Here is a 230,398-nt window from a genome sequence, read left to right on the forward strand (position 1 = left end):
GTAGTAAACACATAAGTTGGAGCATTGGCTATTCCAATCTTTGCTATTTTAACACAATTTCCTATCTATACCTATCTTGATGACCCTTGATACTAAATTCGGATGGATGCACCATGTTAAAAATATATGAAGAACTGAAACTAAGATATAAACAAAATCTTATGGTTATTAGGTAGATATTTAGCCCAATATATAATAAGCTTTTGCTTTAACAACATGTCTTGAAATCAGTGTGATGGTGTTCAACTTTGGGATTGTACCAGCAGATGTATGTAACTGAGACTCCATCAACACAACAATGTTGAGATTCTCCAGCTCCTAGATAATAATGGTTTAATTTGAAGATTAAAGAAAGTATAGCCATTTGACTTATTTCAGTGAAATTATAAGCAAAACTTACTCTAACTCTAAAATTAAAAACAGTGACGTAGATTTTAATACCAGAGTTTCTATCGTATTTATTTATTCTAATACTTTGTAATTTTAAACCATAGAAACTTTAGTAACATTAATTTAAGTTATTTTGTACTATAAGTTAATTTAATTTTAAAATGGAAGATATATACTTTTATTTTTTAATATACCGTGTATCCTGTCCTAAACTTCAGATTATGTAAATAAAATGAAACTGAAAATATTAGTCTGCAAGTAAACAAAAAAGAGACAATAAACCTTATTATACAATCGAAATATTTAACAATAATTAATACAACGTGTAAGAACATATTTTTTTAATATTAAATAAATATAATTTTTAAACGACTCGATCGAAAACTCATTAGTGTAAAACTAAAAACAAAAAGAAAACTAGTTGAAGAAAATTTCACCAGCGATAAGCTTTCTTTAAAGAAATTTAAATAAATTGTCATGTTTGAAACATGAAACTATCCTAATATCAGAGCAGAAGACAACGTATTTTGAAACATTGCGCCACATTTATTATACATAGTTACCGGTTCGCGATTCTCCGGATTTACTGTTATTTTACAGAATCATTTCCCTTCTGTCGATTTTCCAGAAAACAGAAGCTGTATAATTTTGTAAGACTGAATATTTTTGACGTTATATAATATGTAATACTATATTACAAGCTTTTTTACGGTTTTACTTAGTTTCAAGGAATAATGTTTATAGTAGTAGAGCTAATTTATGGGTTCCCTCTATATATCTCATCAAAGTTTCTTAATTGATTAATGCTACAAATGTTTTATAAATTGATATTTGAGTAGTAATTCTTTTATATCAAATATATGATATTTACTGATCATTTGTAGATCACGTGGCACGTATATTATAAGGAATTATTCCCTAACTAATATTTTTCCTTTAACATTGTTCTTGTAATCGAAATCTAAGATTTCAAACCGAAACTCAGTTATCATCTAAAGGACTCCAGGTACGTTTAAAATGCGGCATCATTTTTACATGTAGCTTAACTATAAACTATACTAATTCAAAATTTGTAAAATGTTTTAAGTTTTTCATAGTTAATCATATTTACATTGAATTTCCTTGCAATCCTATAGTTGCATACCATAGGTCCACACTCACCTCAAGTTTTTATACAATAATAATTTGTTGTAGAGTGAATCGACTTCCAATTGTCATCCAAACAACCACTTTTATTTTGATCCACAAATTTGCTTGCTTTCTAACATGCAATTTCCACTTAAGCTTTGAATCCACAGCTATGTCCAAGTATTCTGCTATATATTTGTTCATATACGTAATCACCAACTATCTTTAATCTTTTTTGTAATCTCTATTTTCTATGTGAAATCCATATATGTAAACTTAGTAGACTTAGCAGTATAATATGTTATTCTCCATTTCTTAGCCCAATCAGTAATATTATATACAACTATTTGTCGTCAGCAAATGTATCCATTATTACTTCTTCATATTTATGGATATCACTTGTATGAAGTAAATATAATATTGGTCCAATTGGTTGACACCAAACCTAAATATTAGTCACCGCATCTCATCCCGAAATTATGATTAGAATGCACGTTTTGAGAATCTCTTTTCGATACCCTCATAAAATATCCGCAAACTTCCAACAACATAGACATATATTATAATCGCAGTGTGGAGTTGAATATAATAAACTGAAACTGAAAGCTGGCTAAAAATATTCCTTTCCAAAAGTAACACTTTAGACAGATCGATTAACAGCGCTTATTACCCTTATAGTTAAATTAAACTCTATATGAAAAATGTGTCAAATTTTAAACATATCTGTGCACTAACTGGCTCATTCAACAAACCCTATCAACACTGAATTTGACGATTTAGATGCAGAACAACATTAAGATAAAAATTCCCGCAACATATATGTTGTGCTTTTAAATACATTTCAAAAAATCAAAAGGACAAGCAAAAATATTAAATATATACAAAAATATGATGCAATTAGAAGACCTAAAGATACGATGGCAACTTAAAGCAAATTAATTTAAAGCAAGCTATTTAAATTACTTCTTGACACGCATCCAACGAACCCGGTAGAAATGATCACTTACCAATGTTCTAAATTAAACAGGAAATTGATGCTGTGGTAAACTACTACCATTTACAACCACTACCTCCAACACCGACTTTGGGAAATGTAGAAAACATTACAATAAAATATACTTTCGATCCTACAAATTGGCAGTTATTTAAAGGGTAAAAATTGAACCAGATATTTGAGCTAATATCCAATCTTTTTCTAGCAAAAGACTAATTATGTTAAGTCTGCAGGACGATATCTAACTAACGGCCGTACAAGACTGCTTGCAAAGGCTAAGTATATATATATATATATATATATATATATATATATATATATATATATATATATATATACCGGAGAAGCATCTAGAATATCAGGTTTGCATGATAACGAAGCAACTCCAAGAATAGAGAAGAATAGTCTCAAAACAGCCAAAGTACGATAAATAAAACTAATGGAAAAAGCCCAAAAATATTTCTCTAAGAAATGGGGAATAAAACTAAACGATACGTTCTCTCATGTGGATTTCATTTATAAAATATAGGTTATTAGATTGATAGATAGAATAATATAATAATAATATATTATAACAATAATAATAATATTGGTTCTGAAGTAATAATTTCATAATCACCAATAATCACCAATCATTCATAAACACAATAAAATACTACTAAAATAGACATGAAAGTCGAGGCCAAGTTCAAGTGGAAAAAAACATTTTAAGAAAAAATATGCAGAACCTGCAAGGGCTAAAAAAATTGGGTGTTTGCTTCAGTGAAGAGATGTTGATTGAATTATCACTTCACAAGTTCTTATTGCATAAAAACATTTTGAAAGTAGTGTGGATATACGATATGCAATAAAGTAAACTCATTTGCTTCTAAACATATTTTTTTTATAAATACATTCGTAACAGTTAGAAGGTTTACCGCAATCATAAGAAATAATCATAGGGAAATTTAAATACAGAATTCTTAAGTAAAATTATGCAAGGCAATATTGAGATTTTTTGTAAAGATTCAATCCAAATATTTAGGATTATTTTAAAAATTATTTCATATAACATTTTGTGATAGAAATATTATCCAGTTTGATCTAATTGGAAGATATTAAGTATTTTCTAAATTTATAAATAATTTAGCACATAATCAAGACAGATTGATTACTCTCTGTAGAAGGGAGTAAAAAAATTAAATCGATCGAAAACCATTCGCTACTCCCTGATGCATAGAAAAAATTGTGAAGAGTTATTCAAAAACTTCAAAGGAAATTTTCAACGAAATTCGAAACAATAGACAGGTTTGTTGGTGACACTGAATTACTAGAAGCAGCAACAAATGGCGAATAAAGTTATATGTGAATTTATCGAATTGTCTCTTCACAACAAATTGTTATTATATAAACATATTTTGAAGTCAATGTTTAACAATGCAGTTGCACAAAGACATTCAATATTAATATTACAAAAATTTAACGAAACAAAGTTTGTTGGCGTCTCATGGTATATGAATGAAGACATAATAGTACGAACAGTTTGAAATTTACACGTAAATATTGAATACATGATATAATTACTTGGCAATTCTTCTTTTCTCCAAAATAACCTGGACATTTTCTTCATGGTAGTACCCAACCCAGAACTTTAGGAAAATGTGCAATGTCATAATTAAGTCAAAAATTTTCTTCTCTTCTTTAAAATACGAATATCTTTTAACCAATGAAACGTCGAATAATAATACCTTCGTGAAATACCATATGTGCACCAACGCCATAAAATATTCGTAATATAAGCTGAAAAAACTCGTAAATTACTGTCCAACTTGATGCGCTCATACTGGTTCCTTACTGTAATAAACTGAATGGATGAATGATCCATCTGTACCGTATCAAGTGCCGAATTTCTTCTGTGCGTATTTCGCTCTTGGATCGAAAAACTCTCTCGGTATAGGGATGTCTGGAGCTAACCATGAAAATCTGTACTAGTTTACGTCGCAAGGCAATAAACGCGCCGCTATCGATAACCTCATTAGTGATGTGCGATTCTCTGAGGCTATCCAGCAAAGTGCAATGGTGCTTGTCAGATATGGATGCCCACTTTCCACGCACGAAGGCTAGATAAGAACTGATTTTATATGGTATTTTGTCGACGGTCTTTTTAGAAATCCGACTCTTCCTACGGGCGGTATCTTCCATTTTCGATAAATCAATCGGAGAACAGGAATTGATATTTTTTTGATAGGAACGTCACTAAATTACTGGTTGTTTTAAAATAATAGGTTGCGTCGGTAACAGGGCATTTGTAAATAAAATCGCTATATAGTAAAATTTAATGTGAAAATTGAGTAGATGCAAAAAGGATTATAGGTAAAAAAAGGTTAAAAAGGAGCCGGCTTGATGACGCAGTGGTAAATGGGACAGGACGGTCCTCCTACTGTTGCGATAGCTGCGGATTAGAATCCTGCTGCGGCATGGTCATAAATTTATCTTTATGATTGCTTAATATTTGTGATTGTCCTAAGCGAGAGTGTAAAATCCGTAAGGAAAATGATCCCAGTCATGCCAATAACCAGGCTGGGTTGGACCGATTGTTTTCTGGGCTGATTTCTAAAATTGGTCGCTCGCCAGTCGGTAGGCATAATGCCGAAGAACATGGTTCGGAGCCCACGTTAAGGTATAGGTCCAGTCCAGATAAATCCCTAGTTGATAAAAGGAGACTTTAAAATATATTTTAAAAAAGGCGCAGGAAATAAAATAGTTGCAAAATTCATAACAAAATCTGCAACACTATGTTTATTACAGTACTTACTAAGATGACAGCAAAAACATTTAATGAACAAATTAGTTTTCATATCAGTGAGATATTCATATTTTTTTCTTCATAGTTAAAATTTAATGTCGCACCTAAAATAGTCTAGATAACTGTAATAAATAATCACAAAAATATTGATTTATAATAATAATATACTATACAGAGATTATTGGAAATACATTTATTTTGAAATTAAATGTGGGATTACTAAGATTTTACCAGAAATGAAAGCGCAAAATGTTAAAATTCGTCATGTTAAATCAAACACCAATCAGAAGAGCTACGAAATTTTGACGTCACTTACCGTTTCCTAACCAGCATTTCCGCATTCCAACATTTGGACTTTTTAACGCGCTTCGATTTTATTTCAATTATTGATCTTACATTTCACAGTTAAAAAGTTGGTTTTGTGCAACCAAAGAAAAGAAGCAGTAAGTGAAAGAATCGAACTGGGAGTTATCGAGACAAGTATCTAAATTTCTACACAATTTATTCGTCGATAATGACTGTATTGTGGCAGTAACTAAAATAATAATTTTAAAATAATATTAGAGCTTTTATAGAATACTATATAGAGAATTATGGAATTTTACAGAAATTTTATAGGGTCTGTTTGTGAATCGGTGATGCTAATAATACAAAGAAAATGGCTCCAAGTTCAGTTATACTGCAAATATCGGAAATAAAGCTTAAAGTCAAGTTCTTAACATTTTTAGTCCCTCGAGCCTGATCAAGGATTAGACACCAACGTTATTATATAGGTAAAGATATTGAGGCTTGTAACATTCTTCATAATACATAGTAACAGTACAATGCCACAGGACTACAATACGCCAGGCTCTACTAGACTACAGGACTCTAGGCTAAAATACTCTTGGACAATGCTATATTTTGACATCTATAAACTTCAGGTCAGTTAAGTAAGGTGCCTAAGGCAAATTCTATATATTTCTCTTCAAGGTAATATCAGAAATAAAGTCGCACACTCAGTATGTAACAATGTAAATAACAAATCACCGTTGAAGAACAGATCCAGAGACACACATGCCTATATTTGTCACAGATTTCTGTAGCAAAATTGACCTTCTAGAAAGATAAAATGGCCTGTTATGGAATGTTATCCGAAGCCAAAACTTTTGTTGTGTTTGGCAGATTTGGTAAATTTTCGAAACCCTACGGCATCAACTGCAGCGTGTAGGTTATGAAGTAGACCCTCCGAGCTCACTACGAATTGATATTGATGATGACTTACTATGTTAACTTCCTTACTAACACAGCAGTTAAATCAAGCTCACAAAGGAAACCTTTGCGAAGTTGTATCAAATACATTACACTTTTTGATAGACACTTACCATTAGATAATTATTTATTATTATAAAGTTACACATTTTAAAGCAGTCGCCACAATAAATCATTTTGGCATTATAAGGTAGCATTCTACAGATATGTCTTCAGTCTTGCGGCAGTCCGAAATGAGAAATGCTCTAGCATGTTGGCAGTCTTCTTGTCAAATATTGCAGACATTGTAATTATATAATAGCTTCATTTACACCATCCATTAGTAAAGTCACTTCAATTATTTTGCATTAACCTTATATTACCAACTGATTCTTAATTTGCTTACAGATTACTATAAATATCTATTACAATAGAAACAATATTTATAGTCGATTCAAAACAGCAGTGAACTCACATCATCAATATAAGGCTGTCGAAGAAAGACAATAGTTTCCTTCTCATTTTATTCTATTTAAAAAGAGATAGAATGCTGTTAAACATGTAACCGAATGAGACTGCAAAAGTCGTTCGTTGTCAAACGTCTGCTGAATTCTTCAAAATATTATAATTACGGGTTATAAACCGGCAACCGTTTTAACGCTTTGTTTTAATACATTTCAATTCGTCGCTGTTTTTATACAAAATAGTTTTCAGCGTGTTGCAGCTGATATTAGTACACCTAGTAAATTAGCAGCACTGAATATTAATACGGACCCGGTCACTAAAATACCTCAAAAAATAAGAAGCAGTATAACCTTAAATTTACCAAAATAAACCGTTTTTATGCGAAACGGACGACGAATCAAGATCAGCTTGATGTTAGCTGTATCCGAGATCAAATGTATGAAATGTACTTTTTTCAGTGGATAAAACATAAATCAAACAAAAGAGCATAATTTGATACAATTATTTTAAAGACAATTGTTTCGAAAGTATCTATAAAAGCAGCAATAAAGAGATGCAGCTATTTGAGGCATGTAGAACATCCTTTCATAGACTTTTAGGTAATATAGGATTTAAATGGCGTAAAGATAAACCACGAAGAGGTTTAACGGAACTTCTAGACACTGCTTTTAAAAGAATACAATTTTTAAAAACATATAACAAAATCAAGGAAGGATTATTATATCAATTTGTATATTTAGATGAGACGTGAATTTTTCAGAATGGCACATTGAGACGCTCATGGCAAGATGACAATAAATACAGTGTAAAGACAATTAAAGGTTGATGGAAATAGGTAAAAGTTGGAACAACTATCTATTAGGTTTTGTGAGACATAACATGTATTAATAATTCATTGCAGGCATATAGTTCTTCATGCTGAAAATAGGAATGGTTTTATTCCTGGTGCAGAATTAGTGTTTTCCTCGAAGTCCGAGGTTGACTACCATGGAGAAATGAACCATAACTTGTTTTTGCAGTGGTTTGAAAATCAGGTTTTAAAGAACTTGGAAGAACCATCAGTTATTGTTATGGACAATGCACCATATCATAATACACTGGTGGAGAAGATCCCAACAACTGCATCAACAAAGGCTGCAAAGAATTATTACAATAGACATTTAGGTCGAGAAGGATATTCAAACCAGAACTGTCTGGATTTCTGGAAATAAGCATTGTCGACAATAGCACCTTCGGTTTGGATGAGCTCGATCAGATACATTGAAAGAGAAATTGATAAATGGTGGAATCGTGAGCACGTTTTGGATAGATTGCAAATAAAAAGCTTAGTTATTCACTTGAGTAGTGATTCTGAAAATGACAGTGATTGAATAAAACTTTATTAATGTTTGTTTATGATTCAATGCTGACAATTACCAAGATGGTGATGAAAGAGGAAACGACTAAAGGTCAATATATAATTAATATACTTTAACATTAGGAAATGGTATTATAGATTAAAATGTTAGAGGAGAGAAATAATACTAAGTGTTTTGCAGATATGGCAATTGCATTAAAGAGAATGCAGTGATTAAATTTAGTACTATCAAGAAAGATATATACAGGTAGTAAGAGGAGAAACTAAGGAGAAACACAATAATATCAAAATTACTTTACAAGTATGCTCTCTAATGAGAGCAAAAATAGCACTTAGGTATACTTAGATATATTATTGTTCATTAGGTGGATTAAGCTTTCGAGAGATAGCACTACATAATAATGCTCCTGCCTATACTAATGTGGAAAAAACTTGTACACAATGTAAATATAATTAAAAAAAAACTCTAACTTGTAAATTATTGCGACTGTATAATTATTTGTAGTTTTAAGTTCTTCGATAATATATTCATTATATGTACTATAATGTTAAAATAAATTATATTAGATAACATTTTTGTTTCATTATTTTATTTAGATTAGAATTTTGTTAAATGTCAAAGTTAAAAGGTACTAAATCTCAGATTTGATGCGTTAACATTGCGACGCTTTCAACGTCATCAATTCAGATCACGTCGATTCACTGCTGTTTTGAATAAACTATATATAACTAAGTATCTTATACTAAAATATATAAAAATCCGTTTAAAAATAGCTTTTACAAATTTTGTACTTTTCACTAATCGTGTTTCTTAAGTTTACTATATACACGTAACTACAATACAAAATTCTTTTGAGGAACAACATTTTCTTTTGAAACTATAAACGCCCGTTATATCAGCAAATTAAAGCTGTTTGACAGTGATAAATCATTGTTCCATAACTAGTTTTTTCTTTTGATAACTCGTAAACTAAACAAATAATATCTTGAAAGAATAATCAAAAAGCAAAGACTGACAAATTTCGGACAAAAAATGCCATTTCCATCAGATTGGTGAATGCGATTGGTGTTCAGCCTACTACGATGAATTATCAATCTCGTCCTAAATATGATAGTAAATACATTTTCCATAAAACTATTAATCATATTTCGTTAAATATTAGATGCCTACATGTATATTTGAAGAGATCTGTTTTCTAAATACATCGTACGGCTGTATCATTTCTCATTTTTCGGTTTTGATGATTAAATAATAGCGATACCAAACTCATATCATTGACATAGAACGATGTGGAGGAACAAAAATGTTCGAAGACTTTGAATTTCAAGACTTATTCGATGAAAATTCATATCAAACTCCGAATGAACTTTAACAAAGTTTAGCATTTGATGAACCAATTCCTATTCAAATATTCTTATTAGAACTATTTCCAGATGTTTAATTACAGTGGGAAATATCCAAAGGAAGGAAAATAGGTGCAACACGACTTTACTGAAAATGTCCTTTCACCGTTGTCAAACCATTTCAACATTGGGATTTCATTGTTGACCGGATCAAAAAAGATATCTTTTCTGTAGTTAGCCATGAAAAGTGGATTTAATTTGACAATCTCAAAAAAAGTCATGGTTTACTCCAAGAGGGCCATCGACACCAAAGCGTGGGCACCGTGGGCCAAACTTCGTGGGCATAAATCTTGCTGTGTATATAATGGAATCAGCAACCTACAGAAACTGATACCGTAATTGTCTATCGACGAAGTTCTGGTGCACGTAATCAGAAAACCTTCTGTTTGTTACTTGTTAAGATCAATGCAGCATCGCGCCACCAGCGCACAGCTTCGAAATGTTGAAGAACTGTGAAAACAGATCGATGGTTTAATCATTGACAAATTTACACATGGTATTGCCATATCTCCGGCGCCAGATGAGAAATATTTTGATTAATTTATATAAATACATGCAAGTTCCTAATAAATATAGTATTCTTGTAATACAATACTGCCATCATCATGCCTTGATAGGTATGTCGATCACACCTTTGTCAAATGCATTATTATTATATTTATTATTTTGAAATATTATTTAACTATATAGACATATTATTCATTAACTGAATCTATACCTCACCTGTCACATTGTCACTGTTAGGTTGACAGCAAATTTTGAGTCACAGTTTATATAAAATGTGACTCAAATATATCACATCAATAATTCAAACACGGCTTCTGTCCGGCCAGGAACTTTAAAACACTTTCTAAACTTTTTTCGGTTTAAAAGTACCTTTTAATCGAGTTTATTAACAGTAATAACATGGAAAACAATATTATTAAAATTATTACAATTATATGAAATACGTGATACGCTTCTGAAATAATAAACACTCAGCACACCTCCCAGTTATCTTTGTTGCTGAGAATAATTTGACGATACGCTTCCAGTGTTAATGTTTCTGCGAAAGGAAACAATTTCAAAACTTTTCGAACATCGCGTTGATGCAGCTTGTACACCTCACACTGAGTAATGGCCACCATGGTTACATGATGAACCTGAGGTAGTATCACGGAGATATCGCCGTAGTACGAACCATCCTCCAGGTGACATATCTAGAAAAAAGGGATATGATTTAGAGGTGATTGCTTAACAAATGTAAATAGGTACTTGCTTCGGAGTTTTCTGAATCGAAAAGGGCTGTCGTACCAGTTTTGATGTAGTACAAGTTATTTGAGGGAATTCCTCGTCTGAAAATAATATCCCCTGAGCAGTAGAAGGTAGACTTCATACTGGATATTATGAGTATCAGTACTTTGTTTGGCAGCAAGCGGATCAATTCAATGTTCGACATACAAAGTTCCAACTTGTATTTTGGCAATTCCTAAAAAATGTTGTTTATCTGTTAGTAAAATATATAATAGATTTGTTTCCGGTGTTTTGATCTAGTTGGCATTGTTCATGTCCCTGCTCATCATATTGATCTACCCTTTCCTTTCACCTCCTCAATTGACTCCCGTAACTAATGAACTAATGAAGTTATGACGATGAATGCCAATAATTGAAATATTTTTTGAAAAAAATATCGATATCTTTTCCGATATTTTTTTGACCGATATTTTTCGAGATTCTTTTTAAGCATCGATAGTTGTAAATAAGAGCATTGAACTGTGAGCTGGAAATTAAGTTATCAATATTAAAATCCTAGAGATTTTGAAGAAAAGTATCGAACTTTTGTGTGGATATTTACATTGATTGAAAGTACATTGAAAAATTCCATGTATTGTATGGATAAAGACAAAAAAAAACTTATCCGAATATCTAGCTAGAAGGACCAAAAAGAACCTTTTTATGAGGACCAAGCTTATTGGTATAATAATTATAATATAGCATAATAATATTGAAGTAATTTTTCCGATGCAATATATCTTATTTGTTTTGTGAAACGACAATTTTAAAATATATGTTGTAAATTATGTATTTTCTAAAGAATGCTAAAAATTTTTTCTGTGAATTTATAACAGAACGTAAAATATTGTTTCTTTATTGTTATTACGGGCTAACAATTTTATGGTTCCCTTTATTAGTGGGCATTATTATCTTAAACTATAATGGATTTTTAAAGCTCAAGATGAAATATTGTTAAAATTGTTCTTTGGAATCCATTACTTATCATCAATAAAACTTAGGGTTAGTGTTATCGATGACTGAAGCTCCATAATTAAGACGAAGCGATCCAAATTTAATAAATTCACAATACCAGTCTCTATTTATCTAGAATCAACACCAAAATCAAATAATGAGACTGAAATAACAGTCAGAGCAACAGTATCAAGCATATTCATCAATAGCGTTCACAACAATGTGATATTAAAAGTGTTCTGGCCTCTGAGTTTAAGAACTGCATAAAAGAAGAGGGATCCAACAAGTATTACAGACACTAATAGGCAACAATATAAAAGTATAATATATACACATACAATATATACACATACAATACAACAATATAAAAGTAGTCTATAAATATTATGATGTAAATATTTCCAGTAATATTGACTTAAAAGGGAGATGATATTGGTTTACCTCGGCACAGTTCAAGACAATCAAGTTATTACACACTTTTAAAAGCGCTTCACAGTGCTGCTTTACCATGTCACAAAGGTGAGTTTTGCTTCAATTATTTAAAAGTAGCGATTGTGATATTAATGGCAAATAACGGTCGACAAGACCAAGAAAGATAGTGAATTGCAAAGCTTCAACGAAACACTAGTAAAAATTATTTAAAATATTACTACCTTCAGGCAGTTTCAAAATTGATTAACCAAGAAATGGGATGCGATGATAATGATTCAATTTTATGTGGTATATATTTGGTATAAAAATTTCAAGTACAAAAATCCATGGGTGAATCCAGGAATGGCATCCACATCGAAATTGAAGCGATATATTCATGGTCATGCAATCCTGCTATACATATTGTGGAATCAGCAAGATATAATGCACTATAAGCTACTAAAGCAGCCTTTAAGTATTACTGCAGATGTCTATTAACGTCAGTTGAACAAGTTCAACAACGTAACATTGTAAAAAAGATCGGCAAAAGTGCATACGATTTTGAAACGCTGAAGATGTGCTAAATGATTCGCTGCCAATATATTTATTTGGACGCTTAGTCGTGATTTGGCCATAGAAATGGGAGAATTGTAGAAAAATATAGAATATATTTTAATTTGTAGCGACCTTGAGGCATGTCGAATTTTACTTAGTGGAATAACGGTCTACAAAATACCCAGAAATATAATCTCAGATGTTGAACACGAGCGGGGTACCAGCAGCGCCAACTGGAACCCGATAACGAATAGCTGTTAACTCCGAGACGTTTATCTGGGATGTTATTGAAGGGTATTTCCACTCATTCAGTACTCGAACATCGTTTGCTTTAGACGTGCCACCATAGACTGCCCAAGCCTCGTCTCCAGGTAACACCGCTGCCATCCGTTTTATCTATTTTGTATTTTCCACATTTTTATATTACTTCAATAAATAACGGTCACATAATATAAACACCATTGTTTCGTTTCGTTTTACCTCCCTTTACCGAGCCATCTCGCCGTGGGTGCTAACTTCAGGTATGTACAACGCCTCGAGGAGATCTGTGGGCTGCTGAGAATTGCGGGAAAATTAGAAACATGCCTCAAGGTCGCTACAATACTCCCCTGCCTATATAATAATATAATATAATATATATTGCAGTAATTTTTTTCATAAAAACGTTCCTTAAATGAAAAAACGATTAAATACATCGTTCATCCAAGCATCTTATATTGTTGAAAAAAGTATATTTTGATTGGGAAGTGGTTTCCAATAATGTCAGTAACCTGATTGCCTTTGGGATTATTAACTTGTCACTCGTTAAAAAAATTTGCCTCATGTAGAAGGCTGTTAGTATGGACAGTCCCCAGTGTTGTCAAAAAAGTAAAACAGTTGGTTAAATGGAAACTCTAAAATATTACAAAAAAAATATATTGCTACAGTCTGTAAATTTCTCTAATCAGAAAAGATAGGGAAAAAATCGCATTCTCCCACAATCCTGGTTTAAAATATCAGGAGATTATAACGGCCGTCACACTTTTTATTCTTGATCTAAACCGATCGCCAATTTAAAGGCGTCCCATCTCCACTATTGTATAATCCACACCCCCAAAAAACGAAAATGTGTCGCGCATTTTTACGCAGTCGAGATCGAGCGATTAAATGCGTGCTCGGGGCCACCCCTAGGCCCCACATTACCTTTCGCAGATTCTCCGTGAGCATACTGAGCAGCTCGTCCTCGTCGTAGAAGCTCTTCTGAAATCTGAAATCGAAGTAGCTGTAAATTTGATCGCGCAGATGAGGCGGCAGCCCTTTGTAGTTCATGTAGACGGATATCTGTTGGTATCTGTCCTCGCCGATATTAGACGTCACTAAGTATCTTTGCCATATAACATAAATTTTAGCTAAAACAATTTAAAATTTAGAAATTTGCACATTTTATTAATAAATAAAATAAACAGGAATAAAGAAAAAAGTAATTTCGGTTCCGACAGTGTAAAATAAAATTTAATTTGATATATTGGCCTATAAATTAGTTTTAAAGGTTTTTTTTTAATTTGAAGCTTTATTGTGAAAGAATGTTCCAATGGCAGTCAGCGCTTTTTTCCATCTTTTAGTCTATTTGCCGATTGTATCTTGAAAGAATAATGTATTTTTTGAAGCTATTGTAGTCGATAGCGATTCCCATTTATGACTTCATTAGGTTCTAGCAGTTCATGGAATACCGCACTAAGCTGATCCTAATACAATACAGAACACGAGCTGCCAAAATTTATAGCTATAAATTTTCGGCATTGTCGTTAAATTTTATGCATGATCCCCAGGTTTTTTTCGCACTGAATTTTCTTTCGCTCCATTTTTCATGGCCAATATCAAAGCGGTGCAAGAAACCTTTCCGATAACGTCAACAATTCTACATATTTTTCTTGTGATTTACATGGATCTTCATAGCGTAATGCCTTCAATCATCACTTTCAAAATTTAGCTGGCCAGAACGGTCTTTGTCTTCGGTGTTAAAATCTCCATTTCTAAAACGCCGAACCAGTACTCACAGCATTCCATAACCATAAGCTTCTTTTTTCTTTCAATTGAAGTAAATCTTCCCGCAAATGCGATTTATCGGTACAAATTTGGACATTTTCTACACACTGAAAATATATTGGCACATACTATAAAATAAAGCCAAGCCAACTAAGGCATCACCAAATAGTAGGTTAAAAACAACATAAAGCACCAACGCCATCTGTTGTATATCTTCAAAATAATTTATGATATAACAATTTATCGTTACAACTTTTTAACTCAATGTATTTAGTCCAGTGTTTTTTTCAATTTTTCATGTCATAATATTTTTTCTAGTTCGTCTAAAATGGCGTTTGTTTAAGAATAACCTCTTCGTTTGACAAAAATCTAAAAAATGTGCTTGCTGGGGCACCAGTTTGTATCTCCATTTATTTTTTCTTCGTTAAATGCGGTGCTTTGCTTCAAAGTAACATATGTCTAATAGCTCTGAATAATATTCGCCGTTGATCGTTTTACCAAAGAACCCTACTGTCCCGGTTGTTCCTTGAGATTTTGTTAACAGTTACGAAATAGCGCATAAAACTCGTGTGAGTGTGAGCAATCGCGCCAGCCACCATTCGGGTAGCTTTTCCATATCCAAATGTTCACATAAAATGTGATGTACCGGTTCAATTAATATATCTACCATCACCTGCTTTCATTGTCCAATCGTCCAATATCATCATGTGGGTTTTATCAACGATTTTTGCGTAACTGTTCCTTTTGGAACACCTGAACGCTCAGCTCTTGCAACTATTTCTTAACCATTTAAATCGATGATGCACACTCGTCATAGTATTTATGTAGCCCCTCATTAGTTTGAATGTTAATGTTTTGTGCAAAAAATAATGCTTAATCAGCACAAGGATTTTTTTTTTATTAAATTTATCCAGTTTTATTAAAATTCGACAGGTTGACGCAGTTTACTCAAAATACAGGCACAGTAATCTATCTATAGATAGAAGATAAAGTCAATGGCGGTGCAATAAGTATACTTCGCGGGAAAATATGTAAGCCACTGACTTATCAAATTCATAATTGGGAAGAACTTTATAATTCAAATATTAAAACCGTGATTTGGTTTTTACTTATTTCCTTTATATTACTGAATAAAATCGTAGCACAAACGTAATAAAAGCTTCCAGCTCAGCTGAGATGCCAAACATCCATTTCTAAGTATTTGCACTAAATTAAAGAAAAAAAGGACTTAGAGTAATAAAGGACGGAGAATAATAAATGCTTTTACTGTGAGAATTCTAAACTTAAAAGTCGTTGGTGTATCCCACTTAAAAATAACATCGACAACAAAACTAGACATCAATTTAAGGAAGTTTCTCTTGTCTACCCGTCAGACCATTCAAGGCATACTTATAATATTGAAATATGAGTGTCGACTCCATATTTTTATGTAACTCCAGAACGGTGTTGAACTTGCATGCGAATTACTTTCGCAGGCAGCATATTCACATTCTTACTGGATAAACGATATAAAATAACGGTCTATTGAAAAATCCCCGACCTGACACATAGATAGCGCTAATAGAATTAAATCCATATGTTTTTTAGTTAGCTCTAACGCTTAAAAGATGCGTGTATAAATTTAACAGGTGTAGGATCATGAGTTTCTGAATTAGAGCATTTTGAGTGAAGCAACTTTTGTTATTGTGAAAAAATGGATAAAAAGGAATTTCGCGTATTGATAAAACATTTCTTTTTGAAGAGAAAAAATACAGTTGAAACAAAAATTTGGCTTGATGCCGAGTTTCCGGACACCGCTCCAGAAAAATCAATCATCAAGAATTATTATGCTAAGCTTAGACGTGGTGAAATGACCACCGAAGACGGTGAACGCAGTGGACGCCCAAAGGAGGCTGTTACCGATGAAAACATCTAAAAAAATCCACAAAATGATGTTTAATGACCGTAAATTGAAATTGAATGAAATAGCAGACACTCTAAAAATATCAATTGAACGTGGACATCATATCATTCACGAATATTTGGGTATGAGAAAGCTCTGTGCTAAGTGGATGCGACATGGAACGGAAAAACAACAACGAGCTGTTGATTCAGAGCGGTGTTTGAAGATGATCAAGCTTAATAAACCCAAGTTTTTGGGTCGATATGTGACAACGGATGAAACAAAGCTCCATCATTTCACTCCGAAGTCCAATCGTCAGTCATCCGAGTGGACTGCACACGATAAACCTGCTCCAAAGGGTGGGAAAATGCATTTTCATTAACTACCCTGAAAAGGAATGACCATCAAAACCGACTATTGCGTAGCATTATTGGATCGTCTGAAGGAAGAAATCGCCGCTTGTTTCCTGATCCACCTTATTCTCCAGATCTGGTCCCCAGTAACTATTTCCTGTTCACACATCTCAAAAGAATTCTCTCTGGGCAGAAATTTTCCTCGAATGAAGAGGTGATCGCCGAATCTGAGGCCTATTTTGAAGCAAAGGAAGTATAAACTGAAGTTCACAGAAGTGTAATAACAGTAACATAAATTAAAGATGCATTACATTTTCACACATATACGTTTGCTAACATGGAAATTTCAGATGATATTTTTAGTAACACGTAATTGCTCAATTTTTGTGTTAAAAGCAAACCTCGTTACGCAAAATAATGCGCGAAAAATATTATGGAAAAACTTCGCAAACACCTGTCAAGCCCTTTTAGATGCCAAACATTCTGATCGTAAGCATTTAATTCAATTTCTCCCAGTCTCTCCAAAACATTTTTAATAGATTGATGGCCGTTTGCGATCTGTTTTAATGTATATAGATAAATTAGCTTTTAATAACATAAAATTATAGAATTACTGTGCTCCCAATTCATTACTTGATATTAACTGTTTTCAATAATGCTCAAAAATAGCGTTCAGCTAAACTAACATTTCAAGGTCATATAGGCACGTTACCTACTTCTACTGATTTAGTATTTCCAAAAAAATTAAACAACGGTTATCTACAAATGATTGATAACCAATAGCACTTGATGTCGTTTAATATCTCAGTTAAATTATTTGATACACTGTTGGTGATTTAGCCTAACCAATAAATGGTGTTGTATCAAGTTATTCAAGTGAAGAGAAAAAAAATACATTCTTATATACTGACAAATATTTAATGATTTCGGAATAAAATGTATAAAACAGTAACCTCATTATCTTTTGACATCGTTTACTCACTAACTGAAATTACTTTTTTACCAGCTTAATATTCATACGTACCAATTAGCCACATCTCCAAGACGATGCCCAAAAACCCGATAATTATGTACTCAAAAAATTTGTAGTAGTTGTTCAATACTGGAGCTCGACTTATCTTGAAGAGCATCATTGCCGTTCGGTACATGCTTCCCAGGGCCAAAATGTGATCGTGTGTTTTGGTAACATACAATACAAGGTAAGGCATCTGGTCGATGAAAAATTTAATAGTGCAGCATAACAAGTATACGCAGTAGATGCGCAGGATTATGGAGAATACGGTTTCAAAGGTGGATGATAGTCCGAATTGCTAGAAATAATATTCAGCTATTACTTTCTGAAATTTAACATTATCGGTAGTTCAGATCACTAGAAAGAAATGTGGCAAAAATGTGTGTAGATAAGATATGTTAGAAACTAAATAGAAGTTATCAAAAATGTACATAAAGTTCAGATGTGGATAAATGTATTATTAGGTGCTTGCATATATTCTAATTATTTATGTACGATATATATTAAAGAAAATAGTTGCAGCATTTACCCATCTGTCTGAAAACATTGTGGTACAGTGTCAAAAGAAAAGAGAAGAAGTCACAGATTCTGTACACATAGTAGAAGTCAAAGGACGCTGTATCTGATGAATATGCAGTATCTGGCAGAAATTTTAATTCGAGTTGAAATAATGTATTTTTCACAACTCTTGGAGCATGCGGTGGAGCGTTGTCATATGAGAGAATGACTTTGCGCTTGCTACACTATGTTGCTGATACTCTTGGAACAGTACGTCATGCAGTTATCTTAAATAATATTGGTATATACTTGCAATAACAGTCATATTCAATTTTAGTAGCTGATAATACAGCACACCTTGATGATCCCACTATGTGCCACAAGACTGTACAGCCACTGTATATTCCGCAGTGTAGATATACGCTTGGGATTGTCCTCCGATTTTCATCACCAATCACAATAGTGAAATGACCACCGAAGACGGTGAACGCAGTGGATGCCCAAAAGAGGTTGTTACCGACGAATACATTTACAAAATTCACAAAATGATTTTTAATGACCGTATAATGAATATCACAATACACGACCAAACTCTTCTTGAGCACTAATTTCAATGAGCAGCTCTTTCAATTTATTGTCTTCAAACTTTTTTGATCCTCCAAGTCCGTTCTTTAATATTTATATCAAAATAACCATTATTAACTTATATAAAGTATTTTAGGTAATTAACGAATAATTAACAAATAAATAATTGTATTGAATGTCAAAAATGCATTCTTGAGTGTTTCGTGTTTCATTTCTGCATACTCTAACTCTATTCACAAAATGTCTTAGATTCTTTAACAGTTGTATACATTGAAATGATGGAACCATGTTTCATCCATTGTCACATATCGACGCTTCTCATACCCAAATATTTGTGAATAATATGATGTACACGTTCAGTTGATATCTTTAGACTGTCTGCTATTTCATTCAGTTTCAATTTACGGTCATTCAAAATCATTTTGTGAATTTTTTAAATGTTTTCGTCGGTAACAAACTCTTTTGGGCGTCCACTGCGTTCACCGTCTTCCGTGCTCATTTCACCACATCTGAACTTACATCAAGCATATCAATCTTTGATGGTTGATTTTCCTGGAGCAGTGTCCGGAAACTCGGCATCAAGCCAAGTTATTGCTTCAACTGTAATTCATCAACACGCGAAATTCATTTTTATCCAATTGTTTCACGATAACAAATTGCTTCACTCAAAATGCTATAATTCACAAACTAATGATCCGACAGCTATCAAATTTATACACGCATCTCTTGAAGGTTAGGATTAGCTAAAAAACATATGGATTTAATTCTAGTAGCGCTATCTATGTGTCAGGCCGGGGGCTTTTCAATTGACCTGTTATATAATAGGATGTTCCTGATGGCATGGCAATCCTGGTCTCTCAATGAGGAATTATATACATACGAACATGTTTACATTAAATTTACATTATTCTTCGGCAAGTTTATTAAAATAACAAAATTCTTACTTATTTCATAAAAAATTAATAAAGAAAATTAACAGTGGACATGAAAAACTTATGAAAATGCGCATATCAATCTAAATAGATGTGAGATATAAATTATTATAGTAAAATATTATCCTAAATTATGTTAAGTCATAGCAGGAAGCTTGATTGTTAGAAGATGTGTAATTCTAAAAATATTGGAACAGATTAACAAGTGGTAGATGTTTAATAGTTCTGCATTGTTAATAGCAGATTTATACAAGCTAACAATATTGTATTGGTTTATTTATATTGTTTGTATACACTTAAAATATGCATGCCTCTTATACAATTTAATTATATAATTATAACATTTGAGTCTTGACGATTATTAACTCTCTTTAACAGATAAATAAAGAAAACATATTGAAAAAATATATACAAATTTAACATTTTTTTACAAAATGTATCGCAGCGAATGTAATATGCTAAGCGAGGTAAAATCATGACATTTACTCTAGTCGGTAATGTTGTAAAATAAATCTATTGATCGAAGGTACACAAACCAAACATTTAACATTTTTCAATGTACTCATCTCCGTGGCCTACACACTTTTTCCACGGATTTCGAAGCTTGAATATTCCTTCTTCAAAAAAAATTTGAGGGCGAATTGTTAGCCAATTGCGGTCATACTCCTCTACTGCTAAAATCATCTTCATTGCTTTCAAATCTATTGTCTTCAAGTGATTATTTCAAGGGCGCAAACAGAAAATAATCACAAGGTGACAAGTCAGGACTATACTAGGGTGCTCAAGGATTTCCTAGCACATTTCTTCCAATTTATTCTTTGTCAAAAGCGCGGTGTGTGGCCTGGCGTTGTCATGAAGGATGATAACGTCTCGAATGGGCATACCCCGTCGTTTGCGCGATTTTTGTCAATCGTTAATCGGCGATCACCTTCAATAAACTCTCAAACAACACGGATGCTGTCATTTGTGATTTGTTTTGTGATCAACTGTCATTTTCGGCTCGTCCTCGCCTTTATTGCTTAAAAACCTTATGACGATGCGTTATAGAAAAGACAAAAGTACCGAGCATAGCTGCTATCCACACCGGTTTCACCCTTCTCGTAAACCAAAGATCACTCGAGCATCGAATCCTCTAGATCAGAATTACATGCTAAGCTAAACAGTAAAATTACCATTTATATTTGATTCCTCCATCGTATCTATTTGTTCATACCTTGCAACTAGAAATAATTCATATCTTACACGCGTATTTTGTTATTGTTTGCTGCGGTTAAGTAATAAATAGTTACAATATAATAGTCTTAATGTTAAAGAACCGATTTTCCCGTAACCAATAACGCGTGGACGCCGGTACCGAAACGACTACCAGGATTTAGATATATTTGAGCATGCTCGGAGGAGGGATCTAAAAAGGGTATCTGAACAGTCATGTTGGAAGTTGAAGTATGGATAAACAATAAGCCAACAATATAGTGATACGTTTTAATGTATGCTCGTCAAGACCCTTTCCTACTACAGCGAGATTAAAATATAACCTATCCCAATGGACACCCTGTATTTATTTCGAGCGGATACCCTTGTATTTGAAATATAAAATTGTTAATTTGTGGTGGCGCGTTAAAAGAAGTAACGTGTATACATTTATTAAATGGTCGAAAGAGAGGACGTAAATTAACTCCTAGAGGACTTACCACTCGGAACATTCCAACCGCTCGTTCTATCGAGGCGTAATGGAGCATTCTGAAGGCGCTCAGCCATTTAAATAAATTGTCGTAGAAGTGCGGCAATAGTCTCACATTTGACATTTCCAGATAAGAAGGGAATACAGACAGCGTGTCAGGTATGCAGTACGTCTTTAGATATTTCCTAAAATATGAGTTTTAGATAAAAACGTATAATATATATACCTATATCGGGTGTTTTTTGATCCTTCAACATCATTGCCTATGATTTCAGAAATGATGAATTATTATCTGTTCGATATGTATTAGTACAAATGTCTCAATGTTTTTCACCTTGACTACCATTTAGTCTAGTCGGTGAATTAATGAAAACATATAAAAAATTGTTAATAAAAAAATATCAAAGCACATAGCGGCAATAGTCTCTAATTTGACATTTCCAGATAAGAAGGGAATACAGACAGCGTGTCAGGTATGCAGTACGTTTTTAGATATTTCCTAAAATATGAGTTTTAGATAAAAACGTATAATATATGTACCTATATCGGGTGTTTTTTGATCCTTCAACATCATTGCCTATGATTTCAGAAATGATGAATTATTATCTGTTCGATATGTATTACTATAAATGTTTCAATGTTTTTCACTTTGACTACCATTTAGTCTAGTCGGTGAATTAATGAAAACATATAAAAAATTGTTAATAAAAAAGATCAAAGCACATATAGCAGCACATGAAATATCCTCTATTCAATATGTATTAATTATTTTTTCTTTGTTTTTCGTATTACTAAGTAATTAATAAATGCTGCAATGTTGAGTGAAATAATGTAACAAGCAGAACTTTAAAATATAGGGAATGAATAACCCTCAAATAGAAACAGCTAGACCCCATTAAAAATTTCTAATTTTTTTTGTACTAATAACATCTTATGGTACTTTAGATTTGCTTATACAATATTAATTTACAGTAATTTTAGTACTTTAGTATTTTAGTAATGTATAGTAACAATCTCCATTGGGTGTCCACTGCGTTCCCCATCTTCGGTGCTCATTTCACCACGTCTATACTTAACATACCAATCCTTGATGGTTGATTTTTCTGGAGCAATGTCCAGATGACTTTGCTTCAACTGTATTTTTTCCCTTCAAAAAGCGATATTTTATCAATACGCGAAATTCCTTTTTATCCATTTTTTTCACAATAACAAAAGTTGCTTCACTTAAAATGCTATAATTTACAAACTATTGATCCGACAGCTGTCAAATTTATACACGCATCTTTTGAGGGTTAGTGCTAAAAAACATATGGATTTAATTCTAGTAGTGCCATCTATGTGCAAGGCCGGGGACTTTTCAATTGACCTATTACAAGTTCACTTCAATCTTCTGATTTCTGTGATTTAGCAACCTTATATTATCTTTTAAGGCGAAATATTGGATCACTTCGTACATCCATTTGTTTTCGAAGTCGTCGTACAGCATCGCTGGTTGCGCAGAGATAAGCAATTAATCATGCAACTTTATTTTGGCTGCGTTAGATTAGTAGTTGGTTTGATATTTTAGTGTAACCCCATATTTGAACGCTATTCCAAACGTGCGTCCAAATATTCCAATGTCCAAACCAATTTCTTCAATTTGAGGTCAAATTGAGAGAATCTTCTGACTCACCAGTAGAGTTGCATGACTTTGATTCTAATCTGCTCTGCTATTTGTCTAACAAGATGTTTCGAATTTAACCTGCCATCGAGATGGATGCTAAGGTATTTCGCTGATTCTGCTTGAGAAATCAGAGAATATATAAAAAAAAATGTTTCCTCTCTAGCCCATTAGTATATTTTGTTGACAATTAATTGTAATTTTTCTACAACCTAAGGTATATCTTTTACCTAGAGACATATCTTTTACCATGATTACTGTGTTGTGAGCAAATGTTCCAAATACTTTTCCTTTTGTTCACATGAAGAATACCACTTCATGTGAGGCTCTAATTTTTATATAATGAAATGATGTAATTCCTGCAGCTGACGGTAGTTCAACGGTAGCAATTTGCTCATTTTGCAAATTAATCCCAAATGTCATAACCGGTCAAAAGCTTGTGAGATGTCAAAGAATATTGCAAGGCTGTATTTCTTTCATTCAACTGCCTTTTCAATAACCGATGTTACTCTGTGAGCTTAGTCGAGTGTTGAGTGGTGATTTCATAATACAAAAATAGGCCTCTAAGGTCCAGTTTTTTTTGACCGATTTGTCAGGTTTTTTAAGCACAATTATTCGAGCAACCTTAAAACATTCCAGAACATGCTTCAGTCTCAAACAGACATTGAATTGTATATCAACATGCGTTTCATGTCAGATTATTTTTCATGGCAGCCCTTTCAATAATCCAGGTTAAATATTATCAAATCCAAAAGACCGAGGTTGTCAATTTCTGTGGCAACTTCAATTGGGGAAATCATATTTACAGCAACATCAGGCTTATAAATAGGATTTCTATCCGTTATGACCCTTTTATCATTCGGTTGGAATACGTTAGCTGAATGCTGTGCGATCTCGATCATTTTTAATACGCGGTACTCTGTTAATTGATCCTTTAAATCTCCGAATTTGCATAGCAATTAATCTTCGTCTGCTCCAGGGATTAATTCTTTTACGTATTTAATATTAAATTAAATATTGTTTTGTCTACATCATTTCTCTCTGCCATACTCTTCTAGCTATTTTTCTTTCTTTTGCCAGACCCCTAAATTCCAGAGTGCGACTTACCTCAATCCATTGCTCTCTTGATATTGGGATAACTTCTTTTTAGTTACTAGTTTGCCGCTCAGGATCGTCTATACTTTTGAGTCTAACGTTTAACTGTTCCTGCATTATAAGTTTAAATGTGTCCCAATTATTAAATTTATTAAGCTTCTTTGTTTTTTTCAGTATAGTCGCATATGATGTACTGGAGTGTGATTAGATGATGATAGTTCGCACAATTTCTTGATGTTTATTTTATTTGTGGGGATGGCTTGGTTTGTTAAAAAACATTTGAAATTTGAACTAATACGGCCTAATTTCTCTGATGCCAGACAATGATTCCAATCTATTTCGTTTTTTTGACTACTACACACCCTTTCATCAAGCAGATAGAAAGATAGCAAACATCTCCTTACATATTAATGGAGTTGAATGTATATGGAGTTATATATATATATATATATATATATATATATTGGATCCATTGTAATTTATAAAATAATAAACTTAATAACAGTCATGCCAAGTATCATATGAAAAATAAAATGGCCAAAATAACAACGCTGTGCCATATTATGTATTCGTGGTTATTGAACCGCATTTTTCCAGATTTACTGTTATTTTCGAAACTCATTTCTATCTCAGCGATCTCCCGAGAATATGTACAATACAATGTATTTTAGAGACAATAAAAACTGACTGCATATCTAGTTCCAAATAAATAATTTTACAATAGACATGATTTAAAAGAGACCATATGATTTTACGACTAAATTTTCTCAATCAATACATTAAGTCAGAAAAAGTATTTAAGTCATTTGAAAAGCCCGATTTAACGGATTGTCAAAGTTCTGACTGGTCAAAGGATTGACAACTGTCTTCTATAGTGCAGAATTTCTCATACAATTAAATACAAATACAATTGAAAGCCGGCTCGGTAGTCATCATGCTTCGAAATCTAAACCAACCAAAAATATGCAATGGAACGCGCTTGGTGATAGAAAAATAATGAGTAATGTGATTCACACGAGGAAACTCAAAGAAAGATCTAAACTTGAATTAGTTCTCATTCCAAGGATTCCGATAATCCCAACGGATATACTCTTTGCATTTAAAGGAATTCAGTTCCCGATTCGTCTTGCTTGCTTCGGCATGACCATTAACATATCATAAGGCGAATCCTTGACTGTTTGTTATCTCAACTTAGAAAATTCATGTTTTTTATCATGGTCATCTGTACGTGGCATGTTCACGTAAACCATTCGCTCTATTCGGTCTTGCGTCTGATAAAAAATGTCGTATATCACAAGGTGCCTCAATGAAGAGAATTTTGTACTTTTATATATTTTTCATATTCATTGTATTACTTCCATAAAATCATAAATTTAGTTAGACTAATAAGTAACAAGACATTCAATGACTGTTAGGCGGTACGAAGTTTGCCGGGTCAGCTATATAATATTACTTTTCACTTACTGAAGCGATTTTTATGTCTGTTCACATTTCATAATCAAATTTGAATTACTAATATCAAATAGTAATTATAAAAAGCGCTATTGGCTACGGAATAGTCTGTTAAATTGCAAGAGGTATGTAAATCTCCATAACAGACGCAAATTATAAAAAGAATCTATCTTCATAGTACATCATATCAGTTAAAATTTAACACGATAGTATATGAGAATCTATGTCAGCCAGTTTCTTTGAGTGGAAATGTTCAGTATTTTTCTACGTATTAGTAGAAGTTATTTTAATGTTATATAAAATCAAAATAAAATGAACTTAAACGGCATAAATACTTGGCAATTAATCGTTTCTCCAAGACGGCCTGAACATTTTCCTTATGATAATAACCAATCCAGAATCTCAGAAGAATGTTTAGGGTCATGATTACATCGAAAACCATTTTTTCTTCTTTAAAATAACCATGTTTTCCAATCAATGAAAAATCAAGTAATAGTACCTTCGTCAAATACCATATGTCCAACAAGGCCATCACATATTCGTAATATAAACTGAAAAAAAATGCTCTAAGATACTCTCGCTGTCCAAATTTAATTAACTTTTTTACCATACTAAGCTGAATGGATGAACGACCCATCTATACCGTATTAAATGCCGAATTTCTTCCGTACGTATTTCACTCTTGGATCGAAAGACTCTCTCTGTATAAGGGTGTTTGGCATTCACCATGAATAACTGGACCAGTTTCCTTCTAAAGGTTATAAACGCGCCGCTATCAATGACCTCATTGATAATATGGGATTCCCTGAGACTGTCTATTAAAGTACAGTTGTGCTTGTCAGACCTGGCCGCCCATTTACCACGTACATAGGCTATATAGGAGCTGATTTTATACGGTATTTTATCCAGCTGTCTCCTGGAAAAGCGTTTCGTATTTGCGTCTATTTTTTCCGTTTCCATCTAATTAACCAAAAGACAAAAATTGATGTTTGATCAGCGTAATGTCAGTCAGTAAATTGCTGGTTGTTTGATGTTTTATACAGGGAATATTACAATATAACAAAATTGTCCTGAACCATGCGTATATAGAATGTAAGTATTATATTTGGTACTATATGTAGACACAATCTCGTACAATATCAATAGAGTACTAAGTGTCGAAAAGTCTCGATCACAAAATATAGAAATACAGACTGGGAAGTTAAATACACACAGTCATAACCATATTATCACTGTACGTCTCAGTCACTAGAGAGCCCATTATATTAATGCAACAATAGACAGATTTATTTTATTACGACTACGTTTAACCCTCCGGTCAATGACCGGGCACCCGGGTATTCATTTCAATCCGCAGGTAAAATATATTAACTTCTCCTTAAAAATTTTTTAAAGTCATTTAACACCCATTTTTCGTCAAATTTTTTAACAGCCAATTAATTAATAAAAGTTATTAACTATCAAATCCCGTTCAATATCCCGGTACCCGGGTACCCACTAAGATTAATGTATATGAACAACAGGTTTATACACACTTCAGAGACTGCTTATTATGACTAATGACTTGCACATCTGATATAGGTAATTGAAAGAATGGTGAAAGTTTGGTCAGTGGCAAAAAGCGTTTCTTTCCAGGATATGAATGTTCAAAGAGAATAAACTCCTTTCTAAAGGACTGTATTTTAACGCAGAAGTGTTTTTAACAAAACAATCGTAAGCGTCCTTCATAGTTAAGAGGTACTCGCTTGTTAAAGGAAAGCGACACGACATAAATGTTGGAATTTTAATCTAATTATAAAACAGTTTTATTTAAACAAATCATGTATATCTGCAAGGTAGCTAGTTTAATTAATTTGTTAATTTTATCTTGTTTTATAAGACATCAAGGAAGATACACAATACAGGATAAGACACCTTATGAACAGGAGAGGAATTTTAGCGTTGTTTATGAAGGAAAGACTATTTTTCAGAATCAAATTTATTTATCTATTTAACTTACTGTTAATTATTAATTATCATTGTTACTTAACTTCGTGAAAACTAAATCCTGTGGGAATATCTTCAGTGTACCTTTAACACGTTCCTTTATTTTTTAGTTTTTGAGTAGACAGTAGTGCAGTGGAGTATAGATTTTCTCTCCAGAATTTTCTAGCTTTTCGCTACTCTCGAGAGGTTATCATCCTTCTCTGTTATAATTCTAGTAACTTCTTTAATCCAAGAATATGTCACGCACTTATCAGTCAAATTCTTCACATAATAATTGTAACATTTTATCCTACAAATCATTATGTATTATACAACAAAAAGGTTTCAAAATTTGTATTAAAAAAATATGAGTAAAGTTAGTATCATGTTATTGGCATGTAGGAATAATCTACAAATAAACGAAAGCAGATAATTTAGATTACACATGATATAATAAAACAATCTTGACGGAGTTGCTTGATCTTGATTTGGATACTCAGCAAAATATATTTCTTTATATATATTAACCACTTAAAAAATTGATGTTACTTTAATAAGGATATGCTTAAGAAAGAATACAATTTGACGCTTTCAAATGTTTATTGACTTTGCGATACAAATTTTCATGTAGAGTAGTCACATTTACCTTCATATTTTTAACATTATTCCATTTGAACATATTTTGGGTTTATACTCTGGCCAAGAGATGCCGAGAAAAAATCGATATATCGATAATTGAAAAAATATCATATTTTTGACAGATATATCGATATTTTTTTAAGCCGATATTTTTCAAAAAATTAAATATATTCCTTTTATAATGAACCTTTTCAAACTGGCACTAATTATTAAATGTTTAGTGTATTTTGGTACTTGATTTTAAATGTTTAATATAATTTAGTACTTAATTGCTTACTGTACACCTCGTTACACTTTTTAGAACAAATACGCATTATAACGAGCTAATTTTGAGAAAAATATCGATATTTCGATATATCGGTATTTAAAAATTACCGAGATCAGTATGTCGATATTTTTTAAATATCGATATATCGAAATGTCGATATTTTTCTCTGTGGTCGACACTCCTACACCTTTCTAAGGGATACCCTGCATACCTTTCTAAACGAAGCGATGTCTCATTATTTTGCTTACTGTACACCTAGTTACACTTTTTAGAACAAATACGCATTATAACGAGCTAATTTTGACAAAAATATCGATATTTCTATATATCCGGATTTAAAAATTATCTATATGGGTATATCGATATATCGAAATATCGATATTTTACTCTGTGCTCGACATTCCTACACCTTTCTAAGGGATACCCTGTGTACCTTTCTAAACAAAACGATGTCTCATTATTTTGCTTACTGTAAACATAGTTACACTTTTTAGAACAAATACGCATTATAACGAGCTAATTTTGAGAAAAATATCGATATTTCTATATATCGGTATTTAAAAATTATCGATATAGGTATGTCGATATTTTTTAAATATCGATATATCGAAATGTCGATATTTTTTAAATATCGATATATCGAAATATCGATATTTTTCTCGGTGGTCGACACTCCTACACCTTTCTAAGAGATAGCCTGTGTACCTTTCTAAACAAACCGATGTCTCATTATTTTGCTTACTAAACACATAGTTACACTTTTTAATACACAAAAATGGTATCGAAAAGTTGGAGGATTGCTATAATCAGTGTATCACCCTTGAAATTAATTATGTTGAATAAAAAAAAAATTTGCCAAAAAAATGTGTTCTACCGTGGTAGGCCGGAGACTTTTCAATTGACTTGTTATGTGTAGTAATTTTTGTTGGCAATATGATCTATCACATCTACATATTCTTAATTTTATATGAATATTTGGCTTTGCCGTTAATGTTGATGCATGACCAGCATGTCAACTTGAATCGACCTCAGTGAAAGACCATTTGGTTTTAGCTGATCAATCTGGAATAAAAAAAGATAAAACGAGAGAGGTGTTTTCGATACCCGATATAAAGTAACATTCTTATGAAAATTTGTTCGACATAATATTATTATCTCTCAATACTCACCATCTTCTTAGGGTAACTTAAATAATAGGATAAATAAATCACCATCTAACCATTAATGTTACATAATATTTGGTTATCATAAAAAATATTTATATCCACGTATGTCCCACATATTTTGCGTATCGTCTTCTGGCTTTATTTTTATTGACGCGGAAGTTATGACTGAACACAATTCTTTGGTGTAGATTTTGAGTAGAATATAAATTTTAGAGATGTTTCGCGATGTCCAACATGTAGATGTCACTACTTTGAACTTATTGCTTGTTTTAATCGCGGTGCTAAAAGCCCCGAAGGCCTTTAATTGCTTAATTTCGTTTCTATGGTGCGTTTGTTTCTATTTCGAATGCAGAAGTAAAGAATGATGCTTTAAGCGTTTTTGTTTTAATGTTTTCCTGATTATGATTTAAAAAATATCGACATACCCATATCGATAATTTTTAAATACCGATATATCGAAATATCGATATTTTTCTCAAAATTAACTCGTTATAATGCGTATTTGTTCTAAAAAGTGTAAATATGTTTACAGTAAGCAAAATAATGAGACACCGTTTTGTTTAGAAAGGTACACAGGGTATCCCTTAGAAAGGTGTAGGAATGTCGAGCACAGAGAAAAATATCGATATTTCGATATATCGATATTTAAAAAATATCGACATACCCATATAGATAATTTTTAAATACGGATATATAGAAATATCGATATATTTCTCAAAATTAGCTCGTTATAATGCGTATTTGTTCTAAAAAGTGTAACTAGGTGTACAGTAAGCAAAATAATGAGACATCGCTTCGTTTAGAAAGGTATACAGGGTATCCCTTAGAAAGGTGTAGGAGTGTTGACCATCATCATTCTAAAAAGTGTAACTAGGTGTACAGTAAGCAAAATAATGAGACATCGCTTCGTTTAGAAAGGTATACAGGGTATCCCTTAGAAAGGTGTAGGAGTGTTGACCACATATATCGGTTGACAGTCCTACACCTTTCTAAGGGATACCCTGTGTAGCTTTCTAAACGAAACGATGTCTCATTATTTTGCTTACTGTACACCTACTTACATTTTTTAGAACAAATATGCACGCACTATAACGAGCCCATTTTTGATTAGAATTTAATCAGGAAAATATTAACGAAAACATTAAAACAAAAACGCTTAAAGCATCATTCTTTACTTCTGCGTTCGAAATAGAAACAAACGCACCATAGAAACGAAATTAAGCAATTAAAAGCCTTCGGGGCTTTTAGCACCGCGATTAAAACAAGCAATAAGTTCAAAGTAGTGACATCTACATGTTGGACTTCGCGAAACATCTCTAAAATTTATATTCTACTCAAAATCTACACCAAAGAATTGTGTTCAGTCATAACTTCCCGCGTCAATAAAAATAAAGCCAGAAGACGATACGCAAAATATGTGGGACAAACGTGGATATAAATATTTTTTATGATAACCAAATATTATGTAACATTAATGGTTAGATGGCGATTTATTTATCCTATTATTTAAGTTATCCTAAAGAAGATGGTGAGTATTGAGAGATAATAATATTATGTTGAACAAATTTTCATAAGAATGTTACTTTATATCGGGTATCGAAAACACCTCTCCCCTTTTACCTTTTTTTTTATTCCAGATTGATCAGCTAAAACCAAATGATCTTTCACTGAGGTCGATTCAAGTTGACATGCTGGTCATGCATCAACATTAACGGCAAAGCCAAATATTCATATAAAATTAAGAATATGTAGATGTGATTGTAGATGTAGATTGCCAACAAAAATTACTACACATAACAGGTCAAATGAAAAGTCTCCAGCCTACCATGGTAGAACACATTTTTTTGGCAAAATTATTTGTTTTATTCAACATAATTCCTTTCAAGGGTGATACACTGATTATAGCAACCCTCCAACTTTTCGATACCATTTTTGCAGTACGTTTTGTCCTTTGCTTCAAAATGGGTTTCACTTTCGGCAATCACCTCTTCATTCGACGAAAATTTCTTCCCAGCGAGCATTCTTTTGGGATCTGAAAACAGTAAATAATCGCTGGGGCCAGGCCTGGAGAATACGGCGGATGAGAAAGTAATTACAAACTCAATTCATGGATTTTTGACACGGTGCAATGTCTTGGTAAAGCAACACTTTCTTTTTCTTCAAATGCCGCCTTTTTTCGGCGGTTTCGTCGTTTAAATGGTCCAATAACACTTGTAATAGTCGCTGTTGATGGTCCTTCCTTTCTCAAGGTAGCCAATGAAAATTATTCCATGCGCATCTCAAAATACAAACGCCATAACCTTGCCAGCCGACTGTTCCGTTTCCCCGCGCTTTGGAGTGGGTTCATCGTGTGCAATCCACTCAAATGCCTGTCGATTGGACTTCGGAATGAAATGATGGAGCCATGTTTCATACATTGTCACATATCGATGCAAAAACTCGGGTTTATTACACTTGATAATCTGCAAACACTGCTCCGAATCATCAACTCGTCGTTGTTTTTGGTCAAAAGTAAGCTCGCGCGGTACCCAGTTTACACAGAGCTTTCTCATACCGAAATATTCGTGAATAATATGATGTACACGTTCAGTTGATATCATTAAAGTGTCTGCTATTTCATTCAGTTTGAATTTGTGGTCATTCAAAATTATTTTGCGGATATTTTAAATGTATTCATCGGTAACAACCTCTTTTGAGGGTCCATTGCGTTCACCGTCTTCGGTGCTCATTTCACCACGTCTAAACTTAGCATATCAATCCTTGATAGTTGATTTTCCTCTGGCAGTGCCGCGAAAACTCGGCATCAAGCCAAGTTTTTGCTTCAACTGTATTTTTTTCCTTCAAAAAACAATATTTTATCAACCGCAAAATTCTTTTTTGTTCATTTTTTCATAATAACAAAAGTTGCTTCACTTAAAATGCTATAATTCACAAACTAATGATCCCAGCTGTCAAATTTATACACGTATCTTTTGAGGGTTAGGGCTAACTAAGAAACATATGGATTTAATTCTGGTAGCGCCATCTATGTATCAGGCCGGAAACTTTTCAATTGACCTATTATAAAATTGGATTGGATACATTTGTAAGCTTACTGACTTTTCAGGCTTCACTTTTCAATAGGTGTCATTTCGTCGAAATGTCAATAAATATTTTCTTCAGAGCTTTGAAAATGCCTGAATGTGTACCAAGTAAATCGTTAGAAGAACCATTAGCTTAAAAGACATTGGAAGGGGTTGTTTGGTCATATGTGAAATGCTGTTTCAGTGGCAAAATTGGAAAAGTTTTTTTTTGCTTCGTATTGTTACTGGTTATGAGAAGTGGATCCATTACGATAATGCAAAGCGAAAAAATCATGACGACCTGCTGGTCATGCATCAACATTAACAACAAAGCCAAATATTCATAGCTCCAAGCCAATGTTCTGCATTTGATGGAATCAGCTTAATGCGGTATACTATGGGCTGCTAAAACCTATTAAAACATAAAATTGATGCGTTTAAGCTGAACACTCTGCGAAAAAACACAACAATGTTATTCCTCATGACAACGCTCGACCACATGTTACAAAACCAGTTAGAACATACTTGGAAACGTTAAAATGGAAAGTGCTACCCCTTCCGTCGTATTCTCCAGATCTTACTCCTTCTGATTACTACTTATTACAACATATGAATCGTTATTTGTCTGAGTAGCGCTTCACTTCTTATGAAGTCGCCAAAAAATTAATCGGTTCGGGGTACCCTCGTTCTTTCGAGATGGAATACGTAAATTGCCTGAAAGATGGGAAAAAGTGGTCAATAATTTAAAAGCAATACATTATTTTGTACCCATTTTTGCACAATAAAAAATAAAATTCAGATATATTCATATATTGAACTGATTCGTCGCTTAAGTGGCGTCGACTATAGAATTGTAGAAACGACTACCGAAGAGCAGCGTTTTCCACGACTCTTCTTAGGATTTTCGCCATATAAAGGTTGAAAGTGCGGATTGGAGGAGATTGTTTAATCTCTCTAATTTTATGAATGGCCTAGCGGGGACACAGCTTTGGCCTTCGTTTCAAAGAACCTATCTGTGCCCTGCCAAAGGCTTTGGTAGGATTTAAGGCCGCGCATAGCTTCCGATGCTTTCTGAAGAATTGGGTGATCAAGCTAGCATAGCGAGTACATTGGGATGAACTAACATTATTTCGAAGTACTTCACACAAGCACGTTGAATTATACACGTTATTGGTTCTAGAGAAATATCGCGTTGTATCACTTCATTTAAAATATAGTACGGAGCATCGACAACGGCATGCAACACTTTAATTTGGAACCGTTCTATGATGGATATATTAGACTTGCTGGCGTTTCCCCATAGTTGCATTTCATATGACCAAATAGGCTTGAGTATATAGTTATACAGTAATATCTTCTTATCTAATGATAACTTGGATTTGCGGCCGATAAGTCAATATATTTGGTAGAGTTTAATTTGTTTCCGTTTGGCGAGTACGTGCTTCTTCCGAGTTAGGCGTCGATCTAGGTGCATTACCAAGATATTTATCTCGCTCTGCTTGCGGGAGTTGACAATTATTGATATAGACTAGTGGGCATGTTCTTCTACGGAGCGTAAAAGTTATATGAGTGGATTTTATTGCGTTGGCTATTGTTTCCTCTTTAAAAGCTTTTTTAATTGAAGGATAGTGATACTACCTCAGCTCGATTGACGGCAAGCTTGCTGATGATTTTCACCAGTGAACTTAAGAAGAAGAGATGATAGAGTTGTTGATATTTGTATGTTGGTAGCCTCTGTGATAACTTCATCGCTATCTGCGCAGAAGTACCTGGGAGTGAATGAAAGGCATTCTATCTAGACCTCTCCTTAGGCCTCCTAATTTTGCAAGAAGCTCGCATATTTCTCAGATTTTAGAGAGCGATTGCCTAACCTTCAAAGAAAGATATATACCTCAGGGCATTTTATACACCTTGACAGAGTATCACGAACCAACTCGTGCCACCAACCGCTGGTTGCTGAGCTTATCTAAAGTCATCATGACAATCACTGTCATAATTTCAACAGTGATAGCATCTATGTATCTTATTACTTATTAACTTACGTAAATTTAGATAATGTTTTTACTTTATAAAGGTATTTATTGAGAAAAATATCAATCAAAATAGTTAATGGCACCTGGTATATTTGTAACCAACTTAATTTTGAAACCTCACTGACTGACTGGATTTACTTTTTGATATCTGTAATTTCATTAAAATGCGAACAAAATTTTTTTTCAGTGTTTCGAAAATGTCTGAATTTGTAACTTTTTTAATACAATTTGAAGAAAAAGGCGGCTGACGCTCGAATGAATGATATGTGAGGCTTAATGGCTATTAAATATATGATTTGTGTCGATACAAGAGCCAGTGCAGAGAAGAGGAAGAAGAGTTAGTAGAGGGCGCTGTAACTTGTATCGAGTCTGTATAAAATATCAGGGGTCTAAAGAAAGTTTCTCTTTTGTTCCAAGGCCATAAGTAGTGTATGAGCCCAGAACTATCGGTATGAATGTAAAAAAACTAGAAACACTTGATCTTGAGTTATCAGCAGGATAGAAGGAAACATTGTTATCAAGAGTTTAGAAAATCAATCGCATGTATAATTTACAAGGATCAGTGAAGTACTAGTAAACTAGTAACGTGGGGCCCCACGGAAATTATTAGTAGGATAAAGAAGCATTGTAATCAATGTAGTAATTAGTAAAGGAGAAGAGTATAGAAAATCAACCACGTGTAATTTGGGGAAACAGGGGGTCCAACAGAATTACAAGACCAGTGAAGCACTAGTAAACTAGAAACATGGGTCCGACAGAGCTACGGGTAGGATAAAAAGCTATTGAAACCAATGAAAAGTTTAGTTAGAAAGCATTAGAATTCGATATAAATATCAACTCAACACAACTGGATCTAAAGTGGAAGATAATCAAACTGACGTTCGATCATATTATAAACAGAACAATAGATCTAGATCTCTATATCAGGAAATCGGAGGATTTAATTACTGAAACAAGATAATGTACATTAAATTAAGCATTGTATGGACTGAGAAATTCACCTAAAGTTTGGAACACGAAATGAGGTAATGAACAAGCTCAGTTTTTACAAGATCAGAGTATTACTATTTCTTGTGCTTAAAAGATAATGTTCATCTCGTTATGATCGTCGATGACTCATTATTAAAGGACACGAAGAACAAATAGTGGATTTAATGGAAAGTCTTTATGAAGTATAAAAGAAGTAGAATGTTTTATTTAAATGGGAATAGAAAATACGGAAAATGTTTAAAGTTTTATCATTTAATGACTGCTGGAGGAAATATGAAACATAGCAACACCGATTGGAATTAATATTAATATCAGCATAACTGGAGAAATAATTTACAGTTATAATTTAAAGGGTACTATATAGAAGATTAAAAGTCAGTTTTATATAAGTTTTGTTAGGTACAAGACCACAGCTCAACAGATCAATTTGCTACGTCAATGGAAGTCAACTTAAATATGGATAACAGCGAAAAAATAATTAAAGTTGTACTACAAGCTATAGATAGATTAGAAATTATTTAGATAGAGCAATAAAAGGCGCATGGAAAACTGCAAAAAGGGTGGTAACTAATTGTTATGATACCTCGGGAATACCAGAAGACCACGGACTAATGTCTAATGAAGGCGGAAGTTGAAGGAGCAAGTGATTCATAACAATGACAACCAAGCTCCATTGGTTTCGACGTTTAAAAGTGGCAATTTTGACGACAAGACAAAGAGAGTTCTGGGCAGCTAAAAAAAAATTGGAGATGATAATTGGAAGGCATCACTCGATTAAACCATTAATGAGGATCGCTATCGACTACCATTGATGGATTTAAGACGACACTGCGCGAAAAGCGGCCGGAATACTGCACAAAATGCTATTCTTCAACATGGCAATATCGCGTTACAAATCCGGTAAAAATATACTCGGAAACATTGGAAAATAGTACCCTATCCGCCGTATTCTTCGGAACTTTCTCCTTTTGATTACTACATGTTCCGACATTTGAGTCGTGAACAGTCTGGACAGCGTCTCATCTTCTAATGAAGATACTAAAAAATGGACAAAAGACACATTGTTCTTTCGAGATGCAAACCCTAACTTGCTTAAAAAATAGGAAAAGTAGCTATAGATGGATAGAATTTACAATAAATAAAATATATTGTACCGATTTTTGTACTAACTAATTTATAAGTATTAATATATATCACTCAACAAAATACATGCAAGCACCTTATACTAAGAAAAATATAATATTTTATACACATATGACGATATTAACATCAAAGTTATATTTTATGTGGATTCACTTTTTTTGTAAAAAAAAACAGTGAAACAGATAATTAAATTTTCAACGAAGAGAAAAAACCTCATCTCCATAAAATATTCATAATAAAGGTAACTTTTCCTACGATGTAAATATCGTTTAAATTTCCATCATCAAAACCTACAAAAGCATCAAATAAAACACTTTTTGTTATTATGAAAACTCTTTAATTATGATCCGACGTTACACGAAGGATATATAATATTGGCCAGAAGTTATATAAACATTATTTCAGATAAAAAAATAAACACATTTTATTCCTTCACAAATGACTACTAGACGGTTTCTTTTTGCTCTTTTTCAGTTTTTGACCTTCTTTCGTCTTAAGAGCGATTTTCTTCGATATTTTCTTGGTCTTCGGGCGGTTATTTTCTCGCGTGGACACAGATTTCTTGTCTGATGTTTCAGTCGTCGGTTTTTTGCTCTTTATTCTTTTCGCTATCTCTCTAAACTTTGTCCTAAATAAATAATTATTTTATTATAAACAGTTAGTTAATTCGAATGGTTTTTAAAGTGATAGAATTTCTCAATAAAGCAACTACCAGGTGATGTTTACGATGGTAATATGATAGGACTAAATCTACCAGTGATAACATCAAAAAGTTTGAAACATTTCTCACAGTATATAAAAATTACCATAAGAAAACTTCTGAAAGACATATATTGTGATATATTGAAAGTGTTGACGACATATATCTGTAAAAAAGAAGTTCTTTATTTAAGAGTTCAGTTAAAAGTTGTTGTTGAATCTGAGAATTAATCGTCATAAACATCTAAAAGAAAATTGATTTCTTTGATAAAAAAAAATCTGTAAACAGACCCAAAAAGGGCATGACATGGGCGTTGTTTGACAAAAGATTAACAGTATCCGAGGACAAAACAATTGCGAAGAATCCTATGGGATAAAAAACAACGTATTGGTTGAAATGTAGATCGTAACAAATGACTATAACAAACAGTAAGAGTAACTACAGTCCCTTAGTTTTTATCAGCAAATGTGAAAAATTATACATTATTATGTAAAGACTCCAAAACAAGGTACTGCGAGGTATTTTTGATGCTCCATGGTGCATTCGTAATGACCTGGACCGAATCTTCGATGAACATACACTCCATCACCACATCATTGTTAAGTTTCTCCACCTCCTAGATAATGATGACTTAGAAGATTAAAGTTAGTAAAACCATTTGATCCAGTCTAGTGAAGTTATTAGTAAAACTCAGGGAACATTAAAAACAGTGACAAAGATTTTCAAGTCCAAAATGTCTATCGTAGAATAAGTACCCTGTAATTTTAAAACCGCATGAAATTAATAAAATTAAATAGCTTATTAGTGTTAATTTATTAGATTGCTATAATAAATAAAAATAAAAAATTGGGAAGGACAATTGTCGAAAATGTAGATAAACTCATGGAAACCGATATTATATGAGCGCTGTTTCTATTGCCCAGGAGTTAACCATTGCACATTGAGGCCAAAAAATTGGATGTTCGAATAACACCAGATAAACAATATAACAAGATAAACAACAAACAAATCATAGACTCTGGAATCTAAAATTTTGTACAGAAAGTGGATCCATTTTCAAAATGGATGAAAACTGCAAAGAAAAATTCATGAGTTATGACAACGTCAAAGACCCGAGGTTGAAGTTCGTTGAGCCCATTCAAATAATGACCATGAAGGGCTTCTCTTAGTTCGAACCTGCACTGTAAACAATTAGACCTCCTGAAAGAAACAATTATCCAGAAGCAAGCAACTTTCACCACTAGGACATCAATTATGTTGCACCAAGACAACGTTACGCCAGTTATATCTGCAGCGACCCGTCAGAACCTCTAAAACTTTAGATAGGAGATACCACATGTTGCTATACATGGCTAATTATATTGCTCATGAAAAATTCGACTGAAGAGGAAGGCTTCTGAAAAGCGACTGCCCCAGCTTCTTAACAATAGGCACATGCTTTTAAATGGCAACAAGGTGCTAAACAAAACTGTGCCTCAATTGTATACAAAAATAATTAATTATTTTTACTTCATCTATTACAATAATTTTAACATATACCACAAGTCAAATGTCATTATTTGGGAAACCAAAAATATATATTTAGCTTCGAAATGTAATTTAAACGAATCTCGTTTCAATTAAGAGTTCTATCACTTAAAAATATCCTTATATATAGCAAATATTAAATAACTTACTTTTTACTGCCCTTAATTCGATAATACAAAGGCACGGTGGTGATCTCGTCTCTTTCTGGCGCCTGCTTTGCCAGTTTCTTCACTTTAGACTTAGGTTGCTTCTTCAGCTTTAGCATATAATCGGGTACCTCATATCCAGATGACCGGACCACGTGAGCAATGCTAATTAAAACAACAAAATGATTTATTACAGTAATGTAAGAACTTAAATGTTTAAAAACTACAGCTATGAAAGATTTAGACAAACACATGATAGTGAATATTGGGTTATTCCATGACTGTCAGTGTATATGTTGCAATTAATACATTTTAGATTTAACGTCCGTAGCTTTCTATTTGTAAATGATCTAATATTCTTCTTGTTTGTCTTACGCACTCCTGGTAACACAAATAAAAAAGGCTTGCTTCTTTAAGTGCTATTCGAAATATGCAGATAAAATATATGAATAATGATTTTTGCATTTTGGAAGTAATGGTTTGTAATACAGCTAGTAAAAAGTGAATTGGTGAGCCGAAAAGTTTGAAGGTGAGTAGAAACTGAATCAAATTATATTGATTTCCAAAATAGAAGAAAGCTAAATTGAAAAAAACTAGTACAATATATATATATATATATATATATATATATATATATATATATATATATATATATATATATATATATATATATATATATATATATATATATATATATATATATATATATCGCTATAGATTTTAAAGAAATTACTCCGGAAGGAAAACGAGTAAACCAATTCTGACACTGACGTTCATTTAAGCACTCTATAATATGAATACCTATTAGTGGAGATACGCGGCTTTTAAGCACTCTAATAGAAAAAATTCGAAATTACATTTTGGATAACTTTATATCAATATTTTTAAAACAAAAATGAACCGATGTTATTACCCTGGGATCAATTAGTCCAAATTCCATCGAAAATGTCCATATTCGCTCTGCCAAAACAAAATTATGAATTCCACAGATGAAAACGGGAAACCCGAGCGATTTACTACCACGAAATACCTGCGGTAAGGTAAGTGCAGAATGTAAGGTTAAATTTTTTAATTAAAATATCCAAACATTAATTATGTTTATAGTGGGAATGTTATCTGCCAACTTTGTTACAAAACATTTTCAACATCAAATAGAAATCAACATATGCCATAATTTCACCCCGAATGTTGTTCAAATAAAAAAATGCAAAGGTTATGACAGAAATAATATATAATAGAAAACCCAAGAAAGCCATATTAGAGTAACAGAAGAAATTAGATAGGATTTGCAGAATGCAAGAATATTGGAGAATGATAATTTGAAAGGATCAAATTTACTAACAAGAGTTAATCTGAATCGAGTAAACTAAATATATAACATTAACCTTCAACGATACCCCAATAGCTACTACTCTGAAGGTGGGAGAGTGAAACACACAAGGACAAAATAATATATTTTTATACATGAGCATAGGTAAATAAGTTATTGCTTTGTAAAAATAATGGTATTGACTGGATACTTTATTCAGGTGAAAAGTAAGATGAAGATATGATTTCTCGAGTTTATGTGAATAATAATAGATAATATCAAGCCTGTATGTAGATATGGTGCATGGCCTTTCTGTAAAAATATTTCAATATGATTTCTATCTAGTTAAATATGGTGATTTCCACAAGACTTTTGAACGGTAGTATTTAATTTAAATTATTTATATTGCCCAAAAAAATTGTCCCCGGCCTACCATAGTAAAAAATGTGTTTATTTTTTTGGCAAAACTAGTTTTTTTTCATTCAACATAATTCCCTTCAAGGGTGATACACTGATTATAGCGACCCTCCAACTTATCGATATCATTTTTGTAATACGATTTGTCCTTTACTTCAAAATAGGCCTGTTTCGGCGATCACCTCTTCATTTGACGACAAATGCTTCACAGCAAATATTCTTTTGAGATCTGATAAGAAGAAATAGTCGCTGGGGCCAGATCTGGAGAATACGGTGGATGAGAAAGCAATTGCAAGCCCAATTCATGGATTTTTGCCATCGTTTTCACGGACTTGCGACACGGTGCGTAGTCTTGGTGAAGCAGCACTTCTTCAAATGCGGCCGTTTTTCGGCGATTTCGTCCTTCAAACGGTCCATTAACGCTATGTAATAGTCGCCGTTGATGGTCCTTTCTTTTCCAAGGTAGTCAATGAAAATTATTCAATGCGCATCCCAAAATACAGACGCCATAATCTTGGCAGCCGACTGTTGCGTTTTCCCACGCTTTGGAGCGGGTTCATCGTGTGCAATCTACTCGGATGACTGTCGATTGGACTTTGGAGTTAAATGATCGAGCCATGTTTCATCCATTGTCACACATCGACGCAAAAACTCGGGTTTATTTTGCTTGATCATCTTCATGATCACTACTCAGAATCATCAACTCGTCGTTGTTTTTGATCAAAAGTGAGCTCACGCGGCACCCACTTTGCACAGAGCTTTCTCATACCCAAATATTCGTGAACGATATAATGTACACGTTCAGTTGATATCTTTAGAATGTCTGCTATTTCATTCAATTTCAATTTACGTCATTCAAAATCATTTTGTGGATTTTTGAAATGTTTTCGTCGGTAACAACATCTTTTGGGAGTCCACTGCGTTCACCGTCTTCGGTGCTCATTTCACCATGTCTAAACTTAGCATACCAATCTCTTGATGGTTGATTTTCCTGGGGCAGTGTCCGGAAACTCGGCATCAAACCAAGCTTCAACTGTTTTTTTTTCCTTCAATAAGCAATATTTTATCAAAATGCGAAATTCCTTTTTATACATTTGTTTTCACAATAACAAAAGTTGCTTCACTCAAAATGCTATAATTCACAAACTAATGATCCGACAGTTGTCACATTTATACACATATCTTTTGAGAGTTAGTGCTAACTAAAAAACATATGGATTTAATTCTAGTAGCACCATTTATGTGTCAGGCCGGGGACTTTTAAATTGACCTGTTATTGCGTTTCGTTTTAGCAGCGACTTATAAAGAGAACTCACTTTTAGCCTCACACCTACTTCAAAAACTAGCTTCACTGAATAAGTATTACTGGAGATACGCAGCTTTTAAGCCATCTATTAGAAAAAATTAGAAATTACATTTAAATATCTTTATCCGAACCTCTTCTAAAACAAAAATGAACCGATGTTATTACACTGAGATCGATTAGTCGAAATAATCTCGTCGAAAATTTACATATTAACTTTGCTAAAACAAAATTATGAATTCCGCAGATGAAAACGGGAAACCCGGACGATTTAAGACCACGGAAAGATATCTGCGACCGGTCTTATCCCGAAATCCATCGATTAATAAGGACCTTTTTTCGGGGAGCCTTCTTGATATTTCCAAAACTGAGCGGAATATTTTATTGGAGCCGGAGCAGCGCTGATGAGGACTATAGAAGGAATGCATTTCGTCGAAAGTTCATTTTAAATTCAAACGCCATATTTCGACAAGAGGGGTTGGTTAAATTAACCTCTCGAGAGTCTTGCCTGCCGCGTATAAGTTGCAATCTAATTATCCGACGAAAGGTTCGAGTTTAATTAAGAGTTCCGTGGAGAATGTTTGTAATTGTGGATAAAACTACTGCCGGATTTAACTAGTAAATTTATACGCATATTTGGGATGCAAATCGAGCTTGACAAATCAACTCTGCTGTATGTTGGTGATTGTGTAAAAGCGAGTTTTATTTGTTTATATTTTCTTAATATTTTGTTCTTAAAAAAAGATAAAGATATTCAAGAAAATCATAAATCGTTCCGAATATTTATGACATTTACAGGTTCAACTAGTAATTCGATACTCTAGAACTTTTTTTAAATTTTGGGGCAAAAGGTTTCAATGATAATATGAAGTTAACTAGATGGGATTGCCACTTCTTTCTATTTGTAGCTACCTTGGGGCATGTCGAATTTTACATCGTGGAATAACGATCTACAAAATACTCAGAAATATAATCCCAGATGTTGAACACGGGCGGGGCGCCAGCAGCGCCAACTGGAACACGATAACGAATAGCTGGCAACCCCGAGACGTTTATCTGCGAGATTATTGAAGGGTACTTTGATTCATTTCCAACCATCGTTTGGTTTAGACGTGCCACCATCGACTGCCCAAAACTCGTCAACAGGTAAACCCAGCTCCGATCCTCTTTTTTTTATACAAAATTTTCAATATTTTTAATTATATTCTTTTTCCCTTTTACTTTTGTTCCTTGAACATTAAATTGTTTCAAACATTTATTCCTCATTAAATTTTGTTTTAGTGCTGGAACAATGAACCTTAAATTTCATTTCATTATTTGTATTTCATTTTTTTAAACAAGTTTTTGTCCAAATTTTATTTCTATTGCAATCTTTTGAACTCTTAGAGATTTTGTCATCACTATTCAATCATCAGCGTCTCGACTAAACATTTCTTTCGACGCTAGGTTTAAATCATAATGTCTTCCTTCGCTCGCCGTCTCAGTCCTACTGGCAGACATTTTGATTTGAAAGGCTTTGGGCAGCTTCGTTCGGATACCCTCGTTATTTGTTTTTTTTTTAATTACCGTAACGTATGTGACTACGGATTAGTCACAGAGCAGCTCCAGAAGCTAGGTACGGATTGCAGTCACCGTAGACTCGTCATGTCTTCGCCGAGTTACCAAAATTGCCAACGTATCGTCGTCGAAGAAAATAAGCTACCACGTCATCAAACCATCAAACCTCTCCACAGCGTCGATTACGGGAGCCCTGATCGAAAAGTAGCTTGTTTTCAACGTCATTCATAGACTACGTTCAAGCAACGATGAAGCAGCGGTATCTATAGGACCGAAAGATATCAACAGCTAGCTAGCGCACAACCACCGTACCGTACATTTCGTATCATATACAAATGTTTTAAAACTCTTTCTACGAAGCATATTTCGCATATCAGTATTTTGTATTTGATATTTTTGTCATATATTTTTTGTATTTTTGTTTGTTTAAAATTGTATGTAAAATTCTGACAAGGGAGTATTTTAGCGACCTTGAGGCATGTCGAATTTTACATCATTGAATAACGGTCTACAAAATACCCTATAAAATATAATAATTTAGACGTGCCACCATCGGCTGGCCAAAACTCGTCAACAGGTAATCCCAGCGTCGATCCTTTTTTTATCACTTGTATTTTCACATTTTTATATTATTTCAATAAATAACGGTCATATAATGTAAACACCACTGTTTCACTTCGATCTACCTCCATTCACCGAGCCGTCTAACGTACTCCAAATATTTATGGAATTCGCCGCCGTTGCGGGTACTCAGTACGGAGACAATTATCATGAGTAGCAATATTGCTGATACTTTTCACGAGCCGTTATACGTTAGAACTTCAAACTTCATTTGTAAGGACACAAGGTTTAGAGTCACTATCTATCTCTTGTCGATTTTACTATTTTTTGTATTATCCAACCTTCAAAGTTTCAAGTTTCATCAAATGATGAGTTTGTTCACAGAGTATTCCAGTTTTCTCTCTTTAATTTCATTCTGTTCTGTTTATTGAATTTACTATCTTTTATTTTATCTTTATCTATCAGGCATATACATTAGTTTTAAAGTACGTTTGATTAATTTGAAGCTTTATAGTGAAAAATCGGTATGATGTATTTAATTCAAAGTACTGTCGATCGACAGACGCTACTGTTTACCTTCTTTACGACAATTTAGGGGTTCTAGCAGACTTTCCATCTCCATCAAATGCTTATTTTACAAGATGTTAAATCAGCCCGTACTCTTCTGCGGATCTAATGTCTACTTCAAGTTTGTTACACCCAACCAGAATCGAACGCATCAAATGCACTCGATAGCGATCCCCTTTGATAGTTTCATTAATTTTATCAGCTCATAATATACATATATACAGAGCATTAGCTTGGAACTATGGATATTCGGCAATGAAAAAATATTGTGTTCACACTTCCACGAAATGATACATGATTATAATTAGTTACAAATGTACCCGACGGGATTTAGTGCACAGTAAGACCAGTATATTGACTGTTGTAAATCATTTAAAATGTATATGCCTTATATTTTAATATCTATTTAATTCTATTTTATTATTTATTTTTATCTTTTCTATAATTATTTAATCACTTTGAATTAGAAATAATATCTATCTCTTCTTGTTACTGTATAAGATTGTTATTTACCATCATGGTTATTCCGTCAGAGTTATTGACTACTATTTCTAAGATTAAGATTAACGATTATGGTTATTCCATCATTAGTATATACCATCATTTGTACTCTCTGCTATTGATATCATCAATATCATCATTTATCAGTATTTCATTTTAGTATAATTATTTGTCAGTACTATGGTAAGTCAGCATAATTAATTATATGTGCCATTTATTAGCTTCAAGTAATATTAACTGTCAATATCACTACCATTTATCCACGGTATTTTGTTTTTTAATATTGTTAATGCTGCTTTTTGTAAATTGACCACAGTCAATTCTGCTTCCATATCCAAGAGTTCGATTATTTTCTTCCACATCTATCTTAAATACATTCTAATCTGTCCGTTTGTTTGTTAGGGTTAGTAATAATAAATAAGAAGAGATAAATGATAAAAGTGAACATTTAATGAAGTGATTTTCTACATTTTATTTATATAGTTATCTTGAGAAATACTTGTTGGACACTAGCCGAATAGAGTATTCCTATAATTACTTAGAGAATAGCTCAAAAATGTTTCGTGCTCTCATGAATAAGGAGATAAAAAATAATGGAGAAAGTTTATGGAACTTATTGCTAGTGATGATCGGAAGGTACCCTATAGTATTTCCTGAGCGCCTAGTTTTGGATGACCTCAAGAACCTTGAGGTATTAGAGGCAACGTTGTATAGAAAACAGCCATAGTCCATTTTTGGAAGGATGATCGATAGGTATATTTTCATTATAGTTTCCTGGTTAACACCTGTGTGATGATGGGATAGCAATCACATGCCCGTTCTTTAGTTGGGTAATATGGTGCTTCCAGATGAAGCCATAATCAAATATGACTCTCAGGCATTTAAATCGATCAACCGAAGATTGGAGGAGAATTGTTAATTGTTAACACTGATATAATGGACACGAGAGCAACTGTGTAATGGATTATTGAGGACTTTGGAAAGGGGATGCGGAACTCAACGGAAGAAGACAATACAGACAATCTATTCACAGCAATAGAAGTCTTCCTCTTAAGTTGATGGACTTAACTGCACAGTAGACCAGTATATCGCCCGTAAAGAGTCTCGTATCAACATATACAGTAATTGAGTTCATAGTTATTAAAAAATAGTGTTGGACTCAAGACGCCTTGAGGGACTGATTAAAGGATAGGTAGAGGAGAGTTTTCCGAACAGACTTAGAAGGATCTGTTCTGAAAAATATTACCTTCATATCCAATATAATAAATAATGAAGCATACTGAACATGATCAACTGTCTATTGCATTAAATATTAAATTGATCAAAAGCATTTTCTAAATCCGGCGCTGTGAGATGTTATTTAGTTGTAAATGCCTCTCGTGGTGGAGGAGGAAGTGGAGGAACAGAGTCGCAGGACGTCTGTCGAAATGTTGTCAAGACATTAATATTTTAAAAGCCAAACGCAGATGGAATACTACTATAACATGTAACACCGGAAGTATCAAAAACAACATATATACGTAGCTTCCAAAGATAACAACAATCGTAGAAGATTCTTTTATGGGCTATTCTTTTTTATCCCTGAAAACCATGATGGCGTTGGCATCAATAAATTCACAGCTTGTTGGAATAAGTGAATCGAAATAAGAGAAATTATATCGAAACATGAGGCCATTTTCTTCGACTATAAATATTCTTTTCATTTGAGTTTCGCGAAATAAACACCCTAATAGAATTCCAAACAAATATTTAGTATATCGACGCGGCGTGAAAACGAACAGAGACGATTTGCATGACTCAGCTCTGGAAAATAAATGAACATCGAACAGGGAAACATTGCGAGATCGCAGAAACTGGAACAGTATACAGGAAATTAAATATTTGTCGACATTGGATCGAACGGAGGCGAAACGTGAACGAGAGCGTGCGTTTTAACATTGTCGAGGCCAATAAAAAATTGATCCGGCGATTAACTAGCGATTTGATTGGTCAGTAAAACGACGATTGAAGTTGAATAATAAAACGTGTTTTCAAACATAAACAACAAAGAATTCTGATTTGTTATTAATAAGTCTGGTGGTGCTCTAGCCCAAATATTAGGTCTATGACTAATGTGGCCAGTTATTTTTCGGATCAGAACGGGAAGCCAAAGAAATTTTACAGAAAGAGCTGTTATTAATATAGTAGAATAGAGAAATATAAATTATTTTAAGATTATTGTACATCTAAAAACTACAGTTAATTATAGAACAACAATAGTTTATAGGTTAAAGTTATAACCCCTTATCACCATTGCTTTCAAAAAATTTGCATAAGTCTGGCTGGATGCCGTCCGGCTATCAGATATACGCAAAATTATTCAAAATATTAGTTATTAGTTATTCAAACTATTAAATAATTACTATTTTAGCGCTTTGATTATTTTGATAAATTTTAATAATCAATGATAATCGCTCCATAATATATCATCAGTTTGTTTGAAAATGCTGAAGACAATCGATATTCAGGGTCACAAATTGATTGCAGCTATTAATAAGTTATTTAAAAAAAGAACGATATAATAAAGGCCCCCTTTTGCCCGTAAATTCCTTTAGAGAGGTAATTATTGATGATATTACATACTATATAAGTTGCAGCAATATTAATGAAAATGTTTTTAGCAGCCACATGCTAATATATTACTATATACTACACTAATATTCAATTAGTGTAGGTACTGTAAATAACACTGCTTATAAATTGAAGAACAATACGTTACATACAACCATAAAAAACATGACCATCTCGATATAAGACCAGTGAGTACAGAAACTATTTTATCGATATAAACATAATTAATAAATTTATTCCAGAGAAAAATATTAGTCTGAAAAGTATACATAAAAGAGTTAGGGACATGTAGCTAATACACTCTTACAGGGCATAGGATTTAAATGGTGTAAAGATAACCCTCGAAGAGGTCTAATGGAACTTCCAGACATTGCCTTAAAAACAACTCAATTTTTAAAAGCATACAATAAGACCAAGGAAGATACATTATTTGAATATGTGTATCTTAATGAAACTTGGATATTTCAAAATGGTTCATTGGGGCACTCTTAGCAAGACAGTGACAAAAAAGTCTAAAGAAAACGAAAATTTGATAGAAGGTAAAAGTTACAATAGAATTTGATTAGATTTTGTTGATCATAATATTTATTAATAATTAATTGCAGATATATTGTAATTCATGTAGAGAATCAGAATGGTTTTATTCCTGGTGCAGAAATAGTGTTTTCCTCCAAATCAAAGGGCGACAACCATGGAGAAATAAACCATAACATGTTTTTGTTATGGTTTGAAAATCAATTGCTAAAAAACCTGGAGGAACCACAAGTTATTATTTTGGACAGTGCACCATATCATAGCACACTGGTGGAAAAAATCCCAACAATAGCATCAACAAAAGTTGTAATGAAGGAATGGTTTTCAGAACATGAATTGAGTTTTGAAGAGACTATGCTAAAATCTGAACTACTGTTACTAGGTATAAATGAAATGTTTCGCTTTTTGCAATTTACTTTTTTAAGAAATAAGCCCGAAAAAAGATATACAATAGATCAGATGATTGAACAGTATGGTCACACAGTATTATGACTTCCTCCGTATCACTGTATATTCAATCCAATCGAGTTGATATGGGCGGTAGCAAAGAATTATTATAATATAAATGCTGGTCGAGAAGAATATTCCATCAAGGACTGTTTGGATATGTGGAAGGAAGCATTATCAACCATAACACCTTCGATCGTGAACGTGTTTTTAGACGGATTGGAAATTAACAGTTTAGTGATTGACTTGGACAGTGATTCGGAAAGTGAAAGTAACTAAAGGAAACTCTCAGGATATGTGATAATGCTGGAAATTCCAGAGACAGAGCGTAAACAACTAAAGCTATGCACATAATTAATAGATCATAACAGGAGAAAATGGTATTGTAATTGTTCAGAATTAAATATGAGCATTAGGTTAGAATGTATGAGGAGAGAATGAATACTAACTGTTTTGTAGATATGGTAAATGCATTAGGCAGAATTCAGCAACTAATTTTATCAAGAATGGTATGCACAGGTAGTAGCAGAAGAAATAAAAAATACAATGATATTAAGATAACTTAACAAGTAAACACACTATCGAAGGAAACAAGAACTAAATGTAAAAAGGTAAATATGCTCGCGAATGAAAGTAAAATACATTACTTTGATATATAATTGTTAATTAGGTGGATTAGGCCTCCAGGGAAGTACCACTACTTAAAAATATGTGCCTAGAACTCTACCTCATGGGTGGTGTGAAAAAGAGTTCAATGTAAATATAATAAAATAACTCTAACCTACAAAATATTATACCTTCCATTATATATGCATTAGATGTACCATAATGTTAAAACAAATTATATTTGAAAACAGTATTTTTGTTCAATGATTTTATTTAGGTTAGAATTTTTTTGTATGTCAAAAGTGAACTAAAACTCAGAGTTCATGCGGCAACATTGCAACGTTTTGACGTTACAAATTTCGATGATATATATAAATAAACTTTGAATAGACTATATTTACTGATGATATATACTGATAGCAATATTTTCTATTCGTTGGTTTAAACATAATTTCACTAAAACCACTGTTACCAAAGTTTAAAATTAAATGTCAGATTACCAATAAATCTTGGCACGTCTCGCTTGAACATTTAAACTACTATCTTACTCTTAGGAAGATTAGGAGATGGTGTTTTTTCAAATGCAAGTCAGGTTATAATAATCATCAAATTTCGTTTATGCTAAAACGAGGGAAAAAAGTGAATTGTAAGTTTTGCCGAAAAAAACAAAATCTGTTATTAAACGAGCGCAGAAAAGGAAAGCATTGCAAAAAAGAAACAAAAGCGATAAGACCTAGGCGCTGGCTACAAAGTTGACAAGACGAATGGACTCCCTGGGGAGACGAAAAACCCGACCCTTTACAAACCACAAACGGTTTGGGTTACTTACCTTCTTAAATTGACCGCGTCCTCGTTCGTAAAAAAGGTAACCGCTCTGCCCTGGCGGCCCGCCCTTCCCGCTCTACCTATCCGATGGACGTAGGAAATGACAGACGGTGGGAAATCGTAGTTTATCACCAGGTTGACGCCTTTAAAGTCGACGCCGCGGGCCATCAGTTCCGTGCAAATCAATACCCAAATCTTGCCCTCGCGGAAACTTCTCACCGTGTTATCCCTCTGGAAAAGCATAAAGGAAATATTAGATTAAGACGGCTTTTGGGGGACCATACATGCCGTAACCGTATGTTTTACGACCACTATAAAATAGTTATACCTCGCTGTATAGGTTAAGCGGGTATTGAAGATCTACTGGCATATAAATTAATTTAAAAAGATTTACAATAGATGGCGTTACTGTGTATTAAATCGCATCGGGTACATTTGTAACCAACTTCATGAAGCCTTAGTGAGAGGACTGAAAAATCCATCGTTCTTTCGATATGTCCAACCCAGATAAACTCTGATTGGTGTATTTTATATATTTTAAAGAGATGTTTTAAGTCGGTTTCGCACCCAAACAATTATACTATTTTAGATTTGTTTTGTTGGCAATTTAATTTTGCGTATCTGTTACAAAATGATATCATTATTTTTGTATAGTTTGGGCTCGGCACCGACTTCAAAGTGATTAGTTGGTAGTAGTTAAAATAATATTGTATATAGATAAATAGGTTTAGGTAGCCATATTGTGTGTATGCGGTGGAATATAAAACACGTGTAGCAGATAGGTTATATAAGGTCTCTGTTTATTTTTATTTAGTTATTATATTTTATTTTTCTCTTTTTAGTGTTAGAAATTTACTCAATAAATTACGCAATTATTTTATTATATTACAATAGGTAGGCCAAGTAAAGGTGCAGCCGGTATGAAGAAAAATAGGAATAAAGAAACAATAATTGAAATTAAGGAGCGCTTCAGGCACCCGGGGTCTACTACCTAGCCTAGGTGATTTTACAAATGTTCTAACTAAACTAGAACAACAAAAACTTATTGTCTCCGCCGGGACTCGAACCAGCGCCCTCCGTTTGGGAACTAAGCGCTTTAACCATTACGCCATAGATGGAATTGTCTACAATACATTGTGGCGACCGCCACGACCCTTTAGGCCACCACGAATTCACCAACAACAACTACAAAGGTAGGTGACGCCGGTGGATTGGTACCATGAAGTTCCAGGCTATAAAAGACCATCTGACGACGTCTCGTTCTCTTTTCTTTTCTCTATCCCCTTGTACTAGTACCACTTCCACAGCGCTACCGTACTTTCTCTACCTAACCTAATATCCTGTCAATTCTCCCGTCGACCACATATATAATTTAATATTAAAATAAACAGTATTTCTTCAACCAATGTTTTCAGTTCTCATGCAAATTCCTTCCAAAAATAGTGAGTGTTCTGACAAATAATCGCAGCGGCAGCAACACATTTCGACCGACTCACCGACCCAACGAACATTCCGTCGGTCTACAAAGTCTTATACGCTATAATTTATGCTTATAAAGCAAATTGACTGGTTTTGCACTGAACGTCTTCCGATTTTCCGTCACATCAGCTCTGCAATAATATTATATTATATAAATATCTGATTATTTTAGATAAAAAATATGTGAAAACATTGTAAATGCCGTTGGAATTTGAGGATTTCCCTCGATTTCACATATCTACATATGTGAAACTACTATGATATGAATAATATCTACAGATATTACTTGAATGATAAACATTTAACTGTTTTGTCAGTTAAGTCTGAAGTCTCAAGAAGGATAAGATGCCGTCTAAAAAGTTATAACATATATGTAATATATTTATTAAAATATACAATATGACGAAATTTTATTTCAATGTATGTGAAAAGCTTTGTAAAACGTACAAAGCTTATTTCAGCTGCCCTGTTCGGAATCTAGACAAAGCTATGAGCTCTGCATATTACTTGCAAAAATTTATGTTCCTAATATGTTTATATTTATCTTTATTTGTTTTAGGTTGGTATCAAGAGCAGAGACGGAAAATTTGCGAATTTCTCAGCACCAAAAATTTGGCGACAAGACCGCCCTGGTAACTTATTTTTTCGTATTTAGTCGTGCTAAAAGGCGTAAAGGTAAAAATGCGGATATTCCGACCTTGCTTCAACTTCTGCTCCAGTGTCACATAGTCCATAATTTTGAGAAAAAAAAACGTACTTGATAATTTAAGCATGTTGATAACATGTTAAAAGGCTTGACTCTAAAAAAATACATATATTAAATGCCAAATGTACTACGATATTTTTTTCAAAAAATATTGATATTTTTGGCCGATATTTTTTTCCTGATATATCCATATTTAATAAATGTTAAAAGTATCGCTACTTAAATATTTAATGAATATGGATATTTTTTTGACCCGCTATATCAATATCTTTATTTTTTTATTAAAAATATAGATTGAAATCGATATATCGATATGTTTTTTAAAATATTGAAATCGATAATTTTCGATGTCGATAATTTTTCTCGGCGGCCTACAGCCCTAGTAACGGGTATTTTCGGTAACGTTTCATATATATTTTTAACATAATCTTGATCTTATTTTTTCCACTCATCTTGGATGCCATTTTTAGTTCCTCAACGTTATTAAGTTATTTACCATTTGAGTATACAGCACGTGTTAGCTTACCCGAACAATTTTCAATAATATTCAAATAAGGGACGCGCGCTGGCCGCTTGACCCGACAATTTGTTTTCCAAATTTCCTAATTGTTCAAATCTAATAAAACTTATACTATTAATTTCCCCAGAAATTAATTTTACTTTTGTCTTTCCTTTAAAACCTATAGCAGTCCAACACATAACACTTCCTTCACCCAACTGTCTGCGGCTTAAAATTACCTGACCTTTTCTTAAATCATGGTAATAATACTTATATCCATTAGGGCCATCCAAACTGAATTTTTTTTCACCCGAAAATATTATCCAGGAGCGCGTCCATATGTTATTCTCTTACAAATGGCTTCTGTAAAACTGTATTTCTTCTTAAACGCATAACCTCATCTAAGATACGTGGAACACCTTTTATATTTAAGTTTGCCTCTGCTACAAAAGCGATTTCGTTCGCTTTATGAAATTCCCCAAATTGGGAATAAAAATTTGCAAGTGACCAAAAATTCCCCTCAAAACTTTTTTAAGAAATGAAACCGTTAAAATAACATTTTTTCATAACATTAATTCTCACTATTTTCCATATTTTTCTTATCAGCTTTTTCTTGATGTATTAAACTTTACACTGCCGCCAAATTTTTTAATACCTTCCCTTGTTGCTATTAAAGACACTACATTATATGTACTTAATCGATTGCGGTTCTATTTTTTTAATTTTAAGAACATTAAATTTTCGCTCAACCGATACGTTCGAAAAAGACAGTATCTGCAGTAAATACTTCACAATTTTGATATTAGTGAACAAGTATTCTTCCGCGATGTTTCTAAAGCGCAGCACTGCCCTAGTAGCATTCACCATAAATGTTATCTTCATGAAGTTCAGGCCCATGTAGACAAACATCCAGCATAACATGAGCATAATATGAAGTCTCCACGTTGTATTACTGAAGCTTTCTTCACAAATCATCATCAAATGTGACATAGACGGGAATTAATAATTTTACTACAAATCGGCAAAACTGCCTCGAAATAAGAGCTTCAGCAATAACGAAATTTATCTCAATGATAAAGCAACGAGATGACAACAAAGTAATCAATAATCAAAAAAAAATAACAAGAAATCAGAATGAAATCAAATCCAACTCGTTCCTGTTTTTCTATTACTTAAATCGTATCAAATAAAAAGACCATTAAACACTCCAACATATGCCGCGCATAAAAACGATAAAACAACAGAAGCGCCGAAATTGTCCATCCTTATCCATCATATCCATGTCCATCGTATTTTAAACGAAGTCGAACAAATTCAGTGGAAATAGGAGGGGACGGAAAAAGCCACGTAAAAATAATAGCAAAAGCAAGTAAAAATAAAGTTGGTAACTCTGCTTAATAGTGGTAATCGTTGAATATAAAAGTCATTAGGCATATACATTAGACTCAAAGGACCCTTTTTTTAATTTGATACTTTACTGTCGAATATCAGTAAAATGTATTTTATTCAAAGTAGTGTCCTCCAATAGCCGCTACATTTTCTCAAATTTCAGGCAATTTACGTATTCCATCTCGAAAGAACGACGTGTATTTTGAGGCTTATTTTCCTAAAAAATTAAGCGCTGAAAGATCCAGAGAATACGGCTAGCACTTCCCATGTGATCAATTTTTGCAACATGTGATCATGTTGAAGAATAACAATGTTGTATCTTTACTCGTATTCCGGCCGTTTTTGGAGAGTGATCAGCTCAAAACGTATCATCTGTAGTCGATAGAGATCCACATGCCTTCATATCGTCGCATTCATATATTATGATTGTCCAAAATATTCTTTCACTTTATGGTGGTGGCTTTTTGGTATTAAAATCAGTCCTTTTAAAACGTTGAAATGTTTCTGTTCGATCATCTTCAGCCGCCTTTCTCTTCAAGCAGAAGTGAAAAAGTAAAATTTCCCGCAAATTCGATACATTTGGTATAAACATTTCGACACACTGAAAATGTCTGTTTACATTTCGACAAAATGACACATACTGAAAAGTGAAACCTATCAACATGAAGTTCTATCCGTTGTAAATCCTTTAAAATTAATTTATAGGATACAAATTTATTTTTATTAAGAACTGTAATAAATATGTGTAGTGTGCTAAAATTCGATAACTATCGATAAAAATGTAATAGAATAATATTTTATCACAGTCAATATCTTTTTTTTAAATGATGATGCAAATGAGAGCAGGAGCGTGAAGTCTCAACGCTGTATTACTGAAGCTTTCGTCACAAATCATCTTTAAATATAACACAGAAGGGAACCATCAAATAAGAGCTTCAGCAATAACGAAATTTATCGCAGCGATAAAGCAACGAGATGACAGTAAAGTAATCAATGAATAGGAAAAACAACAAGATAGCAAAATGAATTCAAATCCAACTCGTTCCTGTTTTTCTGTCACTTAAATCGCCTCAAATAAAAAGACCATTAACCACTCTAACATATGTTGCGCATAAAAACGATAAAACGGAAGCGCCGAAACTGTCCATCCCGTTTTAAACGAAGTCGAAAAATGCGGTGGAAATAGGAGGGGACTGAAGAAACCTAGTAAAAATAAAAAAGCAAAAGCAAGTAAAAATAAAGTTGGTAACTCTGCCTAATATTGGTCTATTTAATCGTTGAATATAAAGGTCATTAGGCATATATATTACATTTCAAAGGACTCTTTTTTAATTTGATACTTTACTATCAAATATCAGTACAATGTATTTTATTCAAAGCATTGTCCTCCGATAGCCGCTACTTTTTCTCATCTTTCGCGCAATTTACAAATTTCATCTCGAAAGAACAACGTGTATTTTGAAACTATCTAGAAATCGATCCTTTTTTTATATTATCCTAAAAAATTTAACGCTGAAAAATCTAGAGAATACGGCGAGAAAGGTAGCACTTCCCATTTTAAGTAAGTTTTCACCGATTTTGCAAAATGTGATCGAGTGTTGTCATACTGAAGAATAACACTGTTGTATTTTTGCTCGTATTCCGGCCGTTTTTTTTTTTTTTTGGAGAGCGATCGGCACAAAACGTAATAATTGTAGGTGATAGAGATCCACATGATCGTGTAACGCCTTTATTCATATTTTTGCTGTAGTATTCATATTTTCCGACTGTCCAAAATATTCTTTTACATTCTGGTGATGGCTTTCTGGTATCAAAATCAGTCCTTTTAAAACGTTGAAATGTTTCTGTTCGATCATCTTCAGCCGCCTTTCTCTTCAAGCCAAAGTGAAATAATAAAATTTCCCTCAAATTCGATACACTCGGCATAAACATTTCGACACATTGAAAATGTTTGTTTACACTTCGAGAAAACGACATACTAAAAAGTGAAACCTATCAACATGAAGTTTTATCCGTTGGAAATCACAGATTAAAGAAATTTAGAAGTGAAAGTTATATAGAAAAATCGGGTCCCACGTTTAAGCTTTTCGGAATCCCCGTTACGCGGCCAGATTTAAATGAAAAATGCAACAGCTATATGTGTGTTTCTCTCTCGTTTGGCTTCGGTATTAATAATTCTAACCTAAGCAGTTAACGGCCATTTTTAGGTGATATAATTTGTGTTGTTTATTTACGTCAAGTTTTTCTAACATAACAAAATATATTTAAATATATTTATTTTTTATTTTCCCAGTAAAATTAAAACTTTTGTTTAATTTCCCGCTAAAATGTTTTACTATACATTTTTAAATTTCCCGCCATAACTAACTGTCATACGGTGCATGCGTAAGCGCCCTCACACGGATATTCCGAGCGTAACTTAGAACCAATTTTAACATAGAAGATGCGCTTCTAAGTTTCTTTATTCTATGGTTGTAAATCTTTTAAAATTAATTCATAGGATACAATTTTTTTATTATGAAATATAATAAATATGTGTAGTGTGCTAAAGTTCGGTAACTATCGATAAAAATGTAATCGAATAATACTAAAATCGAAATTTCATACTTTCATATCACAGTCAAATTTAGTGCTCCAATTTGTAATAAACTAAATTGGCTTTCAAAAAATTTTTAAAAAAATAATCATGCAAATGGGGGCAGGAGCATGAAGTCTCAACGCTGTATTACTGAAGCTTTCGTCACAAATCATCTTTAAATATGACACTAAAAGGAACCATCATTAATGATATCACCACAAATCGGAAAATCCGCCTCGAAATAAGAGCTTTGACAATAACGAAATTGATCACAACGATAAAGCAACGAGATGACAACAAGAAATCAAAATGAATTCAAATCCAACTCGTTCCTGTTTTTCTGTGACTTAAATGTCCTCAAATAAAAAGACCATTAACCACTCTAACATATGCTGCGCATAAAAATGATAAAACAACAGAAGCGCCGAAACTGTCCATACTTGTATTTTAAATGAAGTCGAAAAAATCCGATGGAAATAGGAGGGGTCGGAAAATGCGGCGTAAAAATAAAAGCCGTAGGTACTCGGAAAAACCTCCGCCAGGTGTTCTATAAAAATCCAGGCCCACTACGAAATTGAGAAAAACACTTCGACATAAAGGAAAAAAAAGTGTCGAACATATATGATCGGTGGAAAAAGAAAATGATTGATATGTTTAATAAGCAAAGAAAATGTTGGTCCATCAATAAAATCAGATACGTAGAGTGGGGAGTTTTGGAGAAAGCGAAACAAAAGCACGAGTGGGCAGAAACGCTAAAAATACATTTACTTCTGATAAATTATTATCGGACAAACACAGAAAAACATACAGTACAAGAAACATACATGAAATATTTATTTTCATTTGATAAACTGTTGTCATAAAACAAAAATGTTTGATTGCAACAAACCACAGTCAAAAAATATCCCATAACTGTCAACAGTGAATCTAAATAACAAGCTAAAGACAGTTGTATTATGTGCTTTTAGACTAGGGAAGTGAATAAGATGTAGTGTTCTGCCCATAGGCATTGCGATAATCTACATCTGGTTATGTTTATTATTTTCTAAATCTATAGTTATGTATCCATTTATTTTTTAACGAAGTGATCCGAAATATCAACTTAAAACATCGCAATTATCAGTACATAATAAATTGCTATTATATAAGCAAATACTGAAACCTATATGGACATACGTGCATTGGCTGTTTTATTGAACGGACTATAGTTCCTAGTAGTTACTAAAAAAATATGCTGCGAAAGCATGTATATTATACTATATGAATACTATATGATTATGCATAATCGAATATATCGATCATGTTACTTAATTATTCTTCTAACTCTTAATTTTACTAATATCGATAATTGTAATCGCATTGTCTGAATTATTTGTCAAAGAGAGACAATATCGTTTAATTTACTTATCAGCTAAATAAGAGCCTGTAAACAATGAAAATATCCTAGATAACCAAATTAAATAGAAATTTTCTTAATTTTATTGATTATTTTTCATACTATATATTGTTCACTTCCCTGTAGTGTATGTCTTTTCAACAAGTCATATATATATATAAAATATAAATAATAAAAGCTCCTTAAGAGTGGTTTATATTGATTCTTCGCATTTTTACTAATTAATAAATATATATATATATATATATATATATATATATATATATATATATATATATATATATATAGGAAGTTGACAATGCCTATATAACTTGCATCAATAACTTGCAAAAATCAACTGAATAGCACCTAAACAACCTAACCTAAATTGTTCAATTCGATAGTTTTAACATTTATATACATAAAATTTTATATCCATTTTTTTGTCGCTTTCGACGATTTTGTCGTCATTTAGCGACTATATAATTGTAGTATACATTTAGTATTATTGAGTTACTCAGCGTAAACAGATGCTATAATCATGGAGTGATCAAAATTGCATTTACTACAATCCTTACTTTTGTTGTTTATTCGAATAAATCTACTGTCGAAACTGATAAAATTATTATTGAAACTTAGGTAATATCATTCCATCAAATCCCAATTGTCGCTTATTGAACAAAGACCTGCTCAACATTTCAGGTAGCTTAGAAATTTCAGACTAAATTTTATTATTACTAGTTGCTAAAAAATATTAATATCACCCCATACATTTTATAATATTTCATTCACCATATATTATGATTATAAGTCTATATTTTCGTGATAATTTTTTACTGTCAAATCCATTTTAAAATTCATTCACGTCAATTTTAATACACCTGGTACATCTGAAGAAAATCTTATAGTAAAAGGGGAGGCATCAATGCAAATTTAATTTATCCATGACATAAACGTATATTTAATCCAATGCTGGAAGCTCATAGCCAGTAGCAATAAATCGGGTCTCAACTATTTAACAATATTAATATATAGAACTTAGTTTATAACTAGCTAGTAACTAAGTCCAAGTTAACATTGAATATCTCAAGATTAGGAATTAAGTAAATTTCCTTTAAAAAACAATTTTCGTACAAAAACACATTAAAACATAAAATCGAAGAAAAATTCGTTAAATTTTAACTTAATTTTCCACCGCTGACTTTCCCTTAAGTATAAAGTACACAAAACTACTATCCGATTTCGTCAAAACACACTTAATTTTGACGCGATCCTTCGTAAAAGTTTGGACGTTACATCAATTTGGCATCAGCGAGCGGTTTAAGAAAATACCCAGCCATTATTGCTAAAAAAACGTCATGTAAATATAAACAGACAAAAACGTTATTTTGGCCAAAAAAAACTGAAATATAAGTACAACAAAATAAATGGAAAATAAACAAGTGTATTATTATTTCGAACCGGAAGTCAAGGAATGGTCAATCAAGTAGGTCATGACTTTTAATGCGATCAAGGATTGACAGGAAGGACACAGGCCATAAAAATAATATAGGGTTGGACGAATAAATAAAATAGAATTTAATTATATATATTTCAAACCTTAATCAATGATATATGAACTGTTTTGATCGACGAACTTATCTGATAAAACTATAATATACGATAATAAACAACAGTACATCATTAAAAGAGTTTCAAAAACCGAAACTAATGATAGTCAGCAAAGTCTAAACTGAATCCGGTCTATTATATATCATAATAACACTCAAAATAAACTATATTAAAATGTCCAAACTATAAAGAGAACATTCAGCAATTGGAGTAGTTGCCAAAATTAAAAAAAAAATATTAAGTTACTCAAATTGTACTTTAAGAAGAAATTAATGAAAATAAATAGCATAAATGTTCGGTCAAATCAAAGCCCATGTTACATTGTAGCAAAAATCACACAATCAACTCATTTTTTTTTCTAATATATACTTTTCACTGGGTGACTTGAAAACCAAAATATATTATATTATACCACCATTCAATGTAAAATTATCTGTAATTCCTATAATTGCCCTTAACCTTATTTTGACCAAACATGATTATTTGATCGAACAAAAACAAAAAAACTAATAATGAAAAAAATCAAACTATCTTACGAATGTTAAAATATATGTATTTTGGATCAAATACCCGAAACCCACGTTAAATTCCTTCAAAATTTATAATTTTTACATTGTGTAACATAAGCCAAAAGGTAAAAATTAGTCTTCTGTTCAACTTTTCAACAAAAAAATCTTCAATAACCCCTGTAAATTTGATCAATTTATGATTGCAGTATTTTATTGGAAACAAAATGAATAATATCGCTTTATATAATTGAAAAATAATTATTTTAATCTGATAAATGTAACATTTTACCATTAAGGGTAAAGGAAATATTAGAAGACATATACTGTTATGCATCGTTTTGCGAAAAATCATACTTTAGTCGTATTAACAAACATAACTAAACAATCACGGGAGTTGGTCGTGATTACAGGTCGAATAAAAATGCCTAAGAAGAATATAGTAAAATATAAAGTAAATTACTATTTAAAGGCCGTTTTATATTTATTTTTAAAGAATTTTAAGATATGGTTATAAAAAGCATAATCCTTAACTGCATTAATTAAAACCCCATGAGTCAAGAACACCTTTGAAGAGTTATAAATCGTTTGGGGCGAACCCTACCGCGACCATTAAGCAAGATTAATAAATGCCACTAACCCTTGGATCAGATTTATAAATCTTGTCTAAAAATTCGAGAGAAACAATCCGGATAAATCGAAAAGGCTTTTTGATAGATATGTAGAACGAAAATGTTCTGACTATATACAAAAAAATAAGGATAGCTCGTTTATCATACGTAAATCTATTTCAGACTGGAGAGATTTCCACGTTTCAGACGTGATTAAAAATACTTGCCTGCGTCTGAGTCCTGTCAGAGTGGATCGCGTCTACATTAATTCCGTCATAAATAAGCTCGTTGAAGAGCTGTTGAGCTCGTTCCTTGCTCTGGACGAATATCAGAGCTGGGGTACTCAGTCCCTGTCTGACCATGTTCCGAAATTCCAGGAGTTTACCATGTTCGTTACCAACGTAGAGAAGCTCTTGAACCACAGTATCAACTGCAGCATTTCTGAAAAAAAAAACAGTGCAAATATCAAAAGAAGATCTGATTTAATTATAAATGAATAATAACGAAATACCAGGTCAATCTAACAGTTCATATTAAATGAAAATAACAGGTAAATTGAAAATTCCCCTGCCTACCATAGTAAAACACATTTTTTTGCCAAAATTATTTTTTGTTATTCAACATAATTCCCTTCAAGGATGATACACTGATTATAGCGACCAACTAAATAGGACTCAGTTTCGGCGATCACCTCTTCATTCGACGAAAATTTCTTCCCAGGGAGCATTATTTTGAGATCTGAGAACAGGAAATAGTAACTGGGGGCCAGATCTGGAGAATACGGTGGATGAGGAAGCAATTCGAAGCCCAATTCATGGATTTTTGCCATCGTTTTCACTGACTTGTGACACGGTGCATTGTCTTGGTAAAGCAGCACTTTCTTTTTCTTCGTCTGCGGCCTTTTTTCGGTGATTCCGTCCTTCAAACGGTCTAATAACGTTATGTAATAGTCACTGTTGATGGTCCTTCCTTTTTCAAGGTAGTCAATGAAAATTATTCCATGCGCATTCCAAAATACAGACGCCATAACCTTGTCAGCCAACTGTTAAGTTTTCCAAGGCTTTGGAGCGGGTTCATCGTGTGCAGTCTACTCAGATGACTGTCGATTGGACTTCGGAGTGCAATAATGGAGCCATGTTTCATCCATTGTCACACGACGCATAAACTCAGGTTTATTACGCATGATCATCTTCAAACACTGCTCCGAATAATCAACTCGTCGTTGTTTTTGGTCAAAAGTGAGATCGCGCGGCACCCACGTTGCACAGAGCTTTCTCATACCCAAATATTGGTGAATGATATGATGTACACGTTCAGTTGATACCTTTAGTGTCTGCTATTTCATTAAATTTCAATTTACGGTCATTCAAAATCATTCATTGGATTTTTTAAATGTTTTCATCGGTAACAACCTCTTTTGGACGTCCACTGCGTTGCCATCTTCGGTGCTCATTGCACCACGTCTAAACTTAGTATACCAATCCTTGATGGTTGATTTTCCTGGGGCAGTGTCCGGAAACTCGGCATCAAGTCAAGTTTTTGCTTCAACTGTATGTAAAAGCAATATTTTATCAACACACGAAATTCCTTTTTATCCATTTTTTTCACAATAACAAAGTTGCTTCATTCAAAATGCTATAATTCACAAACTAATAATACGACAGCTGTCAAATTTATACACGCATCTTTTGAGGGTTAGGACTAACTAGAAAAACATATGGGTTTAATTCTAGTAGCGCCATCTACGTGTCAGGCCGGGGACAATTTTCAATTGACCTGTTATAACATACAGCTTTCAATTCAATTAATACACTATTTTTATTATTCATAAATCAACCAGTACGGCAAATCTTACTTTTTCAAAATTAACTTATTTAGCCTATAAACTTTAAAAAGATACTAGGGAAGAACCACTGCATTAACTCCATAAATCGCAGGAAAAGGACTGATAAGATATGACTATAGCTTCTGAATTAGTTGGCATGCTCGCCAGATCGACAAAGTTTAACTCGAAAACTTAAATTGAATAAGCTATCTGTGCGACGATACAATAGTTTATGTAACAGATCTGGAGCTTAGTTGCCACGAGCAAAAACCAATTTATTTTATTACTAGAACATGCTAACTTCGCTTTTATTGAATTTAAGATGAAATGAACTAAAGCAAAATAAATCTACATTATTTCTAGATTTCGTGAAAAATGACAGCACTGCCATTTTAAAGAGATTCCTTGGCTAATTTTATTTATATATAGTTGAGGCATTGAATAGTCCCAAAAAATCTACATTAATTATTTATTGCAATAACTGGATTGCCACCACCAGATGTCAAGTTATTTTATCAAAAGAACATGCAATTTGCCTTTATGAAATTTTATAATGATTAAATATCCCAATTTACATTATTTCCATATCATATCTATATAAATATTCATTTCAAAATAATAACTTTAAGGAATATAGTCATAGTTTGTTAAATGGTGAGAAACAATAGAACTCAAGCGGCCTATGTTGGTAAAAATAAAAACAATTCCGTATGAATATAAAAATATACCGAAAATATTGTAGGATTTAAAATAAAATAGTTTGATAATAAACCATGATTAATATACTCTATATACAGTTCGGACATTCATTAAAAGGTATATATATAGTATCAAATTTTAGAATAAGACATTAGAGATGATATGGCGGCACCTTATATTGTAAACCTTATTGTGTGTGTCCCTATTTAGACAAACAAAGCCTATGAGTCTAAAAGTTTCCAAATATTGAATTATTTGAAAAAATCAGGTTCATTATGCCACATTTGCAAGATTTTAATCAAATTTATATTGCATAAATAGGGGTTAATATTCTGAATAAAATAATTACAATATAAAGAAAATGGAAAAATCTCCACTGCAATAGTGAACAAATTGCTCTATTTCATGTTTAAATTACATATGCCTATTAAAAATTCCCAAAACAAATTATTGGATTTAATATAAACTAAATAGTAAAATAAATTTTAAAAAAAGGCATAAACTTACTTGTGACCAACTGTGACTCTAACTAATCCTGCCATATTATGGACACACCATTTTGCCACAACTGGTGTATGAGTAGCACTGAACATAGCAATTTTCCTGTCACTATTATCACATGCTTTTAAAATTTGTTGGAGCTGATCACGAAAACTGCGACTACCATCTTCAAAAAGTTTATCAGCTTCATCTATAACCAGCCACTGAATACTATAATGAAAACAATATTTTAATGATAAGCAAAAAACCTGTTGGCCCAAAATTATCACTTACCTTGACAAATCAATTGCTGGGGGTTCTTGATTTAACAGAAAACACAGCCTATTTGGTGTAGTAATCAAAATATCTACAATATATAAAATAATTTATAAACCAATATTGATAAAATATAACCTCTACTTACCATATTTTTTATTACTTTTCGAACCATACTGTGTTAGGGCTTTCTTGATTTTACTGATAATATGAATTTTAAAGCCCCTTCCTTCAGACAATTTTACACATTCCCGTTGTGTTTGACTGGCCAATTCCCTAGTTGGACATAAAATCAAAGCTCTGAAACCCTGCTTTTGAGGCCCGTTCAAATGCTGAATAATAGGCACCAAAAAGGCAGCTGTTTTTCCTGAACCAGTTGGTGCACAGGCTAATAACTGTTTGCCTTCAAGCATTACAGGTACACCCTGCTTCTGAATGGGTGTAGGTTCACTATAACCGCATTTTATAAGGTTTTCCTGAATATCTTTATCAATATTTAAATCTGAAAATACTCTTGCTGGGTTTGGAATATGTCTACCAACAACAGAGATATTGTTCACGTTCCTGTAGTGATTTATCTAAAATACAACAGCAAATCCTTTAAAAAATTATTTGGACATGAAAAGCAAATTTTACCTCCTCTTGCTCCAACATTCTTTTTTTCTTTTCAATTTCATTAGGATCTGATAGCTTACGCTTTTGTCCCTTCATAGATTGAGTTGGCATACCTTTTAATAAAGTGATTTCAGTATTATTATAACTGCGTATTCTACTTTCTTTAGGGATATTATTAGATTCGTTAATTGCATTATCATTCTCTGAAGTAGGAATCTAGAAGAAATTCTCTATAATACTATACGAAAACATTAAAAATACACTGTGAATACCTCAATTTCTCTTGAGTTAACCTGCTTTTCTCTCCGAATTCTGGTCCCTTGGGTGAGTTTCTTAAATATATCATAAGCGTCCATACTCAACAATTGGAATAATAATGGTTTTTAATATAATCACGTGCCTGAAAATGTGAGGTTAATTATAAACTATTATTCGTAACATGCAAAAACTTGTACCACTGCTTTTCTACATAACAAAAATGCTTTTCATCTATTAAGATAGGTAAAATAACGGCTAACAGAAGTTGTTGAACAGATATAATTATTATATATTACTTACTGTTTATTGTTTACTTCATGTAATGACTTCTATTATCTACTGTACGAAACACCTACTATTAGAGACAGTATCTCTACTACGGCTTGTATAATTGGTTGCCGACCATGAAATATTGATTTTCAATATTTTTTTGATAATGGGGATAATAAAAACAAAAATGAATTATTACCAGACACTTTATTACAAAACCAACATAAACAAAAGTTCACGATATCACAATGTTCATGAATAAATTATGCTTAAAGCTAAGAATGTTTTGACTAACTTAAATTATATCGGTATATTAAAAGTGTGTACAGAAACTACCTAGACAATAATATAAAATTGCATATTCACTGACGTTAATTCAGTGGTTTTAAATATTATTAATTAATAACTTAAACTTAATTACATAAAGGTTACATTATTTTTTTATTATATAAAGTTAAAATTTAACATTTAGATTAAATATTTTTATGTACAAATAGAGTTCTGTTGTACGAAAGATTGTTTTACGAGAGTGTTATTTAGACGTTTTCTCTACTTAGTGGTATTTCATATATTAGGCAGTGGTTTTATTTTGGTATAGCCCCATGTAAATACCAGCAAAAGCTTTATTTGAAAAAGAAATTATTAATACTGTATAAAGAACTAAACTATGTTAGATAGTACTTATAAAATAAACACTGAATTAGATTAGATATAGTTTGCCACATTAGTTGATGAGGCAAAAGTTTTTATCTCAAATTTTTACACCATCTACGTTTATAGCGTCAATGTCGCTGATGCTTTTGACACGTCTGTGTTGCTTCTTTTTTCTCAGGCTTCCTTCGGGAAACGCCTTCGCTTCTCGAGAAAAATCATTCTCAGACCGTATGCTTTGTACACTTCTGGTAATATCGTACTCATCTATGGAGCTGAAAAAAATTTAATTAATTAATTGTACGTCTTCATTTGATATTAATAGATATACAAACCACTAGATAATGTGCAACTACCAAAACATTAAAAAGTTCATAGGGTTGTTTATTTTTAATAAATTAAGAAAATAAATGTTATAATAAATAGTATATACTAAAATAAACAACAATAGAGATGTATTTGAGCAAACCGGCAACATAGCGTATTATTCAATGTTTTGGACAGATACCTTATGGTGTTTATTGGGTTTTCAAATTATAAACAAAAAGTGTGTGTGGTCTCTTTTCGCCAGAGAGCGCACCCTTCAGAGTAAATATCTTTTTTATTTGTTGTTAGTATGTTTTTTTAAACTATGTTAAAATTAAACTTAGTTTTAAATACTGTTGCTAATAACTGTTTTATATTATTGGACGAAAAATGCGTAAGAACATAGGGTAGTTTAATTGATGTATAGTTAATTAATTAATATCCGTTTTAAGACTTAGATCGTACCACCTGTTTGATTTCTGACAGTACTCAAGCCATACATGTTAAAATATGTCATTTGATGCAATTATTTTAATTTTTTATGTAACACTGGATAAAGAGTCTACGAGTAAAGTGATAACTTGAAAATGGTCTACACTTTTTGGAAAAGCGTAATCTGAAGTGACGTAGGATGAGAGCTGAGTGTATTCAACATCAATCAATTTATAACTTGCTTTTGAATGTCTAATACTGACCTTTTCGCTATATTTTTTCAATAAATTTGAGGGAAAATAAAAATTCTAACCTGCAAATGTACATGTCATAATCTTCGGACCTTCTTTGATATACATTCTTGGGATATTGGTGAGCAAAAGGCTGAGCATATATCGGCGATTCTCCTCCTGATTTCGTCGACTTGTTGGTGAAATATGGTGGTGGGGGACTGACTCTGCTGATGACCGAGGAATTCTCTGAGCTGGACGTCGGTGATGCTTTCTCTCTATCGGTCAGTTGCTTTGGCTTCGATAAGCCCAACGCTCTGCTTAGAGAACCCTAACCAAAGGACAGATATAAGTAAATATCAATATATTTCATAAGAATTATGGTATACTAGGTTGTTCAATAAATTCACAGAAAAAAAGAAAATTATTTTATTTCAACATTTTCCTTCAATTTTAATGTATTCCTTCCAGTAATCCTCCATTTTATAACCTTATGACAATTTTACGTTTTTTTTTTGCTAAAAGTTATTTGTGCAAAAAAATCGATTTGAAAGAAAAATTGACAAAACTTTTAATTCTGCGCGTGGCGTAGTTGTTTTGGTCGCACTGGGCGATAAGTATGTGTTTTGTGTTATAATCAGACATTTTTATCGATGGTATTACAGTCCCATATATTCCTAAAAACCCCATACAAGTTGTATATCTTCATTCCTTCCTAAAAAGTTCAAATGCTAGAATGCGGAAATAATGGTTAGAAAACGGTAAGTGACGTCAATGTTTCGTAGCGTTTCTAATAGTCTGTTTGACTTAAAGTAGTGAATTTTGAAATCCTGTGTTTTTATTTGTGGTAAAATCTTAGTAATCCCACTTTTAATTTTAAAATAAATGTATTTTTAATAATCCCTCTATAGTATATTATTAATATAAATCAATATTTTTGTGATTCTTTATTACTGGTATCTAGTATATTACCTCACGCCCAAAAAGAGGAGCAGTCAAAACTGGATGTTGAATTATTTTAACGGCAGTTTTCTGAGCTGTGTGATGTGCGTTCTCTTGAAGGAGAATCTTCTGGAAATATTTGAGTTCAGTTATTTTTGTTGAGGAAATTACGCGGGAAATCCCTTTAATCCTTCTAAAAATCGCATTTGTAATCGATTATGCTGCATTTATCTGAATCTATCATCAAACCTTGACTTCAACACCGTGTACCAGCTATGCTGTGAATCGCCAAGCATCATCATGTAAGATAATGTTTGTGTCTGTTACTGTGCACTGTGCACTTGGTTTTAGCTCATTTGCTGATTTCGTCATTTGCACAGCAAGAATTTATGATCACGCCAGGAACGTTTCACTTTAGTATCGACGTAGATGAGAGTCATTTACCCTGGCCTTTTATGTATGGAGCTGTCGCAGTAGATCCACTTTTCTCTAGTTACAATACTCCACAGAAAGAGCTTCTTTTTTTGCCCAGCAAGTAATAAAACTGTGATATTGAAACTGCCGGCAAGGGCATTTTCAATCGGTTCACGTATTAGTAATTTTTCTTATTTTTGAGTCTTTGAATTCCATCACAACGTAAATATTTAGAAACTTTTTATGTATCAACTGCTAAGCTGTCTAGAAATTATTCGAGAATTTGAGCTATAGTCAAGTCATATTAGGAGTTTCTACTCCTCGGAATGGGCGATAATAAGCTATAAGTCCGTATAGGCCTCTATTTTGACGTTCTAAAAATTGTCTCAAAAGTCTCATAAAATTTCGTATCCACCTCTTAAGATATGGAAGATTAAAGGTAACAAAAATCGGTTTCCTGCAAATACCTCGCATCCTATGGGTTTGCCAGGTGTACCGGAAAGTCACTACCACTTTTTTGAAACAAATTATTCACTAGAAGTATTGACCATTTGGTTCTATACATCTTGCCTATCTATCAGGCAATTTATGAATGCTACCCAAAAAAAAACAGTTTATACTCTGAACAATACTATTCCATTTTCTAACTTCTTCGAAATTGGCGAAGTGCTACTCTGCAAGTACGTGTCCCATTGATGCGAAAAGTTGATAGTCGGAAGGGGCTAGGCCTGGAGAGTACGGCTTGTGCGATATTATACCCCACTCAAGTGCTTCCAACGCTTCCTTGGCCGGTTTTGCCTTATGAGACGGTGCGATATCATGCTGTAAAATCACTTTACCGTGCATTCGGACCCATTCTAGACGTTTTTCGATCAATACATGGTGCATATTAATAATTTGTTATCGGTAGCGATCACTATTAACCGTTTCACCAGGTATCAACAGTTCTTAATACACCACGCAACTTTAATTCCACCAAACACAGAGCATTGCCTTGCGACCAAAATGATTTGACGTGGAGTCGATCGGCCGGCTTCATCTGTTGATAACCATGATTTTTTGCGCTTGGGGTCTTCAAAATAAATCCATTTTTCACCATCCGTCACTATTCGATGCAGAAATGACTATCATACCTATGAAGCAGCACTTCATAGACGATATTTTCGATTTTCCACTTGCGTGTCATTCGATTCGGCACAGGATTTTTTCAAACCAACCAATAAAAACAATGAAAGTTGAAAATATAACTTTAAACGTTCTGATATTGAACGTTACTATTGTTATTTAACATAATATCGAATCATAATCGATTTTTTTTTATTATTATTTAATACATTGATATTAGTCGCTTCCGTTTAACCTACAATTTGTCTTTATGATAATTTAAATCTAGGTATATAACTAGGAGGACCCATCGGCCCTATCTCAGTCTCTGGTGAAATAATGTTTATACATGTCACTGCTTAATTTTTTATTCTATGCACCTCACTACACAATACTACACAAGGTCAGATGGTTTGATTCCTTTGAGTCTGTGTCCTATTCTGATGGTATCCAAAAGCTGCAATATTTCAATATTCTCAAAGACTCCATTTTTCATCATGCCCCTTGCAATTCTTTTGATTTCTTGACTGACTGTGGGTATCTGAAGGTCTCGAAGTAGGTAATCAGTCCTATAGTATTTGGGTGCGCCCGCAATACCTCTCAGGATTGGTTCTGAAAAATTTGTATTTTATTTATGTTACTCTTTGCAGAACATCCCCATAACTGAACTCCGTATGTCCATAAGTCTCAGTATTTGCTTATATAATAGCGATATACTGATTCATTCTTCTAATTAGCTAGTACATTTTTCTATATTTCAATTCCAGTTCTTTTCTTTTCTTCTTAATATGTTCCTTCTAGCGAAGTTTTGCATCAAGATTCATTCTGAGTTATTTAGCCTTATTGCTATATAGAATGATAGTATATTATTTAATGTTATTGGTGCTTGTACTGTCGGTTTATAGGTGAACTGCACATGTACAGATTTACTTTCATTAATTCTTATTTTCCAAACTTGTGTCCAATTGTTTATATTGTCACTTGGCTGTTGTAATTTTCATGAGGCTTCTTCACTATTGTCTACGACAGCTATAATCGCAGTATCATCAGCAAATGTAGCCATCGTAATATTCTCCAATTGTGGTATATCACAAGTGTAGAGTAGATAAAGCATTGGTCCCAGTACACTTCCTTGTGGTACACCTGCTTTAGCTTCTTTTATTGTAGAGTAAGCTTTTTGTTGTTTTACTCTAAACATTCTGGTTGTAGTGTACGATTTTAATAGTTTGGAGTGTTGTTTTGGTAGCATTTTCTGTAGTTTATGAACAAGGCTTTCATGCCAAACCTTATCGAAGGCTTGTGCTACATCTAAAAATATAGCTGAGCATACTTTTTAATTTCGTAGGGTTTTTCAATAACATCTGCTATTCTGTGTACCTGATCAATTGTTGAGTGCTTTTAATAAACCCAAACTGGTGTGTTGGTATTAGATTTTTTCTCTCTATGACAGGTTTTATTCTTTTCAACAGGAGTTTTTCAAAAACCATAGATATATGGCTATAGGTTTTTATTTCGTTTGGCCATCTTCCAAATGCCTGGGAAATGTTTTAATATAAATGCTGTATTGATCAAGTTAGTGAATTTTTATAATTTTGTAATTTGGTAGTTTTTGCAATAATTCTCCTGTTATTAAATCGTAGCCTGGTGATTTCCTTAATTTAGTTAATGTTAGTTTTAATAACTTTGGTTAGCTCTTTCTGCGTGACTAATTCAATCATCGAATTTTCAGCTTCTATGACTAATCAGTTTCTTTATCATCTGTTACATTTCTCGGGTAGTCATTTATGGTTTTGTTTTTAATTTCCAGTATTTTCCTTTTCAGTCCCTGGGTATAATCGAATTTGACACTAAGGTTATTGTTTGATTGACTGTTTAACATTTATAACTCGCATGTTCACTAATAAATATCACTGATCAAAATACATGCAAGCATCTGTTCAAGTACAAAAATGGCGTCGAACATTTAATTTTTCTGTTGACTAATAGAGAATCATTACTGTCATATGAATGTATTGAACAACTTAGCATTACATAATGAAATAAAGTAACCCACGTTTTAAGTCTTTAAAAATGTATCATCCTATATTTAGTTAAATAATTTTTATTCGACAAAACGTGTCAAGCAATGTCTTTTCAACGTTGTAAAAGTAACGATAACGATATGATAATAATTTAGATAAAAACTGCAAACAGTTGCAAAAAAACAAAGATTACTTTTTACTGATCTGATGTTAACAGAAATCATACTTACTTTGATGCTGGTCCTCTTTGAGTCGGCGGCCAGCCCTCCCGAGTCCTTGGCGAGCGACGGCGAAGGGGCTGTGAGACCCCCGCAGGACTTGGAAAACGACCTTCCCAAAGACCCTCCCGGTACCCTTTGTTTGGTTCTTACTCTGACATAGTGAACTAATGTTGATCTAACATAACAGTGCAAAATCAAAAGAAACATCGAAAAAAGCAGTGCGGGACCCACAAGCATTCTATGTATATGGTTTCTTTCGCTTAATATCTCAAAGCATTTCGGTGTCAAACATTGCCTTTAGTGGAAACATCATTGTTACTATGTATAGACATGGTTCTCATGTGAGATTATCAACGATTTTCGATGTTTTGGAGGTGTATATTCTATAGGAGATATGACACTGAAGATTAAGATGTTACTGATGAGGTAATTCAATCTCGTATAAGCACTATAGAAGGTCTCCATAAGGATGAATGTATGTATGTAAGTTGCAAGAAATAATCCATGTTATGTTGAGTGGATTTTCAAAACAATCAATATTCAGAACATACACCAAAATTATACAAATATAGGGTGAGACATCTGTTGGATTTTTTCTTTGATAGTGCTATTGGTTGATATTTAATTTTTTAGTCATTAAACTAGAAGTGGAGTTTCAAAATTAGAAGTACCCTTTCACTACACTCTTAATTTAAACTTAGGCTTTATGACTTAAGCTTAACTTAGGATAACTTAACTTTTGCAATAAGCAGCGAAATATTAATTACATTTGCAATACTAAAGTACATAATATTACGAAAAGGTTACTTTTTATGATATCATTTTAATTAATCTTGCTGGGAGGCAGGAAGTTGACAAGTAGAGTGACAGCAGCTTTAGCAACATTTAATTAATTTAATAACTTTAGCCAATATATATAAAAAGTTTTATTTTGACGTTTTTTATGACACAATTTTGAAAATTAGGTTTTTCCTGTTTCATTTAAATTTAGAATATCCGCATACCTTCTTTATTAGTATAGCATGTTTCTGTATTGTTATTATTATAAATAAACATTATTTCTATGACATAACTATATGATATTAGTAAAATTATTTTAACAAAAAACCGGCCTACTGAATTAAGCGAAAGTCGGTAGTTTGTTGGACACTAACTAAAATAATATTACTAAATATACTCTTGTCAGATGTATCTAATCACTTCAGAAAGTAAAATTGTTCTTCCTACTGGGCTCATTAGATGAACTAGTGGATGTTAATATTTTCCACGATAAGATAATTATTAAATTTAATAAAATGTAATTATAAAAATAAACTCAGTGTTGGTATAATTTTTACAGCTTTCAAGAAAATCTGAAGTCACATTGCAACTAATGAAATATATAATGTGAATAGAATATGCTTGAATATGAAGTATTTAATTGATAACAACAATAAATGAATGTAGTGCAGTGATAAAAGTGTTGTGACAAAATTTTTGTTTTACTTGTTTCATTTAAATTTAGAATTACGATGTTCCTTATTTATAGTATAGTATTTTTCTGTGTTAATAACTGACCTGAAAAGTCTCAGGCCAAACATATAGATGATGCTAGTTTTATTACATTCACCACTTTTTCAGTTAGTAGTAAGTAATCTTCAAAAGTTTGATGTTAAAGTTTAATGACATTCTACTGATATGTTTGTGAATTAGTGTGCTAAGAATGTCACTACTTTTGTTATTCTCGAAACAATGGATCAAACATAATTTCGTGTTATAATTTTACAGTACTTCTTGATATGAAAAAATACCGACCAAGCGAAGCAATGACTTGAAACGTGTTATAGGAACTCCACTTCATCAGAAACACTAAAACAACTTCGGTTTGCCGACTTCAACCGTTGCGGTAAAGACACTGCTGGTGCAGAACGCAGTGGACACCAGATGGTAACACCAGAAAACATCAAAACAATCCACAAAATCATTTTGAATGATCAAAAAGTGAAGTTGCTTGAGTTAGCTAACATCGTAAAGAAGAGATCAAAAACGTGTTGGTTTTATATTGCATGAGAATTGTTCAAAGTGGGTGCCACGTTTGATCACTGTTGACCACGTGTTGAGAACGTGTTGATGGTTCTGAGCAGTGTTTGGCTATGTTTAAACGTAACAAATCAGAACATGTATCCATCACTTCACCGCAATCAAAACTATCGTCATCTGAGTGGACAACAACTGGTGACAGGTCTGTTTTGAGACAAAAGATAAATCGTTTTACAAAAATATGTTTATTGTATCAAATGTAATTTGATTGTTTTATTGTGTTAAATGTAAAAAATGTAGTATTAAAATATTAGAGCGACGCTGGAATGATTGTGTGACTCTTGATGTAAATTATAATAAATTAATAAAGCCTATTTTGAACAAAAAACACGTTTCCTTTGTTAATCCTAAGATATTTTAGCCCATGTGTTATTATTATTGTTATATATAAACGTTATTGCTATGATATATTAAATAGTATATTAAATAATATAATTAAATGTAATTATAAGAAATAAATTCATAGTTGGTATAATATATAATATATCATAGTTCAGTATGGTTTGCAGCTTTCAAGAAAGCCAGAAGTCAAATATTTTAATATGAATACTAATTAAATACTAATTGATAATAAATATAAAGCATTGTAGTGGTACTTTTTTCGTTTAAATTTGGAATTACATATTAAATATATGATATTAGAAACATTATTTTAACAAAAAATGTTATTGTTAAGAGTAGTGATAATATAATGTAGTGAAAGTAACTCAACCGTCAAGTTCAACTTGATATCTAAACCTCACCTAAATCATCTAACAGCAGCTACAAAAAATCACTTAACGTATCTTAGCATCACGCTATGTGTGATAACACGTTTACTCTTCTAAAACTGCCATTGGTCATAGCATAATATATTCACCACCTCGATATAGAAGTTTTCAGACCTAAATCTCAATAACTCTGATATTTAGGAACATTTTTTCATGTATTTGCTAAAATTGCTTAAGAATAAAACAATTCATTTCTTATCGCGGAGATCTGACACTAAGATCTATGAAAATAAACCAACAGATGGTCCTCCTATATACTCAAAAATCTATACAATAACACAAACATGTCCGTAATCCACAACAAAACTTATCTTGCACTCCAAACGATGAAAACTGAAATAATATCAACTAGTCTAACACCTCGTCATGCAGAAGAATCGAAAGTTGAAGCCACTGATGCCCCAGTATCTGCATCAGTGTCTTCAAATACCTTAAATTTAAAAATACAAAACATATCATCAGTCAGTATATCAAGCATAACAAAAACAATCCGAAGGAGACTTTTTAATTCAGGAAAAAGACCGAACAAACATTCAAGAACGAGTGTGTGTATGTCGTATTACTGATCCCAACAGAAACTCGTTTTTTTTTCAGGACAAATTTCCAATGGGATCGATAATGTGATTAAGGATACGAGAAACATCGAAAAGTTAAATTTAACCGACAGTGTGTGGCAAGTGGCGCCGTCTAGGCGTAATGTTTCTCGATTTCCTCGTGGTTTCGATCGAAAATAGTAAAAGTCAGACCTAAAACTGTGCTCTAACAATGACATCGAAGGCAGTGCTAAGCGACAAAGCAAAAATAATAACATAGAATGTTTGTGTAGTGTGTTCCCATCGATATTCGGTTGGTGTCATTCAAAAAGGTATTGACAGCCGTCGTGAGGAAATGCAAGGAAATGAAATAAATGTTGCATTTCACAACCTTTATTTATTAACTATAGTCATTCAATGAATTATAATATTTCTGCATATTTTGATTCATTACTTTATTTCATAGACTTCGAAAATAAAAATGGATATAATATATTGCACATTTATATACCAATAAAGTATCCATGTCCTATTTCCAACATTTATTTAAATTATAGCGTAGCGTTCGTTGTTATATAACATTTCAATTAACTACATTAACTAGAGTTTGTATCACGATAAATGTAGAACGAATTGACATACATACAGTTTGCAGCGATGTGTGTGATTGGAGAAGAGTTCGCGATGATTGTTCTAGATAATCTTAAATTAAACACCACACAGTATAATATATGAACAATATAGAAAAATCCTATTTACCAATTGAAAAAAAGATGAAATTTAAAAATCTTATTTTAGATCCTTTATGCTGAGAATTAGGCAACAATATATAAGTCACATGGTTTCATGAAGAATCGTTAATTATGTTAATAGAAAATGATCTTTTGGTCCTTTAATTAAATTGATAATTGAGTTAAAACCTCTTAATAAAATAATATCCTTAACAGGTTAACACTTTTGTGACCTTACTCTAGCTGAAAGAAGTTCTGTTTATGATATGGATGTATGGCAAATGATGCCGTTGTTTTTAATTAAATTAGTTTCCGACATTTTTAGATATTTAAACAGGCATGAGTAACTAAACTTTCAGTCCATATTAGAAAACTATTGTAGAGTATATAGATTTATTTGTTAGCTTGTGTAGCCATAAATATACGATACACGATATTTTATTTTAATGACGTACAGTAGAGTCACACTTCTTTCTCCACCACTCTCTCTGCTACTGGATATTTAAGTTTTTGGTACGAAAGTCAAATAAAAACTATGAAAATAACTACAAGAAAAAAACTTAAAAACCCTTAAAATCTTGAAGCCACCAACTAAAATAACATAATAAAAATACTCTGGGAGAGCTTTGTTAGATATATCTACTGCCTTTAAAGATTTTACTCTCTAAAAGTTTATTTTTGCTACTAGATTCATTAGATTCTAAGTGAGCATAATTATAGTCCATAAGACACTGAAATTGATTAAAAAATCGTAGTTGTTATAATTTTTACAGTTTTCAAGGAAATCTTAAATAAAATGGCAAATATAGGATGTGAATCTAATTAGGATATGCTTGAAATTAAATATTTAATTGGAAAATCATTGTAGCGCAATAAATAGGTACTGACTCTGTTGCAATTGAATGAAATAGAAATATTGTACATCAAAAATTAAAGAATAGTTCGCACAAATAAGAAATTAAAGAAAACTAGTAAATGTAACCTAGAAGAAATGCCACTGAAAAAAATGTGACACTTATAGCTAATATTATAATATTAATAAAACTAGATGGATAATACACTTGCATCGTATGGGCTGAAGAAAGCATATATATCAATGAAATTGTGATTCTATGAAACCTCTGGGAAAAAAACACAAGCAAATAAACAAATCGCAATTAAGAATTATTTTAATTTAAATTAGATAATTAAGATATATAGTTATCATAAAGAAATACATAAAATAATTCTTGCCGGCCAATAGTGATTCTAATATCCATTTGGAATGTTATATATTTTTGATGCATTTATTGAATGGAAAAACCTTCTTGAAAAATGTATGATACCTTTTCAAGATCATCTGTACAACTATCGACAAACGTTGTGGGTTGGTTTTATTCGAATCCAGTCAGATTGCATCGTATATATTCAGTCACAGTTCGCTATATAACAATCGTAGGTAAACCTGGCTGATTAATGATGATCAATCATAAGAAACTTGACAATTAACATGATTCTTTCAAAATCTGTACTTTGCGAGATACGCCTTAAAATAAATATTCATATCAAATCGACAAATGAAGACAAGAGGTCTAAAGACATGATCTTGAGATGGTCATTCAAGTCGGGCAAAGAAGTCTTAACGATAACAGTGTCTTATTAAAGTATTTTGTATAATATGAAACATTTTATATGCCATCATTTTTCACCGATTCTTGACAAATTAACGACGAGACTCTACTGTATCAATAGTTCAATATCAAAGAACACTTAAAGCTTTTTTTCTAACGGCATATATTATACTGGTGTGGTAGTGTGAGTACTGTAATATCCAATACCGAAATAATATCAAATGGATTCAAATAAATGCTGAAAATCGATACAAAAATTTACGGGGAAGAAACAAATATAGTATGTCCAGGCAAAGAGTTCGGTTAATGATACGCGTCGTAATAATGATTGATTGTTCATCTATTGTGTTTTGAGATGACTCTGGCTGCCTCGGCCTGGAGCTCATCCATTTGGCAGAAGATCACATACCTGGCTGGTAACACCAAAGCTTCCAGCTCGGCGGTGAGATGACGTCGAATGATGTTCTTGCTGGCGGGGATGCCCAGAGCCGTAGCCATTGTGTCGCCATTGAAAGACGGTTCCAAAACGACCAGACCACCATGCACGCCACTGTCTGTAACGAAAATTGATTGTTAGTGTATGTATGAAAAAAAAAGTGTCAAAATACTAAAAATATCAGTAATACCTTATAGTGGAACATAAGTGACATTAACACTTCACTTAATAAGTGCATAAAAGCACCTATTTGGTTTTACCCATTAAGTGCCGGCATATATTTTGATCAGCGATATCTGTTGCTGAAAATAAAAAGCATCTATGCAAACAACCTACCCAATTTGTTAAATTCGGTAGCTTTGATATTCCTATACATGTATACAGATACTAATTATGGAAATGTAATTGTATGATTTAAGAAATATAGAGCCCAAGCTCATCAAACATTTGTTGAACATGTAATAAGGCTTCTTCATCTTGTTTCAATAGTTAGTTTTGGTTTCAATGTTTTAAGTTAGTTTTTCATATTGGATGCGTTGGATAACTAGTTGGTTTGACTTTTTAGTGCAAACCCCATATATACAAATTGGCTTTATGATCTCCAAATCTCGTTAATTTCCTGCCAAGTTGAGATTATCTTCCGACTAATCAGTACAGTTGCTTGACTTCGAGTCTAATCTGCTCAGATTTTTGTTTAACATGTTGTTTCCTACCATCGAGATGAACGCCGAGTTATTTAGCTAATCCTGCTTGAAGAATCGGGCATCCGTCAAGTTAAATAATTAGGTTTTTGATCGTTTCGCCGCAATGCAAAATTAACATGGACAGATTTGGAGCTATTAACACGTTCGCTGCCAATAACGAGCTAGCGCGTAATGTGTAACTTTCATTGAACCCCAATTTTTAAGCCTTATATTTTCCAGTCTAGTCTTTTCTAGTCCTTTGTAGACCTTGTTGACTGCTACTTGTACTGTTTATACAGCCTTATGCTGTATATATCTTTTGTCATGATAACTGTGTGGTCGTCCATTGTTCTAAGTACTGTTTCTTTTTTAATTAGGACATCAGCAGTATATAGCAGATACAGGTGTGATCCCAAGACACTACCCCGGGGACCCTCAGCTGAAATAGGTTTAACTGTTGAAAATTCCAGCTGTAGAAAATTATTCTCTGTTTTTTTTTTTAATAAATGCCCTTTTAAAAGGAAAAAATCATGAGAGTATTCAGCAAGTTAGCATTTTATATATGATCTCAGAAATAATGTCTTAAAATTTCATGCATTTTCAATTATTAGATTTAAAGTTATAGCAATTTTAGCATAAAAATGTATGCAATATATATGTGGATATTCTCAGTGAAATTATACTACGCTAGTGCTGTCTGTCTGTCATATAGAAATCGAGCAATGGTAAAGCTGGAGAATAAGATGCGTTATTCTTTTATTAGAGGATAATTTTAACTCGTAGAGTCAAAAAAGCGTAAATATTCATTTGTTTTTCTTTGGTATAAGTGGTAAAACCCAACACTTTTTCCATTGTTGAAATAACCAAGCATATTGAATAAATAAAATAATAAGAAGTTTTATTACAAAAAATGCTTTCACCAAGTTATGAAATGCTTGATGATCAAATACGATTTGCAAAAAATGGTCTCCAAAATTTTAACTCGAAATTTTTTAAATAGAGGACAATGAACACTAGCAATAATGACTTACCTTTCAAATTATCAGCGTATTCTCCCAAATCAATACTACGAGCCCATCGTATAAATCTTTGATTAGTCCACACTAGAGGATCAGCATCCATGTTCTCGCATTGATGTCTTCTAAGCGCTAAAGCCTACAAGAATCGTCAAATATGCATTACAATACCGTTTAAATCGTCAGAATTTTAAACCTCACCTGTCTATCGTACTTCATAATCCGAAGAAGATGAATGCCGTGAACTATGGATGCTTGATGAAATTTCCTAGTAACCCCCAAATACTTCTCCAGCTCCTTCTTGCTCAGATGCTCCAACATTCTGGCGTCGACCATATTTGACGCAAAACTTTCTGAATACTTTAAAGAAATTTATTATTTTTATAGATTTAGAAGCGTACAAAAAGTTTAGTTTCTATTTTGATAGGTCAGAAATGAATAAACTTAATAAAAAATGGAATTTCAGGAATATTTAAGGGGAAGTCACAGAATTATTGAATGTTGATTCTTCATTGAAAGGAGATAAAAATCGGACAAAGGATTTCAAAGTGTAGAAATTATGAAAAAAGTAATTCAATGGTGTAGAGCTCAATAAGATTTATGTTCCAATAAAAGATTATTTTGTATTTGTTTTGCTAAATAATTAAATTATTTTTAATTAAAATCTGTGACTTATCACTCATTTCTATGTATATCAACTATATATAGAACTATATACAGAAGAATTTTCATTTTGTAAAAAGTACTATCAAAATAAATTCTTAAACTACTGTTATAAGTGGAAAAATGAGTTTCTGCAATTAAATATGGCAGTACAAGTTTTAAAGAATGAGGTTCTATTATCTGTAAAGGATCATCCATTAATCGAATAAAGATCAAATGCAAAATGTAAAAAGATCAAATTAAGCGTAGAAAACATGTTTTTTTCACGAAGATAATGCCCTTATCACACATGCAATATATTCGCAAGATTTAGATCGTTCTATCTTTTGGTAGGTCAAGCACTTCAAAAAATTAATAAAAAAGAATGGTTTGGTAATAGTATTTATAGAATGACAGAAGTTATTAAACAATATGACTGAATAAACTATACTTAAACGACTAAGTTAATAATACAAAACAATAAAATAATACATTTTCAGAATTTTTAAAGAATTTAACAGTTTATTAAGAGAAATATTGTACCATTTGGAAAAATTTAAAAAAATTATACCGATGAAAAGACCAAAATTCGCTGATTAATAAAGAAAATGGAAGAACAAAAAGAGGAAGAGAGAAGGCAAAATTATTTGCTGGTTACTTGATCCCCTTTCCTAAAAATCAATATCATCGCTACCATTATTGTCTAAACTCTTCGAAAAGCTATTCGTAAGCTGTCTTGGATGAAGAATACGTACGATGGTTTCGAATACAAGTTAGCAAACCAATTATCTAGACAAATGATCTAGATTATCAATTCCTTTATCAATGCAACCTGTGCAAATGTAACAAAAGGCAGCGTCCTTGGACCAATGTTATATGCCGGTGCTATCCCCAAATATGAAGGAGTGACAACAGCTACATTCATTGAGTTTGAAGATACCGTCTTAAGACAAATAAATTGCAGCTATCAACGACATTACCGATTGGAAGAAATGATGATTTAAAATACTTGGGAATACCACTGGATACCCACTTAAGTGAACTTAGAAGAACTTCGTATCTGGCCTAAAAATATGAGGTACCTGTATGGCTTGAACAATAATTCATAATATAACAAATTGTTGTTATATGCTTATTTACTTTTAAAATCAGTGTAAAAAATCCAATGTCAATATTGTACAAACCTATCAGAATAAAATCTTTTGGAATATTAGCATATCAGCACAAAAAAACACCTAGCGCAAAAGTAACCTCGAGTACAGTATTAGAAGTATATTATAGTATATGTGAGCATCCATCCTGTCATCAGAACAAATACTGATGATAACAATCTAAATTGATCGTTGTAAATAGTATTGTATTCTCCAGAAAACAAAAGGTTTTTACAGAATTATGGAATTCCCAATACTAAAAGAGAAAACACTCAAGTCCCGTCTTCAATCAAGAACCCAAGGATGGAGCTGGACATATAAAAACTCTGACACAGATATTCGACGGCCTCCGGGCTCCCTCAAGTAGCTGTCTCGTCAACTATAATTTGTTAATCACTCGAATAAATCATAAATAATCCCGTTAGTTTCTATCACTTCACCGCACGACCATCCTTATTTCTCATAAATATTATCATCTATTAAACAGTCTTGAATAACATTATTAAGACAGAATTTATTTGATTTGGTAGTTGAAGAAAATTATTAGTTGTAATATGGGTGTCACGTGAGCTAGAATAAACTGACTTAATGAAATAGTCCTTGATTTTCTTACCTGTGACAATCCCAAATCTGGTAGCCATTCGCTAGAAACCCACGTGTGTCCCAGCTGAGCGATGCAGGGATACCGAACCAAAGCTGGATGACGATGTTCCTCGATGGCCAACCTCAATTTCTTCCTGTGCATGGGATGCGTGATGCCCAGACCGCATTCCAACTCGAGATCGCTGAGCTCTAGCAGGACCTGCCCGTTCAAACGACCAATCTATAAGGATTTGTTAATATTGCTAAGGGGTCCTAACAAAGCCAATTGATCAAAACTAGACCGCCGTAATTTTTACGAAACCCACACGCTTCAAGATTTAATTTCTACTGAACATTCTGTCTTTTTTACCTTTCCGCTCTTGATGTTTTCGGCGCACCTGGCCCCGTACTGGGGCATACCCAGGGCCACCTCTAGCCAAGCGAGCACGGTAGGTGCCCTCCATCTTTCCATCGGTATGGAACTTGCCTCTCGGAGAAGACGAAGTTTTTCGGCGTAGCCTTCTTCCGTCAAAGGAGACCAACTACGATATGATTCGTAACCATGTTCACCTTGAATGAAGAAGAAATTGTTTTTTTTATTATTATTATAGAAAGCTGTGATATAATGTGGAGATATTATTATATTAAAAAGTTCCCAGTTCTTTTTCTTTAGCATAAGTTATCAGTGATTGGACTTGATTCATTGCGTACATACAGGGATTTTTTTAAATTCATTTTTAATTACAACTAATCTAGAATAATATTAACGAGATGTATTTTCCGATTAAGGTGTTTTACTGAGTTTGACCTAATGGCGTTTCCTCAGTTTTGTTCACTCTTGTTTACACCACACAACACGCACTGTGCTCTGTGTGTCATTTAACACACTATACTAGACTAGCTCAAAAGGTTTTGTCCTTTTAAGTCTTCCCACTATTCCACTATTTGGTCCAGCAACTGGATTGCTTCGACGTTCTCGTGGTTATTAAGCCGTTCTTCATGCTTCTTTGCAACATTTCTTATCTCGTCTGCCACCATCCCCACTTCCAGATCTCTGTGTAGGTTGCTGTCTCTTACATACCAAGGGGCATTGACAATACCTCTTAGTATCTTGTTCTGGAATATTTGTGACTTCTATATTGCTTACATAGGCACACCCCCAAAGTTGTATGCCGTATGTCCACACAAGCTTTAGTACCTGTTTCTATGTCATTTTATTTATCAACGTTACTTAACTATTATCAACTGTTATTTCGAATTGATAGTTCAGAGTGTCTACCTAATATTCTATATTTGACATTCAGCTCTTCTCTTTTCTTAATGTGTTCTTTTCATCGTAACTTAGAATCTAGGTTCATGCCTATGTACATAGCTGTGTTTGCAAATGGAATAATATGATTGTTATACAGGGAATGAACAAGGTAATATGAGCTTAGAATAGATTCATGGACTGTACAACGGAATGTTGTCCCATTCATGTACAAAACATCCTCTAATTGCTTGAATGATATTGGAGATGGAAATTTACTCCTCACTCTCTGCTCTAACATTTCCAATAACGGTAAAATTATGTTGAGGTCTGGCAACTCTGCTGGTTAGGAAAACTGTTTGATAATATTCTGATGCTTCTCAAACTAAGACTGAACTATTTTAGTTGTGTGTATGGACCTATTATCTTTTTGAAATACGGCAGATTTGATAGCAATATGCTAGTCCTAGTAAGAACTTCATCATTTAAGACACACCGACACACAGACGTTGATTTATTAATTCCAGTAGTACGGCTACTGATATGAATGAGAGGAGCAGCTGAATACCACAATATTGCCACCCAAATCATATTGGGACCTATATTCCCCATGCTTGACTGTAGGAAGCAGATACTCCGAATTTTAGACTTCTTTAGGGGTTTTCCAAACATACACCTGGTCGTTTCTAGGAAATAATGTAAACGATGACTTATCGGACGTTATAAAAGGATTTGCAATCGCAGTTCTTCCATGAATGTTAGCTTTGCAAAGTCTCTGTAGTACTGTTAGTGTCCAAACAAGTGTTGTCCCAGTGTTGAGTTCTACTGCTCACTTTTGCTGCGGTGGCTTTATGTCTAGCAACAATCCTTAAAAATATTTGTGGGTGTTGGTCAGTTATTGGCTTGCGCATAATATTCCTCTTCGCCGAAGATGTTTTACTAAGTTTTATACACCATGTCATTATCGTGGATACTGCCGCTCGCATTTCATTTCACTGATCACTAGTATGGAAATCATCGCAGGAGAGCGCTATAATACATTTGAAGTATAATCTACAAGATTAGAAATGTAAACTGAACAATTTATACGCGTCGCAGTATTGGCAACATGTAACAAAATGTACTATATTGCATGGTGTTCATAGTATTTTGTCTATCCCCTGTACATACGTATATGTAGTAATACTTATCCAATGAAGCCACACACTAATGAATACAATATCATGTTTGAGATATATGCATACTATGAATGAAGATATAAAGTTAGCCTCAATCGTTTATTAGTGCAAATTTATTGCATTTGTCTTATTCTGATTTTATTTTCAAAAGTTATTTACGACTATGAATTCTTAAATGAACTATCGACCATCAATAGCTAATACTATTAAATATTGATAAGAATTCATAAATGCATCCCATTACGAAAACTCTAGAACACATTTATCCTTGTGACTTGGTAAAGTATGTTGAAAGGCATTGACTGGGAGGTTTAGATGTATACACTATTTTAAAACTGTACATTTGATACATTCTAAAACTGTCTTAATTGTTTAAATATAACTTCAAAAGAGGTTTATGAAAGGTAGTTTAATAATGATGAACAACGAATAGAAAAACATTTTTCTCTCTTTGAAAATAATACGATCAGGCGTCAGTTTTCTGGGGTTTGAATTATTCCTATTTTCTGTAAATATTCTGATTTAATGCCTTTAAATTATATTACTTATATAGTATTTTGGTTGCGACCAAAACATTCTTTCTTCTTTTTTTTACTGGTCGTAATTAAATATCAGAGCGGCTTCCCATGTGACAGATAAAATATTATCGAACCAATATATTGAATTTTTAAATTCCTACATCTCAGCCAGGAAGTTTAGAAACAAACAGCAGTCAAAATTCAACAATGAAAAAAATTAAAGCAAGTGTACCAAAAGCAAGGCAGTGGTTTGGGTCCTGTTCTTTACCTATTTTATACATGTGACTTACCACAAATTGAACATATTGCTGCACTATGCAAGTAATAAAATATATAAATCGATCCATGCATGGATAATAAAAGTCAACGAGGTTAAATCAGTGCATGTTGAATTCATCTACAACCAAACTATTGATATACCAATAAATATGACTAATAATCCCATACAGTAACAACCTATCGTTGAAAAGAAAACATCAAAAAGAAAAGAAAATAATTCAACTAAAAAACCAAAAATGTATTGGTAATAACTTACTGCTCTACAAGCAAATTGTAAAACCTATATGAACCTATGGAAATCAGTTATGGTGATGTTCTGCGAGAAGAAATATCAACATAATACAAGTGTTTCACAATAAAGTTTTAAGAAGTATTACAGATGCACTCAAATACTATACAAAATTTAAGGAAATTAAGAGATTTGCAACAAGACACAAGGAAAAACTCTCATATTATGGACTAAGTAGGACCCAATTGGTCTTCCTAGATAAGATAGATATATACCTAGTTTAAAGTTACTGTAGAGATCATATAATAAATAAAAAAGTTAAAGAAAAAGATTAAAGTGTAAAATATAAAGGAGAAAACAGGGATAGAGAAATTGAAAAAGGGAATGAGCAAAATAAAGAAAAATAAAGAAAAGGTAAGAGAGAAGAATAGATCCAAAGTCGTATAAAACAAATTAAAATAACAGCACATGATTGAAAAACAAAAAGTGGTTACAGGCTAAAGTAACATCAAGAGAAAACAGAAGACACTGTAGATAGAAAGACCAACAGGAAAACTACCAAGAGAAAACTAACAGTAAAGACTAACAGAAAAAAAGATAAATCAGAACAAACCCTTTGAATAAGAGATATAAGAAAACAACAATGCGTCACTTCTCAACTCTTCAAAGACTGTACCAATCCGTATGACCTAGAAACGTCTCTAGAAGCGGTAATACATCTTAATGGATTATTTCACAGAATAATTTATTCAAAGCATAGAAATCTATTACAACTTTATTATTAAGAGATTCGCAACAAGACCTTTTGACATCATTGACCTCGGATGCAGGCTCAAGAGCATCATCATCTTATGTAGTTGTGCAGTGAAGAGCACTAAATGATAAAAACACTGAAAAATTGTACTAACTTTTATTAAATTAAAGACTAAATAAGGACCAATCGGTTTCCCAGATAACTACCTAGTTTTAGAAACAATTTGTAACTTATTCGACAACGACTAGTAATAACAGGTTAATTGAAAAGTCCCCGGACTGCCATAGTAAAACATGGATAGAGCTATGTTTCATACATTGTCCCATATCCAAGCAAAAACTGGGGTTTATTACACTTGATCATCTGCAAACACTGCTCCGAATCATCACTTTGCATAGAGCTTTCTCATACTCAAATATTCGTGAATGATATGATGTACACGTTCAGTTGATATCTTTAGTGTCTGATATTTCATTGAATTTCAATTTACGATCATTCAGAATCATTTTGTGGATTTTTAAAATGTTTTCGTCGGTAACAACCTCTTTTGGGCGTCCATTGTGTTCACCGTTCGGTGCTCATTTCACCACGTCTAAACTTAGCATACTAATCCTTTTGATTAATTTTCCTGAAGCAGTGTCCGGAAGCTTGGCATCAAGCCTAGTTTTTGCTGCAACTGTACTTTTTCCCTTCAAAAAGCAATATGTTATCAACAGGCGAAATTACTTTTTATCAATTTTTTTCAAAATAAAAAACGTTGCTTCACTCAAAATACTTTAATTCACAAACTAATGATCCGACAGCTGTCAAATTTATACACAAATCTTATGGGGTTAACTAAAAAAATCTATGGGTTTAATTCTAGTAGCGCCATCTATGTGTTAGGCCGGGGACTTTTCAATTGACCTGTTAATGTATCAATAAATTAAACAAATATAAATTTGTTAAAATGATAAGAAAGTATATTTAACTGTTTCTATTTATTCGTATATGGTGATTAAAATAATATCTTTTAATTAATATAATACCTTTCTCCTTTTTTCAATAAAAATATACTTTATCATACTTCTGTACTTAATAAACATGTATGAGTATTATTAAGAGAACTAAAGAAAAGATAAAAACAAATCACGAACACCATATTTAATTCAATACTCGCAGATACCACCCTTCAACGAGTCCCCGCCGCCCCAACCATCCCGCAACCCATTAAACATTCAACTTACTAGTTTCCTGCAGTGAATTAGTCTTGTTCCTGTGCCGGGATCGGGCGAAAACCCTGGAAATGCTGCCCCAAGTCCCGCCACGTCCCGAGATCCTGTTCGGTTGTTTGTTTCTTTTCCCCACCATAATTGGTTCCTGCTCCAAGGGCGAGCTGAGCTGCTCCACCGATCTGAAATATTTACGCGCGACGACCGTATTATATGCCAACGAGAAGGAGAAAATAATATGGATAAACGCTACGGACGAAACGGGTTTGTTAAGGCCGAGATTTGTTGCGGGGCCCCTTTCAGTCTCTGGAATTTTTTAATATTTGATTTCTCGTGGAAAATATATCTTTTTATGTAATTTAGAGGCTGAAAAGGACCGACGATTTAACAAACAACATGCTAATATTTAATTATAGATTTCCAACTACGTTTGGGACAATAGTTATAAGTAATTGGACTAAAATTTTTATCTGTTCGTATGAAAACAAAGACAGTATTGAAAATATAGAAATGGATCTTTATATAAAACTAGGACTATTACGTTTGGTAATCAAACTCAAGCAAATGAGAACTATTACTTTATTAACCATGATAATAACCTTAGTGTTTATGAAAAGAATAATTTTCCCTTGAAGCTTGCATTCACAATTTCTTGTAAGGACAGAAATTCATTTTTGCTTGAAAGTTTCTGACTTCTCACAAAGATCCAATATCAACTAAAAGGAATCTCCAATTTCATCTCAACAAACTTCATTTTTAGTTGAAAACATGGCTTATCAAGGCGAATGACAAAACAATCTACTCACCTGTCATTAAGCCTGCATAGAATCTTAGTAATCATGAACTTCCGCAAGCTGATAATATTAAATTTCTAGGAATGAATCTCGATCGATACGTAAATTGGAAGAAACATGTACCAATAAAACGCAAAAGTCAATTCTTCGGGAGCATATGGACGTATGGTATCGAACTGTGGGGTACTGCTAACAAATCCAACATAGTCGTCCTTCATAAATTTCAAAATAAAGTGTTACGTGCCATCGTTGATGCCCGAAATTATGCCAGTGACAACCTAATTCAGTGCGATATTCCCCTGGAAACCACAAGGAATGTGATCCGAAGGGAGTCAATTTTTTTGTAAGTTGTGTCAGTAAGTTTGTACAGGAGATCACCTACTGAAGCGATCTTTTACATAGGACAGAATAATAATAAAAAATATGAAAAATTTTAATTTCTGAAGAAATTATCTAGACAAATTCTAACGCTGGCTAAAGTGAAGAGTCCATTTCACGGAATATCTTTAGATTCATTTTACCCACTGGGGTCTGACCCACTACAAAAAAATACTTAAAATTCTAAAAAAACAATTTTTCCCAATGGACACCATGTAAAAGGATTTTGGAATTTATTTTAAAGGTTTGTTTGTCATGTTATAGTTTGTCAAATTTCAGTAATAATAATCGCTTCTTGTCTTTCAACAACGAGTTCAAATGGATCAATAACGATTTATGATACTTTCTTTCTTTTTTTTCTTACTTTCCAAGTTCCTGATTTCTTATCTTCTCTAATTAGCCAAGACGATGGCGATCAGGAATAATTTTGAAACAGACGTTAAAAATGCATCGCCAACAATGTAATGCGGCAAATTTTATTTTTGTTGTTGAAGCCTTTCTTCGCACGGAAAAACTAATAAAAAATTAAGTCCAATAAAGTTTTTAAATTTACGTTTTATATAACATTTTATGAAAATATATTGCCTTTATTTTTTGTTCCACAATGGATGGGTAATACACATTTGCAGTCTTAGTAGCAAAAATCTAAAAAGACGGTTTTAAAAAATTATTTTGATGACTCATAACATCGAGAAAGCCAGTACATATAGACGCTCACCACTCATCCGTCCATCAAGCTACCCGTCTGGCCGCACACATCCATCACACTCTTGAACAACGTAAAAAGCTTGGAGTAGTCCTTCTGGACCTAACCAAACCCTTCGACAAGGTCTGACACGACGGTTTGATCGCAAAGTGCGTGCGGTTAGGCCTCCCAAAAGACCTAACCGCTCTCATCAAGGCCTATCTCTCGGACAGATCTTTCCAGGTCAAGATCAGAGAATCACTTTCCAGTCGTAAACAAATCGATGCTGGCGTACCTCAAGGTTGCCCGCTGACCCCAGCCTTATTTAACCTCGTTATTTATTAGAATTCATGAACGTTTATAGAAGCAGCTCGATGATGCGGTCAATTCCATGGCTGGATAATGTTACGTACCTAGGTCTCCACTGTAACCGGCGGTTCGGTTAGCATCCCCAAATACAGAAAACAATCCAGAAAGGTTCGGGGTTAGCAAACCTGCTATATTCTCTGATCTGCCCTTCTAGCAGACTTACCATCTCCATCAAATGCTTATTTTACAAGATGTTTATTCGGTCCGTACTCCTCTACGGATCTAATGTCTATTTCAAGTTTGTTACACCCAATCAGGTCAAACGGCTACAAGTTTTCCAAAATAAGCTCCTCAGGAAGAGAATAGAGAGAATATTTAACGCTCCATGGATTGCCAGAAATAATCAAATTCATAGGGAAACTGACACTCCAGAAATCAAGCACTTCATATCTCAATCATTCCACAAACGACAACTCAGCTCAAGTTCTTCTGAAAGCTCGCCTGTTCGCGAGCTGGTCGACATGCTGGGAGCTTAACACCACGTCACTGCTAAGCTCCCCACCTTTTCCAGGCTCAAACGACCTCATCCGTCGTTACGGTCACAACTTTTGCCTCCATACAACAGTATCTAGTTGTGTATTAACTCAGGTTCGCGAATCAATAGAATCGCCGGGTCCTCGTGCCCAATAACGGCTGCCCGATCAGCGGGTGCCATATCCCCAAATTTAATGCAGTAGCAGTAGCGATCCACAGGGGTCAACTGTGAGGCGGTTTCAGTTTAGTGTATTGGTAAGCCCAGAGGCAGTCCCACATAACCCGGTCCAACTTGTCACTGCAGGGCAAGTCTCCGCGACCAGGTATGCGTCATGCATTCCACCGCCTGGTTTTAGGCCAGAACAAAAAAAAGTACATATAGAGTTTCTAAAGGCATTTAATCAGGCGTGTCTATTTGAAAGTTGTTTAGTAACTTAAAAGTGTATTCCATCGAAAACAGTGGGAGAGCCTGATAGCAATACTAAAGAGATTGAAGAAATATTTTTGCTGAACCTCCAATGAAAATGGAGTAAGACCAATCTGCAGCCGAAGCAGTACAAAACGACTACAATCACTGAAATGGATCATACCTTTATCAAGATCAAAGAAGCCCTATTGCTGTGCGTACAGTGCGCTGAGCTATCACGCCAAAAAGCGTTACAAGGATTGTTAAGTTTCATCCAAAAATGCAAAGATTGTAAAGCTTTACAAATACTATATCACATTTAAAAATAATTTTATTAAAACAAAAAAAATTATTTTTCTGTATTATTTTTGAAATCATAAAAAATTAATGACCATCATAATCAAGTGATTTGAGAAAATTCAATGATTTTTTAGAACGATTTAGTCCAATTACTTATGAATTATTCTTCAATCAGGACTCGAACTAACCTGGATAAACTACTATGATCTACTGTTCTTGGGAAATTGTTAGCATTAAGCGGTGATAATGTTGGACTGCAGTCTTTGGCTGATACTGCTGTAAAAGAGTTACTCTTGTTAGTTCTACAATCACATGTTAATCGCTGATACCATGCCGAGAAACGTTCGACATTTCCACAACATTACCGAGTTAATACAGACTCAAACCTTCCACTTACACTGATACATGTGGGCTGGTGGTGGAGGAACAGCCGACATCATGGACACGGAATCGACGTCCCGGACGCTGCCTTCCACGGTTATGGTCGGAGCGCCATCTGTGGTCGAGTCCGACAGGTTCCCGGCTACGGAGGTAGCGCCGCCGCTTTCTCTGTCGGAACTGACACGAACGCCCGAGTCAGCGCTACAACTACCTCGATCTCCCGGTAAAAGACCCAAATGGCCGGAGAGCAGTCCTCCGGAATTCGGGGTGAGTGCACCACCGTTGATGCTGTGACGTGGTAGTGATGCCAGGGATTCTTGGTCGGAGAGACAACCTCCTGCTGCCAGTTGTCTTCGAGCCTGTGTCATAAAGAATCAATAAATTAGTAATGTAAATAAATAAACGGTGTTGTTTTTAAGAAATCATACATCCCCGTCTGTTACCTCGAATAGAAAAACAGTAGAAGCGTACATTTAACTAAAATAGTAATTACTATTTTCAGGCGCTAGTTTTTTTTACTATCGATTAGTTTGACTGCTTTGTGACTACCGACTGTTTCGACTATTTTCAGTCGATAGTTCCCAACGCTACATAGATCTGTAAGCTCAATTGAAAATTAGTATTATATTATATTATAGTGTTATATAGAGTATTATATTATATACTACATTGTAAATTTTTTTAAAATGTTAATGTGACTTTTATTAGATCTTAGAGGCCACTCAGTAAACAACTTTCAGACAAAATTCAACTTTATTCATGAAAATACTATCTTTCAAGAGCGATACATTCATTTTAATGCTTCTCGATGTTTCATATCATTTCCGCGCAACCATTTGCCTTTGTTTTTTAAATAAATTTCAATTTCGACAGTCGCTTCTTGATTTGCGGCAAATCTCTTTCTCTAAAGAAATAGGAGGTCTGCTACGGGTTGTCCCGACTGTACAAAGGGTGTCAGAGAAATAAGAGTTCTTTAATGAATATCTACTTTCAATTTGCAGATAGACGGCAATTGTCTTGATGTTTTCGCATAGACTGGATCCATCTACCATTTTTTAATATATTTGACGCACTGTATCGTCGTTGACCTATTTTTTTAATTTCTTTTATTATCTCTAATAAGCCATGCTTTACTTTATCCATCTTGACTTTGGCTTTCCCTCTATCTTGTAGATGTCTATTTTATTGTCATATTAGACCAATGAAAAAATATTAATCTATGTAACTCATAGTGTTAATGTTAAGCACCTCAAAATAATGACAATACACGACAACCTACTTACCAATTAACTACATGTGAGTGATAACATTAACGTAAGTAAACTAAAACGTTCACTGCCAACCAATCTGACTTATAGACTGATATAAACTTGTGTATCATATTTAAAACTCCTTTCGTCACTTCTCAATATATGTGCTAACAAGCTTATTTTTATTGTTTAATATTTATTCTGTAATTATTCTTTAGTTAAAAGTTTTCCTCCTAGTACTTTTGCATTCATCATTATTACCCTTATTATAAACAAAATATGTTCTTTGACAAACATAGAAAGCTTTTTTTGTTTAACAAAATTTGTTTTTATATATTAACTCTTGATGTTATAGTTTCAATTTTTAAGTAATGACTAATACGCGATACTTGATAAGTGTTTTATTTTTCCGTTATTAACTACTTTTCACTACTTTAATATTCAACAACTGACCAGGTTCACAGAATAACAGATGTTATTGAGAAATCCTACGAAAGTAAAAAACTATGCTCAGCCATATTCTTAGATGTAGCACAAGCCTTCGATAAGGTTTGGCTTGAAGGCCTTGTTCATAAACTACAGAAAATATAACCAAAACAACACACCGAACTATTAAAATCGTACATTAAGGCCAAAATGTTTAGAGTTAAACAAGAAGAAGCTTACTCTACAATAAAACAAGCTAAAGTAGGTGTACCACAAGGAAATGTACTGGGGCCAATTCTTTATCTACTCTACACTTGCGATATACCACAAATGGAGAATATTATAATGGTTACATTTGCTGATGATACTGCGATTATAGCTGTCGGAGACAATAGTGAAGAAGCCACTTGGAAAATAAAAATTAACGTGAGTAAATCTGTGCATGTGCAATTCACCTGCAATCAAACCGTACAAGCAAAAATAGCATTAAATAATACTATCATTCCATATAGCAACAACGCGAAATATCTCAGAATGAATCTTGATGCAAAACTTCGCTGGAAGGGACATATAAATAAGAAAAGAAAAGAATCAGATTTGAAATATAGGAAAATATATTGGCTAATTTGAAGAAAATCACAATTATCAGTACCTAATAAATTGCTATTATATAAGCAAATATTGAAACCTATATGGATATACGGAGTTCAATTATGGGGGTGTTCTGTAAAGAGTAACATAAACAAAATACACATTATTCAGAACAAAGTCCTGAGAAGTATTGTTGGCGCACCCAAATACTACAGGTCTGACTACCTACATCGAGACCTTCAGATACCCACAGTCCAGTATTGCCACTTTTGGATACCACCAGAGCAGGACACAGACTCACAAGAATCAAACCTTCTGATCTTATGTAGTGTTGTGTAATGCATGTAATAAAAAATACAGCAGTAACATGTATAAACATTATTTCATCAGAGATTGAGATAGGGCAGATGAGTCCTCCTAGTTATGTACCTAGATTTAAGTTATCATAGAGACAAATTGTAGGTTAGTCGGAAATGGCTAGTAATAATGTAATAGTTAAATAATAAAAAAACAAAAAATTAATTATTTTAGTTTATTGTCTAATATGTATCTCCTTTTGACTTTTATAACGATGTTTATGCACATATTAACAACTGTCCTTCTCCAGATCTTACGTTATTTGTATTTATTTCTCTTTTAATATATTCACATCAACTTCATTACCTAATAATTTGTAATGACTCTTAAATGAAGGGTTATATAAAATTTGTTTCAAGATGCGTTGAAGTAGGCCACTCCAAATTCGGATTTTATTATATTTGGTGTCATTGACTTTTATCTCATCATTTCCCCTTATTTTAATGTTAACCTCTTTAGGCGGTCTTGTTTCTTGTCTGCTCTTGGCTCGCTGTTATTTCCTCCGTTGCTTACCCCTATTTACTCTCTTTCGTTTCTTTGTAGCTTTTATAATTTCCATGTATGATCCGAATTTAGTAATAAAATAATCCCTATAGTTTCTTTATTTCGATCTCCATGATTTATTATTCTTCAATATCAATATTGGTCCTCTTTATGTTGCTTTTTCCTCTGTAAATGTAATATTGTAATCTCTCTGTGATATAATACCTTTGTCATTCTTATCTTTTATTTGTCTTTGCTCTATTTTTTAATAATATAGATAGATTGATCATCTTGCTTTAATGTATTTTATTAACAGCACATTTTTTAGCCACTACTATGTTAATTTCCAGAACTAGGCTTCCGTTATACCACCAAATCAAACGTAAAGCGTTTATTAATTTATGAAGAAAAAGATTAATTAATATTTCCAGCATATAAACATATACAAAACCGTGAAGATACTTTAATTGAAAATTCAGTGACGTTTAACTTCTTATTAAGGATTGCCTTCGATTCAAATTTAATAATTCTGATTGTCCACTTAACGGATATTGTTTCATTCCCATCCTGAACTTCTCTATAAGATTTATGAACCCTGATTACCATGAATGCTCTGACTACCCGGATTTTGGAAATAATTTTCCATTATAATTTATCAATACTTACTGAGTAACATCGTCAAAATAATACGACATTCAATTTTTATTAATAAACATTTGAATTTACTGAAAGCTCTTTTGTTGAATTGAATTTATACAGTGATTGATAACACGGTTACTTATTATTTTTGTTGATTTAAAACTTCCAGTTAAGTTAATTCAAAGATTTCCTCATGTAATTATTGGTCAATTTTTGAGAGAACTTTATAAAAAACTTATAAAAACGCGGATTATTTTTCACATTCTTCTGTTTTAAACTATATATGAAAACCTACCTCTGCAAGTTGTTCCTGGGCTTGTTGGAGTTGTAACTCTTTGGCGTTCAGTTGGGCCGCTAAGGAGAGACTTCGCTCGGCCTCATCTCGAGCATGTCTCAACAAACTCCAGCGTTCCCTTTCGCGTTCCTCTCGCTCGGTGGACAATTGCTGAAGCGACGTTTCATCCCTCACCCGCTGAAACAATCAGTAAGGGTAGATTGGAACAATATAAATAAAATAATCCTCTAATAAAATAGAATGTATTTTTATAATTTGGAATACCATCTAGATATATTAAACTATACAGAACAAATATAATAGATTGTTCAATAAGTTGTCAAGTGGGTACTCTAATCTAAAAATTTGAGAGATGAGAGAGAGAGATTTTCAAAATTTAATTAGATACTGAAAACGAAACCTTAAATTCGTTTTGCTTTTTTTAAGACATGATACCCTTCTAACGAACTGAGTTACTTAAAATTTGTGGTTTTCTCTATAAAATATTCGATCATAAGACGTAAAGCTATTGAAAATTTTAAAAAATGGTAACAAGTTCTCGTGTTTTCAAACAGCTGTAATTGGTGAAAAAACTTTGTACTTTCTACGATAGGAGCATTTGTTCAGATTAAAAATTCTTTTTTTTAGATTTAAATGATTAGAAAAGAAATTTTTTTTCATCAGCCTGTTACTTTTTTTTATTGTTTTCGTTTTTTCGCTTTAATGCATTATTTAAATATTTATAATAACTAGTAAAAAATGGATAAGTAACAGTATTATTTGTTTTTTGGAGTTCGAAAGTCGAGATTTCTTATTGAACAGTGTGGGAAACAAATTTTTCAGAAAACTGCGTACATTGTTAACTAATTTGGCACACGTACAAAATGAGATAACAATGGGATAAAACACATTCAAATGTGGTTTCAAAGGAGCTAAAGGACTGTATATTGTTTAATTATTATAACTGAGGCTTATTAATCAACACACAAAATAGCAGATTAAGGAGAAATATAGAGGCGAATTTTATCCACCTTGGAGGTAATCCAAAGGAATTTAGTCACTAAACTTAGTAAAATAATAAATTCTGATTATTACTGTAACTATTTCAATCAGCAGGATAAGAAAATTAAGAACAGACAACGTATATTACAGAACAAAATATAATTTTTTATAGATATAATATTCCTTCTTAAATAAGACAAGAAACCAAATCAGTGAATTAAAACACGAATTGGTGAAAATCCATCGTAATGGACAGATTAAACTTTCTCTGACTTTTAGCTGTTCAAGAATTCTCACCAACCGAAGAATTTTCATTTGAAATGTATGTGTAACTCAATCTCAAAATATACAATATGTTATTCCATTAAAATGACAGAACTAATTAAACACTCTAATAATTAATATACAATATCGATAAAAATTATATATGTTTACGTTATGTTCCCTTTTTTCGCGATTGAAAATATTACTTATAGCAAAAATTAGTACGAAAATTATGGTGCTAACTTACCTGTCCGTAAGTCCGTATGAAATCTCTTAATTCGTTCTCTTTGTCCTCCAGGGTTGAGAAAAGTTGCTTCATTTGGTTCAGCAGGTCGTATTTTTCTGCTTTCAGGCGACGCTTGTCCGCCTTCAGCGCTGAAAACAACAGAACGGTCCGTAAATATTGATGAGGATCCAGAGCGCGATCCCGCGTCGAAGACAAATAAAAGCATTTGCATTTTTTACCAAAACGAAAGGAGATATAAAAGCAACGGACATAGCATCTAAATACCTTTGATAGATTCTCTTTGAATTAATTATTCAGTTGACCCCGTTTCTTTTTTCTGTTAAGAATAGAAAAAACATTGAATGTACAATATATATTTTGTATATATTTGTATGCTAATCCATCTATACATTAACATAAAACAAAAATAAATACAGAGGATGGACAAAATACAATTATGTTGAGGTCTGGCGTTTGCGCTGACCAAGGAATATGTTTGGTGGTATTTTGATGGTTTTCAAACCATAACTAAACCGTTCAGGCTATGTGTATGGGCATTATTATACTGTCGAGATATTCATTCGCAGTAATCCGATGAGTGATGTAAATGATAAGACCAGGTGAATACCACGATTTTCCTAATTTCCGTCCAAACGTTAACCCCATGCTTGAATGCAGGAAGCAAGCAGTTCGGAACGTAGGCTTTTAGTATTTTCCATACAAAGATTCTGCCGTTAAAACAATATAACGATGATTCATCAGACCATAACGCATGTTTCGATTCAACAAGTTCGCAATCACAGATCTTCCATGTATGTTAATTACTGCTTTTATCGAAAGAGTATTACTCAAGTGAATATTGAGTTTTACCATACCTTTGCCACAGCAATGTGACGTTGTCTGGCCCCATTGCTTTTTAATGTTTGTTGATCTCCATCAGTTTGGTTCCACAACCCTTCCATGTATGTTAATTACTGCTTTTATCGAAAGAGTATTACTCAAGTAAGTGTTGAATTTTACCATACTTTTACTGCGGCGGTTTAACGTTGTCTGGCCACAATGCTCTTTAATGTGTGTTAATCTCTATCAGTTTGGGTTTTGCTTACTATTTCTCTTTGCCGATGATATTTTGCCGTGTTACGTATGCTGTGGGTACTGTCGCTCGTGAGAAATAAAACAATTTAGGTGTCTTCATCGCAGACGCTTTTTAGAGTATTAAGAGATTACATATTTTACTGATAGCTTATTTTAGCCCTCGCAGAAACGTATGATACATTGAAATATAACCTACAAGGTTTGACATGTTAACTGAGCAATACATACGCGTCGAATTATTTATATGGAAGCGTTGGAGCCAACATATATCAAGATGTAATATATTGCAATTCATATTATTTTATGGTGGTATACTGTTCATATCCCTTAAGTATAAGGTTAGATATAAAGTCATTTCGATTTTCCCCACAATATATATATATATATATATATATATATATATATATATATAGTATGTTACACTAGTATGTTGTTCTCAGAATCAAAATAAACCAAAAGTTAAATTTGATGCGCCAGCATTGTGACGTACTGTTCATCAATTGCAGTAAATAAAATATCCAAAACGGCTTGTAAATTACAAAATATATGAGTACACTATTTGTTATGTGGTACTTTTTATAGTTTTACACAAATGTGTAAAACTCCATCATTGTAGACACTTACTCGTTAAAGCCTCCTTCGCTAGCTGCAATTCCATTTCAAGATCATGAGTGACAGGATCCACGGAACCATCTTCCGGTGGCGGTTTGCGATCGCTCAACACCCCCGTTGCTCCAGAAACTACCAGTCGTCGCAACCTCGTGACCTCCGCTTGCAACCTACACAGAAAACTCGAGATAAGCTACTTGAGAAACGCCGATAAGATCTCCCGTTTCGCAAGTATACAGCACCCGATAAGTATCGAGTAATATATACAGGGAAGACGATATGTACCTTTCATTTTCCTGGCGTAATCTTCGGATTACCGACGAGGGCTTAGGGAAATTGGATGGAGATGGCAACAGGGCTAATAAATCGTCGGGATTTCCACCATCGGAGCTCCGAGCTGATCGGGGAGAAGAGGAATCTAAAAAAAGGGAAGCTTTACTTCGAGATCTAAGACAACATTAAACGAATGTCTGTTTTTTAAAATCCCTTAAGTAATTAAGGGAATAGATAAAACAGGTTTTCATTTTAATTTAGTTAATTATATATAAAGTATAAAGGCTGCTATATTAATTTTAAGTTGTTTTTGCTTTCAGCATATAAATTTCATATCCATAAAGTGACGTATGTTTAGACCTTCGGGCGACTTCATAAAATTATGGAGTTGGGTTAAAGTAATTTTGCTGTTTCCTAACAGATGACTTTACAATGGCATATCTGGTAACACTCATTCAATGAAGCTATGCTAAACTGAAAGTAGTAAAGCTGTAGTTTAAATATACGAAAATGTATTGGTTAATTGGAACAAAATCACAATTATCAGCATATAATAAATTGCTATTATACCAGTAAGTATTGAAACCTATATGGACATACGGAATTCAATTATGGGGATGTTACGCGAAAAGTAATATAAATACAACACAAGTTTTCCAGAAGTCGTGAAAAGTATTGTAGGTCCACCCGGATATGACAGGACTGATTACTTACACCGACTTTCAGATACCGACTGTTACTCAGGATATCAAGAGAATTGTAAGGAGACATGAGGAGAGACTCTGTTTTCATGTTAATATCGAAGTAGTACAACTTATGGATAACACTAGAACAAGACACAGACTCAAAAGAATCAAACAAGTTAATCCTGTGTATTGTGCAGCTATGTGCATTTAATAGAAAAACAGCATTGTTAATACATTAATATTATTAGAAACTAAGATAGTACAGATGTATATATATATATATATATATATATATATATATATATATATATATATATATATATATATATCTTTGAGTTATTGTAAAGATCAATTGTAGTCGGCAACGTCTACTAACGATGAAATAAATATTTTTTAAATGATTTATCAAGATCTGGTTAAATGTTTTCTTTGACTCTTTACTGCCAATAACTAATAAGATTGAAGCAGGCAATTAGAAAAAAACGGACAAAATTGATCACTCAATACTTCTTTCTCTGCATTGGGCTTCCGATTGCGACACATTATACTACTATATTCCAGTATCTTCAAAGCTTCTTTAAGAAAGTAATGCGAGACAAAAACCCAAAAGCGGTTTGTGATTATCATATAGTTCAAATTTTGTCTAGAAATCTGAAAAGCTCTACTGTAGCAGAATTATTATTTGGACACAAAATTGGTAAACAGCCATTGATCAAAACGGCATATAGCACATGGACTGAAAAGCACCCGGGCGTAACACATAGATGGCGGTATTTCTATTGCATCTTATTCAATTAGTAATAAACTTCAAAAGAAAGCTGTTAAAATTTCATGGTATTCTACTTATAAGTTTGTGAATTCTTGGCTCCATTTGTGTAAAGACGTCGTAGACACCGACGATGCAAAACGCAATGGACATCCAAATGAGATTATAACACCAGAAAACATAAAACAAAATCCACAAAATCGTTTTGAATGATCGAGAAGTTGCTTGAGTTAGCTATCATCATAAAGATATTAAAAGAAGATGTTGGTTTTATATTGCATGCACATTTGACTATGAAAAAGCCCAAAGTATTAAGCTGTGCCGCGTTTGCTCACTGTTGACCAATAACAAGAACGTATTAATGATTCTTGGCAGTGTTTGGTCATGATTAAACGTAACAAATCGGTGGATCCATCACTTCACTTCGAAATCAAAACAATCGTCATTTGAGTGGACAGCAACTGGTGACAGGCTTATTTTGAGGCAAAAGAGTGCGGAGCTGGCATGATTGTGTGGCTCTTAATGGAGCTAATTGAAGAATAAATCTAATTTTGCACAAAAAAAAACGCATATTCTTTGTTTCGTCTGGGACTTTTCATCCCATGTGTTACATCATTCATTAGTGTTTTAAATATATTCTAATAAATTCACTTTGTACAACATTGAAAAAACAAAACCGCTTTTTCCCCAACACATTATATAAAATAATACTGATTATATAAGTATGGGTGTTTACTTTTCAACCAATACACTAGTATTGGCGGCGCGAGACTGATTTTGATCTGTGCGCCTTTTGGAGCTATTTACGGTGTGTTCTACCCAACAGGTCAATTTCGCCACACGTATCTGTGAGAACTTCACTAGTCTTTCATTCCACAGACATGTAAAACTATTGTAATGCATATCTGAACATGTTCCTCAATGGAACTCTGACTTTCGCATCTTAAACGAATCAATATAATATTATCTTTTTAATACCTTTCTTTCTAATCTTTCTAATATCATCTTGGAGAGATATATGGACAGAATTTGCCTTAAATAAATATGTCACACTGTAACGGAGTTCAAGTATCCCAGTTATACAGAACATCTTAAGATAAGCATTTGAAAGAGGAGGGAGGGGGATTTAGACTTGATTGTAGTAGATGTCACATTTTTTTCTCGCATTACTGATCCCAACTGCTTGAACCCCTACACTTACTCCAACTGGAGCCAGTTAAGATTTATAACAGCAGGCAATCCGACCGTTGTTAGGTTTTTGGTTTTTTCTTCATTAATTCTCAGACCATATAATCAATGCGAACTGTATCATAGGGAATTCTAAAGAATGCCTCAATCCGTGTCATTTATGATATAGCACGACTATATCATAAATGAACATCAAATCGGTCAAGGATCTTGTAGCATCATATTGAATTCCATGTCTGTTTTTAAAAAGTTTGGCTTAATTGTATCTACTATTTTGTCGCTTTGACTGTTTTCGTCCTTTCGCGACTATAAACTAGAATTAAAATCAAAATTAAATTCATAAATAAATAAAATTAATAACACAAACAGGTAGGCTAAAAGTATAAGTAGTGTAGTGTTAATTTTAACATGAACACAAATACAGGACTAGAAGCACAACTATAACGAAGTAGAGCTTCTATCCACACAGCACACATCAGCGTCCATACCGAAGTAGTCATGGTTATTTGGTCAGTAACACTAAATTTAGCATAGGCTAGATTCTATGGAGAAAATCGATTTTTCGTAGAAATCCGAGGAGTCTGTCTGTATTTTCTCTTGTTAAGGCATTTCTGAAATTTTACAGCGCATATTTAAATCTAATCTGGGTGAGCCGTCGACAGTCGTTTAGTATGTGGTAGACTAAAGTAGGGACACGATGCCAAAACTCACAGTGAGCAGGCGGGCTCGAAGTCATCAATGACCATCGTGTGAGAAACGAGAGTGGCTCAATCTCAGTGGATTCAAAGCTACGGTATGGTAACGAAGGGAAGGAAAGCGAAGAGAGGAGAAATAATCAGCTTTAATCTCAAAGTGCGTGTTATGGTTGGCCTCCTGGTCCCAACGACATTGCACCTCGTTATTTATGAAAAAAGGAACGAATGGGTTAAGGTGAGTATGGACACAAAGATCAGTGCTGATGAGGGGAGAGGAGGCTGCCGATTTAGCCGCACTATCCGTGCGCTCCTTTCCTGATATACCAACGTGAGAAGGGATCCACAGTAAACTTGTCCTGATCCCATTCAGATAGAGGGTACCGATAATTGACAGTGAATCAGTGACTAGGGTATAGTTCAACATCTGTTCCAGGAAACACTCGAGAGCATTTCGAGAGTCGGGTCAGGATTAGCCATTCTTTGAAGGATTGTTTTGTGATGTAGGATAAAGCTTTGAATATCGCGAAGAGTTCAGCGGTCAATGCTGAACCCTGTTCAGGGAGCACAAATGCACTGCCAAGCCAGCTGCGAGATTTGGATCCATCGGTACATATTTGCTTACTGTCAGGGTAAGAGTGGAGAAGTTCAGAGAATTTGGACCGAATAAGGAAAGGGCAATGTTTTCTTTTATAAAATTAATATAGAAATATGTTTATGAAGGGGGTAGTGAAGGTCCAAGAGGGAAAATTGTGGTGGTGGACAAGGGGGAGATGCAACAAATCAATTCCAGCCCTGGAAAGAAAATTAGCAATTATATGAGAGGTACGAGTGGAATAGTTGGGGATAAGACGGTCCAGGACGGGTAGATGACTCCAAGTGGAGGTCAGATTTAAGGAAAATGGTAGAGCAAGCGATCTCACAGCGAACTTCAATGAAACTACGATAAGAAAGTGGTGGGGTGAATGTAAGACTGCACAAGTTAATTGCAGGGGAAGATCGAAAGGCACCCAGCGATATTCTAAGTGCAGTATTTTGAATGCCATGTAGGGATTTGAGGTAAGTTGGAGCAACAGCGCCGAAGAGTAGGGAGCCATAGTCTAGCTTAAAACGGATTATGGAAGAATGTATTTTAAGTATAACTTTCTGGTCTGCACCTGTGTGCTGGTTAAATAGCCAACGCAGCATTTTCATGTCTCTGGAACAGCGAGTTTTAAGTTCGTTCATGTGATGTTTCCAGGGCAGCCGACAGTCGAAAATGAATATTAGGAATCTTATACGATCAACAGTTTTGATTGGAGTAACATTAAGAGAGAAGGAATGGACGCTAGTACAGTTACGCCTCCAACAGAAGTGGATTACAGAAGACTTTGGAGGAGAGATAATGAATCCGGTGGAGGAGGACCAGGAAGAAAGACTTTTAATGCTCCTTCAAGGAGCCTTTCTTCAAAGTTTGAAGCCTTGACGGAGCGGGCTCCAAATTGATTTTATAAAATAAATCATCACTATCTCATTATTAATTCACATTCCTAGTAGAACTAGCGTAAAATTAAGAAGAAAGTAACTATAAAGTTAAAAACAATAACGAAATAAACGATTTAGAAATATATTAGATACTATTAAATCGGAATTTAGAAAAATGTGTATCTGGTAGTACCATTTTAACAGGATTTTAATATTCATAATAACTTTCATAATACCATAGGCATAATTTTAGGACACCATAGTTAACGTACTAATTGTTACAATTCTTTGCTTATTGGTTAAATTTACTTCTCATTAGATTCTGCTTCTTCTTGACCCAGAGATAAATATTTCCTTGCAAATTATTTTCATGAATAAAAAAGATTAAAATGTTCATAAAAATACTAAATTTAATACGTTATTTCAACATAATACATAATAATACCTAGTATAATTAAATTTACCTCGAAAGAAGCGATGATAAATTTACTTGTTTGCCCAATAAACATAATTCTGATAAGACCATAACTTTATTAATAAAATGGATTATTAATAATTCAGATGATTGAACCATATTTTATTCCGATATTATTTTCGCCATGTTCTTTGAGCGCAGAAAGGGTATTGGAAGTAAACATTGTCGAATATTTTATTGGATATTGCCGAAATATGTTTCATTGAAATTTTTATTTGACCTACATTTTTATATCCACGATATTGCGGTATCCACGGATATGGAACTCTGTTATGGCTTGGTTTAGCATGTTAGTAGAACCAATGTGAAACATATGTACCGGGTAAATAACACTTGATACTTGAACAGGCACATATATTTTCTATTTCCGTTATTTTATAACCTAGGTGTCTGTCTAAGGATATATTATTCAATGTATTGCGGTTCTTTGAAAGTTAAAATATAAAAGCTGCGTTAAACCTCTTTTTGAAAATATCGTCAATTTGTCTTCTACATTGTCAATATAACAATATTTTAAAAAATTTAAAAACTCAAAGTTTGAAAGTCAGTATGAAAATCGCCATCAGATCTTCATGAATGCTTTTGGTTTAAAAACGACTACTTCTGGAGTTGTAATATTTGGATTACTATTAAAAAATCTACTAAGAGTACACTATAAGAAAAAAACGAAAGGGGACTTTCTTTCAATTAGTTTTTCCAAGAAGCATTCTCCTGGTGATACCACGCCATTGAGTTATACTCGTAAAGCTTTTGAAGATTTACACTTAAAACTTCTTTTCTAAGAATTTTACATTTAAGAAATGTAAATTAACTTTATTACATTACCTAAGGGATTGGATGAAAGGCATTTAATTTGGACGATGTTTGAAGAATAATATTTAAATAGGTGTTCAGTAACCATTAAGTCTTTAACTGTTTTTAAAGTAGTATTCTATCCTATGCATTTGAAAAATTCGTTTTATTTTTCATTTCTTCAAAGATGCCTTTTGTATACCATTTTTCAAAAAAAAAATTGGCCCGAGCCCTCTCTATACATTCTTCATCGTATTAAAATAAAAGTCAAATAGAAATTCTTCGCCATATTACTGTTCGAAAATATGATACATTTTTTATAATACTTTTTTAAACATTTTAAAAATTTGTAAACATAAGAAAAGTCCAAAATTTGATATATTTTTAGTTTGATACAATAGAAAAGGGTATATAGAAGGTCAACACGAAATTTGAAGTAAATTGTTTCAGTAGAACTTGAGATACTATGTTAACCGTCTCGAAAAAAATACTTCCATACGGTACAAGAATGAATGGAGAAGGCTCACAATAAATTACATGTAAACCGGTATACTAAATCTTAAAATATCTTGTCAAAAGTATATTCATAGGAATAACGTAAGTTGTCATCTAGAAAATGCTAATTTAATTTAATTTTTTGTGAGAACATATTATTGACACCATAAATGAATATAATATACAATATACTTTTTTAAAACTTTTATACTTTTTATAAGGTTATATCATTTGAATTTGGAAAATTATTTCTGTTTTTTTTAGTTTAGTTTTTAACTTGAACAGTGACTCAGATAGTGACAGTGAGTAACTGAAATTGTCGGGTTGCGGGATTATGTTTTCATGCTGATAATTACCCAAACAGGGTAATGAGAGTGGAAACAATTAAAGATAAGTATATAATTAATATAGGATAGATAGATAATCGTATTGTAGAGTGTAAAAGACTTGTTAGCATAGTTATGTGTGTAATTGTTCAGAGTATATATGGGCATTATGAATTTATAAAGAGAGATATAATGCTAACCGTTTTATATATTTGGCAAATACATTGAGGAATATGCAGTGATTATATTTAATTTTACAAAGAAAAATGTACACAGATAGCAACAGAAGTGATATCAAGATGACTTGGCAAGGAAGTAGACGAACGAAAGAAACAAGAACTAAACGTAAAGAGGTAAATATTCTTTCAAATCAAAGTAAAATGCATTATTTGGATACACAGTTATTAACTAAGTGTATTAGGCATCCAGGAGATACCACTTCATAAAAAAACCGCGGATGGAAATTTACTTCATAGGTGATGTGGAAAAGAGTTCAATATAAATATAATAATATAACTCTAACTTATAAAGTATTGTGTATGTATAATTAACTGTAGATTATTTAATAATATATACACTTTAGGTGTACTATAATTTTAAAATAAATTATATATTCAAACGTTATTTTGTTCAACTATTATTATTTATAACAGTATTTGTTATGTCACAGTTAAAATAAACCAAACAAATTATTGTGTCTGTACACTGTAGTTTTTTAATATATAGAATACTTATATATTCATTACATGTACTATAATGTTAAAATAAATTATGTTTTATAAAATTATTTTTGTTTCATTACTTTATTTAAAGTTGTATTTTCTTATGTCTTAATAAAAATAACGCAACACTTCAATTTGATGCGGCAATATTGCATTATAAATGTTGATGTCGTGCATGGGCTATTTTATTGGAAGGACTAGATGTTTATCACGGCTATTAAATTGTTCAATAGAGGTTAGGAAGTGTACCTAACTGAAAGAAATTATGTCTGAAAATTACTTTGGAACAAAATTACCAACAACAATAGCTCAGATTATTGTTACTGCAATTTTGAAAATATATTCGGATACAAAAATTCGCTGAAGAAAAACAATTTGACACAAAAAAAAACAAAATATTACAAGATTAAAAAATCATCGCTAAAACCAACGAATCAAAATTCTTTTTCTCCAAATGTAACTCTTTCTGATTTCTGCATTTAATTACACCTCAAAAAAATCGTTCATAGGAAACGATTTTTACCAAATGTAGTCTATAAGCTTGAACAACACTTTCTTTGATTTAGGAATTAATTATTAACAATTTGTGAAGGTTGTAGTACGAATTATTCCATGATAATTTGTCGATACTTACTGAATAAAAATATCAAAACAAGACAGTTTTTACTGTCTAAAAAATTATTAGTACTATTAAAATTATTAAACTTATTTACAGAGATCTGTTAATACTAGTTGTAACATGTGTTATGTGCGTTGAAACAATAAAGGAAAGAATTTTCGTTCTGTTGACAATATTATAGGATAAGCATCTGAAGCGATCCTTTACGCAGCTCTATAAATACCACAAGGTTTAGCAACAATGTCATAGTTAAAGAAATCAATGCTAAAAAAGCTCCTGGTTTTAACCTAATTAGCGGAAGAACCTTAAAAGAGTTCTCAGAAAAATGCATGAAATTAATAAAATATTTAATGCATTACTAAGACTTAATTACTTTCCTAGCACTTGGAAAGTGGCTCAAATCATTATGGTTCTCAAACCTGGAAAAAATCAGAAGACGTCTTCTCTTATCGTCCTATAAGCTTACCTGTGATCTCTAAACTTAAAAAAAAGAGACTCAAAATAATCGCCGAAGAGAAAAATTTTATTCCGGACCAACTTCCGTAATAAACACGGAACAACAGAACAAATAGATAGATTAGTCAACAAAATTAATAATAACCTAAATGATAAAAAATATTGCTCCGCTGCATTTCTCGATATATCTCAAGCCTTCGACAAGATGTGGCACACTGGACTGTATGTTAAATTGAAATAGCTATTGCCCCATACGCACTTTCAACTACTGAAATCATACCTCACAATGTTTTTGGCCTATTGTTATATATATTGTATACATCTAACCTATTAACCTCAAGAAACACTACTGTTGCAACATATGCTGACGATACACCGATTTTATCATCACAGGAGGATTCAATATCTGCTACAAGAAACCCCTAACTTCATCTTAACAATGTCGAATTGTGGTTGAAAACGTAGCATATCAAAGCAAATGAGACATCCACCCATGTGATATTGACCCTTTGAAGAAGAACTTGTCCCTCAGTAAAATTGAATACTCATGAACTTCCACAAGCAGACAACGTTAAATATGAGTGCATTTTGATCGACGTTTGACATTGAAACAATATACAGTGACAAAACGCAAACAGCTTGGTCTTAAACTAAACCAAATGTATCGGCTGATACTATCGGATAATAAGGTTTTGCTGTATAAGTCAATACTTAGGCCCTTTGGACTTATGCTATTGAACTCTAAGGTACAACTGGCAAATCTAACATAAGTATCCTCCACAGGTTCCAGAATCAAGTGTTGCAACTCATCGTCGATGCCCCATATTATGTCTCCAATAATCTGATTCAGCACGATATCCACTTAGAACCCATAACTAGTGTGACTCGAAGTGTTAGTGCAAAGTACTTTGAAAGACTATTGATGTATCCCAAGGCACTCGCCAAACAGTTAAACGTGCGCGATGACAGTGTAGAGAAGTATTGATTGCTGAGGGATCGTCCGCTCCCAACGGGCTGCAGTATGTAAAGTATACGAAGAAGTTCAGGTGTTTGGGAAGCTGCAATTTTGCTGGAACTTTAGGCCAAGCTGCAGGAGTTTTTGCTTCTCTAATACTGCGTACAGACCGCGCCAACGAAAGGTAACGAATGGGTTTGTTGAGATACTTTTAGTACTGTTTGAACGGTTTGACGACGGCCAACAAGGATTTGTTTGCATTCGCTTGCAATCCGTAATGTGTCGGTATCATCGAAAGAAATGATTGGAATGGACAAATGCGGTGTGGACGGAAGGTACTAGATAATCAACAGCCAACGAACGGATGCTAATGCGTTTGTAGACAGTGAAGGCAGTGTACTTGTTTTATTGATGTGTTTGGGTAGTTAAACATGGCAAATGAAAAAAGAGTGGTCAAACGATAAGTTGTTTTTATTGATATACTTATATAGAGAAAAGCCTTGGCTCTAGAACTACAATCACTGAGAATATAAATATAAACTTAAAACAAAAAAAGAATGATGATTGGACATAAATCGCAAAATTCTTATAAAAAATATAAAAAAGAAGACGAACGGACGTGATGACAAAGATGTGAAGATAGCAACAGATCAGGTTCGAGTACTGAGAAGATTTTATAAATCAAAATTCGCTTTTGCAAAAATGATGTTTCTTCGTGACAAGTTTACTCCTCGTATAACCCACGATAGTATGGTAAGAATATATACTATTTGTGTTATTTCTAAAGTTAGCTACAAATTCGTATTCATTTATAATACAAATATATTTTCAAACATTAGTAATTAATATAGTACTGTACTAAGGCATTACTTAAATAAAATCCGTTCAATCAGTTCGTACTTCTTCATTGTCTTCATTGGCCCTTCTTTGTGATACGTTCCTAAATGGCAAATATGACGTTAAAGGTTCCATTAAGTCTTCTATGCGTCAAGTGCCTTGTGTGATAATTCCATTATTATCTCGATCAAAACTACCACGAGGTGAATAAATGTCTCTGGATACAATATAATCACCGCCGCTGTTGAAAAATACGGATTCACACCCAACAAACGTAAGATACATTACTCATGAGCATGAGCACTGTCCTGCATGAAATAAATCATAGAAAGGAATAAATTACCCGAAAATATATTGTCTTCCTTTTCTAATGGCAATACATTCTTTTCGAGTCGATCGGTAAAATCGATCAAGTCAAAACAACAAAAAATCTAGAATATTTCGATTATGTGTTACATTAATAATTCTACAGTGATAATAATTAAATTGTTGTGTTATTCTTGGTGGTTTAACATGCATTAGTTTTAAAGTATGGAAGAAAAAGGATAAGTGCAGAATGTAAGGTTACGTTTTTAAAGGTTATAAAATCCAAACGCCATCAATTTTATTTATAATGGGAATGTTAGCTGCTAAATTTATAACACATCATTTTCAACGACATCGAATAGGTATCAACATATGCAAATTTAATAATAATAAGTATTTACCTCCTTATATAATTTTCTGCTACTTAATATATATTTTCGACATTAAATCTAATAATCACAACAAAAAAAAAATGTATGTAAATAGAGCTGTATGTACGCACGCGCCAAACCCGCATTATTCTATGTTTTAAAATTAAATAGGGTTCAATATGCGCATACGCTAAATTCGGAGATATTTGTGGATTAATGTATCCTATCAAACGTTTGCTCCTAAAACAAATGCAATATGTATGTTTCATCTCATTGGTTGTTCTTCGTTGGTCAGGTCTGTACGCAGCATAAGATTGCACGTGTGGAAGAAAGGAGATCAATCGAGACTAAAATCCTCCTCCTTCGATGCTCATCTCGTCGATCCTTCCGTAGGATTCCAAGACTTAGACACTGTTACTGACACTGATCGCTTTAGAAATAAACTTATTCGTTAAGATTCGAAAATTAGTGCATAGTTGAGGAATAAATTCAGAGGTTCAAATTACAGTTCGTTGAACATGTCTGTCATGTGAAAGGTGATAGTATTCTCCACAGATTTTGTTAGCAAAATTGAACTTTTAGGTGAAAAGATGCAGCAAATAAAGTACATAAAGCATTCTCAATAATAAGATATTAACATTACCTAACTGTAACAATATTTAGTTAGGAATACTCAACTTTTTGCGACACCAACAATAACATTTCTCACCCAATGAGAATTAAACATTATCTTCCCAACTATTTTATTGAAAAATCTTTCTTACCCATATCTGGTTGGCTACTGCACCCAGGCTTCGGTGAATCCGACCTTTGATTTTCTGGAGAAGACCTGTTGTCCTTCACAGGACTGGCACTTTCCTGTATTGTCATGTTTTCTTTACAATCGAACTTTTGTTCGGTTTCCGTCAATTCTATTTTCACCGTGTTGGACTTGGTCTTCTGCAAATCCCTCTGGAACAATTAAATCCGATTACGCTCATCTCTACGATACTCACTGACGCCTACTACCTTTGTCGCATCCTCATTGGATTCCAACGAGTTAGAGTTGTTCAAAGACCTGTTTCTTTTCGCTTCAATGGAACTCGGTCTTGCGCTTTTAAACTCCTCCTTTCGGGCATCGCCGTTCTTCGGTTTCGGATTCTCCGGTTCCTTGGTGTCCTTGGTGGCGAAATCGAGAATCGTGGGGGCCGCCTTGGCCAGGTCGGGCTTGGTGCAGGAGGGGAACAGAGCGTCGACGGTCAAGTCGGTGGGTTTCGCGTCGGAAGCTTGGCTAGCGGGTAACGGAGCAGGAGCTGGAATTGAATTGGGATATTCGGGATGTTCTTCTACCATTCTGCGAAGCTTTGCCTAGAATTTTAGAAGCAGATGAGTTTTGCTGAGTTAGTAACTGGAGAGCGAGACTGACCTGAGCGTCTACTAATAGGCGTCGTACTAACAACGCCATGGTGGCGTCGCTTGACGCCTGTTCTGATCCAAGAATGCATTACCGGACGCCATTATAAACATTCTGTAGAACCTGAAAAAAAAAAAGAAAAATCAGTTAGCGTAAAGAAATATGTAACAAAGTGTTAATGAGTATAAAATTCGTCACATCTGTCGAGTTTAATAATGGTATTAAACTATGTCTATGATTAGTTTTTGAGTTTAGGTTTATGGGTTTAGAGATGACCCTCCATGAAATATATGTATTACACATGGGTGGGAACTCAAAGGAGGGGGATATCCGCAAATTGAGCGATCGAAATATATATATGCTTCTAGTCGTTATTCACAGAGAAATAGAGGTTTAACTTAATAAGAAATTTTGAGGAAATATTTTGCGACATCCAACATCTAGATGTCGCTATTTTTAACTTATTACTTGCTTTAGTCGCTATGTTAAGAGACCAGATGGGATCTGATTGGTTCACTTCGTTTCTATGGTGCCTTTTTATTTTATTTCGAGCGCCATTTTCAGTATGCCTGACATAAGTAATAGTGTGTTTAAATTTTATAAAGTTTAGAGATTAAGTTATTAGTTCGTTAGTATATATAAGTCGGTAATACAATAAGTAAAGTGAATTCTCGATCTAGGAAGTGTTGTTTACCCGATGCACAGATAGTAAGGAAATTCAGAATCGTTTTGGCGGTCTTTTAGAAATGGTTGAAAATGTTAAAAATCCCAAACTGACTGTATTAAGTATCAAATACCTTTATCGTATAGTTAATAATCATATAAAATATTAAATATTTATTTTTTGATTTTAGAAATTCATCCGAATGAAGCTATGCAAATGGCGATATACTTTTATTTTTGGATCAATTATTTGATAGTTCAACAACTACTGAAATAATAACTAATAAATGCAAACCTTTTAGAAGAGGATTAACCGAAGTTCAATAACTAGGAATTTTTGTGCAAAGCAATTTAGGACTTAAATAGTGCTTATTGTCCAAGTACGAACACATTTGCTAAAGTGTTATATTTGAAATTTAATAACTACCTTGACCCCCTCATTGCATTAACGGAAGAAAATGTATAATTACCCGAATAAATATATTGGCATAAAACTACTTAACCAAGATAGTTTGAAAATTTTTGATCTATTAGAGCTCCTGGATTCAGGAACATACATCCTTCGGCCAGTATGATTGAGAAATCATTTAAAGTGCTCATCATCAGTACATTCAATACTAACCGAGAATGTATTACCGGGAGTTGAAAAATTAGAACTTGACTCTATACCTTCAACTCCAGATGCTCCTATACGAACAAACGAGGTAAGGCAATATCTCATGCGCTACAAAACTGTTTTATTATACTGTTATTAGATCTTTGAGCTACCAGTTTTATTTTATCTCGCGATATTGCCAAGTCGATATGTATTTAACATGTTTTTTGTCAAATATCTTATTAGATCCTATTAAATTGATGGCACTAAAAAAATATAAAAAAGGGAAAAGACAGAAGAAATAATTTTGATTTGCTCCAAAGTTCATTGTTTATGCTTTTTAGATAAATTTATATTTTATACATAATTTATATTGTATATATATATAGATATATTTACAAATTATATTTACTCCATTCATTGATTTTTATTTAATAAATTCATTTAAGAAATTAAATTGTTTTTTATTTAAATTGTATTGGTCAATTACACGTGAGGTCAGAGCTCTCACAAGCCAGATTTTATCAAGGAACCAATCAAATGTTCTCGCAGAAAAATGTTTCTCTTACAGGGCCTGTAATGGAGATTTAAATTGACCAATCAAATTACTTGAATGGTCGATATAACCCCATCTGGATGTTGGGCAAAGCAAATCTGTTCTCCAGAGACCCCTACTGAGTTTTTTCTCTATTACTCTATGTCTTTATTACACACAAGAGTACAAACAGCGCGAGTCTATATTTTATTAGTCACATTTTATATACCTTAATATATATAAAATATATATTTACATATAAATTATATATAATATAGCTATCTAAATATGTGTATTTTTGGATGAAAACCCAAAAACAAGAATCCATATTAAATTATGTTAGAGTTTGTAAATTTTGGGATATGCGATATAAAATAAGAATCTCTTACCGACATGAGAAATATATTATTATTCATTCTCGACCTGACCATGAAGGATTGAGTTTTTCAGATAAAAATTGATTTTAATTTGCTATATAATCTCCCTTGGCTTCAGCATACTTAGCCTAGCGTTTATTCATCTCCTCCAATTAGCATTCATTTCCGGAAAAGCATCATACATATCATCATCTACACCTGCAGCGTCCTAAATATTTTCATTGGATGCATAATACTTCTCAGCAATAATTGTATACAAACTCGCAAGCAGAAACAATCTAAGGATGCCAAATTAGGTGAATATATTCCCACAAATCTCGATGATGAATAAATTATACCGCAAATTTCGCAATTTTCTCATCGCCAAAGTATCCTAGCTATGACGTAAATTAAGATCAGATAGAAATTTAGGCAGTGGCAATTGGGGCCAAATAAATAGAGACAAATGGGATAGGTTTGAATTTTGTTTGTTAAACAATGCAATCAAAGATGAGAGATCGGACAATGCATTCTGTTAATATGTCAAGTTTGAGGTGTCTAATGTTTGTGGACTAAACTTATAAGGCACAAAATGAAATAAAAAAAAGTGCGCCCAGAACTGTCTCTCAGGTATTGCGAAAAAAAGTTTATCGTATATTTTTTATAGAAGGATTGAACTTTGATTTGTTATTGTAGATAACTTAATTGTTTATGTTGTACTTAATTTATTATTTTACATATTTATATGTATATTACTTACAAGAACTATAACTTTGCTTTCTTATTGTAAGATTTATATATCGATATTTTATTTTCTCTTTTTTCGTTTCTAAATTATGTTAATATTAAATATGTTTGTAGAAGGTATTAAATTTTTTTTGTTATATAAGGATAAGAAAATTGTACCTAAAAGATTTAGCTTTAGTTTCAAAGGAAATTTTATGTTAATTTGTGAATTCAAGATTATTTATTCTATTTATATTATACGTCGCAAATTTAAATTCAAATTCACGACTCGACTTCGAATCTTCAGGAATTGGACCCTTGTAAATATATTTGATGGACTTCGATTAGACTTGACAGATTTCATCAAATCAAACGACTTACTTTTTAGTGAATTTCGAAAATTGATATAACATAATACAAATTATATTACCATCCTTAATTAATTATTAAAGAATCCTGGACTGTTATACAGTATGATTAAAAAAAAAACAGTAAACATTTTGAATTGTCATTTTCAAATTTCAAATTAACAATCAACAAAACAAGACAAAAAAACACTCTCCAAAAAGGTATATTAACGTTAATTTTCCGTTGCTATCTTAAAAATAATCTAAAAATAATTGACTGGGAGTTCGTTCACAACAACTTTAAAATCTTCAAACATCAATGGATGTTTTAATCAGGAACCTTGTCATGAACCTTGAAAATGTAAATTATCTGTTCGTAATAAGTTGCTCTACAAGCAGATACTAAACCTATATGGACCTACATATTTCAGTTGTGGGGATGTTCTGCGAGAAATAATATCAGCATGGTACAAGATTTCAGAATAAAATCCTGAGAAGTCATAATCAATTGAGAATTATCATAGAGAAAGAACTGTCATAAATAATAATCGATGGTTTATCCTAGATAAGTCACTGTAGATGTAAATTAGTCGGCAGCGACTGGCAATAATACATTAATACGATTTTCCTGGCACTATAAAACCGCGATTTTGAAACAGTTTTAAATAATTATTATACTATATAATTATTTGGATGGAAATGACATTAAACATTTTGAAAGTAACAACTAATCAAGTATGGAAAAAATCATAACGTGAGACATTTGATATGCCAGCGTCAATATCAACTTCATCAATAATCATCAATAATCAGTTCTTTCACCGTTTTTCGCATTTTTGTCGTGAATTAATCAAAACAAAAACAAACTCGCTGCCAGAAGGAATGTTAACGTTAATTTCCCATTGATGTCCTGGAAATAAGCTAAAAACAATTGACTGGGAGTTCGTTCGCGACAACTCTAGAACCTCCAAACACCCATCGATGAATAAAACAGGAACCTCGCCGATTCGAAGCCGAAAACAAAGCGCGAGACCCCGCCTAATGAAATGTCGCCGCCTCGTCAAAAGTCCCTTTCATTCGACTCTAATTTTAGCATCAGCGTCTTTCACGATCATTCGGTTAACCAGGGCCGAACAATGAGCGTCGGGCCTCTTCAATAGACGCTCCATCGTGGCCTACTTTAAATAAAGCCGCCTCGTCCTAAGGTAAATAGTAAAATTGTCCATTGTTTCTGGCCGGCTCCTATAGTTACGAGTTTCTCTCGCAACTTCGTATCTCGCTTTGTGAGGACGGTGCGGCGGGCTGTTCTTTTGCCGCGTTCGATTCTGGTTGGGAACGGTAGTGACGTCGGCGGTTGCCGGCTGATAAGAGTTGCCGCTTACATACGTAACTGTTATTAGGTCAATTGTTGATACAGACGAACCTTTCTGATAAACCAGAGACTCTTTTTAGTTGTGATATTGTAATGAATTTATGCATAAATACAATGTTGATGCTGGTTGCTGCTTATCAGTAAGACAGATAAAGTTACAATTATTATAATCTGTTATTAAATTTTTTGTAATTTGGCATGGTTAAAGCTTATACGGCGAACTTTTGGGCCTAATATTTTTGAGTAATATACTCTACAAACAAATATATTCCAATAAAACGAAAACAGCTCAAAATCAAGTAACCAGGGATAGCCGCCAGATCGGTGACACAAATATACAAACAACTCCGCGGGTACAATAACGTACTAGGATCGATTCTTGCTGAGACTAAAGGTTTTTTTTTAAGTTTATAAAATAAAATAAAAGATAGTGTTCCTTAAATTAAGTGAATATTTGAAGTCGCTAAATAACGAGATTATATATAAATAAATAAATAAAAATATATTTAAACACATATTTTAGGCTTTTTTTCTGCGCGCTTGCAGTTTAAAATCTTATACGGTAGATTATTCGTCGTTTCTGTTGTACACTGTAAACCAAACACGGGCGCATAATTTCTAAAATCAAAATAAGGCAACGTTGTCCCATCCAGCATGCGAATTGCATTCGTTCGAATTGATATGGGCAAAGAATTATTACAACAAATATACATTTCGAGATGGATATACAAGTAAGAATTGTGTGGATATGTGGAAAGAAGCAATGTCTACAATAATACCTTTGTTTTGATTGAACTTCATCAGACACACAAAAGCAGTTGATAAATGGTGGAATAGTGAACAAGTGTTAGATAGATTGAAAATTAGCAGGTTAGTTATTGACTTGAATAACTTATGGGGAAGTGACAGTGACTGAATGAAACTTTCTAGATGTGAGATTATGATCTAATGCTGACAGTTACCGAGAAACGATGACGAGAGTGGAAACAACTAAAGATACGTATATAATTAATATTAGGACAATATGAAAACTGCATGCATAGATACGTGTGTAATTGGTCCGAATATTCATGGGAATTTTTTAGTTAGAATGTATGAAGAAAGAAGGAATACTAACAGTTTTACGGATATGGCAGATGTATTATGGAGAAAGCAGTGATTAAATCTAGTTATCAGGAAAAATGTACTAATGAAAGTAAAATACATTACTTGAATAGTAAAATACATTTGTTAATTAGGTGGATAGAGCCTAGAACTCTAGGCTCTATCCTATATCTTATAGGAGTTGTGGAAAATAGTTTTAAGAAAATATAATAAAATATAACTTTAACCTACAAACCATTTAACTGTATAATTAAATGTAGTTCAAGTCCTTCGATATATGCAATATAATAGATAATATATGTATTAGATCAACTATAATGTTAAAATAAAATATAGTCTATTCAAAGTTTATTTGTATATGACGTTATCAAGATGTTTAATGTATTGCATGCCATAATTTGTAAATTATTTTGAGAATCAGACAAAATTTTCCTTCTCTTTTTATTCTAGATAAAAAGAGACATAATGCTGTCTGATAAGTTCGAACGTGAAACCGAACGAGCCTGTCAAAGTCGTTGGTTGTCAAACGTACGCAAAATTATTCAAAATATTATAATTACGGGTTGTAAATTGGTAAACGTTGTTTTAAGGCTTTGTTTTAATAAATTTCAAATCGCCGTGGTTTTTATTGAAAATATTGTTAGCATGTTACAGCTGCACTGAATATTGGTATGGGAACGGTCTCTAAAATATCTCAAAAAATAAGAAAACAATAAAACCTTAAATTCAGCAAAAAGAAACCGTCTTTATGCGAAACGGATGATGAATCAAGATCAGCTTGATGTTAGCTGTATCAGAGTTCAAATATACGAAATGTATAAAAACAGTAAGTAGTTTTTTCAATCGAAACATAATTTAATACAATTATTTCAGAGAAAATTGTTAGTCTTGAAAGTATCCATAAAAAGCTGAAAGATAGCTATTTGATGGATATTGAATATCCCTTCATACATATTAAATTAGGACAATATACGGGTAATATATTTCAGTGATGTAAAGATAACCAACGAAGCGGTTTAATGGAACTTCCAGACATTCCTTCTAAGAAAATACAATTTTAAAAACATACGACAAAATCAAAGAAGAATTATTATATCAATTTGTATAGTTAGATGAGACGTGGATATTTCAGTACGGTACATTGGGTCACTTATGGTAAGATGATAATAAATATAGCGTAAACAGGCAACAGAAGTTGATGGGAAAAGGTAAACGTAGGAATAACTATCGATTAGGTTTTGTTAGTTATAACATTTATTAATAATTCATTGCAGACATAACTATGTTATATGTCATCAAGAACTACTTCATGCTGGAAATAGGAATATAAATAAAATAATTTTATTCCTGGTGCAGAATTACTGTTTTCCTCTAGGTTCAAGACAATTTACCATATCTCAGTATACTGGTCAAGAAGATCCCAATAAGAGCATCAACAAACACTGCAATTAAGGAATCCCTTAAAGTACATAAAATAAGTTTTGAAGAAACCATGTTAAAGAATGAACTATTGCAAATTGTTACTAGGAAAATATAAATGAAATGTTTCATTGACTATTTTGCAATTTACTTATTTTAGAAATAAGCCCGAAAAAAGATGTATAGTAGATCACATAGTATTACGACTTCCCACCTATCACTGTATATTCAGTCCAATGGAATATGAGGGGTAGCAAATACTTATTGTAATAGAAATGCTGGTCGAGAAGGATATTCCCCAAGAACTGTTTGGATATGGGGGAAGAATCATTGTCGACCATAACACCTTCGATTTGGAAGAACTCGATAAGACATACAGAGGAAGTAATTGATAAATGTGAAAATATTTTAGACAGATTGGAAATTAACAGTTTAGTGATTGAATTGTATAGTGACTCAGAAAGTGAAAGTGATTAAAGAAAAGTTTCAGGATATGTGATAATGTTGGAAATTCCTGAGACAGAGTGATGAGAGTGGAAACAACTAAATATATGCACATAATTAATAGAATATAACTATAGAAAATAGTATTGTAGAGCGTGAAAGATTTATGTGCACAGATATTATTGAAATTGTTTAGAATTAAACATGAGCATTAGGTTAGAATGTATGAGGAAAAATGAGTATTAACTGTTTTGAAGATATGATAAATGCATTAGGCAGAATTCAGTGATTAATTTTATCAAAAATAGTGTACACAGGTAGTAGCAGAACAAATAAAAAATACAGTGATATCAAGATGACTTCCTGGCAAGTAAACACACCATCGAAGGAAACAAGAACTAAACGTAAAACGTAAAAAGTAAAAAGGTAAAGGTAAAAAATACATTACTTTGATATATAATTGTTAATTAGGTAGATACCACTATATAAAAAAAACTTGCCTAGAACTCTACCTCATGGGTGGTGTGGCAAATAGTTCAATGTAAACCTAATAAAACAACAATAACCTACAAACTATAATACCTGTGTTCTTAATTGTAGTTTTAAGTCATTCGATAATATATGCATAAGATGATTAGTTAAAATAAACAAAATATGTTTGATAACATTTTTGATCAATTACTTTATTTAGATTACAATTTCGTTGTATGTCAAAGCCAAACTGAACTAAAACTCAGAGTTGATGCGGCAATATTGTGACGTTTTAACGTCACAAATTTCGTTGAAGCATATGCACAACATGATTGCTGAGCTAGAACTTGACTTCCTCTAAACTATGTTGAACGTTTTTTTAAATTTTATAAATGTATGATTACTAGCCGTTGCCGTATATCTTAAGTTATTTTCTCTACAGTAACTTAACTCTAGGTACTTATCTACGAAGATCCATTGGTCCTTACTTAGTCTCTAATAAAATATGATGACTTGTTAAAAATAATAACATCCTTTAACATGTGTATATGTGTAACGTAACTGATACGATTGATAATAGAGCACAGATCCAAAAAGCATTTAATATCTGGACAAATTTGCAAGAGAATCCAACAGATAATTCAGTTAAGTAAAAAGTCAAAGTAACAATTTGCCGGACAATGTTTTTTCATAACAAAAACACTTATAACAAAGACAATAGCAATGTTATATTACCTTTTTATATCTTACATTAGATGTGCTTGGTACAATTTTAATTTACAAATTAATGTTCTGTTGTACTTGTATTATGTTGTGTGTTCCCCAAAATATTATATTATAAAGATAAAGTCAAGTTTATTTTTTGAAACATAATTAATAAATAATTAATAACGGATTGTTAAATATATAATATAATATAATATGCATGTTGAACTTTTTTTCTATTGCCCGTTCAACTCTTTTCATTTGTACATTCCATGAATTATTCTAGTGTATATTTCCGTTTTGTTGTATTCCAATTTCAAATAATTAATTAATTGAACAACATAAACGTGAATACGTATTTTTCTCCATAATTAATTTTGCAGCGATGTTATATCGACATCACAGTGTGTATCATTTCATTACGCAGTCTGTAAATGTTTTTATTATTTATGCGAGGCCCCCAAGCCGTATGTGTATGTCTGTTGTGGATGTATTGATCCATAATATTCGAAACGTGAAAAGAAGATAAAAAAATTAATAGATATTAACAGCTATTGGGTTTATTTAATTATTGTATATGTATATATTGGGCGCTTACGTTTATTCTGATAATGATAATGTTTTATATACTACATTGATGAAAATATTGTCCATAATTTTCTGCAACTGATTACAATTTTTCTGTCAACATGTTGACGAAAAAACGATGTTGCAGTGATCCAATAACAGATAAATGTTCGTACTTCTTCAGTATTTCGAAACCGATCCATGTTACATCGGTCAGAACAAGTGGTAATGAGATGCCCTCTCAATGTTTAGTGAGTACGTTGGGTACGGCATGGTTTCCGATATGAACTGCAATTGTATATCCTTCCGAATATTTTAAATTTTTACGTCTGCTATTCTCTATTGCTGGTCTTTTGCAAAAATACGTCATTCAATTTGTTCCTTAGTTTTAACAGCTCATCCTATACCATACATATTTTAACACATTCATGATTCCACGATACCCTCAGTTAGGTTTCATAGACTATCAAAGAATTAGCGTCGACATCAATGTGTAAGTTTCATTGCCCAACTCCTCTTCGACCTTTACTGGTCCTCTAGGCCATTCTTTGTAACTAACAATAAAATCATCACCTTCAAATAATTTAATCCAAAAGCGACAATTGGGACATCACGAAGCATCTCCACTATACAGTTCTATAAGTTACATTTCATGATTAACTAATTTCATGATTAACGTCTGTAAACTAAATAACTCATTAATAGTAGACGGAAAATTATTTACGCAGTAAACGGAATTTTTTTTGTATTTTCACCAACAAATATCGCTGATGATAGTCGAAAATTTTATATTACAATAATAACAAATTAGTACTCATTAGCCAACACTCATATGAAATTTGCTGACAACAAAACTATTATGACGTCCATATATTTTACAATTTGTATTTTCAAATTTATATATAATTGCATTCTAAATATTCTCATTATAAGAAATAATGTTAAGTTGTTAGTCAGCTTCATGAAAACCTAAAATATGTGAAAAGATCATAAAAGTTTAAGTTCCCCTTTGGCAATCCTCGATCAGGAATAAGTTCATTTAATTGCGCTTGATTCAGTGCAATTTAAGATATTTTGTCACAAAAGTAAAACTAAATAATTTCTTTTATTTCATTGCAATTTATGGATTTTAAAGATAAAGATATTCTTTTTTCCAATTAGTAACCATTTTAGAAATTTAGCGACATCTTATTAACACATAATATAATGTCACAAACGAAAACATTAATTACAAATCTATAAATATTTGACCTGATTACTATCTGATGTGTGCAACTTCCAAAGAGATATTCTTGAAGAAATGTACTGGCTGCGTACAAATACAAATACTTATTTCATGGTGAATCATTTTCATGGAGATTTTTAGCAATAAATTTATATTTGGTGAAAACATATTTTTAAACCTGAAATATTTTCAATCTTTTTTATTTTCAAAACAAAAAAGAATGTGTATGTTGAATCAACGTTGTTTTATCGTAGAAAATATCACTGAAACCTAGAAGAGATATGATGATGATGATTGCTGAGATATAGTCTACAATTTTTTGTCGAAATTTTACATAAAAATACGTACTAAGGATATTGTCACCATTAGTTATACCAGATCAAACAATAAACCAAAGCCTGAAAGAAAAAAATGCCGTTTGAAGCTGTTCAAGCAAAATCAGAAGGGGTTTCACGTCAATAAGTGACAATAAATGAAACATTATATCCATAACTATACACCTGACTCAAAATATACAATCGATCAAATAGAAGACTAAGAATAAAAACATGTGATTGAAAATAAATTGATTTACAACCGAAAAGCCAAATAAGCGTTGAATATAGGGCTTATTGTTGAACGTTTATTTCAAAATTACTCTCGAAGGAGAGTATGTTGATGAATATTAAGAATAGTATGTTAAATAAGTTGTTAATTTGAAAGAAATAATATTGTCCGCTTACTTATTTAATTGTGGGTTTAATAATAATTAATTATTACATACAAGACCTATATCAATACACAAAATTACAGCGTAATTTGTCTTCAAATAAGCCAGTAATATACCCAAAATTACCGGAGATTCTGTAACTAATTCATTCGCACGGATCTCTCCGGAGACCCCCCAATTCTAACTTAATGACCCTCTGGTGAGCACGCGGTCCTACGCAATGCGCAGGTAGACCAGAGACCCTCTTATATGACTCACACTGTAAATATTGTATTTCGAATATGTCTGTGCGGACAAATCGAATTTATAGGGCCCTTATCTCGTAGGGGAAGGTCCTGATATGGCTGGAGGCCGACTGCAGGTGGCTGAGCTCCCAGCCTGATATTAGACCGCCTCGGTATTGTGCCACTGTAGGTTAGTCAAATGGAGCGTACCTGTTTTTGAAGGAATCCGACAGGGGTGGAAATCCCGAAACTAATATCCCACTTTTATTATGTTTGAGAATATATATATTGTATATTTTCGATTTATGAAAGAAACTTACTGGTACAGTCTGGCCTGTGTGTTGGTTTTTTCTTTTATTGCATATTTCAAAGATTACTAACTCATATTTTATTCTGTTTCAGGATTAAGACGGATTTAATTCCATTACGATAAATATAGTTAGTAGGGCGTAAAAATAGTGGTGCAGTTGCAGCAATAAATTTAATAACGAAAATTATGCCAGTGAAAGTCAGATAGCATCTCTCAAAATGTTCATGTGATTCTTGCAATTTTTTTCAAATCAATACATATCATTCCTATTTGCCTTATTTAATAAAAATTAAAAAATATATTTTTATTCTGGAGAAACTTTCATTCTTTTCTACAGGGTAGTGTCTTGGGATCACTCCTGTATCTACACTAGACTGCTGAAATTCCAAAAACTAAAGAGATAGTATACAAAATATTTGCCGACGACACAGTTATCATGGCAAAAGACGTATCTCTGTCTGAGGCTTAGAAACTTTAGAAAAAATCAACAATCAGTCAACAAGATCTACAAATGGACCAGAGCCTGGAAAATACAGCTTAATAGCTCCAAATCTGTTCATGCTAATTTTGCTTTGCGGCGTAAAAACCTAAATAACCTAATAAAAAAATAATAAAAAATAACCGAAAAATTAATAAACCTAATTATAGGGCTTCACGTATGCCCACTTCCTTAAGCAGCATCAGCTAAATACCTTAAAATACCTCTCGATGGTAGGTTAAATTGGAAACATTCATCACCCAAAAAGTAGAGCATATTAGAATCAGAGTTTTTTTTCATAAAAAATACTGCTGAAATATAGAATCAGTGTGATAATTATGGCCGAGAGAAAGTCTACAGTTTTTAACGAAATTCTAGGTAAAAGTTAGAGGTAACTACTAAGAAATTAACTTCAAGCACTAAGGATATTTTTACCTTTATTTATACTAGACCAAAAATAAAAATAATGAGTCTAAGATTCCGAGAGCTGTTTGAAATTTCGTTTTCGAAGTATCGTTTTCATTTGGTATTGTATTCAAGGAAATATGTAATTATGAATTAGAAATGTTTTGGATATCATCAACAACGATTATTCATCCTTTAGCTATTATATCCACATATTCTAAGGTTCAAAAATAGATTTGTCTTATTCTTAAAAATTAAACTGCTGATGGATCAGGTGCATATACCAAGGAATGTAAAGATATTCACTTAAGATTTTGCTTGTATATTTCCACACAATTTCGAGACCAAATCAATTAATGTTATTTTTACTGCTTTTTAATGCTTCGCTCAAAAATATGGATTACGAACTATACCAATATTTCATTATTGCTAATTTGGTTCACTTTAATCTTTCAATTCTAAGCCTTTATACACATTCGGCGTTCCCTTAAGTTTTTTGGCAATCTTGAAAGCTCACTTCACTTAGTGTTGTCATTTTAAGCATAATTTTAAGGAACATTTGTTGTTATGTTATCATTTTAATAAATTTTACAATAAAATTATTTATTTAAATATGAAAACGAAACAAACGTGTTGAGTTTCAAGATGCGAATGTTCAAATTGAATTATTTTTTTCAAAGGAACCTGTTCTAGCCTAGAAATGGTTTTTTAAAACTTATGGTAATCTCTTATGAGCTCCTACATAAGCACAGGTGGGTTTCTTATTTGTATTCAAGACCGTATGAATGTGGAAGGACTTTGCATAACTAAAGTGTAATTACTAATTGTAAGTGAAATAGTATTATTCGTTATGATCAATGTACATAATAGAGCTGAACACAATATACGTTCAAGAATGAAATCAGCAGAAATTATTTATTACATTAGAATCTGCAAAAGCAATTAGAAGTACAAGTACAATATTTTATTAAAGCCAGTAAATTGAGATGCTTGACAAATAAAAATTATAATATACATTTCTTCCTAGGTTCTTTTTAAATAGACACGTCCACGCCACCAAATTCAGCCAGGTAGAAATCAGGTAGTGCAATACCAAAAAGACCAAGCATACTAAGCTTATATGGAGTAATATTGTACGCAAAAATTATTTATTATTATGCCATTATTATGTATTTAAATGCTTGTTTAACGATGCCTCAAATCTGTTTTAATGAGGCTATATCCCGAATTTTTAAATAATTGCCGAAATAATGTACACCACTTAATTTAATTATAATTCTCATCATATCTTATGTCAGCAAATGCCAGTATTTTCTATAATTAATTGTCAAGAGCATCCTCGGTCAACAGGACGTTGCGATAAGAAAAATAATTTTTAAATGTAGTTTGTTTTGCTGGTTCACATATATAGTCTATTCAAAATAACAGTGAACTCGAGTCATTTCAATTTAAGACGTCAATACGTCCCATTGTTGCCGAATTTTACTTTGACTTTTAGTTTATTTTAGCTTTTATATATTATAACATTCTAATGCAAATAAGATAATGAAACAAAAATGTTGTAAAGTATAATTTATTTTAACATTTTAGTTCAATGTTCACTGCTATATTGAATGGACTATATTTTTATATTAAATGTAGAAATTACTAAATTTTGATTCTATATACCTCTATATACCTTGAACTGTTTTGAAATTATTTCATTCAAATATTGACCAGTATTTAAATGACTTTTTATTATATATTTTTTAAATTTCTGACTTTAAATATTTACACATGGCGAGCCTTCTGGTGACCTTCGATGCATCTTTTATTTCATGTTTACGTCCTTGTAAAATATAGCAGTTAGTTAATAACAGTGTTATCAAAAAAAGTAGCTTTAAACGTCACATTATATTGAATATAATTTTGTATATTATTTGGTTATGGAAAAAAGAACAAAATTATTAGGAAGTCAATGCATCTTTTATACCATGTTTACTTCGTTGTAAAATATAACGGTTAGTCAGTAACAGTGTTACCAAAAAAGTAGCATTAAAATAAAGTTTTCCTTATTTTATGTTTCGATATAAGCATGAAATATGAAGTTATGAGATACTTCATATTTCATAATAGACTTGATGACTTTAATAAAGAATCAGAAAAATATTAATTTATAAATATAGATCGACAGATTATTAAACAACATTTATTTTAAAATTATAAGTGGGATTACTGAGATTTTACCAGAAATAAAAAACAAAATTTTAAAATTCACCATTTTAAGACAATTACTTATCAGAAGTGCTACAGAATATTGACGTCACTTATCTTTTCCGCAACCCAACATTCGTACTTTATTGAGCACTTCGATTTTGTTTGGATAATTTATCTTATATTTCCCAATTAATACAATTTAACAACAACACATTGTACTGACATTGTACTGAACAAACAAAAACGAAGAAATTAAACGGGGATTTACGAAGCAAATAACCTAAATGTATTCACAATCTATTCTAAGAATACTAAAACATTTATAGAATTGAAATTAGTGAGCATTCCAGACACACTAACCACGAAATGTGGTAGAATATTGAATAAGATTAAATAGAAATACTATATAATATACAATATACTATAATACTGTAGTGTAAAAATACTATACAATATAACACTTGGCAAGAAAATTAATAAATGTAGGTAATACCCCTAAAGAGTAGCAAATAATAGCACTCCAATAATCGCCTCTTGGGAACTGAGAGAAGAGTATTATTAAAATCAGGTTCTCTATGCCAAGATAAATAAAATTGCTTCAATGACAAACCTACTGAAAAATTTTATAATGATAATTTGAAGATACAGATGCAAATATATTTAACAGGGCTTCTTACATAGTTAAACAAAATTATTAGAGATTTAAATACATAGTAAACGAAACAAACGAGGCCCAACCTTAAATGTTATCAACAGTGTTATTCACTCCAATTTTAAAAAAATTATATACATTTAGTAATGAATCAAATTACTTGTGTAATATTTGGGTAAATGAAATGCACAAATTGTAATATTGATGATCATTTTAATAATAGCCTGATAATCTTATAACCATATGCAACTACTATACTTCAACAAGTACTTTACAAAATTTGTGTTTAGACAAGCTTTAACATATCAAGTCTTCCTATGAATTCTTCAACTAGATATCTGATTAGATTCTTTTACTTTACTTGGCTTCAGTGACAACATTTGGTTCATACATTGTCTGGCTGTAGACATTATTCAAAATGTTTGACATTTCTGCTGTACTAACACACACACCAGGCTACAAAAACTTGATAAAGTCACATTGTTTATTCAAATATGTACTGTGTGTGTGTATGGTACTATTGGTTTTTATTGGTTTTTTGGTATCTAGCTATGATGGGATTAGATTTAGGCTTGTTGAAGGCATGAATTTAATTAATCTTTTCCTTTATATTTTGAGAATATGTGATCAGTAGTGAACAACACTGAACGTTCAGTCAGTTCAGCTAGGAACCCATTTTCTTCTATCTAGTTGGCATTCGAATCTTATAGAGACATACTGAGTTCATGCTCAATTGTACGATTAAACCAGTCACATCATATTGAATATAATTTTGTATATTATTTGGTTATGGAAAAAGGAACAAAATTATTAGGGACCCATATATACAATAAACAAAATAAATGAGGCATAACCTTATATTAATTTACCTTTAATTAAAGAATTATATTGTAGACATAATGAGAGGTTCGTAAAATAGTAAATACTTACTATAGAATAATATTGCAGTGAATAAATTAGCATATTCAGACTATACTGGTTAATTCCAGCATTGCAATATTTTTCAGCCTCAGACGAAAATACATAACTTTTTGTTTATGCAGTCACATTAGGGATCCTGCTACCATCGAAATACAATAGAATGTACAATTATAACATAAAATTATTTAAATAATGTATAAATTAAACCATACAATTGTGCCCGTACAAACCTCCAGTGCGTTCAGTTCATTTAAAATTTCATTATTTCAAACGTCAATTTTTCTTTCAAATCGATTTTTTGCACGTGTAACTTCCAGCTAAAGTAAATACGTAGAATTGTCACTAAGTAATTTTTCGAAAACAGTCATCTAACCTATTCAACATAAACCGAATATGCTGACTAAGAATAATTTTTGGTATTTTAGCAGTGAATGTATTATATACATAATGTTATGTTTCTTTTGGCGAGAAAGTGCTATAACAGCACTTATATTCATGTATATGGGAAGAATTAACATATTCCTGCTTTTCTTTTATGTTCCTTGTGTTTTATTCAAAGAACAAGTAATATTGCATTCCTCCATATATATTTTTCCATGCATCCAAAATTCGATAGGCCCTCCCGCATTTTCAGCCATTCCCCTAGTTGTTATTAACGTAGCTCGCTTGAACATGTCCCCACATCACCCCGCGCTCGTTGCATCTCCACCCTGCGAACGCCAGTGTTGAATGTGCACCGAAGTCATTCACCCTCACGAACCGTCGGTAAATATATATATCGCAGGAATCGGCATCGAATGCACCCCCACTATCCCTCGTGGCTGAACGTGTGCGAGTCGGATGTAATCGATGAATGTGGATGGTGATGGACGTGGACAGGACAAAGGGAAGTAGGTGGTAAAATGAACGTCGATAATTTATAATGCTGGAGAAAATGCATATTTTTTATTGCGAATATCCGAGGTTTCAGAGATTTGTTGATAAGAAACAAAGATCTTTTACAACGTGGTAAAAGTCCAGCTACCAGTTTGATTGCCTATAACTTTGCTCAGTGCAAAGATAAGTAACTTTGGTTTTCACAAAATGGTCTTTATATTTTTTTTCGTTATGATTGAAAAATTGTATTGGCTAAATGGTGACCACGATCCGCTATGCAACTTTCGGCTCTTTTTAAGGCACTTTTTGTGATATCCTGCAACATCTGAGGCTGAATTTCTTCAATTTCATAACGAATATTGTCTTTAAGATACTGAATCGTTTGGGGCTTTTTCACATAAATTTTTGATTTAAAAACCCCCATAAAAAAATCCGGAGATCTGGCTGACCATGCTAAATCGCCACTTCGTGAAATTAGTCTTCGTGGAAAAACGTCATTCAATAATTGAATTGTTGAACGAGCTGTGTATGCTGTGGCCCCATCTTGCTGAAACCACTTTGGTCGTTTTCAAACAAATAGGGACCAATGATGTTTTCAGCATGAATACCACACCATACAGTTGTTTTTAGTGGATGCAATGATGTTTCATGAATTAATTGAGAATTTTGTGTTCCTCAAAAACCGACTGTTCTGTTTATTGACATGGCCACTGAGAAGAAAATGGACTTTATCGCTCACTATCAATTTAGATGAAAAATCATCAATTTCACCAGACGGACTTAGGATTGCTTCCTGCTCGTTCTTGTGGCGTATATTTATCCATTATAAAATTTGGATGCCTACACAACACAAAAAGGTTAAAGCGAAACTGAGCTAAATGTCACATAACCAAGATGGCGCGCAATCAAAATGGTAGCGGGACTTTTACCGTACCTGTTAGTAGTACTGATGAAACTAAATCAAGGCTTATTCTAAAATGTGTTGGGTTATTTTATAAGATATAGGTTAATTGCCTTTTCTCTATTCTGTCATAGTGATCTGTCTCAAAACATTAAACCACTGTGCTGTCTAACTTCTTTATTGTTTGTTTGTTTTATTATTGTATCTATGGACACAGTTCCCATCCTTCTAGATCAATCTGTTGCTGATACTGTGGATGTCACATCTCTTCTGATATTTTATGATATGGTAACTTATTTCATGCTTCACTATTCTCATGGACCACATCAAAAAGTAAAGACAAGAACTCGAATTAAAATGTTTAAAAAAATTATTGGATATTTGGTAGTAGATCTAAGTTATCCGTACTTAATTTCTGCTATTCAAGCAGATAGTAAAACCCATATGATATAAAAATATCAGAATAAGGTGTTGAGAAGTCTTGTGGATGCATCCAGATATTACAGGAACAGTTACTTACACCGAGACCTTCAGATTACCACTATTATAGAGGAAATAAGAGATTCTCAACAAAACATGATGAAAGATTCCAGTCCCATGTAAACATCTAGGTGATAAAACTCTTAAACCGGAACGTACACCCAGGAGAAATAAATCGTGTGAGCTTGAGTAGTTGTGTAGTGAAGTGTTATTAATGACAGAAACATCGAAAAGTACTACTAACCTTTATTTTATTTTATTAGAGACTAATGAGTTTTCGTAAATAAGTACCTAGTTTTAAGCTGTAGAGAAAAGTTGTAAATTAGTCGGCAACTACTAGCAATAATATATTAATAAATAAAAATATTATTCTCATTAGCAAGCGCATTTTATCCAAATATAAAATGTCACCTTCAAAATAGGCAATTCTTAATTAAGACACATATATGTTATCCACAAATAATTCAACTGCATCTAAACTGTGGCATTTAGGAACAAAACTTTGATCCTGTTTTCTTCGAGTGTGTGAATCGTACATGATATTTCAAGTTATACAAACCTATTTACTTGGGATTTCGTATGAATGTACTTGATATAATTTAGGAACTCCGATTGAATCTTGCTCTCATATAAAGATAAACCAAAATAATTTTGGTTAATCAGAAATATCAAAAGAAAACATTGGATCATTATCTTATATTATCTTAATGAAGATATTATCTTCATTAAGAACTTATATACGTTTGGAAAACCTCTGATTGAGTCTTGCTCTCATATCAAGGTAAACCAAAATAATTTTGGTTAATCAGAAATATCAAAAGAAAACATTGGATAATTATCTTATATTATCTTAATGAAGATATTATCTTCATTAAGAACTTATATACGTTTGGAAAACCTCTGATTGAGTCTTGTTCTCATATCAAGGTAAACCAAAATAATTTTGGTTAATCAGAAATATCAAAAGAAAACATTGGATCATTATCTTATATTATGTTAATGAAGATATTATCATCATTAAGAACTTATATACGTTTGGAAAACCTCTGATTGAGTCTTGCTCTCATATCAAGGTAAACCAAAATAATTTTGGTTAATCAGAAATATCAAAAGAAAACATTGGATCATTATCTTATATTATCTTAATGAAGATATTATCTTCATTAAGAACTTATATACGTTTGGAAAAGCTCTGATTGATTTGAACAATCAAAAAAACTGTTGATTAAAAACATCAAAAGAAAACATTGGGTTATGAAGAACTTATATACATTTAAGAAACGGGAGATTGAGAGTGGAAATGTATACAGCTTGTCAATGATTTTCTGGCGTCAACATTACTGCTTACAATATTTAAATGCCTAGAAGATGGGGAAAACAGTTTATTCACATAAAAGTTATTCCCACTAGAGTCACTAACGTGAGAAAAATAGATGAATGTTAAAATTTGATATATAGCAAGACATCTGGATTAGAACAAATTGAAGCAGGAATTGAAGTATTTCAGATCAGTAATACAGTAAAAGAAATTGGTATCAATAGATGAAGTAAAAAAGCCGAATCAGTAAAGCTGCAGAAGCTTCTGCCTCTCTAAGGTGGTGTAATTAAAAGAGAAAAAGTATTAAAATGAAGACTAACATCTGGTGTTTCGAACGTGTATTTTGCCAATCCTACTATGTAACTCCGAGACTTATTAGAGAGAATACTATTACAGCCTGACATCTGTAAGCTGTGAAGAAAATGAAGTCATCCATTTGAAATATGACAATCAGTGCACAGTTAAATAACAAACTCAGCGACGAAGATTGTTCGGACAAGTCTGTCGAATGAAAGGAGAATAAATCCTTCACAGTCTCCTAAAAACACGGATCACTAAAAACGATCTGAAATATACAATAGAAAACGAACGTTAACCTGAACATCTGCCTATAAGCAACTGTAGCGAGAAATAGTAAGGAATATTCGTTCTGCAACACCAACAGCAGAATGAATGATGAATATATTCATGAATGATAATAATAGCAGCTTTATTAAACTCAATAAATTTTTTAAAGTTTTTATTACAGTTTATTAAAATTCTAAAACGATTCATTGTTTCATCATGTTGCAAGAATGTCTCATGTAGAAATGTAGGCTGGTGAAAAAAAAATAGTTTCGCTAAAACTCTAGAACTATTGGACCGATTAGGATAATTTTTGGTTTAAAAGTATTTGCGAAAGTTTAGGATTCAAGTTTTCCTATCTAAAGGATCACTGTCACTCAATAGTCATCAATATCATCAATAGTTCCATTATCATAAAGGATCGCTATTGTTCTTGGTTGTCACATATTTATGGATGTCCTCGTAAAATTATTTTGTGACTAGAAATATTAAGCACTGATTAAAACTACTGGCCACTATTATCAAACTACCTTTAGAATATATATTATGTTAAACATTGAATATAATTTCTCGCCACTGTTTAATATTTTACCACGATTTATATTTCGTAAAACTATAGGCCTTATTTCATAAATAAATAGATTCGATAACATACAATTGAAAAATAATGGTATATTTGTCAAATATGATATAATTGTATGCTATTGGTATTCTAAAATCGTATTGGTAGAATAGAAATAATGTATAATAGAAAAGAAAAATTGCCAAAAGTGATCCAATACGATCATTAGTTGCTGAAATGGAAAATGATATATATGAATATAGTTTATTTATATTTTTATTTATATATGGATCTATTTTGATAAAATTTTATTTGTGTTTCTGAATCACTGGTTGAAAAATATTTTGAATGTTAATTTTAACAAATCCTGAATTCGTAATAACTCAATAACTCGCTAGTTATATATCATTGCGAATTTGCAATTGTCATATCTTTCTGGTATATATTTGACTGTCGAAATAACTTATTCCATCCAAATTAGAAGCCAATATTTGAACAGAACAACGTCTACTGAGCTAGTTTGCATATAATATTTTACTAATCAAAAGTTCGTAAGCACCTTTCACATTAATAATACGTCATTTATTCTCTCGTTAACTCGACGTGATTCCGAATGTTTAAATCTGAAATAAATCCGAAGCATACTCATCAACAGCACGAACAGCGGATAGAACAAGGACTAGAAAAAATGGTCCTTTTTTCATCTGCCGAAATTGCTCGTCGAATATGCTGTCCAAAGCGAAACACGCTCGTAAAGAAAATGTTATTTGAAATTTCCCCCTTTTTATGCCCATCATTTAATTTAAATTCTAAATGAACGTCTCCCCTATTTGTATAGTCTAATTTTTATTTTCTTTCTTTTTTTTTCCTTATTATTTACGAGGGTCGGTCGTAAGGTTATTTTTTCCGCATCTGCCTCAAGAAAAGAACGCTTTCTCTGCAGATTTATTGTTCCTTTTGTCGGAATATTGATGGTGTTTTTCGTTTGCTTTACCGATTTGTGAATGTCATTTTCGAATACCAAATATCCATTATTAAAAAAAATCACGTGTTCAAAGAAATTGAAATAATAATTATGCCCCTTTTATTATAATTCAGTTTTATGTTATGTAGCAAAATATATCTCCAGTAATTTTTCGAACAAATAAGATGCTAAGCCGGCTCGGTTGGCGCAGCGAAAAAGGTAATACGATAAAGAATGGGGGTAAATTTATGATTGTGATTGTTAGCAAAGTACAAATTCCAACAAAAAAAAATCATGCCCAAAAATGAGTCACCCCAGTAACCAGGCCGGATAAGATCGGACGTCTTTTGGGATAATATTAAAGATGATCACTTTCCAGTCGGTATGCTTAGTACCGAGAACCGTGGTTCGGAGTCCACGTTAAACTGTAGTTCCGGTCGAGATAAACTCTAGTTGATAAAAAGGAGACCCTAAAATATAACAAAATAATCTTGACCAACATCTTCGTGGAATATTTTCAAAAAACAAGGCACTTTCCAGAACCCCATAAAACCTTATATTTGATTTAGACATATAGACGTTTTTGTCACTTGGACCAATAGAAAGAACAATATCAACCACTTGCAAACATGCAATACATCCAAAGACCGAGAATAATTTTTCAGTTAATTTAGTTAGACGAAAGGACAATAGTCGACTAGGATATCAAGATCAAAGGAAACCGAACAGATATCTTCAGGCCCTAAGGGTTTTCAAAAAAGTTTCGTTAACAGCAGTGGTGGATTTACCAACAGGCTGAGTAGAAAGCAGCCCATGTTAGTAAATTTTGTCTAAAAATAAATAAGTTGATATTTCATTGACAAAAAAATATAATTAATATATATATGTGAACCAGGGTATCAAATTACAGACAATTGTATTTAAACCATATAGGAAATTCTCTTAGAGTGTCCCAACTAAAACGGAAAATAGACGCTTGACTTGATACTGTAATTTTATACTGCCAGCTTAAGACCTGAAAAAAACCGGCCTCCGAGTATATGAAATAGAGAGTATATGATATAGAGAGTAATATATACAATATTAGAAACTTTAGATAATTGAATTGTTAGACTGAAAAATTTCGTTCCTATACCATACTCGTAACACTCAATTAACCTAAAATTTCTATTTTAAGCTATATTTCTAATTCCATAATTTTTAAACGCCAAAGTATTAATACAACGACTACGAAGAGGTACTAAAAAACACAACATCAAAGTTATATTTTAACCATACTTATATATAGCAATCTTTTCAAGTATTCCTTAACCAAATACCCAAAAGATATACTCTAAAGACACTAAGTACACAAGGTGCCCTTCATGTGTGGGAATGTTTACATAAGACCAACTAAGAGGATGATAAAGACAGGGATAAAAGAATAACAGTGACATGTGAAAGATGGATACACTGTCCAGGCAACTGAAAATTGAATGGATACTGCCTACAACATTCAATTCAATGATGTTCGACGTGTTAGTCAGCCTAAATTCTAATATTTAATTAATTATTGATTTTTGATAAATACCGAAATAATATAACTAAAGACAAAGGTCGTTAAACTAATCCTAACAGGTCAATTGAAAAGTCACCGGCCTGACACATATATGGCGCTACTAGAATTAAATCCATTTTTCCATTTTTAGTTAACCCTAACCATCAAATGATGCGTGTATCAATTTGACTGCTGTCGGATCATTAGTTTGTGAATTATAGCCTTTTGAGTGAAGCAACTTTTATTACTGTGAAAAAAATAGATAAAAAGGAATTTCGCGTGTTGATAAAATATTGCTTTTTGAAGGGAAAAAATACGGTTGAAGTAAAAACTTGGCTTGATGCCGAGTTTCCGGGCACTGCCCCAGGAAAATCAACGATGAACGCAGTAGACGCCTAAAAGAGGTTGTTACAGACGAAAACATTAAAAAATCCACAAAATGATGACCACAAAATGACAAAATGGTAAATTGAAATTAAATAAAATAGCAGATACTCTAAAGATATCATATCATTCACGAATATTTGGATATGAGAAAGCTCTGTGGAAAGTGGGTACCGCGTGGGCTCACTTTTGGCCAAAAACAACGACGGGTTGATGATTCGGAATAGCATTTGAAGATAATCAAGCATAATAAACCCGACTATTTGCATCGATATATGACAACGGATGGAACATCCGAGTGGACTGCACATGATGAACCCATTCCAAAGCATGGGAAAACACAACAGTCGGCTGGCAAGTTTATAGCGTCTGTATTTCGGAACGCGCATGGAGTAATTCTCACTGAGTACCTTGAAGAAGGAATGACCATCAACAGCGACTATTGCATAGCGTTATTGGACTGTTTGAAGTACGAAATCGCCGAAAAACGGCCACATTTAATGAAAAAGAAAGTGCTGCTCACCAAGACAATGCACCGTGTCACAAGTCAGTGAAAACCATGGTAAAAATCCACGAATTGGGCTTCGAATTGCTTCCTCATCCACCGTATTCTCCATATCTGCCCCCAGCGACTATTTCTTGTTCTCATATTTCAAAAGAATGACCGCTGTGAAAAAATGTCTTCGAATGAAGAGGTGATCGCCGAAGCTGAGGCCTATTTTGAAGCAAAGGACAAATCTTACTACAAAAATGGTATCGAAAAGTTGGAGGCTCGCTATAATCAGTGTATCATCCTTGAAGCGAATTATGGTGAATAAAAAAAACTAATTTTGCCAAAAAAATGTGTTTTACTATGGTAAGCCGGGAACTTTTCAACTGACCTGTTACATAGCATACTCCATCTTGATTTTTCAAGGGATCATGAAAAAGAAAAGTTCTAATCGGTTGTAAATTCAGCGTTTACAGACATTTTCTTTAAAAAGAGAAACCTGAATAGGAGAGTTTTGGTATCGTTTAAATAAATGAAAACCCATCAATTTAAAATAAATCTTCGAGAAAACAATTGTACAAGCAGAAGCACTTACGTAAATTGGAATTATGAGCCTATGTAGTCGTGGAGCATCAAACATGTTGTTTAACCATTTTGTAGTTAGATAACTAAAAATATAATAATAAATAACTGGGTTAAGAGTAAGAACGGCCGGATTATAAGACAAATATTTTAGTCTGCATAACATCACTAATTTATCACCCCACTTGATAACTTTCACCCATTTAATGTAAATAGCGTCATGATAGAGAAATGAAACTGAGCAGATCAAACTCAAAATTAATTATAAAGCTTATTTGGTCTTATGGGGTTGCACTAAATCGTCAAAACGACTAGTTCCACAACCGCCAATACAAAGTTAGTCTATTAATCAGCAATACTAAGATCTAGTTTATCAACAAAGAACTGCACGATGACCTTAAAAACAGGTGGGTATACGCACTTATATAAGATTTTGCTTTGTAACGTGAAGGAAAATTGCTCAGTAACAGTAAAGTGCAATCAATACAACTGAAGACTAAGGTAAACCAAACTTCACAAACTTTTATAGTGTCTTAACTTAAGTAGTCTAATTTTAATTTAGCAAATGCATACCGATGTATGGATTAGGCCTTCGGGGGATAACACTAAATAAAAAAGCACGCCTAGCTATACTAGTTTGGAAAAAAGTTAAGAATAAAATTTAGTGTAACATATATATATATATATATATATATATATATATATATATATATATATATATATATATATATATATATATATATATATATATATATATATATTAATACATTACACACATTATTCATACATCTAACCCATACATTATTGTGGCTATATAATTAATTGTAGATTTAAGTTCTTCGATAATATATGCATTAGATGTACTATAATTATAAATAAATTATAATACATAACATTTTTGTTTTATTATTTTATAATTAGAATTTTGTTATTAGTCAGGGCCAAAATGTACTAAAACTCAGAGTTACTGCGGCAATATTGCGACTTTGTTTTGACAGGTCACGTGTGTCACTACTGTTTTGAATAGACTATATATCATATTTGTCGCCAGAAATCTGCACATAAAAGTTGGATTTTCTCCTTCAAAAATGTTAGGTTTTCGTACAGAATGTTTAGTTCTATACGAAAGCTCTATAGAAACCTAAAGTTTTTAGAAATCTTCAAACAAAAATTCAGTATTCTACTTCCAAAACCCTAGGTTTCTATTATCGCTATTTTCCTTTCAACCTCAAAGTTCGATACTCTATTTTAAAATTACCGATATTGTTTCAAAAAGGTGTCGAAAAATCTCCATATATATTCCAAGTGATCTTATAACAAACTCGACTAAATATTGAAAGGAGTCTAAAGAATTTGAAATGTTCGATTATATACTTATACCTAAATATAAGTATATAAAAAAGAAATGGTTTCAGGAATTACAAATCAAATATGTAATATAGGTGGTGGCGCAGTGGTAAAGGCGATGGGGCGGTCTTCCTAATGTTGCGATAGCCGCGGCTTCGAATCCTGCTGGGGATGGTCGAGAATTTGTGTTTGTAATTGTTTAAAATTTGTGAATGTTCTAGGCAAGAGTGTAAAATCCGACAAGGAAAATGATCTCAGTTACGCCAGTAACCAGGCTGGGTAAGACTGGATGTCTCCTGGGATGATTTGTAAAGTTGGTCACTCGCCAGTCGGTAGGCTTAATGCTGAGGACCGTGGTTCAGACCCCGCGTTAGTCCAGATAAACCCATAGTTTGTAAAAGGAGACTTAAAATAAAAAGGTACATTTTATTGTTGAAATATTATATTGAAATGTTAATACGTCAATAAATTGTATTGTATTGCGTATTATATTGAAATACAAATAGAAAACAGGCTTTAGCAAAAAATATATTTATTTTATTTCAAAATTTTATATAATTTATTTCTAAAATTGTATTTAGTACGTTAGTATTTCCGTCATACAACATGTAAAAATAGAAATATAATAATTTATGGTGAATGAAAGAACACAAAATTCAATACATCCAATTTGATTTTATTATTACTATTACATTTATAAGGCTGAAGAAAATAACACAGGTTATCACCCAACAATTGTCAGACATCTATCTTTTATACTTACAAAGTTGAAAATGATGAGTATGCATGACATATATACACTGCAAAAACTAATAATATGCAATAGACAGAAAAGAAAAATAAAAACAATATATTTGGTTTTAAATTGTCTTCTGTTTAGTGTATGTTCTCAGTATCTTGAAAGTCAGCTGGTTTTGTGCGAATCGTAAACGGAGCCCTGTCATTGAAATATTACCACCTGTAAAATATTAAGGGCTGCGATTCTGACTGAAAAGAACGACACTATTGAACATAGACGGTCCTAAAACTGGTTTCATTATTTATATAATATACATGCAGCCAACAAAAGCACACCTAGAAACTTATCCTTCCACCCCATGAGAGAAAATATTTTCTAGATTAACTTTTATGCTCGAAACCAGTCTCTAAAAGGACTCGAATCTTGCACTCTCATTATAAAGTTAATTACATTTAAATTACAAACGGAACTTATATACTATTCCACAAGCTTGTTAGTTACTACAAATGAAATTTTACTGTTCATTTGATTCGAAAGTTTATTGGAAACTATCTTCCATCAAAATTAGTTGCAGTTGATTAGTTTTTGTTGTATCATCAGATTTATCATCATCAATTTCCAGCCGGCGCTTGTGTCGGCTTACTTGTGTATTTACTAGTATTTACTTCTCAACCAATACGCTGATGTTAGTGTAGCAGGGCTTCGAACTCGCCACAGTTGGCGGTCGGCGACAGCTGTTCTGGCATCAGACAATATTGCTATCTTGAACCATGTTTTTTTTTCTGAGGTGTTCGCTATATCGAAATAGTCCAGGTAGGATAGAAAAAAAATTTCTGTAGATATAAAAAATTCAATTATTGTTGATAAGTTTAAGTATCTTGATATTCCATGTATTCCAATAATACTCTGTGCTATTAAGATAAGTAGCTGTTTGTTTGGGAAACCCATTATAAAAATGATCCTTAACTTTAAACACTCGGTATAAATAATGAAATATTTTTCATTAAATTCAGGACTCACTTTTAAATCAAAATTATTGGTTATTTTGAATAAAATAAGCATTATTTTCATCCACATGAGGGAAACTACTTTCTAGATTAACTTTTATTGCGTTAGTTGCAGTTGATTAGTTTTTGCTGTATCATCAGAATTATCATCATCAATCTCGAGTAGGCGCTTGTGTCGGCGGAGTGTATTTACTTCTCAACCAATACTCTGCTGTTTGTTAGTGCAGCAGGGCTTCGAACGACCGGCGGTCGGCGGCAGCTGTTCTGGCATGAGACAATATTGCTATCCTTATCCAGGTTTTTTTCTGAGGTGTTCGCTATATCGAAAAGGTTGATTTCGCAACAGAAGTGGCCAGCATTATCTAAAAAATATGTGTAGATAGAAAAATTTAAATTATTGTTGATAAGTATCTTGATATTCTAAGTATTCCAATACTCTGTGCTATTAAGATCAGTCGCATTTTTTTGGGAAATAATTAAATATGTTTTCATTAAATTCAGGACTCACTTTTAAATCTAAATTATTAGTTAGTTTTGAATAAAATAAGTAATATTTTAGAAAAAATATTTGTTATTTTATTTATATTTTAAAGTCTCCTTTTACCAACTAGGGTTTTATCTGAACAGGACCTACAGTTTAACGTGGACTCCGAACCACGGTCCTCGGCATTAAGCCTACCGATTGGCGAGTAACCAAATTAAAAATCATCCCAGAAAACATCCGGTCTTACCCAGCCTGGTTACTGGCGTCACTGGGATCATCTCCCTTGTCGGATTTTGTACTCTTGCCTAGGACAATCACAAATATTAAACAATCACAAACATAAATTTATGACTATGCCCCAGCAGGATTCGAACCCATGACCATCGCAACAGTAGTCCTGTCGCCTGGATACTACTGCGCCACCAAGTCGGTGACAATTGTTTTACAGGCTTGTATTATGCTACATGGAAATTTGATTATACAAATTTTTGCCCTATAAATTAATTTCAAAGGATTTGTAACGGATGGTGTTACTATGTATCAAGTCGCATCGGGTACATTTGTAACTTATTATTGCGTTTTCATTATATGTCATTTTGTTGAAGTGTATACAAAATATTTGTTTACTATTTAATTTGAAAATGTCTGAATCTGTACCGAGTAAATTGCATTTTTGGGAACTTTTCACTTTGAAGAAAACGGCTGAAGATCATCGAATGTTGTGTGAAGCTTATATTATTTAGACGTTCATAAAGCGGTAACATTGACACTGAAGATATAGAGCGTCATGGAGAATTTGAAGGCATTACTCAATGATGATATCTATAAAAAAAAACAATAAAAATATGCAGAAGTGCACAAGAAACCATTTACAATAGCTTCACGAACATGGGAATGATCTAAAAGTTTTGAGTCGTATGAACTGAAGTTAAGAAAAACGTTTGGTCATGAGTGAAATTCTGCTTCAACGGCAAAACCTAAAACGTTTTTTATCCTACTACGGTGATATAAAATAGATCCATTACAATAATTTTATTAATCAAAAGCGAACAGTATCATGGGGGCAACCTGGTCAATCATCATTATTAAAAGCAAAGCCGAATATCCATGGCGTTATATTTGTAATGCTCTGTATTTGATTGGGTCAGCTTTAACACGTTCGCTGCCAATAAAGCGCTAGCGCGTAATTTGAAGCTTTCATTGAACGCCAATTACGCTCCAGCGCGTTATATATGCGGTGGTCTTATAAGCGTCACGTTAGGCCTTATATTTAGTTCGTCATTGGCATTGTGTCCGTACAGTTGTATCGGCATTATCTAAAGACTATAGGTAAGTCATTTACGGGAAAAATAGCGATATATCAGGGCCCTCTCGTCCTAAAAGTGGAAAAATTATTATAAAACGTGCCCTAACTTTACAATACATATTCAAGCAACCGTATTCCAATTTATGACTTTCGTTTATCTGTCATAAAAAGGTTACTAAAGGCTCCGCCCAAACATACTTTCAGAACGGTTATCAGCGAACATGTTTTGTTTGAAAGGAGAAGAAAGCAGGATATAGGTAATAAGTAAGCAATGTAAATATTGTTATTTACAAAAAAAAGGAAAGACACTATTTATGTATGCACTGCATGTCCTGGATATCCTGGTTACTGTTTAGACTGTGCAAGGATTAGTCATGACCTCTCAATTTTATTTATTTTGTGAGTTTTAGTGAACATTTGTATTAGCTTATGGTCGTTCATTTATTTCTATTAACTTCTCAATTTACTTGAATATATATTTTATTTGTATGTAGTTATATTTATTTTGTTATTTTTGTCTCGTTTTTAAGTTAAAATGTAGCCGGCTTTTAGGGTAAGTATTTGATACTAGATCGGCAGCAAACGTGTTAAGTGGTATAATATGAACTACTAAAACTTAATGAAATCAACAATGGGGAACGCTGATGACAAAAATTGATGCGTTTGAACCGAGCACTGTATGGAAAACCACCGGAATACGAGAGAATATACAATAATGTTATTTTTCAGCGTGACCACGCTCAACAACACGTTACAAAACATACTTAGAAACATTAAAATGGGAAGTACTATACCACGCACTATATCCTCCAGATGTTGCTTCGTCTGATTGCTATTGTTCCGACATATGAGTGGTGACCTCTCTGAGCAGCGCTGAGTTACTATCATACCAAAAAAGAATCGATTCATATATGACCTCAAAGGGTACATCGTTATTTCAAGATGCAATCGGCAAATTGCCTGAAAGATGGGAAAAAGTACAAATTTTTCACAATAAAGCTTCAAATAAAAAAATCCTATAAAACTAATTTATAGGCCTACAGGTTATTTTTCTTTTATATACAACCAGTACTGTATATAGATTTATGATGGATGGTTAAAGATAAGATAACTGATAACAGTCAGTTTCAATGGGAAACGCTACAATACGCGGTACAATAAACGAAGTTCTAGAAAGGAATGATATATTCTAAATTATATGTAATAAATTATAATAATACAGTGCCCTAAATAGGTATTATTTGTATTAGGTGCTGCAGAAAATAGTTGACGAATAACAACAATAACACGCACTATTCCTTAATTTCATTAATTTATATTTTAATATACGAAACCAACAAATCGTTACCACCTAATTCGCATTCACTGCACAAAAAAACATCCAGAAAAAAAAACCGTAAACCGTAATCTGAGGTTAGATAACCACAACTATTTTACTTACAGTCTTGTTACTTATGCAAGTCCTGACTAAAATATAGATATTTATAGCAACAATAACGGAACGGATTTTTGCAACTGTCACGCAGGCCGCAAAAGCTGTCATTTCTGCTTCCGTTTCAGTCTAGCACGGATCCTGAGAGTTCGATCGCGATTTCGACGATTACCAGACTTCTCATTCTTCAGTCAACGTGTAGAATTTAGACCAGAAATACCGCAAATCTTGTTCATTTTTTATGGACGTGTGTCACCGAATTTGTGTTTTTATACGCTTTAAATTCGACAGCACTAACAATGTTATTGGATTGGGGAATAGCTATTGTAGTTTTTGTGTTGATAAGAACGTGAGTAGTTTATTTATTGACTAATAATTGTACAAGGTTATGTCTGAAATCGCCTTTATGGCAAAAAATACGTGGTAATTTAGATATATTTAATAATATTTGTTTAATAATATATCTATTAACAGTAATTCGACGTATCAAATCTTATTTTTCTCTCAGTTCCAAAGAATATAATTATATAAATCACGTACTAAACAATGTGGTTTTAAAAGCAATATTCATCGCCAATAAGTATATTGTGATTTAATAATAAATTACAAACCTTATTATTAGATTACTGTGAGATATGAAAAAGTAATCCATGTTAGGTTCTGGTATTATTTTCTAGCTTTTTACAAAAAAAATGGCAAAAGAAAGCGATTTAAATTAAGTTTATTTTTAAAGTTTTACTTTACCAGTAACTTCATTTCGCAGCCTTGTTCTTTTAGCCCAAACTTATATTTATAATAAAAGTAGTTTTGCCATTTTTGTGGTTTTCACAGCATTCAAAACGATAGATAAATATGCTTTTAGAAAGGGCATGATTTTGAGAACCTACCCCACACTGTCTTCACGTATTTATTCAACCTAAAATATGTGGTAGTTAATCAAAAAATTAAGGCTTTGATGGAAGCCAAAGAGCTAGAATTGCGATGTATGACATGTGTGACGTGACGCTTTAATAAATACTTGACAGTTTGTACGACGATTTATAAGAAAATTGTTATAGTTGATATGTTTAGAGGTTTGTTAGAACATTTTAATTATTTTGCGTTGTAAGTATGCATTCAAATTTGTATCTACGATAGACCATATCATCGGTAAAAACATTAAATAAATTGTTTATTGTATCAATGGAGAAAAAAGAGTTATGGCTAAATATTACAAGGCGAGATCCACCAGCTGTATATTCAAAATCAGTGTAATTTCATTCTGTGAAGAACATTTTGGTGTGAGTATTTTATATATTAGCTACCTTTAAGGTGTTTGACGTATCTATAGTAAAACATTAGTTATTGCATTGCAGTATTACAATTTACATACAAATTTAAAAGTTATGAAACTCTAGGGAAGGAAATAAAGACAGATCTAACAGTGAAAGTACAGGTTAAAGTGTATCATGCCTTGACACGATGTAAACTGTCTTTCTTCTTCCCTATTTAATATGGTACAAATTAATATAACATTCTTAATATTCCCTTTTTTGTGATTCAGAGATATATGATCCGCTATTCAAGTATAAATTATTAATACAATGTTATAATCATATAACATTAATGCGTAGATGCCTTCGATGTATTATCATAAAAAAACTATACTATTTAAAATGAGAAATGAGGCAAGGTAATAAAAAGCTAATAATATTTAATATCACAGACTATTTAATGATTTATTATTTATTCAGAATAATGTAGCTCATAATATTCAAAGAGTTAGTGGAAGAGGGCAGAATATTTTTAGCTGTATAAAGAGTAGTATAAAAAACCCGAAATAGTCATATAAAAATATAAGTTATAAATGCATTTTGAAACTATATGATTTGCAGATAATAGAAATGGTGTATCGCATCAAAATGATCTAAGTAAATATTGTGATTAGTTCTTAGTTGAGATCAGTTGATTATGAAATGTTAAAAAGACAGAGGACTATTAAAAAAAAAGAGAGAAAAACTTTGAAATCTCCGGTATGAAAAACATATAAAACTAACTTAAAGTACTATTTGTTCAAGTATATCGTATTTAGTCAAGAGTTATTGTTGTTTATGTTATTACAATAAAGTTGATGTTAGACTTGTATATATTTTCTCAGTACATTTACAGTAAAAAATAATCTAATAAATCTGCAAATATTATAAATTTATATTAATTTTAAATGAAGATACAAGAATTAAGACAGATCTGTTTAAATAGAGTTATATTATATTTTAAATATCAAAACAGGAAGATTGAATAGTCTCCGGTCTGACACGTAGATGGCGCTATTAGAATAAAGTCCATATTTTTTTGTTAGCCCTAACCCTCAAAAGATGCGTGTATAAATTTGACAGCTATCAGGTCATTAGTTTGTGAATTATAGCTTTTTGGGTGAAGCAACTTTTGTTATTGTGAAACAAATGAATAAAAAGGAATTTCGCGTGTTATTAAAATATTTCTTTTTGAAGGGAAAAAATACAGTTGAAGGAAAAACTTGGCTTGATCCCGAGTTTCCAGACACCGCCCCAGGAAAATCAACTATCAAAGATTGGTATGCTAAGTTTAGACGTGGTGAAATGAGCACCGAAGACGGTGAACGCAATGGACGCCCAAAAGAGGTTGTTAACGACGAAAACATTTAAAAAATCGACAAAATAATTTTGAATGACCGTAAATTGAAATTGAATGAAATAGAAGACACTCCATATATATCAACTGAATGTGTATATCAATTTATTCATGAATATTTGGGTATGAGAAAGCTCTGTGTAAAGAGGGTGCCACGCGAACAACGACGAGTTGATGATTCGGAGCAGTGCTTGAAGATGAAGAAGCATAATAAACACGAGATTTGGCATCGATATGTGATAATGGATGAAGCATGGCTCCATCATTTCACTCCGAAGTCCAATCGACAGTCATCCGAGTAAACTGCGCACGATGAACCAAAGCGTGGGGAAACGCAACAGTCGGCTGGCAAGGTTATGGCGTTTGTATTTTGGGATACACATGGAATAATTTTTATTGACTACCTTGAGAAAGGAAGGACAATCAATAACGACTATTACATAGCGTTATTGGACTTATTGAAGGACGAAATCGCCGAAAACGGTCGCATTTGACGTAAAGGAAAATGCTGCTTCAACAAGACAATGCACCGTGTCACAAATCAGTGAAAACGATGGCAAAAATCCATTAATTGGGCTTCGAATTGCTTCTTCATCTACCATATACTCCAGATCTGGCCTCCAGCGATTATTTCCTATTCTCAGATATCAAAAGAATGCTGGCTGGGGGAAAATTTGCGTCGAATGAAGAGGTGATCGCCGAATCTGAGGCCTATTTTGAAGTAAAGGACAAATCGTACTACAAAAAAAGGTATCGAAAAGTTAGAGGGTCGCTATAATCAGTGTATCACCCTTGAAGGGAATTATGTTGAATAAAAAAAACTAATTTTGTCAAAAAAATGTGTTTTACTAGGGTAGGCCGGGGACTTTTCAATTGAACTGTTATGTGTATTCAAACAATATGAATATGAGATAGATATTTTAAAAATTTAATCGTGGACCACCTACAACTAGTTTAGAAATATGTTCAAATATATCATCTAATCATCTATCTAAAATGTTTATAAATCAAATAAGTACAACAAATTGTTCTTTTTAGCTTTGCTATTAAGTTAGTGTTAAAAAAGGATAACATTTTACTATAATAATCTATACCGTGGCCTTTTACCTTTTTTAAATTGATACAGGCATCTCCACGTTGTCTACTGTTAATTTTCGGTATTAAATGTTTTAAAAAATAATTTGTAGCCATAAAAAACTTATTGTCCCATATTACAGATATTTATAGTATATCATATTAAGGTTTAAAAATGTGGATTACCTTTTCACTCATCTTATTAAAAATATTGTTCAATTAATTTTGATTGCCAACAAATCAAAATATGCCTGTTATTCAAAAAACTATTGTCTAATTTCAGATCGTCATGCACCTACGAATGTACTATGAAATCGTTCGAAGTAACTTGCATAAGAATAAAGCCAAGCGAACTGGCTGGTAAGGTATCAGTGATTATGAACAAAACCGACATCACACGCCTGGAAATCAGAAACAGCAGCGTTCCTATTGTAACCACATCAATGCTATCGGAGTTCAATAACTTACAATACCTAGACATTACCGATTCTCTGATGGAGAATATCGAGCCGGACGCTTTTAAAACCAACGTGCATTTAAAAGAAGTGAATCTCGGTGATAATATGCTAAAAGCCTTCAATGGAGACTTGGTTTTATCACAAAACAACAAACTAACAACCTTGGATCTTTCGAACAATCAATTATCCGACTTTAAATGGACCAACATTAGTCACTTTACAAAGTTCAAGGTACTGAACCTGACCAATAATCTACTTAAATCACTACCAGAAGGTATCCTGGAGAAATTAGTAGAAACAGAAGAGTTTTACGTGATAATAGACGGCAACCCCTGGGACTGCAACGACACTACTTGGTCGGATAAACTCGACTCTAAAATGGTGGAAGCATTTTGTCTTAACAATACCTTTAACTACGTTCCCAAACTAAAACGAGACTCCTTTATTCAGTCTGTTGTTAAGAGTGAAATCTATTCAGACAAAACTAATTTATTGAACCGGATCAATCGCCTAGATCCCAAGTACATCAGCTGTAAAAAGTGTGGTTACATGTTCAGTGTATCCCTCTTCGTTTGTGGCTTATGGTTTGGTATCATCATTGGTAACATAGGCACTCTCAAGAAACTCTGCGCTCGGCAGAAGCATTTCAGAAGTGTTTCCGTGCAGTGTGGTAATTTAGAATGAATGCGTGTGTGAGGGTAGCTCTGAGAACAGGAGTAAACCCCGCAAGGACAAAGTAATAATCACCATCGTTTTTTATAGACCACTCTGTTGTCGAAAACTATGTCAAGTCTGGAGTGTATCTGGATGTTATACGCCCCACACCTACCCCTTCAGAACAAGAATGAGCATTTCACTAATTCAGAGCAGCAAGAAATATATAATTTCCGTGATATGTAGAATTTTTAATAAAGTTTATAATAAAACTAGGTAATATTTTTTTACTCCTATTAAGTCTCCTTTTTGCGAACTAGGGTTTGTCTGGACTGGACTTTAACGTGGGCTCTGAACTACGGTCCTCGACATTAAGCCTCCCGACTGATGAGTAAACAACTCGGAGATCATCCCAGAGGACATTCGGTCTTACCGAACCTAGTTACTGGCGTGACTGGGATTATTGTCCTTGTCGAATTTTGCATTCTTGCCTGAGTAGGACCAACCCCAGCAGGATTCGGACACCGACTATAGCAACAGCAAGAGGACCGTTCTGTCGCTTGTACCACTGCGCCAATCAAGCCAGCTCTTTTTAGAATTTAAATCAAGATATATTTAAACAATATACGAATGAATATACGATATGAAAAAAGATAACACATTTAAACTTGATACAATATATATTAATCAGACATCAATTAAACCATGCTGCATCGATCTGAATAAGTCATAATCAGGGGACGATTTCTCTGGTGAGTCTGGAACCTCCCATTCGAACTGCAACAGTGTGCACTTCAAGCATCTAAAGTAATAGTTGCACCCAGTTTTAGCAGGTCGTTGTACATCATATGCACAACAAGATTTTGTGATCATGAATATTCCGCTTCTGCGTCAATGTGGACCCAATCAGGGCTCTCCTGAACAAACACATGGCTTTATACGTTTAGAAATGTCGTAGTAGCCCAACTTTCCATCACAAATTAGAACACATCCCAGAAAACTCTTTTAATGTTACCTAGAAAACGATTTGAAATGAAATTTTTAGTCAATACGTGTGGTAGCCCCTCCTCTCCTTTTGGATCTTTCGCTTCGCATTTTAATACCGGAAAACAGTTTATTCAACAACTGCCAAGATCTTTAAAAGCTATTTTAGAGATAGAACTGTCATTATTTGTCTATTGATATCAAAATCACTTTTAAATCGTGGTTTCAAGTTTTCACACCCATAATATGACGGAGCAGCATCACTATAAGTTTCTAAAAGTATTTTATGGACTTCGGCAGCAGATTACATCAATAAAAAAATAATTGTAAGGAATATTGAAAAAGCACTTTTGAACATTTACCATTAGTATGTGTATAAGCTATGCAATAACTCAGGATTACTAAATGGAAAACTATATATTTACAAATATACTGGAAAATATTAATGAAATAAACTCAACTGTCAGAGAAATCACAAAAGCTGTCATTCCTACTTTCCCCTTTTAACCTAAGATAAATCAATTATTTCTAGAGAAATGTTGTTGCAAGAGATAAATTTTTTATGGAAACATTTTGCATTCCTGTTAAATCACAGAACATTTCTAACAATGTTATTAAAATGGAAAATAGCAATGATCATTTTGATATTAATAAAATCGTAAGTATTTGAAGATATCAATTAATTAATATTTCAGAAATTGCAAATTTTTATTTATTTATTTACATATAAACAATAACGATCATATAACAAAAACAATATAATTTTCTTTACTTTCTGAGTATATTTTGCTAATTCAGTTAAAGTAACCAGTGCCTAAAGATTATATCTATTACTTTCTTGGCATTTTATTTTTAGTTAACTTTGTAAACGTATTTTTCATATCTCATTTAAGTTCATATATTAAATATTGTAGCTTATTCTGATATTTTAATACAATAATATAAACCTAATATAAACGTAAATTAATCTAAAACTGCCTTTATTCTGCGTCTATTCCGGAAAAAAATATTTTCAGTATGTAACCGTAAAAAGTTGTGATATTTTCATTTCAACTATTTTCATTTCAAATTTTTTGGGAGTCAGTTATTTGCATCAAAAGAATCGTAGATTAATGAAAACCGCGATAATTTTTATAATATCATTAATAATTACCTTGTACTGATTTTACTTTTACAATGAGAAGTGTATTTTTTTATTAAATTTAAATGTACACCACATCAGTAAAAGATAAGAAGAAAGTGCTACCTGCCACTGAAGTAATAGCCCATTTGGCCAAGCTACAAGACATGGAACGTGTTAAAGGGAGGAAATATTGGCATCATAAGCAAAATCGGCATCTTCCACTAAAACACGTATCTTGCTAATCCTTCCGTACTGCTTCGAGAGTTGGGACACTATTACAGACATTGTTAATCTGACATCTGTAAACTTTAAATCTGTCAAATGTGACTTTGGCACCAATTCTACATTTTCTCTTCGAGATTGTATTAGAAATGTAGTATTGAAAAGTAGTAACATTTGAGAAATAAGTTCACAGACGCAGATAACAACAACTTGGACGTGTATGTTGTATAAAAAGTGAACGAGTCCCCCACAGACTTCCACTACTTTGAGTGAAAGACGTAGAGAACAGCTTCGAAAAAGATATGGATCAAGATCATAGAATGTGATCTGAAATATAGGACTCGATCAACATTATTCGAGACCAAATTTTTAAATATTCTTAGAAGAGCAAAACTAATGTGGGAATTGATCGGAAAAGATGATAATCTGAAGGATCGATCTCTCGAAAACACGATACGCGTGGTAGGGTGTCTCATTCTAGCGTTTCTCAAGACAAGTTTAACCTCTTAAGCCGTTTGACAGGTATTATGATGTAACAAAATTACTTGTCACTGTCATGCCTTTGTTGAAATATGTGGCGTTATTCTCTTAATTCCCGGTTTACGAGCAGAAGTTGAGTTTAATAATGGACTCCATTGACCTTTTCGTCCAGTTTTGGAATTGAAGTGCTTGATATATCAAATCCTCGTTTGACATTTTAAGGCTGTTTTTCTGCCATCAAAACGACGGGTTTCAATTTATACATCATTTTTTACATGTTACATAATTGTAAATATACTCATTCTTTATCATTTTTAAGTATTTAACTGTCAGGGAGTAATTAAAAATATATGTTACTAAAACCTGTTTTGATAATGTTTTCAACATAAGATCAGAAATGTATTTGATATATAACATTTATTAAAATAATAAATAAGTATACATGATCTTTCTTTACTTTCATATTAAAAAATTATATTGTATTATTATTAATATTAATATGGGATGATAAACGAAGTAATACATGTTCGTATATTAAAACAGATAATACATGAATAAAACAGTTTTGACTTTAGAATGTATATTAAATTCAATTTAAACAGATATATTAAAGGAATGTATCTTCAGTCATTAAACTAACTGTTGATTTTTTAAAATTTGTCTATACGGTAAATAGTTAAAATTATTGGTAAAAAGCTCAAAGAATAAAAATTATTATAGTCGCATATCTTATTACATTAATTGTTAAACACCTTAATATTTATCAATGCTTTAAATGTTTAAAATTTGCTATTAATAATTCATAATTTGTTCTAATTGTCCTATCTATTCCATCTATAAAATGTAAATATAAATCTTATATAGTTAGTTTCATTTTAACTGCTGCATATTTTCAGTACTTCATTTATGTATTCATAAAATATATATTGCAAAAGTAATAAATACGCTAGGCTGATTGTTTATCTAAATTTTTAAATAAAATTACATCGTTCTTTAATAACCTTTGGAATTGCCTCTACTACAATGATATACCACGCCTCCAGAACTTAATTTTCATCAGACATTAAATTAAATCAAAAGCAGATTTCGAAATTCTAAATATCTTACAAACAAAACGTTTGTCGTTGTTGGTTCGCGTTGTGTTGTTAATCTATGTTGGGGTGACATTTTTACATATTTTGGGACATTCTTTCGCATCTGTATTATATACCTTCCGATAAAGCGGACATATTAATGTATTCTCTCTACAAAAAAATGATCATACTATTCTTAGTCGTTTTAGATCTAAACTTTCCATAACTATTTAATGCTTCCAACAATATGTATAAAAATATCCGAAAATAACTGCTTGCAATTAAAGAACTTTGTTTAAAGGTGTTTTAACACATTCACTTTCCATTTTAATACAGTTTCTAATATAAAATTTAGGGATATCTCTTTTAATTCGAAATTTTCAGCTGCCAGTACAACGTTGCTAGAATTTGATTTTAAAATTATGCGTCCATAATTGATTGTACAAGAGAAACGACGGAATAATCTATTGTATAAGAGTTGGAACTAGCAGCGTATCATAGAATAAAGAAATTTAGAAGTGAAAGTTATATGGAAAAATCGGGTCCCACGTTTAAGCTTTTCGGAATCCCCGTTACGCGGCCAAATGTAAATGAAAAATGCAACAGCAATATGTGTGTTTCTCTCTCGTTCGGCTTCGGTATTGTATTGTGTTGTGTTGTTTATTTACGTCAGGTTTTTCGGTATGTATTTTTATATATATTTGACAATTACTTTAAATTATTCCGTGTATTTTAATTTATTAGAGTAATAAAAAGAAAACCTTAAGAGGATCTCTTATGATCTCCTATGTAGGTCCAGGAAAGTTTGTAATCATTTTAAAAGACTATAGACCAAAATGTGGAAAGCGATGGCTGAAACAAAATGTAATTCCTACTAGTAATTTAAATAGTAAGTATTTTGCTAAATAGTAATAATTTATTACATTGAAATAATTAAGCAATATTTATTGAGATTCTTTACATTTACCACAAGACAAGGAAAATATGCCCCCAATGGCAATATTACAATCAAATAAGTTTTTTGAAGCTGATAGATATATAGGAGATTCTTTTACCCCAACAAGGCCCAGAAGTAAGTATATAATAAGAAACTTATGTTTATTATTAGAGAATGGAGGTTCTAACTTGAAATTTATATGTTCATTTACAGCCTGTTCCATCAGCTTCATTTCAGGTTGGACGAAAAACTAATGGCTTTATCCTTATTGAAATACAGTGGCAGAGGATATAAACTGTCATCGAAGATATTCTGCTTGCCTTCTAGAAGAACATTAATGCAGATACTGAATATGGTTCCTTTTTGTTGCTGGAGTAGTAACCTCTAATTTTGGTCGTTAGTTCAGAGACTTGACTGTTTAGACCAAACGGCAGTTGTCATATTTGATAAAATGTACCTCAATTTAAGTAGGTTGTTAATTTAGTTGATTCTAAAAAATAATACAACAAAACCATTAATAGTTATATTATCTTATTTTAATATCTGTTTTAAATATTAGAAAGAAGGTAATATCAGTGGATTAAGTGTTTTGGGTAGTGGAGATATCTCTGTGATTATATCAATGCCTATGTAATATATCAATAAAATATATTTAAATATTTTTTTTTATTTTCCCATTAAAATTAAAAGAATTTTTTTAATTTCCCGCTAAAATTTTTTACTACACATTTTTAAATTTCTCGTTCAAATTTTTAAAATTCCCGCAAGACATTTTTAAATTTCCCGCCGTAACTAACTCATACGGCGCATGCGTAAGCGCCCTCACACGGGGATTCCGAGCGTAACTTAGAACCAATTTTAACATAGGAGATACGCTTCTAAGTTTCTTTATTCTATGCAGCGCATCGACCAAAGCCTAAAATACTTCTTTATATATTTTGTGTCACCGATCTGACGGCTATTCCTTGTTGCTTGATTTGAGCGTATTTCGTTTTATTCAAATTTATTTATTTGTAGCGCACACAGGATAAAAAATTCAGGCCGAAATATTCTTCCTCGATATAAGGTTAAACTTTGCCAAATTTCACTTCTCCAGGCTATTCGCTAAACCGATTAAAATATAAATAATAAAAAAATATAATATTTTTATGCAGCAACCTTAGTTTTCTAGTTATATTTAGTATAATTTCAAAAAAAACAATTAATTTTAAACTATGAGATGAATGAAATGTAATTACTTTAGTAGATTTGAAGTAAAATTTCAACAATTTTATTCTTAATAATACCAGTATAACCTTCGTAGCTAAATGCTTAAATCAGGATATATATATATATATATATATATCGATTGACAAAGTTTTAATTTCTTTATATTGTTTGTAAAATTGCAGGATTAATCCCGATTGCCAGTTTGGCCGAACAAATTTCTCGCTTGCCTGCTCTCGAATCGACTTCGAACAAATGTCCACCAATTTCACCATCGACAACGTCGACAAGTCCCGAGTTGTTAAACTAGTTCTCCGCGGGTCCATTCTTCCCATAGTTTCGCCACGAATCACGAACGGCTTCTCCAACATCGAAACTTTACACATTATCCGTTCTCAGGTCGAGCGATTAACGAGCGGCGCTTTCTGGAACTTACGCCGATTGCTCGAATTGAACTTAACCCGAAATCGATTAAAGACGTTGAATAGACACGCGTTCAATAGAGAGAACCAATTGAGAGTCTTAGATTTGTCCTGGAATTTCATATACGAGCTCGGACGAGATGATTTGAGGTACTTTCCGAAGCTTGTGATGCTGAGTTTGTCGAACAGACGACGTAAAAGAAGTTCGGGCGATCGGCCAGGGTACCTCCGGAAGGGACCGATGGAAAGAACTAGAGGCAATTGTTTGAAATGTATGTTATTGGATCATCCGGAATGGTTCCTGGGTGGAATGTGGATTGGAATCATACTGGGAAACGCGAGGAAGATTGTTAGGCTAATGTTTTTCCCAAAAATAAAAACCGTAGATCAGTACGTTCAATGTGGTAAGTCCAATATTTATATATTTAATTGATTGTTTATTTCTGCTGTTCTATAAACCATGTAATATATATAGCCTCCACTATGGCTGATATGATATATGATAAGCTTTCTACTGCTATTTCTAATAGTTAGGAAAAGTTTACCCTTCATAAGAACACAACGAAAACTTCCTTTTCACATGTCAATTTATTCCTTACTTATTCAAGCTATCGAAATCAACGTGAAATTTCAACATTAGAATAAATTTAATATTATACACAGTCATTAAATTCCTTCTAAATAAAGGAATTACCAAACAAGAGAAATTACCAAAAAGAAACAGATTACCCAGCCAATAGAACAATGTTAATTAACTCACTTCTTGAACAGTACTCGATATCAGTTATTCAATTCACTGATAATATAACTACTTTATTACCGCGTATAAGAGCGCAATTATTTTTTGCGTGAATATCTGTGGGTATCATGAGTGTCGTGTGTTTATAAACACCTTCCAATCAGTTTATTCTATTTAATCCAGTATCTGTCGTGCCCGAGTGATCAATAGATGAGGACCCTGCTTTTTATGGTCCGTTGCTGTTGTGTATGTCCACATCTGATACATCATTGATGTTTATCCGGCAGATGCTAGTTTCTCTTACGCACTCTTCGCCAAACTCATAAGGGACGTTATACCCTCTAGCTAATCTATTTTAGCGTTGAGGAGTGGCTGAGACATATCCCTATGCCATTAAAATACTTTGATATTGCGTTTTTAGTATTAATTTAAAAGTATTAATAATAAGTTGCTGTTTAGTATTAAAATGTAATTGACAACTTTTTGTTACACAGAAATAGTTTGATACATAACCCAAGAGATAGTTAAAATTATCTTAATATCTTCGTAATCTTTAAATCTTAGTAAATGTACACAATGGACAAGTAATGGTCCAGATAACGGATGGTATTGATCCCTAGTAATAAAGGAATAATCGTAATGGTTAACAACAATCTTAGTAAATATCTTCTACTTCTACTAAAAATCTTAGTACACAATGGACAAGTAATCGTCCAGATAATGGATGGTATTAATCAATAGTAATAACGGAATAATCATAATGGTTAACAACAATCTTAGTAAATATACACAATGGACAAGTAATGGTCCAGATAATGGATGGTATTGATCCTTAGTAATAAAGGAATAATCATAATGGTTAACAACAATCTTAGTAAATGTACACAATGGAAAATTAATGGTCCAGATAATGGATAGTATTAATCAATAGTAATAACGGAATAATCAAAATGGTTTACAACAATTTTAGTCCATAGCAGTCAATAATAATGACGAAGAAATATAACAGACAATGAAAAATTACGATAACTGACAGCAGTGATAAATTATTATAGGGTAAAGTATCTAGGTTAGGATATAGCGAAGGTAACGCGCAAGATCCTCTCATCAAGGTTCAGCAAGCTTTTCTGGAATAAAAGCAAAATATCAAATAAATAAATAAATAACACTTTTGCTGTTTTATACTCCCTTTTACAACTCCGACTATGACAAAAGTGCAATGAATAGAAAGAAAAAAGCCAAAGGCCATACACTAGATACGCTGCTGCAAATTATTAATATATCATAACTACCTGCACATTGGTTACTTTGGCCTCATTGGTTAATTTCTGTTAGTTATAATTTAAGTTTTGTAGTTGCAATCAAAAAATTAGTATCTTTAATTTATAGTAAATTAAAAATTATGGAAAAAATACAAATAAATAATAAAATAGAGGAAAATAAAATGGATACATGGATAAATAAATAAATAGAGAATAACAATAATAAAATAAAAAGTAATATATAGAAAATAACAAATTGAGATTAATAAATAGAGAAAACTGGAATAATCTGTGAACTAATTCACCATGTTATGAAACTCTGATGAGAGTGGATGAAAACTTTGATGGTTGGGCAGCCCAAAAGAGAGTCAAATCATCTAAATAAGAAAAAGGCGAGTCACTACCAGTCGCAGAGTCGCTTCTTCATGGACATATCCCTCTTGGGCATATTAAGATATTACATCTGGCAAATACAGCTCACGAAAAAACATCAACAATGTTGAGATTCATTGGTAATATTGGTAATTATTTCTGTAGCTAGATATTCGCAAAGGTAAAAACCTTAATATAGAAAAAAGAAGCGGCAATGCTGTCTATTTCACTTTACATTATCGTTCAAATCTTTTGAAAAAATTTAATCGACCCGAAATATAAAAGGTCCAAAATATCGAATTACCAGATGGTATGGTAAGTACAATAGATATTGGGAAGGATGTATGGTTTATATTATATTAATATTCATAAGTATTTACAATCTTACTACAAAGAAAACATAAAACCATATATGTTCTATGAATCTATGTATGAATTCCCATAATAAGCATAAATTGGGCACATTATTTTCAAGGTCGCGATTAAGACGGCAAAGCCAAAACGTTAAATATCCGTCCAATAAAACTAGTAGGTCCGAAAATGGTATTTCAAAGAACACGACTGAAAGAGTCGATAGTCGTTTTCAATCGATCCCAAGTTTCATCCAACCCAAGTTTAAAAAAATATACCAAAAAAATATAAAGAAATAAAACTCGCTTTTATACTTACAAGTTCCAGTTTATAACTTTGTGCTGGAAGCGAACTTACTAAAGCGATCTCGTACAGGTCACTATATAATTTGCCAAATAAGATATCAGATTGTTGAATGCAAGGAGAATCAAAATAAACGTTTTAACGACATTTCATTAGTACTAAACGCTCTTCCCTTCATTTTTATTTCAGAAGATCCTGTGCACAACACCCAGTTGATGAGCGGCCGTCACATGGAGCTATTCCCATCTAAACACCGTATATTTATCGAGAAAAACATGAAACCCGTAAAAATTGACGAATAAAAAGCTTTCCGCAGGCCTGAGTTCGTTTATTTCGTACAGTCATCATTTCCCCATCATCGTCAACTGATAACGGTTCTCTCGGAAAGTGTTTTATCTAATTGCAGCGGTCGATGGTCCTCTTGATGCGGCGACGGCGAGGATCTGACGACTTTCAGATGGGTTGAAGATCGCTTTGGCTGCTCGCCATCTCCCTCCACGCCGGAAGACGCTTTATTTGTTTCGGATATTTTCTGGGTGACCTTGGGCAGCAATTCGTTCGTGGCAAGGTCATCGAAATAAACCGATTCTGGCGTGGTTGTGGCGGATGAAGAGTGTTTTTTAATCTAAAAACATAATTTCAGCGTTTATATAATAATATATACTATATACATATAATCATTTTAATCTGCAGGTATGTTGTATATAGGTGATTCGATCCCGACATCCATATAGTATTCTTTGTCATGTTTTGTATCATTTTCGGAACATTTGTTACCACGTCACCTTACCCTCCATCTTATGTATTGCATGAAAAATACCTGTTTTTGAGTTGGAGTGTTTATGGGTATTTATTAAGACCAACTGTATATGTGTTTAGAAGACAAAAAATGATAAATATCTTTTAAAAACTGTTTTATTCAAGGAAAGAAGAAGCGACTTGTTGAAGGGCGATATAAAGCTATACTGAGGATTTATTTCTATTAGAAAATAGACTATACCTATCTCACTCGTTCACCCATACAGGTGGTCCTAAAACAAATTGCTCAGAAATCCTATCACATGGCCGCGATAGTAATAGATTTATTATAATCTATTCAAAGTTTTTTTAGTAATGCATCATCGATATTTGTGACGTCGAAGTATTGCAGTGTTGTCGAATTAACTGTGACTTTTAATTCATTTTGGCTTTGACACAAGAAAATTATAATCTAAATAAAATAATTGAACAAAAATGTTATCAAATATAATTTATTTTAGCATTATAGTACATCTAATACATATAATATCGAAGGACTTAAAAGTACAATTAAGAACACAGGTATAATAGACCTTCAAGGTTAGATTTGTTTTGTATAAATTTAACTCCTTTCCACACCATCCATGAGGTAGAGTTTCTATGCTCGTTTTTTTATGTAGTGTTATCCCCCTGGAGGCCTAATCCACCTAATTAACAATTGTATATCTGAGAAAATAATTTTACTTTCATTCGAGAGCATATTTACTTTTTACGTTTAGTTCTTGTTTTCTTCGATGGTGTGTTTACTTGGTAAGTCATCTTAGTATCACTGCATTTTTATTTCTTTTCTTATATTATTTTATGCCTTTAATTAAATTCTTCTTAAGGTAATGTCTGGAAGTTCCATTAAACCTTTCTGAGGGTTATCTTTACACCATTTAAGCCCTATACCCTGTAAGAGTGCATGAAAGTATGTCTTACGTCCCTCAAAAAGCTACATGTCTCTAATTATTTTAAGTATAGTTTCCAGAGAGACAATTTTCTCTAAAATAATTTTATTAAATTATGCTTATATCGATAAAGTAGTTTGTGTACTTACTGATTTTATACATTTCTTATATTTGATCTCGAATAGAGCCAATATTAAGATGGTCAAGATTCGTCACCCACTTTGTATGTAGACGGGTCTTCTTGGGTGAATCTAACATATTATTCTTCATCTCGTAAGCAATGTTATTCATAGTACCCAGAGTAATATTTAACACGGCAGCAACCCGTTAAAAAACATTTTCAATAAAATAGTAGGATCTTATATTATTTAATATCATCAATAATTACCTCTCTAACGGAATTTACCGGCAAAAAGGGGCCTTCGTTATCTCATTCCTTTTCGAAATAACCTATTAAAGTCGCAATCAATTTGTGACCCTGAATATTTATTGTTTTCGGCATTTTCAAACAAAGTAATATATATAACAGAGCAACTTAAAATTCATGAAAATAAAGGGTTAAAATAATGTTTGTCGGTTTATGACCTGTAAAAATTATAACTAATATTTTGAGTAATTTAGCGTACATCGGACAACCGGACAGTGACCAGCTGTCAGACGTATGCAAAATTCTTGAAAACAATAGTGATAAGAGGTTTTAACTCCTACCTATAAATTATTGCGACTGTATAATTAACTGTAGTTTTTAGGTATAGTATAATGTTAAAATAAATTATATTTGGTAACATTTTTGTTCAATTATTTTATTTAGATTAGAATTTTTTTGTATGTCAAAGCCAAACTGAATTAAAACTCAGAGTTGATGCGGCAACATTGTAATGTTTTAACGTCGCAAATATTTACGACGCATTACTAAAAAAACTTTGAATATACTATATATATTGTCTGCCCCCTAAAGAAACGGTCACGGGATGTACGTGGTCGTTGTCCCATCTGGAGAGCTTATGATGGTTGTAAAATTGTTTATAAATATCGATTGTACTCCCATCCGTCAGTTTGCCTTTCAAGATATTCGAAATGGCGCTATTTCTACCCAAATTTCAATGGTATCCCTTTACGGAATAGTTTTCCATACATTGGTGACTCCAGATGCCAATAGTCTATGACTAAGTAACTGAGCTATTATAATCCGCCTTTGGTTGCCACCGCAAGCTTCTGTCCAAGTTTTAATAGGCTATGTTAATTCACAGTAACTTCAGTCCGCCTTTGGTAGCTTTACACCTTGAATTGTGGTGTATTTGTCGGAAATCCACAGACTAGAGGTATTTTTTGATAGCTTGAATGTTTCTGACTTGGAATAGTTTATGGCTAGGGATCTTTAAGCACTTTCAATCCACATTTGTTACAGTTTCAGCTGTCAATTAATTGAATGGATTTTAAAGAAAAGACCCTTATGATCTCGAAATCCTACCGACTACATTAGTTATAAATTGTGAGGGGGTTGAGAATACAAGAAATTCTTGATTTACGATTCAACAAAGGGGAATTTCGATATGATCATTCATTTTCTTTCTTTCGATTTGGAGTTTTGTAAGACATTTTAGGTTATATCTGTTTTTTCCTATATTTGTGTATAAGTTTAAAAAAAACTGTTATGACGTTATTTTTGTAGCATTCAAGATAAATATTTGTTTAAATGCAAAAACATAATAAGAATATTGTTTTCCACCGCAAACAATATTAATTATTATTGCCAGCTTGGTTGGCGCAGTGGTAAAGGCGGCAGGACGGTCCTTGTCCTGGTACTGTTGCAATAGTCGCGGGTTCGAATCCGGCTGGGGCATGGTCGTAAATTTATGTTTGTCATTGTTTAATATTTCTGATTGTCCTTAGGCAAGAGTGCACAATCTGACAAGGATTCCCAGTCACGCCAGTAACCAGGCTGGACAAGACCGGATGACTTCTGGGATGATTTCTAAGTTGGTCACTCGCCAGTCGGTCGGCTTGCCGATGACCGTGGTTCGGAGCCCATGTTAAAGTGAAGTCCAGTCGAGATAAACCCTCGTTGGTAAAAGGAGACTTTAAAATATATTTAAAAAAATTTAATTATTTTCCAAAGGATTTTAATCTAGCGCAGAAACAGGTTCCCGCCTGTTCCGCCCTCAGATGATTTAGACATTCTATGGATAGGAAAGGTTCATCGAATGAGAACATCGTATGAAGTATTCAAATTTGAGAAGTGGAAGAAGTTGTTTCCTGATTAAATATCGTCTAGTTCACTTCGTTATGAATAATTAGTTGTAAGAAGATTTACTGAGCAAATATGTTAAGTATTATGAGTGTTTGATTGCATCGTATTTTAAGTGAACTTCAATTATAATTAACTAAGGGGTTTAAAAGGAGATAGTGACGGCAGTTTAACACTTACTGACATTACTAAATGCAAACAAAAAGACTCTAATGGCAGTTCCATTTAAGAACCACCAAAAAGAGAACACAACACAAAATTGTTAACTTTTAGGGTTTTTTTGCAGTATGTACAACAAATTAAGAAACAAGCTTGGTGGCGAAATATTAGAGTTTAGCAACACTTCCTAGATTTTTCACGGCAGAAATAAGCTGTAAAATAACAGATCATGTAATTTTGATAAGGTGAAAAGTGATAGTCCGTAGAATAACGTGTTTGTAAGGCCCACTCGTAAATTGTACAAAAGTTGTTAGCTTATTTTATAGGAAGTTTTAAGCACAATTTCGTTACTTTGTACTTACTATTTCTGCCAAGACTTGCGTAATGTAATATATTCAGTTTAATAATTAAAATGTGCCTAAATAAAATAATAAAGAAATAATAAAAAGTACCTGAGTAATGTAATATGTAAGTATTAAAGTAAGTACATGGAGAAGTGAGTTTTGCTCTGTAAGCCCAGCTTTATCCTTTTGTCTTAGTATTATTTGTTAACAATCCCAAATTCACGATATTTTAAAAAACCGGGATCGAACCACCCTATAACACCTTTAGAAAGAAATGAGCCATTTCAACCTTCAGTATAGAATTTTCACTATCATTTTTGTTTCAAAATTACAAAAACGCATGAGTGAGAACTATTTTTAATGGTACAAAAAGTTTTAAGTGTTACAATATTTTTCAAAATATATCTAGTTAATTGATAATGAATTAAAATTAATAATGAAAAAACCGCAGATATTTTCGAACGATAACTTTCAATGTGAATTAGCTCAACGCATCAATGAACTTATATTTAATGAATTTTTAGAAACTAAATGCTCTATTTAGTGTGATATTCAGTATACAATCTATATTTGGCTCTGAATGACCTCTTAATACAAGGTATTTTCGATATCTAAGAAAGCAGCTAAGGTGCTCAACATGCATGTATCAAAATACAAATAAAAAAACTTCAATGAAACGTGTATGCTTCCTTATTGTACATTGATGCTCGTACTTTGAAAAGAAATGCTTTGAAATCCCGAAATATCTGACAGCCCTTGCAAATAATAAAGCATAATAAATTTAAAACATAAATTAAAAAAAAATAAAAGCAACAATTAAAAACACAAAATAAAAACTCACTAATACTGGTTGTACCAAGTACAGAAATCTGCTTAACATCTGAATATGCTGATTCTGATCGCCTATCGTTTCTTCGTTATTCTTTAATTGTATTGACAGTTCATTATTTAGTTTTTCTAATTCTAAAAAATAAATCCATATTTCATAAGATATTATAGGAAAAGCTAGAAAATCTAGTCAATAGAACAATTAAAATAGCAATTTCTTAAAATGATATAAATATAATTTATTCAGTATTTCTACCTAAAATAATAGTTTTCCATTTAGTTTTACAGAGTTATTCAGTGTATACAGACCTTAGTTATGGAACACTCAAATTTTCTTTTACTACAAATTACTTTGATTTTCGTTTAATTTAAATATATCTGATCCGATGCCCATCAAATAATTTTATAAATGTACGTTGATGCTACTCTGTTAACAGGTCAATTGACAAGTCCCCGGCCTAACACCTAGATGGCGCTACTAGGATTAAATCCATATGTTTTTTAGTTCGCCTCAATCCTTAAAAATGAGTGTATAAATTTGATAGCTGTCGGATCATTAGTTTGTGAATTATAACATTTTGAATGAAGCAACTTTTGTTATTGTGAAAAAATTGATAAAAAAGAATTTTGCGTCTTGATAGAATATTGCTTTTTGAAAGGAAAAAATACAGTGGAAGCAAAAACTTGGCTTGAAGCCGAGTTTTTGGACACTGCTCCAGGAAAATTAACTATCAAGGGTTGGTATTCTAAGTTTAGACGTGGTGAAATGAGCACCGAAGATGGTGAACGCAGTGGACGTCCAAAAGAGGTTGTTAATCACAAAAACTTTTAAAAAATCCACAAAATGATTTTGACTAACCGTAAGTTGAATCTAAATAAAATAGCAGACAATCTAAAGATATCAACTGATTGTGTATACCATGTCATTCACGAATATTTGGGTATGAGAAAGTTCTATGCAAAGAGGGTGCCGCGCGAACTCACTTGACTCACTTGACCAAAAACAACGACAACAAACAACCAGTTGATGATTCGAAGCAGTGTTTGAAGATTGTCAAGCGTAATAAACCTGAGTTTTTGCGTCGATATGTGACAATGGATGAAACATGGCTCCATCATTTTACTCCAACCGACAGTCATCCGAGTGGACACGATAAACCCGCTCCAAAGCTTGTGAAAACGCAACAGTCAGCTGGCAAGGTTATAGCGTCTGTATTTTGGGATGCGCGTGGAATAATTTTCATTGACTACCTTAAAAAAGGAAGGACCATCAACAGCGACTATTACATAACGTTATTGGACCATTTGAAGGACGAAATCGCCGGAAAACGGCCACAACTAAAGAAAAAGTAAGTACTGCTTCACCAAGACCATACACCGTGTCAGAAGTCAGTGAAAACGATGGCAAAAATCCATGAATTGGGCTTCGAATTGCCTCCTCATCCACCGTATTCTCCAGATCTGGACCCAGCGACCATTTTCTGTTCTCAGATCTCAAAAGAATGCTCGTTGGGAAGAAATTTTCGTCGAATGAAAAGGTGATCGCCTAAACTGAGGCCTATTTTGAAGTAAAGAACAAATCGTACTACAAAAATGGTGTCGAAAAGTTGGAGGGTCGCTATAATCAGTCTATCACCCTTGAACGGAATTATGTTGAATAAAGAAAACTAATTTGACCTGTTATATCCAAATTGTTGGTTTTGGATTTAGTGATTTAAATGTGGTGTCAGTTTTGATGTTAACGACAGAAAACTACCTGGAGAATCAAATGATTTCGAGGGCAGTGAATTGTAAGATTAATTGGACATAAACCTAGCTCCAGATTTGGATCCAATTTTTTATATTCTCAGTTGCTTGTTGTAATTTACGTGTGGCTATTGTTTCCGATAGCAAGAATCGCAGTGTTATCCGGAAATATAATCATCGTGATATTTTCCATTTGTAGTTTATCACATAATAGAGTAGGTAGAGAATTGGCCCCCAATAGACTTCCTTGTGGTACACCTGGTTTTAGTTCCTTTGTGGGTTATTATATGTTGTTTCGGTAATATTTTATAACTTATGGTCAAGGATGTCATGCAATGCCTTATCGAAGGCTTGTGCTACATCTAAGAATATAACGGAACATACATTTTTACCTTCATAGGCTTTTTCAATTACATCTGTTAATTTATGAACATCAACTACTGAAGGTTTGTTAATAAACTCGTGTTTTTTTCTCTCTATAATCGGATAATATTTAACTGTAATTGTAAAAAAGCTACGACAGTAGCTCGCACAGTTTGATTTTTATGCAATTAGATAGGTACGTAACGGCATAATAGCTTTATTTAGGTTGGAAAAGAATTGAAAGTCTTTCACAAGTAGTTTTTTGTAGACTATTTCTGATTTCTTTACTCCCTAAAAATTATTTTAACTAAAATAAGAAAAATCTCTCTTTTTAGCAATACTCCATACCTTTTGGTTTCTTTATCTGGTAAAGCTTTGATAAAAGTGCACAATTTTTACCCTTTAAGGATTTCCCAAAAGTAAATCATATTCATAATAATTATATTTTTACAGATTAATTAAGTTGCGTTTCTCGACAGCTTTTAAAACTCGTTAATGAACGAGGAATCACATTATAAATTTAATATCAAGACAATCATCACCCCCTGATCGTGTCTCGTTGTATTCCTGAAACGAAAACAGGCACGTGCATAAATTTGACTTGTAAATAGCCCCTTCATATGTAATTAACTTTCATTGCGCGGTGAAATTATGGCTGAAACTATCGAACATCCTCATGAATAACAAATGTTCTCGCGACACTGACGCGTTCGTTTCGCGCTGAAATCGTGGCCCCGGCTTTCGGAAACGGTTGCCTTTGCCAAGAGGTGGATTTCTATCACGCGACAGATAATGATAGAACAACCGCTGCCAAGGCAGTATGGTGTGCAAGGAAGGTCTGTTGCGTGACTTAGTTAGGGCCCGACAAATGTTTAAATTCCAGCCGTGGCATCATGAACGAATAGATTCTTTAATATAACGTAAAATCGATTTAAATTCCGCAGAATACGGACGAAACCCGTTAATTGGATTTTTTGTGATTGGAACATATGTTTACGAATATAACATTGAAGGGATATTGAAATAATGAAGAATTGAAAGTGAAACAACTATTTGTTCATAGTGGAAATGTAGTTGAATAATTTTTTAATATGACATCATCATCACTATCATAAATTAATATGTCAACCATAAAGCCAATTTGAACCTATAGACTGCAAATATGGAGTTGTACTAAAACATCACACCAACTAGTAATCCAACGCTACCAAAATAAAGTTCTACGATTAATTAAACCAAACCAAACCAAACCAATGCTTATTGCTACGTAACTAACGAAAGACTGCACGGTGACCTCGAAATTAAATGTATAAGGTGACGAAATACGGTGACTAAATCACAGTAACTTGGTAGTAATACAGCTACTAGACAACACGCATGAAATCAGAAGATTAAAACTAGCCAAACCACACGAACTTGTATAGTTTATAAATGTTATTCTTACCTGTGAACTGAATTGAAATACATAATATGTGTATATTCACAGATCATTTCCCTTAACATCGAAGAGAATAAAAAAAAACCGAAAAGAGTCATAAGGCTACAAGTTAAATATTGTTATCAGCATTTGTCCAACCCATATTAGAATCTAGAAGAAGAAGAATTAGAAATAAGTACAAATATTTTTTCAATGAAGTGAATTGAGAGGTTAGAAAACTGAAAATTATAACGCATGTTTCTCCACAGATATTTTTCAAACAGATAATTATGTGTCTTCAAATTCATGCTGATAAGAACCAGGCACTATAACATCAAAAAGACCAAGAACTAAGTGTATATGGTGTAATATGGCAAGCAAGAATTATTATATATATTTTTATGATTCTGCTATTATGTTTTATTATCTCAATGTTATTTAGCGGCGGAAGATATTTTAAATCGTTTGTGTGCAAAGCTATCTTGTCATTTATTGGCAATAGAATGTATAAAACCAAATTTAAAGAAAATTCTCATTCAGATCTTATGTCAACAAATTGTGATCTTTAAAATGATTAATTGTGTACAACTTACTGAGCAGAGGTAATATAATAATAAATAGGTGTTGCTTGTTCTGGTGGATGCGAAATATTGCAGAGAGCTAAAATAAATATGCATGGCTACATATAACATGGATAGTTTCCAATAAAGTCCCCATAAAACATATATGAAACGAAAAGGTTGCAAAATAAAAATTGTAACATATAATTACCATATTAAGAAAATTCAAATATCGTTTTAAGTACATTTCAGATAATGAATTGTTTTTGTCATTTTTAACTTTATACTTTATAATATTTAAAGTAATAACAGTTATGTGTCAGTTATATCAGTCATATAATCAGTTATCAGATTAGATATTGTTTTTAATATACTTAACTAATAATTAAATAAAATAATCCATTTTCAATGTAAATATTGTATTAATGTATATCGGGTATATATTTTTAATACTATTTTTTAATTGTCCACTATAGTCTATAAACCTGCTTAGCGTGCCTTCAGATGGATTACATGAAAAAAAAAATCGGCTACAACTTTATACCTAAGGAGATGGATCCTAAGTCTGTCTATTGTGTGCCCTAATGTTTGAGGTTGTATTTATTATTTTACTTATACAATTTTACTTTACAAATAAATATGATATTTGGTGACTGTACGTTACACGACAAAAATCTTTAAATTTCATAAATTAAATCATAACGTAAATATGAATGAAAGCAATGCATAATTGACATTGAGTGAGGCAAAATAGAAAATACCGAAACCTACCCAATATTTGTCTTTCTTTTTCGTTAATTTGTTTCACGTATTCCTTTTCAACTTGCATCAAACTTGGTTGCTGACCAACTAGCTGAGCGTAGGCTTCTCTAATCACTTGTAAATCTTCCACTTGCAACTTGTAATCATCGCGCTCTTGTTTCAACTTTTCCTTTTCGATAAACCTCTGTTTTTTCACCTACAAATAGGATTTCGATAAAAAAAGAAAAAATCCAAGGGAAATAAAAATGCAGGAAGCTATTGAAGACGTTGACGAGTCTAGCCCTTGCCTGCTTCAGTTCCTGTTTCAGCGCCTTGTTACTGGCCGACGCGCTTTCATTTTCGAGCCGCAGCTGGGCAATTTTCTCCTGCAACAGCCGCCGCTCTTTTTTCGCAGCTGTAATTTCCTCGTCGGCGTCTCGCCGTAACAGCTTCCTAATGACATCGGCCTCTTTTCTGATTATTTTGAACAGTCTACGGTCGAGATGAAGCAGTCAATTTCTAATTAAGGGCGGCTTTATTGGCGAAGCGATAGAAGGTTAGCTCAAGAGATAATTAAAAGGCAAAAGCGTTGAAAAGGTTTTGTTTCTGATTTTTCATTTAAAGTTCCCGTTTCAAATATGTTTTTAATAATGTGGTTTCCAAGAGAAGCGCTCGAACTTTAATAGATTATAGCGGGTATATTAGTGAAGCGACAGCAACTTGTAATTTAAAGTTTCCTTTATCATGACAAAATACCTCAATTACCTTAGAATATGAAATGTGTAAGTTGAACACAAAAATCTCTAATGAATGGCTTCACATTTAAATGGTGATACGAGAACAATATTAGTGGTAATTTTAACTTGACCAATATGAATTAGAACTATTCATATCAATGAAATAAGTTTAGGCGCTTTTGTGCACTCTTATTACTTTTTATTTAAAAAAATATTTATTGGGAAATATTATTACAACATATATCAATATATTAAACGATATATCACATTTCTTTCCACATTATTTCCCATCTTTCTGGCAATATGTCCATGCCGTATTGAAAGAACGACGTTACAATCAAAACGATCCATTTCCTGATCGTCTATCAGCCAAGCTATACTGTGTCGATCTAAAGAATTGGTAATCCCAATCTATTATGCCTGTTGAATATACTGAGTGAGGCAGAATTTACCATTCGAACCTCAACAGCACATCCTTCCCAACCTATGACTAAGTGTTATCATGAGAGGGAATGATGTTGCGTGCAACGGGTCACTTAACCGACTCAACTGATTGATTCAACTGACGTCGGTAAAGCTTTTCAGTAACAATTTCACTCAATTTTAGCAACTCGTAATAAAATACAGCTCGCTAACCCCCTATAAACACAGCAACACTATAGCTTTGAATACTCCACTTTAATTTGTATGCTAATAGCATTTCAAAACTAACCTATGATTTTTTGCACTTGGGATTGCCGTAGTACATCTAGTTTTTATCATTAATCTCAATAGACTCCATAAAACTCCTCATTCGTGCTTGGCAGACAAAGAAGAGGTGTTAAAATGGTTTAATGAGGTATTGTCAGTCGATTTGTGTGGTAACTAGTTTCTCTCCTTCTGGATCTTCTGCAAACCTTGTAAACGTCCAGAAACAGTTGATTCATTAACTAAACTGTTTGACTTTACTGTTGTTGTCCAATAAATCGTGCAATTAATTGTCTTAGGATTTTTTGGCCCCCTAGGCCGATCTTTGTCATGTAAGTAATTAAAAACAAAACCTAAATTGGAATATGACGTAGAAGCATCACTATAATTAATTAATAATAATGTGACGTGTTTGTTGAGCTTTAGTAGAATATTCGTTTAAATCAAGCAATGAAACAAGTGAATGTTAAAAATGATAAACATTCAATTATTAGCATCTGTATATAGTGAAGAACTCAATAATTCTAAATGGAAAACTGTGTGGTATGTAGTGAAATGTTAAAACCATCGAATCTAACAGCAAAGCTAGTTTGTTTAACAGTTTTTTACGTTACGATATTTCACATTTTTAGCAATATTAACACAATATATAAAGAAAATTTTAAACACCTATCTTCTTGAAAACGGTAGCGTCGGTAGCTTGTAAGATAAAAACGAATATGCTTACCTCCTTATCTCAGACTCTGTGACTTTTGAGAACATAATGAAACTATTAAAGTTATTATTTTGATACTTGGTCTAACAAACATTTCTTTAGATTGTGTAATGTATATAATATACTCGATACTGAAAAGTGTAAAAACAGGTGTAGCAAAACGACAATCTTAAAGTTGACATCGTTCTATAAACATCAATGTCGTCGTCAGTCCTCAGTCCTGGAAAATGATTTGACTTCACCTGCCAATAATTTAAGCGCAAAATTACGATGCCCTTCAAAACAACAAGTATAAAAAACACAAAGTTCATTTTGCACAATTTATAATACAAAACCACGAAGCAAGCCATCATCATTACCAAAACAACGGAAAGATCCGTCTAATTAGAAGCAATTTCAAAAAAAAAAGGAAAATAAATCGAACGTAAAAAAACGTGGACGAAAAAGGAATAAGCAAAGAGCAACCTCATCTGATTACCGTTGAACAACTACCTAATTTCTTCACGATTGTTAAGTCCCCAGGTCGACGACGGGGCCCCGTCGTGGCTTCCGGCGATGCGAAAAGCCGCCCTGACGCAGAGCGCCACCCGATCGTCAGGCGGCATCTTTGTAGTCGAATCCTCCTCCCTTTTCAGTCGGCTCTTTTGCCGTTTTGTCATTTCCAGTAGGACGCAAGCTTCGGAGTTTATTTCTTTTAACATCTTGCAGATATAATTTCCTTAAATATATTTAAGGTTTGAAGACAGACACTTAAATTATATTACTTAAAAAACGATTTTAATTTACAGAAAGAAGTGGTGACTCATTACTGTTCTAATTTAAACGAAACTCTAAGGTCTAAACACCTCAATCACCTGGTCTCTCAGTCCCACAAAAACGCACCGATTTCTTTTAACAACCAGAGCCCTATTAGTTCCACTACTCAACATATATGTATACTCTTTGTCATTACAACTGTATAATTCAACTACATATTCCTATTAAAACATACCTTTCTTTAAAAAAATACTTAGAGTAGCTCTCTACAGAAAATATTACAATATGCCGCAACATCGACATCGAATAGAATTACAGCTTTATATTCTTTTGGAAATTCTACCAGAAATATTATTGGTATTCACTGAATAAATATCATAAAATACATAAATATTATATTTACAGAACAATCCAGATTCACGCTATATCCAACACAGCAAAAATTGAATATAATTGAAAATCAAGGCACAAAAAAATCAGAATAAATAAATAATTCATTACAGAAGAAGGCATTTTACATAAAATCGCTACTATTAACAAATTATGGGCCCTTTTTCTCAAATTTCTTAGCTATTTTTAATAAAAGAAATGAGTGAAAAAAACTAAAGTGAATTTTAGAATTCTATATTATACGCATTTAATAACAAATAAAAGAGATCGGAATAACCCGCCATCAAAAATTCATAAAAGATAAGCTAGAAGAAATAAGTAGAAGTATAAGTAGAAGCTACTACACTAACCGGAAGTTGCAGAAATCAAAATAAAGCTATCAGATCAATTCACGAAACTCTTCGATGCTATAAAAAGGTAAGTGAAAAGTATGGTAAATTTTACAGCTCTACATTATTTTCAACTGATAATAATAAAATGTCCATGTGTCATTAATTATAATCCATAACTTAAAAAGTCTTTATAAGAATTATTTAACAAACAATAGAATACAAAAAAAAAATAATTGGAAAACAGCTTGCTCAAAAGTAGTTTGAGGGAATGAAGTGTTTATATACTTGCATTTGTAGTATCATTTAAAGCATCCCAACTTCACCATTATAAAAGCATCAAACCTTGAAACAAAAAATTAGCTATTTGTCGTGGATTTCGGAATGTCAATAAATTATTAGTTAGTTATTTCAAAAGAAAAATAGTAACAGATGTATGCTAAATGATTTTGTGAGCCTTTGGTATGTTTCTATAATACGTCACGCCAATTGCAAGACGTTGACCTAATGACTTGACACCGTCGGTTCTTTGGCATACGGAGATATGTCAAGGATTATCATTACTACATCTATTCGTAAATAATTAATGTAACTAAGAAAATATCAATCGAATTAGTTGGGAAATAATGTCAGCAACAATTAACAATATCCTGGAAAGTTATTCGTTCATTTGTCCATACTTAAGATTAACTGGTTTTTATACACAACCTAAACCATGATTTAATGAGCAACGATGAATATGAAGCAACGAATCAATTATTGCTGAATGAGCTGAACCCAGATACAAGAGACAAGTTATGTTGTTTTTATATTTTAAAGCATCCTACCTAATGTTCTAGAACCTACTGCTTAATGTGATCCCCGAACTACAGTTCTCAGAATGAAGACTAAAGACTGGCGATCTTGGCTTCTGTAATTTGGCCGATTTGACTTATTACTTCGGCGATAGATGCCGCCTTCCTCTCCTGTATTACTGATCCCAAGTGCTTGAACTCCAGCACTTACTTTAACTGAATCTTGTCGAGATTTACAATAGAAAGCGATGCTTCAGTTGCCAATACTTTGACCTTTCCTTCCTTAATTATCAATCCGTATAGCTCTGCAGCACGAACTATATTATAAAGAATGCTAGTTTCGAAGATCGGTCCAAACTTGATTCAGTCTAAGTCCCACCTACCCATTTTGGCATGTTTCCTCGCTAACTTTTTCTCGCCTTTGTATGATCTTCATAAATACCTTCCCGATAATTGATAGGGCACTTATATCTCTATAATTCTTATACTGTTTACTGTCGCCTTTTTAGACATATACAATAATCGCTTTCTTTCAATACATGAATCTGTTGAAACAACATATCACCCCCGACCTTGCTCATTTCTGTCGTAACTTCATCGACTCCAGCGCTTATACCACATTTTAATGATTTTAGAGGTAAACTAAAAAATAACTAAATATAGGATAGTCTTTTAATATGGACTAGAAACAATTCTCAATAACAAATAATGGAAAGACGCTTCTGTTACATTCATTCGCCCTAACATCGCACTGACTCTACCTTCGTTATTTCAGTGCGAGATAGATATCGAGTAGAGATAGATAGCGAATAGAATAAGACGTTCTCGTTTCACCGCTGCTTAAAAATTTCGAAAGGTGGGTAAAATAGTATTTTCTCTTAAACAAAATTAAGGCTAAATATTGTAACAATATATTTTATTTATAGTATATAAGTTTAATTTTATATTTTCCAAGTGATTAGTTGTTTGTAATATATGACTTGTAAAGAACAAACTGAAATTTATTTCCACCAAAAATTTCGAATATGGGCTATCACTATAGTGCTAAATATGGGCTAGCCGATATTCAGCTACTAGTACTTTGGTGGCTAGACATCCGTTTATAGTGTTGGCTTATTTTAATTCTTTAGAATGGCACCGATAAGTCAAGAGTCAAGGAAAAATTGTGATGTAAAACTAATGGTTAACGTCATAAAAATGGGTCTAAGAAAATGGATCCCTAAATGCAGCAAAATCTTTCAAAGAACCAAGAACGACTTGGCAATGCTTGAGATTAAAAATGAGCTTACCTTAGAAGAAGCAGCTGCCACAACATTAGGTAGGAAAGCAGTGACAAGTTCACAGTTTTTGTTTTATCGGAAACAACAAAAATATTTTAGTTGAATATGTTTTGACGAAAGTTTTATGGATTGACAAGGGCTGATCTTTGCAGAATGGCGTATATGTTGGTAGAACGTAACAACTTGCAAAATTCATTCCGTGACTCTAGCATAGCAAGTAAAACATGGTTAAGGCTATTTCTGAAAGGATACAAAGATAAACTGTCATTTAGAAAGCCGACAAGAAGGTCATTTGCAAGAACAATTCGTTTTCAACCTTTGAACAATATCTACGAGAAAAATAAAGACAAAGAACAAAAAAAGTCTACAAATAAGAAAATAAAAACAAGAGTAATTTGACCGAGATACTGAGCCAGATGCCATAACAAGGAAAGAAGCTCCTGACACTGTAGATGCAAAATATATTCTGCCAGCAACTTTTTTTTCAAGAAAACACAAGACCAGAACTCTGGGTTAAATGCTTGGGGTGTGGGCTTTGGGTACATAATGACTGCGCAGGGCCAGGATTTGACAATTGGATATGTGATTTTTGCAAGTAAAATAATTAATTTGTTACAAATACCAAAGTTACTTGATTTCTCTCCGACTCGAGCGGATTTACCACATTTTAATGATTTTAGAGAAAAGTAACTAAATGTAGGCTAGTGTTTTAATATGGGCTAGAAACAAATCTCAATAACAAATAATGGAAAGGCGCAAGCAAGAAACTATTCTTACTAGATAAACATTGTATAAATGTTATTTTCCTACATTTTCAATTCACATTTATAGCCCATATTATAGCGTAATTGTTTCATATTTAGCATCTATTTTGCAATTTTATTTAATGCTCAATTTTGACAAAATAGTTTATCAAGAAGTTCAAGAAGTTATTACGTTCATAAAATTATGATTTGTAATAGTTTTTACTTTTGACCCAAAAACAAAACGGTAGCCCATATTTAGTCACTTTCCTCTAGTGTCATTCGCATTTCGTCCGTTTTTGGCTTGCCATCAGGAAATAAAGTTTCTGGTATGTCCATTACTTTCAGCTAGGGGGTATGCAAACTGAATAGAAAATATTTCGAGAGTATTTTAGCCAAAAAATAAAACTTGTTGAAATAAATATCTTATAACTCATAGATTATGTTATAGCTTATAACACCTTGTAATTTAAACATTTTGACTAGACACACTGTACTTACAAATTACAGACTGACAGATATAAAAGATAATTTTTAAGTCTAATATTCCTTTTAATAAAAGTCGTTGCATTTTTTGCATCAATTATTCTCAGTCGTCGCCAATCTCTTCATTTATCACCTGCGTATCCCGAAGAGGCGAAAAGAAAAAAAAGCCCGATCAATCTCGCCGCCATCGCACGTATCTCGTATAAATCGGGACCCCCCGATTTCCCCTCATTTATGAACCTAATATTTTACCTTCGTCCTTCGGACACGAGCTGTTGAGCTCGCGTCGTAAATTGTGCAGGATTTTTTCGACGACCTCCGGTTGTGCCGCCGCGCCGCTACCGACGGTCACCCCGTCGCCCCCCGTGAGCTTTATTTCATTTTCCAGGGCCGCCTTTTCCATTCCGACGCCCACCAAGTAGTTGCAGGCCGTTCGTTCTTCGATCGGCATCGAGTAGACGTAATCCGCTGAAACATCACATGATTACGGTGGTCTAGCTGCGGAGCACGAAGTTATTTTCCCCCTCCAATGCAGTCAATTGGATCTCTCCCGCGTTGATAAATAACACTGCCCGATAATGAAAGAATTTTGCACTCAAAATAGTCTATATCAGTATATTCTTACATGCTGATTTCATAAATCACCATAAAGGTACTGATTAACTCTAGTTTTAGAGATACAGGAACGTTTTCTACATATTACATTTTCAGATTTGTGTCAACTATAAAAATACCAATAATCTAATTATTTGAAGGTTATTAAGGATATATATTGCTGAAAGACACAGTTTTAGGAAATGATACTATAAATAGGCTATTGGGAAATGAAAATGTCTCCTCCGTAACCTTAACTAACATGTTGTTAAAACCTCTCCCGTCAAAGCGGCGTTGGTTGTGACTAATTCCCGGTTTCGTTAGATGCTCAACGACAAAATAACGATGCGAAGATCTGGCCACTATCTCCTCCATGCAACAGTACAACTATGATACCAATGAGCAATGTGTAAAAGATCGCATACAACCTATGGCGACTGGAACTACTTGCGGAATACTAAAAAGCCAGAACATGTTTCAAATCGTTTCAATCTTTAAAAACAGACATGGCATTCCCATGATGAAAGTTCCAGATTGGTTTAATTCGCTGATGATAGCGATATATATGTTGATGCAGATTTTGAAGCTTCTAAAATTCTTCATACTATACTTCGCATTGCAGGGCCATATGACTTGAAAATGAATGAAGAAAAGACCAAAATGTTGATATCTGACGGGCTGCCTACTATTCTAAAGTCTCAATAGGATCGAGTAAAAACAAATACAGAAGTTCAAGTACTTGGTATCAATAATACAGAATAAGATAATAGCATCTACTGCTAAAGTATTAAGCCGCTTACTAAATATGTAGAATTTAGTCGAGTTTGCCATATGTGATGTCAAGTGATGATGATGACGCAGAAAATCTCGGGATGGTGTGTTTTGAATTTTTTACATAAACGTGAGATGCAAGTATGTAAATTACGTCAATAGCTACCTAATTGCATTATTTTGGTATGAACTGGGATCCCATTTTATGAGTTGGTAGTAGATAATGGAAAAAAGTTTATAGGAAGAAAGGTTGAAACTCGACAAGCTTTCAACATTCCATGACTCTGCTTTTAATGAAAAAGATGACCAACTACTGTCTCCAGTTCTCCGGAAAAAGGCCGAAGATCTAGGGTTAAATAACAACGATGGAATCTTCCGCCAGAATGATATTAGTATCTGTTATTAGATAAAAGGCAACAATATAAAATATAGATGTCATAAGAAATATATTAGGGTATTACTAATCATTTTCTCTCATCAAAATTATATCACAAAAACTAGAATTATATGTTTCATATTCACTTGCTTTAATCTAAAATTAATAACATGACTTATGAAATTAAAAAAAAACATTATTGTCTATTGGGCAGTGTTATCATTTACATTTATGTCATGAAATCACGAATAGATATGTTTGAGACTTTATACATCAGCTCCAATTGTTCCTAATATAATCGATAATAAAACATTTTTCAAATGAAAATGCTTTTAGAAGGGCGACCCGTCATTTTTAACACGTATTAACAGACATCTTGCTTTGACATATTACAGTAAGCATTGCTGATTCCATAACAGCATTTACAAATTGTTGAAAATCAATTTGTTCTTCAGAATTTTTTTAGAGATTTTTTGAGAAATCCATGCCTTTGATGCGTGTTTGAATAAACATCGTTGATATGTTAACCAAGAGTTCTGAATATGGAATCAAGCTTGTCCTTCAACTGAACAGAATTTGTTTCAACAAAAATTCGTTTTTCCTTCGTTATTTTGCAACTAAAGCCATTGTAAGTCACTAGTGAAAGTATAAAAATATCAATACACTGCATTGTAGACAGGAGTTATAAATTTCAAGAGATGTATATTTAGAAAATATATGGGATTTCAGACTTATAACGTTCACTTGACATAGGAATGGAAGCCTAATGACCAGACAGAGCGAGGAGAGTTTGTTGAGTGGATTATTGAACAACAAATGTATCGAACAAAAAATAACTTCGCTAGATGTCATGTTAGAGTTAAGATAATCCACATGTGATTGTCAAAAAACAAAATGTCATGTGGAACAACATGTTATTGTTAGAAAAAATTAAAAAATTAATTTTATTAAAATTAATTCACAATAGTTATTACATATTTCAACTACAGTCTTATTAGTGAAGTTATCCTTACGAACCTAGAGCGTTTCTTTCCTCTTCTATTAGTAACACTCTGTGACAAGATATCCTGAAACAGTCTAGCTTGCGCTTCAACATGGCGGTACTGTCTAACAGCTTCATAAACAAATCCACAACACGCAGGTCCATGACGAAATTACCGAAATTAACGCTCATCTAAAACCACCAGTTTCGATTTAATAAATAGGATAATATCCGCTTTCATCACACAACTACTTAGTTTAATGTCTTTTTAAATCCTGGCTGATACTGTTCAGGTAGACTGTTGATATACTATTATACTACTAATATAAATATAAACTGTTGTACTAATAATTTTAAGATTTAACTCAAATAAAAATGTTTTGGTTCTAATTGGTTATTATTATTGATCCTTGTTTAATATTTTAAAAAATCTAAAAATATTTTTAAATATACTAAATGTGTTTGAAACACATAGGTCATATTTATCAATTTTTAATTTATTGCTCTAAAACTAGTTCGAACGAAAATATAACAAAATAGTGAATTATTTTTAAGTTTCCGGTCTACGAAACAGATTTTTCTTTGTAAAACGATTGGTCTTAGTTGACGGCTGCTGGCAATCTCTTAATTTGAAGTTTGTAGTAATATATGCATGTTTCTTCTATTATCACATGCTGACGTAATAAATCGATTTTGTTTCGTTTATATAACCATCCAAAGCGCCGTCGCATATTTGTTTTTAATTTACTTCATGTTTAAATTTTCAAAATAAAGTCGTAAATACACTAGTATACAGTACATGCATCTAGAGTGTCCGCTATGTTAGGCAACTTGTGTTTTTATTATATATTAAATAAAAAAATCAGGATGAAAACGACTGGATCACTCGTAGAAGTGATGTATTATGCGTTACAGAGAATATCATAATCTATATAAAATGATACATAAATTATAGTAGTTATTAAAACTAGTTTCTAGTTTCTGAGTAAATAAAATAGTTTGTATTAATTAATAAATCTTAAATAAAATTGTAATGTTATTTTAACCATGAATGAACTCAGTAAATAAATTAAATTAGCATGAATAAGTCCTCCACATTGTTTTAAATCAATGAAAGAGTTTTATAATTAAAGTTTAGAGTTAAATATTGCACCTTCAGGACGTGGACATCCGATACTGAGGCAATGTCCTCCTAATCAGTTTATCTTACGTAAACATGTACCCATCAGGAGTGAATGTCAGACAATTGAAAATTGGGTATGGTGTAGACCATATCTCCTCTAGTTATTTTTTTTTTATTTTTAGAGGTCTTGTCACTTTTTGAGAGATATTCCTAAGTGATTTGAAGAATGTAATGTCGCTTATATTTATTAATAATTTCGTCTTATTGCTAATTTTGTAGATCATTTATTTAGAACCCTTAAGTTCGATAAGATATACTTTCGATTTTTTGATCGGTTTTAGTTTATGGTACGGCGCACACTATCACTACCGTATTCTTCGCCACATTCTGGACGTTTTTCGAACAATTTAGGTCCTACCGAACACAGAGAATTGTCTTGCGACCAAAACTATTTGGTCTTGGAGTCGATCGGCTTGCTTCGCTAGGTGATAACCATGCGGTTACGGTTTTTAAAATATATCCGCTTTCCATCACCCGTCACCGTTCGATGCAGAAATGACTTTTTATGATTCCTTGGGCCACATTTAACACCTCTGCCAATTGTTTTTTAGTTTGGCTTGGGTCTTCGTCCAATAACTCTTGTAGTTTCACATCTTCAAACTTTTTCGGTCTACCAGATTGTCCTTTATCTTGCACATCGCACTTTTGAATTTTCGAGATCACATGTAAGTTTCTAGCAGCAAACAATGCAGCTTCCTGTAGCTTTTTCTTTTGATTAAATAATAAAAATAATGCATCCAGCAAATGTACGTTTTCAGGCACGAAACTTGATAATTTCAAAGAGGTATATATACATGACAGTGTTAATTTCGCAAAATATAACTTCTATAGCTTTGAAGCTTGATATCGTTAGAATAAAATGACATATATATCAAATCGTAACACTGCATACTTAAACCTAGCGACATCTAATCTGATCTTGATACTATTAACCGTTCTTTATTTATTATTATTAAACCTGAACAAGAGATAGAGCGTTAAATAACTGTCGGAGCAATACCTAAACATTTCACGTTGAAAACGTCTACTTTTCCAACGCCTAATACTAACACGCTGATCTATCTAAAAGATATCTTTATGGGCCCCAAACCCGCACACAACCCATGTCAAAGCCGATTCAAATAGACAAACCCGATAAAACATCCCGACCCGCGGAACTGTTTGACGGCGATAAACACAAATATTGCAAACACTAGCCTGTTGTCTGGCGTAGTCCGCTAATTTGCCAACGATTTGCCCAAGCACGAACTCCTGGTGGCGCAGACGGCGCATCATGTCTTCGTCAAGCCGCGTCATGCGCTCGTGCAGCAGGGACAGCGTGCTCTTGATGCCGGCCTGCTTGCAGAACTTGCTCAGGGCGAGGTTCAGTGGCAGGTTCGTGTCCAGAATGCATGGCGTGCACTGAAATTAATCGAAAAATCGAACTAGCGGGGTCGAGAGGTGAGACAAGAGAAATTACTTTACGGAGGGGCAGAGGGGGAGCGGGGATAGAAGGGAAGGCGCGCTCGTGAGAAAAGTTTAAGAGAAGGGACTACCCGGGAGAAAGCCATTTTTCATTTTTATAAGCTGCCTATGCGTCTCGATAAAGTCGACGGGAACTTTTTCAATAATTTCTTGCTTTGGAGGCAAAACATCCCGGGCGGAGAACAAAGGAACACAACAACAATGCGAGGAAATGGGATTTTCATTTTTCGCTCAGTCGGCTTTACTGGTTAAAAGCAGCTTAACACTTGACGGGAAAGAAAATGGAAATTAGGAACTATTGATTCGGTGATTTATCGGGAACTTTTTATTTCGTATTTAGTAATTGAACGTTGATTGAAACTAGTTTAAAAGTATAATAATTCAGGAAGAAATACGAACTCAATATAGTACTGAGGAAAAAGTAATTTAGGCACTTCTTAATAAATAATCAATTAAGCTTTTGTGGCATTGAGTAAATTTGAACACCACAAGGTCACTTTCGTGATATTTTCTTGTTTTCCTTCTAAAAAGAGAAGGATGTGTAGTGCTTAGGGCGATGACTGCTTAAATGAACACATGTGACAGAATTGGTTTGCTCTTTTTCGCTCCAAAAATGTTGCTAAATGTGGCTTTCCAAGTGAAGTCCACCATACAACATTAACACTGAACATGTTTTGAAAAACGAAAACTGAAACGAAGTGATACTGTGTTTGGTGTGTCTGGAACGGAATTATTGGCAGCGAGCTGCTCGAACTTGACCAAACTCTTATCAAAAATTGATAAGTTCGAAGCAAGCAATTAAAAAAACCAACTAGAACTGTTGTCTTCCACCACGAGAAAATAGTACCACATACATCTTTTGTGACTCAGCAAAAATTTAAAAAGGGGTAACTAGGAGGCTTTAATGCATTACCATATAGCCTGAATATAGCCCCGTCCGACTATCAATTTTTTCGATCTCTGTAAAGCTTTATTAACAATGGAAAGTAGTAATTCTATTTGGCTGATTTAAAAATTTGTTTTTGAAAATCTATCTGAGTTCGGTTTTTCAGTCAGAAATCTCAGAAATCGAAAATAGCAAGAAATAATCATTCAAAATGCAATACCATATCAAACAAATACATACAACTTTTAAATATTAAAATTTGTATGAATAAATTCATGTTGAAAAACATTTGAAAAATGAACATACTTCTCCGACCCGCTATTTTAAATAAAAGATATATACCTAAAAGATATATATCTATATATACTATAAAAACGACCTCATCCATAGCTGCAGTCATAACTTTTGCCCCCATACGACAACACCCACTCCACCCATTGTTTTTTTCGCCGGCTCCTCATGCCCGGTTGGCGGATGCTATATCCCCATATTTAATGCAGTAGCTGTAGCAACCCACAGAAGTCAACTGTGAGGCGTTTTCGGTTTAGTGTATTGGTAAGCCCAGAGGCAGTCATACCCTAATACATAACCCGGTCGAACTTGTCACTCGAGGACAAGTCTCCGCGATCAGGTATGCGTCATGCATTCCACCGCCTGGCTTTAGACCAGAACAAAAAAGACGAATATAAAATCTGGACTTGATGATTGAAAGAATGTGGTATGATCCGATGAATCATCGCTTACATTATCTCCTACAAACTACCGGGTTTCTGTATGAAAAAACTCCAAAAGAAGCCTATGATCCAGACTGTCCGCATCCTAGATTTAAGCATCGGAGAGGTTTTGTGATAATTTGGGCAACAATAACGTGGTATTTAGCTGATCCTCTCATTCACAAACCATCTGGATAACTGGGAATGAATATTTCGACATCTTCAACGATAAAATCTTATTACAGTTATATTGATACCAAACACAACGATATTCCAAGATAATAATGGGCCAATACACACAACAAAAAATGTCCAGTGTTGATTTAAGAACATCAGAATATCATCGAACATCTTTTTTGGTCAGTATTACTGACTAAATCAATCATAAAACTGTTATGGGGAGTTTTAAAGCAAATATTGAGGAGTAGATTTCCATATCCGATATCATTGAGGAAACTGGAGATATCTTGGTACAAGAATGAGAAAAAATTTGGTTGGAAACTATTTAAACACTTTAGGAATCTATTCCGCGAACAAGTGTAACAGTTTTAAAAAGCAACTGGGGGTTCAACACTTTATTAATAAATAAATATTGTATATATGTCAGGTGTTCATATAGTTTTGTCCATTGCGTATTTACTTCTATTTGGGTATTATGTTTTCAGTCGAAATTGGAACATTTATAATGAAGCAGACTTAAGGATAACATAACCTTGACATAAATATAAAATCATGTATAATGAACCCTAAAATTTAATTCACAATGTTGGTACATATTGTCAGGGGATATAAAGATAAAAAAACAGTCAAATTCATTTTTATTTTGATAAAATTTAAGTGCTGAGCATAAAGAAAAAAGGAAAATAGCCTGTAGAATATTGAAAATCAGAATTAATAACGATTTAGAATTTAAAAACTGGAAATGGCTTACTGTTTCCGACAGTTCTTGAATTGTTTCCTTTTTCAGCTCCTTATTTATGTAATATGCCAATTGCATTTTCTGGTTCTCCAGTTGTTTTTTCAACGCGCAGATCGTCAAATTTTTGTCGTCCAAGACTGAGAGCAACGACTCGTTCAGGTTATCTTTAATTTTGCCGCACTATGCATTGAAGTTATCAGAATAATATATTTGAAACTTTCATAGTTGTAAAATACCTCCAAATTCGGTGCTTGTACATCACTGCTGATTGTAATTTGGTGAACAAAAATGGAATATAATGATGGAAACATGGCGGTGAAGTTGTCACTGTCAGTTGTTATTTTTTATGAACTTAATACTACTGTCATGATGAGTAAATTATTTAAAATATTTTATCATCGAATACATTTATAAATACATTATTATACTTTATCTTATGCTAATAAATGCTAAGTAGTAAATGTTGCATGTAATTAATTCATCGACTTTGTAAAAGATGGTACTACTAGCAACTTATTTCTCGAGAGTGAATGTAGAGTTGCCTATAAGAAAATGACCAAATATGTAGCTTCGAATGATCTTATAAGTAAAAGATTTCACTACAAACTTAATTAGTGCCAACTTTTTATAAATTCTGGCTCATATTTTATTGAAACTCAACTGCAATCAGACAAGTAATTACTGTTTGCGGAAGTATTACGTATTTAAAATTATTTTACCATACGTCGTTTTAATTACTAGGGATTCGACATCCAGTAATAGTACAGAGCTATACTCAGCAGAGGATACGCCGGGCAAAATTGTTTTCTAGCATTAAAATCCCGTATTTATAACCTGTGTATGTGTACAAACTTGATTAAATTTCGCTCATCCAGTTTTGCATTAAATGAGATATATTTATAATTAGGCAAATTAAATTTATTTATTAAAAACCGTAAATTAACTGAAGCTTTTTTATAATTTTGCGTGCAGAAATAATATTTTTAGGTAATTCAAGAAATAATGGGAATATATGTTGATCGGAAGGAGCAATAGCAGGTGGATAACACCTCCCATTGAAATGTTTCAAGTTTTTGGTGACATTTTACATTTCAATACATAGTCAATGCTTTTGGCCTATTGAAAGCTCGTTTGAAATTCAACGCTCGGCCCAATTTGCTTAATTGTTATCATCCTTCAGTGACGTTTTCGTTAAGTTAAAGTAGCTTATAGCAGATTACTCCAGGATGCTCCATCATATCTGCAGTATTATGACACGAATAAAAGCATGCAAAAATGTTTATATGTAATCTGACTAGTTATATTTACCAGCATTGAGGAAAATCTTAATTATTAACGCAAAAAACTGTGAGATAACCTAACCTAACTGTTCTTTATTTGATTTTTGTTCGTTACTTTACATAATAGTATTGCCTTTTAGTAAAATTGAGTTTTCATATTCAGTTAAAAACTCCTAAAATTACACTTTCGACATTCATTGCTTTTGTGGTTTGATTTGAACAAACCACAGACGAGCATCAAACACTTTTTGAAACTTTAATGCTACTGCCTTATATCCCAATTTTCTGTTTAAACTTCAACAATTTAAAAGTAGCGATATCGATGTCAATGACAAAGAGTGATATAGATGACCAGAATGGGTCGAAAACAATCATATTTAACAACTCAATTATGAAAAAATGTATTCGATAAAAATCCACACGACTTGAGCTGAACTGCAATCTCAAGTGCAAAAGGTCGTAGGTTAATACATAAAGCCATTCACGTTGATATAAAACGAAATCTTCACATGATGGGATGAGCAAACTATGCTATATTAAGAGCTAACAAAGAATACAGTTTCTAAAGACGAATGAAATTATTACTGCATATATCTTCCGACACTAATTTAACTAAATAAACGACACATTGTAGCAAAAAGGCAAACAATAACGAGTAACAGACGCAAAATCATGCATCATGCAAGATCATAACAGCATTGGTCTACAGAAGAGCGATGTGCAAAAATGGATCGATAATTGTATCGCTACCAAATCAACATCATTGTTTCAATTCAGTGTGCACATTTTTCCATAAATATAGGAGAAAGTTAGAAAATATTGTTATTAATATATATTGTACTTTTTTTTCTCTATACGTGTCTTTCTAAAATGAAAAAATGATCAGAATACATGTAAGCATGCCTTTAATAAGGAAGTTTATTTCAGAAAAATATTAAACATTCGCATTAACATGGCTTAGCTTCGACTATGATTAAGATACTTCTATTATTCCTCTAAAATTCACAGTTTTTTGCTGCTTCGATTAACGAAAATTAGAATTTAGTTGTCTTGAATTTCTTGGTCGTTCGAATTCTTTGGTCTAGTTCAACATGCATTAATAAGATATTTTTATATGTTAAAGTATCCTTTTACCAAATAGCGCTACCTACAGTTTAACGTGAACTCCGAACCATCGAGTGACCAACTTAGAAATCATCCCAGAATACATCTGGTTTTACCCAGCCTGGTTACTGGCGCGAGTGGGATCATTTTTCTTGTCGGATTTTGCACTCTTGCCTAGGACAATCACAGATATTAAACAATCATAAATATAAATTTACGACCATACCCCAGCAGGATTCGAACCCCCGACTATTGCAAGAGTAGGTGGACCGTCCGGTCGCCTTTACTACTGCGCCAACCAAGCCGGCTATTAATGACATTAATCGTCGATGGTCAATAGAATATAACACAATTATCCCATTTCGTAAAGCGTTTTAATGTATTTTTTCAATAAACTACAAAAATATATAATTTTTATTATCACAAATGTGATTTTTGAAGGAGATACTATAACAAATCATTCAATATAAAGAAACACTAATCAATTTAATTCTATTAATAACCGAAGTCATAGAAAAAAGCTGGTTTTCAATTTATTCCTTTATTTCTAGAACTTTTCCTAACAATAAATATATAAACATTTTTCTTGCTGATATATATGTATGTGTATATTTTTTCTATTCACCTTTATAAATTCCCTTATAATTTAAGTAATTAAGGAGATATTCTAGTTTAGAAATTTGAAAAAATCGACTTTTTCCCTTAAAAGGATTTGTCAGAATTTAAGTTATTTTCAGAGATTATTTTGTTTTCCTTCAAACTACTTTTTTCAAACAGTTGACATGAAGTTTGGTGTTATCCTTTCAATAAATTCTTCTATCTTATCAAAGTAAAATTATAACGAATCTTGGAATTTTCATATATTTAAAAAATTCGGAAACGTCAAAGACAAACGTAAACATTTCTAGTTTTTTTAAATGGTCGTAATTTGCCGAAAGTTTCTTTGAATTAACGAATTTGTTTTATAAGAGCTGAATTGAATGATTTGAAAGAGTCCTAATCAATTGAAAAAGTATAAAATCAAATTGAATGAAACCATAATAGGCGACTACTGTTAAAAAGAGCGATGAGAACCATGGTAATTAACTATAAAAAGTCTTGAATAATCCTTAGAGAATTGCCAATACTTTATTCAACATATTTATTAAATATATCTATACAACACACAGGGTAATACAGAAATAAATTTATTTTTGTAAATGCACTAATTTCTAAATGTTATAAGAAAGAGAAATGAGTAGGTTATGAGAAGAGATATATCATAGAGTATAGATAGAGGTTTTACTTAAATAGGTGAAACCGAGGAAATAGTTTACGTGGTCCGACCAAATGAATTGGCCTACAAAGACATTTGATTGTCTCATTTCTGTATGTGCGTCCAAATGAGTCAATGGTAAAATTACATTGAAGGTAAATGCGTTTATATTATATGAAAAGTTTTTGTTACTCTTTAAGAAGTTGTTTGCAAGGTGCCATCAATTTAAAACTTAATTATTTTGAAGAGATTCATTTATTTGAAACAAATATATATTGGTTAAGATACTAGTAATTCTGGCTTAAGGCTCCTTTACCGAGATAACCTTTTCAACAAGGATGTTAATAAAATACATTAACATAAAATAATATAATAAAATTTGTAGAGTAACAAGAAGAGCTTGATTTTATAGACAAGAGATTATCATGCTTGTTTTATTATATTGTTAATAGATGCTCAAGCTGTCTATTTAACTCCTCGATTTTACCATAATAAAAGTACAACATCAATTATTATGTATATCATACATTTTAATTTTTCCTTGCTCTTTAAAGTAATACTTTCTGGTATGTTTTCTCAATTCTAATGTATATCATACGATTTAACTGTTTGAATTATCCGTTCCATAATTTTCACAATAACATTGTAAGAATAATTATAACTTGCCTCAATAAATTTTTGTGTTGAACAAGTAAATAAAATATTAACTGACACAGACTTTCAGCTTTGCTGCTCTGCTTTCAGAATGAGGGAACAAAAAGATATAAAATTTAATACATATTATTTGAATTGGTAGCATTAAAGAAATATGAAAAAGGGAAAAAAGCGTATTAGAAAATTTTGATTAAATTTGCCAGAAGATATGTTATGTTTTCAATTAGACTCCAGCCATATATATACATTTAATTATTTTATATATACATATATATATATATATATATATATATATATATATATATATATATATTCATTGTATACCTATATTTTAACTTTTATATATTATACTTTATAACATTTGTATTTATATAGAATTTTATACTAATAAGTGGTTTTGAAAAATTACATTTTGATTTTATTTGAAATATAATTGGTCAATAAAATGTAACGCCAGAGGTTAGTCGCATGATGCTATGAAATCGTGATCCAATGAAATGATGTCCAAATATAATATTTTCAAACAATTCTGAAATTATTTGTATTAAGTTAACACTCTATATATTACTCTATGAGTAGTATGTATGTGCATAACGCGGCCAATACAAGTTAAGTAACCACAAGACCATTCGACGCCTTATCCGTATCAAATTTTAATCACGATATATTATATTTAATACATTTAATTCATCGTTTTATTACTCAGCGGATTAAAAGACTTAAAGAATAGCTTTCGAACAACGGAACCTAAGGATCGCGATTCCCTGGCACTCGAAAAGCGCCGAAATAACAATATTTAAATAACTTTCTAATAATTTATTTCTTAATTTTCGGAACTCTAGGCCACCCAGTATTTTACCGTCAAACGAATCTGAAAATGCACGTTGTGTAATAACGGCGATAACATTCCAATTGATAAATTGTCGGAACTGTATAAAGTTAAAAGGATTGATTAGTATTATATTGTAAATAAATCGGTCATATATCATAGAGAACAAACAGTAAACTTTGTGTGTTGAAAATCGCCACAAAAATGTCAAATGCATATGATATAAAACGATAAACTATACAAATATTTAAAATTATTTGAATGCTAGATTAAAACGTTGGAATTAAATATCTACAGGGAACTGGTTGGGGAATAATGAACAAATTCGAAGCAAAGGTAATCAACTATAATTTTGACTGAATATACACCTTTGGTGAAGGAAGAATCTAACCGTGAGGCAATATAATATCTTAATGTATAATTCTATTGCAAAGATAATGTTATTTTAGTACTTACATGTTGCATCTATTTTAAAAGTCTAGTATTGTAAAAAAAGTCATTAATTGCAATAGTTCCATCACTTTCTACAACTTTTCTTTCTGACAGTCTTTCTGACGATTTTCATTTAATCGTTCAATCACCGATTCATTTTCGAAATGTTTCGGCATTTCGAAATGTGCTAGACTAGTCATACAGCATTCTATCTATTTTATTCTAATCCAAACAAATGTTATTAAAAAAAGTTTAATCTATGTCTTCTAAGTACACTGGTTAACGTACATAACTTATTCTACAATAGTTTCGAGCTGCAATAGTTTATATTTGACAACTCTTGCAATATCTAACCGTTAGTTTATGCAAGATGCATGAACTACATCTATTGCTCGATACTGATGATCTCTTACATAACAATGCGTCGTTTAATGTATCAAATAGACGTCAGTAGACACTTGCTATAATTGTGTCTTTCGGTTTGACAGTCTATATAGTACACTAAACCGTTCTACATTTCACCCTATATATAGCAAGACTTTTTGGTCATGAATGTTGCTCCCATGAATTTTTGCACTTATGTAGTAGCAATGCAACCCTTCCCTTTGGATCTTTCTCATCCTACGTAAACGGATGGAAGCAGTTCATTAACTGCAAAGCTGTCTGAATGTTTTTTGAAGTTTTAAACTAGATTTTCGTCCAATCAGTCTTGTAATTCATTGTCTTCGAACTTTTAGGGTGCTCCAAAAGGATCTTTGTCATTCCCATCAAAATCGCCAAATTGAACCTAACCTCACAATCCTTCTTTCAGCACATAATTTTTTAAAAGTTTGATGCACTTCAGTTGTCAGAATATTTCTTTTTTAATCAGACAACAAAAGTATTGAATGCAAAAAATGCAAAATCTTTCAGTGCTAACGGTTTTCGGTCGTCATCTTTCTAACTTTGAATACTATTAACTTTCTACTCTATAGATCCCCTTCTATGGTTTTAATCCATATGTTCCCTCAAAGCTCGTACATTGATTGTGTCATCTCAGTCCAACAACTACACTTTAATACTACATCGGAAAGAAACCTTTAAAACAATCTCTATATTCTAAATGTCAGACTTGGCAGTATCCACATCTCGGAGTTATATAAAACAATTAGCAAAATAAACATTTGGAAAAACTTGATCTTCGTTTTGATTTAATATATAATATATTCTTTCTTTAACACAGCATCTTAAGGAAACAAAAATTCTTACAGCTTAACCGATTCATATTTGCACTTTCTCGTTTTGATTATCACTTATGTTATCAATACTGTGGGCTTTCCATCATTTTCGAATGAAAAGACTTAATTAAGACTAATTGCAATGCGAACTATAACATGGAAAATGCTCGTTGGTTATTTGGTTTACCTTTGTGCAACTTCAAGCTATGTCTTATAGAAAGTATACATGTAAACAGCTACAGGGTACACAAACGTACTTGAACGTTTTCTAAATAATATATATTTGAAGTAAAGTTCTATCAAATTATATTTTATACGTGTTTGAATGCCGGGAATCCATAGACTAGGGGTATTTTCCAAAGCTTGATTTGATGAAGCTTGAAAGCTGTTCTTGGAATAAATTATGGATAGAGATCTTTGAGGTTTTTTTTGTAAAATCCGACAAGGAAAATGATCCCAGTCACGCCAGTAACGAGGTTGGATAAGGCCGGATGTCTTCTGGGATGATTTCTAAGTTGGTCACTCGAAAGTCGGTGGCCTTAATGCCGAGGTTCGTGGTTTGGAGCCCACGTTACACCCTAGGTCCAGTCCAGATAAACCCCTAGTTGGCAAAAGTAGACTTAAATATAGAAAAAAATCAACTAAACGTCTTAAAATAAACATGTTATAGTAGTATCTTCGCATTGTGCCTAAAATATTTGCCGCTGTTTAACCATATCTTTCCGTATTTTTCTCTAACGTCCACATCGATCGTTTTCGACGTGTCTGCGAGAAAATAAAAATGGAAAAAGTAATCTTGGCTGGTGACTGGGGTGGAAATTTCAATTTCGTTAAAAGCACTCGTTCCTAATAGTCGACGTGAAATCGCCGATCGAATTGCTACCGTCACAGCTAGAGCAACTCCCCCTCTTCGCCCCCCATTCCACCCTTTTAATCGCCGACGGCGATCGCTTCCCGATTACCGTCCCATGTCGCGAGAACGAGCCAATCTAACTTTAATAATTAGATCTGTTAATAGGTCGCTCCTGATATGACGTAAGATGCTAAAGGGTTTTGTGATTGAATTTTAACTGATTGATAACGCAGGGCGGCAAAAAATGTTATAAAAAACATTTAAAATCTTAAATCGTATCTATGCTTGGTGTGCTACAACCGTATCTAACATTTTTTGTCATCCACGGTCCGCTCATAATGTGGCATGGATTATAACAGGTTAATTGAAAAGTCCCCGGCCTACCATAGTAAAACACATTTTTATAGCAAAATTAGCTTTTTAACATAATTCCCTTCAAGGGTGATACATTGTAGTACGATTTCCCTTTGCTTCAAAATAGGCTTCAGTTTCGGCGATCACCTCTTCATTCCACGAAAATTTCTTCCCAGCGAGCATTCTATTAGATCTGAGAACAGGAAATAGTCGCTGGCGGCCAGATCTAGAGAATACGGTGGATGAGGAAGCAATTCGAAAAGCAATTCATAAACTTTTGCCATCATTTTCACTGACTTGTGACACGGTGCATTGTCTTGGTGAAGTGATTTCGTCCCTCAAACAGTCTAGTAATGCTATGTAATCGCTGTTGATGGTTCATCCTTTTTCAAGGTTGTCAATGAAAATTATTCTATGTGCATCCTAAAATACGGACGCCATAACCTTGCCAGCCGACTGTTGCGTTTTCCTACGTTTTGGAGCGGTTTCATCGTGTACTTGGATGACTATCGATTGGACTTCGGACTGAAATGATGGAGCCATGTTTCATCCATTGTCACATATCGACGCAAAAACTCGGGTTTATTACGCTTATCATCTTCAAACACTGCTCCAAATCATCAACTCGTTGTTGTTTTTGGCCAAAAGTGAGTTTGCGCGGCACCCACTTTGCACAGAGCTTTCTCATACCCAAATATCCGTGAATTATATGATATACACAGTCAGTTGATATATTTAGATAGTCTGCTATTTTATTCAATTTCAATTTTCGGTCATTCAAAATAATTTTGTAGATTTTTTAAATGTTTACGTCGGTAACAACCTCTTTTTTTAGCGTTTACCATCTTCGGTTTACCACGTCTAAATGTAGCATACCAACCCTTGATGGTTAATTATCCTGAGGTAGTGTCCGAAAACTCGTCATCAAACCAAGTTTTTGCTTCAACTGTATTTTTTCCTTCAAAAAGCAATATTTTATTAACACGCGAAATTCCTTTTTATCCATTGTTTTCACAATAACAAGACTTGTTTCACTCAAAATGCTATAACTTACAAACTAATGAGCCGACAATGCTAATGAGCTGTCAAATTTGAGCAAACGCATCTTTTGAGGGTGAGGGCTAACTAAAAAATATGTGGATTTAATTCTGGTTGCGCCATCTATGTGTTAGGCCGGGAACTTTTCAATTGACCTGTTCATGAATGTAGTTCATAGGCTATATTGTTGCCGTGATTCATATATATTCTTAAATACGATATTATTATAATATATTTTAATAACACAGTTTAACGTATTGTTTCATTGTAATATCTGATTCATATTATTTATCCGTCCGATTTAAAAAAAAAAACTTATGTAATATTGTATTTCTTTCCACGATTTTTCGAATTTGGTGTAAAACTATTTCGATATTTAAGTTAGATTTTCAAAATCGATTTAGAAAAGTGTATATATGTTATTTAATTTAAAAAAATCAATGAAATCGGTCTATTTTCTAATAGACCGTCAGTGTCGCTTTGTATCACCGTTTCACCAGTCGTATCTTCTTCCCATAAAATAAAATAGTTTTTCAAGCAAATGAATAGTTTTTTTAGTTTAATACCCTTTCACAAAATTTAACTTATATATAGAGTGTTGGTGTGATTAACCCGCGATTTCGGTTCACCAAATAATATACTATGTTTTGAACAGTTTATGGACTTTATTCACTTATTTTAATTTCTACACACTGCACACGTTACCTTAAACGTTTACATTCTTGTCCTTTCTTACAATGCTTACTTCCTAGCCGCTTATATACTAACTTAACCTAACTTTTTACAACTGTCAAACACTACAACTATTTACATCGAGGACAACTATCTTACCCATCGAAGAAAGAACTATTGCCGATCGACGTGTAAATCATATATAATTAAATGCGTCTTTACATATAAAGACGCAACATAGAGTAAAAATTATATTCTTAGACCGACACGAAAAATCGCCCAGTAAATGAACCCATTAATAAATACAGTTACACTGAGTGAAACAAACAACAGTAAAATTATTGTTATGAATGAGACCTTTTTTTCGTACTGCATATCACAGATAATTAATTACTGTTCCGCATTTGACTGGTGAGCAAAAATATGTGAGGTCAAATATGTCGCTGGATGACAAATAAAATAATGATTGCCACAGTCATTGTTACGTTTTTTCTGCGTCGTTGTTGTTATTTGTTGTTGGCTGGTGTTTTGTTCTTTTTCAGGCCTGACGAATCCGTTTGGAGTGGACAATGGCGTTTAATTTGCATCAAAACTGTGTTATGGCAATTTCACTTGTTCGCTGTTAATTGGCGTTACGGCGGAAACAATACGTCGTACAATCAAAGGTACTCTGACGTGGACGGGGGGCATATTTGTACGGTTTCTCATTGAAACGAAGACCGTTGTTTTATTTAAATTCGTACATAGTAGCTGTTCCCATAGCGTTACTTCATTTGCAACACTTTATGTGTGTTAAATAACGTTAAATAAAATCGAATTTTTTGAATAAAACTGTTCTCATTACCACTTCCAACTACATTATATAATTTTGCAATATAAATTACAATTGAAAACGAATAAATGATTTTTTATTACATATTATTTTGGATAAGAACATCAATATGTATTTCCCAAAATTGAAATAAAATTAGAGTACTAAAGGTGAAGTGAAGGGTACTTGGAGGGTTAAAACGAAATCTTATATAACTTCTGCCGCAGATCTATTTGAGATCGAGGCCACTGTGCAGTTTTCTTCGTTGGTTACGTAACGACAAGCTTTGATAACTGAGCGAAGAACTTTTCGACAGCGTTGGAATACTATTCGATTTAATGTCTTAGTTTAACCTCATATATGTGCCCCATAAGTCTTAGACGTGTAAATTATAAACTGATCCAGTTGATCCAGAAAATCCAATTTCTTAAAATATAGTTTTTACATGCTGAATCCATGATCTTCTAATATTATGTCTAATAAATCATATTTAATGTCACCCTCTTTTTTATAGATTTCTAATTTGTTATTTAAAATGTTACCCAAAAAGATCTTCCAAAGTGTTTTCCGAAGTTACACTGGCTTTGTGACTGAACTGATATATGTAATACATATATAATTTAGGTGTTACTATTATTAAAATGGTCTAGTTTATATATTAGGAATAGCTAACTAACCATATCTGAGTTAAACTATTATCTAAGTTCGGGCACTCAAAGATATTTGTCAAACATTTATTGACTTTTTTTGATACTACTTTTTTTGACTCAATCACTATAATATCTAAAATCCCACTTAAACAAATTATATAAAATTTAGTGAAATTTTTAAAAAGGGGTTATGCCTGGATATTAAGAAATACGGGCTTTGGAAAAAATACTATTTAGAAAGGGAAAAAACATCAATAAAGATCCTGTAGAAAAACTGATTGAAATTATATTATTTTTGTCCTATAGTTTCGGGAAAAATCCTAAATTTTAGGAATCAGAATTGCCACCTTTACCCAAAATCTACTTTACTATGTGTTATACTTCACTATATCTTGTTATAAATGCATAAATATTATTTTAAAATGTCAAAATCCAACAATATATTTAAAACATAAATATAACTACTATTAGAAGTATGTTTTACTATTGCAAGAAATTCATCAACATCAGTATTAATGGCAGGAATTTTGAAGTTTTTCTTGAAAATCAACTATTTAAAGTCATAGAGTTCTATTAGAAAATTACTGTAAACATGTGTGAATAAAACAGAAACGTGTGAATATGGTATTCAATATATTAAAAGAGATTTTGACAGCAGACCAATCGAAAGGCATTCATGGCAAATATGTTGTCAATAGAAAAACATGTGTTAGTAATCATTGAAATAAATATAGTGTTTATACATCGTCTTGCTGATCCCACCATATGCAAAGCAAGACCGTATAGCCACGAATATTCCATTTCTAAATGGTCACCCCTTTGGATCTTTCCTATCGATATAAAAATATCTGGAAACAGTTGTTTAATCAAATGGTTAGCTATGTTTTCGTCCAAGTTTTCGAACTCATTTTCTTTAACCTTTTTGATCATCCTAGTCGATCTTTGTCATGAAAACCAAAATCACTCCCTTTAAATCATTGAAATAAAATCCGGCAGTTGGTATATGTGGGAGTAGCATTATCAAAAGTTTATAAAAATGCTTGATGGACTTAAATAAATTCAAATCAAGTAACAAAAGTAATAAATATCATAGATGCAATGAAATGTTCTCTGTAATCAGCGTACGCTGAATCATCCAATAATAGTAAATGCAAACTACTTTATTTATGCAAAAAAAGGAGTCAAAATCATCGATTTTATTCGGATTTTCATCAATTATTTACACTGGTGCGTCGATCAAAATACATGCAAGTACCTAATATCTAAACGCATGTACTTGTACTTCCTAGGGCCAGGTCCTGAACAACTTTTATTGGAATAACTTCTGGCAGAACATCTCCATAACGCCATTCCTTAAATAGATAATTTAGATTTTTATATTATAATTGGAATTATTTTTTTCCCTTTTTGATTAAAATATTTTACCTTACAATTTTGCGCAAGATACTTACACGCATTATTACTATATGTAATAATATCATTATTATTATTAATAGTATTAGTTAATAATCAAAGGTGAATCCAATATGCACTAATCTACTCTCATTGGTCCTTATTTTCCATGTTTTGTGTTATATTTCTCTTGGTTTTTCTTCGTTAATGTTTCCAATAACAAGTCATAAATAAATGTAGCCATAATGATATAATGGTAATAAATGTAGCCATAACTTTATATCAGTTTTCGTAAGTTCAAGTGCACTGATATTGAATGTAAATACATTAATTTTAGTAAATGTAAAATCCTTTACTAAACGATAATCTTTAATGATTATTTAAAACAATTTACAGGGCAAAAAAACCTCTTATTCAAATTTAGCCAATATTTCCGATTCTCTGAACATAAAGTACGTTTCGCTTTCATCCAACTGAACTTTTGTGCCCGAATAATCGGGCAATAGGACTTCATCTCCCGGTTTAACGCACATCGGCAGCTGCTCCCCCCTCTCGGTCCTCGTACCGGGACCAACAGCAATAACAGTAGCTAAAAAACAACGTCCAATATAGTTTTGGGCTATTTTTTGTTATGCCTGTACCTCTGAGAATCTTGGTTTTAGAATTGTCAGGCAACACTATTCCCCCTTTGGACTCTTTCGGTGGATCGGCCCTTTTAACCAAAATCCTATTAAACAGCGGGATCAGTTTCTTGACCGTTTCCACTGATTTTGGGATGGCAGCGGCTTGGCTGGACATTTTTATCACAGGAATTATCGCAAATCGTGAATTTTTTTGACGGAAGTTGACTGATACACAACAATTCGTCACTAAGGTTACAATTAATCTAAATAATACAACAACCATTCGATATGTATATATGATATGACATCTTTTTAAAAAAAATATGTTGATGATTAATTTAATTTAACTTAACAAGGTCACTTAACTATTCACTAGAATAGAGTGACTTACTTTACTTTATATTACCTATCTAGTTTCCATCTTTCCTTCTGCCTTCTGCACGTTTTCTGCTTTTGACGTCATTTTTTCTAAGCGCATAAAATAGAGGCAAATCTAGGTCTAAAATTATAGTAAAACCAAATTATATAGATGTACTATATACTCACATAAATGTTTAAAAGTTGTTTTAAAAATTAAAAAGTTGATTAGTTGTTTAATTTATATATTATTTGCCTTTTTTTTAATTATTTGGATATTATTTGACGTTTCCGTGGAGCTTTACTGTAGAAAATTTGTTTCAAAAACATTATTATTTCTTTATTAATTTAGCAAAGGCGTTTAAAATTTTATGGCGCAATACCAACACCTGTTATCATGTAACACCACAATGTCATGTGCCGCGTAGCAGACTCTAAGAACAAATCAAACGCTTTAACAACGAAATATTTAATACCTATAATAGAATTTTAAGCTAACCAATAAAATCTGATTAGAGAACAGCAAATCATAAGATCGAATACAGAACCTAACTGTAAGTACATTTTTCTCTTATGAATTACGATTACCGAAAATAAACCGCTACCTAAAATATAATGTTGTGAGTTTATGAATCGGTCAATATGCTCTACCATAAAGATTTTTATAGATGAATTACAAATAATAGGAATATGACTAACAAATTTGCCACCTTCATATACAGTCGATGTCATATTTATAAAATAATTTGTAATCAACATCAAAGCTCAAGACAATTCTTTAAAAACTATTCTTTTCGTGTTTTTCATATAGTCATATAGATTTCGAACTCTATCTACACTATATTTCGATTATATGATCGATGTGACAGATTACCTTTTGTAACATACTAAAAATGGTAATCGAACAGGACAAGGTTCAGGTTATACGGTGGATGCAATAAAACTTCCTCGTCAATTTGTTTCAATTATACCGAGCGTTGATGATGATTGATACCTTATCATGGTTTATGATAACACCTTTCCTATTGATCTATTAGCCAGATGTGAGTAGCTCATGATAAACAATTCTATAACATAATCATGGTGTCAATGAGGGCTTTGAAACTGTTTTTGAAGCTTATCCTGGTTTCTCCAGGCATTTTCGTGCACTATTGCCATATATTGCCACTTCTCATCAGCAGCGTGTCATGAATGAATATTATATACATTGTTATTGAATACATAGTTATATATTTTTGAACCAAACAAAATCCAGCGACGATTTTTTAACTGGCAATCACTTAAGCACCCCTGAGCATAAGCATAAACATTTAATTTAATACATTTTAAAACATTTTTGGATTTTCGGCACTAAAAAAGTAAAATACGATGAAAATTAGGGACTATCCATTTTCAAAGCTTAATAGCTAATAAGTAGTAATAACTTAATAAGTAGACGGATAAACTTTTTCCAAAATATTCTCTGAAATGTTATCTATACACATTTTACAAATGCACCAGTACCTGGTCCTGGTCACACTTATTTTTACTTTTTGATTGAGCCAAATTGGGCCGCAGCAACACAAATTATAGCTAGGTTAAAGATTGATTAAAGATCAAAGCTTTAAATTAATTGTCATTAACAAATAATATTATAATAAAAGAAACATCTCTCAAACAAGAATAATCAATATCTAACATAAAACCAAGACGAGTCCAATAACAAGTAATTTCATTTATATCGTTACCGTTCCAAGCTAGTGTCGCTTGAATTAGTTCCCATACTAACGAAATTAAGTGGTCATTTATTAAATGTACTAAGCGGCATTCTGAAAGCCAAATTAAATCAGAACGAGTGCGAGAGAAACAGATGAAAAAAAAAGTAATTTCATTTGAGCACACGCATCATTCAATGCATACATTATTCGGAACGGTCAATATATTATAATAGAATAATATCAACCAGTTAAAATCAATCTAGTCCATTTTTATTCTACACGATATCAGATTCAGTTATTGGGTGATCAATAAAAATATTATTTGATATGATAAATGTTACTTTTTCAGAGTGGTGCCTTTTATTTTACTGTGTCACAATTTGAAAATAATTAAACTAACATCCTCTACGTGTTTCAGCTATTGAAATTTAATCATTAATATCAGAGATTAATATTCATTATTTTCTCACTGCAATACGCAATGATTTAATAAAATTAGTACAACATCAATATTATTTTCCTTTGTTGTCAACCATCCTTCTTTCAATGCATGTGCTAATCTCTTCGAGACAATTATTTATTAAATCTGCAACTTCTTATCATTCTTCAATCTTTCACAAGCCATACAAATATCCTCCGGCTATTGGAAATTTCGTAATCAGCTCCTAATTCATGACCACTTCCACCGGTTTTAGCTGAACAATCTGACATTCAGCAATTCTTATTAATTTGCAAAACCCACTATGTAGGTACAAGAAAAAAATTGATTAAAATGATAATAATACAACAGAAACTAATAAGATATCATGTACTATAAAACTGCTATATAAGTGTTACAAAAGAGTTAAGTTGATTGTATGTATTTTAAATTAACACAAATATGTTAGGTTTTGGGTCATATAGTCGAAACATTCCTCTGGGTAGTTCTTATTTATTTTTGATTCTTTTTAAATCCATTTATCTATTTAAAAAATCAACATTTAATTCAGTTAATTTATCAAATTTAAACAAAATAAAATTAACCAATCAAATTGACTACGTTTGGTTCTAAAATCTAGTATCATACAGTATATCACTGTTACGTTGTTCCTGTCAATAGTGATTATTTGTTTAAAACTGTGTTTGTGCCCAAACACTAGAACAATAATGACAACTCTGTGTGTGGTGACACGTTTTTGTAAACGCTTAACGTGTTTAATGTAATACATTATTTTACTTATTTTAAGTGCCTATTTTGAATTCTAATGTATATCGACAACATGGAGTCCGTCAGAATAATAATACATCGATATAAACTTCAATCAAATTGTTCATTAATGTAGCAATGAAGAAAAATGTCTAAGTTGGTAGCTAAATCTTGCAAGACGCTTTCACAGCACTAAAAACTGTATTATTGTTCCAGTTACCAAATGACATATAACATTATGTTCAATATCATGCCGATGGCATAAATTTCTTATTTCTTCAATTATATACTAAAGGGCTATATATACGCGTTTAATAAAGATAAAATAGTTGTTTTGCAGAAATTTTAATTCTATATTGGATCTTCATTTTAAGACATCGGCAATTTTCATGCAAAAAGACTCTTCCTACATCAACAGGTCGATTCTTGGAAAATTGGCCAGCTAATAAATAAAGCTTCTTTTGCGTAGTTTTGATAGGACAAAACTAAATGTATAAGTACAACATTTTAGAAAAATTTTGTATTAAAACATTGTCCTTAGAAAATCTTGATGATTTAATAAAAGATTTGAACTTACCAATGAGTAAGGCAAAGTTGGTTTTTGTTTTTCTTTCAAAGCAATGACATTTAGTTTCTTAGTAATGTCAAAGTATCAGATGAATAAGATGGCTTGATACATTCGCTACGTCCTTTATCAATAAAGATGCATTTTGTTATGTAACAACAAGAGATTTGTTTAAAGTAATAGGGATGCCGTGTGTTTCTAGTGAGTGACGTTTAACAGCTCCAGAAAATTCTTGAAAGTATAATATTATTATATAATATTATATAATATATAATAAAAAGTATTATATAATTATATATTGAAAGTTTTATAATACAGGGTGGGGCAAAAGTCCCGCTACGATTGACGCAATTTCCACTGAGTAGCAGTAGTAAAACCATTATTTTCAATAAATATTGTCACTATTTCTGCTCGTTCTTGTGGCGTATATTTATTAATAATAAAATTTGCACATCTACACTACAAAATGGTTAAAGGAATACTGAGCTAAACTTCATATAACCAACATGGCGCGCAATCAAAATGGTAGCGGGACTTTTGCTCCATCTTATATAACAGAAATAAATCAATGTGTTCCAATTACTCATTCTGGTACCAGTTCATTGAAAGTTTTAAAATAGTATAAATTATAATAAAACTACTGGGTGGATATACAACAAAAAGTTCATTTTACTTACATTTGTTAGATAGTTAGATAGAACGTATGTTCAACACCATGTTTAATGAGAGCGGCCACTAAGAACTCAATATTGTACTGATAGACAAATTGTTAAATATACACATATCACTTTTTTACATCTTATATTAAATACGCTTAGTATAATCTTACAAATTAATTTATTAAGGATATTCTATAGTACTTGGTATAAATACACAAATCAGTATATTAAAAAATTAAATTACATTACATAAATGAAAGTTAAAAGTAACACTTATACATTGTACAAATTTATGTGGTTTGGTTCGCTTCTCTCTTGATCTATAATTTTCCTATAGCCCTAAGCAAAGATACCGTTTTTGTCCTAATGAGTGTTGTGGTCAGAAAATATTCCAAGTACTATTTCTCTTATTGTTACTATTCTGGGCAACTCCAGTTGAAATAAGTTTAAATATTGAGAATGCTTCTCGATACGAAGCTACATCTTCAAAAAACATACGACTGGAGCAATTAACAATATTTTCTCGGTAAAAATTTACTTATCTCGTCTATCTATCCAAAATATTCAGGTGTTCTGCAGGACAGTATTCTTGATCCATTGTTATATCTATTGTATACAACTAACCTACCGACCTCAAAAAACACTATTGTTGCAACATATGTTGACGATACAGCGATTTTATCATCACAATATCAGCCCCAAGAAACCTCCAACTTCATCTTAACAAAGTCGAATTGTGGTTGAAAAATGGCGTATCAGAGCAAATGAGACAAAATCTACCTATAACATTCACCCTTTATAGAAGAACTTATCCCTCAGTATATCAAAACAAATAAGTATAAACTCTCGCAAGCAAACAACATTAAATATCTGGAAATGCATTTTGATCGACGTTTAACATGGAAATAACATATAGTGACAAAACGCAAGCAGCTTGGGCTCAAACCAAATGAAACGTATTAGTATGTATGTATCTAAATTATCCTTAGATAACAAGGTTTTGTTGTATAAGTCAATACTTGAACCCATTTGGACCTATGGTATTAAACTATGGAGTAATACTAGCAAATCTAACATAGATATCCTCCATCCAGAAGTTCCAGAATAAAATATTGCAAGTCGTCGTCGATGCCGATATTACGTCTTCAACAAACTGATTCAGCGCAATATCCCCTTAGAACCCATACCGAGTGTGATTCGAAGTGTTAATGCAAAGTACTCTGAAAGACTGTTAGTGCATCCCAATGCACTCGCCATGATATGTGCTCGCATGTGCGCGATGATACTGAAGATGATACAAACTAATTAACAGACACATAGAGTGATATATAATAATCTCTAGAATAAGTTAGAATAGTGTATAGAATAACATAATAAGACATTTTGTCTTAAATAGTCTCCTCACATGACGTTAGCCCTGCGTAGAAGGATTTGTCCTCCAGTAAGACTTAATAATTATGAACTCCCGCTAGCAGATAATGTTAAACATCTGGGAATGCATCTGGATCGATACTTAACTTGGAAAAAACATGTACTTATAAAGCATAAATAACTTGAACTTAAATTGAACCAGATGTATTGATTCATAGGGTGTAAATCCAAATTATCTTTGTATAATTAAATATTTCTATATAAGTCGATTCCTAGGCCCATATGGAGGTCTATCGAACTATGGGGCACTATTGGCAAATTCAATAAAAAGTGCTACGTAACATTATTGATGCACCATAGTATACCGGTAACAACCTTATTCAACTGTAAAGTACTCTGAAAGAATGTCAGTGCAACAATTAAATGTGTGCGATGTCAGTCAATAGCGTAAGTTAAAACTTTTACTAGAAAGCATAGAATAGTAATTAATTAAGTATAATAATAATTTATAAGTTTGGACGGAATATCACTTATTCAAGTGATCTTCTACATGCCATTGTATTATAACATGTAAATTAACATAAATCCCATCAGATACTTATGACCCATTGGGCAGATTGTAGAATACTAAAAGAATAATAATAAAAAAGGTCACTATCAATGTTTCGAAACTTAATATCCTCTTATTACAGTCGAAATTCGCATTGACCTTTATTATTACTATTACATAAATCACAAATTCAGTGGTTCTTTGTTACTGTCGTCAGGCCAATTCTTTCTATCAATAACGACGTCCTTTCCGGGCTGTTAAAACGATATTACAGCAAGAAATTTTCAAAATTCCTTCACGTCCCCGAAACGAAATGAATTTCAACCCCTCTACTATCACGCCATCCCCCCCCCCCCTTCCCTTCGTATACCGAAACAGATCCGACCGTAACGAATGGGGAGCAGTCGCCAGCAATACTACCTCGGCGGTTTCCGTGGCCTGACGAAATTAAATTTCGCTACAAAACACACCGAATCCTTAACGAGACGCCATCGCAAACTCTTGCGTGCTCCGAGCCTGATTTAGGAGATTCGAACTTCTTTCCGGGCAGCTCTCCTCTTAGATAACCACTACGGGAATGCCCTTTAATTGAGTCGAAGTAAATTGCAACGATGCGGTGGTTGGGTTTCGTTTTGCTTCAATGTGGATGGTTTGCGTTATAAATGGTTGAATTTAGATCTACTTTTATAGTTTGTAATAAAAAGTTGTGCCATTTCCATAGATTCTGCTCTATTCGAAGTATATCTATCGATCGACTTCCCTACGATTATTTGGAAAACATGGAAAAATTATACTTTGAAGGAAATCTTAAAAAGGTAAGGTAAAAGGTTTTTGCAGCTAAAGGCCAACAATGTCAAATTAGGGAATCCCTTGTAAGATCTTATATGAGTATAAAAGAACGTTTATTGTATTTCAAACTGGAAGGGTCTAGAATCAGATGTAGAAAAGCATTGTTTAATAAAAATGCAACCCTTAAGTGCTATTTAAATCATAAACCTTTCGTTATGATCTACGTACATTGAAATAAAATACACAATATATGTTATTTCTTTAATAAATATTATATAAATTATTTCTTTAATAAATATTATATTAGATATGCTTAGTACAATCTTAATTTACAAATGAATGTATTACTAATGTCTTGTTGTACTTGCATTAACATACACAAGCAAGGCGGGTACGGGATTCATACATCAGTATGTGTTTTCCAAATTAAAATAAAACAAAATTATTTAAGCTAAAATTAAAAATACAATTATACACTAAACAAGTTCGTGTGGTTTGGTTCGCTTCAATCTTCTGATTTCCTTCCTATTGTCCAGTAGCTGTATTGCTCCCATGTTAATGTAATTCAGCAACCTCCATGTATCCATCCATTTGATTTCAAGATCATCGTAAAGCTCTTCGTTGGTTTCGTAGGTAATTAATCACAGATTACTGGTTGGTTTGGATAAACCAATCTCTTTGATTTTAGGTCAAGTTGACTCAAGGTATCTTCCTACTAACGAGTATAGTTGCTTCATTTTAAGTCTAATCTGCTCTGCTGTTTTTCTAACATGATGTTTCCAGTTTAATCTACCATCGAAATATATTCTGAGGTATTTAGCCTATTCTGTATGAGGAATTGAGTATATCTGTCCAGTGATATAATTAGGTTTTTATCTTTTCGCAGCAACGCAAAATTAACATAGACAGATTTGGACATACCAAGCTTTATTTTTTATATTTATTGCAGTCTCTAGTCCATTTGTAGATCTTGTTGACCGCTACTTGTACTTTTTCTGCGGCCTTAGACAGATATATACTTTTTGCCATGATTATTGTGTCGTCGACAAATGTATTTACTTTTGTAAGTAAGCTTTTGTACTATATAAGTACTTTTTCTTTCGTTGTTGGGATATTAGCAGTATAGAGCAGATATATAGGAGTGGTCACAAGACACTACCCTGTGAAACTCCAGCCTAAATTGGTTTAAATGTTGAGAATGCCCCTTTATGCGAGACTCTAAATTTTCTTTCCAAAAGATATGATTGACATGCAGCAGTTGACAGTAATTTGCAGTAGAAATTTGCTCATTTTGTAGTTTAATCCCAAATGCCATATCCGATCAAAGGCTTTTGAGAGGTCCAGGTCCAGGAATATTGCAGGGCAGAATTTTTTTTCTTCGAATACCTTTTCAATAACCGCTGTTACTCTGTACAGTTGGTCGATTGTCGAGTGGTGATTTCGAAATCCAAACTTGAAATCTGGTATTTCCAATAAATGGTTTAATACGTTTTAGTTACAGCAGTGTCTCAAATTGGTTTTGATATCGCAGGTAGCAGCGAAATAGACATGTAAGATCCAACCTGTTCTGTCAGTTAGTCAGGTTTTTAGCATTATTATTCGAGCAACCTTAAGACATTCCAGTATCTATGTTAATGCACAGATCTTTTACCAACTAGAAAGCGTAATATAAAGCTATGCCTCACATCGGAATCACCAGTAGTTATTTCCGCTTGAAGCCTTAAAATGGAATTAGAGATACAATACGTACCAATATAATATATTTAAAATAAAGTATATTGTGACATTTTAAAAGGACCATGTAATACAACGCCAAAGATATCAAGAGGTTGTTATTTATTTTTAGGAAGAATATTGAGAGATTTCAATTTTAATTAAATATTTATTCTTATTTGTTTCCACAAAAAGTGGCACTTTTTAATACAATCAATTCTGTAGGCCATGCAGAACAGGACACTGTTATAAGAATAATAATAATTAGGTTTTGCTTGTTTTAGTGTATGGAAAGAGTCAATAGAACTTTATAACGCAAAAATGAAAAATCTACGTTTCTAAATTGTAGAATATGTCTAAAATTGTAGAATAAAGATAAATCTTATATATCTCAATATATTTTGTAGATATTGCATTAGTGTTAGTACTTTAGGAAATAAAAATTATTAATATAAAATAATAAATAAATTTAAAACAACAGCAATAGGAAATAGATTTTCACGAGCCAAATTACATATATATTCATATGAAATGTTGTAAAAATGGATTTACATACATAAAATTTAATGTCTTCAATTATTCCAGTATAACTCAACATTTCCACTGTATTCCCATTTAATATTATATTATTGGTCTAATGAAAAATTATCCATATTTGTTAAACGTTAATTTTCAGACTAGATCACTATAATTTTTTTTAATATATTTTAATTTTATTTACTATTCAAATTTTAAATGGTATTTATATTGTTTTTATTTTCATCCTCCGCTAAAAATATACCATATAACAGACATTGTCTTCTAGGTTTATTCTAGTTATGTGTGTATATTACAACATTACTTATTAAAATATATTGAAATGAAACTTAAACGTACGCAGCAATAAACACTTATAAGCTTCTCAAAATAGAAACTGCACGAGGGGAAACAAAAATAACAGTAGTGCAGCCTTTTTTCTTCCGTCGTTCATTAGAAACTTCCAAATTCACCGTTCGATATTCCATCAGTCCAATAATTTGTTTCAAAGCTATTCAGGAGTCCCCAATTAAAATCTGTGCTCTCTGAAAATAAGTTCATCAAGGAACTTACCCGGCTGTTAGGCCCACTATAGGTCGATCTGTTTTCGGCAGTTGTTCCCACTGGGTCCTCGTGTCTTCTAAAGATTATCCCATTACTGGTGCCATAATTTAATCCAGACCAAACCCTACAAACTACCAGTCTGGGTCTCCAAGACAGGTATGTATAAAACATGTTCTCATCATATCTAAAACATGTGTAGAAGACGTGGGAAATTTTTGAACTTCGACTACCAGTCTGGGTCTCCAAGACAGGTATGCATAAAACATGTTCTCATCATATCTAAAACATGTGTAGAAGACGTGGGAAATTTTCGAACTTCGAAGCCGTTGAAAAATTACACCCGTAAAGCGAAGCAGGTATACGGAGCACCCCTGGCTTTCGCATCAAATATTTTCGAGCCCACTTGCTAGCTTGCTCTTTTGTGGTTTGAATTCAACTTTTGAAAGCAAGAACTATTTAAAAACTCGTTCTAACATCTGTGTACAATGTCAGTCGGACCTTAGTTTACGACTGGCATCAACACAATAAACATCTTAATTTCTTTGCTAGAAACACTATTGAAAACGGAATGAATGAAAAAAATTCTTAAAATAAGCGTCACTTCAACCTTGGTTTACTTGGCATTTCGAAGTTTCAGCTATTTATTCGTCTAATTTGTTGACTAGGTACTTGGAAGCAGAGACTTAAAACAATAACGAGTCGCCAAACTCATTAATCTGAACTTTTACTACAAAGCATCTTCAATTCGATGGAAAAATCGTAAAAATCTATCCTAATTGGAATCTGTCCTAAAGCTGATAGAAGTCATGCGTTTTCCTGAAAACACGATTTTTTTCAAACTGCTGACATGATATCTCGAAAACCAATCAATTCATTCTACTCAACTTTATACAGCATCTTTGGCACATACATAACTACAACTTAAACTAATATAATTAAGATTGGTTAGTTATTTCTATTCACTATCCAAATAGACCCCCAAAAAGGCATAAATAATGTTTGTTCTAAAGCGTTCGTAAGTCATTCAAGTGGGGCACCTCTTTTATATGTGTGTCTGTTGGGCAGTGTTTCTCCGATTATATTTTATATATTGACTTCAGAAAATTCAAGTTTGTTTAAATGTTAATAAAAATTGATTAATTTAAGAGAGAAATTCCCAAGGAAGCATTAAAAATAGCCGTCACAGTAGACCCATTGCCGGCTTGGTTGCCGCAGTAGTCAAGGCAACAGGACGGTCCTTCAACTGTTGCAATAGTCGCAGGTTCGAATCCTACTGGGGCATGGATATACTCTATATTCGTGACTGTAATTGCAAATATATTTTTAGGCAACAGTGGAAAATCCCACAAGGAATAACAATCCCAATACCATACCATCCCAGTAGTTAACGCCCGAAAGACCGGATGTCTTCTGACGGCTGAATAGGTTCGGAGACCACGTTAAACAGTAGGTCCAGTCCAGATAAATCCTCGTTGGTGAAAAGAAGACTCTAAAATATAACCACCAAAAGAAATAGAGCCCCTTAAGGCATAATTTTTGTATTGACTAATTTTAGTTATTTTCCGGCATGGTAGGACAGTGGCGAAGGCGACAGAATGGTGCTCCTGCTGTTGCGGTAGTCGCGGGTTCGAATCCCGCAGGCCGAGGGTGTACTTTATGACTGTAATTGTAAATGTCTCAAGGCAACACTATAACACAAGGTGCAAGGCATAAAAGTAATGCTACAGGTGTTGAATCATGTGTAAATGAGACCACAATAAAAATAGGAATTATAATTTTAACAGGCATAAGACTACATTTTGTTTGTTGATCATAGTAATCGATGATGATGCGTTCAGTAAATATGTTAAGTTTGGGGCGTGCATAATTGTATAGATATATTATTGTGTGATTATAAAGCTAAATGGACACTTGTGGGCTACACCACATGTGGGGGACAACATATAAAAAGTGCGCCTACACCTGGGTCGTCCATGATTTATTTATGATATGATATATAGGATAATTTCTTTATATATTGATAAATAAATTATTTTTGCTGTCTTAGATTTTGTTTTAATATTTTTATTCCTTCGAAAATTATTTCATAATTCAATATGTTTATAAAAGGTTTTTCATGTTTTTCTTATTTATTTTATTATAGAATATGTCCCAATAAAATTAGCATAATTTGAACTTGAGTTTCAAAGGAAATTTTAGGTTAACTTGCGAATTTGAGATAATATATTCTATATAGTCTATCCAAAGTAACAGGAAACTCACGTTATCAAGATGTTTAATATATTGCCTGCAGTAATTTGTAAATCGTTTTAGAATCAGACAACACTTTCCTTCTTATATTATTCTAGTTAAAAGAGACACAATGCTGACAAATTCTTCATAATATTAGTGTTGATAAGAGGTCATAAATCGACACAGGTAAAAATGTACACAGGTAGTAACAGAAGGAACTAAGGAGAAATACAGTGTTGTCAGAATGGGTTGACAAGAAACCTCAACAACGAAGAAAACAAGAACTAAACATAAAAAGGTAAATATGTTCTGTAATGAAAATAAAATAAATTACTCGAATGTACAATTATTAATTAGGTAGATTAAGACAGAAAATTCCATAGGTGAATTAGCAAATAGTTAAATGTAAATATAATAAAATAACCTACAAACTGTTATGGTTGTTTAATTAACTGTATTTTAAGTCAATAAATATACATTAGATGTACTATAATCTTAAATAAATTAGATTTTATATCATTTTTGTTTCATTATTTTATTATAATGTTATTATATATTATATATTAAAGATATAATAAACAAAAGTGGGTACAACATCAAAGTTAAAACCGGCAACGTTGCACCGTTTTGACGTCATAAATTGAGATGACGTGAGTTCTACTTTGGATATACTTTATATATTATATCCTTCAAATATACAAATAATTTACAAGAACTATAACTTTGATTTTTTTTTATTGTATTGTTTATACATTGATAAATAATTACATATTGTTTTATTTTCTCTCTTTTCCTTTCAAAGTTAATTTGAAATTAAACATGTTTATAAAAGTTTATTCATATTACATTAATTATATTAAAGAAGATACAAATTGTACTTAAAAAATTAATTTCAATTTCAAAGAAAAAGGTATGATAAATTGTTCAAGGTAATTTATTTTATTTATATTATATTCTTGAAATATGCGGATAATTTACAAGAACTGTCACGTCGTAAACTCATATTCTTGTGTACATGCCGGATATTTTAAAAACTAGCCGCTTCTCATCTTTGCTTATTTTCTGTATGCTTTCTGTATTTATGTTTGCGTATGCTAATTAGTAAAGTGAGGTTATGTTCTTGTTCGTGTTCTTCTAATGTTGTCTAGTAATGTTGATCGATGTTGGTTTTTACGACGGAAAACGAAAAAATATACAATAAAATAACAGTACAACTATAATTAAACTAGTGTCAGTTATTCGAATGACATAATAATTTTATTTAATTTATTTTTAGTCCATTTCTAGTATTTGGTGTTATGTCGTTGTTTTTTGTTTTTAAAGATATACCTTATCGTTTTTCTTTTATTGAACAATCACGGTATTTAGTCAATAGCTTCCGATTTTCTTACGCTTCGATAGTCAGCCGCAAATAGGTAATCGATGGGAACGAATTCGGTTTTAATCTCGCGGCATCGGATTTCGGCGTCGTAAATTCCATCGATATCCCTAAAAATATTTTATGAATGCGCCGCTAGATAACGTCGGTTAAAAGCGACGAAATTGAGATTTTATAACTGAAAAAATAACCGGTGGAAATATTGCGGGTCGGCGAGTGAGAGAAAGAAGAAGAAAAAAAAAAGGAACGAGATTGCCCTTTTCAATTTGCGATAAGGATGAAAAAGGGCCGTGACCCAGAAAGTCTCGTTATGTTTTTAAAAAAATTGCGGTTATATTTCGCAATAGGACGGAGATATCGCGTCTATTGTGTTGATGTATATTTTTGTTTTCGAATACGATGTCAGTTCAGATTTATTCAATAGATGTGTCAATTTTCCGATAAATTCTCAGAAGTAATTGGATATAACCTCTCTTTATATAATTTGACAACTGTTCATTTTTAAATTTGATTAAAAAAAAAAATATATATATATATATATATATATATATATATATATATATACATATATACAGTACCTCTTGATTATTTATATTTATTTATAGTATATTTGTTTTTGTATTGTTCATATTTTAATTATTAAAGAGAAGTATTAAAATAAATTGCCATCGTCTAGCCGGTACAAAAGTGACACAAAAGGAAGGGAATGTGAAATACAATACAATCAAACACATGAAGAACATTATAATCACGTGGGAAAGTTATTTCTATTAAAACTAATTCTACTAATTCTATTATATATATTATATTCTATAATTCTACTAATTTTAACAAAATTCTACAAACAAATTGATTGAATTTTACAGCTATAAGGCATCAAAGTGACGCTACAATTATTGAAGCAGTGGTCTATGCAGTCAGAAAGTAAATAGAACTGAAGATTTTGACAGGAATAGAATTTTGTTTGTTATATATTATTGTGTGATTGTAAAGTTAAAGGGGTGCTTGTGGAGTAGAAAACAAAAAAAAAGTGCGTTTAGAACTATATAATGGAAATATAATTTATCTTACATATTGTTTTATTTCTCCATTCAAAATGATTTTAAACGTAAATTGTTAATTCAAGTTAATTATATTATATTCTTCAAATAAACATATAATTTACAAGAATTGGCTACGTCGCGAGCCAGATGTTTCAAGAATTATATTATTGTTAGTTTTAATATGCTATTGTGATAAGAGAGATAAATTCATAGATCTTAGATAAATATGTTTTCCTTAAACTATATTTGTTATCTTACATATTGTTCTATTTTCTCCATTCAGAATTTTAAACGGAAATTTTTAGTTCAAGATAATTATATTATAATCTTCAAATATAGATATAATTTACAAGAACTGGCAACGTCGCGAGCCAGGTATTCCAAGAATTAGATTCTTGTTGATTCAGATAAACGAATAGATCTTAGATAAATCTATATTAAGATGTGTGCAATAATAAGCCAAAAGTTATTATGGGTAAAAACCCAGAACAAAGTCTCAAAATTCGTTCAGGCAACTTAGCTGTTGATGATGCAATTGTTTCCAGGCATTTACATACGATGGGAAAGATACGTGTGTGAAAATGAATACCATATGAATTGAGTGAAAATGCCATTTCAGGCAATTTTAGCAATGCGATCTAATTGCATTCCAAGAAAGAAACAACTCGTCTTCTTTGTAGCATATTGTGACTACCGATGAAATGTGCATGGTCATTCAGGTCAGCATGGTGTAACGTATTACTAACTACTAAAACAGAATAAAATTACTGTTGCACATATCTACCGACGGCACTTCAGCAAATTGAACTACGCATTGTTGTAAGAAAGTTCTTGTTTAACAATGCTCTCTAATACACTATAAGTTTTTAACTATTCTTTAATATCATTGTGTTGAGTCAACTTTTTACTGACGGTGGGTTAAATATTGAATATCGAATTTTTTAGAAATTGAAACACTGTTATTTCTTTTTCGAGAATCTTATATGGAAAACTATTCTATCATTTCATATAACAGCTCAATTGAAAAGTCCCCGATCTGACACATAGATGGCGCTACTAGAATTAAATCCATATGTTTTTTAGTTAGCCCTAACCCTCAAAAGATGCGTGTATAAATTTGCCAGCTGTCGGATCATTAGTTTGTGAATTATAGCATTTTTTAAGGGAAAATATACAGTTGAAGCAAAAACTTGGCTAGATGCCGAGTTTCCGGACATTGCCCCAGGGAAATCCACCATCGAGGATTGGTATGCTAAGTTTAGACGTAGTGAAATTGGCACCGAAGACGATGAACGCAGTGGACGCTCAAAAGAGGTTGTGTATACAACTGAATATGTACATCATATCATTCACCAATATTTGGGTATGAGAAAGCTGTGTGTAAAATGGGTGATGCACTCCGAAGTCCAATCGACAGTCATCCAAGTACACGATGAATCCGCTCCAAAACGTGGGAAAACGCAACAGTTGGCTGGCAAGGTTATGGCGTCCGTATTTTAAGATGCACATGGAATAATTTTCATTCACAACCTTGAAAAAGGATGAACCATCAACAGCGACTATTAGATAGCTATGCTAATTAGACTATTAACATCAAGACATGGATGAAACAATATATGACAATGAATGAAACATGGCTCCATCATTTCACTCCGAAGTCCAATTGACAGTCATCCGAGTGGACTGCATACGATAAACCCACTCCAAAGCATTGGAAAACGCAACAGTCGGCTGGCAAGTACATGGCGTCTGCATTTTGGGATACGCATGGAATAATTTTGATTGACTATCTTGAAAAGTAAGGACCATTCAACATCGACTATTACATAGCGTTATTGGACCGTTGGAAGGACGAAATCGCCGAAAAACGGCCGTATTTGAAAAAAAGAAAGTGCTGCTTCACCAAGACAATGCACCGTGTCACAAGTCAGTGAAAATTATGGCAAAAATCTATGAATTGGGCCGAAAATTGCTTCCTCATCCATTGTATTCTCCAGATCTGGCCCCCAGCAACTATTTCCTGTTTTCAGATCTCAAAAGAATGCTGGCTGGGAAGACATTTTCGTCGAATGAAGAGGTGATCGACGAAACTGAGATCTATTTTGAAGCAAAGGGCAAATCGTACTACAAAAATGGTGAACAAATTTTGGCAAAAAAAATTGTTTTACTATGGTAGATCGGGGACTTTTCAATTGACCTGTTACATGCCGTCAATTTCAGATTGACTTTTATATTTTTGGAAAATGTATACAGTTTAGAAATTAAATACTGTCTTGAAATACAACAGTAGTTGTTTTAGTTTAGTTCAAGACAACACAGGACTAGATGCAGATGACATTTTTGCAGCATTTAGGATAAAAATTATTTATTTAAATGAAAAAACGAAACGTGTTCCAAGATGTGGGGATTCAAATAGATTGAGTTATAATTTCAAAGGTTAATTTTACATATGTTGTAGACATGTTAATTTTTTCATTTTTTTGTAGAAGATTGCTTTCAGTGCGTCTTTATTTTTAGAAAATTATAGTCGTCTTAACGTCATAACTTTCACATTTAACTAAATTAATATTTCGATATAATTCCAATATTCTTATATAGATATTCAGCAAAAGTGAGTAATTTTGTTTTGTTCTCTAACTTCTTCCAAATATCTTTCTTTAATTACAAACAATAACGATATTAAAAGATATTAAACTAAAACTTTGGAGCCCATCCAATAAAACAACCCACACGTCATAAAAATTCATGAAGTTAGTACGTCGCAATTCTACAGCATCAAATTTAACTTTTGGTCTGAAACATATAGTCTATCCAAAGAAGCAGTGAACATCAAAATATGAATTCGTGAAGAAATGTTAGATAGATCGGAAATTAACAGTTTACTTATTCACTTGAATTAAACGTTCTGAATATTGTATTATGATTTTGGATAGACTATATGCCGATTTACTCTAATTACTGTCACTAATGTTTTCAAGAATTTTGCACACATTTCGCAACATGGCCCATTAATACTATAGCATTCTATCTCTTTTTAGCTGACATAAAATGGAAAGGAAAAATCAGGTAGCAGTTTAAAACGTAGCTTACATTTTTACAAACTGCAATTGGCAATATATCCGACGTCATCTATGATATGAGTCGACTCTTTTATATCAATTTTCAATAATAAACGAAGAGATACATAAAAATGATAAATTAGGTTATGTTGTCCTTTAAATGTCATTCCTTGACATCGCTCCACAAGAAATAGGTTAATATTTCCACTTAACAATATACGTGTACGGATATAAATGACGCGTTCGTTCGCTTTAATAACGAGCAGTGTTTTCGTCGCAAAATGTAACGGAAACTAATCGTCTCGGCCTGAGTGTTTTCCACTAAGCACGTTCGTTCATCTAGGGCGGAGAAGCAGCAACATTCCCTCCGATATATATTCTCGTACATGGTAAAAGATAAATTATGACGTCTCTCCCCTTTTTGCCGTGGCGGAATCTAGAGCGAGCGACAGCTCGACGGCCTGGATATATATTTACGATATTAACTGGCTTTAAAGGAGACCCAGAAACCAAATGGAACAGAAAAGTTTGCGATAAAAGACGATATGAAATGTTGGCCGACGTTCAAATCGGTTAAATTGAATCTAACCGTGGCTCAATGAAGCTGGTGAGTTCTAAGGCTTAACCTCTATTAAAGTGTAACGGAGTTCACCGACTTTCGACGATAGAGGTTTCGTTTTCCGTTTTCACAACGATTATCTATTAAATCTAACATTGGATTGGCAAACATTTTGGCGTTTGATATCAAAAACACTTAGGCAACTCTCAACGGTATTTTAATTACATATTGGGTCTTGGCCGTTAAATTATAGATAATTTATAGTCTATCCAAAGAAGCGTCACGTCATAAATGCCAGACAATATTTTCAATCCATTATCATTGTATTCCAGTTAAAAAGAGATACAATGCTGTCTGATACCTCGGTCAGTACGATAGTCGTTCGGTTGTCAAATGTCTGAAAAGTTTTTCAAAACATTAGTGACAATAAGAGGTAAGTGGGCAAAGGTTGTTTTGGTGTTTTGCTTGTTTTGATAAATTTCGATTCACTGCTTTAAATTGTTGATTACTTTGGTTGAGAATGCTGATGCCAAATAAACAGTCAGTCAGAAACAGATTATAGGGACGTAATCAATAACTTCGAACAGAAGCGAGGTAATGGGTGTCCGTTTGCTGGGGTTTTTGTAGCAAATATTTTTATTGTGCTGCAGCTGCACTGAATATTAATATTGTCACTATAACTAAAATCTCCCAAATTAAAGAGAAACGATATAATTTTGAATTCACAGAGAATAAAGTATCTACATACCTTGATGTTAGCTATATTCAAGATTAAATTTATGAAATGTATAAAAACGGTGAGTAGTTTTATTAATATAAAAATAATTTAATGCAATTATTTCAGAGATAACTGTTAGTATGGAAAGTACCCACAGAAAACTTAGAGATATGCAGCACTTTGAATAAGTCATCACTTATATATAGACATAGGCATTTCAAAAGGGAGCATTAGGCCATCCTTAGCAAGACATTAATAAAAAGAGTGTAAAGAAAACAGAAGTTAATGGAAAAGGGTAAAAGTTAGAATAACATTTGATTAGGTTTTGTTAGTAACAATAATTTTTAATAATTCATTGCAGATATATTATACTTCATACTAGAGACCAAAAGGTCCCAACAAGTAGTCGGCAAAGGCTCTAATTAATGATTGGAAGGCAAAACATAAATTGAGTTTCGAAGATACCATATTAAAGAATGAAGTATTTCAAATTGTCACTTGGTAAATACAAAGGAAATGTTCAATTGTGTTTTATCTAATTTACTTCTTTAGGAATAGGTATGAAAGAAAGATATGCGGTAGATATGGCCACAGAGTGGGGTGGTGTCTTCCTCCCTATCAGTGAATATTCAATTAAATCGAATTGTTATGGATGTGGCAAAGAATTACTAAGTAGATATACATAACAAGAAAGATATACAAGCAAGAACTGTTTGGATATGTGGAAAGCAATACACCAAACACCCTTTGGTTTGGATTAACTCCATCAGACGCACAGAACAGGGCATTGACAAATGGTGGAATTATGAGCTAGTGTTAGATTGGAAATAGTGGCTCAGAAACCGACAATGAAACATTCTGGATATGGGATTATGATTCAATGTTGACAATACCAAGACAGAGTTATCGTATTGTAAAGTATGAAAAATGTATGTGCATAGAAGTGTGTGTAATCATTCAGAATATATATGAGCATTTGGTTAAATAGTACGAGTAGAAAACGAATACTGTTTTGAAGATATGGCAAATGCATTAGAGAAAATGCCGTGGTTAAATCCACTTTTATCAAGAAAAATGTACACGGGTAGTAACAGAAGAAACTAACGAGAAATGCTGTGATTTCTGAATCATTTGAACTGAACTAAATAAAAAGCAAAATATGTTCCCTAATTAAAATAATATACATTACTTGGATGTAGAATTATTAATTAGGTAGATTAAGCCTTTAGAAAAGAGTTGAATGTAAATAGAACTCTAACCTATAAACTATTGTGACTGTTTAATTAACTGTGGTTTAAGTCATTCGATAAAATATGCATTAGATGTACTGTAATGTCAAAATAAATTATATTTTATAACATTTTTTTTATTTTCATTATTTTTTTATTATATTTATATTAGAATGTTGTTATATACTTAAATAACTATCAAACGTCACGTGAATCCTGGTCACAAAATGCGTTAGTTGTCAGAAAGCAACACAACAGATGAGAGCAAACGAATTTCAATTTACGCCTTACGGAAAAATTACAAAAAACATGAAATAATACCTGGGGTTAAAAGGAATACCACTACTAGTAAAGAAGATGATGATGAGTTTTTACGATCAGGCGCTGTGATCAACCACAGATATTAAAAATGCAGTTACAATTAGCCATGTATTCATATAACACAAGTTTTATATTATTCAGAAGCTGTAGAAAGATTGTTTACTTAGCAGATCTTATTCATTTTCCAATATATTAATCCAATATTAATATAAAAACTAGTCTTCGTGGAAGAAAATTCTTCTTTTACTGATTAACAGGCTGAGTTCTATTCTGTTTTCACCAATTTGCATCCATCCTGACGGTATTTTGTATTTTAAATAAAAACAGTTAAAATACTGTATTTTGTATTCTATATTTCAAATACCCGACATAAGGTTATTTTGTGTTTCTTATTTTAAATACATTGCTAAATAATATTTTCATATTTTCATTTTAAAGCAATATCGAATATCATAAAAACGACGGAAACAAACCCATTAGATTAAATATCGGTGTATATTTTCCAGCAGAAATATTTCTATCTGTATATTCTCACTGTTAATTGCGTAGGAAATAATTAATCACCAAGCAATAGATCTGGCAAATATGTAGGAATGTTTGTTATCACTATTTTATAGATTAATTAGTTTCTGTTCTTTATCAGTAAAAGAAAGTGGGCCATGATTTAAGTCTGGTACATCATTAAAATAATTACTTTATGGGTAATGTATCTAATAAGTAAACATTTCTGTGCTAAGTCATATCATTGGTTATTAATGAAAGAATCATTAATATTCTCTTATTATCTAGATATATACTTAAAATGTGTGTTGTATTAACATTACTCTACTAGCAAATACATTATAATTTCGAATATTTTGGTTGCTAAATTAAGAAAGTAAATATAGGTTATGTTTTCAGACACACCTAAAAACTTATTAAATAAATAACATTTCAATTTAATTTGGTTATGTTTGACATTTATATTGATTTTATGTCCGTATTTCGTTGAGAAGCACATTTATTGTAAAGAAAAAAACGATTCCTCAAAATGCGATTACAATTATCAATATTTTAGGACAATCAATGATACTGAAATTTGAAAAAATTAAAATAAAATCAAGCTTCTATCAATAGATATTTATTATATTACTGAAATGCACTAATATGCATTTTTTCTTCGCTAAATAACTTAAAATAATCTAAATATTAATGGTCCTAGCGAGATTTTCGACTCCCTTTTTGAGGAAAACGGGAGCACCAAGAAGTTTGAAATTTGATACGGTTAAAGATTATAAAGACGAAGAATTTTTAGACCTAATATTTTAGTGTAATATGCGCTACAAATAAATATATTCCAATAAAACGAAAATAGCTCAAATCAAGCAACCATAAATAGCCGTTAGATCGGTGACACAAAAAGAAAGAAAAACCAACAAGCTTTTAGGTAAGAAATGTGGATAAAAGATAAACACTATATGAATAAGACTATAAAAAAGCTATAAGACTATAATAAATTAAGCAATTATGCCGCTGGCCTCAGCCTTATTTAACCTCTTAATTTCAGATCTGCCAAGAAAAGAGCACATTGCTTATTTTACAAGATGTTAATTCGGTCGTACTCCGCTACGGATCTAATCTTTACTTCAAGTTTGTTACACCCAACCAGGTTAAACGGCTTCAAGTTTTCCAAAATAAGCTCTTCGGAAGAATCTTAAACGGTCCATGGTTTGTCAGAAATAATCAAATCCATAGGGAAACTGACACTCAATAAGAATAAAAATCAAGCATTTCATATCTCAATCATTCCACAAACAACAACTCAACTCAAGTTCTTCTGAAAATGCGCTTGTTCGCGAGCTGGTCGACATGTTGGGAGCTTAGCACCGCGTCACCGCTAACCCCCCCCCCCGCTTTTTTTTTTTCTTCAGGCTGAAACGACCCCATCCGTCGCTGCAGTCATAACTTTTGCCACCATACGACAGTATCCAGTCGTGTGTTAACTCAAGTTTATCAATCAATAGAATCGCCGGATCCTCGAGCCCAATCACGGCTGCCCGATCAGCGGGTGCCATATCGCCAAAATTAATGCACTGGCGGTAGCAATCCACAGGGTCAACTGTGAACGTGAACGGTTTCGGTTTAGTGTATTGGTAAGCCCAGAGGCAGTCCCACATAACCCGGTCTAACTTGTCACTCCAGGGCAAGTCTCCGCGACCAGGTATGCGTCATGTATTCCACCGCCTGGTTTTAGGCCAGAACAAAAAAGAAAACTTATCAATACTTTGTTAATTATTGAAACTTGATGGAAATTAGATCTAATTATTTGACAGTAATTTAATAATTTTAATATACAAACATTTATTATTTTAATAAATATTATAAAATAAATAAAAATATAATAAATATATATAAAATACATTTCTGATCTTATATTGAAAATACTGTGGAAACAAATTTTAGTAACAAATCATCTTGAAATTCTAACCAAGATATGGAAAACATGAATCATAACGAAAGTAACAAAATTAAGTTTTCAATGTCAAATATTATTTCAAAATTGAATTGCATTTGATCTTTTCAAACCATTTATGTGCTCTAAATGTACGTTATATCTCTGGAATCTTCTCTTGTGACATTACATACCCAGTATTACTACATACATACATACATTATTACTATATACATCATTACATCAGTACCCATTCCTAACACATTATTCTCAAATCTACATGCTTACTCAGTATATTTTATTTAATGATCATTAGGAACAACGACAATAATATTAGATATAATCTATTCAAAATTTTTTATGTATGCGTCATCAAGATGTTTAATGTATTGCCTGCCGCAGAATCAGACTATATTTTCCTTCTCATGTTATTCTAGTTAAAAAGAGATAAAATGCTGTCTGATTAGTTCGAACACGTAAACGAATGGGCCTGTCAAAGTCGTCCGGTTGTTAAACGTACGCAAAATTCTTGAAAGCAATATTGATAAGAGGTTATAACTCTAACCTATTAACTATTATGGCTGTGTATTTAACTATAGTTTTTAAATGTACTATAATCTCGAAATATATTATATTTGATAACATTTTTGTTAAATTATTTTTGGATAAAAATTTTGTTGTATATCAAAGCCCAACTGAATTAAAACTCAGAGTTAATGCGGCAAAATTGCTACGTTTTGACGTCACAAATTTAGATGACGTAAGTACAAAACAACTTTGAATGGACTAGAATATATTATAATTTTTCTTTAGTTTTATATAAATTTATAATTATAACGTTTTCTAATTCATTTTATACAAGTAACATATAATATACTAATAGATACTTACTGGGATTAATAAGCTCAAATTATTAATATAAAATAATTATTTGGTCGACTCAGCTTTGCTATAATCTTTTAATTTTCTCTATCACCAATAAAATACTGTGTTTTGTTTTTTCTGAATTTCACTAAATTTTTACAACTACATATAAAAAATTAATAAGTGAAAACAATCATAGAATTAGTAAATAACAAACATAACCAGATTTCGATTAGTATAATGCGCATGCCCAGAACGAACCAATAATCCACCAGAACATCTTGTTTACTTTCCTGTGTCTTTTATTTCATAGCTATATGACCAATTAAAAACTTGCCATTTAACAGGTTTGTTTCTATTTTGAAAATATATATGTTGATATATAATATATTGAATAAAATTAGAAAACAATTAACAGTATCGTTTGCACATTTGTCGGGCTTGCGATACGTCAAACGATGAAATATACCGTAAAGCTGTTTATCCGCATGAAAAATTGATGTCGACGTTGAAAAATTTCCCTCTTGTCTGGTACAAAGCGCAAAAACTGATCCATCCGTTTCTCTTCTACCGGAAAATTTAATGTTTTTCATTTGACCGGATGGACAGTTTATACGAAACAACGAATTGAATGGCCTTGATAAAACGCCAAATAGGACGAGTGGTATGGTCGAAATTGTTTGCCTGGTGTTGCCGTTGATTCGGATTACTTATTGAGTTAGAATTGAATGTGTGAAAATGAAACTTCCTATCGCAAATTAAGTTTTTTAGACTTGGATAATAAAATTTTTATATGTTTAAGTTTAGGTTAAGACTATAATTATTAACCCATATTTTCCTACATTTATAACTTACAAAATACATTATCAAAATTCCGCGAGCATCTGGCGGTTGGTTTATAAATTGCAGTAATTTTAACGCAACAACTCTTTTATAATTTAAAGTGTCCTTTTTACCAACGAGAGTCTATCTGGACTGAACCTACAGGTTAACGTGTATTCCAAATCAAGATCCTCGGCATTAACCTACCGACTGGCGAGTGACCAACTTAGAAATCTTCCAGAGGACATCCAGTCTTCCCCAGCCTGGTTACTGGCGTGAATGAGATCATTTTCCTTGTCGGATTTTACACTCTTGCCTAAGGACAATCACAAACATAAATTAACGACCATGCCCCAGCAGGCTTCGAACCCGCGACTATCGCAACAGCAGGTGGACCGTCCTATTGCCTACACCACTGCGCCAACCAAGCCGGCTGCAATAGCTTTTACTGAACGACAATACACCGCATCACAAATAGATGAAAACGATGAAGAAGAACATTTGGCTTAAATGAAGAAGTAACTGTTAAAGTTGTAGCTTATTGTCGAGCAAAAACGGAAAATGTATTTAAAAAAGATTACTTGACGATAAGTGCCTTGATAAAACAAGTTGTTTTGTTAATTTTTGTTTCAAATTGTTTGAAAAATTGATGTTTATATATAAATACATATTCTTGTGTATTCCAATAATGTAAAAAAAATAATATTCTTTTAAAATCGTAATGAATGTAGATGTTGGTCGAAAATGGAATTACAAAAATGTTTTTCATTTTCTAATAATTGTTTCACAAGGTAGTATACTGGGTCCAGTACTGTATCTGGCAACATACGCAGACGAATCAGCAATCTTAACATCCCATGAAGATCCATTCACAGCATCAATAAACGTGCAAACCAACCTGGAGCAAATATAATTATGGTTGAAAACATGGCACATTAAAGCCAATGAAACAAAATCCACCTATGTAACGTTTACGCTGCGTAGAAGAACATGTCCACCAGTGAATATCAATCATCGTCAACTACCCCAAGCAGAGCATGTTAAATATCTTGGTATACACTTAGATCGACGCCTCACCTGGAAGAAGCACATACTCTCTAAATGAAAACAACTTGGACTTAAATTATATCAAATGTATTCGCTCATCGGACGCAAATTCAAGTTATCATTAGATAACAAAGTATTGCTGTTTGAGTCTATACTCAAGCCTATTTGGTCATATGGAATCCAACTATGGGGTACTATCCGCTAGCAAATCTAATATATCCATTATTCAACGGTTCCAAAATAAAGTGCTGCGTGCCATTGTTGATGCTCCCTACTATATTTCAAATAAAGTGAACAACGCGATATTCCTCTTGAACCTATAACGAGTGTAATTCAAAGTATTAATAAATGTATATACTGTCAACATTTATGCATTTATAGCTATAAAAATAATATATTAAACAATTAAGAGTTATATAATTATTATAGGCTTTACATGTACAATTAGAATAGCTCGAAACAAAAAAAGAAGTAGGATCTTTTTCCAATATAGAAAAAAAAATATATTTTTGATAAGATAAGATGACTGACGTTTGTCATTTCTTACGATGTTATCGCTCCTCATCAACATTTAACTCCAAAATTGGTAAATTCAGATTAATTTTAAAAGAAAAAATAGTAGTTAGCCAAATTTGAATTTACAATTAACATAAAAGTACGTCATATTTGGCATTTTTATCCTGAGTTTTTTTTTTACAAAAATTTTTTACAAAGCTTGCAAAGTAATTATAAGTCAGAAATTGAAACATTTTGAATTAGTTTCGTAGAGTAATAGAGATGCAACTCAATAGGGGACTCTGGCGGAAGGTTTTGCTTTGCCCAACATCCAGAGGGCGCCATAATGGGCCATTCAAGTAATTTTATTGGTCAATTTAAATCTCCATTATAGGCACCTGTAGGAAAAATATTTTATAGTGAAAACATTTGATTGGCTGATTAGTAATGTTTGGCACGTGACAGCCTTGACGTCACGTTTAATTGACCAATGAAATTTTAATTTAAAAAAATTCTGAAATAAATTTATTAAATAAAATTCAGTTAAATATAAATATAACACTTAATAATAAATAAATATAAATATATAATTAAATTTAACTACAATATATAAATGTAATATAAAAATAAACATATCTATGATATATAAATAGTATATACATATATATAAAACTTTAAGCAAAAAACTTTGGTGCATTGCAATTTTCAAAATTTTGCAAATTGCTAAGACAAAGTTTTGCAAATCAAAATTATCTCTTCCACTTTATTATTTTTCATATTTGTTTAGTGCCATCAATTTAATAGGATCTATGAGTTCTGTCTTTTTGTTTTCTTATACTGAAAGCAAACGTTGAGTCTTTCGCTCTTAATATTCTGTTCACCTGTTTTACTCAAAAATATATAGCACACCTTGTTAGTATTTTAAATATTTTATCCAAAAGATCATTATGCTATGTACAATTGAATGGTTTTAAATTTACTTTTTTTTTAAAGAAAAATTTTGTTATATTATCGACGTGGCAAAATCGCTGAATAAAATAAGACTTAGCTCAAAGACCTACTGACAGTATAATAAAACAATTTTGTTGTAATATGGGGCACGAGATATTGTCTTGCCTCTATAGAAGCAGTCTCAATTTGTGGGTCTACTGATTTATTCATAATTGTATGTCACACTTAATTTCTTTTTTCAAAAGTTTTACTAAATAACCTGGTATGTATACTAAGGTACAACGTAAAACTTTGTATGCTCTTATAGGAACATCTGGACTGAAGTTATAGAGTTAAAGTAATTTAACGGTAAGAATGAGCAGAAAGTGGGATACTGGCTGAATGAATACAAATTTTACCATTACCAATCAGATCCCGTCGCGGATCTTAGCATAGCGAATAAAACAAATAATATGTTAAAAATAGCGACATCTACATGTTGGACGTCGCGAAACATTTCGCCAAAATTTCCTATGAAGTTAAATCTTGTTTCTCTATGATTAGTTCATAGTTTTCAAATATTTTAAGGTTATTCTATTAAATTCCATATTTGACAAGATAGATTTTATCTCATAGATAAGTGAAGTTAGAAAACGATTTTCACGTGTATATGTTTTTATATTTCAAAATCCAAATATGAATTTTTACTGATATAGAAATAACTATATACAGCATGAGAAAACAATAGAATCTTCTTAACTGTAATTGTACTGTGTGTAACTATAACTGTAATTGACCAAAATTGTATTTACAGTCAATACAAAAGTGCATAACAATTAGCAAGTTTATCCTAAATTCCAAGAAAATATTTTATTTAACTTTTTAACGATATATGGTACAAGCCATCTCCAAATTAAAACTCCTACTATTACCAAAAGTGTACCAAAATGTGATATTAATTTCCATGATCATTTTTTCTAGGTTTCCTAATTTCAATATTTTTTTAGAATAAAGTTTATTTAAAATATACAATGTCTCTCTAGTTTTTAACGTTTTGGCAGTTATGTTATTTCAATATAGGTGAGAAACAACTTGTTTGTAATTTTATTATTATTATTATATTCGTAAATCTATCAAATTCCATATTTAACAAAGTTATCTCTGAAAAGTGAAGTCAGAAAGCAACTTTGACATTTATACGTTGGTAAATAAACAAAATATTTTTAGGTTATCATGTCAAAGTAAAGAAATTATATTTGACATTTTAGTATACGTTTCAAACAAAATATTAAATACTAAATTGGTATATTAAGCCTTCTTACACGCCTTATAGTATTTATAAACTAATTATACTTAACTATTATAGAGGTTATAAACCAAGTTTTAAACAATACGTTTTAAATCAGTTTATGTCACTTTAAAATTATAAGTATTAGATATTATATTATCTAATTTGGCAGGGTTATGTTATAACTTGAAATCGTTAAATAGATTATGACAGAAAACAAATTTAACTTTTATACCTTGATAGATTAACACATTCATTAATAGGTTATGATGTTAAAATAATGACATTTGACAATTTACGTTTTGGAAGAATATATTAGGTTAGAAAACAATATTTGCGTTTATATTCTCGAATTGACAATGTGTATTACTTGGTCATACATCTTATCCATAGAATAGTAGTTTTAATTGTTGGATAGTGCCAGGATGAACACGGATCTTCAATTTGGTGGATAAATTATATAATAACGATAATATTATTGGTAAAATAATTATTTTTATTATAATATTTACTTATCCAGAAAGCGTAATATTGTTTTTAATGCTATGGTTGTTTGTATTTTAAAATTAAATTTTTAAACTAAATTACTATATCGTCACAGACACCAACATCGCATATTCAAAAGCCATTAACATATTTTAAATAGGATAAATCCAGATCGGAACATTATAAGATTACGTAACAGTTTAATTGGAAAAACACATCAAATGGGCAACTAATCAGAGCCCACACGTCTTGATTCTGTCACCAATAAAACAAAGAAAACACTCGACACCCTCTACGATTCTGTATTTTGTAATACTGTTTGTGTGCGTGATTTTTTTTTAACTTACCTCGCCGATGTTTCACAACTTGCTAGATGATTTTCATGGTTTCGCTCCACCCTCTATGATCCACCCACATATGATTACTATCGTCCGGGATAATAAATAGTTCTGATGCTGAAGACACTGGTAAAGTTTACCGATGGAAACGACGAGCGGTATTAGCGCGAATATGGAGGTTTATTGCGCGTTTCAACGGTGGATTGAACGACACCACCACAACCCCTTAACAAAACAAGAACGGATCGACAAAGAACGTGGAACAGACGCGTTTTGAAACCTTGTCGGGGATTTAACGGCACGATATCCGTCGCTATATATTTATTTGTAGGTTCCCTACCGTGTTCGGTCTTGTATTGAGAAATTTTGGCCGTCCGCTGAATGTGCGTTAACTGAGGCGAATCACTGCTGTCCCGGCCATGGCAGGACTAATGTTCATTCATTGACTGGACGGGCGCGCAGGCGCCGTGAGGACACGTACGTGTTCGGGATGGCCGTGTGAGAGCGCCGAGCCCTAAATAAGGGCGCCGCGGCGCGAGGACGAGAGGGGCGAGGGCCAGCACTGGGGTGCTGGCGAACGTTGTGCGAGAACAAGTTTACGACTTAAGAGGGCTAATAGCCGAACAAAGGATTGTTTGCTCTCATATCTCTGTTTTCACACTATATTTTTTACGGAGAATAATTGAAAATCACTCTCCCCCGCCCTTGTGGTGTTTGCCAACCGCCGATGCAGCAACAGCTCGTCGTTGGCGCAAAGAATTTGTTCCTTATACAGTGCAACCTTCACATAATGGAATTAACTGAAGAGAATTACAAAATATTCGTTATACCAGGTTAATAGTTACAATGAGATTTGTTATATTGAGAGATGTTAGGTTGGACTACGATTTGTTTTAACAAAATAACAAAACTTATTTATTAACCTCAACATTACCTAAATATTTATCTGGTTAATCTGTTAAAATGAACGATTTCCACTAATATTTTTTAATTAATTACATTTTATAGATATGCTTAGTACAATCTTAATTTACAAATTAAGATTGTACATAAACAAAGCGAGTACGGGATGAATATATCACTATGTATTTCCCAAATTAAAATAAAACAAATCTACTTAAGCTAAAGATAAGAATACATACTTCTACACTAAACAAATTCGTGTGGTTTGTTTCGCTTTAATTTTCTGATTTCCCGCGTGTTGTCCAGTAGCTCTAAAACTTCCTCGTTACTGTTATTTAGCAACTTTATTTCATTTGATCTCGAGGTCATCGCATGTTCATGTAGGACTTCGTTGGTTACGTAGCGATAAGCATTGGTAATTGCGGTTTTAATTAATAGTAATAGTAATAAATTAATAGTTAATAGTAATTGGAAAATTTAAAACATTCCGGAATATGCTTCAGTCTCAAACAGACACTGAATATATATATCAACATGATTATTGTTTTTCATGAATTCCTGGACTTTCCATTAAAGAAATCAAATTTACAGCTACATCGGGCTGATAAATAGGATTTATACCTATTGTAGATTCTATATCATTCCATTGAAGTACGTTAGCTAAATGTTCTGCGAATAATTCAGCTTTACCATCGTTGCGGGGAACCCATTCATTCAGATCGTTTTTAATAGGCGGTACTCTATTAATTAGTCTTTTGAATCTTCCAGTTGTAATCTTTATCTGCTTTTGGACTTAATTCACTTACATATTTTTGGAAGCAATTCTGCTTATATTATTTAATCTTTTAATTTGTGTGATTACTAATTCTATTAAACATTGTTTCGTCTAAAACATTTCTGGTTCTGTGCCATGCTCTTCTAGCTTTCCGTCTTTCTTTTATCAGTTCCCTAATTTCAAGGGGAACTAATAAATGAGAACACACTTTAGTTAAAACACACTCAAGACAGAAATAACAATATTATCATATAAACAATGAACATCAACAATCTAATTATACTACCTCATTCTTTATTTTGTTTCTCTTGATTAGGAAAAAAGGTCATTGATGACAATTCGTGATGGATTTGAGTGCACCGTCATTTAAAGCTCTTTTTGAGAAATTCACATCTAAGCGTTACGAGCATCTTTTCTTGTGAAATTTAAAAGTGAAATTGCAATTGATTAATTTAACTTTCTTCTTCGACGCCTTCTTCCGCTTCTTCTTTACCAACTGGCAACAGAGATGTGACAACATCAGTGCGGGGGCTAAATTATCATCAAAGATAATAACACTTCGAACTCAGTCTCTTTGTTGGAACTCTTTGTTGGACCTTAACAAGTTCGGCGAGTTGAAAGTCATGGTTCTCAATATCATATGGAACTTTATGTCCAATATTATTGAAACAATGTGTTATTGTTTTTCACTGACTTGATTTAAAACTTTGACAAGTAGAAATGTCACCCAAGCGTTAGTGTTTGACGTGTACGTTTTCTCCATGGTTCTCTGTATTTTCCAATGATGAGTAGTTCAACTTTGTATGTCCCGGTACAGTTTGTTCCTAGCAACACTGTTAAAAGTTTGCTGTTTTCCTGGTAATGACACTTATCGTCTTTATATGATAAGGTTTTCTCCAGTAAATATTTGTAGAAAAGTCCTGTTTCATGGACGTTAATGATATCTTTGGGGTCATAAAGATATCATCTATTGATCTGCTTTGCAAGTTTGCCTTTCCACTCATCGCATACTTCTTCATTTACTTCCGCACTTTCTACTACGGAACTCTGCATGACATAAATCTACTGCGAAATATTGAACTTTTTTCTGAAGCGCTGTTTAAATATGTCAAAACATATTCCTCTACGTCCGTGTATTCACATAATTTCAATCTTTAACTGTTAGCACCATAAAACTTCCTTCATATTTTTTTACTTGTAGGAATTTGGAACTTTTTAGCAATTTCTATATTTTTCTTAATAAGTTAAATATAGGTAATAAAAAATTTTTAGTCACAAAATACATTTTTGGACGAATCTGTAAATATATGACAACTATTGATAACTATAACAATAACATTTTGTATGGAAAAACAAGATTGTATAGCCTTGCAAACGAGTTGGTGCAACATAATGCAGAATCCAAGAGCTTTTTCATTTAAGGTAAATATTATTTGTTTAAATACAAAATCATAATAAGAGTGTTATTTTCCAGAATGTGGAGGTTCAAATGAAATTATGTATTTTCTAAAGGATTCTGCTCTAGCGCAGAAAACAGTACATGATCTTCTAAATGAAAATTTCGACCAAGAAGGTTTATTGTATGCTTTTTAAACCGACCACATGATTGTGAACCCAAATGTGGAATATCATTGCTTAATCAAGATCAATTCCTAATCATAATTTTAATAGTATGTCTTTAAAATCTACATCGACAATTGAATTGAAATACACAATATGTCTATATTCACAAACCATTTCCCTTAACCTATTTAAAAGGAAAATATAGTTACAAGTTAAATGCTGAGCCCACATTAGAATCTTTAAAAATAATTAGTACAAATATGTTTTCAAAGGAAGTAAATTAAAAGGTTTGAAAATTGAAAATTATATAAATTATGAATATTATATATATTACATGAAAATTATAAAATAAGAAAATGTTGTCTCTCCGTAGATGGTTTTGAGCATAACATCAAACAGACTAAATACTATCACATATACAGGTAATATTGCAAGCAAGCAAGAATTATAATAAATATTTTTATGATTCTGCTATTATATTGTATTATCTAAATATTATTCAACGGTACCTGGAACCTATTTTAATTCGTTTGTGTGGGAAGCTACCTCTAGACTTTTTATTTATGGCCAAAACAATATACATAACTAAATATAACGAATATTCTCATTCGGATGATATTAAAAAATGGAATATTAAAAAATTAATAATCTTTTACAAAATTATTAAATGTGCACAACATACTGAGCAAAGGCGACGTAATAACAAATTTAGTAATTAGGTGTTGCTTGTTCTGGTGGATGGAAAAATAAAAAAGTTTGTATGGCTACATATAATCTGAATAGTGTTCTATAAAAATTAAGTACCTATAAAAATATATAAAGAAGGAAAAGAGGTTTCGTAATCGAAATTCTAATATGTTCTTAATATATTCAACAAATTGAAAATATTGTATTTTTAAGGCAATAACAATGTACAATTAGAAAATAAGTTGTCAGATTAGATATGTTTTCTGATGTATTTTGAAAATGTTTTATAAAAATGTTAACTAGTGTTTAAATTTAAAAAAAAATAAGTTCCCCCTGTAAGATAAATAATATTATTTAATTCTATTTTTCTTTGCGCGCCCTTAGGTAACGACCAAAAGTTATTAGAAAGAGATCACCACAAGATTTGCCTATTCTGTGAACCAAATTAACAGGTGACAATAAATGTTAAGAATTATTGACGGAAAACACATCTCATACTCTCAGAAAAGTTAGTACTGGATGGGTCAATTATTTCCTAACTTTCGAAAGGACAGAAAATGGCTATTACACGATTTGACTGAAAAGCCATTTTGAATCATTTCAATATCGCTGTTTCATTGCCTACCAGGGAAAAGACAGATATTACTGTGATGAATTGTGACTAGAGATGATATACCATTCACATCAACACTGAAATGAAATATTTAGGGTAATAAAGTATTGCTATGCGATATGTATTATATTAGGAACTGTTTTTATATTATTTAAAATTACATGGAATACATATAAAATAATTAACGTCAACTATCTAGTAATATTTTCTTCGTATTATTCTTGAAGTTCACATTTAACTTGACCTAAGCTTAATTAGCATGTTATGGTTAGGATTCTCTCAATGATGCAATTGAGATGGTTTTAAAATACAGCATAGTTTTCACACTTAACAATATTTCTTCTAAGAGTTCCAGTCTCTTCAGCCTCCGAGTGAGTCCACTGTGGTGAAGCAGTTTTAGTACTTTATAAATATATTATAAGTATTTTGCTAAATTCACATACGAAATTACTCTAGAACCAATTATCACTGGTAGTGTCTTTTCTGAGTGAAATCCACATGTGTAGAGCACTATTTCGTAGTCCACTCGGTAATGCTATTGAAGTCTCAAAATTGTTACTTGTAGCGAGTAGTATAGCATCATCAACAAATGTGGTAATTATTAGTCCTTCACATGTAAGAATATCATTAGTATAGAGGAAATATAATACTGGCAGCTTGCGGTAGACACACACACAGATGGGTTCCAAATCTTAATTTTCTTCACAGTATCTTATTCTGAAATGACAACTCAAAATATAGATCTGGGGATCTGATTCATCTGCTAAGGTAATTTATTGGCCAACTTGTATTCGGAGCCGAACAAATTTCCTATTTTTCAAGAGCTACATCTGTAATAGCGTAATGGTGAGTACAGAGTTGAACGAAACGAACGTTCGGGGTCTGCGCGAACAACTGCGTGAAAGTTCGGCATGGAT

The 230,398-nt window shown here is 32.5% G+C and overlaps 8 protein-coding genes across 12 annotated transcripts in view; 1 reads left to right on the forward strand and 7 right to left on the reverse strand.

Annotated features, from left to right (window-relative positions):
- LOC143198331 (potassium/sodium hyperpolarization-activated cyclic nucleotide-gated channel 2-like) overlaps positions 1–4,727 on the reverse strand; it is a 15,230-nt gene extending 10,503 nt beyond the window's left edge. The window contains exons 1-2 of the mRNA XM_076407489.1: positions 4,347–4,727; positions 4,076–4,291 (exon numbers count right to left, since the gene is read on the reverse strand). Of these exons, the coding sequence (XP_076263604.1) occupies positions 4,076–4,291; positions 4,347–4,693 (563 nt within the window). The 5' untranslated portion in view covers positions 4,694–4,727. The remainder of the gene's footprint in view (positions 1–4,075; positions 4,292–4,346) is intronic.
- Positions 4,728–10,730: 6,003 nt separating this feature from the next.
- On the reverse strand, positions 10,731–27,083 carry LOC143198691 (potassium/sodium hyperpolarization-activated cyclic nucleotide-gated channel 3-like). The gene is made up of 7 exons (XM_076408050.1): positions 26,728–27,083; positions 26,456–26,671; positions 21,924–22,098; positions 18,230–18,515; positions 14,128–14,333; positions 11,012–11,221; positions 10,731–10,952 (listed from the first exon to the last, which is right to left on the reverse strand). The coding sequence occupies exons 1-7, from the start codon at positions 27,078–27,080 to the stop codon at positions 10,731–10,733; spliced, it is 1,668 nt and encodes a 555-aa protein (XP_076264165.1). The 5' UTR covers positions 27,081–27,083.
- A 10,617-nt stretch (positions 27,084–37,700) lies between these two features.
- On the reverse strand, positions 37,701–66,248 carry ais (DExD-box helicase 52). Of its 2 annotated transcripts, none has more exons than XM_076407981.1 (10): positions 66,204–66,248; positions 65,918–66,045; positions 65,667–65,861; positions 65,179–65,608; positions 65,049–65,121; positions 64,782–64,985; positions 61,978–62,191; positions 51,001–51,227; positions 39,763–39,924; positions 37,701–38,014 (listed from the first exon to the last, which is right to left on the reverse strand). In XM_076407981.1, the coding sequence occupies exons 2-10, from the start codon at positions 65,999–66,001 to the stop codon at positions 37,819–37,821; spliced, it is 1,785 nt and encodes a 594-aa protein (XP_076264096.1). In that variant the 5' UTR covers positions 66,002–66,045; positions 66,204–66,248; the 3' UTR covers positions 37,701–37,818. The 2 variants fall into 2 exon arrangements, with proteins under 2 accessions (XP_076264096.1, XP_076264095.1); XM_076407980.1 differs by having other exon boundaries at positions 66,101–66,228.
- Positions 66,249–66,356: 108 nt separating this feature from the next.
- Liprin-gamma (liprin protein kazrin) lies at positions 66,357–225,370 on the reverse strand. Of its 3 annotated transcripts, none has more exons than XM_076407976.1 (19): positions 224,950–225,370; positions 111,977–112,087; positions 111,580–111,918; positions 111,336–111,522; positions 99,434–99,566; positions 99,164–99,318; positions 97,466–97,593; positions 95,974–96,150; positions 91,949–92,291; positions 91,740–91,824; positions 88,161–88,327; positions 83,098–83,297; positions 82,759–82,968; positions 80,554–80,712; positions 80,368–80,491; positions 78,627–78,771; positions 72,504–72,669; positions 67,876–68,123; positions 66,357–67,099 (listed from the first exon to the last, which is right to left on the reverse strand). In XM_076407976.1, exons 2-19 carry the CDS (start codon positions 112,013–112,015, stop codon positions 66,925–66,927), a joined length of 3,180 nt encoding a protein of 1,059 aa, XP_076264091.1. In that variant the 5' UTR covers positions 112,016–112,087; positions 224,950–225,370; the 3' UTR covers positions 66,357–66,924. The 3 variants fall into 3 exon arrangements, with proteins under 3 accessions (XP_076264091.1, XP_076264092.1, XP_076264090.1); XM_076407977.1 differs by having other exon boundaries at positions 82,759–82,947; positions 91,740–91,827; XM_076407975.1 differs by having other exon boundaries at positions 91,740–91,827.
- LOC143199007 (uncharacterized) lies at positions 139,758–142,937 on the reverse strand. The gene is made up of 2 exons (XM_076408719.1): positions 142,724–142,937; positions 139,758–140,501 (listed from the first exon to the last, which is right to left on the reverse strand). The coding sequence occupies exons 1-2, from the start codon at positions 142,857–142,859 to the stop codon at positions 140,329–140,331; spliced, it is 309 nt and encodes a 102-aa protein (XP_076264834.1). The 5' UTR covers positions 142,860–142,937; the 3' UTR covers positions 139,758–140,328.
- LOC143198638 (uncharacterized) lies at positions 143,509–157,986 on the forward strand. Of its 2 annotated transcripts, none has more exons than XM_076407983.1 (3): positions 143,509–143,710; positions 154,407–155,047; positions 157,860–157,986. In XM_076407983.1, exons 1-3 carry the CDS (start codon positions 143,661–143,663, stop codon positions 157,970–157,972), a joined length of 804 nt encoding a protein of 267 aa, XP_076264098.1. In that variant the 5' UTR covers positions 143,509–143,660; the 3' UTR covers positions 157,973–157,986. The 2 variants fall into 2 exon arrangements, with proteins under 2 accessions (XP_076264098.1, XP_076264097.1); XM_076407982.1 differs by lacking the exons at positions 154,407–155,047; positions 157,860–157,986 and adding exons at positions 147,368–148,212; positions 148,305–148,471.
- LOC143198636 (uncharacterized) lies at positions 158,032–182,933 on the reverse strand. Its single transcript, XM_076407978.1, has 10 exons — positions 182,806–182,933; positions 182,582–182,749; positions 179,785–179,988; positions 177,440–177,596; positions 174,934–175,149; positions 170,396–170,621; positions 168,073–168,256; positions 167,795–167,981; positions 162,951–163,072; positions 158,032–158,295 (listed from the first exon to the last, which is right to left on the reverse strand). The coding sequence occupies exons 1-10, from the start codon at positions 182,878–182,880 to the stop codon at positions 158,032–158,034; spliced, it is 1,803 nt and encodes a 600-aa protein (XP_076264093.1). The 5' UTR covers positions 182,881–182,933.
- On the reverse strand, positions 195,462–197,319 carry LOC143198639 (10 kDa heat shock protein, mitochondrial-like). Its single transcript, XM_076407984.1, has 3 exons — positions 196,176–197,319; positions 195,752–196,139; positions 195,462–195,699 (listed from the first exon to the last, which is right to left on the reverse strand). The coding sequence occupies exons 2-3, from the start codon at positions 196,014–196,016 to the stop codon at positions 195,521–195,523; spliced, it is 444 nt and encodes a 147-aa protein (XP_076264099.1). The 5' UTR covers positions 196,017–196,139; positions 196,176–197,319; the 3' UTR covers positions 195,462–195,520.
- Positions 225,371–230,398: the final 5,028 nt, after the last annotated feature.

This window comes from Rhynchophorus ferrugineus, unplaced genomic scaffold (assembly GCF_030347505.1).
Source record: "Rhynchophorus ferrugineus isolate W39M unplaced genomic scaffold, kcgeb_rfMv2 rfM6, whole genome shotgun sequence".
In the NCBI taxonomy this organism is placed as follows: Eukaryota; Metazoa; Arthropoda; class Insecta; order Coleoptera; family Curculionidae; genus Rhynchophorus; species Rhynchophorus ferrugineus.

What these genes read in the sequence shown, in the direction of transcription:
- Liprin-gamma (XM_076407975.1), bottom strand. Translation starts at nt 112,015, where the DNA reads ATGGCGTTGTTAGTACGACGCCTATTAGTAGACGCTCAG. An exon ending in GCCTATTAGTAGACGCTCAG is followed by an intron (nt 111,919 to 111,976) that starts GTCAGTCTCGCT and finishes CTAAAATTCTAG; the next exon opens with GCAAAGCTTCGCAGAATGGT. An exon ending in TTATGAAGTACGATAGACAG is followed by an intron (nt 80,492 to 80,553) that starts GTGAGGTTTAAA and finishes CGATTCTTGTAG; the next exon opens with GCTTTAGCGCTTAGAAGACA.
- ais (XM_076407981.1), bottom strand. Translation starts at nt 66,001, where the DNA reads ATGGACGCTTATGATATATTTAAGAAACTCACCCAAGGGACCAGAATT. An exon ending in GAATGTTGGAGCAAGAGGAG is followed by an intron (nt 65,609 to 65,666) that starts GTAAAATTTGCT and finishes GTTGTATTTTAG; the next exon opens with ATAAATCACTACAGGAACGT. An exon ending in GAAAAGTAATAAAAAATATG is followed by an intron (nt 65,122 to 65,178) that starts GTAAGTAGAGGT and finishes TATATATTGTAG; the next exon opens with ATATTTTGATTACTACACCA.
- LOC143198636 (XM_076407978.1), bottom strand. Translation starts at nt 182,880, where the DNA reads ATGTTTCCATCATTATATTCCATTTTTGTTCACCAAATTACAATCAGC. An exon ending in TTCAAGAACTGTCGGAAACA is followed by an intron (nt 179,989 to 182,581) that starts GTAAGCCATTTC and finishes GATTAATTTCAG; the next exon opens with TGCACGCCATGCATTCTGGA. An exon ending in CGGACTACGCCAGACAACAG is followed by an intron (nt 177,597 to 179,784) that starts GCTAGTGTTTGC and finishes TGGTGGTTTTAG; the next exon opens with ATGAGCGTTAATTTCGGTAA.
- LOC143198638 (XM_076407982.1), top strand. Translation starts at nt 143,661, where the DNA reads ATGTTATTGGATTGGGGAATAGCTATTGTAGTTTTTGTGTTGATAAGA. An exon ending in GTTTTTGTGTTGATAAGAAC is followed by an intron (nt 143,711 to 147,367) that starts GTGAGTAGTTTA and finishes GTCTAATTTCAG; the next exon opens with ATCGTCATGCACCTACGAAT. An exon ending in AAGTGTTTCCGTGCAGTGTG is followed by an intron (nt 148,213 to 148,304) that starts GTAATTTAGAAT and finishes CGTTTTTTATAG; the next exon opens with ACCACTCTGTTGTCGAAAAC.
- LOC143198639 (XM_076407984.1), bottom strand. Translation starts at nt 196,016, where the DNA reads ATGGTTGTTGTATTATTTAGATTAATTGTAACCTTAGTGACGAATTGT. An exon ending in TAAAACCAAGATTCTCAGAG is followed by an intron (nt 195,700 to 195,751) that starts GTACAGGCATAA and finishes GTTGTTTTTTAG; the next exon opens with CTACTGTTATTGCTGTTGGT.
- LOC143198691 (XM_076408050.1), bottom strand. Translation starts at nt 27,080, where the DNA reads ATGGAAACGGAAAAAATAGACGCAAATACGAAACGCTTTTCCAGGAGA. An exon ending in GAGAAACGATTAATTGCCAA is followed by an intron (nt 22,099 to 26,455) that starts GTATTTATGCCG and finishes CTCATATTTTAG; the next exon opens with GAAATATCTAAAGACGTACT. An exon ending in CTTGGAGATGTGGCTAATTG is followed by an intron (nt 14,334 to 18,229) that starts GTACGTATGAAT and finishes AAATTGTTTTAG; the next exon opens with CTAAAATTTATGTTATATGG.
- LOC143199007 (XM_076408719.1), bottom strand. Translation starts at nt 142,859, where the DNA reads ATGTACCCTTTGAGGTCATATATGAATCGATTCTTTTTTGGTATGATA. An exon ending in TCTGGAGGATATAGTGCGTG is followed by an intron (nt 140,502 to 142,723) that starts GTATAGTACTTC and finishes CATATTTTTTAG; the next exon opens with ATAATGCTGGCCACTTCTGT.